We start from the raw sequence: 261338 nt of genomic DNA, 5'->3' as shown, positions 1-261338 counted from the left end.
ATGAAACTTCCTGAACGTACAGAAAAGTCTATACCTTTCGACTTTTCTGATACGTCGCATCTGACATTTCAATAAGTTTCAAGAAAATGTAGAAGGTTGGCTACTTTTTGATCAGGATCGTATGTTGATCTTACGTAATGTCTGAACCGGAGTAGGAGGTAAATTAAAGTTTCATGGCAGCTCAGTCTAGATTAATATTTTTCTAACAGCTGTTTCCATATTAGTAAACAGCTATTTGCTAGAATGTTTTACATATATTTTCTTCTCTTTTTTTGTTTCCTCATATCTTCAGTTATCAAAGTAAATAGATATTTTTCGAAAGTATTGTCACAGTGCATCGTAAGAAAAACATTATTTTCGTAATTTTTGATTTCATGTATATTTAAAAAAATATATATTCTTGTAGTTTTATCAAAGGAACTCAGAAAAATGTGTATTGTAAAAAAAAAAAAAAAAAAAAAATTAATAAATTTTATATAGAACAAAAAGTTTTGTCTCTTTTTATTCTAAATGGTTTTGAAACACATAAAGGTTTTAAAATTAGGATTGGCTACCTAATTTACAAACATGAATTGCGTTTACAGTGTAGCACCTGCGAGTAACTATCTCCCTAGACCAATGTTCATAAGAAAGAAAAAGATATTCCTTTATAGAAACATGTTACGTGCATGTTTTAATTATAATGTTCCTTGAGTGATATTAAGATTAATTCAAGGGTATAGAAGCAAAACCTGCTAAATCAGTCTTTCAATTTTGTCAGGAAACGGGGAAAAAAAAATGTGACGCCCTTATGTTTCAGAATTGAACAATTTGTGTGTATAGTGGTCACGACTTAATGCCGACGAGAGAAATCTACCACTAAACAAAAAAATTGTTCAGCAATTCTGAAACATAAGGTCGTCACCTTTTATTTCCTGGCAAAATTGAAAAATGAATTTAGCAGGTTTTGCTTCTATACCCCTGAATTACTGTTTATTTTTTTACAATATTACACAAAGAAGTATATATGTTAAACTTATGATAGTTCTAAAATAGTTCTGATAAAAAGGGACAAATCACGATCTACAGCAAGTAAGTACAAAAAAGGCAGAAAATTTTTGATCTTGCGCTTGCTTGACCAATAATATCAAAATGAGAGATGAAAGTTCTTTAGATCCTGAATATAGAGGTTTTCAAGACCTTTGCAAGAACGTGTGGAACTGTGCGAAGAACAGTATTAAAATAGCGGGATCAACACATGGGACAAGGATTATAAAGTTGTAATCAAAGTTTGGAAAATTAATTTTGTAAACTGACGTATAACCCCTCGTTCGAAGTAATCCCGTTTATTAGCGACACATTTTTATCAGCATTGATAAGGTTGCTGGAAATTATCTTCTGTAGTCTCCCGTAATGCTCCGTGCGTTGCTGCTTTCATCTTACTTTCTGATGCAAAATATCCCTTCAAATGTTTCATTTCCGCAAAGAGGTAGATGTTGAAGCTCAAACGTTCCTGTTTGGCAAGAAGCTGTCCAATGATAGGGGCTGGTGGGCGGACACATTGCCATGTAGAAGGTACCATTATCCATCTCGCCATATCAGGTTGTGTGCTCTTTGTTCTGTTCTTAAGAATTAGTTCCGGATGGACAATTTGTTGAGAATTAAAAATATAAAATCTTCAAATATGACTGCTGCGATCCTGTTCGATTTTCTTCGATCTCAATAAAAACTGATCACCACGTTGAAGAAGCACGCTTGGATTTAATATCAGGTTCATTAACTGTGATAATATTTTTGAAAATCATGGATAACTATTAAGGTTTGAAGACGATTTATTCTGAGCACAGTACGCCACACAATGTTTCCCTTCGTCCTTGTATTGACAAGTCGACCAGAATGCTCACTATCGGCAATGGATTCTCGACCTTGAAAGTGTTATTGTCACTTGGGCAGTTTTAATATCTCCATCGTTAAGTCCGTAAAATACTGTTCTTACTATTTTGAAAGTGTCCGAAAGGCATTTTCCTCAAACACAGACAGAACTTAATGTTATGCTGCTGCGGAAAATACATGTATTTTTTTTTTTTTTTTTCGCTCCAGTACCACGATTAATATTAAAGGAACACTCTAGATCCACATCCACTTCGCTGATCAGAGGGGAAACCATTATGATTATAGAGACAAAAAATAGTAGAGTGCATGTCAGTTACCAACACTTTTAACAACTTGCTTTTTTCTCACTAGGTACACGAATTTATGTATTTTACCTCATATTTTCTTTGTCTCTGCCTTTTCCAAGTTAATATGGGGGTCAGTGTTCCTCTTTTTATTATTTTCCTTCATCTTGGATGCCCTCCATTCTTCATCCCCTTCCCCTCAAATCATGTTGCATCTTGTTCTGCCTCATCTTTGGTCTTCCCCTCTTCCTTTTACCTGTTATCTCCAGCTTTCCAACAGTCGTAGTTTCTGCGTTCTACATGTCCCAACCATCCAGTTCATTCTTGAAAATTTTTATTCAAGGGTCCCACCTAAATAGTACCTCTTCTATAATCGTACCTTATTCTATCCTTTGTCGTCACACTACATATCCATCTATTTTCCTGAGCCCTTGTGATTGCTCTGGTTTCACTACTGTATATTATTGCCGGTCTTATTACATTTTTATATGGCCGTTTAACCTGCAACTTATCTTCTTGTCACACAGCACTCGCTGATCTTTATCCGGTCTAGCCAGTCAGATTGTATTGAGTTGAATAACATCATCCACGAACAGCATATTCCATGTTACTCTAGTTTTTACCTCCTTCGCCAACACATCCATTATTAATTGAATAAATATGGGATGACAGCTGATCCCTGATACAAACCAATGTTCAAAGGGAAGCCTTGAGTCATAACCGTACTACTTTTCACTTGGGTCTCTACTCCCTCGTACGTCCCCTACCAGCCGTACGTATTTTTCAGAAACAACCACCTCTCATGCATCACTTAGCTCTTGTCTGGGTACTCTGTTGTACGCCTTTTCCATGTCTATGACAACGAAGTCCAACGTAATGCAACTCTGCTTACATTTCCCTATCTCGTTCCATCAACTGCCTCCACACAAAGATTGCGTCATTTCCTCTTCCTGGTATTAAATCAAACTGTTAGTCTCTCAACAATTGTCTTCACTCATATGCTTCAATTATCATTTCCCAGGCCTTCATGATATGATACATTAATTTCTCTATGATTTCGAGTCTTGGACATCACCTTTATAACTTGGTATTAGTTTGCTTTTCTTCCATTCCTCGGGTATCATCTGCTTCCATAACTTTTTCATGAGATCCTATAGATATCTATTCCTTTGTAACACGACCGAATTTCTATCGTCCGTTTTACATTTTTAATTTTTTTTTTCTTTTCTTTTCTGTGCTATCGTAATTTTTTTCTTCTTTCCGTTTGGATAGCGACGTTTTTTTGTTAGGTTTTCCGCAAATTATGCGTGCGAATCGGATCAGAGGCGAAAACGCGAAACATTTTCGAAGGCAGCTTTGGGGACTGCGCGCGAAAGTAGCGTTAGAACGACACTAAGATTATCTAATAGGACAGACGATTATACCATCAACGCTATTCGATCGGCATAAGGAAAATCAGTGAATTAGTAACTCTCATTACTTTGATAATACCATTTTAAGAGACTAATTATATCGTGCACCTATTGAGGTAAGATTTTGGGAGTTAATTCTAGCCAAGCACTGGAGATTCTTTCAGTGAAGAAAACTGGTATGTTGGACATGCCATGTTGGACTATGCTTTGTGGAATTTAGAAAGTACAACGATTCGCCTTAAGAAATAGTGAAAATTGATATTGAGGATTGCTTCCCTTTGGTAAAAGGTTCGGGCTCCAAATTGACATAATAGAAATTGTAAGGGCTTGGCTTGTAAATATATATTTATTTGTGAGAGTGTTATATTTCATGTTTAGAATATAAAATGCCTGGTAAAAAAATACCCAATTTTAACATGGATTTCTAATTCGGTGTGCTCCCTCCCGTGAGTACTTCAAAGGGCTCCCTGCGATGCAGTCGTTAATATTGTCCATTATCACCAGTCTTCATATTATTCGATCAAAATGAAGGGTGTAACTTTTTTTTTGTTTGTTTGTTTGTTCCTTCTCTGGAGCACATTATTCGAAGCGAGTAACATGATGTTTTCATCAGAGGTTGGCAGTGGTTATTGTTTTGAATAGGTATATTATACAGGGTGGCGCGTATTGTATCTACCAACTTCAAATGAAAATACAAAGGTGTGTTATGCAAGTTTTAATGCAAAACTGTTATGGAATATAAGTATATGGACTGGCAATTTGTACACTGTACAACACTTGTCGAAGGAGCTCACTAAACTTTAAAAATAACGTCCTGTAAATGTCCGCCTTTTTCCTGGATGCACTGCTGCAGGCGACGTGGGAAGGCATTCATCACACGCATTAACGTATACTGTGGAATGGAACTTATCACATGACGAATGGCAGTCTTCAGTTCGTCAATTGTCTTCACGCGATTGGCAAAGACCCTTTCCTTAACATATCCCCAGAGGAAGTAATCAGGAGCTGTTAAATCTGGGGAACGGGATGGCCATGAGACATCGCCAAATCGGGATATCACGCGGTTTGGAAATGTTTCTCTGAGTATAGACATACTTTGGCGTGCCGTGTGTGCCGTAGCACCGTCTTGCTGGAAATAAACGTTATTGATCACACCCCTTTCCTGCAATTCCGGAATGAGAAACGTCTGTAACATATGGCAGTAGCGGTCGGAATTTACAGTTGTTGCATGTCCGGCGTCATCCTCAAAAAAATAGGGACCAATAATGCCACACATTCCAACTGCACACCATACCACAACTTTTGGGCTACCTTGAGGCTTTTCATGTAATGAACGAGGATTCTCCTGAGACCAATACCGGAAGTTTTGCTTATTAACATACCCAGTCAGGTGGAAGATTGCTTCATCGGACATCAAAAGTTGTTGGAGGAACAGTGGATCTCGGTTAATCAACTCAAGAATGTTCTGGCAGTTATTGAGTCTGTTTTCCTTATCAATGGCTCTCAACTCTTGTACCACCTGCAGTTTATACGGATGGAACTTCAAATCACCCAGCAAACGACCCAATGAACGTCGTGTCAAATGTAATGTTCGTGCATGTCGCCGTGCTGAACGTTTGGGACTGCGTTCCATCGCTACGCGCACTCGTTCCAAGTTTACATTTGTTCGAACACTTCGTCCACGACCTGGTGATTTCCGGTTCACAACACTACCTGTGGCCCGCCACTGTCTCACCCATCTCAGAATACTGTGTCTCTCGGGTATAGCAACATGGCGATCATCACTGTTTCGTCGCAGTGCCCGCTGAGCCTCACTGACAGAACCGGTTCGGATAAAGGCTTCCACCGCCGCAATTCGCGTCTGCACAGACCACCGCTCCATGGTAAACTAATTGCCAGAGGCCCTGCTATTCAGTGCCGTAAGCATGCGCAGCATTCGTACGCGCATTTGATCAGGGTTGCCAACTGCAACTGGTAGATACAATACGCGCCACCCTGTAGTATTTGTTTTCTTATAGATATATATCAGGGCATACTTGTATGTATTCTCAATTAGTGAGTTTGCATTCTCTCACGTGCCGAAGCAAATGTATTATTTTCTTTATGGGTATTCCGATTATAAATTTTCGTCGTAGATTTGGTCAGTAACATAAAGTTAATAAAATCGAAATAGCAAAGAATACATATACATAATATTTCGGATTGTTTGGAGGAACAAATTACAGTAGTCCCTGTCTTAAACGTCTTACGGTTAGTGCACTTTCGTTCACCGTTCTAGTAAATATAGTGTGTCGAGGAAATTAAAGATGGTAATTGTTTTATTTTATTTTTTTCAATAAAGTAGTTATCTAAATTTGGAGAATTTCTGTTTAGGCATAGGCCTGACGACCTACTTAAGACAGAAACTTGATTCCGACATAACTGTACTGCACTGTATAAATCCTGACTGGAATTTTTCAAATTTATTTTACTTTTTTTTTTATTGGCTAGTATTATATCTTTGTGTATACATTATGCAAAGTTTATAGGCCTGTGGAATTAAGTATCCCCCACAAACATTATTTCATTGCATAGAAGGTGAGGGAAATAGATAATATTTCGGGGTTTTAATTTTTTTTTTTAATATAAAACTTATGGTAATTCTATAGTAGTTACGATCTTGTCTTCGGTTTATTTATTTTACGAATTCAACGTCCCCCCCCCCTTTATTTTCTCTCTCTACCTAGGATGCAACTTCGCTAGATTTAAAAGGTTTATATTTCTTTTTAAAGATGATTTTGATTTACATAAATACCGATATATAATACATTCACTCGTTCACTTATTTATAGTCTCATATTTACTTATAACAATACTAGCTATTTTCTTACTTTGTGTAGAAGTTAAGTTTATTCTAGTTACGTTGTACATATGAATGCGTGAGTTCCTTCCTTAGTCGTCGTCGTCGTATAGTGTCAACATACTATTCTCTAGTTCTTTTCATAAACACGCTTATAACTTCGTGTCAGTCCTAACACCCATTATTGTCTGTGGTTTGTCTTTAATATATCCAGAGTTCAAGTAGAGTGGATCGCCTATTTTAATCTCCTTCGAGGCTTTGATAACTGGTTTATGCGTACGGAATGAGCTCCGGAAATGAATATAGTTTTAAGATATTGTTCGAGTCTAGTACATAAACATTATCACACACTCATCAAAACATTACATTCTACAAAAACACACACATACCGCATCATATAATACCTAACATCTAAAGTTTCTCCTCACTCGATACGTAAATACATACTCTTTAACACAATCATATATATATATACATTAAACAAGAATTACATAGGATTACACACATTACATAGATATTTCACGTTTTTTTTTTTTTTTTTTTTTCTTTTTGTCTTTCCACGAATATTCACTTTTGGCGAAGAAAACATATTTATATATGCAGACGTATGAAGTGGTGAAAATTAAATCCTTTCGGATTTCGAACATTGATGAAAGTTTACGTTATCTGTTATTTTGTGTTTACTACCATTGAACGGGTTGATACCTGCATAGTGCGTTGTCACATTTTCGGAAATAAATGGTATTTAGTAATGTTTTTCCTTTTTTTTTTTTTTTATTTATTCTAAGCTACTTAACTATTTCTAGTATATTAGTATTAGTCTGACCAATGGTTTTCTCTATTCGAGGAGTTATTCACATTTTCTTGTATTTTTTTAATTTCTTATTTTAGCTAGACGTTTTATAAACATGTTAGCTTTGCTATTTTCGATCAGCGACTTCAGTGCATTGATCTTTTAAGATAAGCCGATACTAAGAAAGCCTTGTCGTCGTATCCCCTCTCCCCTCTTTCTTTTCTGTGAACTCAAATGTATTGTTGCCGCTAGAGGAGTCACACTGGAAACAGCTCGTGGAACTGAACCACGATTTGAAATTTTCCCTGCTTTAGAATTGTTCTTAGAGTTATATGATTTATAAGATGTTAATAAAAGCAAGAGTATCCATATGGAAGATGTCCTGATGACGGCTGAAACGTGAGTTAAAATTTAGAGAAGATTTTAAAATTATTATTATTATTATGGACCTGCCTAGCACGGTATAATTCTTTAGAATTTATTCTCTTCTAATCCCTATTTTGTTTTGTCCCTACCCTATTTTTTTTCCGTTTTAATAAATTAATAGCTTTCTTTCCATAAATTTGGAACTAAATTACATTAGTACGCGAACATCAAAACTTAAAAGGAAGGATTTAAAATTAAATAACTTAAATTCTGCATATTCAACAACTCATTACAGAATTAAGGTATACTACATTCAGGTAATAGTCTGGCCAGAGAAAACGAAAACTTTTTTTTTTTTTTTTTTTAATTTTATTTTATGATTGGAAAAGATGTTTTATTATGCTTACAAATATGGTTATATATCAGGTTGACTTTGTGGTTTGTGAAACTATATGTTCAGTAGAAAGCTATACGTTATCGGTGTCAGATAGGCTCGGCCTGAGACCTTGAGTTTATGGTAATTTATTAAATTTCGCATTTGCATGAAGATGGAAATTAGATTTCGAGAGCGCTTCATAAATTGTACGTTCTTTAGAAACTCCATATGTTTTAGTCATGAATGATAAAGCATAAATGCTACGACTTCATATATTTATAAATACGAAGAAATAATTGTAAAATTATTGTGCCTCTGCGGAGATGGGGTTTTTATAAGTGATTTTTTTTATTATTATTTTTTATTTTATCTTCGTTGTACTTGAAGTATTGTAAAGATAGGTCGTGATCCTGGTGAGTTTCTCGAATTTGCTACCACGATGTCTGTTCTCTCGACTATAGCCATCGCTCTGTATTTAATATATATGTAAATTAAATGAAATTTTACAATTTTGTAAAGCCAGATCCCTTTTCTGATACTGCAATTATTAAACTTTTACAGCTTTGGATTTGTAACTAGTAACGAAACGCAATGCTTTCACCATAAGCCCGAGTCATTCTGTTTGCAAGTAAAGGAAAGTTGTCAAATTAAATCGAAAAGGGAAGGTTCACATGTATTTCATACGAAGGATACAATTATTCGTAAAATAACGCTATTAAACCAGGGACTAGAAATGACTATTTTGGATTTAAAGTTAATCACGGCAAGGCAATATTGTAATATTTCAGTTCTTCTTGTTCATGGAAGTTAAGTAAGGTGAACTGCGGAACTAAATTACTTAGCCATCTTTGGATATTTTCAACTTTTATTTTCTTTTGTCTTACCTCAGTGTATATGTACTTAAAGCACGAGAAGTGGAAACTTTGACTAAGTTCTTTATAACATAATCAGTTTCAAGCTATTTCAAATTCTAAAGTATTTAATTTTCAATATATAGTGATATCTTCTTCAGTGATGTGACGATATGTTATAACTCAGCTTCAGACGTACAAAGTCATTCATTTTAAAGTGTTTCCATCTCGGTGAAGATATAGTTAACCACTTTAATTGCTTTTGTGCCTCTAAAGTGAAAATAAATTGATGGTGGAAGGTGTCCCTAGTAGTGACAAAATATTTTCAAATCTTACGTTTCAACGGTGAATAGGACTAGAAAAAATAATTGCGACATATCACCGTTATCGTCAGGAGATACTATTAACTAATATGATTCTACAATATCCTAAATATCATACTGGACGAACAAAATAAAATTACACTTGATGTGGAGAAATTAAAACTGCCTATTTTAATTATAAAACAAACTTTTTTATTCTAATCTACGTTTCCGTATGTTTTTTTTCTTTGCTTTTCCTTTTGTTTTAAATGTTTACGTTGTATTAAAGTTTGTAAAACACAATTTAATTTAATTCTTTCTTTTTTTTTTTTTTTTTTTTTAAGTTCCAAGCAGTGAAATCATTATATAAAATAGAAAATTGAGAATTGGGACAAAGTGATTTTAAATATATATATATATATATTGAGAAGATGTAAAGAATATGTGAAGAATATCAAAAGGTATTCCGAGAATGTATATGAATATTTAAATTTTCGTACTTAAAGCTATATAAACTTCAGTATTTTAGTTAATATTGTTCAAATTACGAACAATAATATATATATATATATATATATATATATATATATATATATATATCATTATAATTATCAATATGTAGAAACTTATTTGTGTTTCTTTTTTTATTCCATTTTATGTAATAAAATCTTATATACCTCGTATTTTAAACCATTTTATTTGTCAAACACCGTGCTCGTGGGTTTTCTCGGGGTTCTCCCGTTTCCTCCCACTTTCTTCATTCCACCATTTCATTCATTTCTCATAATCACCGTCTCATTTAGCCTAACAGGCATAACTGTGGGACGTAAAACTGAAAGATTTCATTTCATTTTTCCATTTTATTTGACACTAAAAATTAGACACTGCCTTCACCTCTGATGTAGTGTAATGAAACCATGAACTAAGAATTTAAATATCATTTTTTCATAAAAATTATAATTGCAATTTGGTAGGTGAAAATGGAACGAAGTTTTTTGTAATATTTTAACTTTTGGATACGTGCATAACATTATTTTTAAAAATCACAAGGACAGTACTTGTAATCAAGAAATCGTTGGAAGCAGAAGCAAAATAGTCAAGAATCGCCTGTAGTCAAATAACATTGCTTGTCAGTAGTAATTAACAATTCGGATAAAATCACGAAAAAGATGAAAGCAAACCTCAGGGTAAATTAAAGTTCAAAAATACTTATTTGTACATCATTAAATAATAATATTTTTCAGAAAATGTAATTAGGACTTTCCTAAAATTTTGTAAATTTTTATGTTGGCTTTTGGCAAATTAAAAAGGAAAAATAATTAAAATAAACAAGGACAATAGTCCATATTGTAATGAAACCATGAATTAAGAATTTAGTGTTTAAATATTCAGGTAGTTAGGGATTTCTCGCCGTGGGAAAAAAAAAAAAAGGAGTGACACACACTACGGTGATGTTCAGGAACAGTTCCTCATCAGTGGGGACTGTAACGAAACTATGACAGAAGTTAGCTCAACAGTTTTCAAAAAGAAATATATCAAAAAAGATATTTTCAACATTGTTTTCTAGTTATTAAAAAATGTATGTGTTCTTAAGTTAAATTACAAAAAAATTTTGATTTAACAGTCACACTTATCGTGGACTAATGATGTTCTCCGGCAATCACGTAGCGCAAGAAATAATTAAAAGAACAAACAAGGCTGTTATGGAGAACCTCAGGGTCTGGCTGACGAAATTTATACAATATAAAAAGGTAAGGGAGAGGTCCAAGGGTCATCTCTCAACAACCAACCACAAGCTGCATAACATGGGTGGAATATCAGCATTCATAATGTAAGTTGTATTTTTCATTTGTACCAACTCGCTGTCATTTATATAAGGCTCCAAGCTGGACGAATGGTCTTCTGCGAGAGAGCATAATCTGAATTTGTAATTTTTAGTCTTTAATTCATGTAAAATAAAGTCTTGCTTGTTGTAGGAGGAAATTATTAATCTATTAATTGATATCTGACAGGCGAGAAATCCCTAACTACCTCAATATTTAAACAATAAATTCTTAATTCATGGTTTCATTACAATATAAAATGACCAAGTTTACAAGTAAAAAATCATTCTGCATTCTGGGTCCTGTATCCAGCATCGCAATGAAATGGTCTATACGAAATTACAAATACCACAAGAAAGACCATTGTCCGGTCAAGACCAAGCAAAATATGGAATAAGGTAAAGTATGACTACAGAGAACTTTAACTGTCTATTTTGGATGTGACATAATATGAGGAGGTCTGTGAAAGTGACAGGCAAAGTTTAAATACTTAAATATTTAGCTTATTTCCGTTTGGTTAAGCATTGAGTAAAATTATAATAATCTGTTATACAATTAATCTGACATACTATGTCTGGTTATAAATTCAGTACTCTTGGATGTTCACTAATATCCAGTTCAAAGGTTCTAGATTTAAGTGATGTTTCTAATAATCTTGTTCTATCGTTAGTTAATGACATTGTGCTCCAAACAACTTCGTTTATTTTGTGGGTATCTACATGTGTTGGTAACTGTGTTTTATTTAGGTACCTACTGGAATTCAAAATCAATTAATTAACCACGAACACGATGAAGGAGAGTCTCAAAAGAAACTTCTCGACTCCGTCTATATTTACAACACGTTCGAAACTTATATTTATCTTTTTTTCCCCAAAATTCAAAATTACCTTTTTTTTAAATTTCATTTTGTTATACTAACCCCCCTCTTCAATTCTTCTTGAGGCAGCACGGTCAATTTCCTCTAATATTTAGGTTATCAAAATTCAGTTTTATTTATTTATTTTATTTTTTTTTCTAAATTTGAAATTATCCTTAGGTAGCTAGATTATAGTTACCTTAGTGATGAAGCAATTTTTGAAACAATAGATTTAGCCACCTTCTTTCTCCAGGTTTCTCCAAACTTTTATGGAATTTGATCAGCACTCACTGCCTTTCCGCATTTTATTTTCCTAATTGTATTTTCTATTTCCATCGTGCTTATCACTTTCACCTCTTTTTCTATTGGAGCTCAATCCTCATACATTTTCTCTGCTTTTTCCTCATTTAGTAGCTTCTTAAAATAGCCTCTTCATATGTCCTGGATTAACTTCAGTTCTTGCAGCACTTTACCCTTTTCGTCTTTTATCTGCTTGATTGGTGTGATGTCCTTGGATGCTTTATCTCTTTTGACTTGGTTATTTTTATTAGTAATCTGTATCCTCTTTCTTCTCCAGCTCTGCAAAAGCCTCGTCTATGACCTTTGCTCTTGCTATTACCACAGCTCTTATGGCCTTCTTATATATATATATATATATATATATATATATATATATATATATATATATATATATATATATATATATATATATATATATATATATATATATTTCCAAATATATTTTACCTCGTATAATGGGTTGAGAAACCTTTTTGCTCATGCAATGCAAATCTGTAAAAACATTTGATTGCAAGTGTCGTAATTTCAGAAGTAATAAAACCAATTTTTGGCGAATAAGAAGACTAAATAGCAAAGAATACTAAAATATTATTGGCCGATACAAAATTCTCAGTGATTCCCAGCTGGCATTCTTGAGAAAGAAATCTAGCTACACTTGTGTTAGTGTCGAACCAATATGTAGATTTAGTCATTAAATGATTATTACAGGAAAAAAAAAAAAAAAGATAAAGGTTCAATAATCAGCATTCGAAGAAAACGTAAATTTTTTCCGTTCTGTTTTTCTGCACACAGTTGATTTAAGCATTACCAATATCTCTGAACTACTACGATATTCTATGTCAATTGTAGATTTCAAAATGTTGACACCATTTCAAACATGGACCTTCATCTTTTTACCACGTGTACTTTTTAAATAATAACAAATAATAAATACTTATAGATACAATGTCCACTGTGAATTCCCTCATGGCTGTAAAGTTCCGTACGCGCCTTCGACGTGGGAGACCCAAGTTCAATTATCGGTGATAGCTTATTTGCTTCGGATTCCACGTTAATCTCTATTCCATGTCTCAATGGCCTCGGCATTAAGGGATGTCAAACTCCAAATGAACTAAAGATGTGTATTGTGTTTATTAATATTGTAACTGTGAAACACCAATTCACTTTGTAAACACCAGTACACAAGCACCTGTGAAGTAATCCCCTTCGTCGACGACAGTTTCTATCTTGTAACTAAGTCAGAATTATATACTCACAGTAAAGGAGACATTTACGAAAATGTAAACAAGTGTAAGACTTTTTTTCTTTTTTAGTTTCTGCTGCATTCTTGTTAGAAATGATCAGAAAAGTTGTTCTTAAATCTTAGTTTAACAAACAAAATCTTCGTTAAATCTACTGTCTATTATAAAGCTCTCTATTTATTCTGAGTAGTTTTTGAAAAAAATAAATAAAAGTATCTCTACATTTTTGTATGATATGGGAATATAGAATTATGATGCTTCTTTCATTGAGACGTATTGCTATTTATTTTAGCACGGTTTTTCACACATTGGAAATAAACTAAGAAATAAGTGTATATCTAAAAAATATTCGGATTTAAAATGCGTCATTGACTAAGTTACGGGAAATACCTTACGTAACATTATTGTGAAATTTTAATTGTAATTAAACTGTTGTTATAGAAATGTAGAAAGGAATTGTTTTCTCCATAAATATTTGCAAGAAATGTATATGAATATAAATGCTTGTATTTGATGATACAGTTCAGTTCTGACTACGAAATTAATCTGAACGAAACTTGTGTGATGTGTGATAAGCGTTTATTTCCGTTTTAGGTAAGTGAACATAAGTTTTCAAATAATTTATTTATATCGTTTGATTTTTATGTGATACAAAGAAGGTTGCCAGATTTGAACATCCTAAAAGAAACTGTTTCTAAGGAAGATGTGATTCAAGTGGCCCTTTAATTGCATAGCCATTTCTAAATTTAAAATTTACAGAACAAGCAGAAAATATTGCCTCTACTTAAGAATTCCGTTTCATAGGATTGTCAGGGACATTTCCTTTTCTATAAATGCGTGCACATTGGATTAAACGTAAATATGAGTGTCGACAAGAAAGTTGAACGGGTCAGTTGATCTCTCCCTTAGAAATGTAATACTTCCATCTTCCACATAGGAGACTCTATATAAGTTGAGAAAATAGTGTATAGAGTTAAAGCGAAGTCTAAAGAAGTGTTTCGTGTAGTCGAATGGTTATAATGTGTGGTTCAGAATTCGATTCACTATTTATCAGCGTATAAAATAATTAGGGAGTTAATTAAATTAAGAAATAATGTCTGTGTTTCATGAAGTTGAACATATGCAATTTGGCATGCCACAGCGACAGGTATATCACATAAATAATTCGTCCACATTCTGCTAAAATACTACTACAAAACAAAAGCTGTCATAAAAATCTATCTTTCCAAAATAATGCGTAAAAATATTCAAGGTGAAATTTATTTCTACATCATCTTTTGTTTGTAATACCGAATAAGTTATTTTGTAATGATGAACATAATAAGTTTTGTTTTACATATAGATTTGAAACACTTATGTAATGATCCCATGTAGTGCCATTTAAAAAATACATTTTTGTGTTGAGTTGATAATACTGTCAATTTAGTGATATTGCAATGACAAACTATTTCCCTCAGTCGGTATTTGCATCTTACAAAATTTCAGAGTTTTTAATTTGCTTAATAGGCAGAAAGGAGTTTCACTTAAATAATAAAGTACCATACAATCGACTTTCTTAGAAGCAATATATTACTATAATCTTTCAAATGCGCTCCGACTGGGGTTGTCAAATGTTTCAGAGGGAAAAGAAGGAATATTTTTACAAATTTACTATATTCATATATAGTACAGTATAAAGGTAACCAAGACAGTTCTGTCGCTTTTTATGGAGGTCTGTTTTCAATTGGCCCTCACACCGTGAGCTGAATGCGAATGGAGATAAGACGAAGGTCAGTTGTTGGTGTGGGTGTATCCAACATACTTCCTGGTTGTGGCAGTTCAGTTACACTTTGAACTTGCGTAAGGATAGAGTGAACATGGGACCTCCACAGAGCGTCATAAGGCGTGTATGCTGTACGAGTTCAAACGGGTCAAATGCCGCTGCAGAGGGGCGGAAGATATGCCAGGCCTTTGGTGAGGGTGTTGTGACTATGCGAACAGTGTAGCAGTGGTTTGACAAGTTTAAGGACGGCGACGAAACACTCGAAGACGCACCACGTGCCGGAAGACCAACACATGTACAAAATGAAGCTCTTCAGGCTGCAATTAAGGCGAACAGTGGCCAGACATGTGAGGAATTGAGACCACAATTCAGTTTGAGTGGAGAAACCATTCCGCAGCACCTCCATCAACTTGGAAAACACTACAAATTGGGTCGATGGGTCCCACATGATTTGACTGCGGGCTAAAAGGCAACGCGAGCAGGCACCTGTGTTTCTTTGCTGTCTCATCTGAGGAAGGAGCCATTTCTGGACAGGGTGTTGACGTGTGATGAGAAGTAGGTCCTGTGCGAAGCTCCACGGCACCGTCATCATTGGTTAGTATCGCATGAACCGGTTCCAAAACAGCCGAAATCAGCACTGCACCAGAAGAAGGTCTTCCTGTGTGTTTGGTGGACTGCTCGCAGCATCATATATCGGGAACTGCTACCAGCTGGTCAGAGCATCGATGCAAATGTATACTGTCAGCAGTTGAGCCATGTTCAAAAAAAAAAAAAAAAAAACTCAAAACGTTGGAGCCAGCACTTCTGAATCGCAAAGGGGGTCCTTCTGTTACAGAAAAACGCTAAGCCCCACGTTGCTAGGATGACCCGGGATACCATTCTACGCCTTTGATGGGAAACACTATTGCATCCGCCATACTCCCCGTCCAATTATCACCTGTTCCATTCCTTGGACAATGATCTTGAGGACGCCAGTTCAAATCCCTAGTAGAGATGCAAAATGCACTTGATACTTTCTTCACTTCACGGCCCACCAACTTCTACCACGATGGAATCCATAGCCTTGGCAGAAGGTCGTCGGGACTATTTTTGATCTTCCAGATACGGCTTAGATGATTTAGCGATGTTCGAAGATGGTGGGTGAAAAACTGACATAACTTTCTTGGTTACCTTTATAGTTTTATTTAGTAAAACGTCTCAAAGGAATTATAACTAATGGAAGAAAAGTAAGATCTGGTAATCGTAGCTCCGACACTTTTCTTTATTTGACACAACAAACATGTCATCTTCATCATCGTAAATATTCTGCCTTATTTGCAGGTCACTTTTGGCAACTGAGAAGCTTCCATGCTCCATGATATTCAGCCAACCTCTTCGCCTTCCCGTACGATTTTTCTCTTTCGATATCGTCAAACAATTGTAGCTTCCTTCACCCTCTGTCTCTCTTTCCTTCCAGCATGCCCTCTAGGAAATTCTTCACGATACAGTTCCTTCTTAACCAATGTCCCAACTAGTTTCTCTTCCTCTTCTCAATAATATCTCAAACTTATTTTCTCTCCTATCATTTCTAACACCCCTCATTCGTTTTCCGCTCGACCCAACTAATTCTCTCCATTCTTCCCAACATCCACGTTTCGAAAGCTTCCAATCTTTTTTTTTTTTTTTTTAATCATTTTTGCGTAATGTCCATGTTTCTGCTCCATACAGTACGATACTCCGCACGAAGGATTATATGAGGCTTTTTCTCAACTCTCTATTCAAGATCCCACAAAATAGACTTTTCTTCTCACTAAAGGTTTCTTTCGTCATTCCTATCCTTTCTTTTACTTCACGTTCATAATTCATATCATTACTAATAATACTAGCCAGGTATCGAAAACTAGTCAACTGTTTTATTTTTCTCCCCTCCTATTTCTATATTTAAGACTGACCGCTTCGTTCTAATCACCATTTTTCTTTCTAACATATATTTTCATCTCATATTCTTCACAACCTTTCTCAAGTTTTCTACCATCTTATCGATTTTCTTTTCAGATTCTGTCACAACTGCCATATTTTCAGCAAACCGTATACAATCATTCTATTCTACCGAATTGCTGTCTTGATTATGTATGCTATTTCTTGCTATCTCTGCTAGACATTAAATAATGTTGGCGAGAGACAACATCCTTGTCGAACACCCCTTCCAATTGTACTCTCCTCTATAATTTCCTCCCCTATTCTAACACCTACTTTGCTGGTTCTTCATATATAAGTTTCTTATGAGTGTTCCTTAAAATTCCAACCCAACCGTCCTTAGAACTCACAACAATTCCCAATTTACGCGGTCAAAGGACTTTTCTATATCAATAAATACAACACATACCTCTTTCCCTTTTTCTATAAATCTTTCACCGACCAGCCTTAATAATTCAATTGCATCTCGTGTGTCCTTACCTCTCCTGAACCCAAACTGTCCTCCTCAACGTTTTCATTTTTTTCTTCCATACAACTGTTCAGTATTTTTTGCTGCATGATGTATGAGATTAATGGTTATGAGATATGAGATAGACTAATGAGATATGAGACTAATAGAGACTAATGAGGTATCAGACTATAACTCTTACATCTCTCTGCGTTCGATTTCTTAGCCATCGGTATCATGATCGTCTTCAGGAAGTCTTTTGGCCACTCTCCTGTTTCATATATTTAATTGTAGAATCGGAACAATTCTTTCTTGCCCTCGTCTCCCATATCCTTAATGAATTCGATTGGTATATTATCTATCCCGATTGCCTTTCCATTCTTAATCTTGGATATAGCTTTTTCAAACTCACCCCGAAGAATACTAAAATCTACATTTCCTCATATTTTCCAACTCTTTCTAATTCTTCTATGTCCTCGCATTTTTTTCGTAAATCTCTTCCCTTGCGCTGTCTGTTTTCCTTCGTAACTCGTTTAACTTTCTGTACATCTCTCTGCCCTTTTCGGTATCATCCTGTTTCCATGCCTTCCTTTCCCTCATTTTCTGTAACAACTGTTCTGTAACTCATGGTTTCTTAGCCGTTTTGTGTTCGCGGTAAACTACTGCTTATTCTGCAACCTGTTATATAAGTTTAATACACGTAAAATTTAATACACTTAAACTTGAATACACTAAAAATCGATAAGTCACGTACTGACCGAGATATTCGGTATCTTGTTAAAGCTGAGAAGTAAGGTTTGTAAAAGATAGCAACGCTGCACAGTGGGTTGGAATCCTAACAACCTGCTCAAAATATGAAAACAATGCAATTTGCATGGGTTTATGTACTCGTGGGTTTTCGAGGTCGCTGATAGCGATGATGACGTGAATAGTAACTTATAGATCTCACATAACCAAGGTGCTGCTCCTCATACTTTACCGCCTTGCATTATAAATTTTAAACCTTACTGCACTAGTTACCTTTTCCGAGTTATTACACTTTTTGCAAACTCAACTTGTTTTTATTTTGTTAATGGCAACATTATTCAATGGACTTGGAATTAGCGAAAACAGTTCTTGTAAACATTTAATTTAAGGTCTACAAAACGTTAGTACCTCACTCCCTGTCTGCGCCACGGCATTTGCATTTCACACATGTTTCATGTTATTTCTCGAAAAGTTTGCACAACACTGATCTGAGTTTACCATTTCTTTTGTCTTTATTTTCATTGTTGCTTCCAATGATGATATCCAATTTAGGTAATTCGATTTACAAAAACAACTTTCTCTTGGGTTGGCAACACTGTTCATTCGGTGATGTTCGGCAATACACGGACAAATGTCGTCCTTTCTCTAGTTGATTCGTGCAAAATTTCGTTTCTCTGTATCTTTTAGTTTCTCCGTTATTAGGGTTGGACATTATAAATTATATTATAATGTGGAAACGTCATTTCATGACTGTCGTCAAGTCGGCACGGATTAACGTTCTCGTAAGGGGAGCTGCTATTTCACTAATGCGTTTTTACGCTCATATAGAATATTGTAAGGATCCCCACATCATAACAAAAGCACATGTCAACACAACACGTGTAATTGCTTGTAAACAAGCCTAGAAGACGAGAATCCGACACGGAAGACACCGAGGGACCTGGTATCAGCCGACCAACTGATTGCTTAACCATTACCTTCCTATGACGCTGTAGACTAGGAGCACCTCTTCCTTTACCCTATGTCGCACTGGACTAGGGATCCCATCTTAAACTTATAATCCTAATCTAACCTACAACCTGCTAAGTGTTCTGGAAACTGCCATGGGTGAAAGAGGCACTCGGCAAAACATCTAATATTCCTTCAATTGGTCATTGAGGAGGAGATATTGAATTAGAAACATTTGTATTCATTATATTTTGTAATAAAATTTGGTGAAGGGGAAAAGTCGCCCGGACCATCATTTAGACTCTACTTATAAAATCATTTCGATATATTTAGCGGGTGTGCGTATCTCAACACGAAATTACCCCATACATCGATGTATACATATGTATTGCGTGTGAGGCACGTAGCTCAAACATTGTGTTACAGGTTGCATGCCTTTCAGATCTATGAATTCTTTTTCATTAACCTTATTCTTCGTGTGATAAAAACAAGACTTCTCAGTTGGCCTAAGAATCGTAAGGATAATGCCGGAGCGATGTTGAAAGGAGTACTCATCGATATTTATTTGAAATGTTTTCTTTAGTTTCAAAGGTATAGCGTGGAATTATTCTTCTGTGCGCGAAGAAAGGGTACAGTATTTTAGCAAGTTTAAAATAAACATCTTAATAGAAATTATAATGTTTCAGAGGCGGTCATGATCGCTTTGCCAACGTCCCTTTGTCACTAACAAGTGGAGCATTGCCCAGTCTACTTTCTTGCTGGAGATGCCAGTGTTTGAAGGGTCTTATTCTTTATAAAATTGTGTAAATCTCTTATCTTTCAAGATACTAAATCAAGGTTGTAAGACTTCTCGTATTACCGAGATGTAATTTATTTCTCATCAAAAGAAAATTCTACATTTCGACCAGTTCACCATGGTTTCCATGTTTCCTGGGTAATGTATTCCCCATGCCGTAAACGTCGCCCAAAGCTAGCGGCCCACTTCCGCTAAATGTCGATCGTCAATATAGCGACGCGCAGAGATGGCGTGGGTCACTGAAAAGTTGACCAACGACCGACTGACCCACCATCCATCGTGATCCACTGACTCACCACCCACCATGAACCACTGACCCACCAAATCACATCCTCATCAACTCTAACCCATGATCCACGGCCTCTTCCCTACCGACTAAAGAGTAATAAGAGCTCGTGCGTGGCTAAGCGGTCAGCATACGCGCCTTTGGCATTGGAGACCCGGGTTTGATTCCCGGCGGGAGATCATGTTCGGATTCCACGATAATCAGTAGGTCCACGTCTCATATAGCCTCGCTGCTGAACGGGACTTTAAACTCAAAGCAACTCAATTCAACTAAAGATTAATAAAACCAGGTTGTGAAATTCTAACTAATCGGAGTGTGAATTTCTACGGTCAATCGCACAAGCACCACTCAGTTACAATAACGGTGGATCTGATCTTTACGATATAAAATGGTAAAGTACTTGTCATGGGCCAAATTACGATATCAATTAAATTATCATGGTATAATTATTTCCCTGTTGAATTATCGGTACTTTTCAGTGGAAAAACGGATGAAATTTGAAAGTCACAAATCAAGATCAACGTACTGTCCAAACTTAAAATTTCCTTGTAATTAAGCTTACATTACAAATTTTGTTTATTTTCCTCACAACTTTATTGCTTGATTACCCTGTGCCCTAAGCGCTCCATATAATAAACATATGCTTCATCAACTATTATAGTAGAAAACGCATGGTGTGCATATATGGATATATGATGCAAAGCACTCTATTTTTGTTTCTCAATTTGTTTCTCAACTAATATCGATCGTTTTCGATTATTTTTACAAACTAACACACTACTAATTTTCCGTATATAGAAAGTGCCGCCCCCATAAAGGAGAATTTTAAAAAAATGCTAGGAGACGTTCTGTTTATTTTCAATAAAGAGTTGATATACTGAATTTCAAATCCGTGAGTTTAAGGGCTTGTGAGATACTCAATTTTTTTCGCAAAAATTCGGATTCCCACTACCTCTTTAGGATATTATTATAATAAAAGCAATATGATAACATCCCAGTTTTGGATTAAAGCCTAAATATATACCAAAAGTCATTTCATTTGTTTTTTGCAATTTGGCCGTGATGATCAGGTACGATTCAAAAATGTATTTTTTCCAGTAGTTAGCTCCTCTAAAAACACAGGCTGTGTGTCTCGAAAGCCAAGTAGTACTATAAGTCCTATTGGTATTATTAAAATTACAAATATCAATATCCAAAAATGCCTGAAGTTCTTTTTCCACTTAGAGATACTCATCTCAGGTAAGTAAACAGAAACAAATGAAACAGGAACTGAAATGGAGGTCTTGAAAGTAAAACGTAGAAAATTCACCAAGGTTCAGAAGAATACGTTTTAATCACGCTTGATCCTAGCCATAGGAGCAAAATACGCAATTCCGATTAGTTGAAGTTATCAGTTTCTCGACACGTAGCATAAACAGAGCGTGATAGTGCAACAGGCTAGTAATTATAATCGCTTTTGACGTGGGTTCAAGCCCGGCCCAAGGAAAGTTTTTCTATATTTTATTTTTTTTTAATTTTCATAATACTACTTTCATTAAAATAAGATGAAAATAATACTCAAAAAAGTTATTTATTTACGTTACGTGTGCAGTTTTGCTATACGAATCCGTACTATAAGTCGTAGGAAAAGGAAGAGTAGTAGTAGTAGTAGGAACGGGTTAGAAGTCCCGCAGGGATCGTTTTGTTCCACCTTGACTGCCATGATATATATTTAATCTCAGCTGCTTCTTCAATTTTCTTCTTCAATTCCAAAAAAGTGACAATTTTCTTCTATTACTATAATACATAATACATACCCAGAAGGTTTGAACAATCGCAAACTGTAACCAATCAGAAACGTGTATTTAGTTCCTATGGCTAGGATCGAGGGTGAAAAAATATGCTGTTCAGATGCTGTATACAATGCAGTGAGAAGAGTGGGTCGCAGTAGTCATAGTGGGTGGTGGGTCAGAGTGGTTCATAGTGGGTAGTGGGTCGCAGTGGGTCATGGTGGGTGGTGGGTCGCAGTGGGTCACATGCTGTTGACCCACGACCCACTGACCCACTCCAACTCTGGCGACGCGTCGAAGGACGGCAAGGTTTCGTCGAGTCGAAACAGATATCTAGAGTCGGGGTGTTGAAGTTACCACCGCGACGACTTCATTTTTGTCTAGCTCCTTCGATTAACCGCGGAGAATCGCGAAGGGATCAACGAACTATCGCCAGTCATGTGCATACGATTATTATTATTATTATGTACTATTTTTTCCTGACGAATTTTTCCTGAAGTGAGCTCCGGGAGAGTGTAACTCCTGCCTTTGAATCATGAAGTGAAAAATCTTTAAATGAGTGCGTATAATTGTATGAATTTAGATGATAACTGTCGCCGATCATTAGAAAGTGAATATGAGAGAACTATGAAATGAAGTAAATACCTAGATGGACGCGTGTCATTTTGTTATAAAATTACATGGCGAATGCATTTTATCTTATCCCAAACTGTCGAATATACACAGTTAAAGGAGCACTCTGATTAGCTCAATTAAAACGACATCAACGATTTATCCTTTTACAAGCAATGTTTTCTTTATCGCCTCCATGGCGATGTCAGAAGAACACGTGGCTAGTATTCCTGAGCTTGATGGTTCGCGTCCAGCCCGAGGTACGTTTTTAATTTTTTTTAAGATGTTTTAGTCACCTTAATGTAAACAAATTACACATATAGACGATTTAACCTATTTTGGGGGAATAATTTTGTGCTTCACTGGCGTTCCGTCGCGTCTCTGCCGGTGGTGGCCCGTTGGTGGTACAACTTTCAAAACGGAAGTGAGGCCACAGTAGATCGTCTTTGCGAGGCCGCCAATTTTTGGCAAGATGTCGCTAGTTGCACATCGGTGGTCCACCGACGCAGGGGGTTTAGCACGTTGGAGTCACACAAGTTTTAAAATATGCTAATAAAAAGAAGTTGAGTATGAGGTCTCATTATACGTTGAATTTATAGACATTTTAAGAGTCTTCAATTCGATTACATTAAAGCCTGTGACAAACATCTTCGCATTTCAGCTAAACGAATAAAACGCAAGCTCTGGTGTGACGTTGCCAACTGGTAAAGGGGTGTGGCTATAGCTAAGCAGACAAACTACAGCGCGATCAGGTGACAGGGGATAGACGTGGATTACAAAATAAACGTGGTAATACCGCTGGCCTCTCATTTGCTAGCAGCATTTAAAGAGAACTTGGAGCGCCGCCTTCAAATGCCAAGATGTTTGTCACGCCGTTTAGTAACAGCATTTAAACGTCAAAATGCCGTTAAGTTCATATCGTGAATTAGTATAAAACTACGCACTTAAATGCCACATTCGTTATTAGAGTGCACCAAGAAGGCGAAAAAATCATGATTGAAAAGGAGTAAAGTAGGGAGATTCAATGGATGAATCAAGCAACTTCATCACTTCCAGTGACAAAGATTCTTGTTGTTGTTAAAACCATGCATTTTTGGTTCCAAACAATATGGCTGCTAGATAAAGCAAGCATATCATCATCACCCCACTAACACCTTCTAATTTCACCCAGCTAATTCTCTACATTCATCTTCACACCCACCCATATTTTGAGGGCTTCCAGTCTTTTTTCATCGCTTTTGCGTAATATCCATGTTTCTGTCCCATATAGTACAACACTTCTCACAAAGCATATTATGAGACCTTTCTTTAAATTCTTTATTCAAGAATCAATCAAATATACTTTTCTTCCTTTTAAATGCTTCTTCGCCATTCCAATTCTTGCTTTTATTTCACCATCGTACTTCATGCCATCCTTTATATTACTACCATTGACATATAGATTAATAATTTTGCTATTTTCCAGAAAATTACATTTTTACCAGGGAAATTATAATAAAAATTCGCGATTTTGGGCAATGCGTACCAGTTGTCGACTGTGACGACATGTGTATCATTCCATTCGTATTGACAAGTAAATCAATAATATCGATACGACATTTTCCCTATAATTCAATTTATAACCGGAAATTAACAGGAATTAGTAATTTGGAGTAATGAAAACAGCTGTCAACTGTGACAACATGGGTATCATTCGATTCTTTTTGAGAAATAGATCAATAATTGATATATTTTCTCGAAAATTTTGTTTTTACTATGCAAATTAATAAAAATTCGGGAATTTGGGCAATACAGACGAATTGTTGACTAGGCCGATATGTGTATCACTCGATTTGTATTGAAAAGTAGATCAATAATTGATATAACATTTCACCAAAAATGGAATTTTTACTCGGTAAATTAATTAAAAAATCGGAATTTTGGGCAATGTAAACTAGTTTTTAACTCGGACGACATGGATCTCATTCCGTTCTCATTGGCACTTAAAGCAATAATTGATATGACATTTTCCCGAAAATTAAATTTTAAAGGGAAATTAATAAATATTCAAGATTTTGGGCAACGTGGACCAGTTATAGACTGGGATTACGCAGGTCTCATTCGATTTGTGTTGACAAGTAAACAAATAAATGATACGACATTTACCCGAAAACACCCCAGAAATTAATAAAAATCTGGGAATTTGGCCACGTTGGATAATGCGGATCAGTTTTCAACTGGGACGACATGGTTCTCATTCGATTCGTGTTGACAAGTAAACCAGTAATTGATATGATATCTTACATAAAATTCAACTTTTACGAAAGAAATAAGTAAAAATTCGTGACTTCCGGCAATGTGGACAATAGGGTGGAGCGTTTTGCACTTTTGTTGGAAATTCGATGACGGCTAGTGCGGAAAAGGTGCCATTAGTGGCACCGACCTTACTGATTTTTTTTTTTTTAATTTGGACAACCCCTTACTCTGCCCCAACGGACTTAAAGTTTTTAAGTATTTGGTTAGGCAACACGCACAATACCAATTTCAGAAAAGCTACTTGTGGTCGTTTTTATAGTTACCTATTTTATTAAAAGAAACTTGTAGCAATGCCAGTAAATAATTTTAAAATGTTTGTGTGTCAAAGTACAGCCATATTAGCTCATTGTTGGAATTAATGTCCATATTCTGTTTGGAATGCCACATTAACGATGATTATAGGCATAACACTTGATATAACACGATTTTCTATCTGCAACTCTTCGCTTATTTTGCTCTGTACGCAAAATAACCCAGAACTCACCACGGTGAGGTGGTTGCACATCGAGTTCCACCCACCCAGTAGGCATACGTTGACATTTGACTTTATGTCATGTAGTTCTTCTTGGTCTCGAAGCGGGGCATTCTTGTTCTATACTTCAGTTTGGCTCTAACGTAGATATCTCTTGCGTTCTGGCCGCACTTTTCCGACGCTGCCTCGGACACCAGCTTCACTGTGCGTTCCACAGCTTGACTATGGGAAGCGAATATTGTTGTTAGAGTACCGTAGCTGAAATTCGGATATTTTCTTCAAGCTGTTGATTCGTTATGTTTCGTGTGATTGGCGGCTCTGTTAGACATTTAGGCCAATTAATCATGTCGTAATAATTTTCAGCTGTAAAGTTTAATTTCGGAACAATGAAGTCACGTGGGCGGCTTGATCTCGGAGTCTTCTGGCTACGTCACTTTTTTATCCTTCTCCAGCCTAACATTCGAATACGCGGATTTTCATCTGCTGTCATCGCTATCAGCAGGTTTTCATGATGAGCGCAGTATCCGTTTGTTTGTAGAACAGAATGAACTGTGTTGTAGATTTTCTGGCAGAAAACGTGATAGCTTAACTATTCTAAACAGATGCGTGGCGCCCACTTTGCACGAAGGATTTCGCCGTACTGAAAACTATACAGGATCGTATACTTTAACAAAGTACTGGCAAAGTATACACAAACTTGAACTAGGTTTATCAGTACTGATATAGTGACGAAACATCCTACAGGCCAATGTAAGCCATCGTGAATGACCTAATGGTCCTGGTTTTCTGTTTGCTAGATCGGTAATACACATTCCTGTAGCAACAGTCTTATAAATTTCATTATTCTGGTCGCTGCTTAAACCATATGTTTTTTTTTTTTCATTTCAGACACCCATTCAACGGGAATGGGTGTAAAGGAGACGATCGGTGAACGTTCACAATCCTTTAATTTCTTTCCGATGGGGACGGAAAAAGCGTTGGGTCCGGTCGTCCCACCATCCAATTCGGTAACCAGGTGCCGAAATGGCAACTCGTTGGTATGAAGAAGGCAAATGAGATGCTGCAGTTCCTTTCCTAGGGATCTTTGTATCTGACTTATCACGCCGTTATCCCATCCTGTGTTCATGGCTTCACCATCGCTGCCGACTGCCTCAAGACTTGACATGTCGTACTGGTTCTTCTTAAAAGATCCAATATAGAGTCGGCAATATCCTTGCCAGTGCCTGACTTGGGTGTGGCATGACCCAAGTATTCTGAACCGGGTCCGATAGAACTGTGATATGCTTTTCTTAAACCTCTCCTCTTCGTAGTTTGCCGTTATTTTTTCTTGCACAAGAGTTGCATCATTTTTCCGTCGAAGTAGATACTTGTAATCGCCCGGCCTAGGTGAGCCTTTTCTTTCTGGATCTTCTCAACCAGTTTATCGTTTCCTCTTCGTACCTTTGATCTTTCAACAACAAGACTTTTATCCTCTGGCGTTATGAGTCTCGAGTCCTGAAGTACGGCAGAAGCGATCAAAGCAACCTGTCTGTCTGAAGCTCCAGTTCTAAACGCTGCCTGCGCTGTATTTTGAAGACAGATGCGCTTTAGGCTATGTTTCCTGCTTGGTCGCGCCTCGAAATCAGATCCCGACGTGCTTCCCGATTCAACAGCTTTGCTGGATTCCCCTGACGACGCCAATATCTTTGACCTGTGCCTATGGCTAACTCCACTAGTTGATGGACTTGCTTCAACACTTCCAGCGTCTTTCTTGGTTGTCTGCCCCTTAAATCTGCTCACTTTACGGGAAAACATGTTTGACAGAGATTTGCTTGTTCGGACGTCAATGTTACCTATGCTCATTTTCCGTGATGTTCTCTGGTCCAAAAGAAACTTGAATTCTCGTTTTGGAATATTGCGTGTCCTCTCACAGTTGCAATCTTCGGCGGTTTCACATTTGCAAGACGCAATATCAAAAAGAGACTTTTCCGCGTGTGCAACAAAACGTGCACGAAGTGTTGCTTCTTGTCCTTGTCGACTGAAATATTTTTCCTTGGTGCGACACTTATTATAAAATGTTCTCAGCATGTCAAAAACTCTTTTTTCTGAAACCACAGGAATGCTTGCTTTATGCCAAATATGTACAACTCTTTGTCCAACTAGTTTACAAATGTCAGTCATTGGTAATTTAATTACACTTAAACCACTTAATTTCGTCACCACTTAAACCACTTCGAAACCAATGATAATATCGCATAACGTCAACGTACGTAGGTAACTGCACTTCACTCATTTCACTTGGAGTGTCAAATAAGCCTCGTTTCACAGCTTCCCGCGTTGGTCTGCTACGAGGCTTTTTCTTAATCTTGCTTTCCATTGCTTCCGAACTTGGAAACCAAAGTATACAAAATGTCTCTGAATCGTACCGCACTAAGAAGACTGTAACTATAGATACAATGCACAAACTCTCTGTCTTAACAGAAACAGTAGCGAACTAAAACAGTTAAAGCTTAAGCTGCAATAAACTGGTCTGTTGGATTGGTTGGCCGAAGTACGTAATATTTATACCACCGCCGAACTTCGAGCGAGAATATTAAAGAGACGTCGGCGTAGGTTCTGGGGCCAATGAGGCGAGCGGGAGGTGCGCGAATCTTCTGGACGGAGCCGGACGTTGCGACGACGCTCGAAGAGCGTGGTCAAAGTAAGCAACCACGAAGTTGTGTAGCCTGCCGCTAGATGGCATTTGTTGTCGGTGTACATAACAAGCGAAGAGTTGTCAAAAACGAATCGTGTTATATCAAGAGCTATGCCTATAATCATCGTTAACGTGGCATTCCAAACAAAATCTGGACATTAATTCCAAGAGCTGAGTTAATATGGCTGTACGTTGACACATAAACATTTTAAAATTATTTACTGGCATTGCTACAAGTTTCTTTTAATAAAATAATTGTATTATAGCCATCAGGTAATTCTAAAAACGACCACAAGTAGCTTTTCTGTCATTGGTGTTGTGTGTGTTGCCTAACAAAACACTTTAAAAACTTTAAGTCCGTTGGGGCAGGGTAAGGGGTTGTCCAATTTTTTTTTTTTAATCAGTAAGGTCGGTGCCACTAATGGCACCTTTTCCACACTAGCCGTCATCGAATTTCCAACAAAAGTGCAAAATGCTCCACCCTAGTGGACAAGCTATCAACTGGAACTACATGGTTCATTAGATTAGTATTGAACAGTAGATCCATAATGGAAAAATGAAATGAAATCTTCGAGTTTAACATCCCACGATTATGTCTATTAGGATAAGAGAGACGATGATTAAAGCAAGTGAACGAGGATGGACGATTTGGTGGAATGAGAAAGTGGGAGGAAGCAGAAGTATCCCGAGAAAACCCACGAGCACGATGCTGTCTACCACAAACTTATTTAGCCGGCTATCATGAATAATAGATATGACAATTTCCCGAAAATTCGATATTTACGCGTGCAATTACTAAAAATTTGAGATTTTGGCAATGTGGAGTACGTGTTGACCAGAAAACTTGGGTGTCATTCTATTAGTATTCAAAAGTATTTTCTCGAAAAACTCAATTTTTACTGTGGAAATTTAAAAAAAATTCGGGAATTTGGGTAATGCGGACCAGTTGTCGATATGACTACATAGGTACCATTCGATTCGTACTTGAAAGTAGTTCAGTTAATGATATGACATTTTCCACAAAATTCCATTTTTACCCGGAAAATTAATAAAATTTCGAGATTTTGAGCAATGCATACCAGGAGTCGACTGGGACATCTTGGTTTTCATATGATTCGTACTTACAAGCAGATCAATTAATGATATGAGATTTTCGTGAAAATTTAACTTTTAACTTTTAAAATTTAATTTTAAAATCTCGTAATTTTAGTCAACGCGGACCAGTTGTTGACTGTGGCTACATGGGCTTCATTCGATTCGTATTGAGAAGTAGATCAATAATTGATATGACACTTTGGCGAAAATTCAACTTTTACTGGGTAAATTAATAAAAATTTCGAATTTTATGCGGACCAGTTATCAACTGGGACGACAATGATACTCAATTCATATAAGCGAGTAGATCAATAATTGAAATGACATTTCCCGAAAATTCCACTTTGACAGAAAATTAATAACAGTTAGGGATTTTGGGCAATGCAGATCAATTGTCAACTGGTACTGCATGGGATTCATTGATTCGTATTGACAAGTAGATAAATAAATGATATGACATTTCCCGAAAAATCCATTTTTACCCAGGAAATAATAAAAACCTGGAATTTTGGCCAACTTTGGCAATGTGGCCCATTTGTCGACTGTGACTACATTGGTGTCATTCAATTTATATTGACAAGTAGATCAGTAATTGATATGATATTTTCACGAAAATTCAGTATATACCGGGAAATAAATAAAAATTCTGGATTTTGGGCAATGCAAGCCAGTTGTCGGCTGGAGCGAAATGTGTGTCATTCGAGTCGTATAAGTAGATCAATAATTGATATGGCATTTTTTTTCGAAAATTCTATTTTATACGTGGGGAACTAATAAAAAATTTAGATTTTGGGAAATGCGGACTAGTTGTTGACTAGGACGAAAAGGATGTCATTCGATTCATCTTGATAATTAGATCTTGATTGATAAGGCATTTTCATGAAAATTCCATTTTTACCCGGGAAATTAATAAAAAATCTTGATTTTGGGCAATGAAGACCACTTGTACAGTAAATACAGTATATGTATGTAATTCGATTTAAGTTGACAAGTAGATCAATAATTGATACATTTTCATTAAAATCCGTTTTGAACCGGAAAATAATAAAAATTTGGTACTTTGGTTAATGTGGACCAGTTTTTGGGTGGGACAAGAAGGGTGGCATTCGGTATGTATTGATATGACATTTTCTCGAAAATTATATTTTTACTCTGGAAATCAATAAAAATTCGGTATTTTGGGCAATGTAGTCTAGTTGTCGACTAGGACGACATGGATGTTATTTGATTCATATCGACAAGAGATCAATAGTTGATATATCATGTTCCCTAAAACTCAATTTCTACCAGAGAAATAATAAAAGTCTGGGAATTTTGCCACTTTGGGCAATGTGTATCAATTAATGACGAGATTGTATGTGTGGCATTCGACTTCTAGTTACAAGTAGATTAATTAGTGCTATGATATTATAGCACAATTAAATTTTTAATGGGAAATGAATAAAAATTCGGGGCTTGAGGCAATGTGGATCAGTTGTTGACTGAGACAACATAGATATGAATTGATTCGTATCGACAAGTGGATCAAGAATTGATACCGTATGGAATTAGCTCGGTAATTAAATTTTTACTAGGGAAATTAATAAAAATTCAGGATTTTGAGTGATTCAGATCAGTTATTGACTGGAACTTCATGGGTGTCATTCAATTCGCACTTACAAGTAGATCAATTACTGATATGACATTTTCCCGAAAATTCTACTTTACCAGGGTAATTAACATTTTTTATTTTTATTTTGGCCAATGCAGAGTTGGGACGGCCTTTTCCGAAAAATTAGTTTTTCGATTTTCGGAAATTGCCATTTTCGTTTTTCGATATACTTTTTATTTATTGTTTTTAGTTTTTTTGGATGGGTTTTCTTTTTTAGAAAAAAAAAATCGGTTTTCGATGTTTTCATTTTTGGATAATTGTTCCTTTGTTTGCTTTCCGAAAAAGAAAAGTTTGTCGAAAGATTCCGAATTTTTTTCCGCTTCTTTGTTTTATTTTCCTACTTCATTTGGTTTTTCGTTTAAAATATCAAACATCGCCCTTTGTTTGATTTTTCTTTTAAAAATGAAACAAGGATATCATAAGCGATTGGTGAACCTCGTGCGCTTTTGACCAAGATAGATATGGCGGTAGACTTGGACAAAGTTCGTAATTATATGTAATTGTTATGCTATGCAGGCCTTAGATTTCCGAGTTATCGGCCATCAAAGTTGGGTTTTGATTTAATGAAAGAGCATTGTATAATGCATAATATCGGTGAAACTCATCCAATCTCGACCAAAATTAGCATGTTTGTGGATCTCGATGTATTTAGTAAGTACGTTAAATAACTTATTATGGGCTTTCGGTTCCAGAGTTATTTACATCAAATTTGGGTTTTAACTTACAAGTACACCTCACCGCTTCGCCGTTGTGTTAGCAAAATGAAACAACTACTGTCCTAATGTAGGGTTGAATATAAGACACTGACAAAAATTTTAGCTGCTAATGAGCAATAGAAATATGGGAAAAACGAAATAGAAACATGAATGTGGGAAAGCCAAGTACAATATAATTTGATAGTTGCAAGACTGATATTTTTTCGAAATAGATGGAGGAACAATAGTTATGACTTCAACTATGTAAATCGAATTAGGAGGGACATTTTTATAGCATTCCGGATCATGACCGCCATCTTGAAATCCGCCATATTGGATCGACGTCAACTTTTTCAAATGTAAAGAGGGCGACGTGAGGTATCAAACAACAATGATGGTTTCCTCCCAATCTCATACACTAATTAGTTTATCCATATCATGAACGGTTTAAAACGTACAGTTCTTTGAATGTTGAAAAATTCGTTGTTTGTAGGAGATAACAGATAACTACAGTGGCAATGAACATATGTTCATTGCTCCAGAGACAGCATACGGCAATACAAGAAATGAAAAGTCCTCAGCATTCAGATATGGACAACCGTTCTAGATATGGACAAACTAATTAGTGTCTGAGATTGGGTGAAAAAAAAAAAACATTGTTGTTTGATACCTCACATAGCCCTCTTTCCATTTGAAAAAGTTGAGTCGATACAATATGGCGGATTTTAAGATGGCGGTCATGATCCGGAATGCCATAAAAAACATCCCTCCTAACTCGATTCACATAGTTGAAATCATAACTATTGTTCCTCCATCTATTTCGAAAAAATATCGGTCTTACAACTATCAAATTATATTGTACTTGGCTTTCCCACATTCATGTTTCTATTTCGTTTTCCCATATTTCTAGTGCTCATTAGCAGCTAAAATTTTTGTCAATATCTTATATTCAACCCTACTCTAGGACAGTAGTTGTTTCCTTTTGCTAACGCAACGGCGAAGTGGTGAGGTCTACTTGTTAGTGATATCAAGAAATTTCACTAAGATCCATTTGATTAAACTCAAACGATCTTGTTCAAAGTTGATATGATCGTAGATCTTGACGAGAGTGGTATGCGTGGAAACTGAATATGAAATATTATGGTGGTTCAAAAGTTACGTTTGAACTCACAAGTAGACCTCACCACTTCGCCGTTGTGTTAGCAGAAGGAAACAGCTACTGTCCTAATGTAGGGTTGAATATAAGACACTGACAAAAATTTTAGCTGCTAATGAGCACTAGAAACTTGGGAAAACGAAGTAGAAACATGAATGTGGGAAAGCCATATTCAATATAATTTGATAGTTGCAAGACCGGTTTTTTTTTTTCGAAATAGATGGAGGAACAATAGTTATGACTTCAACTATGTAAATCGAGTTAGGAGGGATGTTTTTATGGCATTCCGGATCATGACCGCCATCTTGAAATCCCCCATATTGGATCGACGTCAACTTTTTCAAATGAAGAGAGGGCGATGTGAGTATCAAACAACAATGATTTTTTTCCACCCAATCGCATACACTAATTAGTTTGTCCATATTCAGAACGGTTTACAACTTACAGTTCTCTGAATGTTGAAAAGTTTGTTGTTTGTAGGAGATAACAGATAACTACAGTGACAATGAACATAGCTCCAGATCCATAGCTCTATATTTCCCACTTGGATTCCAGATCAAAAAAGTACCATCAATACATCGGTCCGTCACTACTATTAGAATTAAAAATCATAATTTAAAGATCAACACTGTTTTTGAATTGGCGGTATTATATATGTCGAGTTTAATGCTATTGCCCTAAATTATCTTGAAGTTTTGACTATTCTTGCTTTATTCCTGACTTTACCCGTAACTGTGGCTTGAGAAAGGTCATTCTCAAATCTTAAAGAGAATCAAGAGCTATTTAAGGTATTCCATGACCCAGGAGAGAATGGCGACTTGGGAATGTTGGCAATCAACCATGAGAGGGCTTCGACCATTGAAGAGAGAGATCTTATACGGGAATTTGCGGAGATGGAGTCGAGGAGGAAGGATTTCTTCTAAAACGTAAGTATTTGAATCTCTACTGCATAGCAAATAGAACACAAAGAATATTTCATTAAAACGTACTATTAAAAAGTATTAAATATAGAGGGGACTCTTTCAAATTTTCTTGCGGGGGGGGGTGCAAAATTTCTAGTGAAATCAAGAAACGTCATTAATACGCGTCGATTAAACTCATCCGATATTGAGCAAATTTGATATGGTCTTACAGTTTGACGAACTGTATGCGTGAGACCTCAGCATGAAATATTGTTGTGTACAGACCTTTGGTTCCTGAGTTATTGACCATCAAAGTTAGGTTAGGACTTCACGAAAGAGTATTGTTTAACGCATACTATCGACGGAAATCATCCGGTTTTCACCAAAATTTGTATGTTGGTAGATCTTGACGTACATAGTATGCGTATTAAATATTATGGTGTTGGGCTTTTGGTTTCCGAATTATTAATAATCAAATTTGGGTTTAAATTTAGCGAAATCATGAAATTTGACTAAAACGCGTTTGATTAAACTCAACGGATCTTGACGAAAATTGCCATGGTGCCAGACCTCATGCTGATGTGTGTGTAAAATATTATGATGTTGAGGCTTTTAGGTTCCAGAGTAATTGGCTATCTTAGTTTGGTTTTGACTAAAATACGATTAATGTTAACTCAACTAATCTTCACAAAACTTGGTATGATTAGTATACCCTTACGAGTTTAGTATGCATGTGAGCTTAGTATGAAATATTATGGTGTAAGCTCTTTGGTTTCCAAGCTATTGGCCATCAAAATTAGGTTTGGATTCAGATAAATCAAGAAATTTCATTAAAACACGAAATATGAAATTCATACAATGGTAGCTGGAAATCATACGAGATGTTATGGTGTGATTTGGTTTCTGTATTATTGAGCATCAAATTGGGAATTATGACTTTAGTTTGAGATTAGTAAATATCACTAAAACGTGATCGAAGAATTCGATCTTGACTAAACTCAACATAGTAGTTGTAGACTTTGAACTGCTTAGCTCACAGTGTAATCTTTATTAGTGATAATCACTCAATGAATCAGAGTACATAACGTACAGTACGTAATGGGCAGAGACGATTCAAATGTTGAGAAGCCGTATTGTACTGAATTCAACTTCCATTTCCTTATGAAGATGGTTCGTACAAATGCATATCCAAGTGGGAAATAGTAGAATTTTACAGTAATGAAAATTCCTATGTTGATTAGTATTCATTGCATTGCATGCTCAAAATATTTTTCTATAATCAATTAAGGACGAATTTTTCCTCGCTTGCGTTAAAGCTACTTGTTGAAAGAATTATTCTATTTTTGTTTTTGTAAGGAATATTTTTTTTCGTTTACCGGCAAAAGTCTGTTTTTCGAAAAAATTATAGCTTTTTGTTCTTCGATTTTTTTTTCTTTCAAATTTCTTTTTCATTTACGAAAATATTTTTTTGATTTTCGGATTTGCTTTTCCTTCTTTTACTGCTTCCTTCTGGTCGAAACCTTAAAAATAATTTATTTTTTGGTTTATGATACTCATTTCAGAAAAGATCTAGTGTAGAAAAATAATCACCAAGTTTAGAACTTTTAAAAGCATTTTCCATAGGAAAAATAGAGAGAAAAGTTGTTAAATTAGATTTTTAAAAAATGGTAAAGAGGTGCTATTTCGCTTAACTATTTTGGCAATTTCCCTTTCATATAATTGGAATGAACCTAAATCTAATTGAATATATAAACTATGAATATCTCTATAATATTAGATAGAATACATTCCTCTATTAGGAAGGAAAAAAGTGTAAAACTGTTACTTAAGATTAAGCATTTTTAAGTTGTAATATGTGTCTTTATATTCGAAGATAAAACGTCTTTGTGTTAACAGATGCTAAAGTTTCTTTCCAAATTTCAGAGATCAGTGGAGCAAATTTAACATTCAGTCGGAGCACTCTTTAGATGGTCCAAATTCAACAACATTCGGATTATTTTGAAGAGTTAACCTCAAGCTTTCCTTTAGCAAAGCAAGTAGATAGTCCATCTCTCTTTTCTAACAAGTAAGGGACCATATGATTGTCGCGCAAATCAGATGCAGACATACGCCATCTGATTCAGCATGAAAAGATATGGAGAACACAGAAATTTAAGGTGCTAAGGGCCATAGGGAGCGGAGCGAGGAAAGAGGAAACATTGAATGTCGGCAAATTTGGAGAAAGTCAGGAATGACTGGAAAAGTTAATTTCGTGCAAACAGGGAAAGTCAACCAAAAGAACGAAACTAAACATAACAAGGGCATCAAGGACAAAGAAAGATCATAATCAGGGTTGTCAACCGGACCACAGTGTTGCCAGCGCTGCATAAGATTGATATGGAAGGTATAGCACAGTATAGCAATTCATGCACAAGGAAAAAATATTAGTAACACAAAAGACAATTGAAAAAACTCTGTACACGTGCGTAAAAAGGTTTAACGATAGTCGTGAGTGAATAATGTACATGAGGGGGGCCAAATATAGACATGAAAGGTCCTTAATACAGATCAGTCGAGATTTCCTAAAGAGTTGCATTCAGGCAGAACCCTTGCCATTAAAGGAAGCAACCCAATCTTTGGTGCCGTAGGTTCAGTTACCGCAACGAAGAATTCCTATATGATTATGCCGGTGATTGGGATGGACGGTACATTGCTTCCACACATGTATGTTCTTGTTTCGGAAGAACACAGTGGTAACTTTCCAGTGCGCATGGTCGCTGAATTCCCCAATGTGAAAGCATATGCAAGCAGATCAGCGAATATGTCCAAACGGGATTTGCAAATCTTCCTGGAAGAAGTTTTGTGGCCCGATCTTCAGAGTAAGGATCGTGTTTTGCTTTTGGTTGATTCCTGGACTCCAAACAAGGATGATACTCTTTACAACATGACAGTTCCTGACGGTGTTCAGTTCTACAAAAAGCTGATTCCTCCGAAATGTACAGGCCTTATACAACCTGCTGATGTGTTCTTCTTTCGTCCATTCAAAAACATGGTGAAGTTAATCACAGATACGTTAGTGTTCTCCAGTATTAATGTGTGGCAACGTAAGAACTTTCTCCGCCTTCAGTCATTTGTTCATTACCAGTTTTCCTCTAGGCGATTCCAAAAGATGATACGCTTTGCGTTTTTCAAATGTGGCTACTCCAATGAACATCCTGGACAGTTTGAAACACCTTCTGCATATTGCTTTGAAAAAGGACTCACAGAGGAACACTGCAGAGACGCGTGTGACCAGCTTGCTTTCATCCGCTGTGCTCACTGCGAGCAATGTTTGTGTGTTGACCACGCATTCATTCGTGATCTTCACGTCAATTGCAATTAAACTACAAATAATGCGTACTGTTCTCTATTTTCCTCCATTTGTATTCACGCGGGTGTAATATTCACTCATGACTACCTTAAACCTTTTTACGCACGTGTACGTGTTTTTTCAATTGTCTTTTGTGTTACTAACATTTTTCCTTGTGCATAAATTGCTATACTGTGCTATATCTTTCATATCAATGTTATGCAGCGCTGGCAACACTGCGGTCCGGATGGCAACCCTGATTATGATCTTTCTTGGTCCCTGATGCCCTTGTTATGTTTAGTTTCTTTCTTTTGGTTGACTTTATTTCCCTGTTTGCGCGAAATTAACTTTTCCCGTCATTCCTGACTTTCTCCAAATTTGCCAACATTCAATGTTTCCTCTTTCCTCGCTCTGCTCCCTATGGCCCTTAGCACCTTAAATTTCTGTGTTCTCCATATCTTTTCATGCTCAATCAGATGGCGTATGTCTTCATCTGATTTGCGCGACAACCATATGGTCCCTTACTTGTAAGCGTTGTTGTTCCGAAGTTTTAATGAAACTTACTACAAATTTGTAACCATAGATACAATATAATTCTGTCTATAAACCGTAAACTTTCTCGGGATGAGATAGCCGATGTGCCCTGGAAATTACACCTGTGTCGTTTGGATCCAGAGAAAGCACAATCTTATTGATCTTGTCAAAATATTCATACAACACAACACAGCCAAATCACGATGCTTGGGAAATTTTAAATAAAAGTTTTAGAAAGTACAGAAAAAGGGAAACGGGGATTAGGGTCAGGTTAAGGGAATAAAGAGCCCAAAAAGGAGATAAAAGGTGCTGATAAATTATTTATATTCTTAGTTGGAAGCACCATTTTATAACTTTTTTTTTCAGACAGCTCATTTTTGCTTTCAGAGAAAAAAAAAATACCACCTAAAAATCCTAACCTTATCCATAGGGTGAAAGTTCCGGTAGTTGATACGAGCAAATACCAAGAGCAAATGACACCTTTCCAATGTGAATATTTTTCTACCTTTCGAATAAGTCTCTGCCATTCTACTGCTGTTTAGGTAAAAAGGCATCATCAGATTAAAATATTGTCAGATCAGCTACCATCAGATTACAATAATAATAATAATAATAATAATAATAATAATAATAATAATAATAATAATAATAATAATAATAATAATAATAATAATAAGTATAAACCTTTAATAATTATTTGCTTTACATAAAAATACATGGAAAGTTATGTTATGTATTAGAAATTGACAATGAGAGTTTTAAAGATATCAGTAATTGGCGTCTACTGATTCAGTAAGTGACTTTTTCTTGCGAATACTTAGGTAAACATTTACCGGTATTTTGCAATAACTGTTTAATCTATCATCTTAAAAAGTATGGTAATAGTCCTAATAACAATCCCTGCATTCAGTGACATAACAGGGAGACAAACTAAAACTATTGTATTTTTAAACCTAAATAAGAAAATAAAATTGACATGAGTGCCACTTACTGTATATATATATATATATATATATATATATATATATATATATATATATATATATATATATATATATATATATATATATATATATATATATATATGGAGGGGTGTTTAAGTGTCCCTCCGCTCCGAGGCTAACGAAGACAGTGATCATGATGAAAACAAAATCGCGCAATGAAGCAAATGGCAGGAAACTGAAGAACCGCGAGAAAACACATAGAAATGATGTTTTTCCACCACTAAGCTCATTTGGCGCAAGCTATGACCGAATCAAGGACTACACGCACCAGAAGTAAGCTCTCTAAACTGTGCCACCACAACCTCTCGATACCGTAACATATACGTGGTTTTCTTCAGCCCAAAATTTTAATTATATCTCGATGAATAATTGTGCTACTATTTCACGGCAACTTCAGTTGATATGGGTTTATTCTGATACACTTAATATTTACCGGATACAAGCAGATATTATCTTAGATGTGAGTGACTATTACTTAATATCAAGAAGACCAGGTGATTTTTACTGTTCCTCAAATTCTTGCTTCCTTTGGAATAATTCAACGCTATTGGTAAATGTGTGCAGTGGAGGATGAACCAGGGTTGCCACACTCGAGACTCGCGATTATGCCAAACACGGGTCTGAATTATGCTAGATTTTTGTAAATTATGCCAGATTTTCAAATTATCTTTCCTAATTTTAAAGACACGCCCGTACTTATCTTCATTATTTTAATGAAGTGTGTTAACTGTATTCATGTGCAAATTTAATATGACGCTGTTAGGAATGATGATAAATGACACATTATAGGGGAGGATGGTCGAATTTATATTTTATGAATGGATAACATTTTAACAAATATATATACAACATGCCGCTTCCGACACAGCCCTGAAGCATTTCTTTTAGTGTATTACTAGTTGTCCCCTGACGCTCAAATCCTTCCCCTCTCACGTTGCAAATTGAAAGGAACAGAAACATCCCAGATAATCACACATTCAGGTGTCAGTTGGCAGTAATAAAACTATTGGTAAGTAAATATGTTTTGCAGTCACGTTTGTTATTTTTGAACATTTGCGTTTGCTCTGAATTCAAAAAAAAAAAAAAAAAAATTACAACCGCAGAAATACTGACTGGTTTCATTGATCCAACCATCGCTTCAACTAAAAAGAATAATTCCCAACGGTCTTTAACCATCTAAATTTTCGTTCTTTTTCTGTTTAACAAAGGGTAAAATGAAATTATGCTAGATTTGGCCAGGATGCTAAAGTCAAGATGCTAGATGCTAAATGCTTGTGGATTATGCTAGATCTAGCACCAAGATGCTAGATATGGCTTCACTGGGATGAACTTAAGATTACAACGGAGCTAACAACTGGTACGAGCACTCGGTCGTGTCAGATCTTGAAATTTCATAACGACAAAAAGAAATCGAAAGTATCGTTTACAGGTACACTGTCAATTGTTGAGCTAATTACTCTAGAATCTGGGTTCTCCTGAGTAATGTGAACCGTAGAGTGGTGAGATCTTTGATAAAATAGACGACAGGGGCGGATCCAGGACGGACTTCTGGGGGGGGGGCGGTCGGCGGTAATACTGCTACTTTTAAGAGCTCCAAACTTGTTATGGATGGGTTTATTTATATATAAAATAAGAAAGTTTCCTCTTGTGGGGGGGCAATCGCCCCGATCGCCCCCCTCTGGATCCGCCCCTGATAGACGATAATATTACTTTTGCTTTAAGATGCTGGATTCTTATAATTTATAAACACATTCATTTTAGTAATAATTTAGTAAACATCTACTGTCCATAATCGTCTATAAACACAATAATGAAATTTACCTTAGGTGTAATTATATGATAAGTAGGTCTATATGTAATTTCAATTTTACACGATTTTTCTTCAAACAAGTTGCATAATGGTTTAAGAACTCATATGGTAGGTATAGTATCAACATACAACGTGACATTGTATGTTAGTTGCAGTCAGCTACGAAAATAAGGAACAGATAAAAGTTATGTTGAGCCAAAATAAAGTCAGGAGGCCAAAAGTTTCTTCAAATTTCCACAACTTCATCAGTTCCTCAGTTCACTCCTAGTTGTGGGATTGGATCATATTCTATTTTACAGAAATGTTTTACAAGTTCGGGTACAGAAAGGTAAATAATGTAAAATTATATTTTATAGAATATTAAAATACAGTTATTTGCTATATAGTGATTATTAATGCAATATCAACAAGTGTATTCTGTAATTTAAAAATAAGATTAACAAATTATCAAAGAGAAGGTTCTTGTGTAAACTATGAAAGTATGAATACAACTTTGTAATAATAAATTGATTTTAACAAAATGTGAAACTTAATGATTATATGTACTGATACTGATTTCAAAGACACCTCATTAAAATACTCCATTCATTTCTCTTATTTTCTGTACCTAACTCAGTATCAAACACAATTTGCTGCTTTCAAAAATAGGCAATTTAACAGTAACAAAATACTATTGAAGGTTTATTTATTTTAAAGATTTTTATATACAATAGAACAAGGAACTAAGAGTCGGACTATATTGATCTCATCAAACGAGAATTAAAATTTTAAACAGGTGAGTCTTCGTTTTCATATTATTTTTTTTTTTTACTACTACTCGTACTAGTTTCAGTAGAAGAATACTACTGAGATGATTTTTTTTATTTTGTTGTTTGCTTAAGTTAAGCGTCCCTTTTCAGCATCGAGACTATACAAGACGTGATTTTAAAGTGGAATCCGAACCACCGTAATACGCGCTAGCCACTAGGCCACTGGGCACGGTTTGAATTTTTTTCTTGGGATTATGAAATTATATATAAAGGTAACCAAGAAAATTCTGTCGCTTTTTGTGGAGGTTTGTGTTCAATTGGCCCTTACACCGTGAGTTGAAAGCGAATGGAGATAAGGCGAGTTCAGTTGTCCGTGTGGGTATATCTAACATACTACCTGGTTGTGGTAGTTCGGTTACACCATGAACTTGCATAAGAACAGAGTGAACATGGAACCTCCACAGAGCGTCATAAGGGCGTGTATACTCTACGAGTTCAAACTGGGGTCAAACGCCGCTGCAACGGGGCGGAAGATATGCCAGGCCTTTGGTGAGGGCGCTATATGAACAGTATAGCGGTTGTTTACGAAACACTCGAAGACGCACCACGTGCCGGAAGACCAAACACATGTACAAAATGAAGATCTTCAGGCAGCAATTGAGGCGAAGGGTGGCCAGATAGGTGAGGAACTGAGACTACAATTCAGTGTGAGTGGAGAAACCATTCCGCAGCACCTCCATCAACTTGGGAAGCACTACAAGTTCGGTCGATGGGTCCTACATGATTTGTCTCCGGGCCAAAATGTAACGCGAGCAGACACCTGTGTTTCTTTACTGTCTCGTCTGAGGAAGGAGCCATTTCTGGACAGGGTGTTGACATGTGATGAGAAGTGAGTCCTGTGCGAAGCCCCACGGCACCGTCATAATTGATTAGCATCCCATAGACCGGTTCCAAAACAGCCGAAACCAGCACTGCACAAGAAGAAGGTCCTACTGTGTGTTTGGTGGACTATTCGCGGCATGTGCATCGGAAACTGCTACCAGCTGGTCAGAGCATCAATGAAACTATGTACTGTCGGCAGTTGAGAGTTTGTTAAGAAAAACTCAAAACTCTGAGCCAGCACATGTAAATCGAAAAGGGTCCTCCTGTTACAGGACAACGATAGGCCCCACGTGGAAAGGATGACTCGGGACACCATTCTACGCCTTGGATGGGAAACACTATTGCTTCCACCGTACTTCCCGGTCATTGCACCATCCGATTATCACCTGTTCCATTTCTTGGACAATCACCTTAGAGGACGCCAGTTCAAATCCCTAGTAGAGGTGCAAAATGCACTTGATACCTTCTTCGCTTCACGGCCCACCAAGTTCTACCGCGATGGAATCCATGGCCTTTCTGAACGTTGGCAGAAGGTCGTCGATGCTGATGGGGACTATTTTTTATCTTCCAGGAATGTCTTAGGTGACATATCGATGTTCGAAGATGGTGGATGAAAAAGCGACAGAACTCTCTTGGCTACCTTTATATTAAAAAACGTTTGTCGTCTCCTCATATCTTTCTCGTTCTATGAGAATCAATATTGTAATCGGGGGTGGTAGTAGGTTTCTACCATTTCCAGTCGCAATAAAGTAATGAAGTCAAAGATGGAAACTACTGATGTGGCACAGAATTCATATCAAAAACTGCTTCTCGCTATCGTTTTTGCACTATGACGATCAGTGATGAAAATGGTTTCTCACAATTTCCGGTTTACACAGGGGGATAAAGATCGAGATGATAATCTTTGGATCTGGATTCATATCAAAAAATCATATATCGTTATCTCTTACTGTTTTTGCTCTATGGTGAATACTTTTGATATTAGAGGTGGTAGTATATTTCTGCCAGAGGATAAAACTTGGAGATAGTCTATTCTTAAGATATTGAATTTATGCTTTTTGTTAACTATTACTGTGCTTCCCCTATGGTGATCAATGTTGAAACCAAAAGTGGTTAATTTGAATAATTTTCGGTTTGAATATAGAATTAACGGAGAAGATGGAACCTATTCTTGGGGCACTAAATCGACTGCAAGAAACCTCTTTCTGACATGTGTTACCGATTTAGCTCTGGTGCGTATAGATAGACAGACGGACTGACGGATAAAGCCGTTGTATAAGATTTCTGACACATACACAGTATAGGCTGGAAGTCTAATAAGGGTGAAAATTGAATATATTTTTGGGACGCTGCATACCTTCTGGAAAACCGCGTCTCCCTATACATTACTGTTTGTGGTCTGTGGCAATCAACGATGTAACCGAAAGCGATAAATCTGTACCACTTCCGGATTAAATAAGGAACAAATGAATTAGAGAATCTATTCATGTTCTAAAACTGCGCTTCTCGCTATTTCTAGCCGCCTTTGCTTTGACGCCTGTCGATAGACAAGCGAACAGATAGACAGACAGATGAACATAGCCGTCTTAGAGGGCTTTTATATTTATGTATAATATAGTTCGGAAGTTTTAACAACTGGAATGAATTTCTTTTCTTTTTTCTTTTTTTTTTTTTTTACGAAAATTATCCGTTTTTCTTTTTCGTTCTTTGAAAGATCTTTTCATTTTCGGTTTTTCGAAAAACATTCCTTTTTCGAAATTTTTTCGTTCTTCAATTCCTTTTGTTTCTAGTTTTCCGTTTTCATAAAAAATAATTTATTTTTCATTTCTTGAAAAAATTTTCGTTTTCAAAAAGGTACTTTTCGAAAAATGTGGCTTCAACAATCAGACTAGTTGTCGACTAGGCCGAATTTGTGTCATTAGATTCGTATTGACAATTGCTATTCGCGTAAATTGATAAAAATTCCAGATTTTAAGCAATGCGGACCAATTGTCGACTGGGACAACATGGGTGTCATTCGATTCTTATTGGTAAGTAGACCAGTAATTGATATGATATCTTTCGGAAAATTCAACTTTTACTTGAGAAATTAATAAAAATTTAGAAATGTAGGTAATGATGACCAGTTATCGACTAGAAGGACATGGATGTTATCAGAACTATAGTTAGAGATTTCGGCACCCGGGGTGAAGTAGAATAGGAGTAGATACATAACACTATTGCATATCCCACGATGTATTTAGTTCAATGAGTAACGCTAGGTGACACTAGCTTACATTTCAGCCACAAAACTCATGTTTCACGGAGGAGTGGGATTTGCCCTTCTTCCACCAAGCCCTTTATATAACTGAACAACTGTCACTTTCTTGGTAGTCGGACTTACGAACTGATGTTGAAATGAAATGAGTGCTTATTGCATTTATACAATAATTTCATAATAATATGCAGTCCAAAAGCGCATACACTAGTGCGCAAAATTTTAAGGTGTCCTCCCATCTTGCCTAATCCTATATCGCCTAACGATTTATCGGCCACTGATGTCTCCAAGATAAGAATCTCCGTCATTTTAGGCGAGATGGGAATTCCCATCTCTCCTAAAATGGGGTAAGATGCAAGGAGGGAATTTCTGCATTAAAGAGGAAACTCCTGTACTAGCATTTTAACCACCAAGACTAAAAAAATGTGAAATCATACGCACATTTCAGAATAGAAATAACTCTATGTCTTAATCTTTCGTACATAAGAAAATCAATAACCTAAACATTATTCGGCGTAAGCTCTAAACTGCGATAAACAAAGCCACGTGAAACTAAATCACGCTGATTTGCTGTTGTCCTACCAACGCTTGTACTCCTCCGCAAAATAGTTCATGTGACTGCATTATTACTTTTACTATGAAGCTTCATATAAAACTGCTATATTATTATAAATGACAAAAATATAATACGGATTATCGAACAATACTGCGATCGAGTGTGGCTAATGAAACAATAGAAATAAACACTAAGCATGCGCAGTAATTATGGCGCCAACTCAACTGTGGACGGGTGTTCTGCTTTTAAAGTGTGAAAGATGACTGGCATGAATCCCGGTTCCGCGAGTGTTGTGGTGAAACACCAACAAGGCTAACATTTACTCACTAAGCAACAATTATTTACGAGCGAAATTCAAATACTTTTTTTTTCTATCTTTCGAGTTTCTTTTCTTTCTTTTCTGCTGCTGCTGAAAGTATCTGGACAACACGAGATAGTATTGTCAAAATGCACGTGTATAATTTGCACCTCCCCGTGGGGAGTGGGAGTGATACATCACTAGCCAATCGTATTTGTGACAAGCGGAAGGATACAAATATTTTGTTTATCGGAGTTTAGAGCTTACGCTGAATAATGTATAGTTTCAGTATATTTTAATCAATATTGGAAGGGGGCGCGGTGGCTCAGTGGTAGAGAGTTCACCTCCGGTGCTTGGGGTCCCTGTTTCGATCCCAGCTCACGCCGTGTGGACTTTGCGGTGGACAAACACCGTGCTCGTGGGTTTTCTCGGGGTTCTCCCGTTTCCTCTCACTTTCTTCATTCCACCATTTCTCTCATCATCACCGTCTCCTTTAGCCTAACCGGCATAACCGTGGGACGTGAAACTTAGAGATTTCATTTTTTTAAAAATATTGGACATTTCTGTTTTATATTCTGTCAACTTCCACCGCGTATACTCTGCAAGTAAGTCACAGTCATGTTTAGAAGAATCTCATAGAAACCATCTGCTATCTTCATATATCAGCAGCACAATTCATTAAAAGTATACAGGGTGTTTCACTGGCAATGTTTGGGAACTGATTTCTGACAAAAAGTGTAGACCAACCTGGGTGCACAAATGCTTTCTTTTGGCACTATGACCAGTCGAAAATCTGTTGAGAAAATGCAGAAACAGCCATAACTCGAGAACAAAATTTCGGATCGAAGTCTAGTAAAAGGAAAAGTTTATTATTTTTAGTCGTAGATTCCATTAATGCACAATTCGATGTGGGGCAATAAGGAACAAAAATCGTGATACATTGTCCGAGTTAGAAGAACGCTGTTAGAATTCATAAAAAGAAGAGGTACACATGTTTAATTAATCTAGTTTCCTCAGAGCAGAATAAATTTTCCGAGGGGGAACTGCTCTTCTGATAGACATATTATCTGAGTGTATGACCGTGGTATGAGGTGGGGTGCTGACTGCCACAGCCAATTATTGGTGCTGATTGCCACGACTGGCGCTGATTGCCAATATCAGGGTGCTGACTGCCACGATGGCGTGCTGACTGCCACGAGTCTGAGAGAAAGTTGCTAGACGTAACATTACCGGACGCCAAGAAGCATGAAATAAACTAGATGATCCTTAGGATCGTGTTGTTCAGACCAACACCTAACAAAGGTAAACAGGTCTCTGTATGTACACTCATGTCCAAAATTATTGTCACATGATTATAAATATGTTGTTCTAGTAATATAATTTGATAACGAATTCGCCCGGTATTTCTTATAATGTTAGTATGTGTATAATCGGCAAAGACAAGTATGTGGTAAATTTCATGTCAAAAGAGCAGTGAGCAGTAAATAAGAACAATAAAACGAAAATAAAATTTTCTTGTCCATTTTGTTACATTTTATTTTACTCATTATGATTTTCGTATTTATAATTCTTTTCCTATGAAATTTATCACAAATATAAATTTACTGATTGAACACATAATATAAGTATTAGAAGTACTCTGAAAATTTATCAAATTATATTCTTACAAGAAGACAGTTATAGATATGCGACAATAATTTTGGACATGAGTGTACTTTCAGTTTTGTCAGGGAGCGGTGCATACAAAATTGGTACAATTTATGTATTCTCACTTGAACTCCCTATGTCAGCATGAACTGTGTACAGATGTGCAACTTGTTTCGAGCAGCTCTTGAAAGTTCCATCAAAAAAGCACTGCTGACTGTCCCTCACAAGGGAAGTTCTGGAGAAAGCACTCGCCTGCAGAGAAACTAAGCATGCCATTTGAAGTCCCAATTCATGCTGATTATAACAAGCTAATAAAATTCCTGTACGGTTGAGAACTGTTCGAGCTATCCAACTTGGAAGTTTATATGAGAAAATGAGGATATACGCATTTATACGCGTTAAGTATAACATAATTAGTAACGAATATTGACATACGAATTGAAAGCTATCGGAAGTAACAGAAAAAAGTGTTTCGCAATAACTAACGGGTTTGTTAGATACAATTAGTCATTACATTGTTTACAATAATCATAAGTTAGAGATTAAAATTGATCACTGTTGTTCTTCTGTTTTATGAAGAAATGACGCAGGCAAAATACTCCCTTGCACCATGAACATTTTATATGTGCAATTATGTTGCATCCGTCAAGAGAACAGTTCACAGAACCAAAGCAAAAAACAAATTCGACAAGTGATTCAAAAGTTATAGGCCTATAATTTGTTCGTAACCTGCCTTGCAGAACGCAAATTGAAACAATCCAATGTATCGCGGTGATCGGAAGTGATTCGTATGGACACGAACTTCATTTGATTGTTTCGTTGGTACATTATAACGTCCAGATGAAGAATTCATACTATGTACAAATCTCCTGCCATAATCTTTGATTAATCGGAATCAAAACACATCAAATGGTTGCACAAATCGTGTGCAATTCTTTGGTATCTTCTCAACCATTAGGTCTTTGCCATCCGTCATGCAACTTGTAAGGGACAATATTTGTCTGTGAATGGACCCCAGTGATCAAGCAATAGCAAGTTCAAACCATCAGGCTTCGCCATGGGTGAGAATACTTAACGCATTGAAACGTGCATCCTCTCATTTTCTCATATAAATTTCCAAGTTGAATATCTCGAACAGTTCTCAACGTACAGGAGTTTTATGACCTGTTGTAATCAGCATGAATTAGTCCTTCAAATGACATGCTTATTTCTCTGCAGGCGAGTGCTTCTCTCAAACTTCCCTTGTCAGCTGGCTTCAGACCATCATATCCATTAAATAATACAATAAAACAATTAATATAAACAATGAAATGTGCAAATTGTACATATAACAGAAAAGACAATCCCTTTATAAACATCCAAGTATATGTCGTTCCACTTAGTGAGCAACTTTGTAACTTATAGGATGCCACATAGATTTGCTGTGATGATTACTAAATTAATTAATAATCATAAATTTAGTATGAGGGATTAATTCCTCTCTTTCCAAATACGTACAGTTTCTCCCAGGCTCGTGGCAGTCAGCACCTTCATATTTGCAATCAGCGACAGTCGTGGCAGTCAGCACCAATAATTGGCTGTGGCAGTCAGCACCCGTGGCAATCAGCACCTATCCGTGGTATGACATCGTTTGTGGAAAATATTGAAATATGTATGTTGGACGGGAGAGCACAGCTTTTTTAAGTTTAATTATTAAGAATGCGTTGTATTTTATAACCAATCCATTACTTTAACCTCTCTCTTATCTTTCTTTCATTTTCTTTCATTTTTTTTAATAGAACATATTCTTAGTGTGTTTGCATTCCTATTGAACTTACTATCATGAGAACTTCCAACTTTATTATATATTGGCTCAGTGGTAGAGCGTTCACCTCTGGTGCTTGGGGTCCCGGGTTCGATCCCAGCCCCCGCCAAGTGAACTTTGTGGTGGACAAACACCGTGTGCGTGGGTTTTCTCGGGGTTCCCCGTTTCCTCCCACTTACTTCATTCCACCGTTTCATTCATTACTCATCATCACCGTCTCCTTTAGCCTAACCGGCATAACCGTGGGACGTAAAACTCACAGATTTCATTTCATTTCATTTTTTATTATATATGTTACCTGGCTGTCTTTTCCGTTTTACTCTTATAAGTTCTCCTAGTAGAAATTTCATACACACGTTCCGTTCGTGGTGCCCTTCCACTTTTCATGCCCTAATACGTTTGCGATATTCCGAATTATGTAATATTTAAGAATCAGTGACAACACTATAGGGGAATATGAGACGGGCGCTCGTCCCGGTGACGACGCCTGCCCCTGCAGACAAATTGTTGTACTACGATATAGGCAAAGTAATATAAAATTACCCTTTTCGTATACAAAAATTTGCTGTCTCTCAATTTTTCTGTTCCTCCACTTACCCCACCCAATTAATTAAAATTGACGTCGTCACTGTTAAGAATCTTTCAGTGAGTTCCTGTATTAATTTTACCAGAATTTAAAATAGTTTTCACTGAATATTTTATAGGTTAAGAAATAGTTACTGATTCAATGAAGCAATCGATGCAATTTAGTTCACTATTGTTGACTACGTGGGTCTTTCAGAAATGATCTTGAAATGCCTATTTAATCGAAATGTGAAATATCCTAATATGAAGAGTTCAGTACATATCCTCACATACGTACTAATGTCTAGACCTTATCAAATATGAATTGAAGTAACCTATGCTAGTTTTCGACGCGCTATCCTGCCACTAAGTTTTCTTTCACCTCTCTATGGATCTCTTGACTCAGTCATAATAGAGTCCGTTCCTCCATGAATAGAAAATTGTCTGAGCTATTTCTTGTCCATAATACAACTAATAATGCTAAAAGACTCACAAATCGAATTTAGTTCGTACCTTCAGCATTTCTTACAATCAACGTACAACTATAGTTCTCAGCCCTCCGAAAATTATGAGTCCAACAGACTCCTTCTTCGTTACAAATAATAGCAACAATAACCAGTGGTGCTATTCAGCCGGTTCGCTAGAACTGGTTGTTAAAATATTTCGAGTTTGTTATCCCCAGACATAACAGTAAATCGTTTGTTATACCCAGACATAACAGTAAATTTTACCCTAACAATAAATTTTACCCAGTTATCAGGAACAGTAAATTTTAGTTTAACTATCTTTGGGTTTAGGAATTCTTACAGTACGGGCTTAAAAATATGATCTCTCAGAACAAGGTATGTGTTTATTTCTTAATCTTAAATGCTCACAAGTAAGGGACCATATGGTTGTCGCGCAAATCAGATGCAGACATACGCCATCTGATTGAGCATGAAAAGATATGGAGAACACAGAAATTTAAGGTGCTAAGGGCCATAGGGAGCGGAGCGAGGAAAGAGGAAACATTGAATGTCGGCAAAATTGAAGAAAGTCAGGAATGACGGGAAAAGTTAATTTCTTGCAAACAGGGAAAGAAAGTCAACCAAAAGAAAGAAACTAAACATAACAAGGGCATCAAGGACGAAGAAAGATCATAATCAGGGTTGCCATCCGGACCACAGTGTTGCCAGCGTTGCATAACATTTATATGGAAAATATAGCACAGTATAGCAATTCATGCACTAGGAAAAATATTAGTAACACAAAAGGCAATTGAAAAAACTCTGTACACGTGCGTAAAAAGGTTTAACGATAGTCATGAGTGAATAATGTACATGAGGGAGAACAAATATAGACATGAAAGTGAAGGGGGTACACATGATAACACAGAAACGAAAGTGTTTGGGAGCATCGTTCCATGATGATGATGATGATCGGTGCTCTGCCCGAAGACAGGTTTTGACGTTTGCGTTTTTCAAATGTGGCTAATCCAATGAACATCCTGGACAGTTTGAAACACCTTCCGCATATTGCTTTGAAAAATGACTCACAGAGGAACACTGCAGAGACGCGTGTGACCAGCTTGCTTTCATCCGCTGTGCTCACTGCGAGAAATGTTTGTGTGTTGACCACGCATTCATTCGTGATCTTCACGTCAACTGCAATTAAACTACAAATGGTGCGTACTGTTCTCTATTTTCCTCCATTTGTATTCACGCGGGTGTAATATTCACTCACGACTGCGTTAAACCTTTTTACGCACGTGTACAGAGTCTTTTCAATTGTCTTTTGTGTTACTAATATTTTTCCTAGTGCATGAATTGCTATACTGTGCTATATTTTCCATATAAATGTTATGCAACGCTGGCAACACTGTGGTCCGGATGGCAACCCTGATTATGATCTTTCTTCGTCCTTGATGCCCTTGTTATGTTTAGTTTCTTTCTTTTGGTTGACTTTCTTTCCCTGTTTGCAAGAAATTAACTTTTCCCGTCATTCCTGACTTTCTTCAATTTTGCCGACATTCAATGTTTCCTCTTCCCTCACTCCGCTCCCTATGGCCCTTAGCACCTTAAATTTCTGTGTTCTCCATATCTTTTCATGCTCAATCAGATGGCGTATGTCTGCATCTGATTTGCGCGACAACCATATGGTACCTTACTTGTCAGATATCAAGAACGAAGACTGTGATCACATGAGTGTAATGGTGAGGATTATTTTTATTTGAAACGCATATATACCATTATCAGCAATTGTTGATCCATTGCTGGATTCGTCTTTCCAATACTTTTTGACAACCATCTATCTTGGATAATTCGTTTCCAAGCTATTCAAAGTGGTATCTAATTTCGTCACATCATCTTGTATTAGGGTGCTGTGTAGATTTCTACTTGTCGCTTGTGGTATCCAGTAAGAAATTTACTTTTGTCTACCTTGTATGGTTTATTTCCTGAGAGAGTTATATCTATGTACTATCTCTCTCTTTATATTTCTTTCTTTCTCTCTCTCTCGTAGGGCCGGATCCAGGATTCTTTGAGGGGGGTTCACCAATAACTACCAATACACTTGAATTAAATTTGAGTTTTTTAAAATGTCTTTAGGCATCTGTGATGTGAAAGAAGAATTCCTTTGGAAATGCTAAGTGTCTGCTCTCGATGAATTCTTTTCCTTCAACCTTCAGAAAATTGACTTAAACTATTGATTTTGCAAAACTCACTGCCAACTTCTCACTTTAGGTAGTGTATATTTACAACGAAGGGGGTTACACGTGCACCTTTGCACCCCCTTAAACCCGGCCCTATATATATATATATATATATATATATATATATATATATATATATATATATATATATATATATATATATATATATATATATATATATATATATGTGTGTGTGTGTGTGTTTGTGTGGCAAAGTGGGGTAGTGGGGTAATCGTGCGCAAAGCAAATTTCTCATAATTGGAATATCATTAGCGACTCCAGTGAGATGTTGGTTCCTAGGTGCTTCCAGGTGAAACAATACAGACACGACCCAGTGCGTTCAGTGTTGATGAGGAGTGAGCTAGACGAGACGGAAGAAAATTCCAACGTTTGTTGTTATTTACGAGCTGTGAAAAATAAGGAGGTAAGCCTACATTTTGCAACTTATGACATTAAAGTGGGTATATGCGAAAGGAAGTTCCCTCCTGTAGAACATACTATAATGAGGTTGCCCTGGCGCACAATGTCTCATTGTTGAGAATAAAGTTTATTTCGACGTCACGTATGGGGTAATAGTGCGCGCAAATGTGCATGATTCCTTTACCCATTCAAATATTGTGGAACAAGTTCTAAGTTCATTCTTCATCATTTTTCATTAAAGATGCCGCGCAGGTACATTAGGAAAACAATAAAAGAACTCATATTCGCAAGAAACTTTGCAAAATGCTGTCGATGCAATACGGTACGATGACGTAAAAAAAAATAGAGAAATGGGAAGCTGTTACAACATATCAGAATTAACATTGAGAAAATACTTAATACTAAACCGGCCATCAGTGCCAAGATTAGGCAGGCATTCAGTCCTTTCCAAATAAGTAGAGTTAGAACTAAGAGACTATGTGTTTACTCTGAGTAAAGTATTTTTTGGCTTGACACCGAAAGAGCTTAGGTGTGTGGCATTTCGATATGCTGAAGAGATGAAAATAAAGAATAATTTTAACAAAGACGTAGGGTTAGCAGGAAAGGACTGGCTATATGGGTTCCTACGGTGACACCTTGATGTTCGAGTAAGGCAGCCTGAAGGAACGAGTTTGAGCAGGATTACCGGAAATTAGTGGAAGCGTTTGTTAAAAAAGATCTATTATCAACATATTTCTTAGTTTACTCGACTACTATTTCAGACTAATGTTAATAAAGTGTGAATTACAACTGCATTCGTGTTTTCATTAACCTTCGGATCTCCACATTTGCTGCGCACCATTACCCAGCCTTCTGGGACCAATTACCCTATAGCGCGGAACCTTGCAAACACACACATATCTTGTTTTTTGTAGTATAATTTCCCTATGTATAATTATAGACCTAAACTAATATTACTGTATGACAGTACAATGGGGAAAGAACCTATTCAGGTAATTACTATTTCGTTGTCCTCATTGCCAACACCACAGAAACGCATTTGACTTAGGTGCGCACAATTCCTCCACTTTCCCTTATATATATATATATATATATATATATATATATATATATATATATATATATATATATATATATATATATATATATATATATATATATATATGTGTGTGTGTGTGTGTGTGTGTGTGTGTACAGAACCGGTTGTTAAAAATTCTAAGCAATCCCTGAAAAATGAAATGAAATATTTCAGTTTAACGATCCATGATTATGCTAGGCTAAGGGAGACAATGATTAATGCAAGTGAATGATGATGGAAGATATGGTGGAATAAGAATGTGGAAGGAAATTTGAGTACCCCGAGAAACCCACAGACACGATACGATGGTGTCCACCACAAAGTTACTTGGCTGGGGATCGAACCATTAACCCCACGTACCAGGAGCAAGCTGTTTACCACTGAGTCACCGTGCAATCCCTAACAGACGTGGGCAACCAGTTAAGAATAACTGACGTAGGAAAACGTACTTACCGCTTCCAAACTAAGGAAACTCTATGAATTCCACATTATGACCGTTTACACTTCTTGTACAGAGGTTGTTCAGCCTATGTTTGGCCGATTTCGTTCCTTCCCCCTCCCAGGCAGAATGGACTCATCCGACCTTGCTCGTGTCATCCTGCAGTGATGTGCAGTGGCTTCCTGAGAACGGAGTTGTTTTTTCCGCACGGACGACAATAACACACAAAACAGGCCCATTGTTGTGAGTGTTGTGTTAAATTTGTTTCCAAGTGTGTGGGTTTCCGCTCTGTGACCAAACTGCCGCCCAAACTAAGCCGGTTTTGGGAAAGCTATATTGCAGCTCTTTATGACGCCCACTTTAGTGTTTCTATCATTAGAAAACAGTGCGAATGGTTGCAACATCAGTTTAAGTGGAATAAAAATGTTATTAAAAAGTACAAGGGCAACGAAGCTCCACCATTTGATCACCAACGAAGTTGTCTAGGAAGCGGGAATGCACCAAGGCCACCTCCACCATGCAGAGGAAACTTCGCAAAATGGCAATGCAAGAAAATCCTCCAACACAAAGGTGTATGGCTAATCGTCTTGACGTGTCTTTGGGGACTGCGAGCCGGACATTACACCATAAACTCAAGCTGGAAAAAGTCATGAAAGCTCGCGGCCGTCTTCTCAGGGATGCCCACAAAAAGGAACGAAAGTGGAACACCCGGAAGCTGTACGAACGGGCATCTGGCAAAACAAAGGTGGATGTACGTCGTAACGCTCGATGAAGCATGGATTTACCTTTCCGACTGCGGCAAGCCGAGAGCCATCATGTACCGAGAGAAAGACGCCAAGAACTTCAGAAGGTGCGTCCGTTTCTGTAAAGAATCCTTCCCAAAAGGGTTCATGGTCATTACTGGCTACTGTTACCGAGGTAAACTGAAGATTCGTAGGGTGGAGAAGAACTGAAAAAAAAAAAATCGCAGCATTTTCAGGAGCAGATCATGCGGCCGATCTACGAGCATGAAATTCCAACAATGTACGTAACTGACGCCAATCTGGTGCGCATTCACATGGACAAGGCCTCATCACAAACCTCACGATCGTCTCTCGCATTCTACAGGGAGATGGAGGAGGCAAGTGGTATACAGGTGATACCTTTCAATGAGGTATCCGTTAAATCTCCAGATGCAAGTCCTATGGACTATTGTGGATTTGGATTGCTGAAGCGGGCTTTGGGAAAACGGCGTGTGACAACTGTGGAAGGACTTTGGAAGGCTGTGCAAAGGGAATGGGACAAGATTCCCCTCCCAGTTCTTCAGAGAAGCCTATTACAGTGGAAATCACATTGTCGGGCTATTGTTAGGAACTAAGGGAAACACATCGAGTACTTATGGACCTGGCGCCATGGATTCTTCTAAATTTTAGGTAAATCGAAATTGGCCAAATGTAGACTGAACAACCTCTGTAATTATATTGGTTTATCATACACAATATTCACTACACCGAGTGCTTCCTCCAAAGTAGTGGCACAGTGGCTTAGCGATAGGGCGCTTACTTCATGTGCGCGATGGACCTCGTTCGATTCCAGACAATAAAAGTTTGTGGTGGTTACCATCGTGAGTTTTCTCGGGATTATTCTGTTTTCTCCTATATTCTCATTTCGCGAATTATTTGCCAATAATTAGCTTCCATCTATTGCCTGTCTCTATTATTGAATCGGATTTGAGTTTAGCATCCGTTCAGCAGCAAAGTTATATGAGACATGGGAGTATGGATTAACGTGAGATTCGAACCGCTTGCGCTCCCACCGGGAATCGGAACCAAGTCTCCAATACCAAAGTCGCGTACGCTACCCACATAGCCACGAGTGATCTCTCTGTCTTCATTAGAATAGAATTCATTTAAACGTTATGGACTTCATATACGAGTCTTTCAGTTCTTCCTTGGTAGCTAATTCTGTACTGAGACAAAGTAGGTCAATCAAATGTGTATCTACCCCCCCTTTTTTTTTTAATTCTAACGATGTTCTTGTAAGTTGGACGCCTTCTAAGACTCTTGTTAGTTGAAATATCGTATTTAATTGTATTTAATAATTAATTTGTCTCAGTCGACGTCTGATAAAATATCCCAAGAATTCTTCAATTTCTTTCGGGTTATCCTTGTGCCGCCCCTTTGCAAGCTAAGGCTAAAACTAATAGACATTTCCTTTTATCCGGCTTCGATCCGGCATTTTGTTCTCGAGTTATGGCTATTTTTGTACTTCTCCGACAGATTTTCGGCTGGTCATAGCGCCGAAAGGAAGCATTTGCGCACCTAAGTCAGTCAGACACCTATGTTGGTCTATACTTTTTGTTTTATCTTAGGAATCACTTCCCAAACTTGTCGATGTTGTTTTGAAACACCCTGTATATTTATATTCTGTTTCTGATTAGTTCCTGTCTGCCAATCATCTTCCAGTACTTCCAAAACAAATCAAAAATGAGCTAAATTCACAAAATCTCCTTCCCCCGTTTGCTTTCTTGTTGTATAATACTTATATATTTATATTGTAGTTAACAGAGATTACCAATATTGATTGAAATATCTGGTTAAAATTCTAGTATAGGAATTCCCTCTTTAGTGCAGAAATGCCCTCCTTGCACTATACCGCCATTTTAGGCGAGATGAGATTAGGCAAGATGGGAATTCCCATCTCGCCTAAAATGTCGGACATTCTTATCTTGGAGATATCAATGGCTGATAAATCGTGAGGTGAGGTGGGATTAGACGAGATGGGATGAAATCAATTTTAAAGACGTCATAGATAAAGCAACATAAAATATTACGTAGTTAGTGGAAATGAATAAAAGCGCAGCTACATAGGTAGCAAGACGTTGCACGCTGTGACTTTAGAGTGACTGTGGCGCCGAATGAATCTGTTTCTCCAATAAAAAACGAACTACCAGTGGCTTACGTTAAGTTGTAGGTCACGTCTCATATAGCCTTAGTGCTGAAAGGAACGCTAAACTGAAAATTAAATCCAATCAAAATCCAATACGAAACTGTTGAATGAAAGTGATGAGGTAGTGTGTGTTTCGGTCAGAATGCTATTAAGGTGCATTGGTCTGGTATTACTCACAATAACACACAGGGAAGAATCATCGTAGCCCTTCTACATGTGAAAGGGACATGCTTATTTGCTTCCAAAGTAGCAACACACATAAGTAATGTTCAAAATAAATTAAGATTTTAAGGCGAAAATCTCCAAGACACAGACGTCACAAGTCCATTTGTATTATATACCCGCTGAGCAAATTATTTACACATATTCACAAGTAAATACTGTAATTAGCGCACAAAGTACAAGAGAATATTAACAGAAACGTTTCGATTATAATTCACCCTTGTACTATATATAGATGCTTTTTCACTCGCTTTCCGATCATAATGCACGTTTACATTTTTTGCGCAGAACTAGTACTTGATTTCTATCTACCCCTATCAATAATTACCATATCATTCTAACTTGTACAACATCCAATTCTGCCTCGAAACAATATGTGTCAAAAGTATATTTTAATTATTTCATTATTCTCGAAGCTAAATTTTATTGGTTTGTGTAAGAATTCCCACCCCTCACTTTTATTTACGGTCTAGAGTAAATGAGACTTTTTGATGCATAAATTTCTCATATTAGCTTGATGATATATCTATTCCAACTCCTGATTGGCTAAACTCAGTTCCCATAAGAAAAGTCTACTGCGTTTTCAAAACTCCCGGGCGGCCATCTTGGAAAATGGTCACCACCACCACGTGCGTCCAGGAAAAACCTAGACCCTATATCCTGGCCTTTTTCGATGTCTTATTACCTATACTTAGTGCCCTGAAAAGGACAGACTGATACCCAAAGTAAAATGTTTTTCCACTGAGCTATCGAACTGACAGTTTAAAATCAATTTTTGAAAGCAACTCTCAATTCATCTTTTTATTTTTTCATTACACTCTGATTGAAATGTTTGTCAAGAGGATTCTTTTTCACGAGAATATCGACGGCACCGCTTGAAATGAATTTTTGAACACATCATTTGGGTAGAGCTGGGTCTTGATCATTTCATTTCGATTCAAATACATATCCTAAGCGATCAAATGAGGTTAAAATATTTTCTACAACTCAATGTTTGCTCGGGGGCGCGGTGGCTCAGTGGTAGAGCGTTCACATCCGGTGCTAGGGGTCCCTGGTTCGATCCCAGCTCGTGCCGTGTGGACTTTGTGGTGGACAAACATCGTGCTCGTGGGTTTTCTCGGGGTTCTCCCGTTTCCTCTCACTTTCTTCATTCCACCACTTCACTTATTTCTCATAATCACCGTCTCCTTTAGCCTAACGGGCATAAGTAGGGGACGTAAAACTCAAAGATTTCATTTTTACCAATTCTTGCTCTATGCAACGCTGGATACTTCAACTATAGTGAGTTTACTAGATAGTAGACTCACCCGGCAAAGACAAACGAGAGAGAGATATATATATATTTAAACAAATGAATGTGGACTTGAATACGTAATTACTTTCATGTCGTAGTAAAGTTTATTTTAAGTTTTAATAGCTGGTATGATACTCAAATATGGTATTTTAATTTACTCGATTAGACCATTGGGTGACTCCAGACGAATTTGATTTAGCTTAAACTGGACAGAATGTATATTAATCTCTCGATTCTGAAATTCTATATAAGCAGAGACGTATGCAGGGGATGTATCCTGTGAGTCTAGAACCTCCGGGAATCCCGACTTTTGAAAATAAAATTAAATATTTCAGTTTAATGTCCCACGATTATACCCTTTAGGCTAAGGGAGACAGAGGATTAAGGCAAGTAAATGATGATGAAAGGATTGGTGGAATAAGAATGTGGGAGGAAACGGGAGTACCTGAAAAAACCGTCGGACATGATGCTGTCCACCAAACTTAATTTGCCGGGGATCGAACCAGAGTCTCCATGCACCAGAGGTAAGCGCTCTACCATTGAGACACCGTATCCCCCGACTTATCAGTAAATTTAGTCTAATTTCAGGGGTCATTTTATAAATTTTAATATAATTTATCCTCATATTGAATTTGGAGCCCCGAAATAAATTCATTTGTAAGTCTCTGATAATAAGAGTGTATGTCGAAGTAACAGAAAATCAACATTGCTTTATTTTAATTATGCTTATTTTACAATGGAAATATAATGCTATTTCTCTTGCCTATCTCGGATTTGCCAAACATCAAGCACAAATTACTTAATCGTATTGAAGATGGACAAATAGGGATTGACCAACAGTAGTTACCAGTAAATGGATTTAGGAATAACTGGATGTCTTGAGGAAAAGCCCATTTAAAAGAGTTACTTCCTTTGAGTCATTGGTTTGATAATATATTTCCTAACGACAATGAAGCAAGCAGGAAGAATATTGGCTGTTCAGACAACGATAATTTCTCATCGTCACAGAAGCAAAGATAAAAGAAACTGGCCATTGACCTGTATACAATGTTCACTAAAATAACGCAAGTTGTTGAGTTGTTTAGGACACCAGACACAGATTTTCGGATTTTCTTAACGATTCCAGTGACTATCGCGTTTGAAGAAAGGAATTTTAACAAGCAGAAACTGATTAAAATTTACTTCAAATCATCAAACTATTAGGAACGTTTGAATAGTTTGGCAGTTATGCCCATTGGATCTGAAATTAGCAGTAGTTTAAATTTAGGCAAAATTCAAAAATATTTTACACAGAAAAAAATCAAGAAAAGTAACTTTCTTCTAAAAAAGCAATAATATAACTCATTTATAGTTTATTAATGTGAAATGACTTCTAGACACTCGTAAAAGATAATTTGTTTCCAACAGTTGATTTAAATTGTTATTTATATCTGTTAACAAAAGTAAACTAATCAAATAATATACAAATTTTGTTACTTGTGCTCATACATGTATGTAATTTAATATTTAAATATCTATGTAAACAAATTGAACAACGAAAGAAAAAAATATCGGCCATTTTCTACTACTTTTATATATCCCAGTAAACGCCCCCTGAGACATCTGGTTTGAAATTTAAAAAAAAAACGCTTCTGGCCTCCAGCCAAATGGGGCTGTATTTGGAAGTCAACACCTGTGGGAGTATCACCATTTATCTCAGCGACCGCGACAACTATGGATTTGACATTAATATCGGTCATTTTGGATTATTTTTACATGTCTCGGTATCATCACTCCCCAAGGGCGCCGATTCTGGGGGCCGAGGCCCCCCATAGCTCATGTGGGCTCCTCTATTGTGTTTATGAGTGTACAATATTTGGCATAATTTGAGTGTAATTTGTCTTAAAATATTAATATACATATCTTCTGCATCTGAATGCCGCCCCAAATTTACATAGAAATCGGCGCCCTTGTCTCCCCCCCAGTAACAACCGGCTCCGGCACGCAGCCGAATGGGGTGAACTTGGAAGTTAATGTGATCGGAATTTTATCATTGATCTCAGCGACCGCGAAAACTATGAATTTGACACTAATATCGGTTATTTTCTACTACTTTTACACGTTCCGATAAACGTCTTCCCTCCTTGAGACCCCCTTTGGTTCGAATTAAAAAAAAAAAAGTTTCGTCTTGCTCTGGGGCCTAGACTAAGGTACCCGTGACTAAAATTTGGTAACTCTCGGTCCACTCATCTGGTCCCCAGACCGCACACAGGCAGGCACACAAAGTCTTTATTTTATTTAGATTAGATTAGATGTAACTTACATATGCTTGACATATTAATACGCACCTATTTTTTTTAAAAGGCATACATTTTGATTGCTTTCCATTCTATCCCACAAATATAATGGACTCTACAGACCTTAGTGTAACCCCAATCTAATGGTTACACTAGATCTACGCGCCTTTGGTGCACGTAGTCACGGATTCTATTCTTACCTGGGAAGGGTCCGAATGGGGCACTCAAGTTCCCGAACGACATGTATCAGACATAAAAGAGGGTGTGAAACTATGTACTTATGAAAATTTATAGCGACTGAGGGCAACATGGGAAAGCAGGAGAGCCGGAAGAAATATGGCCGACCATAAGGTCCAGCAACAGAGAAAGCTAAGGAATCACTCGTTCTGTGGATGGCTACCTCTGGTGCTTGGGGTCCCAGGTTCGGCCCCAGCCCCCGCCAAGTGAACTTTGTGGTGGACAAGCACCGTGTGTGTTTTTTTTCGGGGTTCTCCCGTTTCCGCCCACTTTCTTCATTCCACCATTTAATTCATTACTCATCGTCACCGTTTCCTTTAGCCTAAACGGCATAACAGTGGGACGTAAAATTCAAAGATTTCATTTCATTTTTTCGAGAGATTTCTCGTCCCGTGGGCAAAATTATACACTATGATGTGTCAAAATTATCTTTCTAAATGAAATTTATGATACAGCATATTTTTAAACAGAAGGGGGAACGATAGAGGTTTACATTCAAATTGTTGATTGATTTTAAATCAAGAGTTGGGAATAATTGTGAAACCTCTAAAAAATTGTGATCAAACGCTAATTGATGGCGATTAAACGCGGGGGTGAGGGTGATAACAGGTCATCGATGTATATTACAATGTGTTCTTGTGTATATTTGAAAACCACAGTAGATTACACTCTAGTGCGGGGCCCAATTGGAAACAATCGTTCCAATCGGCTCAAGTCTGGCCCTGGGTGAGACCCCACAGAATTTAGATACCTTTACTTGTTTTTTCTACCCTTCTCTCTTCTCCAAATTCAGAAATCAACACCGCTTGTGTAGACTATACATAATTACTTTTTTTTTTTTTTTTTTTTTTTGTAAACTGGAAGTATAATGAGAGTTAATTGTAAAGTACGGATGGCATGAACGATTCCATAATGTGTAATAAAATACTTAACGGTAGAAAGTGTGACACATTTATTCACTTGCATTTAGCGCACTGTGTAATTTTATAACTGAAGAAGACTCAATCTTTAAAAGTGTATTTTTCTTCCTCTTGTTTCCTTTCCTTTTTTCTTTCTTCCTTTTTTATGCGCAAGAACTTGAAACTCAAATTCTTGTTTTTAGTTAAATGTTGGGGAACGGGGAAGTTGTAATACTGCATTGCATTTCGTTGTTTTGCAATTATGTTCGATGATTCAACTTCTGCTGTATCGTTCGGTTGTACTATCAGGTTCTGACGCTGTCATGTGGTGACATCTTCCGTTCAGTTGAAAAAGGTGTGGTAAATCCAAGATGGCTGGAAGTGTTGTAGTGCTGAGTGGGTAATGTGATGTTAATAGTTGTGTTTATTAGTGATATTGAATGGCCTGAGCATGGCGGAATTTAATATAGACATATCAAAACTTCCACCAGATGTGAGAGACAAGTTAGCTGAATTGGACTTAGAACTTTCAGAAGGTAAGTGTGTGAAAGACATACCGATTTTGTTCCCTGTATCAGTCAATAAGCAATGTGATGACTGTTATAAAAAGCTAACCGACCTTGGCATTTGACTGGGACGTTCTCAAGCCGCATTTACGAATATGTGAAAAACTTTGGATATAGTATACGAGAGTGCCTCATCATTTAGCGAGGACTCACGAAGTGCAGTCTTTTAAGGATTATTCATTGAGGATATAGGAACTTGAAAATGAGGTAAAAATGCGACTTTCATTTAATTACTGAGTAATATAAAATAAAATGTACGTCGGTTTGCGTTGCGTTTCGTTGTGTTTTATGGTATGCGAAGAATAATAATGTGCCCTTGTACGTAGTGTATGAGTATATGTGGGGGATTTGAAACACATATCGCATGTCACGTGCACGTGGATGCTTCTTATTACTTTTAAATGTAATAAAATCATTTTTATACGTAGTGCAACAGTAGGAAGTATCCACGCGCACAGATCATGAGGCACTGTTGTATACTATTACCAAAACTTTCCTTGTTTTATTACACTTACGTTAAAATTCATTATCTGCCCAATCGACTAGAATTATAGTTATCATTGTAAACAAATCAGCTGGTCCAACAGGAAGCGTAAACACACGTCAAAAAATCCCTTCAGTAAATGGTAAACAGAGGATCGAGGTATTTTTTTTCTCAAGAAATACTTATTTTATTAATTAGAGTACTGTTTAACGACGTGGAAAAATAAAAGCACAATACTTAACGTGAAGATGGAAATCTAAAGGAGGTTTTCCGGGAAGAGTCGTATACGATACAGATTGATTAGTGTTGACATTGGCAAATAATGTCAATAAAACTGCTTTGGTTGCTAATATTAATGCTTATACTCGGAAGTATGTGCCTTTTATACTGCTGATATGCACTTCGTGCGTTCTCTTTTATCTCCTGATCGGAATTATTTTATGAAACCAGTGCATTCCTATTTTTATACAAGTTTGTTTATGAATTGCAGGATTGATGGAAAAAATTTCGGCGAATTTTAAAGTAATATCGCACTTGAACTACTTAATAACAAACAATGTGTGCAAGTAATCTGTATAAACTATTAATTTTTCATAATCTATATTGCCTTCCGTAATGCGTAAATTAATTATAATGTGATTTGCATGAAGTATTTCTACACTTCTATTTCCGCAGCTTTTCATTGAATTCTTAGTTTTCGTTTTTCTGAAGGTAACTTTGTAACACCGTGATTATAAACAATGGGACCTACCATTCAAGTGAGCTCTGCGACGGCTTGAATATGGTACAGTTATTGGGTACGATTACTATCTTGTAAGATGAATCCCAGTGTGGATCGGTCTCTACCACATTATCTCGCCTCAAACAGAAGAAAAATGAAATCTTTTAGTTCTACGTCCCACGTTTATGTCGGGTTGGCTAAAGGAGACTGTGATGAGAAATGAATGAAATGGTGGAATGAAGAGAGTGGGGGAAACAGGAGAACCCCGAGAAGACCCACGCACATGGTGTTTATCCACCACAAAGTCCACTTGACGCGAGTTAGGATCGAACCAGGGACCCCACGCAGAAGAAGTGAACGGTCGCCTCAAAAAGAGGTAGATTACAAGATTATACTGTAGGCTTTTGTAGTGTACTTTTTCTGCGTAGCTGGTTACTTACATAAATGCAACCGGTTAAGTGCTATTTCCAGAACGAATGGGTTAAAACTTCTAATTATGTTTATGGAGATTCCGACAGTTTGAAGTTCGGAGTTAAGTGATTATGCTCCAAACAGCGAAATAGATGGAGAAAACTGTAATGCTTTGACCCTTTAATAATGTAGAGTAGCATTGATCTCTGGTACCAGAATAGTCCTATACAATAGCTGTTTTCACTTCGTAGGTTCATTCAGAGAGTAGGCTATATCATAAGCAGAATTTTCGGCCTTACTCAATCAGACGGTTCTGCCAAATTTTGACACATTTCTTACATTTTCAGGTTAGGTTAAGGGTTTGTATTTCTTTTAGCAGAGCATGCACTAAATGAGGAGCCCCATTATCACTTGCAGATTGACCTCAGAAGGCCTTAGTAAATACAGTGTGGACGTATAGCATAAAAACTCCAGTGCATAAAACACGTACCAATATGTGTTAGGTGACCACTAAAAGACACGAATGCTATCTAACCGAGTCAGGGCAGGAGCGCAGTAGGGAGGTCCGGGTGGTAGCGAGAGGATGCGTCCTTACGGAGCAGGTACGCCAGCGAGGTGGGGTATACACATACAAATAGCAAACTTACGTATATCATACTTTTACTATCACTCAAAATTCATTTCAATGTGCACTGTTGTGCACTGATAGTAATTACCTATATTTACACTCTCATTTCTTCATCTTTTTATTTTTTTTTTTTATTTGCTAGAACCGTCTGCTCTAGTGAACCCGAATTTTTCTAAGAAAGGGCTCAAGTACCCATGGTCATATCGTTTCAGGAAAATTACAGTTTTTGTATACACATCTCAATATGATTAATGTTTAGTTTTCCACAATATATTTTTGAACGGAACTTCACTCCAATGGGCACGCCACTGCATTTCTAAGAGCTATGAGTCCTTGGGTATGGTATTACTGAAGTGAACCTCGGTATTTTCCGTGGTCTTTTATGGCAATACTGTATAACAGGAGATGCAGTAAGATATTTTCGAGTTGTCCTAGGGAGAAAAATTTTGACATAAAACAGTAGGATTTTTTTTAGAAGTTAAAGGAAGATCAGAAGAACAATCTGATAATGAAAGTCACTAAACTGATATCTTCAAACGTAGGCAGTAGTACATTTGTGTATTAATTTGGATTAGGAATGATTATTGTTATTAATGTAGCTGAAGACCAAAACATTCTATTCGCGAATTCAATTTTGGCCTAGCTTATAAAATGTTCACAAATATGTAAAATTCAAGTGATTTGTTTAAGCCATGAATTACTGTAGAGGATGTGACTGATTATAGATCTTACAAATAAATTTTCAGTTCTTCGTTAGATGATGATTATCTAGGCCAGTAACTTCAAATATACTGTTTACGTTTCTCTTCCATTTGAGGAATATCTAAATTAACATTCTATTTCCCTTCGCTCTAAGCATTAGCCTAGAACAAGTATCCTAAAAGTCTATTTCAAAAGTTCTATTCATTTGTAGTAGTATCGAAATATTTGAACACAATTTAGTAGTTTGCGACATCACTTGTTACACAAATTCTCTTTTCTAGTAGTTTAAATTCAGTAAATGCAAATTACAATGAAGAAACAAATATTTCAGCTGTTTCAGGTTTTATTCTACTTCTTAAATTATCGTATATAAGTCCACTAATACTAAAGAGACATTCACTTTCAATGGATGATGGAGAAGTACTGAAATATTTCTCCAGAAGTTGTACAAGTAAAGGAAAACTATTTGCATGATGATTTCACCACGATAGAGGGTAATCATTTCTTGGTTCTGCTATCCTCACTGAGGACCTTTGGCTTTTCTTCCCCATTATTTTGGCAGGGACTAAAAATACCAGTTGAGTACGAGTAGTGCAAATCAAAGGCGTACACATGCGTCAAGAAATCGATTGAGCACTTGATAATAATTTAGAACAACTTTAGGTCTAAAAGAAAAGATGAAATATAGGTGTCACTGTTAATGTCAAAGAAATTGAAAATAGTTTGGAAAATGTATCGGTAAATATCGGTGTCCATTTGCCGATACCGATATATCGGTACATCCCTAGATTTAGAACTAAGGTAGTTGAGGGTATCGACAAGGCATGGAGGAGATAAGAGACTTTGTAGCATGTTTTTTCTACTATTCGCGCTGGTAAATTCTGTTATGAATTCAGGAAACACCTTATGTATTATGTATATAGTCCTTTAAATAAATTTTAAAGAAAATCGAAAAAAAGTTAACCAAAACTGAAGTTTACATCATACCGTACAATAATATGCGCATTAGACAGAAAAAGTACAATGTTTCTCACTTTCTTCAAATACCCCATCGATGCAAAAGGCAAACTTCTCATGTCAAAGCTATTTTCTCATCGTTTAGAAAAAAAAAATATGATGTAAACTTCCGTACTGGGTATGCATATTTTGAAATTCGAAATAGGTGCGCGAAATAGGTCTCTGGTTATTTTCTGTTCTGCTCTTGTAATATTCAAGTCAGTTAGATCCCAGGTAAACCCAAAGGATGTAGTGTCAATAAACCTTAAACAGTCCTAGTGGCGATTATTTTCCCCCCCAAGTGTGCATACTTGTTTTAGAATTGTTTTTCTGTTCAGTAAGAAGTTTGATTTGTCAATTACATTGATAATTTGTCTAGTCTTGTTGACTTGTTTAAACGATACACTAACCTTCCTGTAATAGTTCTGTATCTATATTCAAATGTGGAGTGTTAAATATATACAGGATTGTAATAAAAACTTGAAAACGAAAGAGTGATAAGTTCATCTTTTGTTTTGTACAATGCTATCTTTAGATAAGAGTACGGACGTTTGCACACGGCAACGATAATATCGGTGGAAGCCCCGATAATATCGGTGTCGGTGTCGGCGTACTTTGCACACGTCGCCGACAATATCGGTGGAAGCCCCGACAATATCGGTGTCGGCGATAGTTTGCACACGTGGCCGATAATGTCGGCGCTGAGACTAGTATTGGACAAGACGTGAAACATAACTCAAGTAATTTTCACATATTAGAATATTTGAATAATTATCTTAATATAATTATTCGAATAATTTTAGCTTTTTATTCAAACAACTATTTAAATGAAATGTATTTTCACATACAACTTTTGAACGCATATTAAATTTTACAACATACAGATATAAACTAGGAGCACAACCGGAATATATTATTATTATAATATCTGGAAATTATTAATTTTGTACTGCTTACAATCCACACATAATCCATTTCACATCCCAAGCAAGTAGTGCCTCACAGCTATTTTGATTTCTTCACCTGCATTGAGTTAGCTTTTTACAATAAATAATGTATTATTTATGCAATCTTCCGCCCTTTCCCCTTTCTATTATCTACCATTGCTTGTCGAGTGGGACCGAGCGAAGTAATCGACACACAATATATTCTGCACTGTGTTTCTAAAAATTTTCTCCATATATGAAACCAAAAGTTCTAATAATCGGGAAAATTATTTTTTAAAACAAGGACTACAAAAACTGTTCTGAAGAGGTGTGAAGGACGGTACAAAAACTTATAAAAAAATATGCCTAAACATGTTTAGATTTCACAGTGCCGTTTAAATACGTAGATTTCGTAAACATAATATTTTCGTTTCGATGAGAATTATTGCTGTGAGACATTGCAAACTATATTAGGTTAATTTCTGTTGAAACACTGTTACATATCGTATGTACCTGTATGTACATTATTTTGTTTTCCATGCAATTAACACTAATGTTATAGTAGATTAAACGATAAGATTTGAATTAGTTATTTTGTTTTACTTGGTCCATACATACCTGTCATTTCTCGTTTCTTTTTGTCTATGAATTCAAAATGCTCGGCAAGGCTTGCATACACTTCTCGCCATGCTTTTTGCTTTTCAATTTTGTCCTTAAAAGAGTCTGTTGTCTTATCCCATATGCAAGGTCTGCATTCCACAAGTTCGATAAGGGTTAAAATATCATACGGAAAATTTTTTGCCATCTCTAAAATTGTAAGCAAAACTAGAAAGGTAAGAACACACAACCTTTTCACCCACTCACTATAGCTAAACTGGAGAACTCTATCAGGTGGTCGATCCCGGTACAAAGGGGAGAAAGGAAACTTGCATACATAGCTCTGGTCTTTGTTTCCATTTGCCATTCCACAAATTCTTTTAAAAAATGGGGGTAGCGTTGGAAGTTAGAGAAAAGATGTGCGACAAGTGAAGCGTGGAGTCACATCCCTGTTTTTGAGATCACAATCAAGAGAATGCCAAATGAGTCACTTGTCTTCGGGAGCTTTGAAAAGAACGTTTGATTATCCTAGGTTCGTTTCAAAATAATAATAATAATAATAATTCTACTTGTCAATAAATATTCTATTCAATCAATGCTTATCGAGTGAGACCGGGAAAATTGTGTGCACACAATTCTGATGTAAATAAAAGAAAGTAATAATAATCAGGATTTTTCCATATGCTTATGTTCACTGAGTATCAAACTTTGAAAATTACGCTTGAATTAATTTCCAGAATATAATAAAACTTAAATGCATTAGTAGATTTAAAAAGATACAATCAAAGAGAGAGAGAGAGAAAGAAAAAAAAGGGAGTAGAAAATAATCAACGGAAATTGGTTATGTAAATTTCCTATATTCTATTTGATAACTATTTAGAGGGAAATCAGTACTCTTCAGACTTCCCACATTTTATATTTATTTAATAAAGGGAATTAGCTACTCCAAAACAGAGACTGTAAAAAAATAATAAGCTGTTCCAAAGTTGTTTATAGGACAAGATAATAATAATATTATACAATTTTTATTGTAATAGAAAAAATGGAAAAACAACAAAATTCCAAAAAAAAAGAGAAAAACAAAAATACACAGCGCTTTGTCACTCTCTTCATCTAACCCGCTGGCCGGCCGACATTATCGGTGGCGTGTGCATCCAATCATAAGAAAACATTGCCCCCGACAAAATCGGTGTCGGCGGTACCGCCGACAGTATCGGGGGCTTGGCCGACAGCATCTGCGTGTCGGAGGAACGGCCGATAATATCGGTGGCGTGTGCAAGCTACGATTTGAATACATTGAAGTCGATTTCACCGCCGACATTATCGGTGGGACCACCGATATTATCGTTGTCGTGTGCAAACGCACTACGGGACTCTTAAAGATAAAGTGGCCAGTTTTTCTTGAACAAATCTCAACATGTCCTTGCTATCACTAGAACTTATTCCTAAGTATTTTGCAGGAGAGCTCGTCTGATTTTTGTTTATTCTTCTTTTATTCTGATTTCTATGACTTACTTGAAACCTGCTTAATTTATCTAATGGCACGCGTTTTAGAAGTAGACATTTTTGTTACTAGCGCCTAACTTCGAAATCGTTCCGCATATACCGTGTGTTCTGCTAGTATATTCGCGTTACAGTGTTGTAATAATATTTGAATGCAAATAAATATATGTAGGGGAAGGGTTCCAAAGCTAATCTTGCGATGTGTAATGCCTGCTTGTGCGTATTAACAGGTGCCTTGGTGTGTTATTTTCTGACTACAGAAAATTTTCTTTCTATCTGTGTTCCTCAAAATTATTGACAGTCGGTTGTTGTTTCGACTTAATAATACATTTTTGTTTAATTCTTACGAGTAGTATGTGCATAAAGGAGACTGTTATGGAAATACCACCAACAATCGACATTGCTAGTTAGCAGTTTATTTTGCAACATACACAGTAGTTAAAAAAATAACACCTTCTTGTAGCCAACTAAAGCTCCAATTACGTAGTGGTTTACTTTTATCGCAGCGCTAGAAAGAATTGTTGAAAAATTATAAATCTTTTACTACTAATTTCCTTCTTATTTTACCCTAAAAGGTTCCTCTGGGCGACATGAAAATATCTCACAGATAAAATTCAAGGGAGCCATTAGAAGTAATTGTTGGCAATTTACAATCCTTTTACGATTTACTTCCGGATGTGTGGCATAAAAAAAGGTGCAAAAAACACAAACCAACCTGCGCTCGGTGACCACTGAAAGGCACGAATGTTATCTGACGAGTCAGGGCAGGGCGAATTTGCTGGGCTCGTGCGGGGATGCGTCCGAAGGGAGAAGGCGCGTCAGCGGTGTTGAGTATTCTCGTAAGTGAGAGTAATACAAACAAGTATTTTTTTGGGAATGATACGAGTTTCAATAGCACTTTTCATAGTTTCATACTTGTCACGTTCCAATTGTGAACATAAAATACAGATTCTGTACGCTGTGCAGAAGTATACCGCCGGTATATTAAAAAATAACAATAATAATGATGATAATAATCGAGTCTTCTTTCATTTGCACTCAGTTGCAATGATTCTACACTAGTAACCCAACGTATGTAACTCCAAAATAGAGGTGTATTACTTTGTATTAATTCTGCCGTCTGCAGAAATTTGTTCCTTATAAACATGTCTTTTCATGCAAAGTATTGAATTTTACCTGTAAATCTTCCAAAATGTGGTGCGCCAAAACTAGAACTATCTTAAAAGAGGATTGAATTATGGGATTTATTTTCATGAGAAACCAATCGTTGATATATGGGACGTCTATTTGTAATTTTCGTTGAAAGCTTAAAAAGTGGGAACTTAATTACTCTGGTGGAGTCTCGTAGGCTTCAGTTGTCATTTGTTCCTCCCTAAATTTAATGGTAATCAATAAATGGCGTTTGTTTGTTGTTTACTCTCATAGTTTGACGTGAACTATCACTGTATTGATAGGCACACACACACAAAAGTGTTGTGTTCTGACTTTTTACAATATGAGTTACTTGGGGTCTGATATACACCACCAGAGTGCAAACCTGACTATTTTTATTGAATGTTGTGAATGGTAAACTCGATTTATGTACATATATATATATATATATATATATATATATCTCCAGTGGGGTCTAGCAGACCCATTTGTTTGTTTCTCGAATATTGAATTTTGTCGTTCTTTTATTAATTCCAATGTTGAGCACTCTCCGTCTTCAGTTTTTGTTTTCGCATTTTTAAGGAAGTCATAATCTTATATACACACTCCGACTATATTTCCTATGTATGTACTATAAAAAATGTAATTTCATTTTTATTTGAAGATGGCTAGCCGGAGAAAGTAACGCGTTCTCTAGAGTCAATACATCTTCTGTACTTATAAATTTGATGTTTTATACATGATGTTTCTATTATTATTATTATTATTATTATTATTATTATTATTATTATTATTATTATTATTATTTATTATTATTATTATTATTATTATTATTATTATTATTATTATTATTATTATTATTACAAGAGAAGTGTGACCAATATACAAATAAGAATTTTTAAGAAGGATAGTGAATCAGTTGTAGGGTAGGGTAATAAAAGCTTCTAAGATGTTATTATGACATTTGCGCGTTGTAAGAAGTGGTTGTTTTGTCCTGTCATGTATCTTACAGTAAAAAAAAAAAAAAAAAAAAAAATCCTTTGGGGGACGATATTTCGCTTCGTGGAACCTTTTTATAATTGTGGTAATCGAGATCTTTATTTATTATTATGCTTGTTTTAGAAGTAGCATGAGATTTTACAGCTCCCATAGCTAGGGTTGCCACCTTTTGGTAAGCCTAAGCGGGACACACTTTTTTTTAATGTGTGCATATCGTTAGTTCCTTATATCCAAATTTGTTCATGGAACAATTTATTAAAAATCGCGCAAATAAATACATAGGCCTAAAGAATGAACACAGGAACAAATGTTTAAACCAAAAACACACGAAACAGAAAACTTATAGTATCAATTTGTTGGCAGTTACTTGAACAAAAAGTATGAACCATTGAATCTGCCAAAGAATAACCATCAATAACGGTGATTTCTTTGTTGCGAATAAGGAACGTTTTAGCGTTAGAAACAAATCAATATCTCGATAGTCATAGGTACTTACCGTGGGCCGAGATTTGCATATGTCACTCGCATATTTTCTAAATGCTTTTATGTAATTTGGTTCAGAGGTTGGTTGATAGATTAGAATTTAGCGGTCCAGTTAGCACAGAGGCTATATGAGACGTGGCAGCTAATATGGGATCCAAACGACGTGAGCTCGCATCGAGAATTGGAACTCTTCTCTCCCGCGCCAAAAATTCATACATTAACCGTATAGCCACGAGGGAGTTCTTGTATAATTTGGCCTCGCACCTCATAATACGTCCCTCGTAGGAACGCTGAAACTTTTCTTAAAATTCGGAACAGGTGCCAGCTCTACTGATTGTGACTCACCAGTAAAGGATGACTTTCGGTGACATCCAAACATCCGATCTCGAAAACTAAATGTATTCCTTTTTCGCCATCGGTCACCTGTCACAGTCTTTAGTTGAAACATTCCCTACATAAATTCCAGGACCCTGGCGACGCCATTGATGGATAGGTCATGACCTTGAAAATCGAGGGTGCTAATTTCGATTATAAGTTCAATTTTTTTCTTTTTTTTTTTTCTCTCGAAGTAAGAGTCGAAGCTCTCGAATATGACCAGTAACAGATAGGGAAACAAAACTTGGAAGATTCTTATTCTTAATCTTGATTCAATTGTTCGAAATCTCATCTCGTTCTCGAGAGACAGTAGGTTTTCAAAATGAATTCTTTGTGGCTCCAGTGAGAGGCCGAATAAAATCAAGAGTGCGGATATTGATGGATAGGTCATGACCTTGAAAATCGAGGGTGCTAATTTCGATTATAAGTTCAATTTTTTTCTTTTTTTTTTTTTCTCGAAGTAAGAGTCGAAGCTCTCGAATATGACCAGTAACAGATAGGGAAACAAAACTTGGAAGATTCTTATTCTTAATCTTGATTCAATTGTTCGAAATCTCATCTCGTTCTCGAGAGACAGTAGAAGTTTTCAAAATGAATTCTTTGTGGCTCCAGTGAGAGGCCGAATAAAATCAAGAGTGCTGTTTCCGGATCAAAATATGCTTTGTCGATTTCTCTTTTCATATTTGTTCAGGCCATTTAGAGATGCTGTAGACAATGACGGACAAGCAAAACGAATGTAGCTGAAGTTCTTGGTTATTGAGCTGCTAAGAATGAAATTAAATACGAATATTGGAATGCACTTTACATAATAGATGTTTAATTCTAACTCTGACAGAAAAAAAAAAAGTGCTGTTTTTAAGTTTCTAAACTCTCGGTGATCAGGCAGGTTGTTTATAGATATGTTGCACCTTACGTACTTACCCCGTTACTTTATCGCTTACAGAACGGTAAATAGTGATATTAATAATAATGAAGGTCAGTTGCTATTTTTGAAACGGAGAACACTGGATAAATATAATTTTGATCAGGTAGGACATGCATTTCTACTCTATGAAGGTATACCGTCGAAACAGTTCCCGGTAAATGTATCAAAAATTATACTCTGTGTTTTTCGTAACTCTGGTATAGGTATACAAAAATTACTGTAATAATTCTTTACGATTTATATATTTTATGCTTCATTTACTTGTATATGAATGTTTCAATTATGTGTATGGCATCATCATAAAGTAATTCTTTAGTTCAAGATATAAGATTCGTAGTTCGATTCCAGAAGACTACATGCTTTCCATTGAGGAACTAGCACTATTGTTTCATCGCGTTATTTATGTACTTCTGTCGCATTTTATCATTCTTTATTTGCTAACTTACGGAACAAGATGAAATGTGAAGCCAACATATCTATTCAACTTTATGAATCGTACCAGTTTCTCACTTGCTGTCTGATAAACTACCCTCGGTCACAATAATATTGCAAGGCGGTTTTTCACTCAGTATGACGTGCAGAACAAATAGATTTTCCCACGATTCAAAAATCTACTGTATTACACAAAGAATGGTATATGCAGGACATATATGTGTGGTTTAGAAATATCTAATATGTTCCTTTATTCTTATGCTTCACAATATGCACTGTTCCTTACATACAGAATAAAGTGTGCTCAGACTCTTGGTATATGTTACGCATAATCTCGTCGGTCATTATGTGTATTATTTCTGAAATCACTCCCTTCATACATTCAATATCTCAAATGTGTTGAACAGAGCTCCCTTGTGGCTAAGCGGTTAGTGTACACGCCTTTGACATGGAAGACCAGGGTTTGATTCCCAGTAGGAGCTCATGTGATTCCATTCCCACGTTAAAATATAGTTCCACGTCCGATATAACCTCGCTGCTGAAAGGAACGCGAAACTGAAAATCAGATCAAATCAAATCAAACTACTGAACTACACATTTTCTTAGCACATCTCCAAATAATAAAATAATAATAAAGCGTACAGAAAGCCAATATCAGGAAAACGTGGAGACCGTGGTTGTTATTTATATTATTGATATGGAGTTTTAGTCCTGTTCAGCACCGAGGCTATATCAGGCGTGGGCTTACAGATGTAGTGGTGGGCACAAAAACCAGTTTTTAGGAAAACCGGGACCGGTTTTTGAAAATTAAAAAACGGTTTCGGTTTTCTTCAAAACCCGGTTCGTTTTTCACCGAAACCGGTTATCGGTTTTTCACCGGATCCAGTTTCGGTTTTCTTCAAAACCGGTTCCGTTTTTTTTTTTTTTTTTCAAAATTTGTTCTATTTCTGACCAGAATAGTGTTTCGTTGTTCTCCGGAAAGGAATTCCGTTTCCACAGAAATAGTTTTATGGGGTTTCCAGAAGTTTTCACCGAAACCAGTTTCTGTGAAAACCGAACCGGTTTTGAAGAAATCCGAAACTGGTTTCGGTGAGAAACCGGGCCGTTTTGGAGAAAATGTAGAAATCGGTTTCCGGTTTTTATAAAAAAAAATGGTCTTGCCCATCCCTATACAAATGGACGTGGGATCCAAACCACATTAGCTACCTTCGGGATCGAACTCCCACACCGAAGACGCATCTGCTAACCATATAGCACAAAGGAAGTCTGTGAAGGTCATGGCGTTGATCGTCTTTCGTAATTTAACGAGCTCGACAAATTATTACGGAAGATTGAAGGAAAAGCTCATTGGTTAAGCTAACATGTAATGCCTGCTACACTCTATGAGATGAAATCTGGGAAATATCTTATGATTTTTCATAGAGTCGAAATCTCAACGTGTATGGCATTAGATCTCATGTCATTTCGTGTTCTGAACGACCCTATGAGATTTCTCATATTTAGGTTACGCTCTGTTTTGAAAAAAAAAAAATCTTAAGATTTCGATTTAAGCGACATCGGGTGAGAGAAAGTGAAAACAAATTTGTTTTTCCCCGTCAGCAAAGATGCTATTTGCGCACTTATTAATGCATGCGAGGGGCGTATTTTTATATAATTGAATGTCAGCGCTCCATCACAGGCATACAAGGCAGAAAGGCCTGGAAAACATTGCTGGCCGAGTATGCGTTGTCAGACCTGGTACCTCTTCGAAGGATGTGAAGCAGGAAAAATCTCTGTGTATGGCAAAAAAGGGTAGGATTTCCTACGAGATATGTTGTAACATTTTTCGTAAGATATTTCCTAGGATTTATCTCATAGTATATAGCAGACCTTAGTCTAAACAGCATCATAGCTTTCCATCTTCTATTTGTCATAGTTTTAAAATCGATTTTCGTAACCCGTTATTTTCTGTAGATCCTCTTGTTTCATCCTCCTATTTGTTTATTTCAAAGTGACTAACATCTGTATTTTCTTCAGCCTTTAAAGAGAAACCATGCAGTTTGGTGTAGACAACACCATGCGGTTTGCGATCGAAGCTCTTCTAGGTGTTATTTGCAACTGCGTCCATTTGCAGCAAAAATGGGCGAAAGGATATGCTAACATCTCAAATTTTAGCTCATGATGTGATAGCTACTAAAATAAATTCGTAAAAAGGAAATACGTGTCAGTGATGTTTGTAATATATTTTCCGTTAAGTGTCATAACACTAACGATTGCCACCATTTTTCATAATCCTGTTACAGGTGTTGATAGTAACTCTTATTTTTGAAAAAAAAAAAAAAAATCATTTTGCATTTTTTTTTTTTTCCTTTTAATAATTTAGATAAGCTAAGATCAAATTCAGTGGTAACAGTGCGGTGGACTTGAAACTTTGGCCCTATATTTTTCGCATAGTTACTTTCCACTAATATCACACCTTCACATACTAAAATCACACGTAATATCACACCTAGATTTGGAATGATCTGATGTCACATCTGATTGATATCTGATTTCTTGATGCTACATCTCAATGGTAAAGAATGCGGACACTAATTATAGTGTTTAGAGTTTCGATTGCAAATCACACAGTTGCAAGTTGGATGATATCCAACCAAGTGATAACAGTCTTTGTCTTGCGAAATTACTAGAGGTGTCAAAATATTTAAATTGTCACATTATTCGTCAACCTTGAGAGATATTTTTGAATAAGAATAATAGCATCTCGAATTTGTATATTACAGAAAATAAAGTGCTTTTATTTCCTTATGTGTTAAAGTATATGAGATGGATTGTCAAGTTCATACAGATAGTTAGCTATGTTAATTTATTGCTTTAATATTAAATTCAGTTGCGCAACTGAACATTGCGAACGAGAAGATTCAAGTGATCTGCCATGCGTATAAATACTTAGTTCCAGCCCATTACTTTTTATATTCATGATATCATTCGTTGTCATAAAACGGAATTTCTTCCTTTCTGTATCCACCAGACGTTGAGAGGAATCTACTTGTCGTGGACATTATGGCATTTTCCTGCTGATTTTTCCTTCCAAATATTTGTCTTAAACTACTGTAAGTCGTCATTAGATCCTACACTTTACTCATTCAGTTCAATCATTATTGCTGTTACCTTTTCGTACGGATGTTGCTCTATATTGTAATTATATCATCTTATTTATTCAGAGTTCTCCCTATGATATTCGGTGATTTGTACACATTATTTTTAAGGGTGCTCAATGGTAGAGCATTTCTGGCGCGTGGGGTCCATGGTTCGATCCTCGACCAAGTGAGTTTGTGGTGGATAACGTCGTGTCCGTAAGTTTTCTCGGGGTAGTTCCGTTTCTTCCCACAATTTCATTCTTCCATCATTATTCACTTGCTTTAGTCATTCGTGCCCCATAGCCCAACGGGCATAATTGTGGGACGTTGAACTGAAAAATTTAATTTCATATCGTTTTAACTTGCGTTTTAAGATTGCATTTTATATTGTATTTGTTCATCTGTTTCCGAAGTAAGTATTTTTTTCTAAAAATCTGATTTTCAAACATCTTCCTGGCAAGATACAGACCAACTTTAATATCCATACAATACGACTAGCAGAATTACGGTCTTTTGCTCTTAGATCTTTACGTTACTTGATGGAACTCTACGATAAGAGTTCGGATGGAGTGATAATATATAGGGATAGGAGTTTTTTTCGGAATTTGAAATTTAAAATTCTGTATTTTGTCGCATTTTGAGATATAAAATTTCTCATTTTGTAGCTAGGTAAATTATTTTAGAAACTCTAACATAAATTATACAAATTCCAATGTAAACCCAATATAAGTAATAAGCAATAAATCAATAATGCTACTTAGGACAATGAAGTTATTCTTCATGCAGTTACTAACAACAATTTACTACTTCTTCTTTTACAAGTCCAAAAAAATACACTAGCACAGTATCATCATGATTGCCATCACAAAACACCACACATTGTGTTAGTTATACACCGAAAACATATATACATGTAAAAATACATACATACTATTTATTAGTGCAGTATCTTCTAGTATATCTCGTCTGCAAATTATTATTCTGATGAAAAGTGCAGCATGTTGCATGTTTCAATATTTTCTTCTTTCATTTGTAGCTTTCTATCATTGATTACCAAGCTGTATTTTTAAAAAAAATCCTTTCACAGTCAGTATTCGTTATTGGAAGCCATATTGCCGACAGACACGTTATTTAAGTTAAATTTTTCTCCCCTTTGAAAAATTGTACTGTTTATTTCTGTATTTTAACTAAAATTGACGTTTTTAAAAATTCGCAATTTGTCGCGTTTTGCGGCACATTTCGCTCAAAATGTCAGTTATCGCATTTTGTCGCGACTTCAAAATACCTATTTCCTTACTCAATCTGACGTAGTTCGTTGGGAAACCAACTTTCGCGATTTCCCAACTTGCGAAAAACTCCTGCCCCTAATAATAAATATTTAGTTTCCACCGTTAATCTTCCTTTAAAAAGAAAAACCTCATTTGTTCCTTTTTATTTCTTACGTACCAGTGTTTAAAATGTTATGATTCTTATTTGTTATCGATTACTAAGATTTCGAAAATAAAAAATGAAATCTTTAAGTTTTTACGTCCCACGGTTATGCCGGTGAGGCTAAAGGAGACGGTGATTGTGAGAAATGAATGAAATGGTGGAATGAAGAAAGTGGGAGGAAACGGGAGAACCCCGAGAAAACCCACGCACACGGTGTTTGTCCACCACAAAGTTCACGTGGCGGGAGCAGGGTTTGAACCCTGGACCCCAAGCACCAGAGGTGAACGCTCTACAACTGGGCCCCCACTAAGATTTCGAGTGGCTCCAAGTAGCGTAGTCGCTAGTACTCTCGGCTTTGGTACTAGCGAGAGTCAGTCGGTGGGTGCCTTTTCAGGCAAACCATCCTTGGGATTTTCTCATTCACACCAGGTAAATGCCAAAATGGTACGTAACAAGGTCTCAGGCCGCTTCCTTCCTTCCTCCCTTTCTTTTTTCCCACTTCCACGGATAGTGTGATTGTGTGATCACTCATACTATGGTGTGATCACTCATACGTGACGGGCTTAAATGGCCATAGATACCAAGTTCTTCATTTCTTATTTGTTATAACAGCAAACAAGAATTTAAATTGTTTGTTTACTCTACCTTGAACTCGATCGGTTACAGTATTTATGTTATCTCGATCTGACATATATTCCCGGCTAAGTAAGTTTACGGTGGACAATATCGTGCCCGTCCGTTTTCTTGGGGTACTTGTTTCCTCTTACATCTTCATTCCACCAATTCTTCCATCATCATTCATTTGTCTAATCATCCATCTCCCTTAATCTACAGGGCATAATCGTGGGACATTACACTGAAAGATTTCATTTCATTTTTCGATCTAACATATCATCATGTACGTTGTTCTACATTTACTGCTTTCTTTATCCTTTTGCATGTTTTACAAGCCCACATTATCTTCTGTAAAGTCTGTCCCTCGCGTTAACAACCAACTAAGTTTTATAATAATAATAATAATATAATTTATTATATATATATTATCTTTCTCTTAGTGGTTCATATAGACGAATAAGTAGCATGTGGGACTTTGGTGCGTGTAACTTGCCTGTGATTGTTGGTTGGGTACAGAATACACCTTTGACCCAGGATCGCGAAGTATTTAAAGACTTGCTGTAGAAAACAGTTTAAGTGCTAAAAACAATAGTTACTGTAACAGTAGAGACAAAAGATAGTAAATTGTGCCCAAGCGTTACAAAATACAAAATACTATTGCTTAGAAATACAACCTAGCATATAACGAAGTATGAAAATCTAAGGTATAAACGTATTAAGAAAATAAGTGAAACAATTTCAAGGTGGTACTTACATTGTTTTCTACAGAGAGTCTTCAATTAACCCTTTAACTGGCACCGTTTTCTGGAAATGTGTACTCTCAGGTGGTAGACGTAGCACTACGTTGTAGCCACAAAAACCGTAGAACTATGAAACAATGGTGTGTGTTTCACACAAGCAACAACAGCACACAACAATAAAAAAAAAAGTTACAAAGACGTCTCCGCCTCACCAGGACATTTGCTTGCGGTTTGAAATGCTGTTTCTGCTTCTTTCATTATAGCCATCTGTTATTCCAAAAGCCAGTGTCATTTGCGCATTATGGGTATTCAGGGCCATCTATTGATTTATTTCTGATTTTAATGTAAGAAGAAAAGTTCTCAAGAGAGACCTTTGTCATTGCCACTGAACATCAATGACTTTTTAGTCAAGACGTAGTACTACGTCGTAGCCGTTTCCACTGCACATGTGCCATAACAAGTACTACGCCATAACCAGTTAAAGGGTTAAGGAACTACTTCAATTGGGACAGCGAACTCCAGACTAATAATAATAATAATAATAATAATAATAATAATAATAATAATAATAATAATAATAATAATAATAATAATAATAATCACTACTATATGAGACCCGATATACTGACTGAATATCGCCCACGTAAAAAATTCCTGCGTTTCAGAATTTGGCGTATGCTTTCATCACGGAGACCTGATGATACATGGAACTACAGCTTAACATGGAACACGAACTATATAAATTTCCACTGGACATTAAACTTGGGTTTCCAGCACCGAAAGGTGGTAACGGTATCCATTTAACCACAAGGTAGCTCAGAAACCTTTGGTGGTATTCGTCCACCGCCTCTGTAAACCACAGTGGTATCACATTCTTCTGAAAATCGTTGTACACTTTGTAGATATGATTATATCAAACAAGATGTAACAATTTTTTTTCTCGAGAGCCCAGTACGAAATGTGTATAAGTTCGTACTGATATTGTAACAAATCTTCAAACCAGAAAAGTTTTGATTTCTTAGATTTGCTGAGGGGCGCAAGTAAGTTCATAACACAAACAGTGAAAAGTGTGTCACATGATGGAGCCAGGAAAACCGAGAAAGACTTCAAAATACATAAGTTTAATAACCGAAATGAGAAAGGCGTGTTATACTGTCTTATTGTTTCTTTATTAAGAACATTTTCTATTCTATTAATATCCAAAATACATAATTATTTTAATGCATGATTAACACTGAACAAAATTGTTATTGTAATATTGTACATTGAAACATAACTTCGCATGTAGAATTTTGAGGAAAACATATATATATCGGGTTACAAATATGTTTCCTTGTGTACGTTGCGCTGAGAGGCTACTAAAATAGATCAAGAAAACGAGGACGGAAGTAGAGAAATATACTGGATTCACTGACAGAAACTGACTGAAAATAGACAAGAATGTTGACGTGGAAAATTAGAATGGCAAGATAGCAATTTTCAGGTCTCAAAGCAACCCTTTAGGTGGTATTTAGCGTCTTTTACAGCGAATGCAGTAATAAAATATTTATCAGAAGGGGATTATCATAACTTCTTGTACAGTTACAACAGAAGTTCTCTCTGCATTTTGAAATGTTTTTCAGAATGACTTTCAATGACTTGATTGAAACTTTATTCTATACTATACTATATGCATTTTACATAAAACAATACAAATATAGAAGTTGTATATTGAAATAAAAAATGTAATGGGCACTTCTCCAATAATATTGTGGTTAATGTTATTTATTGTGAGGTCATGACGCAAAGGGTCTCATTGAAATTTTAGAAGGGGAGCTCTAATCCAGATATCAACTAATACTTATTTTTTTCCTCCGAAGGTTTTCTTTTCAGGAATCGTTAATATTAAGATCATTACAGGATCCACTTAATTATGTTTCTTGACGAATTCCAGTTTGCTTTCTGAGTGCATTGTCCATGGTTCTACTCTTGGTAGTGAAATGTAGTTTGGATCTTATACATACTCAAGTAGACTGTCTTATATCGCATCATCTTTAAGGATGACGTAAACACTAAGGAACTTTTAAGATTTATGTTACATTTGGTGGCCCAATTTTTGATTTGGTTTCTCTCAACATACGCGTTAAATAACCTTAACGACGGTATTATGTATAAATTTGATTATCTATAAACTAATTGCCAAGTGTGACACATACATGGTGTTTCAAAACAACAACGACAACGTTTGGGAGTTTATTCCTTGACACCAAGATAAGGCAAAAAATGTAGACCAACCTGGGTGCACAAATGCTTCCTTTCGGAGTTATAGGCTGCTGAAAACATGAAAGAATCAGCTTTAAAGGTCCATAGCTCCAAAACTATGGAACCTACCGTAGTCGGGTCAAAACTTCACTTAGAAATTAATACGTACGCTATCCAAAAATGCATGTTTCAGAATCCTGTCTGCGTTACTCACGCTACAATATTTATAGGAGTTTGGCTATGGACATATAATTCAAAGGACTCATAACCTCTATAAAAAATATTGTGGAAGTATCGCAGGATTCTGAAACAAGGATATTTGGATAGGACACACGCTAGTTCCTAAATAAAGAATTTTCCGATTTTACTTTCCGGATTCCGGAAAGTAAAAATTCCGGAATTGGCCATCCCTACCTCGTTCCTAAAAAGAAACACTAGAGTTCAATGAACCTACCGGCTAATAGTAGGAGGGCGAGCAGGAGAAAGGATATCGGTGTAATTGTCCGGATATCGGTGTGGTGGACCGAAGACCGGTAAGTAAGTATATAAAACTTCACATTAAATTCAATAACTATTTGTTTAGAGAATCATACGTCGTTTGAGGATTTCTAATGATAAAGTTCTGTTCTAGAAAAAAAAAAATCTTTACTAAATTATGATTTAGACCACAGTGACGTCATGACGTTAATTTTCCTGTTCTCAGTAAATCATACGGAAGAAATAAAAAACAGGTTGGAAATCTTGTTGGTAAAGGCATAAAGGACTATTATTAATAGTGACAGTAAAAGAACAACACGATGCGTAGTCGATGATTTTGCAGATATACTACTTCCGAAACCAGAGTACTCTTACTCTAATAACGCTTGTTTATTCCATTCTTCTTCGTTGCCCTTTCCTCTCCCTTTCTCGAGCTATTTTTTTCTGTTGTTTCTCTTTTTGTCGAAAGCGTCCTCCTACGTCATACATCTGCCAGTTGGAAATGACTGCTATAGATTCTAGAGTTTCCACCAAAAGTCGAATCAGCGACTGAAAAGTAAACGGTACCCATGGAATAGTAGTAACAAGCATATATTAATTATTCACATTATTGTGGCATCATGATTCAAGAATTCACGTGGCTATTTCTCGAATTTTACTATTCAAGATTCTGTTTTATTAGCTGCCGAAAACAATGTAAAATAGTCGTGTATGAATTTCCGGAATTATTTTTGAAACGGGAGTGAGAGATCCCCTCTCCCATACGATGGCTATTACCATTGAAATATGGTGACAACATATATTAATCTGATATAATTTAGTTTCGGTTTCGGGTGTCTGACAATTAGAGATTATGCTATATTTTGTTAACGTATGATACGTTACATGTCCTGAAGAAGTATCTATTCTTAGCGCCAATTCAGAACACGTGCATAAATTGCATGTCAGTTATTTATTTATTTCTCATTTTGTAAGAAAATGATGAGTGTAAGAGGCCTGTCGGAAAAGGATCCGACCATGGTCCCAGAAAACCCATACACTCAACTGGCATTTTTGTCTGCATAATCTTCAAACTAGTTCCCTCCTGCTTTCTTGCACCAAGTTTGGTGGCCTCTCTGCTATTCGGCAGAATTCTGAAACCCTCATCAAGAAGTGCTACGGCGGCAGCCATCACATTGCGCTAGACTCCCTTCGGGTGCGAAAGCGAGTTTCTATCTGGTACTTCTTGATTTTCACAAACTGACAAAAGTCTCACGAGGCTATACCCGGAGAGTAGTAAGTTTGACGAAACATCGAAATATTGTGCTGTCGTGAAAAAGACAACCACATGATCAGCATGAATGGAATCATTATCCTGACGCAGTTTTCGGGCCTTTAAAGTCCACAGGTCTGGTCAGACAAAGAGGCCATGTAAACGACAGAAAATGTCGAAAGAAAAGTCCTTTATACGTGTACGTCCGTCCTCTATGTACTCGTAACATACATAACCACGGCAATCGAATAAACATTAATATGGTTTGATTTCGCTACGCACTTGGTGATCTCGGAGTCTTCGCGAAATTTGTCCGGCCTTGGCCGTCGGATATATCCAGGGAGGGAGTTTGTGACTCCGTTCTATCCGTACACCCATGTCTACCATTTTAGATGGGCCGAGACCGACAGAAGAGCATCCAACATAACCACTCCTCCACTACAGCAGATGCAAATGAAAGTAATGCCCAACTGCTAGCCCCCTTCCGTTAGGACTGGGTCAAAATAGTTTGGAAGTAAAAATCAGAACCGAAGTTTATGCAGTTTTCTTTTCTCTCTCTCTCTCTCTCTCTCTTTTTTTTCGAATGAGCTTTGTGTGTGTATGTGTCTAACTTTACCCAAGTCATGAAAATATCCCGTGAAAACATGCCCTTATGGGTCAGAATAGATCAAAAGAAAACGAGAAATCCACCATTTTAAATGCCTGGGAAGTATTTTGAAGCTAAAGATCAGGAACCGTAGGAGAAACATTTTCAGATGCAAACCCAAAATTGGGGGGGGGGGGAGAAAAAAGAAACACGTCAGTAGTCCCAGGACCTGCCAAAAGGCAGAATACTTTCATGTAGAATAGAAATAATCTTTTATATAGAATAGAAAAGAAAGTGGTTATGCGTGTGTGAGATTTATTTTCTCAGCAACTAGGATGTGAATAGACCAATTTGAGAATAGTTTGCTGTAAATTAGAGAAAACCGTGCCTCGTTAAAGGTATTGCCGTAGAATTTATGTAGGTGTGTATTTACTTTTGCTGTCAGCTGAAAATAGTCATATCTACCAACTAAATGTCGAAGTTAACCTAAATCAGCGAGCATACTTTGCGAAGTTTGCACGAAAATAAACGTGAAACAAGTCAAATATATATTTCGGTGTTTCATCCGAGTCTTGTTTAGTTTCAGATTTAAAAAAAAAAAAAAAAAAAAAGTTTCTCGTGAATATTAAAATTAAATGATTGAAGCTAGATCAATTATATACTAGTACGCTGGAATGTATTCGAGCTCCAACTGAATACCCTAGGACTTTTTTTTTTTTTAAATCAAAAGATTCGAATTACGCCTTATATCTGGAGAACTACATATAGTGTAGTCAAATTCAAACTACACGTATTATTTAACTCACAAGGAACCATTCAGATTTGGTGAATTTAGTTGCTGAAAGTGATTGCTAGCACTGGATTCAGCACCAGAAGTAACAGAGAAAAAGAGTGTGTTTAGTCGCAGACCGTGTACAGGGTGGGAGATAAATGAGGGCAAATTGCGAAGATAAAACGTAAAAAATGTATAGAAATGTCGTGCTAATTTTGAAACGAGAAGAGGGATTGAGGTCGAATGTTGTATATGACGAATGCATGTAGAGCTCCACTGAACAGGCGTAATGTGAATCATGGGAGACATCTGAAAAGCCGACATGTTGAACTTAGCGCAAGAAGAATATGCGGGAAAGGGTATGGCTCTTGACGCAGACAGTCTATTGAAATCAATTGTGGCCAATATAGTTTGAGACTTCTGTAACAGGAGGCGTTCCACTCTATGGCAATCAATTAATGCTGTCGTAAAGGTGACGTGAATGAGGAACTAGAAATACTGTAGTACGGTGCATGAGCACGTTGTATGCATGGGGAATAGAAAGACATAGAATCGAATCCTGGAACATCAAGAACATCATTAACATGGCGTTTCTTTCTAGACATTTTGTACGTCCTAACGTCACACTTCGCCCTCATTTATCTCCCACCTGTGTACGGTCTCCAACTAAAACACCCTCTTTTTCTCTGTTTCTTTTGGTGCTGAATCCAGTGTTAGCAATCATTTTCAGCAATTGAATTCACTAAATTTGAATGGGTCCTTGCCAGTATGATGTGCTTATTCCTTAGAAAATACGAAAATTCAATTCAGGGGCCGTTCAAAAAATTTGTGGCCCTTGTTCAAAAAACTAATTACTGGCCAAGATCTTTTGGTTCATTCCGAAAATTCTTGTTTTCGTGCATGAACTACACGGAAAGAAGAAGGAACAATGACGAAAAATGAAATTTAAATTCTATTGGTTGTGCGGTGTGGATTTAATGAGCCAGGTGATTAATGAAAGGGCATGAAAGAAGTGTTGATATGAAAATGTGGGTAAAAACGGGAGAATCTTCGAGATAACTCACGGACGTGGTGTTGTCCATCACAAAGTCAAGATTGATCGCGTCAGGGACCCTTCACATTAGAGGTGAACGCTCTATCACCGAGTCACTGTGCTCAGTATCGATCGGCAAGTGTCTTATTCTCTAGAGTCACGCATGGCGCTTTTAATGCAACAATTGATAATAGGAATAAACTCTAGTATCTATATATATGTATTTATAATTTTATCATATTGTATGAGATTTTTTAAGTTCTTGTTTACTAGTGTTTTTAGTCTTTAGTTGATTATTTAAATCAGTAGCAAGAGTAGATAATTATTGCTTCCCCCCCTCTAATGCCAATGGTGTTTTTTTTCGTTTTGGAGGAGAAAGTTGCATTGTGTTTATCAAGAGACGATACCATTGCTTTTTACTTATTTTATTTTTTATTTGAAGAGACAAGGAAAAACAAAGCTGTTACGTAAACTGTGCGAAGAGCTTCTGTAAACGCCAGATGAACTGTTACGTAGCCACGTGTAGTTACCACAAGCGAAATATTTTCTTTAGGAAAAAATAAATTTATATATATGTATATATATATATAACAAAGGATAGAGAGATTTCCCGAGAGGGAAGTATGTTTATCCATGTAATTGTTCATCGATTACTTCTGTTGACTTTTCACTTCAGTGGCAGATGTGATTGGATTGGATAACGTAGCCAAGGAGTGATTAACTGTGTTGGTTAATGTACAGAGTGTTAATGAACTAAACCGACAAACTGTAAGAGGTGATTCCTCACATCAAAATAAGAGAAAAAGTTCATATGGACCTGTGGGGAAAAGTGCATAGTTTCAGAGCTAGGGCTGTCCAGAATCGCGAAAAAAAAAGCAAATTTCAAGAGGCCCTATTTCGAATTCAAGAAACTGTGGATGGTGGTCCTTATCAACGTACAAAAAGTCATGTATACGCAGTACAAATTTCAGTAATTCCCATCGGTTTGCCATCACTGCAGTACACGACCTTTCACTGCACTCACAAAAGTTCAGCTGACAACCCTGAAAATGCTTCGCACCGTTCTACGGGTTTTCCGCGATGTTACTTTGCCGCCAACATGTTCCCTACCACTACACCATGGCTCTTGGCACTTCATTGTATAGTAGCGGAAGTTAGCCAATGTACAGCCACTCACATTTACTGATATTTCAGATTATTCATCTCTTAAGGGTGCCCAGGAAACCTTCTTAAGCTAAACGTAAGAATTAAACATGCTACAAAAACTTAATGACCCTCCAAACACCTTCAATACTAACATTGGTTGAGAGTCGGTTCATTGAAGAGTAAACGAGGTACACTTATGTCCAAAATTATTGTCGTGTGTCTATAAATATGTTGTTCTAGGAATATAATTCGATAACGAATTCGTCCGGTATTTCTCATAATGTTAGCATGTGTGTACTCGGCAAAGACATGTACGTATATGCCAAATTTCATCTCAAAAGAGCAGTAAATAAGAACAATAAAACGAAAATAAAATTTTCTTGTCCATTTAGCAACATTTTATTTTACTCATTCTAATTTTCGTATTTATAATTCTTTTCCTATGAAATTTACCACAAATATATATTTCCCCATTATACACATAATATCAGTATTAAAAGAACCTTGCAAAATCATTATCAATTTATATTCTTAGAAGAAGACAGTTATAGATATGCGACATGAACACTAGTTAACAAATTTAAACTTTTTGTTTATTACATGAGAAAAATCACCTGATCTTAAAGGAACTTTTTGCGCTGAATTCGAATATGCACTCGGTTTCTCTCCATCACGTAGTTTTCCCGTAACAGAGGGATTTTCGGGAAATTCCCTCAAAAATTTCCCTTTTTCAGATATTTTATTCCCCTAGCTCCTGTCCCCTTACATATAGTAACATAGAAATTATACCTAAGTATACCTTTATTTATATTTAATAAACCCTAAAAGTTTCGTAAAAATCGCTTTGTTCTTTCTAGAGAAATAAATATATTTGTATGTATACTGTGTGCACTGTTTATTGCACCTGATGGTAATGCTTTCAGATCTCCTGAGTTGGGGTAAAAACGATTTGCTTTATTACTACAAACACAGACATAAAAATGAATATTTACAATAGTCAACAACACACTTGTATTGCTCTCTGTAAATTAGAAACGTGTATAAAAATAGAATGTACTTCCAACGTATATTTTTTTTAAACGTACAGTATATGTATATCTTAATACATATATATACAATTCTCCAAGTTTTTTCGTTTTGTTCATGAAATTTGTTATCAATATTTGTTATCAAATGTAACAGAATGCAAAATAAAGAAAGAATGGAATACAGACTCATTGTTGACAACAATGAACTAATGCAGTCTGAATTTTCCACTATGGTATCGTTTCCCCCCTCCCCCCGCGCATTTCTTTCTTTCTTGTGTTCTTGACACCTGGTGAGAGAGTTTTGTACATTTTTATATTGACGTGTGGTTTAACACTACTTCACTTTCAAAGTTGTCTTTGCTGCTAAGAGTGCTTTCATGTTTGATCTTAACGGCATTATACCCAACTAAGACCAGAAGTTTAGTTTGTGATCAGTACAATGGCGTCAAGAGGACGGCGTTCGTGTGTTAACTCACCAAATAGTTTTTGTTATGTGTGTGGCCAGTTTGTAGTTAAAGGACAGTGTAGATCCATTACGCCATCGGTGAAACTAGCATATTATATATATTTCGGATGTCGTGTGGGAGATCAGGACAAAACTTGGGCACCCAACATAATTTTTGCGTCGTGCTACGTCACTTTACTTGCATGGGCCAAAGGGAAACGGAGGTTCATGAAATTTGCTGTACCAATGGTGTGGAGAGAACCCACCAACCATCTGGATGATTGTTATTTTTGTCTCACAGTAGTTAAGGGGCATTCTAAAAAATGCAAATACACAATAAGTTATCCCAACGTTAAATCCGCAATTAGACCTATTCCGCACGGGGATGAACTTCCACTCCCCGAGCCCCCTACCAACTGGGAAGAGATATGGCCAAAAGACTCTGATGATGATCATGACGTTGATGAACCATCGACATCAACATGTACATCCAAGGATCCAACGTTCATCCCTGATTGTGTTCGCGAGCCACATTTCATCCGGCAATGTGAACTTAATGACCTAGTCCGTGATTAGCACCTGACAAAACAAGAGGCGAAACTTCTGGGATCAAGGCTCCAGCAGTGGAACTTATTGGATGCAGAAACGAACATATCAGTGTACAGGAAAAGGCATGTTCAATTTTCAAGCTATTTCTCAATGCAAGATAATGTGCGCGTATGTACGGATATAAATGGGTTGATGGCGGAGCTAGGAATTCCTTACGTTCCAGAAGAATGGAGGTTATTTATCGACGCGTCAAAGGTCAGCCTTAAAGCTGTCCTTTTACATAATGGAAATAAAAAACCTTCTATACCACTTGCGCACTCAGTGAAGATTAAGGAATCCTATGACACCATGTCAACTTTGCTAAATCTTATAAATTACAAGGACCATAGTTGGCAAATATGTTGTGATCTCAAGGTAGTTGGTATTTTATTAGGACTGCAGTGCGGTTACACGAAGTACCAATGTTTTTTATGTTTATGGGATAGCCGAGCTGATGACAAACATTATGAAGTGAAGGAATGGGAACCTAGAGTGAATTACGTACCTGGAGAATGCAACGTCAAATACGCTCCTTTGGTAGATCCTAATAAGATATTACTACCGCCACTTCATATCAAGTTAGGACTTATGAAAAACTTTGTCAAAGCAATGGACACATCTGGTGAAGGTTTCAAGTATTTGCGAGATAAGTTCCCTAACCTGAGTGATGTTAAGATTTCAGCGGGAGTGTTTATTGGTCCCCAAATTAGGAAATTAATGCTTGATGATAGCTTTGACAGCAAGTTAAACAGTGCTGAGCTAGCTGCCTGGACAGCATTTAAGTGTGTTGTGCGCAACTTTCTGGGCAATAACAAAGCTGAGAGTTACACAGAAATCGTACAGGACATGATACAGAAATACAAAGAGTTGGGTTGTAGGATGTCTTTAAAAATCCACTTTTTGCACTCCCACCTCAGCTTCTTTCCTGCTAACCTAGGTGCTCTCAGCGACGAACAGGGGGAAAGATTCCACCAAGATATAATGGCAATGGAGAAAAGGTACCAGGGACGATGGGATCCTTCAATGATGGGGGACTATTGTTGGGGTCTTGTTAGAGAATGCAACATTTCTTACAAAAGAAGGAAGTTGTGTACGTTTTTGTAACCCAATGGAAGTTTCATATATTGCGATAGTTTTGATTGTCTTTTCATGACCTTTTGGTACATTTGTATTATTGTTTATTGTAAATTGTCACACTTGTAAATTATATTGTATTATATTTTATATATGTGTTTGTGGTAATAAAGCAAAACGTTTTACCTCAACTTAAGAGATCTGAAAGCATTACTATAAGGTGCAATAAACAGTACACACAGTATACATACAAACATATTTATTTCTCTAGAAAGAATAAAGCGATTATTACGAAACTTGGAGGGTTTGTTAAATATGAATCAAAGTATACTTAGGTATAATTTCTATGTTAGTATATGCAAGGGGACAAGATCTTGGGGTGTAAAATAAACGAAAAGGGAAATTTTTGAGGGATTTTCCCGAAAATCCCTCTGTTAGGGAAAATCGTACGTGATGGAGAAAAACCGAGTGCATATTCGAATTCAGCGCAAAAAGTTCCTTTAAGAACAGGTATTTCCTTTTATGTAACAAAACCTTTGTTAACTAGTGTAATTTGGGACATGAGTGTACCAACATTCTAGCCGCAATGAAATTCGCTTCTCGTGGAATCAACGAAGTCAATCGATTCTGGATCTGGTCAGAAGGAAGATAACATTTACATTGTGGCGTCCACCTAGCGTCTTGAGAACAATTGGGGAGCTACGAGAGAATAATAATTTTTCTCTCGTAGGTCCCCAATAATTTTTCTCTCGAGAAATAGCGAATTCTGGTCTTGAAAGCTATAATAATGAGAGAAGACTACGTGCTGACTACACATCACCTGCAAAGGTACGAGTGCCACAGGCCGACTGGTAGCCTGGTACCCTTAGAACTGTTGCCAAGAATTTGATTTATTGTAGAGTGGTTAAGGAGGGAAAGAGTATTACTACAATTACCTTACTATCTATTGCACTTTCGTTCCAGCATCTATTCCTTTTATAGCGGTATTTTTGTCTTGTGTTTTTCTCAGATTTTTCTTGTTCTTTGTAACATATTGCTACTTCCAGTTGTAACCCACTATAAGGTTAATATAATCTCTCAGTTTCATACATCTGTTATCTGTAAAATTATTATCTTCTTTAAATAAATACTTTTCACCATATCTTCTGGAATAAAGTTCTGAAATATAGCGTCCTCTTCATTACACTTTCCTCGTATTTCTTGCAGTGTTGTTATGCTTTTTTATCCCACAATTCTGCCTTTTGGGTTAAGGGAAATGATGAGGAATGATGGTCAGAAAAACAACATACTGAACTGCATTCGAACCCGCGATCATCCTTTTATTGCAAACTAGACGTCGTGGCATCTTGTTTTTTTTTTTTTTTTTCTTAAATAAGGAATACAGTAAAACTTGCTAACTTGGCCACCTCTTTATGGTCTTTTCTATGAAACCTTCATATTTATTACTTGATGTGTTGGCCACGTGTTTGTCTTGCAACTAGGTCGCATTGGGGCTTCGTTATTCCTGTGCTGTTCATGTCTGTATGTTGGACACCTACTTAATCTTGATTTCTTAAAGATTCTTTCAAAACTTATTTTAGTGTTGTATGTTTCAGGAAGTCATTAATCTGAAGAGAGAAATTGGAAAAATTAACTTCCATCAAAAATAACTTCAAAATTGTAGCAGGTGGTGGTATTCCTTATTGCTTCTATGAATAACTGTCCTGAGTGTATCAATAGATTGATGCCATTAAGGCTTTTCATTCAATTTCTATATTGCAAAACCAGACCATTTCAGGGGCATAGAAGCAAAACCTGTTAAATCCATTTTTCAGTTTTGCCAGGAAACGAAAAGAAAGTGACACCGTTATGTTTCAGAATTGTTCAACAATTCTGAAACATAAGGGCGTCACTTTATTTTCGTTTCCTGACAAAATTGAAAATGGATTTAACAGGTTTTGCTTCTGTGCCTCTAATTCATAACAATGTTTCAGTCCCTTTTAAGGAGCTTGTAAGAAATTTAGGACAAATGACAATCAATCGAGTAAATGCTGCAAACTGTTAAACTAAAACAATACTCGTAGTACAAGTCTTTATTATTTATCATCTTTTATAGTTTTTGGCATAAGTTGGTCACTTTTCAGTGTTACCAATGGTGGCCAACATAAACAGGTTTCACTGTACGTTATCTAAACCTGGATAAGATTTGGACGTTCATTTTGTGTGAACAAACATTTTATAGTATTGCAAATATACAGATACTTTAAATACTAATTTAATAAATTTTCTGCACTTAATTCTGATTTCTCTATTAACCTGTAACTGCCACAATGAATTAGCAAAAACTATATCTCAGGGCAAAAACGTAATTTTGAATTTTCTTATTTTATTTGGGGGATTCTGCGTACTGCATATGTATAATCTTCGAAAACAAAAAAGTATGAGGCATAACGTTGATGCCTCATGGCGGTTAAAGGGTTAAACATTGTAGACGATGTTCATGAAAAGAGTTTTATTGTGTTTACTTTAGCTTTTAAGGTCTTACAGCGTAATAGGGAGAGAGTGGAAAATTAATAAGGAAGAGCAAGCAGTCCGAAGTATGAATTCAGAGGCAATACGTACGGGTTGTGTTATTGAGGTTTCAATGTATAAGTATCAATGATATACTGATTTGATGCTTTGGGAAGTTTAGGCCTATGTATCGTGTGGCAGAGATTCCCAGATAGTTATATAAAAGTGTAATATTTGTGATAAAATTCTAATCCATCGTTTCATATGGTGAAGTAGTAAGTCTCCTATAACTGTAACTAGGAAGACATCAGAGTCTGACTCGAGCTTTCAGAGTTGAAACAGTAATACAGGATTATGGTGATCCCATGGGAGTCAGAATTTCTTTAGTTTCCTTATTTGTTTTTCAGTATTAGTTCCAACCAAAGGAATATGTTTTATCCATCCGACAAGCAGAAAACAACATGTCATCTTAGCCGTTGTAGAACTAAGGTTTTAAACCCAAATGGACATCATGTTAGCACTGAAGCTTTTTCTTTCTTTTTCTTTCTTTTTTTTTTAAAGTTAAACTAAAGGAAGCATGATAAATTCAAATGAATCTCTAGAACAAATGAAACAAATCAATGAAATCGTATTAGGAAATGAGAAAATATCACTAGGAAAGCTACACTAAAATTTGAACACACAGAAGCCGCATAATTACCGTACTGGGATATGAAAGGGAATTCTTCCTTGCAACACAAGTAAACAAAGAAATACGTATTTATTAAATATTAAATCATCATTATCATAAGGAATTTGCTACTACTGGCTGGTGATGTACCGTAAAATTTAGAAACAACTTCCTCACCAGATCTTCATCTAAGAACTTCGTCTGACAGCAAGTTTTTGTTTTAATGCCGTTTCTTAATTGTAACATCCTCCTCCCTCTTTTTCCTTTTACCATAGCTGTTATATCATTATGGTATATTCTCTTCTCAAACATTGTCCCAAGAGTTTCTTTTCCTCTTTTAAATTACATCTAATATTGTTATTTCCTCCCCCTTCCCGTTATTCAATGTTGTGTGTGTCTGTATCCACCATCATTCTGCACACACAGATTTCGAAAGCCTTCAGTTTTCTTCTCCACTTTCGCGTAATGTTCATGAATCTGCTCCATAGAATATATATACAATATTTCATACGAAATATTTTAAGTTTTTTTTTCGTAATATTTTATTCAAGGACCCACAATATATGTATATTCCTAAATATTTCTTCCGCCATTATTGTTTTTTGCATTCGTACCTCATCTCACTAATAATACTACCTGCGTGTAAGTACCAAAACTATATACTTTTACTTTCTCCTTACCTGTTTCTGTATTTGATCCAGACCATTTCGTTCTGATCGTCATTGCTTTTTTTTTTTTTTTAAATTAAGTTGACGTAGTAGGCCTTAAAAGATGGTGATGTTAGTTCGGCCGGCCGGCCGTTATTCCACACGGTAACTCTTGAAGGAAAGCGAAGTTTGAAATTGTTATTTTACAATCTTGGTCTCGAATTCGTTAATGCAGTCAATCTGTTAACATCTTCACGGGAATTGTCGCTATCCATATTCTATTAACTGATAAATGCAAATTTTGCATAATGCTAATCCCTAATATGCAACCTGCACAACTTGTAAGTGCTAAGAGTTGCACAAACGCTTAGATATGCCTTTTTCTTCTTACAAACACAATCTGGTGGTCAACATGGTGTCCGTGGGATTTCTCGGAGTACTCCCTGTTGAACCTTTTCCTGTTTTTCAGATTGCATAACTTTCATATCTTCGTATTTTTAGCACTAACCGTATTCTTCCGACGCGAAGAGCGGGAGTCTGAAAATCGCTTGTCGTTATATATTCCATTTCTTTGCTTGTGTTGCGTAAATATTACGTTCCCCGTGCAAAGAATGAGCATTTCACCCAGTAATTACCCCAGAATTCTTTAACGTGTATATCTTTTAGTTGATGCAAAAAGGCTTCCGAGATGGTTATACGTGTGATTGGACTCCTTTGGAGGTGTAGAATTGTGATGTTTCGATTGCGTGAACTGTTGTTTCGTTTATATACTGCTGATTCTATGTTGCGTTGGTGGTCACCAATGAACACACATGGGTTGATTTGATTTGATTTTGAGTTTAACGTCCTTTTAAGCAGCGATGCTATATGAGACATGGACCTACAGCTTAACGTGATATCCGAATCACATGAGCTCCAGCTGGGAATCGCATCCTGGCCTCCCACGCCAAAAGCGCTTACACTAACCGCTTAGCCACGAGCTAGCTCGGGTACCAGTTGAGTTTTCTGCGAGCGGGCTAAACTTTACTCGTAAGTTTACATTCTAATTTGTTTTGATGAATCAGACTACCGTTGCCATTTTGTAGACAATTTCTTCGTTCATTACGTCCATTCATTTATGAAATGTGGAATATCTGTTCATTTGAAATAACAGATCAACAAGTTTCCTGATCTATGCGTCAATACTTAGTAAATTTCAGGTTTAGTATTTACTCTTAAAGGAGGTCTCTAATTGTGTAGATCTTGTTTGTATCCTGTTTTTATATAGCTGTAGTGTAATCTTACTTTTGTATTTTTCAAGAAATTGATATATTCGGAGACATTTAGTATACGTAAAATTACACTAGAATCTTTAATAATTTTTGTCCCCCCCCTTAATTTACCTCCTTTAATGTGTCTAATATAACTTCATCATTACCTGGTGCTTTCCCTGGTTTCATTCTTCTCCATAACATATAAATACAAACTCTTTCTTGCTCAACAGGGGAGATCTATACTTTTTCAGTTCCTGAATATTTTAATTTTCTTTCTAGCAGTATATTGCTAGAATGAAACTTGCGATACAATTCTTTAATCTGTTTGTATGTGTTTGCGATTTTTTTTCTAAGTGGTATGATTTGTTTCCGGGCACTCCATAGACTGTACGTCGCCTTCTTGAAATCCGTATTTTTCTGCAACTTTTCTTCTCATGATGTTGCTGGAAAATTTACCTTGGAGTAGTTCTGTTACGCGTTTTTGTTCTACCTTTCAAAGTTCAGGTACATATTCTATTTTAGAAGTCGGGTTATATATATCATGTTTGTCATTATACAAAGTTTCGACATAAATTCTCTTCTCATTCTTATAAGTTGTAGTATTTCCTATTTTTGTAGGTATATCTATCCATTTTTTGTGATCTTGTTAGTTATGAACATCCTCACGTGCTCTGGAAGAATTTCTTGTGTAATAGAGCAGGTTTAAATTCAATCTTTTCTGCTTCATACCTGTTAGAATCACCGTCGACTAACTTAACTATTTTTTTTTTTTTTCAGTTTCGTCTACGTCCCATGTTCAAGTGGAGTTCCTTGGTTTCTTTCTTTCTTCTTCCACCTTCACTTTCTCGAGAATAGCTACTTTAGGGAACATACGTTTGCATCACTTGTAATTTGTTTTTCTGAAGGAGTTCCACAATTTTTTTTATATTTCCACTATACGTACTATCTGTTTTTATCCTATTTCTCATCAGGTGTTTGTGATGAGACATCCAAGACCCAGTTTTACCACATCCTAACCTCCACCCCCGAGATTTGGCCTCTGTAGTCACATGTCACGTATGTCAATTTGGCATCTTTATTGTTTAGAAAATTCGTAGTTAAGATATAGGAGACTGTTGGAAGAAATTCTTAGCTTTAGTGCTAATGCTGGAATTGTGATATAGCAATTTCTGCTGGAGCAATATACTTAATAAAGTAAATTTTTACCGTACGTTCCTAGCTGCAATGTCCTTAACGCTTTACCCGCACTATTCGGTGAAATCCTGCATTTTAACAGAAAATTGGTACTATTTATTTGATAAGTGGGTTTTACTGCTAAAATATACGAAGACAGGGTCAGGGATGTGCCGTGGAGGGGGCGACGGCTCCGGGCGCCGAAGTAAGGGGGGGCGAAAAAATCGGGAGAAAAAGGGACAAAAGAAAGGGAAAATTACTTGGAATATATGTATGGGGGCGCCGTAGTATACTTTCGCCCCAGGCGCTGATTTTCCACGGCACGGCACTGGACGGGTTTGAAGTCATTGTTGCTGCGGAACGGATTTAAAATCGACCATTATGAGTGAGAGATACAATTGTAAAAATGATCAGTTGGTCACTTGTGCAGAAGTATCCATTAACGATAGTACAGTAACCTTAAGTCTTCAAGTTTTCTAGGTAAGATAAGAAGCTTCAGTTGTAAATCTCAGAAAATTCGAAACAAAAACCATTTATTACTGATAACGCTTGAGAACATAATTTTCTTTCAAGGAACAGAGTACATTGGTTTTAAAAAAAAAATAGTTGTAATGATGAGAAGAACTTTCTTCTGTTTGAGAAAAAATCGGAGAGTGAGGATATTGGGTGTGCTGTTTATATTTGTTGTCTTACTCCGGAAATATTCGTTTGGTGTACTAGGTGGTATCCCAATAAGAGCGAAAGATTTAATTATTTTAAGAAGAGGTTCAACTTACTCAAAACGTGATGTTGTAATTCAATGTAAAATGCACATTCTGGTGTTATTGGAATTTTCAATTACGTTTCTGGATAATTCCGCCTTAGTTCTTACAGCGGCACTTGAATGGATTCAAGAGTGCAGCTATTATTGAAACTATCGCGAAACTTCACAGTATCCCTTAAAAAAAGAAAAAAATGATTTTGGTGTTCAGTTCTGGTCATCGCGTACTTTGTGCAGCTTATGCAAATCGTCAGCACATTTTGTAATACATTAACACCGTTATATGTCCATTTAACTATCTACTGTATAATTATTGATAACAGCATGACATTAACTTAGTTTTCAGTGCCTCATAAATAACAAATTAAATGAAACGAAACCTTTGGGTTTTACATCCCAAGCTTATGCCGCCGATTAGGCTAATGGAGACGATGATTATGAGAAATAAATGAAATGATGGAATGAAGAAAGCGGGAGGAAACGTGAGAACTCCGAGAAAACCCACGAGCACGGTGTTTGTCCACTACAAAGTCCACATGGCGCGAGCTGAGATCGAATCAGGGACCCCAAGCACCGGAGGTGAGACACTGAGACACTGCTCCCCCCGCATAAATAATAGGATTAAAATGCAATTATAGTCGTGCGTTATTGGGACACCCTGTATATTTGTAACTACAATCTTACTGTTGAAGTCTTTGCTACGCTTCTTCCATTTTGTTCCTAGTAAATAAATTAAAGACAGTGAAGGACTAAATATAGAAAGTGAGCCAGACGATATCTACTCGAGTGTTGTTCACGTGACGAGTACTAAGGGTATCTCTTCTCGTAAATTTTTGTAAGAGTTTCGTCTCGTTTTGTAAATTTAGAAACTGATTTTTTTTTCTTAATTTCTTCTAGAAATTACCAGAATCCTTACGTGTCACGAGACGTTGGTATAACAACATATAAATCATATTTAGATTATTAAGTATATTGTGTAATGACTTGCGTATCTTTAAATGTTGATACATGCTCTTTATTATGTTCGTATAATCACTATCAATTTACAGTTTTTAACTATGAATCATACAACACTAAAATAGTGTTTAAGATCCAAGACTTGGGTGAACTAGTGGAAATTTTTTCTCGTCTCCAATTTAAAAATGTACTTTTTGTCTGATGTTCAAGATAAGACGAGAAATGTCTCGTAGTGTAGGTAACACTAATCTGCATAGAGCAAGAACGATAAGAGATAGCGAGAAACTGTTTTTTGGAATTCATTTAGTGTTCTAAGAATAGGCCACTTTTAACCCTAATCATTTCAAACGGGAAGTATCAGAAGTCAACCACTTCCGGTTTTAGCGTTGATCGCTATAGACTGAAAACTGTAACTAGAACAGGTTTTCTGCAATTAGTTAAGTGTCCCAAGAATATATTCCATATGCACTTTAATCTCTTCACCATAATCAGAAGTGGTAGAAATCTACTACCACTTCCGGTGTCAATATTAATTGAGGAAATAGAACGGCTTACAAATCAAATTCATTCACGTGACATACACTTGACACAGCTACTTGCTAAACTTGGAATGTTCTTCATTGTCTTTAAATTTAAAAATCAGGCGAAGCACAGTGAAGATTCTTAGCTGCATTGTAAGTCAATTTCAATGGCAGTAGAAATATTCCTTGAGACATAATGTGTTCTAGTATGCAGTTGGGAATATTGTTTTCTAGAAATCACGTATAACTTGTTATGCATTTTTGTTTTTATTCCTCTCCTTTAGCCTAGCCGGCATAATCGTGGGACGTAAAACGCAAAAACTCACTTGTTTTTATTCCTGGTGTACTATTTTGGTTGATTAAAGTTTGTTTTATTTTTAAGTATATCATTCGTAACGTAACGAGCTTTCCGCCTCTTGAATGTGGCGCGTGTTCGCTCATCTTTTGATAGAAATAAAGAAAACTTAGAGATTACTTTATGACCAATCAATTGCGGTGAGCGGAAGATAAACGAGAACAAACAATTGTTTGTTATTGCTAGGTGTGTTTCATTGACCTCGCTATAAAGTACTAGTGAACTTTATGAGCCGAACCAACTCATGTACTGTTGTGCAATACTACCGAATCATGTTTATTTTTTCTCTTTTTAAGTTTCTTCGAATAGTATGTGCAACTACTTTACCAATGTTGGAAATACATTTTTCTTTTTAATATGTGCATCTGTTAGTATATCTTTGTGTCAATAACTGGAGAATCGATGAATAAATATAAATGGCGTGCAAAGAAACACGTGAGTGATGATAAAAGACTATAACGTAGCTATTGTCAATCGTATTTAACTGAAATTTATGATATTAAAAAGAGAAACTTATAAATTTTGTTGTTAACCCGCACAGACACACACCAACTGTAATGAACTTGATATAGTCACGATAAAAAGTCACAGTTCTCACAAGTTTTCAGGTAGGGGAGATATATAAACAGTAAATTTTATGCAAACTCATAAAAGGAAGTCTCAGACGTTTAAGTCGGACCTCGGTGATCACTTGCAAGACCAGTGCGCCTAATCCCATCGTCCAGCCAGATCTCATATGCATCTATTTCGCATAAAATGTCTGTACTTCACGTTCATCTTATCATTGAATAACTAATGTAGAAACTACCGCCTGAAGTATCGCTGAACAGTCAGTACCTTGTTTGTCGTACGATATTCAAGAAACACCAACTACTTGCTGTGCAATCTTAGTTTACCCATTAAATAGCTGTAGAAGAGATAAACCTTGACTGAATTGGAAAGGGTTCAGATGGATTTAACCCTGGGAGGACCAAGAAGGGGGCTATAAAATGTCCATACTTTTAAATTTCGGTTTTTCATTTCGAATTTTTGTGACTTCCTTCTCAGTATTTTTTTTTTTTTTTTTTTTTTAATTTTGTGTCAGTAGCTGCCTAAAATAATAATTTCCATGAGAAAAATCTTTTTCTTCTGCTTTCTTTTTGAATAATAAATGAAAATACCGGTGGTGGAACTCTCCCTTGGTCCAATTGCGGACCTTGAGTTTTAAGATTTTTTAAAATTTAGTTACAGTCTTTAGCTGGCAATTGTGTAGATACATAGTTTACAAATGTCTATCTACTAGTTGTGGAAGGGGGATATTCGTTTATAGAACAGTTTCACCTACTGTGAACAGTTTTTATAAAGTTCTGAATGTTTTATATAACAAAAAAATGAATAAATATGTGTCAGAAAGAAAAATAGCAGACGCTATGATACTCGAATTAGGTATTATAAGGCGTCAAGACAGGCTGAAAACAGTTGAAACCGAGAAACTTCATAAGTTTGACATGCTTTTAAGTTAAATCCTTCAGGGTGAAAGTAAAGGGCCAGAATCATTTCATTTGTAATGAGAATGACCTGGCATAGGATTGTTACGAACTATCATAGAAACCATGTGAACCAGCTCGGGCTTCCATTCAACATCAAATTGCACATTCAGATTTGACACTTAAGAGAATCGTTGAGGCAGTGTCTTTTAAATAGCGCTGAAGCATCTACGATGAATATTTTGAAGAGGTTGCTCAAGAGTAGTATTTTTATAGAGTTGAAGGGGCAAACCAGAAATTATAGCTTAAAAATGGAATTTGATTCCTCTTATTAATACCTCCTTGTGTATAAAACTAATGTTGACTCCAAAAACACCTTGCTAGAATACGATATTACAGTGGATATTTTTTATCTCCCCCCCGCCTCCTGGTCTACTGTGAAATAGTGATGGGTAAATTCTCGGGAAGATTCCCAAAAATGGGAATTTTCCGAGAATTAATGTACAATCACAAAGAAAATTGCATTCTATTACTATATTCCGATTTTAAAGTTAAATTAGTTTCTATATCACAGTATATTATTACTGCTGTCCCCAGAGGAGTCTTTAAAATGTATATTTTGAACTGTATTATGTTATTTTATTATATCCAGAGAATACGCATAAATGTATATTTATTTACAATGTTGTATGCAAGTAAATATGTGGAAAAAATGGTATAGTAAGTCCACACACTTTTAAGCCGCTAAACAGTTTAAATTTATGTGTAAGTGGATTTGCTAAACTTGACTCTACTATTGACATTATAAACATACTAAATTTTTAAATGCTATAAACAAATTAGGTTGGGTAACTGCCAGAAGACGCATGTCCCACTATTTTATCAAAATTTGCGCATAAATATTTATGTTCCCAATATTTGCAAGATACTGACTTATCTTTAAAATTTTGCAAGTAACATTGCCACACAGGACCTTTCTTCCTACCCATTTCTCGAAATTTCCATGCGTTAATTTACATGTAAGAGAAGTGCGAGTACCTCTTCAGAAATTCGAAAAAAAAAATGAAATCTCTGAGTTTTACGTCCCACTTTTATGCCGGTTAGGCTAAAGGAGACGGTGATGATGAGAGATGAGTGAAATGGTGGAATGAAGAAAGTGGGAGGAAACGGGAGAACCCCGAGAAAACCCACGAGCACGGTGTTTGTCCACCACAAAGTTCACTTGGCGGGGGCTGGGATCGAACCCGGGACCCCAAGCACCACTGAGCCACCGCGCCCCCTCAGAAATTCGAGTCAGAGAGAGGAGACAGACTGACGTCTATTACTAACGGTGGTTGAGGGTGTATTAATAGTATTTTATATCTATTTCTACATAATTTCTACATTACTTTATAAAATGGTTCCTTTTCTTCATTTGTAAATTAGTACTTTGCTTTTTTTTTTAAGTGCAAATGGAAATTGAACTTAAAAAATCATACTATTAGTTATACGTATACTATTAGTTATAAGTACAGTCAACGAATTGTAAATTTTTAAGCCTCCAAATTATTTAAAACCTAGAAGTAAATCATAATAAATGAAAATAAAGTAATTAGTCGTATGGTTCTTATAATTTAGAAGTTAAAAGTAAAGAAATGGAAATAAATTCCTTCCCGGGAATTAATATGCCGGGGAAAAACCCGGAAATATTCCCATTTTTTATTTTTCTTCCCACTGCCCATCACTACTGTGAAACGCGCTGATGCTTGGTCCTCCGAGGGTTTAGTAATTCATACTATTATTATTGCAGTTGAAAGTAAGGAAGGATTTTTCCATACTAAGAATGATATTCTGATACTCAGTGGCGTAGCAATATGGTAGGCAGGTTAGGCATTGCCTGCGGGCGCAGGGAGTTTCTGTATATTAGGGGGCGTTTCAGGTTTTTAGTAAAAAAGAAGCAAATTATATAAATAGCCCAAAGTTATCGCGATCTTCCTTTCTCAACATGGCAAGAATAAAAATTCCTGCCCATTTCATTCGTAGTTTATTACATTTGCATATCAAATTATTGGCATTACTGTAAACTCGTCGAGGTTATAGCACTGTATGATTAAGAAATTAATTTTCCTGTATTAATACGATATCAGTCCTATATTACATGTACTGAGCTTTTTCAAAATCCCCCTGTGCAACACGCTCTCAACAACAATGGCAAATTCTATGACCTGTAAGATCTGGATTAAAACGAGCTAAAAAGTGTTGCCATGATAATGAGCCACAGTACAATTGCCACATACCGCGACCACACAGAACCAAGCACAAGCACCAAGGATCGGGTAAACCGGCTAACTGTCCGGGGCCCAAACGAGCACCCTAAAATAAATTTTCGAACTATTTTCTGATATCACTGTAATAAAATGTTACATATATGCTAGGACTAGGTGGAAGGGCGGCAAAAAGACACTTTGACAGGGTGAAAATTTTGCTCAGAAATTGGACATCTCTGACATCATAAATGAAGTTTCAGAAGCAAAATTGAGAAAGAAACACTTCTGATTTTGTATACAATTTGTCGATTTAAAAAAAATGAAAATAGAAAAAATGCTTTTAAGCGGTTTCGCATTTGGTAATATGCTTGATATATTACTGTTTATTTACACTACTACTGAAGAAAAAAAAAACGAATTTTACATAGTATATTTTCAATGAACAGGACACTCTGTCCAGTTTACTTTTAAAAGACATACCACAACAATATAAAAAGAAAACGGTCAATAACGTCCCACTGAATGATAATTTTCGGTTTACAGCCCTTTCTGTGCGCGTACGCATAAGTTATAGATGGTCATGCTTGGGGCCTATTCGATGGGTGAGGGGGCATCACTAGGGATTTTGCCTACGGGCGCCAAAGACTATTGTTACACCACTGATTATGCCAAATGATAGAAGGGAAATTCTACATATACTGGAATCTTGACTCGCCCCTAACCGGAAATCAAAACCTGAAATTACTCTGTTTGAAAGATTTATGAACTTTCAGTTCTGCCATCAAGAATTACTTTGGGAGATGTCGATTGAGAAATTTCAAAGATGAAAGCAGCTTTTCTTGGTTTGGTTTTATAATGTAATTATTATTATTATTATTATTATTATTATTATTATTATTATTATTATTATTATTATTATTATTATTATTATTATTATTATTATTATATTAAGCATTCCATGTCCTATCCAGAAAATAAATATGCTTTCTCTTGTCACATGATATTGTGCAGTGTTTCTTCCGGACTCGTCGGAGACCGGGGTTGATAAACTGAGATTACATGTCACTCTTGTGTAAGGCACATCTTTTACCAAATAGTGTCCAAATACATCTCCCTCATTATTTGGTTTTGCCCTCCTGTACAAAATTAGTCTTAATGCTGCACTGACCAACCTGTTCCTTCGATAGTACATTTATAGTTAATTTCTTTTGTTTTTTGAGCAATACAAGCATACTCACTTTAAATAAGCACCCCTAATAGTGAAAGGCACAGAGTCACATTTTAATCAAGCATCCCGTTAAAATACGTAGAGAAAGGGGTTTCAGATCGGTCAGTAACCTTCTCGCAGTAACCCCTGCCAACTATGATTGTTTTTGCCTAACTATAGAATATTTTAAACCAGAAGACTTATTGTAATTGTGATCACCATATTGGACCAGTCATTTTGAATTTTGTAAATTTGTTGTCAGATTCTGCATCAGCTGTACTAAAACCCCCCTGGCAGTATGTTTTCTTCAACATTAAATGATTGTTTTCTGTCTCTGCTTAGAGACCACCCCTACCGTTCAAAGAGTGGTTTCTACCATTAAACCCGCACCATTGCCGAAATAATAATAATAATAATAGAAACGTGTCGAATTTTTTTCGATGTTCTACCCTAGTGATGCCTATACAAAGTTTCATTCAAATCTGTGAGTGACACTCCCGTAAGTCTCCTTGTCAGAGGAGAAATTGCCTCCCCCTGCAGCCTCAAATGATCCCCATGATTCTTTCAACTGTACTAAACGGGAAAGGGTAACTTGCCAGTGTGCTGTTACGAAGAAAATGGTTGAAGCAATCTGTTAAGTTGAGAAGATAACCAAGTTTTGTTATATAACGTATTTAAACAATCGGTAGTCACTCCTTCTCGTCATCAGTAACAATATCATCTGACATAACCAAAATATCAACTTCTCGTGTCTTTTCTGTTACGGAGGAATTTAACTATTAAAGTTAATAGAGTTGATTTGTGGCCGAATTCATCTCGTCTATACCTCTGAGTCAGCGGGTTCATTAACTGCATTCTTCTACTTAAATAAAAGAGACAGGAGAAAAAAAAAAAAAACAGAATTATTACTCATCACGCTGTGGGAGTGGAGACGGCGAGTGCTTGTTTATAATACTCAGAGTATTTTGTCGGAATTCCTGTCGGTGAAGAGTGACATTGTAGTTGTTTAACTGCAACTTGTTTATGATTCACTCTCTGCTGTGCCTTTGCCCTGCCCTGCTGAATTTTCCTTTTCGCCTGGTTGCCCACGTAGAAAGCAAGTCCTCTCGCAACGCCCTCTGGGGATACCAGCTGAACTACATGGTAGAAACAATGCACAAACTGAATAATAATGCTAAATACTCTGCTATACGAGATTTGTAAAAAAGATTTTAAAAGCTGCGTTACAAAAATGAAAACTTTTCTAATTTCATACACCAAGGATCAAAAAAAGGAATTTCTTGTTGCGGCATCACAAATGAAACACTGGTGTTTTCATTTTGTTATTACTACTATTAAAGTGGATTTTCGATACTACGGACAGAGAATTCAACAGAGCGAAATGCGTATTTGGGTGTATTTCTTCTAGCACGCAGTATGACATTATAGACAACACCAATGTGAATGCCCTTAAGTACTCTAAATTCTTAAAGTTTCCTAGAATACACCCACTGTGTATGTGTATTTGTCTACAGCTAACAAGGAAGTATGGACAACGAGTAGTGAACGTATATGCTCAGGAAATGATTAGAAATAACAATCCAGTGCACTTTATCAAGATTACGCATCAAATCACGTATGGTACTACAATACATTAGTTCGGAACTTTACAACTTTACAAAAGGGAATGAAAAACAAACGTTGTGGGGAACATATAGTACTTTTTAGACCAGTGGTGGTCAGGTTGTGATGTGATACAAAAGGAAGTAAAAAAAAAAAAAAAAAAAAAAAAAAAAGTAGCGAGGAATTTACTATTTAGATCAGTAATATAGTCAGCTTGTGGTGTGAATGACTTTTTCTTTAACACTTACTGCCTCTTCCACGGATCTCTGACTATGAGTGTAATGAGCTAATTCTTGTATACGTGAAATCGTACTTCTCAAATCTATTCCTCCACTGCACCACATGAATTTGTAGTTTTCTATGTACACCTTTTTCTTTTTTTATAACACAAGGAAAAGAAAGTATTCAATAGCTCCGCTTCGTCTAATAAAGCTAAATAAATGGGCTGCCCACAGGGGGGCTATGACGCAAACTGCGTCATTGAAATATTTGGGGGGTAAAAATCTATATAAATATGTTTGATGGGGGGGGGTAAAATTAATCGAAAAGATTTTTTTCATGGAAGAACACTTACGGATAGACAGTTGGGGGGGTGCGTCATGGACATAAGGGGGGGTGGGCACCACTGATATATACTGATATATATACAGGGTTTTCATAAAGTATGGACGGATTTAATTCGCTTATAATTTACATAAAAATGCTCATATTGAAATCATATAAAGTGCAAACGGTAGCGGAAGGATTAAACTTTTACCTGTAATGTGCACCAGCTCAGTTCATTTACCGCCACACCTCCAACTGGGCACCACTAGGAATCGACTTCTGTGGGCTGTTGATGATGCTTTCCCTTACCCTGCTCACTGTTGCAGGCGATGTTGGCGGCCTCCCACTTCGAGGACGGTCCAGGACGCTTCCTGTCTCCAAGAACTTAGCATGCCACTTTCGGATTGCACTCTCAGTCGGTGCCGGCTTTTTGAACTCTTTGGTGAACTTTCAACACACCAGAATTGGTGATTTTAGCTCTGCGTACCACAGAACACATTGCGCTTTCTCTTTCACCGACGCCATCTTTGATACGGTAACAGTGTTGCCAACTAAAAATTTAATCCTTCTGCTACCGTTTGCACTTTATTTGATTTCATTATGAGCATTTTTATGAAAATTATAAGCAAATTAAATCCGTCCATACTTTATGAAAACCCTGTATATATATATATATATATATATATATATATATATATATATATATATATATATAGTGGGGCATCCAGGATATAATCAAGGGAGGAGCTAAACCATAGTTTGCCGCTTTACCCAGTATAAAGCAGGATTGAAGCCCATTTTATCCAGTGTATATCTGAGCGTCAAGGGGGGGGGGGCTATAGCCCTCCTTAGATCCGCCCCTATGTATGTATATATATATATATAACTTTTCTCGCTCATGAATCGTTCGCAATTGGCTAAAACTTATGGGACGATCGACGTGCTGGCTGGCCTTGATTTAGAATATATATATAACCATTCGGATTAGTATCATTTCGTAAGTGATATTGTGAACAATAAATCTAATCATTTTGCGTTTTTCTCTTTTCGGAAGAATTAATAGGAATTAAATGTTGAGAACATAGCGCCAAATAACTCAGGAAGTACTACGAGACATAATAGTAATAGTCTGTGAGAGGCGTTTTTGGAACTGAGCAACTTTACTTTCACGCACCATAATTTGCTCAGCGGCAAACAACCCTTAAAAAAAAAAAAAAAAAAACTTTTACAATAATTTCCAAAATTTTATTATAGCACTTACCAGGAACGTATGGACAGGTGGGTTTTGGGGATTTAGACCCCCAAAATCCTGTCTTTTCTGTAAATGTAGTTTAATTTAAAGGAAAATTGTAGAAATTTTTACATAATTTATCCTCATATTGAATTTGAACTCCCTGAAATAAATTCCTGAGTACGTACCTTACACTTACTGATTGCACTAGGAATCTATTTGGCCTGATTTATTCAATTCTTGTATTCTAATTGTGAGTGTATCCGTCTACTTCAGCTTCGCGATCTCCAATTATACATATTTTTGTTTGAACCACAAGAAGAATAAAATGGATTAGTTACCCTGGTTTATCTCAAGACGTTTAGTAAATAGACTAAACCTGGAAAAGCTATTTTAAATATAAATGTAAAATGCTAATTTTATTTGGACAAGCTCTGCATGCGGAATGTGTGGTACTATAAACTAATTAAACATACTGACAAGCGTTTGAATTTATGTACCAGCTAAATCCTCCTTCCTGACGTGTTAAATTAAATACTTCCGATCATGGTTGTAATGCTTTTGAGTGTATAGTGTATTCCAATGGTTATATTTGTCCCAACGAATGACAGGAACTGAAAACAGATGTCGGTTAATCTAGCGGGGAAATGGAGGGTAACAGTATTAGCGAGCAGATGGTGAAAGTCATGCATGAAGCTAGTGTGGTATACAAAGTACTGTTACCCAACAATAACTATTAGTTCTACTGAAAAAATACAGTATGTTGATAATAATATAAAGACAAGATTGTCCATTTTACCTGCATTAAGTTAAAGAAAGAATTGCGTTTATAAATGTGTTGTAGGTTTCCTTTCCTCAACTGAACCAGAGATCAAATTGTGAATACCTGTATAATTATATTGGTTAAAAAAAAAAAATAAAAAAAAAACTGGGATTGAACGTTATCAATAGTGGAGTAAGAGACTTCACTCACCACACTCTTCTTAACTAGTGTTGTTTGAACCATTATTCGAAATTCGAAAAATCAAATATTTATAATTAATATTTTTAAAATGATGCTAATTGAAAATAGAACCACTATGAGTTTCTAAGATGAAAGCGCGTAGCCTAAACACTCCAAGCTAGGTACTTTATCGGAAACCACTATCCACCTATTAAAAGCGCGTGCGCAAACTGTCCAATTCTTTAGGTAAACTGTTTGGGGAAACCATAAATACAATATCTTTCAAATCCTTTTATAGATTTTGTAGGGGGCTGCGGTGGCTCAGTGGTAGAGCGTTCACCTCTGATACGTGGGGTCCAGGGTTCGATTCGCGCCAAGTGAACTTGGTGGACGAACACCGTGTGCGTGGGTTTCTCCCGTTTCCTCCCACTTTCTTCATTCCACCATTTCATACATTTCCCATCATCATCGTCTCCTTTAGTCTACACGGCATAACGTTGGACATAAAACTCAAAGATTTCATTTTATTATTTTTATTCGATGTGTAGAAATTTAAATGTCCGACAGTTATAATGTCATAAACAATGCCCTAGTATTGTATGTAATGAGAATTATTTTACAATCTGAATAAAATAATTTATCCAGTATTTTACAATTTCATCTTACAATGCATTGGAACTACCTCATATCTTTAATGGGATTATAACTATTCACAGAAGATTGCTTGATTTTGGGGGGGGGAGGGGGAGTGTAAATTCATTACTTTGAATTGGGTTCCGAAGCAGGTCAAGCCCTGATATATTTTATTGAAATAATAAACCATTCATTGTGAATAATTTATTGTGAAACTTCCGTAAATCAGATGGAGGAACAGTCTGCGTGGGAGGATATCAATGTTCACAGAAAATTTAATGAACGTGGTATGATTAATCGGGGAGAGGATTTCGTGAAGTATTTCATATTCCCTTTGGAATGGTAGAAAATCTATACAAGTAGTATGCGAATTACCGAGGGTTAAGGGAAACCCTGTGGTACTGGAAGACCCGCATAAATTTTCCATTTTTCATGCACAGCGTCATGTGTGTGTGGGAGTGTGGTTTATCTAAAACTAGTTTGCCATCTAAGAGTAATTCACTGAAAATAGTTCATACTCTCTCCTGCTCCGAAGGATTTGTAGGGGGCATGGTTAACAATTTTCATTTCTTAAAATGTTTTTCTTTCCGAAGTACCAATAAAGTTGGTGAATTCTGCTAAAAACTTCAAAGCATTCTCTTGTACTTCGTTCGGGGAAGGGTAGAAATATTTAGTAGATAATTATCTAAATATGAGAATACTTTTTATTCATTATCTGTTTGCAGGGAAAAGGTAAGATATTTACACTAAAGACGAGAAGAACATTGGTTGAACTAAAATGTAGCCACTCCGTGATTTGTGGAGATAAAAGGAGAGCACATCATAAGTCATGGGGAATGGTCACCATTGACCTCAAGTTAGGGGAATATCCACAATACCATGCAGGAAATATACACTAAGTTTTGTCATAATCGAAATTTTCTTACATGATTTTTATTGGAAAATTATCTTGCATGTACATATTGAACTTGACAAATGTGGTTTGCAACCTCGAATAAGGTTATTTTTTACAAGGGGAAGGAAGGCAGATTCAAAATTTCATCAAAATCGGGTAAGTTATACGAGAGTTATCTGAAACAGACATACGGACAAGCACACAAATGCAGTCGAGTCGAATAGTAGAAGCTCCGTTAACACTCACTTCATTAATGATCATTATTTCACGTCTGGGTGTTCAAAATTCGCATACTTCCGGATTTATGAATCCTAGATGTACAAATAGAGAATGGTTATCATTTCTAAGATCAAAGAGCATTGCTACGCACTCGAAATAATGTACTTAACCGGAAACGAATGAATATCGCATCAAAAGCGCGGCGCGCAAACTGCCCAATCTTTAGATGAACTTTTTTTGGGAAGCAATAGAAAGTGGAATTTTAACTACAAATGTACAATGAACTAGTAATCTACTTCCCGATTGCAGAAAATAATTGTCCTGCGTTAATTTTAAATTTTTTAAATTATAAGTACACTGCAATTACTTTAACAAGTTTCTTCTATTTCTTTTAATTTTTATTCTACAAAGCAGTTACTTTTTTTTTCCGCAAAAATTTGACTTGACTAAGTCCGAGCCCCAGCTTTAATGACCAGTAAGTATCTCGGGCACCAAAGGCCTGCAGGAAAAAAAAAAAAAAAAAAAAAAACTGCGCTCTAAGGAAGCTAAGCCTATTTCCGTGCCAAGTTTGATCAAGATCAGATGAAAAATGAAATCAAATCTTTCAGTGGTATGCCCCATGGCCATGCCGTGTAGGCTAAAGCAGATTGTGATAATCAGAATGAATGAAATAGTGGAATAAAGAAAGTGAGAGGAAACGGGAGAGTTCCTAATGCACACGATGTTTGTCCACTACAAAGCTCACTTGGCACTTACTAGCGTACCAGAGGCGAACGCTTTACCATTGGGTTACCACAGTCCCTCAAGATCCGTAAGTTCTGTAGACCGCGTACGACACAGCGTGTGGACATTGTGACTTTTTTTTTAATAACATTTAAATGAATAATGAAATTTTGGAAGTGTAAATATGATTTCTTTTATAAATGGAAATATAGTTTCAAACTCGGAACATAAAATGCACAATAAGTCATAATAATTAACATAATATAGGAATAATAAATTAAAACCGTATTTTGGAACTTCAGAGACTCAGATACAAGCCCAAATATACAGTGTTTCGTGACTTTACTGTCTCGTAAAGTCTTAAAGTAAATGCTCATAGCAAGACATTCGTTTTCTGTTGAACGTTATCCTCTTTTCATTGAAGCATCAAGTAAATAATTGGACCAGTGTTATGTGCTAATAATACTATGTTCTTGTGATTTCACTTATGTTTAGGATTCTGTTGTCACAGGCCTAAATGATATATTACGTCTGACGTAGATAGCAGGACTGAACAGCTTTTTTTTCACTAATAACAAAGTTATTTTTTGTTGTTCCTAGAAGTGAAAGTTAGTTAGAAGTGTGACTGATTATAACTAAATTTTGGCGTCAATTAAGACATGTGAAGTCAAGAACGATAATTTTATTATTAAACTTATTCGATATTTCCGATAATTTCAACATTATTTCCCATCTTCCAAATTGTACGCAGCGAAATAGGATAAGAGCTCTGAGTACTTCATGGCGAAAAGGGAAAGAAGACTGTTCATGTGCTATATAAGCGAGCAAATACATTAGTGCAGCACGTCTTCAGATCTCATTGTTCCATGTCCAATACGTCAGTGTATCATGAAACTAAATTATTGTAACTGTCGTTTTATTAATTTGTCCCATGGCACATAACACTATTACTATCCACTTTGTTAGAATTAAAAACTGAATAAACAGTAGCATTCCTAGAAGTCTTATCACGCATGATAGATCAATGTAAGGATCTAAAATTAAAAGATTGTGCATCTTCGAATACTGTTAAGAAATACGAATAAATTAATTGTGAAGTTGATATTAAAGTCCTACTACATACTTTAGTTATCACTGATGTTTCTATGATGGACATATACATTAAATCCTAACAATAGTGTTCATAAGCATTTCCGAGTGACCAGTGGTTAGAACGCACGCTGTTTGTGTACACGGTCGGCAGTACTAGTATAATATTTTATAGATCTTCGATCTTGTATAAGTACTGTTAGTGAGCGGTAGCAGTTTTGTATGGTGACGTTTCGTCAGATGAGTATGCGCTGCAGTATTGTAAATACAATTGTTTGCTTACAAAGCTCAAAGTATGGTGACTCAGCAGTTTTTACTTCTGTACTTTTCTTCCGGAAATTTAACTCTTCGTCTTATAACACTAGAAGTTGTGTTGTTTTTTCTGATTTAAGGGCCAGTTCATTGTACTAAATCTGAAAGGATTAAACGTAAGGAAAATGAAGGAGCATTTCTGGTTTGATTTTTTTTTTCCAAAGCGGTGTTTGTCGCTTCTTCTTATCTTTAGACACGATGATGAAAAGTAACATCGAATAATATTTGCGTAATTTTCATATTGTGTGTGCTGAACTTGTTTGAATATTAAACTTGCGTGATCTCACGAATAACGAACACTTTCTGACCAGAGCTTAATAGACTTGTTTATTAAAAATAAAATAAAATGTTACAGTTTCTACATCCTGTTTGTCTTCATCAGACACTCACAGATAAGTTTAGTAAATTTAGTTTATAAATATTAAAACCAAGCCTTCGGTACGTCTCCAAACTGCCTGCACACCCTTGGCGCCAAGTAGAAGGCAGCACCGCTAACAACAGTAACTAGCCTGATAGAACTATTAGAAATTAGTGTGACTAACAATAGACTGATGCATCTTGTATTTATAGTAAAAATTAAGAATATACTAGATCTAAGAATCCGTAGTTGCCAGGTCTTAATTCAGAACCGGGATAAAAAAGAGAGAGGGAGAAAAATGTCCTTGATTTCTACCCAACCATTTCATTGTCCGGGCATTTATCCTCTGCTGTTATGTAAGCTCCTTAACACAGAAGTCATGTGGGTTGCATCAGACACGGCGTTCTTAGAAATAACCAGAGAAGCAGTGTGCATAACTCTTGACCTTCTCCGTGCCGGAAATCGAAAAACAGCTTCGTTTATCTGTGTAGCAAATTTAGTGGCTCCTTTCTATACGAAAATATGATGACAGACACATTATTTTATTATTAAAGATAAATATTTTCGCCTAGATGTCTATGCAATTCTAACTGAAATGTTATGAAGTTTGCATATTAGCGTTACTCAGAGATTCATGTGTTTTGCGTCATAAATAGTACGTATGCATTACAAACTTTAATTTTCACAAGAGAAGGGACAATTATATACATTTGAATAAGAAATCAGTAAAACCATTAAAATTCCAATTGATTTCAAAAGAGAGAGAGAGAGACACTTCCTGATATATCGTAAATAAATGGTCTGAAGAACGATGATGGCGCAAATACTTAAAACCTTAGCAAATACCGAACTCCAAGTAAATAAGAGTATGTACTGAATATGTATATAGTTCATTTTCTCTTTCTTTCATCTTCTGAAGAGCTGTACTTTATTTTCCTCTGAAGTCTACAAGTTCAAGGATTTTTTAATGTTTAACATTGTCCTGCTTTTTTTTCCCTCCGTGTCTCGACCATCTAAAACTTTTTAAAGCATATATATTTTTTATTCAACATTTTTATACTCTTTTTACTTTTTACTGTGTGAAACATTTACGGTTGAGAGAACATCGTGTGGGTGGGCGGGTGCGATGGCAGAATATTGCAGAACATTCTTATTATTATTATTTGTTTTTTGTTGTAGGTCGTGTACTTTTAAACGACATCATTCACAAATAAAAATATTTGACGACGAGAAGTTGTAAGTGGTTTCTGATATCGCTGATCTGAAGATGATTGTAGAATACTGGGACATTAAACATTTATGTGGGTAACTTCGTAGGCTCATTCTAAGTAAAGGTAATTATTACAGATGAAGTGTTTAGCACTGATTGTCCGTAATCGAAAGGAATTTGTTATTTGTGGTTACTATAGAGCCTTTGTTCTCCAATTATGATGTATAGGCCAGACAGTTGCGATAATAATATAAAAATAGTAGCAATTGTTACAACACAATATCAATTTTTATGGGTATACCACAAAGGGAAGAATGGCCCCCAAAACCTGATGGAAAAATTGATTTAAAAAAAAAAAAACTTCACCTTCTTCCCTCGGCCGTGGTACCCCCATACATACATAAAATGCATAGAAAATACTAGCGAAAAGCTGCATTCTTGAGGAATGCATTATCCCAATCCATCAGGAATACATCATCTTCCTACTTTAATTAGGAGCTGAGCTATTGAGGTTTAAAGCCCCGACGCAGGAGTTGCGTCAATGGACGTTTAAAGAGTAATGTTTCGTGGCGAAATAGTTTGTTGGTGATCATTTGTTGGCGAATGGCGCGTGTGCTGTTTGTGTGTATACGGTTGCGGTGCTTGACTTGGATACAAACTTGAATAGTGATTCGGATTAGTCTTCTTAAAATTCGATTAATTGATTATTCGAATATCGAAACAATTGCTGCTCGTAAGAAAAGGGCGTATCTCAATAATGAAACGACAAAAAGGGATATGTCCAGATAAGCTCCTTTGTTGCGAGACAGGTTCTTCACTTGTCAGGTACGCCCATCGCTCAAGAAGCTGTATCACAACTAATAAACTTCACAGAGACACGTAACATGTACCTTCTTATAGAGCTCAACAAGTACGTTATACTGATAGCGATAGCCATCTCAGTTTTGACCATTTTTAGATACGCTCCTTTGTCACAAGAGGGACGAAATATTCGGAAAATAAATAATTCGAACAATTATTTTCATAACGAATAATTATTTGAACAGTTGTTCGAATATCTAATAATTACATATTGAGAACTAATATTCGAATATTCGAGTAATTTTAACAACTCTAATTCGAATCGCACTTCAGAAAGTTAGGTTCAGTCGCATATTGTTGAAATTCCAATCAACGTTTACTTCCAATCAACTAACCCATCAAAGTTCGGTGACAAGGTGATATAGAGCAATTTAGCTCGAGTTACTGTAGGATTGTCTTTGAAGACGCACAGAAATGTTGATATTGAAGTGTAAAAGATAAGAAATTTCTATGTAGAGAGCCGGCAGTTTTTAAATATCACCCAATTAAGAGCCATCTCGTGAGCTATAGTCTTTAGTGAACTGTAATCCCTGCGGATTTGTTGTTCTATTTGAGCAATATAACAAGAGTCGGGAAATATGACATTTGATGTGAGTGAAGATTTGGATTGGATTAAGATTTAGCGTCCCTTTTAGAAGCGAGGCTATAGCATATATATAGGGTTGCCATATGACCGTATTTTGTACGGACTGTTTTTATTTTTGGGTTCGTGTCCGTGTCCGTATCGTACAAAGCATGAAATAGGAAAATGTCCGTATTTGACAGTTTTTGAGGCAGCCCGAAAATTTCCGAGTTGGGAATTGCTAAAGTCTCGGCGAAAAGAATTGTGTTTTCATCATATCACTTATATTGTAGTTACTATTAATGAAGTAGGTTATGTTTTTTTAAAAAAAAAAGTTCCTAATTTTTCCCTTCCAGGATTCTTTTGATTAGATTTAATATAGGTAATTTAATTGCATGATTTATTATGTTTTTGTTTATGAAACAAATAGGCTATAAAACATGTTAGTTTCCAATAGTGTTTTAAGTATTACAGTAAACAATTATGTGATAACCTAAAAAGGTTATTTTTAGGTCAGAAATTTTAAAATATTTATTCTGTGTTTGGGCACCGTATCTTGGATGGATTGTCATTTTAAGGCTTGTCCGTATTTTGGACAAAAAATTATGGCAACCCTACCTATATAAGATGTTGACCTACAGCTTAATGTGGAACCGAACCACATGAGCTTCCGCCGGGAATCGAACTCTGGTCGCCTATGTCGCAGAAGCTCTATGATGTAACTGAAGAGTGTTGACAAACATTTATAACGTGTTTGTTGTATAAATACATAGACGAGTTACAAACAACAACGAAAAAATTGTAAGAAGCATAAATACTATTAAAATTATCTGAATTTTATGACCGGTATCAAGTAAGGAAATACATCGTAAGCGCCGACTATATGGATTCTCCGAAGCTTAAGTATTACCTGTTGGGTGTTTACGTTAGATTGCTTTTAAAATTACACATTTATGTGTGAAAAATATTTAATATAAGCTTTACCAGTGAATATAATCTTATTTGATTATACGATACAGTTATCACAAGATAAGTTGAAACTATGCCAATATTATCAAATACGTTTGAAATGAAAAAAATAAATCAGTGGTTAGCATGAGTTGTATCCAATATCAAGTTCAGATAGGGGTAAAAGTGAGGGGGAACGCGGGAAGACGTCGTTACCCCACTTCCAAAATATCTGGCGTCACCTACTTTCTAAAAAATTACAATGGGCAAAGATAGGCACGGGGGCGGTGTGACATCAAACGTCCCCCTAGCTTTTCAGATCTAGTTTTACCCCTAAGTTCAGATAATCTTAATATATATATATATATATATATTACAGTTCAAAAATAATTTCATGGTTCATTTTATTTCAATAGTTCGTGTTCCCTTGGATGTTGTCATACCTCTGAGGAAGAGCCTTCAATTTGAGAACACTGATCTGTTGAATCTGTTAAAAACTGTAGAATACGAAACATTGTGATTTAACCCCCTAAGTACCGAAGCACGAGAACTCCATTGAAAGAATTAAAAGTAGGCGCTTTTGAAATAATATTAGCTTTTTATTTTATTATTAAAACAAAGTAAATTGATAATTGGAGACTATCAAGAATATTTTGCAGAATAGATAGTATAATGAGTTTTATGAAATATCAGTTCTGGAAGAGGAAATGAAAAACACTTTCTATGTAATTTCGTAACTTTGAGGTTGTCAGCAATTGTGTGAGATAGGAAATTCACTTGAATTTTATTTTTTCTTCCTTTTTTTAAATGCTAACGTTCATTTTATGATCATAAGGGTTGAGATCCACAGTTTGAGAAACGCAGTATTAGATAGTTTTAATATGAAATTTAAATTACTATATGCAAACAGAAAAAACAACCTGTTTTATGGTATAATAGCATGTAGTTAAATATTAGTTTAGTTATATAATACTGGTTCATTGAAAACCATGTACTAAAGCTTATTTCTATTGTTCTGGCCCCAATTCCATGTCATTTTACCGTGTTGAGATTTCATGCCCAAAGTTAAGGAAAGGAAAACAACATTGAGAAGCCGTTATGTTGGCATCCAGATGTGTGCAGATCGATTTTATGATAACGCTTCTCTGAAATCGTGGAAGCCAAGACCTTTTTAGATAGTTTTTCTTATCTGTGTCTGCACACAGCGAGTGAATTACACCCAACAGCTGTGGAAGAGAATATCAAAGAAATTTAAGTGAAGAATCCCGACTATATCGGGCGATCTAAACTGCTGCTTGATTACTAAGTTTCTTCCTTTCTGGTGTGCTTACTCTCTTTCTGTGGGTACTTCGGAAAAAGAATTATATTGGGGTAGTTGCTTGTGTGTGTTTTAAGATCAAAAGCCTTCTCAAGTTTTTCTTGGTCCTGAGGTGCGGAAAGAGCGTGTATAAATGAAGAAGACGACAAAGGAACGTTATTACCGCCGTGGATTTAATTTTGGTTGGTGGACGGTTTTACTGAAACCTTTCGTCTATCTCCAGATATTATCGCAGTATATCTTTGTTTCTTGTGATAAAAACGCTGCGTAAGCTTTTCTGCAGTCCATCATCGTATTGCTGGTAGAAATATAAACAACAAATATTAATTCTGTTCTAAACCAATTTAGTGGCTAGACGGTGCACAAGGCCCCGGGTTCGATTCTCTATGGGAAAGCCCTGGAATTTGAGCACATTACGTTGGTTCGGATTCCACCTTAAGCTGTAGATGCCACTTCATCTTATACAGCCTCAGTGATAAAACTGGATGCTAAACTCGAAAACCCATTAATTTTTACTCTTAATTCTTTTAAAATCACGAGATTTTTTTTTTTTTTTTTAAATTTAGATTCATTTAGGAAGCTTCTGCTCGTAGCCTGTACTTACCTTTGATTTATGGTTTCTTTATCATGGTTTTTGGAATGAATTAGGTTTTCGAAGCATATGTCGCGAAGCACCAATAAATGCGGTATATATATATATATATATATATATATATATATATATATATATATATATATATATATATATATATATACCGCATTTAAGTGGGCCCTAAATCAATAGCCCAGGTTCAGGTGCCTACAGCAAAGCCTCGAAAAATATTACATCGAGGGCTCTATATTTCCCAAGTTTTATTGAAGTACAGTTATAGTGGAGTCAGCGTGATAATGGCACGTGCGAAGAGAAAAGGTAGTCCCTACTTTGGTGCGAGTGTTACCAACCACATTTACTCTGTTTTACACTATTTAGAGCCTTTCTATCCCAACTGTGCCCCTGCTGGTGTTACTGTCGATATGATATTTCCCGTACCTCCCTCGAAAGAGGAGGGATAAGTTGCTGCAACCGACATCTTTCAATTGTTAGATGCGGAAGCGTTGCCACAATTAATAATTTCACGGGCTTCGCTGGGGTCTGTCTTATTAGCCACACTAAGTAGCCTCTGATCTTCACTCGTCAAGATCAAGCGACTGAATGACAAATTGGCAACACAGCTGAGGTCATTCATTTTTTTTCACCAAGCAAAGGGAGGGTTCCCTCCGCCAGAGGGCGGCGGGGGTTGGGCCGAATATAGTTCGCATAGTTTCCGAGGGCACAAGTGGAATAGACAGGCTCTAAAAATACTGCCATTATACTGTAGATGCATCGAAAAAGCCTTGACGCGTGAGTAGTGGCAAAGCCGCTGAGAGTTATCCGAGATCTTCTCTTGCTGGCTCCTCTATACTATGTATGATGATTAAAATTAAAAAAAAAAAAAAAAAAAAAAAAAAACCTACATGTATCAAATTCGACATTTTGGAAAGTTTTACATTAAAATAAAATCACTTAGGAAGCTCGACTTGCAAAGTGAGAGAGGGAGAGATTATTTCCATATCTAAATGGTAGCAGGTACATAGTAAGTAATCATGAATCAGCTTTCGATAACCATGTAATTCAGGTATTCAAATTATCGTCTTGAGTCATTTTCTTCGAATATTACCTGTTCTTACTCACAAATATTCGTCTCAGCTCATCCTTAGCGCAATAAAAAATTGGACTATTGATATTTCTTTGTTTTATTTATTAATTTTTTCAAAGATAACTTACTGCCTTATCGCCAAAGTTACAATTATAGTTATAAGAAAATAATAAGAAATGAAAATGTGTAAAGAAACTAATAGTTTGGACATCATGGCATCGAAGTATTCACTAGTGTTGTTTTGGCGCCGTTATTATTGGTTCGAGTCGCGTCACGTACCACAAAAAGAAGAAAAAGAACTCCGCACGTTTTCGATTAGAATTCCCGCAGTAGCGCCCACTATAAGCTCTCGTACTAGCCATAGAGTCGCATTTGAGGAAGACAACATGAAAAGAAGCACTTAATTGGCATTGGAGATGGTTTTCATAACATGTTAGTGCTTCAATATTGTGTAAAATTACACTTGTACTATTTACTCACAAACTTAACACAGTGAAAAAAAGTTACTTTTTTAAAACAAGTCGCTATCAAAGAAAACAATTACTATCACCTGCTTTGTGAAATAGGATGAAGGTAACTTCTTTGGTTTTAGTAGTTCGATTCCTGGTTGCAATTAAATATTTTGATATGGTGCCACGGTGGCTCTCTGGTAGAACGCTCACCTCTTGGCGAGAAATGTTTGTAGTGGATAAACTCGTGTTCGTGGTTTTTTCAGGGATTTTGTTTCCTCTTACATCCTTATTCCACCAAGTATTTCATAACCGTTTAGATTTATTATTCACCCGTATCCTTTAGCACAAAGGGCATAATCGTGCGATGTTAATATTTCGTTACTTTTCATTTTTTAAAAATTTAAATGCGAGGCATGTCGGAAAAATATCAGACCATAATCCGGGAAAATCAATACACTCACCTGACGTTTTCTTTGTCTTAATTTCTTTCTAACTAATTCCCTTCTGCTTCCACGCATTGGTAGCCGTTCTACTGCTGGAAATAGGCCTGGACCCCCTCATCATGAAGTGTTACAAGAGCAGCCGTGTCACGTTGTCAAGATCTCTCGGGTGTGAAAACACAAGTTTTTTTTTTTTTTTTTTTTTCTGGCACCTTTTGGTTTTTGGGAAGAGGCAAAAGTCTCACGAGGCTACACGCAGAGAGTAGTGAGCTTGACGAAACATCGAAATCTTGTAGTGTGCTGAAAAGGACAACTACATGATCTGCATAAATAAAATCATTATCCTGATGCAGTCTTCGTGGCTTTGACATCCACAGATATGGTCATTTCGGACAAAGAGCGTCACAGAGACGGTGAAATGCTTATAAAGTCCTTTGTATCTGTACATGCTCGTGTTGCACACTGCCTCGAACATCGAAGAACACAGTCAACATTGATTTGGTTTTACTACGCACATGGCGATCTTCTCTGGGTCTTCACGAGCTTTAACAGGTCTTAGCGAGGTCGGATGTATCCACGAAGTCGATTGTGACTTCATTCTCGTGTCCTATCCGTACACCCGTGTCTTTACCATTTTAGAGGGGCCGAGACCACAAGAGAGCACCCAACATAACCGCTCCTCTACAACAGAAGATACAAATAAAAGTTACGCCATCTGCAGGCTAAAGACATCAGGGACCTCTCCTGAAATAAGCGTGACATGTCTTTTCTGAATTAAATGAGAAAGGAGTGACTTCGAAAATTGAAATTCAGGTGGCTCATCCGGGTTGGATATTTTTGTTTCATTACTTCGTTTTATGCACGTTGGCATGGTGAAAATTTAAAACTTACAGTTGTTTTTAAATATGTTTTGTAAAGACAATGAATTCTGATAATGAGTGAAGACAGTGAGTCCCGAAGAGTTAAGTCGATCAGCCTCTGATTTTAAGCCGGGAAATTATGGACAGTATATCTATCAAATGCTAGTGCAGTTTGTACTTTTTTTTTCTTCCTTTTTGACCGGAGCTTACTACATCTTTCATTCAAGTTGCTCCTTAAACATCTTGGCGCTGGGTAAATTCACACTGCTAATACCTGGTTTTCCCCAACAGTCATCTACTCATTTACTAACCAAACCCAGTTCTGCTTGATTCGTGATGTCATTGGGTTTGATTGACCAGCGCGGGTAGGAGAATCACTTCTTCGTACCACCAACAGAGATAATAGATGCTCTCTGTAGTAGTATGGTGTAACTGGTTAACTTATATTTTATCAATTTTATATTACGTAATCGTATATATTACATATTTTTTTTACATCAAAATATATTAGCTTTAGTACATTTTGTGAAACAGTCACATATATCATGTTTAAACATCTGATAAACGTAAAAAAAAATTATTATTCACAGTTTTGAAAAATATTTTATTCGAGTTCGCAAATAGTTTAGGTGGTTACATCTCTGCTAAATTTCTAAATATCATGAATTTGTTATAGTGTTCCAGATCAAAGCGGAAAAACATTTTACAAACTAGTCAGGATGACCATTGGAGGATTCGAATGTGAGACATCCAGTTGCTAGGGAGGGATACTAACCGTCCTGTACGCTGGCTCGGCTAAATCTCTGAGTAGAGACTATAGTTAATTTATGTGTACCTCTGTATTGTCCCTTGTATTCTTCTATTATGGACTAGAGTTATTACTTGATGAAGCTTGAAGAAGGCATTTTTTTTTTTTTTTTCAATCTTCACCCGTACAATTATTAAGTTTGTAAGAGAAAGTTTTCCCCTTTGGTTTTTGTACTTCCTCTTACTCATATGGCAAGCTATTCAGAGAGTTGTAACTTTGTAAATGTGAAATTGAAGTGAACATACTACATCATAAATTTAACTGCATTTTACAACACTGATCGAATTTTGGTGTGTTATTGATCATGTAGTAGATATATTGGTTGGTATTAAAAATAGTCATTTCATAATAAAACGCGAATGATTTAAGAAGTAGGCATACAAATATTTTACAGCGGAGCTTTTCATCCTACAAGCTGCAACTTTCTCACTTATACAATAAAGATAAATTTTTGAATTTTAGTGAATTACTAAAGACCACGGGGAACGTTAAAAAATGTAGAAAGTAAGCCAGTATTACATACAGAAATAATTATTTTCAGGGCCTTTCATATAGTGTAGAAATTTGGGTGCCCAACAGTTACTACGTCATAAAGAGCACATGCAAATTTCTGATCTATAAGGAAAGGTATAGGGACATTTATTAGTTTAAAACACCTTGTTTTAAACAAATTCTGTACTATATTTGACCCTGTAAGTTCTACACTAGAAAGATGTCGCGTACACTAATGCTTTCTTCTGTTTGTTTTATTTTTGAGGACAACTTGAGATGGAGAGATTCCCATTATTGTATTTAAAAGAGTCAGTTACAGGCATTTTATGTAGAACACTACTAGGGTAAAAACATCGGAAGAATACTGTTGGTTAATATGGACATTATACAGAGGTTGTTCAGTCTACATTTGGCCAATTTCGACTCACCTAAAAATTTAGAAGAATCCATGGCGCCAGGTCCGTAAGTGCTCGATGTGTTTCCCTTGGTTCCTAACAATAGCGCGGCAGCTTAATTTCCACTGTAATAGGTTTCTCTGAAGAACTGGGAGGAGAATCTTGTCCCATTCCCTTTGCACAGCTTTCCAAAGTCCTTCCCAAGTTGTCACACGCCGTTTTCTCAAAGCCCGCTTCAGCAATCCAAATCCACAATAGTCCATAGGACTTGCATCTGGAGATTTAACAGATATCACCTGTATACCACTTGCCTCCTCCATCTCCCTGTAGAATGCGAGGGACGATCTTGAGGTATGTGATGAGGCTTTATCCATGTGAATGCGCACTAGATTTGTCGTCATTTTCGTACATTGTTGGAATCTCATGCTCGTAGATTGGCCGCATGATCTGCTCCTGAAAATACTGCGAATTTATTTTGCAGTTCTTCGCCACTCTACGAATCTTCAGTTTACCTCGGTAACAGTAGCCAGTAACGATCATGAACCCTTTTGGGAAGGATTCTTTACAGACTCGGACCAGGCCCGTACCCAGCCCAAAAATTTAGGGGGGGGGGTACGACCCAATCATATTATACTTCATCACCATATTATAGTTCATTTGCAAGCCTACCGTGAAATTTTATGGGGGCCAGCCAAAATTTAGGGGGGACGCCCCCCCCCTTGTGGATACGGGCCTGACACGGACCCACCTTCTGAAGTTCTTGGCGCCTTTCTCTCGGTACATGATGGCTCTCGGTTTGCCGCAGTCGGAAAGGTAAATCCATGCTTCATCGAGCGTTACGACGCACCTTTGTTTTGCCAGATGCCGTTCGTACAGCTTCCGGGCGTTACACTTTCGTTCCTTTTGGTGGGCATCCGTGAGAAGACGGCCGCGAGCTTTCATGACTTTTTCCAGCTTGAGTTTATGGTGTAACGTCCGGATCACAGTCCCCAAAGACACGTCAAGACGATTAGCCATACACCTTTGTGTTGGCGGATTTTCTTGCTTCGCCATTTTGCGAACTTTCCTCTGCATGGTGGAGGTGGCCTTGGTGCATTCCCGCTTCCTAGGCAACTTTGTTGGTGATCCAAATTGTGGAGCTTGTTTCCCTTGTACGTTTTAGTAACATTTTTTTTTATTCCACTTAAACTGATGTTGCAACCATTCTTCTTGCACTGTTTTCTAATGATAGAAACACTAAAGTGGGCGGCATTTTGGTCACAGAGCGGAAACGCACACACTTGGAAACAAATTTAACACAACACTCACAACAATGGTCCTGTTTTGTGCGTTATTGTCGTCCGCGCGGAAAAAAACAACTCCGTTCCCAGGAAGCAACTGCACAACACTGCAGGACACCACGAGGCAGGTCAGTTGAGTCCATTCTGCCTGGGAGGGGGAAGGAACGAAATTGGCCAAACGTAGGCTGAACAACCTCTGTAGTCCAACCCTAGTTGGATGCTGCCATGATTTTTTCTTACAGTTTAATTTAAATTAATTGAGATCTAAAAGTATGTATTTCATTTAATCCATACTTTCAATCGGGCTTACGGTAGCTCAGAGATAGTACTCATCTTTAGAATGCAAGGATTCCTTGATTCCAACCCAGACTATATGAGTTTGTGCCGGACAGCACCAATCATGGGCTTCTCTCGTTATCATACTAACTTTCATTCCATCATTTATTTTTACATTGATCCAGCATCATGAGTAACTCGAATTTACAAGTAGGTTAAAAACACCAGAAATAGTGGCCTTGGAAATCAGTGAGCTGCTGCCCACGTATCACTCAGTTAAATAGTGCCATTTTGCCCATAAAAGTTTTTCATGGGTTTAAAACAACACATATTATTTCGTAACAAAAGGAGCGCAACCAGAGGGAAAATAGTATAATTGAGAGTAATGCTTTAACCGCTGAAAGTAGTTAAATATGAATTTTTTGCAATTCGTCTTTATTTTTTATGTATTATAAATATTATAATTCTTTTTTCCTTAAAATATACTAAAATATACTTTTGTTTTTCTAATAATCTTTGCATGAGGGAAAATAACATTTCTAATCGTATTGAATACTACCAATTTGTTTCTCAAATGAACACTACAAGAATTAAAAAAAAAAAAATAACACCTGTAGAAATACCGTATGTATTTCGGTGGTGAAAACAGTAGGCCACTGTTGTATCTAGCAAATAAAAATTGAACATGAAGTTAAAACTACTCATGTTGTAACGATGAGACAAGAGCAAATGAATTTTGATAAGTTGTACCCAGTGGACAATATACCGAATTGATAGCCATTTGGAAACAACAGAGAACATGATAGTAGTTGTATGGAAACAAAAAGTACAAGCTAAACAGCTCCCGCATTTTTAGTATTTACTGCTGTTATTGAGATCATAATGAATATATTTTGTCGTGCTGGGTGGCTTGACTCTACATGTTTTGATGAAGACAGTACTTGGCAAAGTGGATAATCTCAAGAGAGACGACTTCAATCACATTTGCTCTCAATTGAGGTTTCTTGATGTTTATTTATTGGATTTATTTATTTATTTAAAAAGTTAAAATATATAGCTATGAAGGCATTTTACTCTGAAAACATGGAAAATATTAATTCATAACTAGCGGTTTCAAAATATTGCTTTGCTGAAGAACGTATCTGTTACTATATGAAGCTTTTTTTTTTTTTTTTTTTTTTTTTAAGTTTAAGGTTACACGATTATGCTCCAAGGCTAAGGGATACTGATAATGAGTTGGATAATAATGGTAGAATGAAGAAAGTGGAAAGAAACAGGAGAACCCCGAGAAAACCCATGCACACGGTATTCGTCTATTACAATTCCAATTTGGCAGGCGCTGGGAGCAAACCAGGGACCCTGGAGACCGTAGATAAGATTAACTCGGTTACATAAAATCAGTACAATTATATTTTTTGATGGTGTGGTATTATTATTCTCTATTTTTTATATGTGCCCTGCATCCTTTTGGGATATCTGCTACATAATTAGATCAATGATATGTTCGTTAAAAAAGTGCAAAAAAGTAAGCTGAGAAATGAAAATAATACTTGGCGTCCCTAGAAGACCCCGGCTTGGTAAACAACGTTGACGATTTAGGCTTGGTGCGTTAAGGGTTAAAGGAATACGTTTGGTAAACCGTATGTTGTGAGGTTGTGGTTGAACACAGTTTCGAGTAGATCTAAATATCTGTCTGTGATGGATGTTGTTCAGATTGACGCTGTAGCTCTGGTGAGTAACACATTTATAATATAAAAACTCACCACAACATGAGAATAAACATTTTGTCGTTCCAGTAGCGTTAGGAAAATCATTTATGGGCCTTTCGTTTAAGCATCACATTAAGTTCAAACACCAGGAAAGTATGTTAGGTGATGTTAAGAATGTTTTATATTGTACAATGGCATGTTGGGTTAGCAAGAAAGGATATGCTTTCTCATCGTGTTCCGAGGATTGAAGTAGTGACGTCATCGCTGACGAAGATTGCCTTTGGGCGTCCTTAATGTTACCTCCAAGTAGGTAAATGGGCTTCGTTTTTCTGGTTGAATCATATTCAGTGTGTAGGCGATCATTACGTTTTATTGACATCACTATTAATGTTAGCTTTTTGTTCACTTGTAAATTTTAATTATTTTTTTAAAAGAACATTTAAAGCATTCATAAATGTACACAAGTTACTTGGATGAAGATCAGGTCATGAATTTCTATAATTTAGATAATAGTTCTCAATTTGAGTGACCACTGAAGCTAGGAACCTTATGAATATTGAAAGGTGATTTTCAAACAGGAAATTTCAGCAAATTACAGAAATCGTGTGTTGGAGATTAATTTTATTCACATTCATTCTGATGAAGAAAGAAAAAAAAAAAAAGTATTGTGCACCAGCGAAGGATAGGGCGATTTTGAGGCGTTTACTTATGTTACAATTTTTCATTTACTCGTTTTAAATATCGTCAGAAAAATGTGGTATTGTTGGTGGATTCGTCTACAATGAACTGTAAGTGAAATGATTGAATATCGATTGTAGAATATTAGTGTTACTGTGGCTAGTTTACTTTCCCTGCAGTACATTTATTTTCAACGTTTTTAACAGTAACACGTAAAGGGATTGGTCTAACCACAAATCTCGAAACAGTCCTTTGGGAAGGGTGATGCGTTTGAGTGAATTTTGTTTGAGAAGTTACCTAACTTTCTGCAAACACTATAAGAAAAAACACATGCCCTTGAACAGAAGTATCTTTTCTGTATATTTTTTTTTTTTTTTTTAAGATAAGGGTAGCTTTAGGATTTTAATTTTGGGTAGGCCCACTCTTTCGCTTATGGATACAAATACACATTAAATTGATTAATGACAGTAGAAAATTACTTTTACAGTAGTGGTTGATGCTATTTGGTAAATAATTATCTAGCATTAACATAAATTGTGGAAAATATATTTACTCTTTATTGTATCTTTTAGCGTTTATAGGTCCTATATTTTTAAAATTTTTTAGGTAGGCTCGTGCCTACCCGGTCTACTTGCTAAAACCGCCACTGTTTAAGATTATGTTTTGTGAAAAGCAAATTATAAAGTTTTAAAAGAAAATTACTTTAATTGTAAAATATAATTAAGGGAAGACAATAGATAGGTATACAAATATGAGGAACTAGCTGTATCCAAATATGTTTTTCAAACTATAAAGTCTGCTTTCTTTTTTCACTTCATTAAATTAACACTGTTTTCTGTAAATTAGCACACAAATTCAAAGGCTTCAATGCTCGGTGGTAGAGTACAAACCTCTGGTATGTAAAACTCGTGTTTCGATCCAACCCATGTTAATTAAAGTGGAAATTAGTGCTATTAAGATTCAAATAATTCATTATTCGAATAAACTATTCTTTCAGTATTCATTATCTAGCCTATATATTAAAATCCTAGGTTTATATGTTTGTAGTCAGTCCTTTCGACAGTGAGTTCTCGGAAACCATAGGCCCTAGAAGAATGCCGTTTTCACTGATCATTTGAAAATTTTGTGTAGATTATTCAGTTCTAATTGAATATTTAAAACATGAATGCTATTTCTTTATTACATCTTCATGAAGTATACTGGCATTACAAATTGTACGTTGCAACACCACACATTTGTGTACGGGGTTAGTATATCTCTCTAGCGTTTGTTTCATGGCCAAATGATAATGAAAAACCATTTCTCAGTCTAAGATGAATCTTTATTGTTTGGAGTGTTTTGCCCAATGAACACCATATATATCACTGACATTATAATTAATTGTGTGTGTAATGTATTTGCTTATTACATACTGCATGCAAGAAGAAAGAAAACACTAATTATACATGAATTAGAAACTCCAACCGGAAGTAGACTCAGATCTTACAAACGGTGCGAGATATTGAGAAAAAAAATCTCCCCTTTATGGTACCCGTTGCCGATTTATATCAAGACGTCCTTAACTTGTGTCCGTAAAGGGACATATACAGATGTTATGAGGAATGACAAGGAGATTGATGCTCATATGTGAATGATGCGCTGATATAGAGCGCAGGTTCAGCGAGTTCGAATAAAATTTTCATACGAATAAATTATTCAAATAATTATTCCGATAATTGACCTTCAAATATTCTAATAAAATTTACTTGAATATTGAAAACTATGGAATAACAGCAATAGTGAACATAATCATCCCGGTGTACTACCTTAATATTTTCCCCCCTTAATTCAATCAATTCTGTTTTCTATTTGATTTTAAAAATGATAAGAAGTGATAATGTTAAATTGAGTTTGACAGGCAGGCATTCTCGGGTTTAATTGAGCGAAGTTTCGGGCGTTAGCCATTGCCTTCCATGTGTGTTTTGTGTAGATTGTGTTTTGTTTTCCACGTTTTGTTATTGTAGGGCTGCGACTGTCGCATGCCCTATGTTATTTCCTGGTAGGTCTATTGGTTCAGGGAGGTCTTGGCATCCGGTAGATTCTTCTTCGTGGATCTCCGGTGGCGATGACAGTGACGTACTGACTTTTGTGTCGTTGCACTGGGTTCCAGAATCTTCGTGACTGTATTTCTTGTTCTTCTGATAGGAGCGGGAGCTCCAAATCTTCATGAATCTGGGCTATTCTCGTGTCACGGCTGTGACCCGTTATAACCCGAGCGGCTCGGTTTTGTATGATTTGCAGGGGCGTTGATATGTGTGAGCTGCATTCTCCAAACATGGTGAGCTGGTAAATTTTCCTTCCTGTGTTCCTGGTGAAGTCCACCAGCGCCGTCTTGGTATTGTTGATCTTCGTCTTCCAGTTCTGCGTCCAATCTTTTATTAAGGTGATGTGACGTCGCATGGCAACTTCTGCGTAGCGATGGTTGTGGTTGCTCGCAAAAGTTGCCGTGTCATCCGCATATGTAGCTACCATCGTGGTGACCGTTATTGGGAGATCCGCTGTGAAGAGTGCGTACAGTAATGGCGACAAGCACGCCCCCTGTGGCACTACTGCGTAGGTCTTGGGTCTATGGCGTGTTCCAGATGTGAGACCCGGAAACTTTTCCCGTCGAGGTAACTCTGGATGGTTCGTACTTGGTATGTTGGGAAGCCCGCCCGATGCAGCTTGCGAATGACTCCGTTGTGCCACACCCTGTCAAATGCCTTCTCGATGTCGAGGAACAGCCCCAGGGTGTGGCCTCCATCATTGAACTGTTGAGTGATTCTGTCTACTACTCGTACGAGTTGTAGCGTGGTGTTATAACCAGGCCTGAAGCCGAATTGGTGAGGTGACAACAGATCATGATCCTGGACATGGTTCAGTAATCTCCTCCAGATGACTCTCTCTACCATTCTACTGAGGTGGGAGAGGAGACTGGTCGGGCGTATTTCTTGAGCTCTGTTTTGTTGCCCTTAGACTTCGGGATCATCGTGAGGCGGGCTTCCTTCCATTCCGCTGGATAGTGTCCCTTCTGCACGATAGCATTTGTAATTCTGGTTAGTAGTACTGTTGCTCTTCTGGGCGCCTTCAGGGCTAGAGGGGGTATCTGTCTGGTCCTGCAGCTTTCCTGTCGTGTAGTTTTTGAATGATGCGTTGTAGCCCCCTTGGAGTCGCCAGGTCCTCTGGTGGGAGTGGAGTTTCTTCTTGTATGTTACGTAGGGTCCGTTGGATGGCTTCTTCTACTGTTGCATTTGGAGGAGTGTTGTTTTCTCGGAAGATCTCTTGCAAGTGGTCTGCAAAGAAATTGGCTTGATCCTCCGGGTTGTGTACAAGTTCCTGTGTGCTCCTGAGTGGCTGTATCCTTGGTGCAGCCGTTGGTCTGGCCATACTGCGGAGTAGCTTTCAGAACTCTTGGGATGGTGTCTCCATGGCGAGGAGTCTTTTGTTCCAGTCCTCGTATGCAGCTCGGTTGAGTCGGTTTTTGACTCTCTTGTTCAACGAGTTCCATAAGGTCTTGTACTGCCTGTTGCGGGTAGTGTGCCATCTGCGTCGGGCCCATCTCTTCAATTGGATCAGTGCAGTGGTATGAAAATCCTCTGGTTTTTGCTGGTCGATGAGTTGTTACTCGTGTAGAGCGGCGGTAGGCTGACTTGATGGCTGCTGCCAGGTGGAGTACTGTGGCGTCAATGTCTTCCGGTGTTTGCAGTGGAAGTCTTGGATCCACCATCTCGGCCAGCTGTCGGGTATACTCATTCCAATCCGTGTCGAATCGTCGAGGAAGGCGCTGGGCTGAAACTTGGTGTCTGGTCGCTACGGTGAAGAGAACCTGTATGTGGTTCGACTGTAGATCCGGTAGAACACTAGGTCCTTCGATGATCGCCGTGTTGGCCGAGAGGGTCATATCCAGAACATCTGGGAGCCATCCGTTTGTAGGGTAAAACGTCGGTTCTGTGGGTGCTGCGGCGAGGAAGTCGATGTTTCTGAGCGCTCTGTGTAGGGTTCTGCCATTCGCATTTGAAACTCTTGAGTTCCAGGCCGGGTGTTTACAGTTTGGATCTCCCGCTACAAGCACCCGGTGGTCTAGTCGGCGGAGAATTTGGATGTCTGGTCAATGTAGTCGGGCGTTGGGCGGCTTGTACGCTGACACTGTGTGGAGTGGCCCGTCTGGAGAATACAAAGTGATGGCGGTCGCCTCTAGCGATTGCATCGGCGGTAGTTGCAGTGCGTCGTGAGCGATCTGATTTTTGATCAGGATCGCCGTTCCTCCTGGCCTCCTGTCCACGCGGTCCGTCCTGTAGACTGTGTAATTCTTGATCCGAAAGGTGTAGTTCGGCTTCAAGAAGGTTTCACTGAGCAGGGCCACGTCGATGTTTTCCCGTTGTAGGAAGTATGTGAACTCTGCTCTTTGTCGGTTGACGCCCTCTGCGTTCCAGCACGTCATTTGTAGGTCTCTGTTGATTCTTGCATTATTGCGCGCCATCATCCAGGAGCTCTGCTGCAACCTCGAGGAGTGTCATAAACCTTGTCGTCTGGTCCTTTGCCTCTGATTTTCCGGAGACCTGTCCGTAGTTTGTCAAGGAACTTTTTGATGTTCATGCCTGCCAGGAGGTCAAGCACTACTTTGATTGAGGCTGTTTTTCTGGTGTTGACTCTGTCGTGGCTGCCGTGGCGGTGCTTTGTTGCGTGTCTTCTGTGGTGTTGGATGTTTGTGATGCACTTAAGTCTGGAGTTCGGTGTTTTGTCCGGGTTGCGTTCAGATGGGCCTGGCGGTGCTGTTGGGCTGGGTGCTGCTGGGCGTGGCACAGGCGGAACTGCAGTGAGCTGCATTTTTTCTCCATTGGTAGCGTTGCTGTCTTTGTTTGGCTTCCGAGGCTGCGGAGTGTCCGGTTGATTGTTGTTTTCAGGGACGTCCGGTACGGGAAACTTCTGTTTGCGTGTCTTCTGTGGTGTTGGATGTTTGTGATGCACTTAAGTCTGGAGTTCGGTGTTTTGTCCGGGTTGCGTTCAGATGGGCCTGGCGGTGCTGTTGGGCTGGGTGCTGCTGGGCGTGGCACAGGCGGAACTGCAGTGAGCTGCATTTTTTCTCCATTGGTAGCGTTGCTGTCTTTGTTTGGCTTCCGAGGCTGCGGAGTGTCCGGTTGATTGTTGTTTTCAGGGACGTCCGGTACGGGAAACTTCTGTTTGCGGGATGACCTTTTCTTCTTCTCGGCTTGGATGTACGGGCACCCCTGGTAGTTTGCCGGATGGGCGCCCGCACAATTCACGCACTTTTCTGGGGTTTCCCTGGATTTCTTCGGGCACACTTGCGTATAATGTGACTCCCCGCATTTGACACACCGTGCACTCGCACGACAGATGAGTTGGGAATGCCCCACCCGCTGGCATCGATGACACTGTAAAATATCATTTCCTTTGTATGCTTCGATGGCTACTCTGTAGCACAGTAGTTTCTTCAGCTGGTAAATGTCCGGGGTTTCCGCTTGTTTTGTCAGTGTGGCCATGAACAACGGAAAATTCGGTCTGTTCCGGGTGTCGTCAGCTCTGCCTCTGAACTGACTGACCGATTTTACTGGGAAGCCCATGGTTACCAGTTCTTTTATGGCATCAGGGGGGGGGTGTCAATGGGAAGCTTTCTCATCACTACTTTTAACAGGCGGGCTGTTTTTAGCAGTTCAGTTGAAAACTGGCGCTTCTCTTGTAGAAGGAAAGCTTCCACTTTCAAGTAGTCCTTCATGGACGCACAATGGACCTTTACAAAGTCACTTGATTTGTACACGTCCAGGGTAGCTGCGATGGAATTCACAAATGCAAATTTGTGCGTGACGTCATAAATGAATAGGGGGGTACTTTTCTGACTGGTAGGTCTGCTGGTTCTCTCGTCGTGGCGTTACTGCTGGTGGGGGGCTGTGGTGCTGTCACCCTGGGTTTCTTTCTCCTGGTCGTGGGTGTAGTCCATCTTTTCCGTGTTCTCCGCAGGAGATAGTGCTGAGTAGCGGTTACGGCATGCGGTCCTGAATTCCACAAGGGAATTGACTGGGCCGGACGCTGATCGTTTTATCGCTTACCGTGGGGGATGCACAAAGCCCTCATCTGACAAGCTGGCATCTTCTTCCGTGGTCCTGGGGGGCGACACTGTTGCTGCGCTCTCAGTTTGGGTCCGTGTTATTGCTTCTTCTTCTTTCTGTGGGAGGGGGGAAATGCTGTGGTGACTGGGGGTCAGATGCTGGATCCTGCTTCATTGTTACCGGGGGGCTCCTGCGGGTCCCTGGATGGCTTCTTTGGCTTGTTTGCAACCACTTGGTGTTTTCAAACTGGACCTAAAGCTCTAAACTTTAGACCCTGGAGTTGCTTTGTGACAGTGTTCAGGTTACTGGAGGGGGCTTTCCTGGGGCGGGCCACGATGTCTTGCCCTTGCGCGGAGCGATAGCTTGTGTGTTCGCTTGGTTCATTCTCTGCCTCTAAAAAGGGCCAGACCTCACTTTAATAACTCTGTCCTAATGGCTCTTGAAAGGGCCGCAATGTCTCGGAGACCTCAATATTCAACTGTCCTACTGGCTCTTGAAAGGGACGCAATATGTTGGTAACACTATATATTCACTATTCGGGGGCATTGTAAATTGTGTAATAAAACTTTGGAGTTCTACATGTAGAGAGAGAGAGAAAGAGATCAACATTAATAACCAATATTGTGATAGAGAAAAAGTTTTGCAAGAACTTCAGAATATTGAGAAATATTGTTTTTCTTTTTTTTAAGTAGTTCGAAGCATCGCTTTTGAGTGTCCAGGAAAGTTCAGAAACACGCTTGTAAACTTTTCTTTTTATCGCGACATCTGTTATGCTGTCAAATTTAGATTTTCTCCACACACTTTACTTTTCTTCCTATTGAATGAGAAACAAGAGTTTTGTTACAAAGACTGCCAGTAGACAAAAAGTATCCAAACCAGATGGCAGATGTCTTCAATGTATCATCGAACTGGTTTTACTGAACCAAGTAGGTCAGATCTCAGATGTAAACAGGAGAAAGAACATGTCTTGTTTCAAGTTACCGTGCATTTACCTGATGTTTCATTAGAACTGATATTTCAAGAATAATGTGATGAGGCATTTTTATAGTTAAAAATATAAGATAATTAGTGCATCATAGACCCATGCAATGACTTGTTGAAAGATAGCTCCTGCAGTTCGAAGTGTTTTGTGTATATTAAATTACTAAGAAAGTTAGGCTTTAATAATAATAATGATGATGATAGTTTTTACAGTTGTGTAGAAGTATGTATGACGATATAGTAACTCTCTTGTTAAACCTTTTCACTTTCGAGTGATTGTAAGAGTAAGTCATGCTATAGCTGAATAAACATAGTTAAATAAAATTAAGATATATTAACAGATTTATTTATTCCAGGATACTTGCATACCGTAAAGATGGAGTTTTCGAATTTTGTCAATTGGTTTCATACACGTATGTGCAGAAGCGTTATCTAGCACCCATTCAATCATATTCAAACTTTAAACTTGAAGTTATTAGGTAGTTTCTCAGAAAGAGTTTCGTTTTTATTCTATGTATATCCTTAAACAAGAAAGTTTACTGATAACCGAAATTCGATAACGGCTCTCCACTTGTTATTGTGCCAACAATAACAGTTTGACGGTATTCACTTTTATCAGAGAATAATGAAATCCTAAAATTGGGATGAGCTCCATTCGCAAAAAGTTTGTGGAAAGCTTCTTGAATTCCACGTATTTTAGAAGTTCCATTTCGTGGTCATGGAAAGGCAAGCGGGATAGATAATATACTAGTCGAATATGAGAGACAAGGGCAAGAAACAATTACTCCGACTCTAATGAAATATATGAAACAGAGAGTAGCCAAAAATTTCCCGGAGGCAATCATGATACCGATGGCTAAGAAATCGAACCCAGAGAGATGTGAGGACTATAGAACTATTAGTCTCGTATCGTATGCATCAAAAATTTTTCTTCGAATACTGAACAGAAGGGTATGTGGAAGAACAAATGAAGTTGAGGAGGAACATTTCGGGTGAAGGAGAGGTGAGGGCGTAAAAGATGAAATTGCATTATTAAGGGAATCGGAAAGATTTATAGAAAAAGGGGAAGAGGTGCATGTTGTATTTATTGATCTAAAAGGGCTTTTGACCCGGTGAATTGGGAATTGTTGTTGGGAGTTGTGAAAAAAAGTTTTAGTTGGAATGAAAAGATCGAAAACTCATAAGAAACTTGCATATGAACCAATAAGTAAGTGTTAGAATAAGTGAGGAAATGACAGAGGAGAATGCAATTGGAAGGGGAGTTCGACAGAAATATCGTCTCTCGCTAACATTATTTAATATCCCTCTGGAAGAGGTAGTGAAAAAGAGCCTGCATAATGAAGACGGTATTTCAGTAAGAGGTACGAGTAGAATAATTAGGTTATATGGTTTGGAGATTATATGATGCTGATTGATGTTAGAAAAGATGATAAATGTGAGGAATGACTGTGAAGAGTATGGGATGAAAGTAAATATTAAAAAGACTCGGTATTAAATGTGGAAGTAGGAGGGAACAAAACAAAACAGATTACTGTACTAGTTTTCGACACCTGGGTAGTATATTAGTGACAATATGAAATGCGAACGTGAAATAAAAGCAAGGATGGGATACTTGAGAGGAACAGAAGTCTATTTTGTAGGTTCTTGAATAAAGAGTTGAGAAAAAGATTCATAAAATGCTTCGTGTAGTGTACAGTTCTGTATGGGATAAAAACATGGATATTACGGAAAAACGATTAAAAAAAGACTGAAAGCTTTTACAATGTTGGTGTGGAGAAGATGGAAAGAATTAGCTGGGTTGAACTGGAAACGAATGAGAGGGTGGGGAGGAAAAGAACAATTTTAGATGTAATTGAAAAGAGGAAGAGGAATTGGTTGGGACATGCTGGGCTAAGAAGGAACTGTATCATGAGGGACATGCTGGAGGTATAACAACTGGAAACAGAGGGTGGGGGTGAAGGAAAGTACAGTTGATGGATGGTATCAAGACAGAATACCGTACGTGAAGATGAAGAGGTTAGCTGAAGACCATCGAGCGTGTGCTGAAGCTTCTCAGTTGCGGCAAGTGACCTCTCAGTAATGGCAGAATACCGATAATGATGATGATGATGATTTCTTGGCCAATGCGATTGTTTTAAGTATATATATATGGTCCCGGGGGTGGATCTGGCTGTGGTGGTGGTACTTGCCTTGGATTCAAACTTAAGTAATCTAGTAGTTCGGGTTCCATTTAAGTATTGTGTTCAGTGTCCGTGCCTTGCGGCCCTGGTCCTGAAAAGAGACTTGAAGCTTTTAATTAGTTACTTAACCAATGAATTAATCACATGTTTAAAATCATATCTTTCAGTTTATGACACTAGGAATATATGAATACTTATTTAAATAATCTTAAGACTTTCGCGAAGCTCATAGTCAGTACATTTTTTTAAAGTTAGTTTCTTTATTTTTTAATTACTCTGTATTGTTGTGAATTCCCTGAGACGATGAAGAATGTAGGAAACCTTTCGTTGCAAACCGGAAATTACAACCTTTCGTTGTAAATTGTGTGCACAGTTTATGGCGTAATAATTGTTGGGTATGCAAATTTATATATTGTAGGAACACAGGTCTTGAAAACAGTTATTAGTTTATATAATAACGTTTTGTAGATTCTATCTGGCTTTCCACATTTTTCATATTCTTTGTTGTCTTCAAATTATTCGCTAAAATTAACGTGAAAATGGATATGTATACCGAAGAGCCTTAAGTTCAGCGAAACTCCTGTGCATGTCTTCAATGTAATCATTATAAAATATTAAATAAGTTAACCTGCACAGCGAAAGTAAGGCATAGTACAACCCGATTCCGGTAAAGACTGGTTGTAGTCGTTGTGTTTATTTTAATTATAGTGTACACGTACAATAATTAGACATTTATAGAAACTTTAGACAGGCGCTCGAACTAAGCGAAGCTTACGTAGGAAACAAATGCTATGTATTATGTTTCCAAATATTCCTAATGTTCTGTGGTTAAGATTAGAAATTTTACAGATTGATATGTTATTAATGTCTCTTGAATGTGACATAATTCGATTCTCTTAATGCATTTAGACAAACATTTTAGGGCAATTTTCAGGATTCCTTTTTCTTATTTTGACTCCGTTATAGCTTCCCAATAAAGGTAGTTTACTGATATAATTCAGCTTTCATTATTCTTTCGTTAAATTTAGCTCTCATGAGTTTATTGGTATTTCGTGTCAATAGCATGTCAGTATTATTATTATTATCCCAATTTGTTCAGGAAAAAAAGGTTTTCTCCGAAAATCGTATAAACATAGTGCGAGTTTCATTTAGAGGTGTTAAGTATTGGAAGTCCTGTAGAACGACTCTGTCCGACAGACCATCCGTCGACAAGAATCAGAATAAAATCGGTGAGAGTCAATGAAGAAAGTTTTTTGGGGGAGGGGGGATAATGGATGTCCAAGAATCTTCCACTTTCGGTCTCAATATTGATTTTCATTGAGCATGAACGGGGATCAATATTGAGACCGAACCTGAGTAGGAGATTTTTTCAATATAATATTGAAACAAACAAGTTACGTTTTCACTCTTATCTCTCTGTATTAAAATAAAAAATGTGGATTTAACCACTTTTGGTTTCATCTCATTAAGAACAGTAAGGGGTATCGAGAAATGATTTTTGATATGACTTGACTATCCTAGAAACAGACGTTATCTCCGACATTAGCCCTCTGTTTAAATCAGAAATTGCTGATTTAACTGGTTCCAGTTTCAATATTAGCTCCCCTTAGAACAAAAGCTAGGAACAGTTAGCGAGAAATGTTTTCTGATATAGATTCAGCGTTCCATGAGTACGTAGGTTATATCTCCAGTCTTATTCCTCTTTTGAGACTGGAGATGGTAGATCTTTCGCTTTAATTTCAATTTTAGATCCTTATAAGTCAGTGGTGTCATTCAGTTCGTTCGTCCGAACTAGTTGTTAAAACTTCTCAAATTCTCGAAAACGGTCGTTAAAATTCTTTCCACCTAAAATAAGTACCATTTCTGAGAATCTATTATTTATTTTTTTCTTTTTCATTCTGAGAATCTGTTATTTATTTATTTATTTATTTATTCACATTTTAGAGAGAATTACGACATTCTGCAGTTGGGACATGACATTTTAATTTTTTGCACATATCATAAATGGAAATGTAATTCTGTCGATATGCAAACCAGTTTAGCAGTGTAACAATATGTTTAGTTTTCTGTCAGAAGAGCAAATTTTGTGTTGCTCTGACTTAACTCTAGTGTCTGTTATTAGTATAACTGAAATGAATCCATAGCAGCTCTTGAAGGAAATCACATCGGTCAAAATTTAAATTTTATCGCTAAAAGCTAAGTGAAGAAAAAATACTTAACATTCTGATTCTTGCATCACCATTGTAAATAATAAAATTAAATTTCTTGTTTAACTCCCCTTTAGGCTAAATGAGACGGATGACTAATGAAAATGAGTGATAATAGAAGAATTTGTGAAATGAGAATGTGGAAGGAAACTCAAAAATCCACGGATGTGATATTGTCCAATACAAACTTACATGACTTGGCATCGAACCAGGGATCCCTAGTAATAGAGCTGAGCGTTCTATCACTAAACCACTGTGTCCTTCAATAATAATAATAATAATAATAATAATAATAATAATAATAATAATAATAATAATAATAATATAAAAGTACATAATCATCATCATCATAGGTATTCTGCCTTTATTGGCAGGTCACTTGCCGCAACTGAGAAGCTTCCATGCTCCACGGTCCTCCGCTAACTTCTTCGTCTTCGCGTATGATCTTTCTGTTTTAATATCATCCATTAATTGTAGTCTCCTTCGCCCCCTCCCTCTCTTTCCCGCCACCATACCCTCTAGGACGTCCCTCATGATACAATCTCTTCTTAGGCAATGCCCTAACCAGTTTCTCTTCCTCTTCCTAATAATATCTAAAAGTGTTATTTTCTCACCCACCATTTCTAATACACTCTCATTCGTTTTCCGCTCGACCCAACTAATTATTTCCATCCTTCTCCACACCCACATTTCGAAGGCTTCCAGTCGATTTTCATCACCTTTACGTAATGTCCACGTTTCCGCCCCATACAGTACAACACTCCACACGAGAAAGTACATAATAATATAATCATATTGTAATAATACTATGCCAACTTACTATACTAGTAATACAGAACCGGTTGTTAAATGATTTGAATGGCATTACTGCGTATAGTTTGCAAGTCTTTTATAGTTTCACAAGGTAAAGCCAAGATACTTAGTTCATCCATAGTCTCGCTTTGTAGACCGAAATCTGGTAATAGTTAATTCAAATACTGGTTTATGAGTATTCAAACAAGTATTCGTCAAGGATTTTGATTAAGTTCTCAGAATTCTTAATTTATTGGTTCTGTACCTAAGTACTGTAATTTAAATGTAAATGATTATATAAATGATTTTGATTGTGTGTGAAACTTATGCTGTAGTTTCGATGACAGGTTTTCCACCGATCTGGAAATCCTGGAAAAGTCAGATAATTCGGCTTATTCGTAAAAAGTTCATGAAAAATCACGTAGTTTCATGAAAAGTTGAAAAGAAGTACAAAGAAAAACGAGAAATGTCAGGGAATTTTAAGTACGGATTTTTACTTCTCAGAACACATTTCTCTTTTTGCCTTATCTAACTGTTTGTTAGGAGTTCTTTATTTAGTTTATTTAGTTTATTTTGCAAAACTCCCCCCCTCCCAGTGTTCTATTTATAAAAATAAAGATGCCGGTACGGTGGACCTCAAGTTCATAATGGTTAAAAGTTGCATAACTTTCAGCATATTATTATTAACAATAATAATAGTGTGCAGTAGCATATCACTGCAGTCTTTTAACTAAAAACTCTTACGTACATATACAAAGATGCTTTTAAAATGTCTGATTCTTACATCTTAATTTTATAATGATTTGTTTCTTGCTTCTTTTCTCTTTTTGTAAACAGGCGAAAGTAAGCTGCTAGTGTTTGTTTTCAAAAGGTATCAAGAGTTCTACAGTACTGAATTTCAATAACAACACACATACATACAGTACATTGTTCATATAATGTTCCTCAGAATACTAATCATGTTACCAAAATGTTCTGCAAACTCTTATTAATGGATAAACTTTGCGAAAATATCTAGATGTTTTCACTTCATCTTCTTCCTAATAATGAATAAAAACAATTAATTGGATACATTAAAACAGGAACTGAGTAAAAGCTATAATGCGGAGAAAGTACAGATGTGGAGTCTCAACAGAAATTTTGTACTGGCTTTCAGTTTAGTCGAACTTCAGCGACAGACAAATTTGTTGGAATTATTTCGTTGTGGGAGGTTAGTCTTTTCAGAAAGAAAAGAAATCTAGTTGGTTCAGAGCCATATTTTATATTATCGAGCGAAAAAGGAATAAAGAAAAGCGCGGCGCGAGGACGTGCCAGGGAGCGAGAGACAGAAGGACCCATGTATTTATATACCCTGAATACAATTAACTGACTTCAAGAAGGAACAAAGATATGCAACTCTTTCTCTAGAGAGAAAAAAAAGGGGAAATGAAAACAATAAAAATTCTGATTTTCAATAAAACTATATATTTATTATTTGGTATTTTTGAAGTTTCTCGTCAACCCTTTTTTAAGATAGAAGAGGAAATATTGCGTTCTCATTAAAAGGTGCCGGTACGTCCTACCGTTCCTAACTAGTGATGAGCAAATGCAAGAGCAAGATCAAGACCCGGGTGGTCTTGGTTTTGCACATCCAGTCTTGGTCTTGGTCTTGCTTTTAAGAAATCTTATGCTTTTCATAGGTAAATTTCACTCTGGATATAAGGGATAATAAATTCTACAATGCGCCAACAGTAACGGAAATGCAATATATGTTTCTAAATGTAATATTGTTTACCTTCGTGTACGTATGATGATAGTGTACAACATAGGTGATGACCTTTATTTTTTAATAGATGCCCACGCTTCACTGTTTATAAGATAAATCACAAGGTTTCGTAATCTTTTTATATTTTTTTTAACAGATCCAACACTCCATTGGTTCCCAAACTGGGGAGGCTACCTCAAATACCATGAATTGCAAAATTATTTTTACACTCTAAAGGCGCCATTTTTTTTTCATACACGATTAGCTAATCTTTGTATTGAACAAACTTCCAATTAAATATTGAGATTTTGTTTTACTGAGTCGAATGTGGAGTAGACACATGGACATTACGTAAAAGCGATGAAGAAATTGCAGGCTTTCAAAATGTGGGCATGGAGAGGAAAAAAAGGAGAGAATTAGTTGTGTTGAACGGAAAACCAATGAGAAGGTGTTAAAAATATTAACAGTAGGGGGAAAAAGAAGAATTTTAGATATTGTCAAGAGGGAGAAGAGAAACTGATTGGGATATTGGCTGAGGAGGAACTGTATTATGAGGGACGTACTAGAGGATATGGGAGAAGGAAAGAGATGGAGGGAGCGAAAGAGACTGTAGTTGAAGGAAGGTATTAAAACAGAAAATTGCTGGGTCAAGACAAAGAGACTAGCTGATGACCACCGTACATCGAAGCTTCTCAGTTGCAACAAGTAACCTGCCAATAATGGCAGAATAGCTATGATGATGATGATGATATGTTTTGCAATATGACCAAATAAATAGAGAAAAAAAAAAATTATTATAACCAAACCTCTTAATCTATATATATAAAAGAGAACGTACAAATCCTTTGTCCGCTCATCACGCTAATACGGCTGAACCAATTTCTTTTATTTTTGGGGGGTTATTAGGATTTGGATCCTAGATGGTTTTTATCATATCACTTTAATTTTCAATTACCAGTGTCTTGAGATAATTGACCATTCAGGTGTCCATTACGTACAAATCCTTTGTTAGTTCATCATAGGTATAAAAATAAACGTATTTATATGCAACCCGCATGACCGTGTCACTCGGCGGGTTAACATACATGACAGGCGTTATAATGGTTTTTATCATATCACTTGAAAGCGAAAAAGTAAAAATTATCTAAGTAACAAAGTTTATTGCGTTCGGGGGTGACCGCAGCGAAGCGGGGCGGGTTAACATAAATGACAGGCGATATAATGTTAACATTTACTGCAATCTTCTATGGTTTTTATCATATCACTTGAAAGCGAAAAAGTAAAAATTATCTAAGTAACAAAGTTTATTGCGTTCCGGGGTGACCGCAGCGAAGCGGGGTGAACGCTGCTAGTATTTTAGAATAATTCGAGGGAAAACTCAAAGCTACTCTATTGTCTATGTCTTTTGTAAACTCAATTCATATAAATACTTTTGACCTATATTAGAAATACAAAATAACGGGATCAAACTCCAAGTTATTTGATTTAACTGTACAATATCAGTCTCACTTCTGAATATGGATACAAGCATCAATTACCCATTTCGTTAGGTTATTTTATATATATATATATATATATATATATATATATATATATATATATATATTTCGTTACTCAGTCACTTTTTATTATTACTAAAGCGCTCTCTGATATCAGTCATTTTCGATGATTTATATATTTCTCTCCCCTTCTCCTCCCCAAGTTGCACGGCTGAATTTGGATTTAAAAGACATCAGAAGTGTCACTATTAATCTCAGAGACCCCAAAACTATGGATTGGACACTGGTAAATATCGGTCATTTTAAATAAATTTATTTATCTCCTCCTCCCCCATGTTGCGAGACACGGCATCGGAAGTGTTACTGTTCATCTCAACGACCTCAGAAACCATGGATTCGACATTAATAATGATCATTTTCGATAATTTTTATATATCTCCTTCATCCACCTCCCCCAAGTTGGGATGCTGAATTTGCATTTAAACGGGATCGCAAGTATCACTGTTCACCTTAGCGACCCCAAAAACTATGGATTCGACACTAATATTTGGTCATTTTGATCATTTTTATGTATCTCCCCCTTCCCCAAGTCACGGGGCTGAATTTGGTCGTTTCTATAAGAAGTGTCGGTATTCAACTCAGCGACCTCGAAAACTATGGATTCGACGCTAGAATTCATGCTCGCTAAATAAGTGGGAGCCCTGGATGAGCTAGAAATATTGTAATATTTTGTAGAATCTGGGAAAGAAGTATTTTCAGTACAACATATACAGATATTTGTACCAGTATGCAAATTGTAGGGAAATAACATATTCCCCTCTGTAATGAATGAAAAGTATTATTAGGAGAAAGAAGTTATATGGATTATAGAATGCTAAGTATAATATTTCCTCCGTAGTGTATATATTAGAAAACATACTCGATTGTACCCAGCTATTTCAACATTCGAATCTACCACAAAATCGGTGTGGAATATAATGTTGCTTCAATATACTATTTTAACTGCAGGAAAAAAAAAAAAAAAAAAAAAAACTTCTACTCTGATTCTTTAGAAACAGTGACAAGTGACATTGAGGAAGTTTCTACCATTAACTTTATGAGTCGTACAAGATAAAAGAAGAATGAACCCATAAAACTAGCAAGAGGTTCGTAAGCTCTGTTGAAAACGTGCAACGAAACCGTAACAATTTCCTTTCTTCTCCCCCTGTTCACTTTTGACTACGTCTGTTGGGGACAGCGTAAATTGTTTCCTGTGCAGGATCGATTTCGATCTAATCGTGCGAGATTAGTTGAGTTCAAGCTGTACCATGAGACTGCAAGAACAATGCAGGGGTTGGGCTTCTAAGTTCTAGCTTCAAAATCCGACGCTTTAATTATGAGAGAGATCGGTAACCATGAATTGACGTATTTTGTGTCATGTAAAGAAAAATTCGTTTGAATTTTAGATTAATTCTAGAATTCGTTTTGCGTTGTAATTGTAGTTTTTGGAGCTGAATTCTAGCTAGCGCTTATAAATAATTAATAAAACATTTAAATTATGCAAAATAGTAATAAAATATTATATCCGTATATTACATTATTAATTAAAATAGTTCAGCTGGTGAAATCTGTGGTAATTTTCCGAAAGTTTATCATATGAATTTAAAGTTTAACAAATCATAAATGAAATGTCAACAAAATTCCAATTATTACACGTTTTCCTCTGTGAAATGTCACGTGGAATATATTCTTGTTCGGTAAGAAATCTTTCGATTAGATTCGACACAGCTTTCCGTTCTACCCTATCCAGAGCCAGACTTTTCATTTCCTTTGTAGGTTTTCTTCTCTACATCTTTATTATTATTATTATTATTATTATTATTATTATTATTATTATTATTATTATTTGGTTCGTGTATTTCAATCGTGGCCTTCCTCTGGATATTTTTCCTTGTGCCATTCTCTCTGAACATAATATATATACAATAATATACGTAGATTACACCTATAGATTTTCCATTGCACACTATCGGTCCACTTCGTTTTTCTCTTCTTTCTTTTTCTGTCAGAGCAGCCATAAAGATCTCAAGAGACTGTCAGTTTTTCTTTCTTAAAAGTAGTCAGTTATAATAGATATTGAATAACTCGTTAAAATATACATGATGTTTCAAAACAACACCGACAACGTTTGGGAGGTGATTCCTAACACCAAGATTAGACAAAAAGTATAGACCAACGTGGGTGCACAAATGCTTCCTTTCGGAGTTGTAGGCGACCGAAAACATGAACAAATTAAATTTAAAGGTCCATAGCTCCAAAATTATGGGACGTACCGTAGTCGGGTCAAGACTTCACTTAGGAACTAATATGTGCACTATCCGAAAATACATGTTTCAGAATCCTGTGGTACTCACGCAACAATTTTTACAGAGGGAGTTAGGCTACAGGCATATAATTTGAAGTACTCACCAACTACCTCTATAAAAATTGTTGCGGAAGTATCGCAGGATACTGAAACTTGAATAATTGGATAGGGCACATACTAGTTCCTAAGTGAAATTTTGGCTCGACTGCGGTAGGTTCCATAGTTTTGGAGCTGTTTACCTTGAAATTTCATTTGTTCATGGTTGCAGCAGCCTGTAACTCCGGAAGGAAGCATTTGTACATCCAGGTTGGTCCATACTTTTTGTCTTATCTTGGTGTCAGTAATCACGAAATACCCTGTATATGTACAGTATATAAGGCCAAAATAAATTGTACAACAGTGTGGAAAATGTCAGTTACATTGATAGAAAATGAACACCTAGAAACCATTATTCCACTAGAGGCACCTTTTGTAAAGGGCAGACGGGACAATTGTCCGCTCTCCCTGAGCTTAAGAAATACATTTATTAGTAAATTGTATACTAATATACTACGTAGTAAAAAAAAAAAAAAAAAAGTGTATATTAGTGGAAAATCTTACCCTTGTAAAACAGAATCAGAAATTACACTGTTGTGTTTCACGCGATGAAATTTAATACACAAACTATAGGTTTAATGTTGTATGATCATACGCACAAGATCGATTCCTGGTTCTAGGTTATATGGTGCGGGTTCCATCGTGTTAAGCTGTAGCTTTAGCTTTAACTTTATTATAGTTAGCTTACCTATAGGAAAAATGTACAAGGCGTATCACAAACATTTCAGTATGTTGTATATCCTCCTTCCAGGCCGGTATTGTCGCATGGAGAAGTGTGGGATGCCATTCTACAGAATGCGTTGAATGTTATCTTCACTTGGTCGAGGTTTCTGGCGGGGGTTTGAGAGCAGACAGGATAAAACCAATCAATCGAGTCATTGAGACAAATCTGGTGACGGGCATGTATACCAGGAAAATGATGTGCACCTTCGAGAGCGTATTAGATATCACGAGCGGTGTGTAGCTTGGCATTGCCTTACTGGAAGAGTACATCTTCGTAATGGTCCAGAAACGGGTACGTGACGTTTGGGCGCCGCCGTTTGGGCGCGGATGTTTGGGCCCCGCCGTTTGGACACTGGACGTTTGGGCGCGAAGCCATTTGGGCGCCAGACGTTTGGGCGCGAGTTAAATTAAAAAGTCATTATGTTAGGCGCTGAGTACTAAGTTCGAATCAAGATATCACAAGGTGTCTACTGTAGTGGAAGTCCTTGAATTATACTGGATTTTGTTTTAACAATTAAATTTTGTAAATTTAAGTTTCAACCAAAGTTAAGTGTGCTTTTTATTTGATAACTTTTCAAGCCAAAGGTAAGTAGACCAGACTAGATATGATTGACTGCATTACGTACATAGTGAGCCTATTCCATTAAAAAACTTAAAGCAGGACTTCTACTGTAGTTATGTTAAGTTTGTTAAGTTTTGATTTTTATATCGGAATGTTAATTAAAAAAATGATACCAGAAATACGGCATACTACAGTTCCTAAACTCAATGTCTTAGACACCCTGTATTAACATCTTTCCCTCAACTCGATTAGGATTTATGATTATTAGATTTCTGGGCTCTCGGCATTTAAGGCCATTTAGCCCGTCACGTTTGAGGGGGCACACTATCCGGGGAAAGTGAAGGAAGAAAGGATTGGGGAAGGAAGGAAGAGGTCTGAACCTATAAGTTAGGTATCACCCCGGCATTTGCCTGGTGTGAATGAGGAAAACCTCATTCAGGGTGGCTGGCCTGAAAATGCTTTTACACTTTTTCGACCGAGTGCCCCTACCGGGAGTCGAACCTGGGACCGCTCGCACTGAAGGCGAGAGCGTTAGCGACTACGCTACGCGGGGCCACTTCTCTCAACTCGAGTGCGCGGAAATCTTTTATTGGTAGTTCTTTATTGGACTTAAGGAAGAGAAGAGTTTGGCAAACGTAATACGAAAGAAAACAAATTTTAATATTCATAAGTATGTAATTATTAACTTTTTAAAAAAATACAAAAATTAGATCAACATTAGATCAGAAGTACAAGAATCGTGAACAAGCGAAAAATCAATCCATGACGAGATTAGGCAACAAATGCTACAAACGCATTAAACTACTTAATTTAGATGAATAAATAAGATAGAGATAGAAAATAGATAAATGAGGTGAGATAAAGATAGAAGTGTAGGAAATGTATATATCTTGATTCGCGCTTAGTTTTCAGTGCCTAGCCTGCTTTATATTTCGTAAATTGTGATTTTTACTATGTACCTCGCGCCCAAACGTCTGGCGCCTAAACGGCTTCGCGCCCAAACGTCCGGCGCCCAAACGGCAGCGCCGAAACGTCCGCGCCCAAATGGTGGCGCCCAAACGTCCTGTCCCGCCAGAAACAGCAGCGAAACGGCTGGGATGCTACTTGGGATAAATACTGCACTGTCCAGAAGTATTTATACATTTTTCGAAAGTAGTAGTTTGGATTTATATTAAGACGGAGTGTTTACTGATTTTTTTCTTTTTCCCGCAGTTCAGCTGTTATTCAGGCACAGTGTTCCTAAAAATACATAAAGTATATATCAATCCGGACAGGAAAAAGTTCTTGTTCGTTTGTTAAAAATGACCTTCTCATACCACTAGAAGTAATACTCATGCGTCAGCAGATGGAAGTAAATGCAAAAAATGTTCCGCATATCACCATGGAAATTTTTCTTTCTTTCTTTACCTCGCCTCTCTTTTTCTCTTTACGGTAGATTATCAACAAGGTGTCATAACCTGTTTTTTTTTCTTCTAATTTTTAATAAAGCATCACATACAGAGCAAAGAAATGCGAATCATTGGGGTAAATATATAAAACAAACATGAAACTTGAATACAATAAATTATAACAGTAATGTGGCAGATTGAAAAAATAAAATGAAATTTCTGTTTAACGTCCGACAATAATGCTTGTTGGCTAAAGGAGACTTCTGGCCGAATGGACAACACGTTTCGTAGTACCATTTATGACTAGTGAACGGACAAGAGCATGTAATATCTATCGTTGCTTCTCTAAAAAATGTATATAATAATTGGTTATGGTAATAATTCTGTACCAGAAATCATGTGCTGTTCTCTACTTGCAATCACTTAACCCATATTTCCTGTAAAAGCATTAAATTTCTTTAAAAATAGAATTGGTCTATGTGAAGTGTGTGGTTGTTTTAAAGTTTTTTTTTCTTTTTTTATGTAATGACTCATTGCAGCTGTAGAGACATGGACCTACAGCTTAACATGGGACCCATACCACTTGGATTCAGTATCGAACCCATGTCTGCGTTCGATGGTAATAACAACAGAACGCATGAGAATATAAGAAGGAAGTTGGCCAGAGTCTAGATTTAAAGGTACCGCTCTAGCATTCCAGGGCCTAGATTCCAACCCAGAATCAAGTGACTACAAACTAAGAACATTGACGTTTAGCCAATTCCTGCTCGGTAATGTGCAAACCATTTCGAAGGAAGTTTAATGTAGCGTAAGAAAAGAATGTGACTCTCCCTACATTACTGAATACTACATTCAAATCTATACATTTCACAATTATTGATATTTTGTTGGCAGCTGTAGTAATAAGATTTGACAATTTGTTCATGTTTGTTAACGGCAATTGGTGAAATTACCATGACTATAACTGCGGTCACATCGAAAACCGCAGAAATCCCCAAATGCGCACAAATTTGTTGTAGTTGTTGTTGTTTCAATATGATCTGATGAATACTAGACATTGAGTGAAATTAGTAGTCATTACCGTATAAACTACTTAGAACGTTCACAAGAGGTTGGTTGCTTACGGAAAATTTTCGCAAACTGTTTATGGTTAGTAGACACGAAGCATAAAGTAATATGTAATCATAGACATTGAAATGAATGCGTACTGCCTAGAGCTGAACGTAAGAAATTAGAACTAATCAACAGGAAAGGGGAAAAAGTAGTGTCGTTGACTATAATGAAGTCATTTAAATTAACGAAAGAAATTACAGTTCGTTGGAGCTTAATCAAGTCATTTGAGATATGAATAAATTGCGATTTTGAACGGAAGTTTATACCTCGAAGAACGAGAATTAAATAATAATACCTTATCTTTAATTGTCATGAGAATTGATTGAAGATATGTATAAAATTATATTTGTCTTTGTATATATATGCTACGCAGCACATAATTGAATTTCAGATCATTTTGCGTTCTTCTTCGTGTAAGAGGTGCGTTGTTTTCCTTCTGGTCATCTGTACGTTTCTTTGCATGTAGTTACAGAAGCCTGCGAGTGTGAGTGTAATAATTAAGGTCTACCAAATTACTTCTTCCAGCTACTTATTGATTTTTGGACACACACTTCGGGAGAAATAAGAGGAGTGCAAAGGAAGAGCAGTCGTACATTGATAGATGTACACATGATTATAGAGAAAAGAAGATTTAAAGGAATTTCTTTTTAAACTTTCATGTATAACACTGAATTGTTGAAAATAAAATAAGTTGATAACTGGAAGCCCGTTGTGAAACTAATTTACAAGACGTATTATTAACACCATGTTCACTGATACGAGAAGTCGTTTCAGGGTGTATTAAGACTTACTTTCAAGCAGATAGCATCAGGGATATGAGTACAACAGCGAAGTGGTTCTTGCCATTGGTTTGAATTCATGCGCAACAATTGTAGTAGCTCACGTGCTTCGTAGCATAACACACTCGGAAGTTCAACATCGCAGAAACAAAAAATTCTCATTGATACATCCTCCTCTAAAAATCCAATTTTATATAATATTATTCTTGTCTTTTTATGGTTGGGTCATTTAACTTTTTAAAGAAAAGGAATAGCGATTATGTTTGCTATGTCAGATATTTTACAACTAAGACTCAGCCGTTCTGCAAGTACTTAATATGTAAGCGATGTGTCATGCCATCTTAGACATCTCTTTAAATGTTATATGAGTGATTTGACATTGTACTTTAGCTCTATCGGAGCTTTTTGTAGGAGAACTTAGATATTAGCAATTTGATCCCTAGTTAAGACTGTACAATTTCCAGTTGTAGCTGAAATTGTTGACGTTTGTAATTAGTTGCCAGGTATATAATAATTATATACTATGGGTACGCAGTATCGACACCTTTCTTGAAGTTTCTTTGAACTAATTATATCCCTAGATTTTTTTTTTTTTTTGTACCAGCAGAATACCGCTCTTCGCACGGGAAGAATAAGGTTGCCGTCGATGCAAGTTTGATTTCACTGCAGTTACATAAACTGTCACACAGTCGCTTTTGTTTAGTGTCTTTTTCCATTTTCAAAGCCTACACAAACTTATTTCTCTCATAAAGTGTTTATAGTATAGTAGCTGTAAGCACCCGTCCTTCTTGGATATTAATTAAGAATCTAGATTTAAAAAAAGAGTAATCATCTGTCATTACCCAATATTAATTCAGAACCTGGAATAAAAGAAAGACGAATTACTGTTATGTATCCCCGCAGAACAAAGTAGCGATGTGGGTTGCGTATAGGGAAGGAGTTCTTAGAAATAACCGGAGAAGAAATGTGCATAAATTTTGACCTCGCCGACCCCTTCTCCCGAGCCAAAAAAAAAAAAAAAAAAAAAAAAGCTTCAGACACGAGTAGATCTGGTAAATATATATTTGTGTATGAAATTTGGTAACTCTACGAGTCTCTCTTCTATGTGAAATTCTGTCCATAGATACATACATATTATTTTATGTGTAGGTATAGATATATATGACATAGTTTTTCAATTTAGGTTGATTCGAAGAATGGAACATGTAGTATATTAATTTACAATGTAATACGATTATTATTACCATGTATATTAGGTAATACGATTAAAGTTCTTCGGTTTAAAAAAAAATCTGACGCTCGCTTCCCAGCCAGTCAAAATTGAAATAATAAAATATTCATGGTCAGTTCCGGCACCTCTTTTTTTTTTTCAGAAAAAAATACTAAATGTAATCAATAAAAAACGTATAGGGTAGACAGTCATAATCTTATACACAATAGATTTTTAACATTTCAGCTTTTAGTAATACTGTTATTTTTATTCTCAAGCAGAAACTAATAAAAAAAAATATTCTTTTCTGTTTGCAGGTAGGTGCTATTTGTCCTTGGCAGCAGATTTGACGGAAGTTTCAGGTCAGATGTTTTTATTGGTAAATTTATTATAACATTGTTTTAGTAAGATAAATAAATACATGTTTATAACAGTGAATTAAGGATTTATGGTAATTTTTTAACCTTTGTAAGATATATTTTGAATATACTGTAGTAATTTAAAAATAGTAGAATTGGGTAATACTTAAATATACTCTTTTAGTATCCCTTCGAAATGTACTTACTGGAATGTTTTGTTAAGCTATTAGATTGTAATATGTCACATTATTTCATAGGATGGTTAAACTGTGTACTGATTAATAAAAATGAAAGAATATTATAGTATCGGTAGTGTTGAGTATCCACCGCTGTCAATTCAAAAATACTGGTTCTTATTTCTTCTCTGTGAAAGTAAGTAAAAGAACCGGGAGGAATACTTAAGTAAGCAAACTTTATTAACACTGAGAGAGATTATTTGAAAATGCAAAAACACAATAAAATTACATTGAAATAAAGTAAATTTTGTAATCACAAAATATTATATACAAGAGACCTTACTTAGCTCAGGTTCTTTTCCAACTAAGATTTTACAAAGAGAAAAAGGTTTTACATGAATATAAGGTGTCCTCTCACCCACATGACTGAATTTTCCTCTCGTCTTTGGCTGCTTCCGCCCTCCTTTTTGCCAGCCTGTATCCTCCTTATATCCTCCGTCTTTATCACACTTTAATTATATTTCTAATAATTACGAAGTCTCTCTTGTCCCTTAGGCAAGGTTGTTTCTCAAAAAAAAAAAAAAAAAAAAAAAAAATTAATAGTTCTTCTTTTTGGCACATATTAAATTATTTTATCCATTTTTTTCTTGCAAAATCTGTTTCCCAACACAGTACACTTAAAAAAAAAAAAAAAAAAATGGAAGTGATTAATTGAAAATTTTAAAGTCCGTCAGCAGTGTGAATTGAAATTTAAAGTTCGTCAGCAGTGTTGGAAGTAACACTCGAAAATGTTACAGTGAACATCAAACTGAAGTATTAAGGTAACATGTATATTGTTATTTATGAAGTAGCTGGAGTCTGATCTTCACACGGGGAGAATAGGATTTCATGAGTACTGCATTTGTGAACTCCTCACATGTGTGAATGCAGTGGCATTCTGTGTTCGATTTTGTCAAACTTCTGCCGGACCGATTGACTGAAGATACTGGAGCGGCGCGAGCTTTACTCATCCTTCACTCACTTTTTCTTTCTATACCAAGTATCAGGTACGCAGAAACACCAAGTTTTATTTATTTAAAGCTAAGGAGATCTATATAGTTATCGTACGCGCCTATTTACGCGAGAGTCCTGACTTTCTCGATTCTCGGTGAGATCTCATGTTCGGATTCTATGTTAAGCTATTTGACCACGTTTCATATAGCCTTGGTGCCGAAGGAAACGCAAAAACTTATAAATCCACAAATCTAAACCTAAGCAATTCCAAAATTTGGGATCTTAGTGGTTCATCCCTTTTTCTTTCGTCAGAATTAATATATTACAAAAGGGGAGGGAAATTCAAATACAAGTTTAAGTATTTTAAATGAAAAGCCTTCATGCCAAATTATATGTCTGTAGCATTAAGGGATTCCTAGATACGGACGGACATTTTATTATAATTCCCACCATTTTTTCCTACCTCTCTCAATCTAGATCAAGTAAATTTTAAAACAGAACTCTAAAACACAATCACATGTGTAAACATCTTAAATGAAAAGTCAAAATACCAAACTTCATGTCTCTGATGTTAAGGAATGCCGATATATAGACATCTTATACTTATTATAATCCCAATTCTCTCACCCTTCCATGCCTAATTTACAGACATCTTTCCTCAGTGGTACCTTACGTCAAAAATCTTTACTCTTTTTCCACTAATTACTTATTCGAAATGTAACGCGAAAAAAGTAACGCAAACGACTGCTCGAATATTAAAGTGACGTTGCAAATACAGTGTCATCAGTATGTGTATGTTCTTTATGTGCTTCTTTCGTTCAAGATACCGTATTTGTACTTCTTTTCTTTCTGTAAGTATATGAATGTCTAAATACCTATTTTTTTAATTTTTTTTTTTAATTCACACGGATCTCATTTATTTCATAATTCTTCCTACTTTCAATACAATACAAGTATCCGAATATTAATGAGAGTCACTGTACACATTATCTGGTTGTAAAGCAATTTATTGAAAATTAAGGCATTATTAGTTGAAACCTACGCATAGTCGTAAAGAATCAGCTTAATTTAAGTTTCTTTTTTGGTTTAACTTAAGAACCGTATGTTTCCACACTATTTTACAAGCTTACATAACAGGTCAAGGACTACCTCTGTGCCAAATTTGGTCCAGATCGGATGAGTTCGATTGAACTCGTATGGTAAATAATGTTTTTGACCTTAACAGTGGGTCATTGATTTCTTTTTTCAGGGAAAAATCAACAAAGGGCGAAAAGGATGTTGGGAGTTGTTTTCTTTTTTCAGTCTTTTAGGTGCATATGATTTTATGCCACTCGTCATTAGATGCGTCAAAATGTCTTTTTGTTTTGCCCATAGTTCTCGCTCGAAATAAAACTTAAGATATTTGATAGTAATCGAAGAAAATTGATTTGATTGTATCTTAGAAGCATTTAGGTATGATCAGATATAATTGAGTTTTATTTAAAAATGTTTAAATTTAGTAGTAATCGAAGAAAATTGATTTGATTGTATCTTAGAAGCATTTAGGTATGATCAGATGTAATTGAGTTTTATTTAAAAATGTTTAAATTTAGTTACATCCTATACTCTCTTATATTAGTTTTGGAATGCACTGAGCACACGCACACACACACACACACACACACAATAGGACTTTCTGTAGCACCATTAAACTTCAGCAATTTAGTGTCGTCCCAGAGTTCGTGTTTCTTTAAAAATTCATTAGGCGTGTTCCCTGTCCATGAATCACTGTGGAGTTTCTCTTGGTAGTTTGTTCTATTCAAGCATCTGTCTTTTGCGTAACTGCTATGCGTGTGTGTTTATTTACTTGTATTGTACTTTCTGTTATTAATTCGTTACAGATATACTGTACATAGTTGAAATCAGAATAATTTTAAAAAATAGCTAAGTGGAATTGTGAAAATAAGCATGGTAGTTTAAATGAAATAGTGGTGATATTTTTAAGCATTTGTTTTGAAGAAGCAACTATTTGTTTTGCGTTAAGAAAACAAAAGACGCGATTACGTTTATGATTTTGTAACTACATAATACCCACGAACTATTGTGAATCATCTTGTATCTTCATTAATTCTGAATTCAGTTCGGTAGCAGCATGTGGTTTTTAAAGTATAGCGTATTATAAGAAAATCGTTATTTCTGCATTTATGCAATTTTTGGTTGCTAAAGAAAAAAAAAAAAAACAATTGTTAAAAGGGTTCACTTTGTTTCATAGTAATAGAATAGTAAAACTTTAAAGTTTGAGAATTATCTTTGTATTGCACACTTTTCTTAACTGTAAGTTTAACGGAATTTTTAAAAAATACTTCCAAACTATGCTGTGTATAAGTATCGGAAGTCCTATAGAATGGCTGTGTTCACCGTTCGTCCGTCTGTCTCTGTCGCCTGGTATCAAACGAAAACGGTCAGAATTAGCTTAAAACGGTTTTTGGAAATCGGTTCAGTGTCACAGTGTTCTTGTTTAACTCTCTGATCAAGCCACAAGTGGTATGAATTAGCTATTTGAAGTTTCAAAGATCAATACAGACCAAAAATGGCATTACATATGGTAGATAGGGAGAAGTAACTTTGCAAGTCGGTTCAGCGTCCCAAGAACAGATTGCGTCGAGACGCCTATCTCTATACTAAAACCGGAAGTGATAGGAATCCATTATTCCTCCCGGTTTCAAAATTCTCTGTAGAGCATAGAGCCATATATATATATATCTACTATGTGATCAAAAGTATCCGGACACCTGGCTAAAAATGACTTACAAGTTCATGGCGTCCTTCATCGGTACTGCTGAAATTCAATATGGTGTTGACCCACCCTTAGCATTTATGACAGCTTCCACTCTCGCAGGCATACTTTCAATCAAGTGCTGGAAGGTTTCTTGGGGAATGGCAGCCCATTCTTCACGGAGTGCTGAACTTAGGACAAGTATCGATATAGGTCGGTGAGGCCTGGCACAAAGTCGGCGTTCCAAAACATCCCAAAGGTGTTCTATAGGATTCAAGTCCGGACTCTGTGCAGGCCAGTCCATTACAGGAATGTTATGGTCATGTAACCACTCCGCCACAGGCCGTGCAGTATGAGCAGGTGCTCGATCGTGTTGAAAGATGCAATCGCCATCCCCGAATTGCTCTTCAACAGTGGGAAGCAAGAAGATGCTTAAAATATTAATGTAGGCCTGTGCTATGAGAGTGCCACGCAAAACAACAAGAAGTGCAAGCTCCCTCCAAGAAAAACACAACCACACCATAACACCACCACCTCCGAATTTTACTGTTGGCACTACACACGCTGACATCATTTCACCGGGCATTCGCCATACCTACACCTATCGCCACATTGTGTACCGTGATTCGTCACCCCACACAACGTTTTTCCACTGTTCAATCCTCCAATGTTTACGCTCCTTACACCAAGCGAGGCGTCGTTTGGCATTTACCTGCGTGAGGTGTGGCTTATGAGCAGCCGCTCGACCATGAAATCCAAGTTTTCTCACCTCACGCCTGTCATAGTACTTTGAGTGGATCCTGATGCAGTTTGGAATTCCTGTGTGATGGGCTGCATAGATGTCTATCTATTACACTTTACGACCCTCTTCAATTGTCGGCGGTCTCTGTCAGTCAACAGACGAGGTCGGCTTGTACGCTTTTGTGCTGTACGTGTGCCTTCATGTTTTCACTTTACTATCACATCAGACACAGTGGACCTAGGGATGTTTAGGAGTGTGAAAATCTCGCATACAGACTTGTGACACAAGTGACACCCAATCACCTGACCAGATTCGAAGTCCGTGAGTTCCACGGAGCGCCCCATTCTACTTTCTCACGATGTCTAATGACTACTGAGGTTGCTGATAATGAGTACCTGGCAGTAGGTGGCAGCACAATGCCCCTAATATGAAAAACGTATGTTTTGGGGGTGTCCGGATACTTTTGATCACATAGTGTATATAATATGGATTCATCGCTTCAAGAATAGATTTAACTTAATCTCCTATTCTTCTACTCAAACCGGAAGTATTAAAAACTATTACAACTTCTGGCTTTGAATTGATTCCTATACATTAATAATTGCAATAGATAGTGAAAATATGTGTTTGATGTGAACTCGTCTTCCGAAGAATAGGTTCCATCTCTGATTCCCTTCTTCTATTGAAACTGTGGTAGATGACTACTTCCGGGTTCATACTGAATTTGTGTAGACTAGAAATCTACTGAAGTTTCACATTGTGAAACGAAAATAACTTTAAAAGAAGTTGAAGGTTGAAAAAAAATCAGTGAATTGATGGAATACTAAATTATACGTTGTTACTAAAGCTGGGAGTTGAAACAGTTCAGCATTATGCCTCTTTAAGAGTCTTCATCCCGGCGAAATTAAAATACTGCTAATTTTACAGTAATTATGTGATATCTTTTTTACAAAAAAAAAAGTCATATAAAATAAATAAATAAAATAAAAATGTAAATAAATAAAATAAAATAATGATGATGATACTGATATTGTGTTTCTGTATGATGTTCCCTTTCCTCGAGACTATGGCTGCGTGAATGTGTCACCGATTGCTGAACGCGAACCCATCGGGCCCAGACGGGCAAGCTGTCAACACTCACTGACCCATCCACTACACCAATCATCTCCGGAAAGTAGAACTCAAATCGTCCCAAAATGTGAAGATTTCTAAGCCTCCCTCATTCTCACTCGCAGTCCAGCATCCCGATCCGCAGGTCATAGCCTGCATCCCATCAAGAGATAAGGTTACAAACCACAACCCGACAGAACAAGACACTGACCCAAGAGTGAAACTGACGGTGAATGCTTCGAAAATCTAAATGTTTGTGTTTACTAACCCAGATAAAAAAAAAAAAATTCTCGAATCAAATCTAAATCGCGCAACGGGATGGAATTTCGAAAAAAAAAACTGAATGCCAAAGTGAATTTAGTTGATCTTATTAACGAAGTGAAATTTCCTGGCAGGTCTGTGATTCCAACCCCGGTCACACTAAGTGAAATCGATTCTGTGAGTTTTCAAGACGCTATATTTACTTTCGTTACGTACTGCTTTAAACACTTTACTTTCTGAGTACCAACAATACTATTGAAGTTACTTTACTACATAGTTTTAAAATAATTAGCTTTGCACTGGACAATGAAAGATTTTGTTTCGACTCGCACACTTTATTACACTAACTTTCTGTATGATAAGAAATAACAGGAGAATACATTTAAAAAAAAAATCGCAAAGGTTGGAAATTGAGGAAAATTCTTGACATAGCTGAATGGGTAAGTTATCATTGCATTACATATTCTCTTCACATATCATGAACAATTCTACATACGTTTGGTTTAGTCAAAAAAAAAAAAAAAAAAAAACATTTTGAAAATAATGACATTTACTACCATCACCACATGAGCCTTGTACTACACAGGTATCACTTATTACGGCTGTGTGCTACATGCTTTACTTTCTTTTCTTAGTATTCTCTCTTCAGATACCGTTGTGGAGGTGGGGTCAGCGCGGAGGATTTATACCGACAAGGTGACCTCCCTTGTATGAGCTCAGACCTCATCCACTTTGATTCCCACAACAAAAAACATTTTCCTTTGAGACAATACATACACTAGATACATCTACATGAAAAGAAAGTACACTTAACCTAGTCCCTAGCCTAACTATCTAACTAACTTAAACTAAAACATATAAAATCACTTTATTCAACAGATTAATAATATAGCACACACCCTGCTTCTTACCGAGGACGTATGGGACGTCGACCATTCAGCTCTACTTTTGTATATTGTTAAAACAAAAAAAAAAGTCTTAAACTATGTGCTTAAAAATTCGAATTTCTGGTTTCTGGTGAAAGGAATTCAAAATACATAATGAACGTGTTGTTGTTGACGAGCATCTCCCATTACCAATAGCTACGCAAGCACCCTTATTATCAATGTGAGCCGAAACTTTGTATACATTTTGTCTCATCGTATTCAAACTACAGTGAAGGTGAGCACAAACCAGAGAATGGATTAATTATGTAATATAGCAGTACGGAAAAATAATAAATTAAAAAAAAAAGAATATACGAGATTACATATTCAAAATATAATTTTGGGGGTGAAATGTATGTTCTCGAGAGTACACACATTTCTTGGGCTGTTGGTAACAAACATCCACACTGAAACTCCAAAAGAACAATTTTTACCCCCCCTCCATTGAACGAGTGTTTTATGTCACATCGCAAATTTTGTACATTGTATAACTTAGGGAAAACTACGCAGCGTTTAGCACATATTGGTGGACATCACCACGCCAATAACATAACACTTTTCTCCAATCCGAAAGAGGTTAGAAATTTAGCATGTTCAACTCGTCCGAAAAGGGAATTTTTGTTGAATAAAATAGTCACTTACTTGTTCACCTCAGAGACACATATCTACCTTAGGCATCATGGATTAAATTTCTTCATCCCCTCACCTCCTGGTGAGTTTGGGACGTCAAAACAATTTTAAAGCTGGACTGCAGCCATGCTGTCTTCACGGTTCCGGCGACAACGTGCAAACCTGACCCCCGCAACTTGCTTCCTCGTACCCTTTCACAATGAGCAAGTCAAACTAATTTGTCTAGCGCCGCAGTCCTCAAGAGTTCATACTCCAAAAATTTGTCCACTATCAGCTAATCACACTGAATTAAATTGTTGATTTTCTGTAGATCAGACGCACTACACACCTGATCATGGCGGCTTCATCAACCAAAAAAAAAAAAAAAACAAAGACAACAGGAAGAAGATTCCCAATTGGAAGATCATTGTGACGTAATCATACGATGATAGGTGTATCTCTCAAGATCAAAGGAGCCGAAAAATCTCAACCACAACTGTGATTGCGGAAGATCCAATCACAGATAATTTAGATTAAACAAAGGGATGCTTCAAGAAGCTACTATGGCTGACTTTACAAATATAAAATTTTAAAGAAGAGTTTTGAAATAAAAATTTTGAATTCTTTCGAAGATCCCCAAAGCCAAAAATATGAATGAAAATTGATTGGAAAGGACTAAATACGACCAGATATTACCTTATTTCCCAAAATAATATTATATTGTAGCTAAATATACGAATAATTATTCAATGTAAATATATTACCATATATTTCCCTCTAAATATACTAAAATCATTAGTTCAAGGAAGTTAACGCAAATTTTGTGACCTACTTCAAATCGAGTCATTGATTTAATTATATATTAAAAATAAAATTTTAATAAATATTAAATTCATATATACACTGGTTGCCCAAAACTTCCGGGCCATGTTACCTTATACGATGTATAAGGTAACATCCTCCGGGAGCTTCGGAAAAAAAATTCTAACTTAGAAGTCCTAAGTTAAGCTCCTTTTTTTTCTAACCTAACATTTTATTCATAAAATACACTAATGCAATGCAATCAATATAGGAAATGTTTTGAAAATTTTTCAAAGACCTTAATCCTAACAAAGAATTTTATAACTACACTATGTGAAAGAAAAGAAAATTGGACAAAAATAGACACAAAACAAACAAGAATTACCTTAATCTAAATTTAACCTACGATTCTCTTTCTTTTTTTTCTTTTTCGACTATGTTTATTTCTGTTCAACCTCCCAACAGCTCTCTCCTCTTTTCTTCAGAGCATCGAAATAATTTTAGGTTGTCGAAACTCTGAGTGCCAATATTCTCTCCTTTTAGACTTTGTAGTCTAGCTGAGTTTCTAGTTAAAGCGGAAACAATGTATGGTCCCACATAGGTATCCATAAACTTGGCAAATATTTTCTTTGGTATGGATGACACGTGATGTGTTTTAACCATTACCAATGAGCCTTCAGTAATGGTATCCTGATGTTTCTGCTGTTTACGTTCTTTCTTGGGCACCGTCGCTGGACTAGATATGACGAGTTTCTTGTCTTCACTGACAGGAAGTGACTCTTTTGGCCAGATAAAATTCTCCTTGAAGCTCTTGGACGCAGAATAGCATAGGAAACGCTCTGCCGGTGTGCATCCAAGTGCATCACACCAGGAATGGTTACACAAATCTTGGGCGGCTTTTAGAAAGGTACTCCATTTGGATTGATTCTCGCTACAATAGAGGCGGAGAATGCGGTGGAGGTCACGATGTCTGCGTTCGATAATGCCATGGGAGGAAGGATGGTATGGCGTGGTAAGTATGTGTTTGATTCGGTGTTTTTGACAAAACTCTCGCCAGACGCGCGACAAGAATTGCGGACCTTGGTCACTCACCAAATACTTAGGATAAGGTAGTTGATAGTAATATCTTTTCTCGAGGACAGCCACAATCTCCCTCGTGTGAGCCGTCCTAAGGGGGAAGAAACACACGAAGCGACTGTAGACGTCCAAGATAGACAAGATATACTTATAACCCTGACTCCTAGGAAGGGGCCCGACCAGGTCGAGGCATTGTTTCTCGAAGGAAGCAGAGGCCTCAACATGGCAGGGTTCCTTTCTGATCACCCTGTACGAGTACTTAGTTCGTGCACAAGGAAGGCATTCTTGAATATACTTAGTAAAAGTCGCACGCATACTTTTCCAGTGAAACATGGCCTTAGCGAACGACAAACATCGCTTCACACCAAAATGGCCTTTGTTGTGAATCGCCGAAACAATATTTTCCACCAAGCTGGCAGGAATGACCAGCAGCCAAACAGAATTTTGAAAATTTCTAATATAAACTAAATGATTCTCCACACGTATCCTGTCATTGTCTCGAGAATCCTTCCAAATGGCGTGTAGCTTTCTACAATACGGATCTTTCCGCTGTTCTCGCCTCAGTTCCGTGACATCCAAGAGGTCAGCGTCCTCCGCGGTCAAAAAATTTATAAAATGATCCTCTTCTGCCTCAGGAATTTCTGGAGGATAACGGCTCAATAGGTCAGCGATTTCGTTGTCAGAGCCTTTGATGTGAACAAATTGCAGATCGAATCGTTGCAGTTTGAGCAGAAGACGAGTAGTTCGAGCATCGAGATTTCTCAAACTAAAAGCATATGTGACTGCAGCATTGTCACAGTGGACCGTAGTCCGTCGCCCCAAAATGAAGTAGGAAAACTTCTCGCAGAGAAAAAGAACAGCTGCCAACTCTAACTGGAAGACTGATAAGGAGGCCTCATGCGGCTTTATTCGCCGACTCGCGTACGCAATAACTTCCGGGTCATCCTGTCCCGGGGGAAATTGAGCCACGTAGCCAGCCAATGACTCCGCAGAGGCATCACTGAACAGATGAAAATCCAAATTGAAATCAGGTTGAGCAAGAGCAGGAGGACTACTTAGAAGTTCTTTTAGATGATCGAACTTTTCTAATAACTCCGAAGAGTATTCTATCTTCCGGTCCTTCTTAAGAAGATCGTAAAACGGAGCAGTTAAACCTGCGAAGTTTGGAAAATGTCGCTTTCGCCATCCCACGAGACCAAGAAATCTCCGTAGAGCCTTCTTAGTTCGTGGAAGGGGAAAGTGACGGATGGCCTCATTACTTTTAGGATTTATTTTTACAGAAGATCCTGAAACAAGATGACCAAGAAAAGGAATTTCGAATTTGAAGAAGTTGCATTTCCGAAAATTGAGAGAAAGATTAGCCGAACGAAGAGTGTTGAAGACCTTTTCTAAATGCTGAAAATGTTCGTCTATGGAAGATGAAAAACAAAGTACGTCGTCGAGGTAAACTATAAGAAAATTTTTGAAGGTTTCTAATCCAAAGAAGGTGTGCATGACAGACTGGAAAACCGCTGGTGATGATTTCAAACCCATTGTTAACCGAGTCATTTGATACTGACGTCCTTTGTAAACAAAACTAACATATTTGTAAGAGTCTGGATGGATCGGGACACTATGATATGATTGCGTACAGTCCAACGAGGTGAAAATGGTTGCACCACTGACTCGCGCGATTAGATCGGAGATCGGCTCGACCTGAATCTTTGGTGTAATCACACGCTCGTTGATACCACGCAGATCAATCACGGGTCTTAGCTCTCCAGACGCCTTACGCACAATATGTACAGGGCATCTGTAAGGTGAAGGACCTTCAACGATAATCCCAAGTTTTACCCACTTATCTAAGACTTCCTCAAACTCTTTTTGAAGATGAATGGGTACAGGATACAACTTTCCTACCACCGGGACGTCGTCGGAAAGCTGTATTCTATACGGCTCGACCTTTATGATACGGGGATTCTCTGTGAAGAGACACCTGAATCGAACTAATAAAGAAAATAACCTCTCCTGAGAATCCGAATCGAGATCGGTTCTCTGAGAAACAAAGTTCCGAAGTTCCTCCTTCGTGACCGATGGCTGAAACAAAGAGTCGTCCTCTTTATCTGAAGTTAATTCGGCGACAGTAACCTGGCAACAATGCTGCTGTTCCATGTCAATAGAGATGGTCTGTCCCGAGTCTGACTGAAGCAAAATTTCTTTAGACTTACAATTTAAAGAAAGGTTATACCGAACGAAAAACGGAAATCCTAAAATACAGTGTGCTTTTAATTTCTGGACAACATAGACTGGGACTTCAAACACACAACCTTGGATAGTGAAGTTTAAGATGTGGAAACCTTTAACTTGGAATGATTCGTCTCCTGCAAAACCTTTTAAAGAGATATTAGTTTTCGGTCGAAGTTTGGCAGAAGGATAGATCTCTTTTATTCGCCCCCAAGCATCTCCCGAGAGCAAATTCGTATCCGCTCCAGAATCTAGGATACAAACCAAAGATAACTCTCCTACCGAACAAGTTAGAGTGGGTGAGGGATAGGATAAAAGAACACCTTTTTCCGCACTGGAGTCACACTCCCTCTCGTCTATCACGAAACGAACCGAGAACAGAGGCGTGCTCGATTTGTTTCCCCGAATTCCGGAAGTTACCAAAACATCTAATTTTGAATTTTGAGGTTCGAAATTAACTCCTGGACAGGTTGATGCCAAACAAAAATTTTGATGTTCCGTTATCGAACTTTCTTCCTTTTGGGGAGTTGAGGAATTCATATCGCAGTCCACAGTCTCCCCTAATGAGGGCTGCGACATGCATTTCCCGAACTATTCCCATTCGCTTCAGATGACTGCGCCATCGGCGGCATGAACGTCGTATACGGTGAAGGCCAACCAGTGGACATAGCCATGTTCACCGCTGGGGAAGGAGTGGATGTGGGAGTTGCCACTCCTCCTCCAGGAGGCAAATTCGGCATGTATCCCGGATAGGCTTGCGCTCCCGGTATGTGGTTCGAACTCGGCGCGCACTGTTGGGATGCACCTCGATGACATCCAAAGTTCATTGCTCCCGATTGGTAGTTAGGGTTGGAAACATATGGAGCATTCTGGTTTCCGTTCCCCCAGTTTTGCCTTCGGTTGTTGAACCAGGGTCTTCTGGCCTGAAAATTTCTTCTTCGACCTCGGTTCCCCAAGAATTGATTGCCATTTCCATTTTTCTTGGCATCACCATTCTTCTTTACTTCGTCCTCCTCCGTCTGCGACGAAGTGTCTTTAGTCTGTTGCGCCTTTCCGTTCTTTTCGGTCTTTTTTCCTATCTTCGCCTGCCGAATGTGCAGACGCTTGAATTTCTTATCTGTCACAGGTTCCACAGGTTCCGGATGACCTTCTATTTCGGCTATCTTAACAATCAGATGCTGAATATTCTTGGGCTCCACAGCTCGCAACAATTTTGCATCTCCAGCTGGCAGACAATCTAGGACTATTTCAATGAGTTCTGTCTCATCTGGATGTTGTGCCACAGCATAGTATTCGGCTATGACCTTCCAGGCAAAGTCAGTTAGCCGGTTATACTTGGACCGGTCAAATTTCATTCCTTGGATAAATTTCTTCTGCAGGCGTTCCATCCTGGCCGAGAAATAGTGCTCCTTAAATAGACGCACAAAGTCCGCATAACTGCTGATGTCTTTGCAGACCGTTTGGTACCAAGTCTTGGCCCCAGCCGACAAACAACACGGTACCAAAACCATGCGTTCGTATTCCGACGCAGAGATTATCTTAAACGCCTGTTCTAAACTTTCAAGAAAAGACCTGGCCAAACCATATTCTCCAGTGAAGTTTGGTAAGTGATTTAGTTCCGACAGCCTTAAATTTAACGCTCTATTTCCAGAACATCCCTCATATCTGCCGGGATTCAGGGGAGAGTTGCAGCCAATCACAGGGCTCTTTGCATTATTATAATTTTGTCCAAAATTCGAATAAGAGGTATAATTTGGGCCAAAAGGTAAGTTGCCTGGCATCGATACCACTGTGTGACTACATACTCCCTCCGGAATTCCAACAAACGAAGGAGTCCTGTCTGCGGCACTACTGGACACTACATGACTTAAGCTACATACATTGGAAGTCGAGACCGAAGCCTGAGACCACGTCAATAATGGGTTTAAAGTCCTAGAGGCAACCTGACCACTCATGATATCCCCACAGGTGGGACTGGAATTGTTCGTGACCAACGAATGTGAATTTAAGTCAAACGGCCAGACATTCTTAGTGTGAACGTTGGTCGGCTGACAGACAGAGACTGTCACCGTTGGGACAGTACGAGTCTCCCCAACCGAAGAGACTGGTACATCCACTCGGGTGTCAGAGTCTGTTCCGTCAGAGTCAACCCCCTCACAACCAACAAAGTCACGTGACCGCTTGCGACCGACACGACCTGGTTTACTTTGCTCCTGATCCTTCACCAAAGTTTGGATCTTAGCCTCGAGTACGTCATAAGATTTCCGGGTGCTCGACTCGAGATGCGATAGTTCTTTGGCGAGCTGATCACATCTGCGATTTTGCTTTTCTATTGACAACCGGAGATTCTCCTCAACGGTGTCCACCCGCGTTGTTATCGTATCCTGAAATTCCCCCACCGAAGTGTATAAATCGCGAACTTCGTTCCGGAGGTCCGATACGTCCTTGTTTACATTTTCGACTCTTTCATTTACAATTTGCTCCATTTCCGACTTTAACAAATCAAATTTTTTATTCATCGCGTACAAATTATTATCTACTTTCTCAAACCTTTGGTTCATAATACTGTCAACCTTTTCAAATTTTTGGTCCAAAGTTAAAGTTTGACTAAAACGTTCTAACATTTTCGCAAGGTCTGTCACGGATGCAGGTGAACCTGCAGTTCCGACACTCTCTCCACCGTTGTGTAAGAGTTTCTCTCCCGTGTCGTGCGTCGCGGTGTTCCGTTCACTTCCACTTTCCTGTGACTTGGAAAGCGATTGCACAGTCAGCTGTTTGGCCACACACGTTTTACAAAACCAGGGCTCACTACACTTATTCAATTCTTCTACCTGCTCGTCGGTTATACCATAGCACTGTGCATGCACCCATCCAGAACAACCGTCACAATAAACACTAAAGCCCTGTATTTCTTCACTACAACATACATATTCATCCGGACTACGGGATTCAGTACTTGACCTGCTACCAGCAGACATCTCCATTTCATATAAATTGTTTTCCCCAAGTTACACATATACAAACTCAAGAGTGACTACACATCGTTCAAGGAGTCGTTTGTCACAACAGTCCCCATTACATTACACTGCTCTTTCAATATGATTCACTTAGCACTCGCGAAAGGTTGGAATAACAGATCCTGGCTGTGGAACGCCAATTTTACAAAAAAAAAAGTCATATAAAATAAATAAATAAAATAAAAATGTAAATAAATAAAATAAAATAATGATGATGATACTGATATTGTGTTTCTGTATGATGTTCCCTTTCCTCGAGACTATGGCTGCGTGAATGTGTCACCGATTGCTGAACGCGAACCCATCGGGCCCAGACGGGCAAGCTGTCAACACTCACTGACCCATCCACTACACCAATCATCTCCGGAAAGTAGAACTCAAATCGTCCCAAAATGTGAAGATTTCTAAGCCTCCCTCATTCTCACTCGCAGTCCAGCATCCCGATCCGCAGGTCATAGCCTGCATCCCATCAAGAGATAAGGTTACAAACCACAACCCGACAGAACAAGACACTGACCCAAGAGTGAAACTGACGGTGAATGCTTCGAAAATCTAAATGTTTGTGTTTACTAACCCAGATAAAAAAAAAAATTCTCGAATCAAATCTAAATCGCGCAACGGGATGGAATTTCGAAAAAAAAAACTGAATGCCAAAGTGAATTTAGTTGATCTTATTAACGAAGTGAAATTTCCTGGCAGGTCTGTGATTCCAACCCCGGTCACACTAAGTGAAATCGATTCTGTGAGTTTTCAAGACGCTATATTTACTTTCGTTACGTACTGCTTTAAACACTTTACTTTCTGAGTACCAACAATACTATTGAAGTTACTTTACTACATAGTTTTAAAATAATTAGCTTTGCACTGGACAATGAAAGATTTTGTTTCGACTCGCACACTTTATTACACTAACTTTCTGTATGATAAGAAATAACAGGAGAATACATTTAAAAAAAAAAAATCGCAAAGGTTGGAAATTGAGGAAAATTCTTGACATAGCTGAATGGGTAAGTTATCATTGCATTACATATTCTCTTCACATATCATGAACAATTCTACATACGTTTGGTTTAGTCAAAAAAAAAAAAAAACATTTTGAAAATAATGACATTTACTACCATCACCACATGAGCCTTGTACTACACAGGTATCACTTATTACGGCTGTGTGCTACATGCTTTACTTTCTTTTCTTAGTATTCTCTCTTCAGATACCGTTGTGGAGGTGGGGTCAGCGCGGAGGATTTATACCGACAAGGTGACCTCCCTTGTATGAGCTCAGACCTCATCCACTTTGATTCCCACAACAAAAAACATTTTCCTTTGAGACAATACATACACTAGATACATCTACATGAAAAGAAAGTACACTTAACCTAGTCCCTAGCCTAACTATCTAACTAACTTAAACTAAAACATATAAAATCACTTTATTCAACAGATTAATAATATAGCACACACCCTGCTTCTTACCGAGGACGTATGGGACGTCGACCATTCAGCTCTACTTTTGTATATTGTTAAAACAAAAAAAAAAGTCTTAAACTATGTGCTTAAAAATTCGAATTTCTGGTTTCTGGTGAAAGGAATTCAAAATACATAATGAACGTGTTGTTGTTGACGAGCATCTCCCATTACCAATAGCTACGCAAGCACCCTTATTATCAATGTGAGCCGAAACTTTGTATACATTTTGTCTCATCGTATTCAAACTACAGTGAAGGTGAGCACAAACCAGAGAATGGATTAATTATGTAATATAGCAGTACGGAAAAATAATAAATTAAAAAAAAAAAGAATATACGAGATTACATATTCAAAATATAATTTTGGGGGTGAAATGTATGTTCTCGAGAGTACACACATTTCTTGGGCTGTTGGTAACAAACATCCACACTGAAACTCCAAAAGAACAATTTTTACCCCCCCCCTCCATTGAACGAGTGTTTTATGTCACATCGCAAATTTTGTACATTGTATAACTTAGGGAAAACTACGCAGCGTTTAGCACATATTGGTGGACATCACCACGCCAATAACATAACACTTTTCTCCAATCCGAAAGAGGTTAGAAATTTAGCATGTTCAACTCGTCCGAAAAGGGAATTTTTGTTGAATAAAATAGTCACTTACTTGTTCACCTCAGAGACACATATCTACCTTAGGCATCATGGATTAAATTTCTTCATCCCCTCACCTCCTGGTGAGTTTGGGACGTCAAAACAATTTTAAAGCTGGACTGCAGCCATGCTGTCTTCACGGTTCCGGCGACAACGTGCAAACCTGACCCCCGCAACTTGCTTCCTCGTACCCTTTCACAATGAGCAAGTCAAACTAATTTGTCTAGCGCCGCAGTCCTCAAGAGTTCATACTCCAAAAATTTGTCCACTATCAGCTAATCACACTGAATTAAATTGTTGATTTTCTGTAGATCAGACGCACTACACACCTGATCATGGCGGCTTCATCAACCAAAAAAAAAAAAAAAAACAAAGACAACAGGAAGAAGATTCCCAATTGGAAGATCATTGTGACGTAATCATACGATGATAGGTGTATCTCTCAAGATCAAAGGAGCCGAAAAATCTCAACCACAACTGTGATTGCGGAAGATCCAATCACAGATAATTTAGATTAAACAAAGGGATGCTTCAAGAAGCTACTATGGCTGACTTTACAAATATAAAATTTTAAAGAAGAGTTTTGAAATAAAAATTTTGAATTCTTTCGAAGATCCCCAAAGCCAAAAATATGAATGAAAATTGATTGGAAAGGACTAAATACGACCAGATATTACCTTATTTCCCAAAATAATATTATATTGTAGCTAAATATACGAATAATTATTCAATGTAAATATATTACCATATATTTCCCTCTAAATATACTAAAATCATTAGTTCAAGGAAGTTAACGCAAATTTTGTGACCTACTTCAAATCGAGTCATTGATTTAATTATATATTAAAAATAAAATTTTAATAAATATTAAATTCATATATACACTGGTTGCCCAAAACTTCCGGGCCATGTTACCTTATACGATGTATAAGGTAACATCTTCAAATAGATAAAAGATAATCGAAATGTGGAACAAGAGCGCCCTAGACAATATTATTTTACATGAGAAACCGTTATCACGACTCACTTATCTGCTTTCGATTTCCAGCCATTTTGAAAATCGGCATTTATTTTCGCGTTTCTAAACAGCTGAAAACGGAAAGCCACTAGGTGACTTGTGATAACGGTACTCACGCAAAATAATATTGTCTAGGGCGCTCTTGTTCCATATTTCAATTATCTTTTGTCTATTTGAAGATATCACATAATTACTCTAAAATTAACGGTATTTTAATTTCGCCGGGATGAAGACTCTTAATAGCAAAACTAATATTAACTCCATTCTACAGCGATTGTAACTCTTGCAGACCAGACAGCTTGTTGTTGTTGGTCGATATGTGGTTAGCACGCCAACTTCCATAACAGTCATTTCTGAATAAATGTAGATGAAGTTAGCTACTTCACAATTCAGACATGCTGGAAGTAAATACCCTCTCCTTAAAAGAAAGAAAAAAAAAAGCTTTCCACCAGAATCTTGATCTGCTTGATCTGGTGCTAAAGGAAGTACTACCAACCTTAATTACGAAAATACCAAATCAGTCACATTATCCTATTTCATTTCAAGACGTAGAAAAAAAAAGTATTGTTCGAATACACAAGGCTGTTGTCCAGTATGCAAAAATAAGCACTCGTCATTAACATTCACCATGGAAGTATATTTCATTCTTACACAAAATGCCGAATTTCATTTATAGAGTAAATTACATAGTAGTACGTGCATCACTGTTAGAGAGCAGTCAACAGAAGACACGATCTGCTACTTAAATGTATTTTGTTTTACATATGCAGTACATATATAAACAATCGGGTCTTATTATTATCCTATATAAATACCTATGAAATATTATTGGCAACGAGTGGCATACTTCTTAGCGCCTGAAAAAAAATCTCGAAAACTACGCATGCGAATTTACTCTGAAGCATCTTATTCAGTTTATCGCAATGTCGTATATCACTTGATATATGCGTAATCTTTTTAACAATATTACGGTATAGTTAACGAAAAATTAAAGGTTGTAGGGCTCAGTCATAATTTTGGATTATATTTCTTACTAAAAATAGCTACTGTGTACTGTCGTCGAACTAATTTCGTATTGATATACTGAACCAGATAATACTTCAGCATCAGTTTCATCATAATAGGTAGCGTGGTTAACTTAAAGCATCTAATTTTTGTGTTTACAAAAAGAAAAAATCCGTAAATTACAAATCAGGATTTGCAGTCGTTCGTATGATTTTGTTCAGCATAGTGACATCTATCGAGTGATTAAATAGCATTGTTTTTTTTTAATGGATATATATATTGCATAGTTTTACTATGCATAAAAATTGCATAGTTTTTTTTTTTTGTTAGCAATAATAGGCATATAAGATAATTATTCCACCTCAGTACATCGAAAATTTAACTTTAAATGTATACTCGTGTCCAAAATTATTGTCGCATGTCTATAAATATGTTGTTGTAGGAATATAATTTGATAACGAATTCGCCCGGTATTTCTTACAATGTAGTATTGTATAATCGGCAAAGGCATGTATGTGGCAAATTGCATGTCAAAAGAGCAGTTAATAAGAACAAGAAAAAATAAAACTTTCTTGCTCATTTAGGAACATTTTGTTTTACTCATTCTGATTTTCGTTTTTATAATTCTTTTCCTATGAAATTTACCACAAATATATATTTCCAGATTATACACATAGTATCAGTATTAAAAATACCCTGCAAAATCATTATCAAAGTATATTCTTACAAGAAGACAGTTATAGATATCGACATGAGTGTACATCTTAAAGAATACAGACTGATACAGAATTACTATACTGCTGTAAGCCTTCAGTAAATTGGTTAGCAAAAAAAGAAAGAACTCCGGATTACTAGATGCCGGACTAACAGAAGAAAATATAATATTTGGTAGAGAAAGTGAATTGATCTCCAAAATGACATACAGCTATTTGTTATAGTTATCTTCCAAAAATTTCCGTGTTGTGGTGGGGTACTAAAAAGTTGTAAAGTTGTAGTTTTACCTGTGATCTCAGTAAAGTGATTGCAAAATTAGTCTTAATTTCTCAAATATCTATATTATTATTATTATTATTATTATTATTATTATTATTATTATTATTATTATCAGGGCCCGGATCTTGTTGACCTAAAAAATTTTAAAAAGTGACCTATAAAATGACACTACAATTCCTGTAAAATGACCCTAAAAATCACAAAAATTGACCTTAAAACTTACGTTTTCTCAAACTTTTATTTCATTAAACATTGACATTTTTAAATATCCATTGGATTTTTAATTAACATTTCTCACTCATATTCAAAAAGTTTTGTTTCAGTTAGTTGCAGTCCATTGATCACTTATGTCCATTGACCAGTCCATTGTACGGCATTGTAAGTATTGAAAGCGTCAGTTCACTCCCGAGTTGAAACTAGGAAGCACTCTTAAACAATAAAACTTAGCAAGTTTAGACTACATGAAAATAATAGATAAAAACACGTTTAAAGCCCTTGTACTCCTTCTAATGCATTTTTAGTTATTCACGTGATCACATTCTTTGTGGTCAATAACCCAAAACTATCTGTTTGGCCACCTACCAACCCCGGCCTTTCGTTAACCAGCTACAGTTTAGTTTTCATTAGCTTGTTAAGAATGCAGTTTTTCCACTCCAATAGTCAGGAAGTAAGAAAAGAGATTATTCAATTTCGTCTTTTCCACATCCGTAAACCGTGTTCATTTAAAGATTTCCTTATGTAGAAAAAAGGAATAAAAAGACCATAAGTGACCTAAAAGTTATCTTAAAATATTAAAAAATGACCTGAAATTTCAAAACAGCAAAAAGAGACCAAAAGTTGATCCTAAAAAACTATATTTTTAGAACCTAGAGTTGATGGATAACGTTTTTACTTGAACTTGCCTTCTCCTATGCGTAACAGAAGAAAGTTGACTTGTCAACAAGATCCGGGCCCTGATTATTATTATTATTATTATTATTATTATTATTATTATTATTATTATTATTATTATTATTATTATTATTATTATTATTATTAAGAAAAAGGTGGTAGATATTTTCGTTTGACTTCGTCAAAAACTTACCTTACAGTTATGCTTATGTATTTATGTATGCATGTACGTATATATTCTTCCAGTACATTAATTTTAAACTTTAGATCGTGTTTTGTTGGAAAAGTTGTTGAAACTAAAGCGATGTTTCTCATCCGTTGAGTGAAAGGAAGATCTGGTATGTAGAGGGGATGTCACATATAAACAAGAGCAAAAGATAGTTGCCATAGGAACGTTTCAGTGGAAAAGGGGGTCAACTTCATTGATTTTACTCGAATGGAGATGACACCGAATTGTCAGTTGTAACAAAAGACCCATGAGGTTGTCTGGATTACCACACTGGTGCCGACGCGACGGATTATTATGAGGCATATCACGGGAATATACATCACAGAGTTTAGAAAAAGAAAGAAAATGATAATCGTGAATATTAACGGGTCTTTTTATTTGTAACTTCATTTCACGCGAACTATTTTTGGAGATAAGTTAATTAGATAAGAATTTTGGAGTGATGTAGAATATGCATTTAGATTTCCAAATTATTATATGGAGAGATTAAAGTCTCTCGTCTCTTCAGAGATTAAAGCATTTTTCGCAATTTTCTTTAATAATTTGATTGATAGTAGGGCCTGTCACTTCATGACTTTATGATTAGGAAGTTCCAATAGTATATCTTTATCTATATGCATATGAAGATATTTTACATTATTGGTTCCTAAACTTCGGAGCGCGTCCTCTAGAAACTTCGGTATATCGCAGAGCAATGAAAAAGCGTGATGTATAGGCTAAACAAGATGATAAAAAGAGTTATTCACAGTGTCATCAACTGAAATCCAACCCACGATTGTATGAAGCAAGACAATTATGTTATTAGACCAAGAAGGGTCAACCAAAATCTGGCGGACAGTTCGTATGTTCTGCCACACATACACATACAAGTCGCTACAATTATTTTATTTTTTGAAAAGTAGTTAACATATGTAGGGTATCACTATTCCGAGACTGAGATAGTAAGTGTTACAATCGGTGTTGGTTGCTTGTTAGTGATTTGTAGTTTTATCCTCCCGTTCAGCACCGAGCCTATATGACTTACAGCTTAATATGGGATCTGAATCACATGAGCTCCTACGGGATCGAATCCAGGTCTCCGCGGTGAAAGAGTGTACGCGAATCATATATCTAATAGGGAGTTCAATTGTTTGTTTAGCGTGCCTTTTTATCACCGAAAGTATACGAGACGTGCTGTTTAAGATGGAGTCCGTTCAACCATAATACGTTCGATGCTTTTCCACCGAGAATCGAACCCGGAACTGCTTGCACCAAAGGGTGCACGATAGCCACTATATTATCTGGGAGAGTAATCAAAGTTACATTTCGAGTTTTGAGAGCACAAGTGTCATATGTCCAATTTGTTTCAATGTAGACTTTGTCAGCTGTTTCGATAGCTTGATACGTGCTTATGATGGTTTCATATGTTATATTTAGCATGCATCAAAACGCCAAGAACATGTTTATCTTAATCCCCAATGTTCAAATATTTCAGTCAAGATTCTGATTTTTGCCAATATTTTGAAACTTCGAAACAGTTTCCTGGAAAATTTAGACAACTGGGCATATGATATTTGTGCTCTCAAGACTAGATTTGTTCTCGCACGTTATCGAAATAAAATCTTTTGAAAAAAGTAAAATTTTCAGTCCATTTTTCCAGTTGCTAGAAATATGTCATGCCATGGTCAGTCATAGTGTTCGACACTAACTGTAAGACATATCTAATGTGCATTGACACGTCCGTCTCACTTGCATTGCTACTGTTGTAGAGGCCTCCCAAATTTGAATTTTTACTGATGTTTGTGTTATTGTAGTGTTCTTAGTTTGTAACACCAAATGAAAAATGTAATATTATAAATTTTCGTTTAATGTTAGATTTGAAATATGTACATAATAAGCTGACGTAGTGGCATTAAAAAAAATAACTTTATGATGAATTGGCAACACTGTTAGTCTGGTGGTATGCGGCGTATGTCAGATAAATGCCCCTCTGTCGATATTTGGATGTTAGAAACTTTCATTGAATTTTATATAGGGCCTATTAGTTTAAATTTACAAGTGCTTCGCAAAAGGTACAAGATCTACCCTATATAAATGAAACAAATTAGTTCTTAAAAGGCAGTATGTACTATGAAACAATATAATGTGAAATATTGTTTATTGTCATTTAATTTGACTGACTGCAATTATTACTTTATAGTAAGAACATTTAATCTTCTACTCTATAAATCTACTCAATCAATAGTAATTTATTATGGCCTCAATGAAGTAAAGCAGTTATATGTTTAATTAGATAAATTATACTTTTAGTGTTCAATCACTAGCGTGCGCAGGACATTGGGAATGTGGGTGTCAGATCTAAAGTACCACCATATGGAATGTCGTCCTCCCCCCTTTCCCCTAAGAAAAGATAGCGTCATTGCACCCGACGCTGCGTCAGCGACGCACGGCACACATGCAGAGGGGAAATAATTTACACGTAATCTCTTCTCAGTTTGTAATAATTCTACATAAAAAAAAAGTTTGTCTAATGGGAGTGCCAAGGCACCCACGTTGCGCATGCCTATGTGTTCAATCCGTGTTTTACAAGTAGCGTATGCGTAAAGTAGAGTATATGTATGTCATCGGCGGGAAAATACAAACAACAGTCTGCCAACTAACAGGATATTTTGTTAACCATACACTACATAAGAAGTAACATTTTATTCCAACAAAATAATAACTGTTAATTATTATTGACCACGAACGAGATATAGCGTAAAAAAGGTTTGTTTTTCCGAGTTTCTCGAAAACTACACAGGAGAATTTTCCATCAAGTATGTTATCTTGTGTGGAGAATATTTTAGTTAAACAGAAATTAAATTCAAGATTTAACGGGAATTTTAGACTAAATCTTGTTATATAACTATGTACTGTTTCCTTGCTAGTATCATAATGAAAGAGCTTAATAAGAGTATACTGCAATATCAATTTCACTTCAATACTTGATCTGATTTTTGTACACTATCAATTTTTAGGTTTCCAAATTAATAGGTTTTTCTCTTATTTTCGAAAATTACGCATGAGCTTTCACACGCATATAATTTTCTTTAGCTTACGAAGGAAGAGCGCGATGTCACTCAGAGATAATTGCACCAAATTTGGTGTAGGGGTCGGTAATACGAATCGAAACGAACGTGTGGAATCATTCGTTTCGCAGGCGTTCGGAATCAGAAATAATGGACTTTATAGTTCTGGAGAAGTATGGCCTCTCAATGAAATATTGATGGGACGGAGCCTTTCCTCGCTGTTGCGGCCAATGCAAAAGAAGTTAAATAAAATAGAATGAAAACAGAAAAGATAGGATGAACAGAAAATGCTCCCATGTCCGCCCTAAGTCCCACCAGGCGAATGCTGGGATACTAAATCTAACAAACTGACCTTGCCATTACCCACCTTGTCTCTTGTCCATTGGATATGCATCACTAGTTAGCCTTACGAAATGATATTAAGCAAATAAAGAAAATACATACACAGTAATAAATCGATGTCACGAAACGCTCATGTTCACTTTCTGTTTACACTATTAAAGTTCAGTATTTGTGAAACATGCGTGAGTTATATTTGGAGTCTTGAACGAAGTTGTTGCGAGGCTGTTTCTGTCCAATACATCTTGCTGCTTTCTAGTGGCGAGTAGACCAAATTCAAATATTTCCTTTATCCTTTGCATTAACATAGTTGTGTTAATGAAGTCTTGTATGTATTAAAACCGTTATTTTTGTCATGGACGTCCACAGTCGTTTCCATTTTAAACATCACTAATCCCGAAATATTTATTTAAATTTTCGTCACAAACACACAGTACTTTAATTTTGGTGGGCGCAACGTCGTATATATCAAAAGACCGTACTCAGTATTCAGTTAATATTGGTGGGTTCAAACATTTAACAATTGCGTCTTGATAACATCTTATAGTGTGAAAAAAATACAGCAACTTCATTTCGACCCCTTACCTGGAAAACTTCTGGCGACGCCCATGATTAATTTCTGTATATATTTTCTTTATTTCTTAATATAATTTCATCTTCTAGTTTTCTTAATAACTAGTGATGCATACTCAATAGGTAATGGCAAGGGCAGTTGAAAGATTTAGTATCCCGGTATTCGCTTCTTGGAACTGAGGGCGGATATTGGTGCATTTTCTGTCCAGCTAATTTTTTTCTGTTTTCATTCTACTTTATTTAACTTTTTCTGCATTGGCCGCAACAACGTGCAAAGGCTCCGTCCCATCAATATCTGATTTAAATGACAGGCCATACTTCTCCAGAACTATGGGGCCCATTATTTCTGATTGCGAACGCTTGCGAAACGATTGCTTCCACACGTTCATTTCTATTTGTATTACCAATTCCTACACTCAAATTTGGTGCAATTATCTCTGAGTGACATAACGCCCTTCCCTCGTTAGTATGATCTTTCGGTTGGTACATGTTTTATCTTTGGGCATTGTTTTCGTTAAACTAATAATATTGTAGAATTTATTTTAACTGACGATTCAAAGACAACCGACTGCCTTTATTATCAGAACAGCATTAATTACAAGTACATATTGTGTATTTCCGTATAAATTATGTGGAATTTCTTTCTTTTTTATAATTTCGTTTGTATCCTATGTAAAAGTAAAAACTTTTCAAAGAAAAATGGAAGGATTTTTTTACGGTGCTGTAAGGGACGAAAGTAACGTCAGGACGTACAGTTTAACGTGGGATCCGAACCACATGAACCCGCACTGGGAATCGAACTTGGGTCTCCCACGCCAAAGGCACGTACGCTAACCGCTTAGCCACGAAGAAGCTCTCAAATAAATTTGTGTTTAGCTTGGTGCGTTAGTTGCAAAAGCGAAGAATAGGAAATTATTTGGCTCCAAAAGCTTTTTTTAAAAAAATATTTTTCTTAATTGTATTTTTATGGATGGCTGTCGTCTTTCGCGTAGAAATTTGAAAAACGAGCGGTCGAGATAATGATATTTAACTTCATTCGATTAAAATATTTTGACGGAAATTTATTTTTTAAAATAAATAAATTTAAAAAATAATATACAAATATGTGTGACCGTAATATACAGTGTATGAAGTCACTATCTGCTAGTTCTATTTGTGTTAATTTAGAGGTTTTAAAAAAATCTAACTTTGGGGAGGGGGAAAGATTCCAAATATATTATGATTCTGTAGTATTTATAGTTAGTTACGTGCACAGTTGAAAGCGGAAGTTTTTTTTTTTCTTTTGTATTAGGTAATGAGAGAATTGCGTTACGGGATGTGTTGGAAGCATTGTTACCCGTGTGCATTCTGATGTTTCGTAACAGCGAAAATGAAAATGGTTAGGATTCTGTTGAGAAGGGCATGTCCTTCAACAGTAATCTGCAATACTTTGTAATCTTCCGTCTTATGTTGTTTGTTAGATTTTTTTCTGTGCGTCAGTTGCATTTTTAAAGAAATAAATTATTAAATCGTACAAAGGAGTGTGTATAATATGATGGTTAAGAAGGAAATACGTGTATTTGGAATATGGAACCTGCGATTGAACTGGATGTATTTTTCTTATCATTGTTATGTGTTTTTCTCCACTCTTTATCTGAGTAGGCTGTAATATACAGACCATCTAATTCGAGTGTTTCCCAGTGTTCTTTCCTTTATTCAGGGATTTACATGTAGTTTCTAACAAAAGTGGATGTGTCCAATATTACACTCTTGTGTATCTTCTTCAGGCGCGTACCCAGAATTTTTGTTTTAGGGGATATCCGTGGTTTGTTCAAACCCCCTCCCCAAACATTAATAATCATTATGTCTAGACCACTGTAGTATTGTACTGGTGATATTTATACACCCGATAAAACGATAACTAATTTTTAGTTACTGTCACCTATTTGTTTTAAAGGAAAGTTGTTTCATAAGCAACAAAGGGTACATACAGAGATAGAGTAAGATCAAATCTATACATCAATTAAATCTTTCCTACATCAGTCATAGTTTTCTTAAGGTAAACATATGTTTATCTATTACAAAGGTTGGGGTGGGTGGATGCTCCCGTGATCATCTATATGATTATTTTCTTTATTTTCAATTGTTTCAAGTTCTTTTCTCGACGTCTTGTGAACCGACATTGCTCTTGATTTTTTTCTATATATATATATTTTTTTTTTTTGGACATCTTTGGTTTTCTATTATTCTGTTACGTTTTAAACTAGTTCTTTCGATATTTCTCTGCAGGATTATTGTGTTTGGTGTTGCAATGTTTATTAGGTGTATTTCTTCTTTCTTATTACTATGGTGTGCGACCTGTCATGATGTACTTCATCGGTTAGTATTGTTTTGTTCCAATATACTTTGTTTCTAATATGGTTTCTGATCAGTATTTGTAAAACCACACTTCTTTTGTTATCATTTTCTTTATTATTATTATTATTATTATTATTATGTATTCTGCCCTTTCACAGGTCCTGGGACTAATGATTTATTTATTTAATTAATTTTAGGTTTGTGTTTGAAAATGTTTCACTTTTCTCGATCTTCAGTTTCCTCTTCTAACTCACAATATTTTCTTCTATTTTTTAAATCATCGATCAGCTGTATTCTTCTTTACCAGAAAACTATTTCTTCGTAAGATATGTTTAATCCAGTTATCCCTACGAGGGATGTTTGTTAAAAGCGTCCTCTTCTCTCCTGTCCATTTTAAAACATGTTATTTTGTTACTCTCTCTGTCTGTTTTACCTTCTCCATCTTCCTCCAAAACCACATTTCAGAGCTCTCTAAATATCTCTAACTGCTGTAATGTCCAAGTCGCTGAACCATACTGTCCAACACTCTACATATAGCAATTTACCAACTTCTTACTTAGCCCAGTATTAAGCCTTTTACTTAAGAATGATCTTTTCTTATTGAATGCTTCTTTGGCTATGGCAGTTCTTGATCAGATCACATCAGGTCAAGAATATATCCTTTATTTACCTTGAAATCAACAGGAAACTTTAAAACACAATTCCATCTTTTTAATATATATTTTTAAACAGTAGGATCACTTTTTTCCTTGCAACAAACAGTGTGTAGTTAAGATTGCGATTAAAGCCATTTCCGCTAAAACCCACCAATCAAAACCAAGGTTTGAAAAAACTTGGGCTTTTTTGAAAAAAAAAAAAAAAACCACCTGCGCCCATATGGTTTTTTCGGGTATTTTCGAATTTAATTGGAGTTTTTCGAAACATTTCAATGTCTTTGGGGTAAAAATGTTAAAATTTGATTTATATTTCAAGATTATCATTGTCACAGCTTGCAACAATTTTCTGTTCACTGCTATTTTGAAAAACTGGTCGCCATTTTGGAATTTTACATTGGATCACCGAGAAAATCTACACAGTAAATTTAGAATATATTGTACTTCTATCCTCAAAATTTCAACTTAAAAGACCGAAAAATTGCAACCTGTAGCGTGGATACCCGCTAGTTTTTTTTTTCTTAAAGGCCGCCATTTTGAAATTTTATGTTGGTATGCCTCCAAAATCTATACATGAAATTTAGTGTGCCTCGTGCTTGTACCTTGAAACTTTAAACTTAAAGAGACCGAAAGCTGTACCCCTAACAGCACAATTACATAGTACGCACATGCCTATCATGTTCCCTCAGGTACATGAACATGGGAATGTGTCCAGTATGTGCCTTATGTACTTCAGAGAGAGAAATCACATGGATGGCAAGTGATAGTCACAGTCTATGTCCCCCCTAGGCGCATGCCTGACATGTACACTCATGTCCAAAATTATTGTCGCATGTCTATAAATATGTTGTTCTGGGAATATAATTTGATAACGAATTCGCCCGGTATTTCTTATAATGTTAATGTGTGTATAATCGGCAAAGACATGTATGTGGCAAATTTCATGTCAGAAGAGAAGTAAATAAGAACAATAAAACGAAAATAAAACTTTCTTGTCCATTTAGCAAGATTTTGTTTTACCCATTCTAATTTTCGTATTTATAATTCTTTTCCAATGAAATTTACCACAAATATACATTTCCCGATTATACAGACAGTATCAGTATTAAAAGTGCCCTGCAACATCATTATCAAATTATATTCTTACAACAAGACAGTTATAGATATGCGACAATCATTTTGGACATGAGTGTACCTGGAGAACGTGCCTAGTATGTTCTAAGTGTTCCCCATGCCGTAAGCGTCAATGAAACACAAAATTACTCCCCCAAAATATGTTAAATCGCCTATATGTGTTTACATTAAGGTGAGCACAAGTAAAAAAAAAAAAAAAAAAAAATGTGTACCCCAGTGTGGGCGCGAACCACCAACCTTTGGATTACTAGCCATGTGCTCTTGCGACTTGGCCACGGAGGCGATGAAGAGAACGTCGCTTGTAGCGATGTAAATTGTTGAGATCTTTTGAATTAGGCTAATCAGAGTGCTCCTTTAACCGCGTATATTCGACGATAACTGTTCGTTATCATGTAAAATCTGCTCGCCATGTAATTTTATAACAAATGACGAGTGTCTATTTACTTTATTTCATGGTTCTTCCGTATTCATTTTCAAATGATCAGCGACAGTTGCCATCTAATAAAGTTGATGCATTTGTTGCTTCTGGTATACAATCGCTTAGAAAAAGAAGCAACAAATGCATCAAATGTGGGGGATGGATTTAGAACACCCAAATGGCGCATGCCTAGCACATCTGTAAGGGTATCTGAAACAGTATGTACCTAAAGGACGTACCTAGAACATGACAGATATATGCCCAAAGTGACGACATTAAAACAAATGACTGTTAGAGTGCTAAACTGAGTCAGGTATATAAATGCTATATTTGTGGTACATAATTGCAAATATCAATTAGGTGTAACAAGTATCTAAAACTGTAGGTAGCTGAAGTACATACTTAGCATATGAATATCATATGTGCCAAGTGTCGTGGACCTAAAAAGTATCTGAGACACCTAAATGGCACATGCCTAGCATATCTTGTGCTGTTAGAAACTATGTTGTGTGTCGGGTACAGACAGACAAACGAACAAATGTAAATCGAGTCATCCCAGGAGCCTCAGTGACGTTCGCTAAATATGAATACCAAATACATTAATTTAAAATGAACATAAAATTCACGTTTTATAAAAATAAATGTTTCAAAATATCTTATATGAAATAAATATTTTCGAGCGTAAAATAAATGGTTTTATATTTGAAGTTCACTTTCGAAATTTTTTGCATTCAATTACGGGAAATTCCCGAACACTTGTTACAAGACTTTTCTCTCCCGAAAATTAATTTAAAACACTTTACAAAGATATAATTCATACTTTATAAAGTAAATGTTTCAAAATGTCTTAAATAAAATTAAATATCTTCCTGCGTAAACTAAATAGTTTTATTCTTGAAGTATTCACTTCCGATGCTTTGTGTGTTCAATTGCGGGAATTTCCCGAGCACTTCTTTTGCGACGGGGCTTTCCCGAAAATGCAGCTTTCTTTACTGTACATCGAAACTTCCACTAGTACCGAAGTTTGAATTCAGCACTTGAAATAGTAAATGTTACGTAGTCTTTGGAACTCCGAGCATTAAGCTTCTTAAATTTGACAAGAATTTTTACGCTATTCCTGGTGTTGATTCTAAAGAATTCTTATTTGAAGAGTAGCAACTAATGACTGAAGTAAACTGTTCAGGGGCGGCTTTAGGATTTTAATTTTGGGTAAGCCCGTTCCTTCACTTGTGGATACGTATACACATTTGATTGATTAGACAGTAGGAAATTACTTTTACAGTAGTGGTTGATGCTATTTGTTAAATAATTATCTACTATTAATATAAAAAGTGGAAAATATATTTAGTCTTCATTGTATCTTTTAACGTTCATATATTTTTCAAACTTTTTGGGTAGGCCCATGCCTACCCGCTAAAGCCGCCACTGAAACTTGTTGGAAAGCCATTTTTTTTTTTTTAAGAATACTTGTGTTACTATCAAAGGTAAGGAACAATACTAATAGTTTTAATAATGTATTTACATATTTACTGGTAGTACCGACATCTATGACCTTAAACCCGTCAGACGTATGAAGTATAACGCGTCGCCGAGTCGGCGAGCAAACTATTCACGGAAAGTATTCTCTAAAACAGGGGTGTGCAACTTGGAATAGTGGGCGGGCCAATCACAGAGCACTAAATGGCGTTGCGGGCCTCACTGTAGATATATCATGTTTACGACAATTGAATAGTATAGTATTAAATGATGGAACATGTTCGTCATAATTTACATCACAATAACACAAAACAACTCTAATGCTGGTAACCAAAATATTTACTCACTAAAGAGGAGCCGAATAATGTATTTAGAACTTTGTCGGTACATCTAACGATCCTTATACCGAGGGAAGTTTTCTCCAAGTACCTGCGCTTGCCAAGTGCTTATCTTCGGGGCGTTACCACGTTTCGCACTGTGTGATCCATGGAAAATTTCCAGTTCACTCTTAACAGGTTTTGTAAAAATGAAAAAAAATATAATAATTATTGTTTTCAATAATTGACCAGCGGGCCGGAAGACACAATTTGGCGGGCCGCATATGGCCCGCGGGCCGGCTGTTGCAGACGGCTGCTCTAAGATATAAAATTGCATATTTTATTTCAAATAGGCTATAAGCATAATCCATACACTAATTTGTTCTGTAATTATCTCAGGCTAAGGTAAGATTTTTTTTATTCATTCAGTACATTCAGAACTTTAAAGGTCTTACGTTGACTGCTGTTGTATACCTTAACGTGAAAGTATTTGATTCACCCAAAGAAAGTCCAAAATTTGATAAAATTCACTTTCAATGTGATCACCTTAGTTGTACCAATAATATACTAACAAAAGCTCAAAAACTCAGGTGGGTTTTAAGGCGTTTTTTTTTTTTCAGATGGATCCAACCCGATAAAACCCACCGGGTATTTTCGGGCTGTACCCACTTTGGCAAACCCTGATCAAAACCTTCATTATTCCCAATCACAGAAACAACAATATATGCAATATAATAGCGAACAATCTGAACAAAGTAACTGAGAGCAGCTATTATGTAATTGTTATTGCATACAACATTGCATAAGAAGAAGAAAGATTGATTGCGATAACGAAGTCGCCGTGGTGTCTAGTCCTTGCGTCAAGTAAATTCGTCTTGGGCAGTCCATACTTGAAATATTTGGCAGTGGTAACTGTTGGTTGGCAACACTCCCACAGATTGAGATGCTTCGCATGTGTCAGTTTCGTCCTTGATGGTTTTGACTGCATAAGAATGAGATGGAAGAAGTATGTATATGTGTGTGTTAGTGCGTAACAGAAAAAGAGACTGTTACATCGTTTGTGTAACAAGGCAGGAAACTGCATTGATGCCGCACTATGTATGGAGCCGTCGTCCTATGGGCCAACGAATTAGTGTGACCTTAGATTTTTGTATTTCTTCCGTCCCAGAGTCGTTGTCCGCCTCCGTTCTCTCGTTACAGTAGCTGCTGTTCCGAGCTGATATAATTTGAAGAGCCTTTCTCCGTTCACTCTACTTTTGAATGGAAAGGCCAGCGAAAATTGCAATTGGCAGCCGTTGGAAGTAACAGAAAGAACAAATTACTTTCAACATAGAAGGTCATTTATACTTCCTGACAATGAATGTATGTGCGATATGAAATAAGTTAGGAGCTGGGTTAATGTGATAATACATGTGACGTACCGAACTTCGCCACATAACTAAAACTAACTAACTCTATGGCCTATGGAACCCGGAGGTTCAGTACCGCGTTCACAAAAGCTCTCCACTGACTTCTATCCTTAGCTAATTGGATCCAGTTTCTACTTTGTATTCCTATCTCTGCGAGATCCATCTTAATATTATCCTCCCATCTGCGCCTAGGTCTTCCTAATGGTCGTTTTCCTATGGGTCTACCAGTCAAGACTTTGAAAGCGTTTCTACTTTCTTCCATTCTAGCTACATGACCTGCCCACCTAAGCCTCCTAGACTTGACGACCCTAACAATGTTGGGTAAACCGTATAAACTATGTAGTTCCTCGTTATGAAGCTTCCGCCATTCCCCATTCTCGTTCCTCTTGGGTCCGAATATTCTTCTCAGGATCCTGTTCTCAAATACTTTCAGTCTATGTTCTTCCCTCAGAGTAAGCGACCATGTTTCGCAACCATACAGAACAACAGGCATGATTATCGTTTTATATATTTTAAGCTTCAAATTCCTCGACAGAATTCGCGACGACAAGAGATTTTGAACCGAATAGTAACACGAATTCCCTGCTTTTAGTCGACATTTAATTTCTTCGTGAATATGATTTTCGTCTGTTAATATTGATCCTAAATATTTGAAAGTATCCACTTTATCAAAAGTATTATTTAATATTTTAACGCCTCCACAATTTGCCGTATTACGGTCCCGACGCACTTCCATGTATTTAGTTTTCTCTGCATTTACTTCTAAACCCATGTCCCTGCAAGCGTTTAATAAGATCTCTGCATTTATTTCTACTGTTCTCCTATCATCCCCTATTAAATTTACATCATCAGCATATGCCATAACCTGGTGAATGCCGTTCAACTCTAGGCCCTGGTTGCTATCTTTGATTTTCCTTATGGCGTATTCCAGCACAAAGTTAAATAATAATGGCGACAACGCATCTCCTTGTTTCAGGCCGTTTTCTACGTGGAAGCTCGTGGACAAAAATTTTCCTACCCGGACTTTACTTTGGGATTCACTTAAACATATCTTAATTAATCTAATTAGCTTTCTCGGTATTCCAAGCTCTGTAAGAACGTTGTATAATGTTTCTCTCCTAACTGAGTCGTAAGCCTTTCTAAAATCAATAAATAGTTGATGTACCGGGGTATTGTATTCCCACTTCTTTTCGAGTATTTGGCGAATGGTAAATATTTGGTCGATAGTTGATCGATTTCGTCTAAATCCGCACTGATAATCTCCAATAATTTCATCTGCGTATGGGGTCAATCTTGCTAACAGAATATTTGAAAGGATTTTATAGGATGTTGACAGAAGAGAAATGCCTCGATAATTATTACAGTCAGTTTTGTCGCCTTTCTTGTGAATTGGAACAATGATTGACTCTTTCCACTCTTGTGGCAATTCTTCCTTGTTCCAGATAAGGAGAGTGAGTTTGTGTACCTTGTTCCACAATTTTTCGCCTCCAGCTAAAATTAACTCAGCCGGAATTTCGTCTACACCCGGAGATTTGTGTTTCTTTAATTTCTTTATAGCGGCTTCCACTTCTATTCGATTGGGTTCTGGAATATACGGTTCTGCGGTGTGTATCTCCTTTTCTCCACGCACATTAGTTTTTGGCTGCGTGTTCAGCAAATCGTCAAAGAAATCTTTCCATCTATTTAAGAGGCTATCCGTATCAGTGAGAACTGTTCCGTCAGATTTCTTTAATATATAAGCACGAGGTTGATAGCCTTTTTTAAATTCGCTGATCCCCTTATACATGTCCCGAATATTTTTATTTTTACTATTATCTTCAAGTTCCTTAATTTTAGCTTTCAAAAAATCCCGTATCTTTGTTCTAAAAGTTTTGGAAGTTTCCCGCCTGATATCTGCGAAGTTTTGTGTAGTTATTTCATTCGGATTTTGTAGCCACCGTAATTTTGCCTGTTTTCTCTTCTCTGCTAGTTTAATGCATTCTTGGTCGAACCATGGTTTGTTCCTACGTATTTCCGCGTGTCCCAATTTTTCTATTGCTGAACTTTTAATGCTATCTCTAATTTCAATCCAAGTATCCTCAACACTAGTGCACTCCGAGTCTTCTAAAACCGAGAATCTATTCGAAACTTCAATCTGGTATTCCTCTCTTACCTGGCTCTCTTCTAATTTCTTTGAATTAAATCTCTCCGTTTTCGGACATTGAGTATTACCTTTATTCAACGATAATCTCTCCCGTATTATCGCTGCTACCAAGTAGTGATCAGTGTCACAATCAGCCCCTCTAAACGACCGGACGTCAATTATGCTAGATTGTCTTCTACTATCTACTAAAACGTGATCAATTTGATTATGTGTTTTTCCGTCTGGTGATGTCCAAGTGTATTTATGAACGTCGCGATGTGGGAATTTTGTACTCTTCACGATTAGGTTTTTGGATGTTGCAAAGTTCACGAGTCTAACACCGTTGTCATTACTTTCCTTATGCAAACTTTCGTTCCCTATAATCGGTTTGAAAATATCCTCTCGTCCTACCTTCGCATTGAAATCCCCTAATAGAATCTTCATATGGTATCGCGGGAGTTGTTCAAATATCCGTTCCACTTCTTCGTAAAAACTGTCTTTTATATCGTCACCCTTATCTTCAGTTGGAGCATGTACATTTAAAACAATAATATCACACCACCGTCCCTTAAGAGTAATAAAAGAAAGTCTGTCAGTAACAAATTCAACCCGTTTAATTGCTGGTAATATTCGTTTGTGAACGAAAAACCCTGTTCCTAACTGGTGATTTTTATTTCCTTCCCCGTAAAAGAACGTGAAATTTCCGGAATTCTCAGATCCATTTCCTTCCCACCTAACTTCCTGAACTCCTACTAAGTCCATCCTGTATTTCTCTAACTCACTCGTTACAGATTTTAACGCGCCTGCCCTATAAAGACTTCTAATATTCCATGTTCCAAATCTCATGTCCATTTTCTTTTGCTGATGTCGTGCCAAGTTATCAGTCCTTGTCCGAGGCTTTTGTGAATGTTTCTGAACAAGTACCTTTTTTTTACAGGATGAGGGTGTTAGCCTTACCCAAACCCCCAAGCTGGAGGACCACTCCTAGTCGTCTGTCCGCGACTGCTTATTCAGTATATTCGCAGCTAACCTCTATATCTAGAGGTCTTCTCCTCGATCCGCAACCTGAGGACGCGCCATGCCGTGGTGACAGGAACCCACGTTACACGGAACTTCGCCACATAACCTTGTTTTAATATTTTACGTTGACGTGTACCCAAGAGAAATCCCTTCATAATGTCAGAAGAAACAAGATACGTATCGTTACTGTCCCATTGGAACTAAGTATATAAGAAAACAGGGTGTTCATAAGTTTGTACACCATTGTGCATAGTTTGGCAGATTGTCGTAAGATGATGTGACTGTTGGCAGTTGATATAGAAGAGCGTTCTCCGAAACGCCACCATTCAGAAAATTTTGTCCAGGCGAGCAAAATCAAAATGTGAATTGGCTGCACTGGGACACTATTTGCAAAAGGATGTGTCCTGTCTCTTAAAGTGTGATAGTCTTTAGCACTATTTATTAAAGAGACATATAATCGCCAGTTAATTTATTTTAATTTGGGAGGGAATGGAAGGCAAGCCCCTCCGAAAGTATACCTGGAAGAAATACTGATTATAAGGAATTAAAAGAATTATATTGCTACGTGTTTGCAGCATAGTTGGTTTCTATATTTTCACTGCAATGTGTCAAAAAAAAGTAACAATAATAATAGTCCTATAATATAAACTACATAATTGTCTAATTTTGATTTTTTTTTTAAAGTGTGCTAATTCATAATGGTTTTACAATAAATAGTATGCATTTTTTCTTTTAAAGGTAGATTCTTGATAAAAACGCTTTTAATTGTATTTTTGTTTACAATATGCCTTTCAAAACTGTGTTCGTTGTTTGTTAGTTGAGTGGAAATTTCTGTGCCATAACGTAATGTTTTTTTACATGACGTATTTGATAGTTTAGACATTGGATTTGTATGTACTTAGATATCGGAATTAAAATAAGCAATTTTGCCATTAGAATATCATGTTTACTACATTAGAAAAGTAAATCATCCTTACGTAAATGGCAACAGTTGTCGTAGTATGAGTTGGGCAAAAGATAATGCTTCATATACATAATTGTCAAACTATTCTAATACCGGTATTGTATCTATGTAGTACTCGCTGTTATTCATATAACGAATCTGAGTTTTAATTCTAACTGTAACAGGAATTAAAAATTTCTTCTTCTTGATATTATTGTTATAAACAGCAGTGGTAGTATAGGAATATAGTTCCGTGTATGGAGGACGAGATTAAGATGTGAAGAAAGTACAAGGAAAAATCGAAAAGTCTTTCCACTTATTTTTTTTTTTCTCGAGCGTGTAATACATGCATTTTAATTCAAAATCGAGATAAACGAATGGAGCAGTAGGCTTTTCTTGGAACAACCCCAGTGTAACTTACGATTTCTTCCTCACAGCGTTCTTATCGGTTGCTCAGGACGTCCACGCTATATGAAGAGCTTGAGGACACAGCCACGGATATCCACAGGGAAATGGAGCCGGTGTATGGCAAGAAGTTTTTAGCATTGCGAAGTATGCAAAGATTTTCAAAATGTACGAGAAAACGTTCAGGACAACGAGTAATCGGGCCGACCTCGTTCTTTGCTGAGACCGGATAACATTACACGTGTTGACGAAGTGATGAAAGCGGATCTACGAGTTCATCTGAAGGACATTGCCATGGCTCTTGACATTTCCTATGGTAGTGTTTACGACATTGTCCACGATTCATTGGAATATTGCAAGGTGTCATGTCGGTTAGTTTCAAAGGTTCTTAATGAGACAGCAAAAGAAGGGAATGATCATGTCACTGAACTATTTGCAGCATTACGTCGAGGAGAGCAATAGTTTCCTGGACGGCATTGTGACTAGCGACGAAACATGAATACTGCATTACACTCCCGAGTCAAAACATCAGATCATGGTGTAGATACTTCCTGGCTTACCAGTAACGAAGAAATTCCGAGCAATACTATCGATTGGTAAACTGATGCCCACAATGTGTTGGGGCAGTCGGGGGCCACTGCTACTAGATTTCCTGCGAAGAGGTGAAACCATCAACGTAAACGCTATCGCTCACTCTCCCATCTGCGAGCAGTCATTAGGAAAGTGCGACAGGGTATTCGGATTATTGACGATATAGTTTTTCTCCATAACAACGCAAAACCGCACGTGTAAACAAAACAATCACACTCTTGAGGGTGGGAGATTATGGAGCATCTCCATTGCACTTCAGACATTGCCTTAGTGATTGCTAGATTTTTCGTTTATTGAAAGTTCCTAGCAGGACAGAGGTTCACGAAGAACGACACAGAAGCGCAGAATATTGGTTCCGTGATCAGCCGGCCACCTTCTACGCAGCGAGCAACGAGAAACTTGTGGTATCGTAGGACAAGTGCCTCAGTACTTCTGGTGATTATTCTGAAAAATAGACAAAAGTGCATAGAATATTGTGTATATATCTTGTTTTTTGTTTATGGTTTGTAATCAGGCAATAAATCAGTAGGCGCAACGACTCTTCGATTTTCCTCATATTAATAAAATGCAGAGAAAGACAGATCTCATTAAATGAAACAAATAATGTTTTACAGTACGCAGGTAGATTTAATATATTTTCTGTTTACTTATTATGTGATGAAACAAATATTTTGTAGGGAGATTTATTAAAAAATAAATCCACGTATTAGACCAGTAAATAAATAAATAAAATTCTTTCCTCACTTCAGATGTCGTGCAGACCTTGCCAAATTAATACAGAACTTGTTTTGAAATAAAATTAAATGTAATATTTTACTTTCTTTCAAATGTGAATTGCCGGTAACTGTGCAAACATTTGTAAATGTTTTGAATCCTGTTACAGAACTCACGAGGAACAGTTTCCACTGGCAAATAAGTGTTACCTATAATCCAACACAGATTGTACAGTTTTGATATGTTTTGATATAATCCGTTTATTTGTCTATCTTGTCTGGGTTTAATTTTGGTGTGGCTTTTAGTGTAACGCAGGCAGGGAGGCAAATGGTTCATTGTTTTATTTGTGATTCCACAGCAGGTTCTCGGATGTCTGTAGCTCTAAGTCGGTTTCTCGTAACGCTCGGGAATAGCAAATTTCTCCATTGGAATTTAAAGATTCATCCCTGCATTTATATCAGCTAAAATCTCAGAATATTTTGATCCACCATCATATTGAAGTTCCGAATCAATATGAGTTTCCGTTCAGGAGAGAGAGCGAGAACATCATAAACCTTATTCAGAGTCGTTTTGACGTACGATTAGCGTCATACTAAAGGCCTGACTGCTGCAGGAAACATATGTTAGTCGAATTCTTTAGTATGACACTAATCACGCGTCAAAACGACTCTGCATAAGGCTCCATGTCTCTATGACTTACCGTTCCAGAGGTATTGGCCAAAAAACTTCCGATTTCGGGAGACTTAAGGAGCCATATCTCGGGAACCATAAGTCATAGAGAGATGATATTTTGCGAGTTTTTCAATTTTGAGCATATCTCTTCGTAATACAATAAATTATAGAACTTTGTGACAGACCTCTTAAACAAAACATGTAGAAAAAAATCTAATGCTCAAGAATATTATAAATGGATAGATATATTACAATAATTGTTTGATGAGTATAATAATAAAATACAGAGAACAATTGGTATAAAGCCTGTAGAAGTTAAGAAAACTTTTTTTTTTTTTAAAAAAAAAAGTTCGTTCTGGCAATGCTCTTGGAGCATTCTTATCTCTACGGAGCAAAAATAGTAAAATTTAGTGAGAAGCGATTTTTTTAAAAAATCTACTCAGCTTCTCAACAATGTTCTGAGTTAACCCTCTATTTAAACAAAAAGTCATAGAAATGCACCATTTTTGGTTTCAACCTAGATCGTTTTAGAGCAGAAACTGTAAAACATAGTGAAAAACGATCTTTTAAAATCCATTTAGCGTCTCAAGAATAGATTCTGTCACTTTCGTTAACTGTATATTCAAGCAGAAAGTAGTAGAAATTAACCATTTCTGATTTCAACATTGATCGCCATTGAATAAAAATGGTAATAGGTCTATACGTATAGTGATAAGCTGCATTCTAAAATCAATTCAGTGCCATCTTCACCGACATCTCTCTCTTAAAACGGAAGTGACAAAAATTTACTATTTCCGCTTTCAGTATTGAATTACATAGTTCACAAGTCTCCTGTGGGTTCACAATGTGAAGTGTAACTCACTTATTATAATTGTGTGCTCTTCTTTAATTCACAATGGTTTATACGTGGATTGAGGATTTGAACTTCTTGCAACCTCAATTTAACTCATTTCCTGTCTTCATAGAATAATAAAATTTTGCTCAGCGACTTAGGTTCGGTGGCAATGCAATTGTTCATGGGTACTTTTATGTATTTTTATATTAAGCTATTAACGTTGCTCGGTGACAATGCAATTGTTTATGGGTACTTTTATATATTTTTATATCAAGCTATTAACGTTGCTCTCTACTACGTTTTATATCCTATTCTACTATGCAACAAGAATTGCTCTGGAGTTGGCATGTACAGTATAATATGCAAGCGATTTTCGTAAGTACGATAGATTTCAAGACGTGATTGAATGTGAAAACAACAAAACGTAAAAATAAATAAATAAAAACAAAACATTTTTTAAAAGACGCTTTCTTTAAAAGTACGACAAATCTTACTAAAAAGAAAAACTGTTTTTTTAAAGCCACTTTTTAAAATCTATTTATGCATTACAGAAAAGCATGTGAAGCGCTCTCATATTATTCCATTGTAGATTGGTTGTGTATGAGGGTGCTTCCCATCTTTTCTTTGAAGTCATGCATAATAGGCCAGTCATTGAAGGGTCGAATTAGGAAAAAAATGATGGAAAGCTGGAACAAATTTTATTTTCTTTATAAAAGTGTCCGTAACAACATACTAATTTTGCACCAATCTACCACACCGGATTTGGCCGCCATCTTGGAAAAATGGCGCCAAAAATTATTTTTTTGTAAATATCTTGAATATAAAGCATTTTAGACCAAAACATGTCATTACAAAAAATAATCTACATTAAATTCTCTACCAGAAATGTTCTCTTCATTTTTTCTCTAGGATGCACCGTTTAGATGTTATAGGCGTGGCAAATTACGCATTTTTCTTTCAGCATCGCTTTGTAGCAGAACCTTAACGAAAATTTTCTGATACTATTTTGTTATAGTGATTTTTATATATAAAATATAAATTAATATATTTTTCATTCATTTCAGGTGTGACTAAGGATAAGTAATCAGGTGTATTAGTTCATCTATGTTCAAGATGTCAGCTGAAATATATTTTATCTGTGAGAAACTTCTCGGTGATGGTGTTACATGTATAGTAAAAGAAAAGGGACTGAAAACACTCTTCAGTATTAAAGTGAAAGATGGAAAACGAATATCAACTTAAGTAACTGCGAAGTGTTACACTTCATCAAAAATGTAGAAAAGTTTTCACAAAAACAAAAAGTAGCAAAGCGTTGTTATCACAACGTACTTCATCACCTACGCCGATAACCCTTAGGTCAGAAGTACTAAGGTTTAATTTTCAAGAAACCTGCCTATTTTGTAGACAGTGTACATCAGATTAATTTTTAAAGAGACAGAGTAAAAAACTTGTGAGTGAGCGTGAGAGTGTACAACGCATCGAAACCATTCAAGTTAAAAGATTCTATTATGGAAGCAGCCGACAGAAGAAATGACGACTGGGCAAAGAAGTTAGTATTAGGATTGGCAGTGTTCATGATTTAGTTGCTGCTGAAGCCAGATACCATTCCTCATGCATGAAAAAGTTCTACAAGATTTCTTCTGGAATGAAACGTGGTCCGGAAGATAATGTTGCTTCAGATGCCATGGCTTAGGCTTTCAACTAACAAGGAAGAGTGCTAATTTTCATTTAGTGAAATTTTTCAAGAGCAAAATAAAATGATGCACTGCCAACTTGAAAAAGCAATAAGAACTAAACTGAAAGAAAATTACTCAGAAGATATTATTATATCAACAAACAAAGAATGCAGGGTGCAGAAGAACCGAAACTTGAAAGAAAACTGCCTCAGCATATGATATGCACACAGTCCTAATGAAGAGAGAACATTCAGAAGATGCTTACTACCATACTTTTGATTAAGATGCACCGCAAGTCCTACTTGCGATGAGTACGAAAGATATTTTGGTGTAGCTGCTGTGAGAAATTGTTATATTTTTTTCTTTCCCGTTTTGTGCTGTTCCCTGTCTTCTTTTTCAAGATAGTAGTACCGAGAAGGCATTTTAAGGTCCCAGGAATGAATTAATTAACGTCATTCAAAGATTATCTGCTGATGGCTATTCATCAGTTTCGTAAACCTGGAATCTGATATCTTCAGCAATTATTTGCCCGGCTGTCATTATGATTCTCAACTTCTCTTCATCCATATATTTACGCTTTTGACGATCATACCATGCATCCGTGAGAATTTTAAGCCCTGTATCACGGAAGCAAACTATGGACTTTATGTTTTTGTTTGTTGGTATAATAATATCTTCTGAGTAATTTTCTTTCAGTTTAGTTCTTATTGTTGTTTTTTTTTTTTTTTTCAGTTGGCAGTGCATTATAATCCTGAAAAATTTCACTGAATGAAAATTGGCACTCTTCCTTGTTAGCTTTCGTAATAGAATCTTTAACTTGAATGATTTCGATGTGATGTACACTCTCACGCTCACTCACAAGCTTTTTACACTGTCTCTTTAAAAATTCATTTGATGTACATTGTCTACAAAACAGGCAGGCTTCTTGAAAATTAAATCTTAGTACTTCTGACCTAAGGGTTATCGGCGTAGGTGATGAAGTACGTTGTGATAGCAAAGTGTAACACTTCTCAGTCCCTTAAGTTGACATTCGTTTCCATCCTTCACTTTAATATTGCAGTCTACTAACGTTTTCAGTCCCTTTTCTTTTACTATACATGTAACACCATCACCGAGAAGTTTCTCACAGATAAAACCTTTTTCAGCTGGCATCTTGAACATAGATGATCTAATAGACCTGATTACTTATCCTTAGTCACACCTGAAATGAATGAAAAATATATTAATTTATATTTTATATAAAAAAAATCACTATAACAAAATAGTATCAGAAAATTTTCGTTAAGGTTCTGCTACAAAGCGATGCTGAAAGAAAAATGCGCAATTTGTCACACCTATAACATCTAAACAGTGCATCCTAGAGAAAATATGAAGAGAACATTTCTTGTAGAGAATTTAATGTAGATTATTTTTTTTGTAATAACATGTTTTGGTCTAAAATGCTTTATATTCAAGATATTTACAAAAAAACTAATTTTTGGCGCCATTTTTCCAAGATGGCAACCAAATCCGGGGTGGTAGAGTGGTTCAAAATTAGTATGTTGTTACGGACACTTATATAAAGAAAATAAAATTTGTTCCAGCTTTCCATTTTTTCCTCCTTATTCGACCCTAAATCATTCCTTATTGACTGGCCCATAAATAGATTTTTTTAAAAAAGAAGTCTTTTTTGTAAAAACAGAATTATTTACTTTTTAGTACGATTTGTTTTATTTCTGAGGAAGCGTTTTTTTAAATATTGTTTTATTTGTAAAGGTATGTTTTTTTTAAAAAAAAATATTTAGATACTGGAATTTCAGTGTTCCTTTTTTCCGAGGCTAAATGTGAAGTGAACCTACAATTCAAATTGGGTCCGAGCTACATATAGTTACACCGAGAACCAAATCTGTATTTCAGAGGTCCTCCGTGACTAAGCGGTTATCACATGCGCCGTCGCCATGGGTGACACGGGTTCGATTCCCGGCGAAAACTCATGTGGTTCGGATTCCACATTAATCAGTAGGCCCATGTCTCACATAGCCTCGCTGCTGAATGGGACATACTCAACGCAACTCAACTCAACTTTGTACTTGCATAGTTTAAATTTTCCTGTCTCTTTTTAAAAGTATACTTAAAATTGTTAGTTGGTGCTGAATTTGAACTTTGTTGTCTAATCCTGTAAGCAGTTAACTAACCAAAAAGTTAGAATTAAACCATTAATTTGATGAAGGATTTCTAAATTTATTCTGAGGATTGTTTTTACGACAATATCAAACTCCAATTAAATGTACAACTGTGTCGTTCGATTTAAAGATTGAAAAATGTTAGAAACTATGAAAGACCATATATATTTTCATTTTGATTTTCAGAATATATGGAATGGATTATTTATTTATTTTTGTTGTCATACTATTCTGTCTGTTGTTATCACAAGGAAAGGGAATTCTATGTTACATCGTTCTATTAATTTGAGAGAGATTTACGGTTGGAGAGTAATTGACGGGATTAAATTTTCAGACAGACGAAAGATTAGGGATTTTTGTGTGGTGTAGTTTCCTTCCCTATTCAAGCTCGTTGCAGGGGAAATGCGCCTGTGATTTTCTAGTATGGTCGCTTGGATAGTTTCCAGAAGAGGGGAGAACAAGGCGTTTTATCCCTGCTTTTCCTGAACTTTTTAGATTTTTCCCTGTTACATTCAAGGACAGAAGCTGCAGTCCATCACAATGCGTATTCTATTTTCTGCCATGTTGCCAACTTCTTCCGTTTTGTGTTTTCACAATGGTGGGTGAAATTAACTTGCGGCTAGATCAACATATTTCTTCCTCCTCATGTGAAGATACTGGGAGAATAAGATAGAAAATAGGCTCTTCCTAAGAAGAATAGATGAATATTTCATGTTGTCTTTTTTTTTTATCCTGCATTATGAACTTCATTATGACTATTATAATGACCAAATCCATCAACAGTCGTTGAAATTTACATATGTTAAAGGTCTTATTAATGAATCGTTGAAAACGTGATTTATACCAACATGTATTGTGATTCTAATAGAGTCATCCTTTTAATTAACGAGTTGTTAAAATTTTATAGAAGTATTAGCTGAACAATTGTTAAGATGATTAGCGAATGTTGGTGAAACCAGTTGTAAATGAGATGTCAGTGATTTAAACCTGATACGTAATTGATACTTTCAACACTTATCTGACATATAATTTCTGTTTTCAGTTGACGTCGCGAGGGAAGCAAAAAATACATGTAGAATGAGAATTCTCATCAGTGTTTAATGTGTTTTCCGCTTTGTCCGAGTTCTTTGTTTGTTGAATATTCGCCTCCTTTATCTGAATATTTTGTGTCAAAATATTCGAATAATTTAGTCAGTGTAGGTGTCTACTTATTTAAGGTGCAACTTATCAGCCGTCGAAACTTTCTTTTTGTTTTCTTTATGTTCACTAAGACTGTGTTGCGACTCCACTCTAACATTGTGTGAAATTTTAAATTCTTATTTGAGATTTTGATTTAAAAGAAAAATATTGTTGCGATTCAGTGAGTTCATCCATGTAATGATAGATCTGTCCAAGCATTTGGAGATCTTAGATAAAACGAGAATTTTGTCTTGAAGCCATTGCTGCCTGAGTACGTCGTAGGATGTAATGTAAATACCAGAATTTTAAACGTTCTCACTAATACGGCACTCTTGCTTATTCAGCACCCCTCTGTGCAAGAAATATCCGGGTCAGCGAGAGTGTAATATACATATGTAGAGAGAGTGTTTTCATTAGGCGCTGTAGTCGACTGTGCTGGTCGATCATATCCAATCGACCTCTCAAAATAGAACATCTTTCAATTCCGTTGACAGTCGATTCATTGTGTTCTATTAGTAAATGATTCACCGACTGGCCCGAAAGTGACGTCAATACTCGACCACAAATCAACTAATTGAAAACAACAGTATGAAATAATAAACAGGTAAACTGTCATTATTGAACATTTGTCGTAATAAGATACTCCCAGTTCTAATAAACATGCGTGAAAAAAAAAATCATCATTCACAGCTGTAAGCTGCTGGAATTTTTTAAAAATAAGTTCAGACCATGGCCGTCCGCATAAGAAGGTAAAGAGGAGGAGGCACAATTGACCTCCTGAATTTTCCACGGGGTTTCAGATATTCGAAATATATGACAAATTATATTATTTACTTACACTACAGTATTTAATATATGAGTAAGTACAGTGGTTTACAGCCGGTGTGTCTCAAAATTTTATGTACTATTCAGAAAGTCTTTATATAGTGAAGCGTGAAGTAGCTTTAATGTATAACATTTTGGGAAAAGATATATAAAATAGAGTAGAAGAGAATAAAATACAATTTTGAATTGAGCTCGTGGGCCGCAGTTCAAAACCATGACTTTTGAATTGCCAGATTCGCTATGTTTCTTTCGTAATATTCGATATTTCATACTAATTTTAGTGGTGTTTTTCTTTTTTTTTTAATGTATATATTTTAAAATCGGACTTCCAATATAGATAGGACGGTATTCAGGCACATATTTTGTGTTTTTTCTGACGCCACTTGACATGCTGCTTGTATATAAAAGAATGCACAGCTTGTGTATTAGCATACTGTTAGAACACTGGGTGTTCGATATTTAGGTATTCTGATTATTATTATTATTATTATTATTATTATTATTATTATTATTATTATTATTATTATTATTATTATTATTATTATTATTACCGGTATGAATTAGTATTATCATTATTCTTATTAATCAGAAACATATAAGTGTGTCGCGATATTGTGGGTGTTCAGTGTAGTATGTCGTCGGTCAAAAGAAGTTGGGAACCAACGCTATAGTACATTTACTGTAGTTAATTAAGTATGTAATGTGAGTTTGTTTTATATGAAGAATTATATGCAAGCATACATTAAAATATGTGTTGGCGACTGCGCTTGTATGTCGGTCTTTGCCCTCCCCCCTCGCCCTTCCTTCCCCAAAAATCCTACTAACATGCCTTGTTTCAAACAGTTCAAAAAATATATATAAAACTAGTATAACTTCAGCTACTATTGTGTTTGTGAACTATTAGGTACTTAACCAGTAAATTTTAGATCAGAAGGATTTTCAGAGGTTACTTGCTCTTCCAAAATCCATTGTGTAAATACGACATGATTCGCAAACAGAAATATTAAAATAAAACTTGCAATCAGTTTTGTAAGATTTCTCGAACCACGGTAGCAAGATCATATCGTCCTCTCGAGACAAAAGGGCGTATCTCATTTTCTTAATTTTTCCAGAAACCAAGTTAAAACCCTTTCGTATTATTTATTCTGTCGTTTTATTTTAAAATTTAATTTGATCTCCTTAGTTTCAGATATATAACTTACTAGATCAAATTAAATTTTTAACAGAACAGAATTAGGATAAAATCTTTCAACTTGTATCCTGGAAAAAGTTGAAAAAAAAAATAATACGCCCCTTTGTCTCGAGAGGGACGATTATAAGACACTTCAAAAACAGATGTTTTAGGACTTCTGCTAATGTATAGCTCTGAAATGCGACTTTTTTCAACCCGTATCTACCGTGTTACTGTAGTGCTTATTAGAAGTTCTGTCTTTTCCCTAACAGATTAATTTTGTTGTTCTTGATAGAATGTTAAATCGAAATTTTCTGTTGTAAAGCATCTAATGTTGCCGGTATTTTATTCCTACGGCACATTTAGGGTGACCAGACGTACTCTTTTTAAGAGTATTATACTCTTTTCGAGGTTCATATACTCTATACTCTTTTTTCTTCCCAAAAATATCGAATTATACTCTTTTGTGGTATTTTCAATTTCATTTAACGTTTAATGCATTTTCCCATTGAAAATCGCATTTGTTTTCCTGTAAAAACTTGGACGTTGACAACACTTGAATGTAAAAGCATGTCTTCTAAAAATTCATAGCATATCAAATGAAATCTCGGAAACTGTGTCGAACGTATTAATGGATACATTACGTCAGTTTTGTTTGGAAAATAAGGTCATCGGTCTTCTAGCTGATAATGCACCAGTAAATTTTGGAAGCATAAAAAATAAAACAGGAAATGTGCATAGCGAACTAGAGTGCAGGTTGAAGAAAAATGTTTTGCCTATCGGATGTGGGGCTCACATTCTTCACAATGGAATTTCTGTGGCGTGTTCGAGACTAATACCGATCGATATTGAGAATTTGGTTAAAATATAGTACCATTTCAGTATTTTTACTGTAAGGACAAAAATTTGAAAAACTTTTGTGAGTCATTGGCTGTCATTATGAGGGTCTTTTGTATCGCTCAAAGACGAGATTCTTGTCTCTGCTGCCGTGTGCAGAAAAAAATATACGTCAGTATGAACCACTTACAGGGTACTTTTTGAGTGATTAAAATGTTCCAATAGTCAATTTCTTTCGAGACGAAACAAGTGAGTTGTGGTTGTATTTCCTGCATACTCAGCTGATCTTGTTCACTGAAACAATTACAAAAATTGAGAGGGAGGATATAACAGCGACTGAAGTTCCTGATGAATATTTTGAACTTCTGAGGAAATACAAAGATAGAATTGAACAAAACTTTTATCCGTTTTCTGCTAGAAATTTACTTACGAAACTTGTAAAAGAAGGGAATATAAAAGATGAATATGCCTACTCAGTGTCAAGAAGGTTTAAGTTTGAAGTGATAACATACTTAGAGACGTGGTCACAACGTTTCTTCGGAGAAGTAAACAAGATGAAACATTTACTACTTGACACATCAGTTACCTATGAAGAATTTCAGGAGTCGTTTGCATATTTCTATGATCAGGTAAAACATGTAACAGTTCGTTGGATTTCAGTGATAATGATATTTTTGACACTTACTGTGCAATATCCAGATGTGTTAAAGAACACCTTGAACAATGGGGAGAGAAAAGAGAGACAATGATGGGCAAATGGAAAATAGTGTACAAAGATTTAGTGCGGGCTGGGTCAAATTTAAAAGTGATTGTGCCACTCGTGCAATTCTTGTTTACTTTACCGGGCACTAATGTTGATTGTGAGAAGCTCTTCAGTGTTATTAACACTTACTGGAGCGAGGAGAAAAGTCAACTCACAGTGTCGACACTGGAACAAGTGATGAAAGTGAAGTTCAATGTAAGCATGACCTGTGAAGAGTTCAGACTGGCAATAAAGTATGACATTAACTTACTCAAGAAAGCAAGATCGTCGCAGAAGTATGAATGATGGCGAGTAAAACTGTTTTAAGTATTTGACTCATTTGCATGCGCATTGGATAAAACATTGTAATTCACCTTGTCTTCATACTTAGTCAATTTTTTTTTATATACTCTTTTGGATTTAAAAAAATCTGGTCACCCTAGGCACATTCCTGTAGAACTCAATTATATAAATTAAATGAGAATATTACATTGTTATTCAGATGGGTGGTATTGCAGACACACCCATTTTTGCGTATATGTAGTCTGTAGAAAGCTAACACAAATAAGATGAAACGTTCCGTTATACCTTCAATGAAATATTCGACTGTTAAACATTTCTTTCAAGTTTTCCAGTTCTGTTTAACAATTATGCTTTTTCTGTTTTTCTTTATTTTCTCTTCGGAAGACATTTGAACGAAGGTAGTGTGCATGTGCAGGAGCAGAGCAACACAATGTTCTGAGAGCAAGTGTTGGCTGTGGAAGAAAAGTTCGGGTAAATAACCTTGGAAAGAAGCTCCACACCTTTTATTTTAACAGCCGGAAGTTCCAACGACAAGACTTATTGGAGAACTGATTATAACGTCTAGTTCAGCCTACAGAAGTAACACCAACTGAATATGTAATGCATTCTTGTTCTGTGCTGTGTCACAAGGTCACCAGATAAGAAAAGCTTTCTCTTGTGCAAAGAAGATGGACTTTTCTGGTAGAGCTTGTCAATTCTTATTATTTTTGTGTTACTGGGTGCTATGTGTATAGCTGAAAAATACATAAAAGGGTAACCTTTGAGACAGAAATAAAATAGATGTCTGCCTCAGCAAAGAATGGCATTTATTGAGAAATGACGATGACTCCGTTGACATCGTCGAAACTTGGAACATAAATAGTAGATCCACTTTGCTCGCAAATACGGACAAACCCGAAGTCGTAAATTCTGTAAAATCAACTGCAAATCACTGGCATACTTTTCACGTTCTGCATTTACAGAAGTTAACTACGGTAAGCTGATCGCTGTCGGAATTTGAAACTTGTTATTATTATTATTATTATTATTATTATTATTATTATTATTATTATTATTATTATTATTATTATTATTATTATTATTATTAAAGCTTTTACATGGATAAGAACAAATTAGTTAGAGATTATTTATTCTAGATAATTAATATCAACGAAATCAGTGTCTTAGTTTTTTTGAACACGACTATAAACTAAGTAAAATCAGGTAAGGTTTTAGTGAATGTTGTGGTTTTTAAATAAATAACTTTGGAGTTCTGAAACTAGTAAAATTTCTTTTAAAACTAATAGTTTACATTCAGATTGTAACACTAGCCCTGTTGTGTCTATACTTTTCTATCGTTTAATGTAGAGAATTTTGTTGCAGGATAATCTTACACGTGGATTATACCGTGAAAAAATACATTGCAGTATGCGTCATTCCAAACATGAGAAACCGTGGAGCTGATGGTCACTAACTTCTGACATCCCACGACACTTTCCGTGTTCACTATTATGAAAGCTTACCTTTAGTCTACTTTGACCCACCTTTAAGTCAGAACATATCTGAGAACTTTTGTGGGAGCTCGTTTGGAAATTATGACATGTTCAAAATGACGTATGTCGCATGATTTTGGGAGGTCCTAGCTCTGAAACTTCGTACTTTGCCCCATAGGTTCATATGAACTTTTTAAAAATTATATTGATATGATGAATCACTTACAGTTTGTCGTTGTAGTTCATCAGTACTCTGTATACGTAATAGTGGTCCTTGTTTTTCGATTATTTTTTTCAGTCTCATCCCCTAAAATGATCCCATATCAGACCAAAGTAACCCATAAGAAAAACTAGCTCAATTGAATAATATTAAATTGTATTCCAAGCAACCTGAAGTTCTTAACGCATTTATAGCTTACAATATGAGGCAAAGGTACCTTGTATGTTTGTAATGACTGGAGGCAGTGATACTATATCTTGGATAGGGGTAGTGGAGGTAGAATCGCATTTTTTACTGTATCGTATCATCATGGTGGCAATCATCATGTTGGATTCAGGTACAAAATTTTATAAGAAGGGAGTCGTATCATTTTCATGTCAGCTTTTCTCCCCCCCATATATCTATATCTGTATCTATATATCTATATATCTATATCTATCTATCTATCTATCTATCTATCTATCTATATATATATATATATATATATATATATATATATATATATATATAGATATATAGATATATATATATATATATATATATATATATATATATATATATATATATATATATATATATATATATATACGTTATTTTCAACTTAACAGCTAACACTTTCATACATAATATTTGTTTAACTTTCACATGTCTTTTCAAAATTACAGTGTATCTTTCCCTCGTATTGTATATTGTAAATTCATTAAAAACTTAAGTTTGCCTGTAGCTAGGATTGACAGACGTCCCGATTTTCAATGAAAGAATTAACGGTTCCGAAAAAGTCTTTCGGGGTGCCTGTTTGTCCCGGTTTTCATTCTTCAGCTTGAAAAAACAAAAAATTCAAACTGCAAGAAATAGCATGTCTCCCTTAACAACAGAAGATTTTCGGAAGATTTATGTAGCCAATTAGTTTTACTAAACAAACAAGGAGTTTGTAAACCACTCATTCGTCGTTTTGGTTGTTGAGCTTCCAGAGGGGAAGAAAAGGATTTTTAAAAATTTTCAAGAGGGGCATATGTTATCAAAGGCATTTCTTTAATATCACTTTCAATAGAAAAGAATGTTTTTTTTTTTTTTTCGGTGACGGGCTTTATAGAGATTTAGTTTTTGTGTATCGATCTGAATTTAGTATAAATGTACTTTTTCTTGCTAAATACTAAATTTGTATTTCTTTTAGGGTGCGTTTCTGATTCAGGTGATGACGGAACAAAGGGGAAAAAAGTATTTCTTCTATCATAAATGGAAGGATATGCCGTAATTGGCGCAATATTTACTACCTCTTAAACACAACAAATTGGAATTCGGAATAAGGGATGCCAAGCAGCACTTCTTATATTACCTTTTCGCATTCTTTATACATCTCTTGTGGGGGTTCATCTGTGTTAACTGTGTATGGAATGAACTGGAAAACTAAGTAGTAACCTTTCAAAAACAAGCAATTAATTGATTCTGACCAGATGAGTAGGAACCCTGACCTTATATATAGGCTGAGATTGGTGTCCCGGTTTTTCGTTTACATAATTTGGCAACCCTACTTTAATACATCAGTTGAACTAGTATATGAGAGAGAAAAATAACGAGGAAGAATCTATTGCATTAACTGAGGACGTATTTCGGTAAAAGCTAGACAGACTAAAAGTGCATTTGCGACTGATGCAACTCTTTTACTATGGCTTGAGTCGATTTAACATCAAGTTAGAAAATGTAGGGAGTAGCATTGCAGAATATGGGATGAAAATTCTAAGAAGAGAATTAGTAGTGGTGACTCGTTTAAAATCAAGGGAAGCACGGCGGCTCAGTGTTAGAGCGGTTACTCCTGATACGTGGGATACCTGTTTCGATCCCGGTCAAGCAAGTTTGTGGTAGACAAGATCGTGTCCGTGAGTTTCCCCCACATTCACATTCCACGGAAGAATGGGAAGGGATTGAATTAGATACAAAAGCGACTCATCGAAGATTTTTGTGTGGATTGTTGTATTAGTACGGACCAGAGCACGAAAAGTGCGTGAAAGGTTTGATTGATTTGAGACTTCATAATGTGGGCGTGGAAGAATGTGGTAAATTTAGATGGGGTGAACTAAATACTCGTAGCAATAATGAAGTGCTGGTAGTAGTACGGGAGAAGATAGCACTGTAACATCTAACTAGTGTTGCCCACGAGACGAGATGAGAATGAATTTTCGTGACGAGACGGAGCTTTTCCAATATATACTTTTCGAGACAAGACAGCAGTTCCACGATATCTTGTCGAGACGAGAGAGCTCCAAATGTAGTCTTGTGACTAGCAGAAATGCCTGTTCTTTACATGGAAAAATGTAAGATTATTGAAGTTTAGCGTCCTGTTCGGCACCAAGCACCAGTACGAAACGTGGATATATAGCTAAAAGTAGATCTGAACGACATAATCCACGAATGGAACCCGGGTCTCTCACATTGAAGACGAGTACGTTAACCGTATAACCACGAGAGAGAGCTTTTTTTAAATTTTTTTTATTTGTTGTTGCGCTTCTAATTCATCATTAAAGCCCATAGAATATTGTCCCCAAATAACTTTTCCCTCGTCCCAAGACTACCAAGTCGATTCCCTCACATCTCAAAACAGATCTTGTATCCTTCTGGTTCAGTACGATATTGAGGTCTTGTGATATCTACTGCCTATTATTCTTGTGTACAGATAGGAAAGAATTACAGTATATTATTTTTTATTTGATGTCAGTTTTAAATTCTACCTAGGTGTTTCACATCACTTGTAAAATTACGTACTGGCTCTCAGTAGGTAGTTAATAATAATCAAAACCAGTTATTAGGTTTGAGATGGTGAATTATTTGCATCCTGTTTGTTCAACAAACACTTCGTGTACTATTTATTTCTTATGGTTTCTTCATCCGTCGTGTAAACACAAAACAACGAATGGACAAGTTGGTTAAATATCTTGTACGCATACAAGAATTATTGTAACACAAACAGGAAATGGAAAAATTAGAACTTTTCGATACAAAAGACACAGTTAAAATGCCTACATGTTCTTGTACAAACAAGTTCAAGAGTTTTGATGCCATTGGAAGTGAGAAAACGCTTATGCACGGAAGAAAGTAATTTTAGTTTGTTCCTTTTGTGATTTCCGAGAATCGACAGACATCGAAGTAGATTAAAAATAAAAATAAAAAAATAAAGAAATGATTCGTAGTATCATCCAGTGAGAAGCGTAAAAATGCTGATTTTCAGTTGGAAACGTTGAGTTATGTTGGTTGTAAGTTGTTAATTAGTGATCGTGGTCCCAGTCTCAAAGGGAGTGGAAGGTCGTGGTACTAGAGAGGGGGAAACACTCTTGAAGATCTTAAGAGACGATTTATTAAAGCAGTTAGTGGTTGTCTTAAATGCTTCAACTTGTTCCTTTAAACATGGAAGATAGTGTGAAACTAGGCATCTTTTCTTGACACTTGTTTCCCAGCATTTCTTTCCATTTTCCCATAACGGAGAAGTTTAAAGTGCAAGAGTTGTTTTGTACAAGTATATTGCGTATGTCAACAAGGAGTCATGTTGTAAGAAGTCATATGCTAGCGGAATGTTCCACTTGTTAATGACTTTTGAATGAAGTCATTAATTATTCTCATTTTCTCCTTAAAGAAAAACATCAAGTTGTTCTCAAAACAGATAGAGCTTGTTGCAGTAAAATTACTGCACTAATTCTAATCCAATTTTTATTACAAATTGTGTAAATAAGTGTGTATCTTTAGAGTTGATTATGCATCTGAAAAACAAGTCTTTTTCAAAATATTTTCTAAATCATTGCAGAACTTTATAAATACATTGTAATTACATCGTGAAAAAGTAAGCTAAAATTAGAAGTGATGAATAAGAAATTTGAAGTTCGTTGGAGGAACTCTCGTAAACGCTTTATTGAAAATCAATATGAAGTATTAAGGTAGGAGGTATATTACTATATTATTATTTATGAATCTGGAAAAGGAAGAAGGTATACAAGCACATTCCAACATAAGAAAATCTGTATATAATTTGTGATAGTAACTGTATTCAACGAATAAATATGTTACCTTTGACTGTTAAAAGTATAGCTCCAGATTATAGAGAACTACTGCTTGAGCAGTGTTTCCAGGCTTCAGTGGGATTGCAGAGTAGCCGGTAGAACTTGCCTCTAATGAGAGGAGTCCAATGTTCGATCCCAAAACATCTGAGCTTGTGGTGGGCAACATCATGTCCGTGGGTTTTTCTAGGTTTTCCCATTTCGTCTCACATTCTTCACTTTCGTTATTCACCAATCTCCTTTAACTTTACACAGCATAACTATAGAAGGTAAAAACGAATAATTCGTGTTTTGCTCCCTAGAATCTCTTGTTCACATGATTCCGGGTTCTCACCTCCTTTGGGTGAGCATTACATTACATTACGATGATTAGGATCCCCCCTCCTTTCTCTTAGCTCCACGTCTCGTACGGTAACGTCTTTCTGAAAAGTGATGTCAAACCTCAACACACAACAAAGTAGGTCTGTCTAGGCATGTGAGCTTATCGTGTCTGTGGATTTTATTGAAATATACAAGTTTTCTTCCTCGTACACCGCTGTTCTTCCACCGTGATTTACTTGCGTTGTTTTTTCTTCTTTAGTTCGCATGAAGTCTTCAGTTACAGATTTAATATCATTTCAATTCTTATATGTAATGACCCTGAGCAGGATGATTATGCAACTGAATGGAAGTTAAGTGGATATGTTGAGTGGCATGTAACGCATCTTTCACCGCTGATATATTTAATACTGTTGGGTTAAGAGAGATTCGCCTTCTGAGATTCTCGTTTCAAATATTTGTGTCAGTCTTGACTGGTGAGTAAACAAGCCTTTTTGTGCCTGATGCCATCTCAATCCAAGCTTGAAAAGAATATCCCTTAAATTTGCATTATTTATGAAGAACATATAAAGAGAAGCTTGCTGTACACTTTAGCTATTGTTCTTTCTTGGAATATGACGTCAGTTGAACGGCGGAAATTGAAGGTTAACATGACGAACACCAACGTATTTTGCGTATTGTGAATTCATTATGAATGTGACACACTAGGGGAAAAATGAGCATATGATTTTTCAGGAGTTTCTTTCGTTTGTGTGCGTGCTGTGAGTGAGAGAAGACGAAGTCCTCTTTTTGTTGTCTTAGGGCCAAATATTAATTAAGACAAACACAGAATTGTTATTTTTACTGCCATACTCATTTGATTTCTTAGCGAAAAAGACAAATATAATTAGGCTAATTCAGTCGTACAAATATTTTGATGATTGTATCCAAACAGTCGTACTGGAACGTTGTACGTTTGAAAGGAGGCAGGGCTAGGGGTCAAAGAATATTTTCTAGATAATGTAGCAGCAAATAAAATAGATACATACCGACGTAGTGTACGAAATCTAACTCCTGTTGCACGTCACGCTGAGTTTTAGCAATAATCCGTTGTGTTGTATAAGCAAATAGACACCTCGAACAGTAATCAACATCACAAAGTATACTCAAACATCAAGACATCAGCATAAGAGCTTATGACTAAAATTATTTTATTTTCAAAATATTTTTTTTTTCTTTATGTACAGTAACGCCACTTTAGGTTTTGCTTTGAGATGAGAGGCAAGCTCCGATTAACTTTTAATTAGTTTATTATTATATTATTGATTCAAATATATGTAGGTCTCAAACTCGGGGAGGGAGCAATTACTTCATTTGCGAAGGCTCAAATGACGCCACTGTTTATATATATATATATATATATATACGCCCATTCTGTGTTCTGCTGCTTCAAGACTGTCCACACATTCAAGATGTTTTAAAAGCTGAGAAGATACTATAAATGCTCTACACAGAGTCATTAAGCTACATTCTGTTGTGAGGAGTTGAAATATACGTATATTTAATTGATGGAAAAATTTTAATTGTTTTACTGGTTGGTTGGAGTTAAGTATACCGTCTGCCACTAGGAATCGAACCCGGGATCCTTTGCACCAAAGACGGGCATGCTAGCCTCTAGACCAGCGGAAAGGGCGAGGAGTGAACTTTAAAAATGCTAATCAGTCCTACTCCAATTTTTTCTCAAATATCCCGGGAATAATACTCTGGAGAATATTCGAGAGACTAAGAATTTAAGTGTGTTGTTTAGTACTTCGTGAAATATTCCTGGCGGTCGATAAGTTTCCTCATTGTCAAAGAATACGTAAGCTAAATTATGACGTCATAGTCTTAAATGAGTAACTGGCCCAGAAAAGAAACTATTTCAAAAAGTTGACTAATTTACTCTGTAGTATTTGGTACCTACTACAAAATCAAGCAGATAATTTTAATTTTATTCTTTGGTCTGAAGTATATTGAATAAAAATAATAATAATAATAATAATAATAATAATAATAATAATAATAATAATAATAATAAGTGTGTATGTCGTCAGTTTTTCGCTGAGTGACCTAGAACTTCAAAATTTTGTACACAGATAGGTCTTCACAGATTTAATCGTGTAGTCCCTCTTTTTTTGTTTTCGATTTTGCTCAAGGGTCATATTTGGGTTGTGACAGTGTATGCGAAAAAGTTTCTCACTGTTTCTAATAACACCTTGCGTGTATGCAACCCAACTACCTTGTAGTTGTGCGGGCTTATATAAAACAGGAGGATAAATCCCGGAAATTGGAATAAGAACTTTTTCTTCTTTGTTAATCTATGTTCTGAATTACGAGTTGGCAGCAACGGGTGTTTACTTGATTATATTGTTGAGAAGAGAAAGAGAAAGTGGTTGGGGCATTGGCTAACAAAGGACTGTATCGTGAGGAACGTTCTAGAGGGTATGGTGGCAGAGGAGAGAGGGAGGGGCAGAGGACTGCAATTGATGGACGATATCAAAACAGAAAAATCGTACGTGAAAACGAAGAGGGTAGCTGAAGACAGTGGAGCATGGGAACTTCTCAGTTGCGGCAAGTGACCTGCCAATAATAATGGCAGAATACCTATGATGATGAAATTAGTTCAAGAGTATTTCATATGTAGCCTATATACTAAATAAAACTAGTACTAAACTCGGTGGTGCAACAACCCTTAAGAGCTAATGTGTACCATCCAGCTTGTGGCACTGCCTTTGGCGTGATGTGGGTCAGCACATCAACCCCCTCCCATTAATGCTGGTTTTCTAGACGTGAGTTCGTTACTTCTTTCAAGTAGCTCCCAAATCGTTCTCATGACGCTGAGTGGACCCCGCAATACTAAATGATGACTTGTCTTTCCTTGCAGCTTTCTCGACACTGCTTTAATTCGCTGATGTCACGATAAGTAGTATTCCAGTGCAGCTAGGGATTGCCCTATAAACTACGTGGATTTGGAAAACAAATTTCGGAGCTAAGCGACTAAACTTCTAGGAATATAGCCGCATTTGTGGAAGGAATTGTCCGTATACATTTGACTTCTGCAAGGCTTTATACGGAATATACCGATGTACTAAAGTTATTGTCATATTCCGTCCGAGACAACAGTAAATCTTACAAATCTCCTTATAGTTATACAGAACTTACAAACGCACGTGACTAATTGGTTGCATACTTTAGGCGTAGCAGAGTTTCATCCATGTATATCTCATATCTAAATTATACCTTACATACACCAGGTTAAAAGTGGAACTGACCTTGTGTGGAATTGAACCACGAGAAACTGGTTGAACTGTTTGAAATGAAATTTGGAAAATAGTTTCAACCTAGAACTTTTTTTTTATCATGTAACTGTGAATAAAACCCGTATTGTAAGTAGAATATAAGAAGGGACAGGGTAAAATTTACACGAAAAATTTAGTATCGTGAGTCCATCAAGTTAGGAAGAATAAACTCGGTACATAAATTTACTAAAAATACGTAGATGCGTGTCGGAGCATTTTTGAAAATTTCTTTTTAAAGGGAACAGGCATTTTCTATTTTTTCTCCCAATCAAAGCGACTGTGTTTGTGATCGCATTATTCTAAAACAGTTGAGTAGTGTGAAATGAATTTTAAATTATTTTTATTGCTGTCCATGTATCATCACACAGCATTGTTTTCATTTAACAATTTAATATAGATAAGGACAAAAAAAAAGTTTCGATGGAAATTGTACAATATTTTTTTTTTTGTTTAGAAATTCATAATGTTGCACTTCACAGGAAGGATAATAATAAAGTATGGAGCGCATTTTTCGAGAAAGCAAATGACCAAATTCGTACAAAATAATATAATCTTGCTTTACCAATTAGTATTGCAATGTCAGACGGAAATCTAGTGTAATGAAAGGATAGTGTCAACAAAACTAGTGATGGCCGAAAGTTGTGCTCCAATGGATTTGAAAATGATCTGTCAGCTTTCCACAAAACGGTTCTGGAAAATAGAGCTCATCTTCCTTCAACGAGAAGCTCCAAAATGTACAAATAATAAGGTGGACGTCTCTAACCAATAATGTTTTTATTTTCATTCAGTTTGGTACACTCAGCATTTAAAAAATGCGACAGCTAACACCGTGCAGTTAGGCCACCCAATATAGACGTTCTTATCCTATAATCGTGTCAGGTAAAGAGACCCCCTCTCTCTCCTTTCTTCACTCCCATACTAAAATTAGCTAACAACATGAGCGCAATTCTACGCAATTTCAAAGTACGCATCTATTAGTTTCGATAAAATGAAATAACAAAACCGAGACGAAAAAAGATTAATAAGTTGATGTAGGGAGAAACTGAAACACACACAGTGGAGAATTGATGGATGTCTCTTACACAGAGATTCAAAAATGAGGCAGAGACAGAGAGAGAGAGAGATGAAAAAAAATAAAAGGGAGAACAGACAAAACTGGAATTCAAACGTAGTAAGAAAAGAACCTAACATTATAAAGTTCCGTTTCCAGAAATCCAACAGTAAAATAGAAATAACGTTTATTTTTACATATTTTTTCAGAACTGTTCGAATATATAGAGGATGCTTTAAACATTCATTATGTCACTTTCATAATGGATAGCATACTCAATTTCCAATAGGACTGTATATCTCCGAGACACATCTAAGATAATGTCAAAAGTTTAACACATATGCTTTGTTTCCGCGTGGTTCGATTGCAAATTCGGCAGTGTTCATTCAACGTACTGATCCAAAATACATTTAAATATATCCAATAGATAGCGTTGGTCATATCCTCCATTTCAGAGTCTCAGACGAATTACCGGGCCACTACGGATTTGAATCCTCGACCCAGTGGTGGTCTATAACCTAACCAACATCATCCGACTGACACGATGATCCATTTGAGCTCTTAGCGTGTTCATTCTTTCTGTGCAAATTACGTTTTATCCGGAAGAGATGAAATCAATGCTGGATGTTCGGAGCAGATACATTTTCGGAAAAGACTAGAAAATGGTAACCTCTTTGGTTATTTGAAAACAAAATTTTATTTATACTAGTTTGACACAAAATTTGTTCCCATCCTATAATTCAATGTGTTTTATTCACGTTGAAATTTGAAACATGCTACATCTATGAGGAACATAAACTTTTCCTTTCGAACATTTGTAATTCTTCATTACGATACAGTTTGGACTTTTAATATAGGGTATTTCTGATAGAAATTTAGCAATAAAATAGGACTCTTCAATTTTCTCTTTCTTTCTTTTTCTTTTCTTTTCTTTTTTTTTTCAGTTTGCATTAGTAGTCTGAGATGGAGGATATGACCAACGCTATATATTGGGATATTAAAATGTATTTTGGATCAGTACAATCGAAGCACGTGGAATTAAAGAATATGTGTTAAACTTTTGACATTATCTTAGATGTGTCTCAGAGATACACAGTTCTACTGGAAATTGAGTATGCTATCCATTATGAAAGTGACATAATAAATGTCTAAAGTATCTTCTATATATTCGAATAGTTCTGAAAAAATATGTAAAAACACAAGTTATTTCTATATTACTGTTGGATTTCTGGAAACGGAACTTTATTATATTAGGTTCTTTTCTTACTACGTTTCAATTCCACAGTTTTATCTGTTCTCCCTTTTCTTTTTCTTCTTCTTCTTCTCTCCCTCCCCCCCTCTCTCTGTCTGCCTCATTTTTGAATCTCTGTGTAAGAGACATCCATTGGTTTCAATATTTCATTGTGTGTGTTTCAGTTTCTCCCTACATCAACTTAGGAAACTTTTTTCTTGTTTTTTTTTTTTTTTTTTTTTTCATTTTATCGAAACTAATACATGTGTAGTTTGAAATTAGAATTGCGCTCATGTTGTTAGCTAATTTTAGTATGGGAGATAAGAAAGGAGGAGAGAGGGGGTCTCTTTACTTGACACGACTATGGAATAAGAAGGCGTATATTGGGTAGCCTAACTGTACGGCGTAAGTTGTCGCAATTTTTTGATGCGTAGTGTACAATATATTTTTGGTCAGAGATGGCGTGCCAGAGACCGTTTGGCTAGTAGTAATGGTAGGTATTGATGGTTACTAATAGTGGTTATAAGTTTTAAAAGTAATTGTGGTTTAACATGTAATAAATAATAATAGTAGTAATAAAACCAGTTTTAAGTTAGTGTCACACAAATTTTGCTGGTTTTTTGGGGGTGCCTTCAGTTCAAATTGGCAACAACGGCCACACACAGTTACAACAACGGTTACAATGGAGTATTGTATGTAGATCCTTCTTCTTGTTCACCTCAATCATAGGTTGGTGGGCAATATGGAAATTTTAAAACTTTTCTCTCGCTTGGGAGAGCTGTTTTATACTTTGATAAGGTCTCTTCTTCGTAAGTGCATCTAGATATTTCATCTTTGGTCTTCCTCTTCCTTCTCCTCCTTCCTGGTTTTCTTATGTAGATCCATATTTGGAAAATTTTCTTCAATTGTATTCTATTATTGTATTATTTGTGTTGGTCATAATAGCAATAAGAAGTCTGCTTCAAGAAATCACGCGTGTTACACAGGAGGCGAGAAATTTTCCATCTATCAAACACAAGATGAGAAGTGCATTTTAAAACTCGAGTCGAAACGAGAAACATGATAATTCTCGTGTCGTTTTCGAAACAATACGAGAAATTTCACGATGCCCATGGGAAATATAGTTTACCCAAGTTCTAGATCCCAAACACTGTTTAAGTGCAACATGTTTCATATAACACTGAAAAACTGTAAATTGATAAAGTGATTGTATTAACATAATGAAGAGCATTTATAATAGGTTAAAAATATGCAGATCATTACACCTTATATTCGACACCTCCTTCGTTGACCTCTTGTGACGCAAATGGTATCCTGTAGATGCAATTAAGAAAAATATCAGTGTATAATTTACAAAATGAGACGGGAAAATCTTCTTGAGAATCGAGAGAGACTTCTACAACGTTTACAACAACGTCTACAACATTATTTCTTATATCGTCTCGTCTCGTGAGCAATACAATATCACATATGAAAACATCCCAACTTTCTTATAATTTAGTATCAAAATTAGATTTATTTGTATAGCATTTGCAATGTAAACGAATTTTCTAAATGAAATACCCTTTAGAAAGTATACCGTGGTATAAATTGCAGAACTAAAGGAAAGAAAAGCAGAATTATTTGATATGTTGTTAAAATTTCTGTCCTTGAGCGATAACCTTGGCCTCTTAAAGCATAACGACCAGTGTATTGCCCCTTAACTCAGAGCAATATTTTAGTTGCATTTCATTACATGCTTCGCTTCGTAGTCAAACACGGAATCAAAATACCTGAAGCAGAGAATTTCTTTGTAAATATATGTTTAAGATAAAAAGGATACGAATGATCAGAAATTTTGTTTACTCACAGCGCAAATAGTTTTGCTGACTTTTGCGTAACCTTTACATGAGTACTCCAGATGGAATTGACAGCGTTGAGGAAACACCTATATAGTAAGCATGTGGTGGATGAAATTGGTTTTATAGAATCGGATGCAATTGTAAAAGACTTACCCATGACCAGTAATGAGAGGGAAAAGCAGGTAGCATGACATAAATAGTATGTAGAGCTTCAAACTAAGAGCTTGTTAAGTTGTGACGTAAACGCTAAGCTGGACGCATAAATCTTAGTTCTAGAATGACTCACTTAACTGTTGCGGATAATCTATTAAAATGTAGTAGCTGCTAAGAGGGCGCCTTAAAATCCGTATTCAAATAACAAAAATATGCATCAAATAAATTATATAGAATGATGTGTTAAACTTAATGAATGACAAAATAAAAAATAAAATAAATAATAATATTTGATATCGAAACTAATTGTTGAGTGAGAAAACTGCTCACATAAAGGGAAGGAGAATTCGACTGCACAATATTTGTTCTCTTTTCTTGCCAAACCGAATAACTGCATCTTGGAGAAGCTGTAAATTGATAGGCAATTGGATTGTCGAACGGTTTGCCATGTGTTTAAAATAAGTAATTTAAACAAGTTTATTTCATTCATGCTGACTTTGAAAGCATTAAGGATAAAATGAACGTATTTCCAGGATGAAGGCTAGTATTTCATCCACGGTAAACATCCTGCTAATGGGATGTTAGAATAATTCTGAGATTATTTTGCACAAGTGGCTGGAAAACAAACGACATTTATGTCAAAGTGTGGACTTACTTCCAGCGGAGAAACAGAACTAATAATGTGGTGGAATAAATAAATAAATAAATTGCTTGGTAGGTTCTATCTGAAGTTCCAAGATTTGATTTCCTGGAATTTCAAGTCGGATGTGGAAAGCACGAACGATTTATTTAGATGAAACTTAACCTAAAAAGCATCAAACGAGATAAACGATGTATGCAGGTGAATGAGAGTATTGAGAGAATCGTTCAGAAGTGCGAAGTTGTTAGTGATTTCTGGAAATGCGTGATAACTTTGGCCGATGTTCAGAAGCTGGAGTAATGCCCAATTTCCGGTAAAACTGGTGACTCATGATGATGCTGATATCTCATTGTTCATGTTAATTCGGAGCAAATAGTTATGCTCATTGTTTATATTTGTATATAATAATAGTAGAAGATTAGCAAGTGAAGATCAGCAGCTCTGATTTTAAACACACCAAAATACAGTTGCACATTAGTTCGGGGTTCCGGTTATTTTGCCAGTCTCAAGCTTGGAAAAAATGTGAGAAATCGGTATTTGATCATTAGTACCTGGTAGGTCTACATATAAATATTTTCAAACTAGGTAATCTGAGAAACATCTTGACATTTTCTGTTATTGTCCCAACATCAAGTGATTTGCAAAACGCCCTTTATTTGCGCAGGAAGAATAAAGTTTATGGAAAATATTTGCAAGATATGTAGTTTGTATGCGGATGTGGTTTCAAAATACGTGTTGATGCAAATTTGATTTCACTGGAGTTCGTTAAACGCTCATCACCTCTCCCCCTTCAGGTCGTCAGTCTGGGATAAAAGGGAAGGATTTCTAGAAAATTTTAAAGTTCTACGGCTGATAGTTAGAAGGTGGGGAGAACGGAAAACAGTTTCAAGACCCGTTTATTCCTTAAAAATCATACTAATAAAACTCCCGCTCCCCTTGGAGTTCATATTTAGCAAAATTCCGTCTTGTATACACCCTACGATACTAGGGAATATTAATCCAAAATTCCAAGGTTGTACGCCTTTAGTTTCTATAGTTTCTCTTGTGATAAGTGAGTCAATGAGTTTACTTCTTTATATATACTTTGGGTGATACTTTTTGTACGCCTTCTAACACCTTACGTATTTACTAATAAACGTAATCCCAAGACTTTCCATATTTCATTGTTAATTATTCTAGTGCAAAGCAGCTTATAGTTGTATTTTGTACTGTGTTAATATATATATATATATATATATATATATATATATATATATATATATATATATATATATATATATATATATATATATATATATATATATATATATATATATATCGGGTGTTGCAAAATAAGTGTTACAACTCTTGGGAGGTGACTCCTGTCACTGAGACAAGAAAAAAAGTTCTCTTCAATTTTCTGCTATCGGACATAGTTTCAGATCTACAAGGTGCCGAAAGCGTGGGAAAATGACTTTCGGACGCCAATAGTTCGGAAACTATCCAACATAAAGAGGGCGGGTAAAAAATTCACTGAAGAAGTCATACCTGCTCTATTAAATTTTGCATGTTTCACAATCCTACCGTGCACGCGCAAGGGATTCCCCAAAGGAACGTAGGGAGTCCCTTATAATCTGCCAAATGAAACTTGGTTAAATGGATATGAATTGATAGGCTTTCTACCAGGTAACAATAATTCGTTTGTCTTAAGTCGTTATCTGGAACGAATACAAAATGGCGGACACCTTTATGCCCGTTGTGTGTGGTTGCATAATCGCCAGGAACGGATGCTGGCCAACAGTGACGTTCTGAGTATTAATTGTAGCGAATTTGTACTCAAATGCTCTAGAAAGACATCTGGAGTGTCGGTAGAGCATAAGAGATGAAGCAGGGTGATTCACATGTGTGGAAACACTTAACGAAAAATGCCCAGAAATGCACTCATACTCAATAAACGTGAGTTCAAAGCGTCGGAAATGTAAGGATTAGCGTCAAGAACATGAAAGCCATTGCCAATTCACCAATAATATTCCCTCAAACCGATGCAATATGATGTACATGGTTGCATACCAATAAGGATGAGGCCAAGTTCAAATTGTGCAATGGACTCACAAAGAAACTGGGTAAACTAAAGGAATGTCACTAGTGGGATCGCATGATCGATATTGAAATGTGGCCAATGTGTGTATTGATATCAACATGTAGCTAATGGACAAATGTCAACATGTCGCACTACTGCTGGAACACCATCTCACGTGCGAAAACTAGGAAAATAACGTTGTACATTCTGCTATTACATCTGGTGCACCTTTTGGTAGGACGTAACTAGAACACGATTGTATCAATGTCCCTCTTTGTTTGGGACATTGTCCCACAGTCGACACATATGGAAAGAATTCTCATAATGCATGGTTCAAATTCTGATAGAGCGTGAAAATAACAAACTTGTATCATGTCCCACGTCTTCTGAGACATATGACGTACTCGAAATATAGGAAAATACCTCCAGAAATTCGTATCTTACACACAGTGCACATGCCAAGACAAAGACGAAAATGAACCGATTTGGCACATTTAACACTACAGCTGAAACACCATACATATGGAAAATAAAACGACATGAGAAATAGGAAGACACGTCTTAAAGCTCTGATTGTTTACAACTGTGCAGTAGAAGTAACAAAATGGAACACACAAGTATGTCGGGAGGCTGTACAAGAGAGCTTGCCAAACAAAGTGGGTACTCTTCAAAGAAATGATTACAGAGAAAGTGAGGCTCCCTCGAAGCCTCAGGGCTAGAGCGCTCGCTTTTGCTCGCGTGGTCGCAGTTTCCAATCCTACTGGGAGCCCACGGCCTCAGATTCAAGACCCGAGTAGTTATTTTCCTATTTTTCACGTGGGACGATGTCCCGGCAGTAGTGCGACATGTTGGCATTTGTCCATTAGCTACATGTTGATATCAACACACACATTGGTCACATTTCAATATCGATCATGCGATCCCACTAGTGACATTCCTTTAGTTTACCCAGTTTCTTTGTGAGTCCATTGCACAATTTGAACTTGGCCTCATCCTTATTGGTATGCAACCATGCACATCATATTGCATCGGTTTGAGGGAATATTATTGGTGAATTGGCAATGGCTTTCATGTTCTTGACGCTAATCCTTACATTTCCGACGCTTTGAACTCACGTTTATTGAGTATGAGTGCATTTCTGGGCATTTTTCGTTAAGTGTTTCCACACATGTGAATCACCCTGCTTCATCTCTTATGCTCTACCGACACTCCAGATGTCTTTCTAGAGCATTTGAGTACAAATTCGCTACAATTAATACTCAGAACGTCACTGTTGGCCAGCATCCGTTCCTGGCGATTATGCAACCACACACAACGGGCATAAAGGTGTCCGCCATTTTGTATTCGTTCCAGATAACGACTTAAGACAAACGAATTATTGTTACCTGGTAGAAAGCCTATCAATTCATATCCATTTAACCAAGTTTCATTTGGCAGATTATCCGGGACTCCCTACGTTCCTGTGGGGAATCCCTTGCGCGTGCACGGTAGGATTGTGAAACATGCAAAATTTAATAGAGCAGGTATGACTTCTTCAGTGATTTTTTTACCCGCCCTCTTTATGTTGGATAGTTTCCGAACTATTGGCGTCCGAAAGTCATTTTCCCACGCTTTCGGCACCTTGTAGATCTGAAACTATGTCCGATAGCAGAAAATTGAAGAGAACTTTTTTTCTTGTCTCAGTGACAGGAGTCACCTCCCAAGAGTTGTAACACTTATTTTGCATCACCCGATATATATATATATATATATATATATATATATATATATATATATATATATATATATATATATATATATATATATATATAAAGTGTAAGAAGATAAGAATGCAGCAAAAACTATGGTAGGAACCATATTAAGTTCTTGCAATTCGAAAAATGGAAGTGTGTAAGATATTGGAAAAGACCTTGAACTTCAGTTGTGAAAAAGCATGCGGGTAGCATACCTGTTTTAGTTCGTTGTGTGATAATGTAGAGGGGAATGACATAGAGTATTAACTAAGTTGATAAAATTAACTGGTTTAGAACGTAAGAGGGCATTGAGTGCAAAGCTAACTCATGAAAACAATTCTATTGTTTGTCAACGTGTCGTCAAAGTATTGTGAGATGAGTGATGAACGTAATTTGTTTATTCACGTTTAGAAACTTTTTCTCGTAATGAGAATTTGCTTGTCATTGCCATCTAAAGAAATTAGCCAATTTGAATGAAATATTCAGCGCCTTAGAAATCAGATAACATCTCTAGAAATTGGACCGTCTATTCTGAAGATAATCATCATATGTTCTGACATTGCTCCCGAGACAAAATAATAATAATAATAATAATAATAATAATAAAATAAAAATAAAAATAAAAAAATAAACTGCTGCAACAGCCCTTATGCAGTTATGGCCTACCACCCGCTTGTGGCATTCATGCCTTTAGGGAGATGTGTGGTCAGCACATTGACTCACCAGGCCGTTAATGTTGGGCATCTCTCATTTATGTCTACCAAAATTCACAAAAAAGAATCTTCTCCACCCAATCAAGAAATTCTCTCCAGAAAGCAGCAACTTCTGACTGAGTTTTCATTCGTTATTCGTACATATTGTACTGATGTAGATTTCAGTGCTTTCTCATTTTCAGTTAATATTAGCGTTGATTTATTGCGTCTGTACATTATCTACAATACAATAATTTTCTTTACGTATAATGTATCCAAACTTAAGCTCAGGAAGACATGAAGTGGATAAATGAAATATTTCTCGAACTTCTCTTAGACAGCGGAGAATGTAAATACTAACGCGACAATTTAAAAGCATGCTCGAACTGTGAAATTTTGGTACTTCTGACTAAAGCGAGCAAAATCGGAAATTACCTTCGGTAAAATAAAATAGCTTGACTGAATGTCAGAAGAATATCTCACGCTCCTTTTCGCAATTTAAAGTACTCGTGGCAGACCGAGAACGTCTGATATTTTCCAACATTGAGGTGATGAATGTTGTCAAATTTAATATATATATATATATACTTCTATTTCACTCTTCCACGCCCTGAAATTTCAACAAATCGAAGATCAAATTGTGATATTGATTTACATTGTTACTAGTTCAATTAAATACATACTTTTCAAGTGACCAAATATCTAGATTATGGAATTTAGGAAAAAATGTGTTTGAGATGATATATAATTAATAATTAAGATATTTTCGTTCCACCAAAAAAAGGTTTCCCACTTCTCTACCACCAGTTTCAGTACTTCTCCTTCACCAAAAGTCCAAACCCTAGTCATTACGTATATTTCAATAATAAATATGGTATAGATGTTACATTACAGCTTTCGTGGATCTCTCGTGACGCGGAAGGATGTTATAATCTCTAGACGAAACTTAAGAAAAAGTCAAAGCATACATTGCAAAACGAGATGAGTAAAAATTCTTTGGATTGAGACGAGACTTTTACAAAATTTACATGACGAGCCAAGAAAACCTTATATCTAGTCTCGTGGGCAACATTAATTTCTTCTTTCTAGCCTACAAAAGAAAGCTCCTTTTTACTGCCTTTTATAAAAGACATTATTTATTTATTTATTTATTTATTTTTTAGCTAACATTTTCTCTGGTTTTCTATTCGACCGAACTAATTTACTAATTTACTCCCATCTTTCTCCATCCACGTTTCCCCGTAGGATTATAATAGTTGTCATGAAATAGTTCTATATATATATATATATATATATATATATATATATATATATATATATATATAATATTCTGGATGTACTTATTATCCAGCGATCCGTTTACGCGCTCTTTGAAACTGTTCCTTGCACTCTTTCTATGCTTACTTTTCACATTTGCACATCATATTCTCATTAATGCTACTACCTAGTGTTACCAATTGTACTTTTTTCTCTGTCTATCGTTGATACAAATGATTCACAATGAAATGGTTAACATACCTGATTTGAATGTGACCGCACATTGTACTCTGTAGTATCACGTTATACAACTTACCATGTTGATACTGTGTGTGTGTTTCACATTAATTGAGTAGAACATGAGCAGTGTTATTATAACTGTGTGCAGTCCTAATTAAACGTAAAGAAGAAAGGAAAATGACGTAAGGGTCTGAAAGACAATACTGAATATATGGAAATTTAAAAAAAAAAAAAAAAAAAACAGAAAATACATTTACTTTTAGAAGAGACGAATGCTTACCAAGTGAAACCCTTAAGAAAAAATCAGTTACATCATCACTACAGTATCAGAAATTTTAATTGTACCTAGGTTAGTACTCGAACTCGGATCACCCACTATTTAATATTGTTCCATGCTCAGTTATATTGTATGAATAATTTGGAATTTACGCACAATGCACGTTTTAGTAGAAAAATGATTATAAATGGAAATTGTAAATAATCGAAGTGCTAAAAATCCGAAAGGAATATTTTCGTGTTAAAATGGTATAAGCTGCATGCTGAATGGCCCGGTAATTGCTGCAAGCTCTGAAAAATATTCCACATAATTCAAGACACCGATGAGAGATGTAGATTTTGATAGATGGCCAAAACATGAATTCTTGAAAGTTGTGGTAATGCCACTTTCATCAGTTTACAATTCTCGCGTGTTGTTGTAAATATTAATGAAATATACGCTTAGCGCTATTATACCATATTCTGGGAATTTAATCAAATATCTATCATGTCACTGGTTAAGAAAAAATATACCGGTTGACAAGTCTTTTAGGTGCGTGTAATGTTAGTTCGATTCCTAATAAAAATGTTGTTCTCATTAGCTGAAAATGCATTATCGTTGGTCATTATGTTAATATTACGTAATAAAATAATAAGAACTGGAACTGAGAGAATGAAAAGAGTAATATGTAAATTTATACGGCAGAAGGAGTGGAACATACTGTACGTTTGCTTGTATTGTAGAGATGTGTCATTGATTCCTAGATTAGATATTTTTCTATATATAATCCATGATTTATATAATTATAAGTAACGTATGGTTATTGGTAGCAACTGATAACATGTTCAAGAATATGTTGTAACACGACATGATTTATGGCGGTGTATATTATTTTTCTTTTAATAATGTTCCACGGGTGAAATTTGAAGCAGGATATTATACGCAAGAAAACATCAAATACTTCACTGATCTCTCTATAATATTTGATCCTCAAACAATCCTAAGACTGCATCTGTGGTTATGGTCACCCTGTCAAAATCTCCCCCTGACAAAAATGTCGGGATGTACGTAATTGAGTGTGATATGAAAGCAGGATAAGGCCGTGGGATAATACCGGTTGCCTTTTGCTCTATGCCGCCCTGTGTAATTGCGTCAGCCATCCTTGGAAAACTGGAGACGTGCATAACAAATCGCGTGTTTGCACACGCACATACATGTACTCATTGTATCTGCTCAGCATACAGTGAAAACTTGTGTTAGGTGTTTTTATCTTAGGTTTGTTCTATAACAAACGAGTTATAGTCAGGTATCACGAAAGTGTGTTTGCAGCAATTATTTTTACTTCTCTTTGAAAACTAAATAGGGCAACCTCCACAACTAGATGCTACTGATTTATTATGTATTGCGTTGCGGAGTTAAGATAAAAAAAAAAAAAAAAAGGAAATAGAATACAGAGGAGTGATGTATTAAATGGCGTGCTTTCTTTGCACTCGAGAGGTACCAGGTTGAGATCTCTACTGGGTTGTAGTTAGTTCCCTTCACTGACACTCTATCACAGCAGCTCCGCTGTTTCTTTTTTAATTTATTAAAAATGTTATTCCTACATTCATTCTTTTACAATGTAACGTTACTTTTGATCACCGAGGCTAAATGAGAACGTCATCTTTTCCCTTCTAGACATTGGACTTCGAAACAAAGCCCAGTGTAACAATTTTGAGTAAACAACGTTGCATTACTAAGAGATTATTAAACAAAATTATCAGCGATTTGATCCTGTGGGAAGTAGGTCTTGGATTCGAATCTCACAGGCGGGCGCTTAATCGGATTTTCCGTAGTCACAGTACATTCATACTTGGATGGTAATTTTAAATATATGTAAAGACACCGGGCGACTTCCTGTGAAAAGTTTGTTCCCATCTTTGTTTCCAGTGTACTTGGAGCTCCCTCGTGGTTAAGCGGTTAGCGTACGCGCCTTTGGCGTGGGAGACACGGGTTCGAATCCCGCAGGAAATTCATGTGGTTCGGATTCCATGTTAATCAGTAGGTCCAGGTTGCAAATAGCCTCGCTGCTGAAAGGGACGCTAAACTGAAATCAAATCAAATCCAGTGCACCGGTAAATAAACTAGTTGCTGAAACTAGAATACGTGAATAAACGAACGTCTATTATTATCTAATACTTTGCGAGCACTACATAACGTGGAACCTTTTCTGGGAGGGCAGGCATTAATATATGGGCTCCCTATAAAAATATGAAATTTTTCCTCGCTGTCTATAATTTAAAACCTTAATGTACATTTTAATTATTTTCAGGGATTCCTATTAGCGTTTTGCTGAAGTAGGGCCCAGATTACATTTATGCTTCATTTTCGAGGAGTACATTTTGTTCAGATGGAGCACTTTAAATTACTTTCAGTTCTTTTGGAAATAGTGTGTGGGCTCAGTCCGTGCTTCACAAGTCAAATTGAGGGGAACAATATTTCACATAACGCTGTATATATATATCTATATATCTATATCTATATCTATCTATCTATCTATCTATCTATCTATCTATATATATATATATATATATATATATATATATATATATATATATATATATAAAATTTCTGGGGCCCGATTTTACTGATAAGGAGCCAAGCTGACATTTTTTTTTATGTAGAATTGTGCTTCATTTATACATTCGTGTTTGAATCATATAATATGCAGTAAAAAGCTTTGTGCTGAAGTGAGCCCCCTTTCAACGGTTGGAAGCTTAAATGAAAGGGAAGTTGTCCCCCACAAGTTACAGCAATGACTACATCGGTAATCCCTTTGCCCAAATTTAACAACGTTTTATGTTAAATATAATATTCAGACAGGGTAACTTGTATGACTCACTTTGACATCCCTCTCTCTTCCTTCCTCTTTCTTACGAGCAGTGTTGCCCACGAGGTGAGAAATAAGGTTTTTTCGTTTCGTCTCAGAAAAAATATGTCTCGTCTCGTTTGGTGAATTTATATATGTAGGAATATTTGTGCTCTGATTTTTAAAATTCTATCTACAAGTTATCACGATTCTTGTACGTTACGAGATGTCTACGGAGGGTGATGTACAAAATTTAAACCATATTTAGTATTGGAATATATTGTGCAATGACTTGTATATTATAAACGTTGATAAATGCTCTTCATTATGTTCGTATAACCACTTTCAAATTATAGTGTTATACTATAATTCATATAACACTAGATCAGTGCTTGAGATCTAAGTCATGGGTGAACTAGTGTTGCCCACGAGACTGGAGAAATTTCTCATCTCGCCTCGATTTTCGTTGTTCTGAAAACGAGATGAGAATTGTCATGTTTCCCTTCTCGTCTGGAATTTTAAAAAGTGCTTCTGGTCTCATGGACAACACTACTTACGAGTGAAAAGATAAAGTGTATGCCTATTTGGGACAAGCCAAGGTGGTCCCAGGGGCCAATTTCATAAAGCCTGAGTAAACCCTTGAGCCGCTGTGGAATTCAAGTAGAGTTGGAAGAAAATTCCGCCTTAATTTGGGATTCATTATTAATTGTTGATAAGTAGAGTCCTTACAGAATACGCCATCCCGACTCTTAAGTTTACAAGTAATTAATAAACTCTAGTAAAGATAGTAAAGAGAATCGTCCGAAACGTATTCCGTGCATGGGGTATGGATAACCACCGATAAAATCACCGTTACTCGTGAAGATGTCAGTATATTAACTCCACTAACGAACTCGATTGAGATAATTGCTCTCGTTATGAAGTCATCGTTATCCGTGTAGAAGTTAAGAGATTGGCTCCATTAGCGAACTCATCGTGTAGAATAACGATCTGAGGTGTATACTAATATTACAGTATACAGCGAGATCCTAATATTCAAATACATGTGAAACTGTCAGTATTGTTGTTTTGTTTTCAGGCTTTTCTGGGGGAAGGGGGTCAATGAGAATGCTACATCGTTTTCAGCTGATGGCCTGTTCCGAGAATATAGTTAACGGAGTAGCAATAGCATTGATGGATTAGTTGAACCCTCAACATGAGACGAATCTGGTGTTTAAACTGCGATCTAAATAACTAAATTTTGTATCGGAGGCTGATCGAATTCGGAGAAACCAAGTGCGTTATTTTTTTCTTCGCCATGAAGAGGTGATACCATAAAAAACTATCGATTCTATATTGAGGTATTTTTTGAGATATTTATCGGTTACGACTTTTGCCTTGATCAGTCAACCAAATTTGACCAAATCATCTGTAAATTGCCATCAGTTACTTTCGTGTTCTCGGGAAAATGTCGTGGGTGTGGTATTTCGTATCAAGATGTGTTTCTATTGAAAGAGGTCTGTCTCGTCTCGTATGTCGTCACCAAAATTCTGTCTCCTCTCACTTCATGGTCAGTCCTACCTGGGCAATAGAAGTTCACACAAAATTTTGTGATTAAAATATTATTATTATTATTATTATTATTATTATTATTATTATTATTATTATTAGCTATTATTATTATTATTATTAATATTAATAATAATAATAATAATAATGGTAGTTGCCGAAGGAAAAATAATAGGCAATCAATTACAGTACCATTGTAAACTTTCCATCATATCTGTTTAGTGCGTAAATAACAGGACAAAAAAAATCTGGTAACGAACAAAACTTTACAAACTGTCGCACTTTTCAGAATTAAATATACGTATTATTATCATTAGTTTGGTACTCTTTTTCTAAAAAGAAAGGTTCTGGTACTCATCATGAATACGTTTGTATGATGTTCTATGCGTTCTGATTGGCTGGAAAAACAAGCGTCAAAATTAAATCAAGTGGAAGGAATCAGCATGCGCTGCCAACTTTTGATCTATTACCATTTTAAGTCATATACTTTTATTCCAATCTTCAGATCGGTTTAAGTTGAATTATTCGTTTCGTAAATACAAACATCTTTTGAAAGTAAATAACTAGGGAAATAGCTTGTGAAGAAAAATACAGGTACTGTATTTTGTTGTTTACCAACAACAACAAGGAAACCGATTATTATTATTATTATTATTATTATTATTATTATTATTATTATTATTATTATTATTATTATTATTATTATTATTATTATTATTATTATTATTATTATTATTATTATTGAGATTCTTGTAAATATTGCAGATATGAAGAATACAGGAAACCTTTTGAAAATGTTGGTTAGTTAATTTTATAACAGCATACTCCAGTAAGGCACACATACTCTTCAGAATTCTAATAAAAGAACGTATATAGAAGTATTATTACCTGTTAGTATATTGTAATCGTATAAGCGAAAGTAAGAATGGCAGATTGGAGAGAGATGTGCTGTATTTACGAGATATTCATTTCCAAGAAATCCGTTTTTTCACGAACGAAAAAAGGCGGTAGACCAACGAAAACAGTAGGAACTTTTATCAGATGTTTATATTGATTTAGTATGACAGCATTTTCTTTTCTTAGTAAGAATAAATATGCTTTTATGAATGTATGTGAGTGCCATCCAATGAAGTCACTTTTTTCAAGAACGTTTCAACAATTCACAACTTAAATCATATTTAACATAATGTTAGCTTTCCTAAGCGTCCAAGCGTGAAATTGAGGAAGAGAATGTATTATAAAGTGTCATTAATAATAATTCGTGCATCGTTAATATACTGTATATGGAGTAGGTACTTCATTATGATGTAATAAATTATAAAGTCGTAAAATTAAAAGCTTTGATAAATTGAAGGTTCATAAATATTATCATGCAATAGTCATCTTGCCTTTTGTGTACTAATTGCATTAATTGATTGACAAATTACCAATCTCCAGTGGAGTTGGAACTTAGCATCTAGTGACTTATATTTAATATATACAGGGTGAGCATAAAAGCAGTCCCTGATTTAAAAAGGGATTTTAATACCAACAGTACTGTTCTGCCTAAACTTTCATAGCAGTTACATAAACTCAAAAAAGTTTTTAGTGATATTGATTGGAATTACAAACACACGATGTACGTGCCATGTGTTACACGGAAACCATCGAGACGATAATCCGCCTTCAGCTAAGTCTTGTGAAATGAAACCGATGTAATGGAGTCTATAACTGCACTAATGCGTTCCTGAAGATCTGGTGTTCCTGATCTATGTTCCTTCACTACCCAGAACCCTGAATGATCTTGAAGAACCCATCCTTCAGATCCGCGGCCAATAGTTCTATCTTTCTCTTATAGGGCAGCCATACTACTGGAAATAAACATAAGATACTGAAGTATAATCTTATGTAACATATCGTAGTTGTTTTATTGGGACTTCCGATATTTATTAATACTGTGTATATTGAACTTGGTTAATTTGGTATTAGTATAATTGTTTGGGCTTTGGAAGATGGAATGTGTTCAATTCTTTCTCAGGACGGTCATTGTGAATGATTCCTGCCAAGGCGAATATATAGTTGGTTGATACTAGCGAATATAAGAATGGCACTTGGTTATCTACTTTTGACATTGTGTACAGAGTGGTACTTACTGAAGAGCTGTCTTTCTTCACACACACACACACACAGTCGTAGAAGCAGAAAGTCCTTGAGAGAAATGTTTAATTTCTCTTATACACAAGAGTGCGGAAATAACATTTGGTGATTCGTTATTGAGAGTGGCGTAACATTAAGTGAGAGACATAAAATTGAAGAAATTGAAACTATTCAACCATTTGAATACCAATCCACGTCACTTTTATATACGTATATCGACTGGTTATTGTTTCTGATTTAAACATAATGCGTGTCTTTTTAAGAAATGCGACGCGCGTAGATGTAAAATGTTAAGATTACGGGTCATAACTTTCAGGTCTTGAGGTAACCTTTTAACAAGAGCTGAAAGTAGTTGAACCTAATATGGTTTCGATACTGGTTCTACAGCAACTGCTTTTAATAAATATGTGGCATAAAAGAGAACATGCCGCAGTAAGGAAACGAAGCTCATAACTACATGTAATGAGTGTGGTACGAGAGTTGAATGGTCTTTAATTTGGTTCGCAATACACTGTGGAATTTTCGTAGTGAGATAACTGTGTACTGCTGTTGGCTGAATTTGTTGCAAGTTAATTGCTGTTGATCAGAAAGAAACGTCTTTGTTTGTCCATCCTTGACACTCTTTCTATACATTTTGATGTTTTAAACATCGGATGTAGTTGTAGTACTATTATTATAGTAGCAGGGTCTGACATTAGTGTGAAAATACATTAGTATCATGAATTCTAGAGAGCTATAAGATGTTGTCTACTTATACATTTACGAGGGCTATCCAGAAAGTAGATTACGTTTTGGAATAAAAAATCAACAAAGTATAGGAAACAAATTTTATTATATACAGATGAAAGCCACACACAAATACTACTTTTCGACATAGTCACCATTCAAATTAAGGCATTTATCGTAGCGATGTACGAGCTTGGAAATTCCTTCGTCGAAAAATTCGGCCGCCTGCGACTTCAACCACTTCGTTACCTCTTCTTGCAGCTGTTCGTCGTCATCAAAACGCTGCATAGCCAGCCACTTCTTCATTGCTGGGAATAGGTGGAAGTCGCTCGGTGCCAGGTCGGGACTGTACGGCGGATGAGGAAACAACTCCCACTGAAAAGATTCAAGAACTTCACGCGTGACATTTGCCGTGTGGGGCCGGGCGTTGTCGTGAATCAACAAGATCTTAGAGCTCAACATTCCTCTGCGCTTGTTTTGAATTGCTCTTCTGAGGTTTTGCAGAGTTTGGCAATACCTTTGAGCGTTTATTGTAGTGCCTCTTTCCAGGAAGTCCACCAAAATCACACCTTTTCTGTCCCAAAAAACAGTCGCCATCATCTTCCTTGCCGACATTGTTTGCATGCATTTCTTGGGTTTTTGGGGAGAACCTGTGTGCCCCCACTGCATTGATTGCAATTTCGTTTCACAGTTCACGTGTTTCACCCATGTTTCGTCACCAGTAACGATGCGATCGAGTAAAGAGTCACCATCCTTATTGTAGGCGTCCAAAAAGTGCAACGCTGCAGCCATTCGCTGATTTTTGGGGTCCTCTGTCAAGATTTTTGGAATCCATCTTGCACAAAACTTGTGGTAACCAAGCTTTTCGCTGATGATTTCGTGCAACAAACTTCGCGAAATTTGTGGAAAACTCAAAGAAAGTTCCGTTATTGTGAACTTTCGATTTTCACGGACTTTAACATCGACTTTTTCGACAAGTTCGGCAGTCACTTTGCTGGGTCTCCCACTTCGATCTTCGTCGTGAACATTGGTTCGGCCATTTTTAAATCTTATGACCCACTGTCGCACTCCACCTTCAGTGATAATGTTGTCCCCATACACTTCACACAGCTGCCGATAGATTTCTATCGGTTTACAGTTTTTTGCTGTCAGAAACCTTATTACTGCACGCACCTCGCAGCTCGCGGGATTTTCAATTAACGCAGACATTTCAAACCGTCACAGTATCTTAACGGAGCACAGCACGAACCTCTCACTAGCACGGCTAGATGCCGACTGAGCTGCGCAACGCTCTGACCCCAAGATGGCCGCGCTAGCCCCGCCCCTAGCGGACACAGACGAAAACGTAATCTACTTTCTGGATAGCCCTCGTAATTCTGAAGACTACTCTTGATCGAAGATATTATCGTCAGAAAAAGTAAATACCATTTACTCATACGATGTGCGCGCAGTTTTTGACTTCCAAACTATGCTACAATATGCAGAAGTCTTATAGAGTGGCGTTGTCCTTCCGTCCGTAGCAAAAACGTTAAGAGATTCAAGAAGCGTTTCTCTGCAATCGATTCAGCGCCCCCAGAATCCTCCGTTACTCTCTATTCAAACCGAAAGTAGTTTAAATTAACGATAAAGACTTTTGATATGGATTCAGCGTCCGAGGAAGGTTCTATCTTCGATCTTATTACTCTGTTGTAACCAGTAGTTATAGATTTACTAATTCGAATATTAAATTCGCATAGTTGGAGGTCTGCCGTAGTTTCACACTGTGAAATTTGTTTTTGGTCTGTCAAAAATTGGGGTGCATAAAATATGGACATTTTAAAATAGAGGTCTTGATTTGTATTTTATCTTAGTATACTGTAATGGAGTACAGTTGTCACTATTTTATTATAATTTTCTATCATAGGACTTACCTTGAATTACCAAGAATTAAATTTATGACAATCATAATTAATGGTCTTTAACCCTTTCAGATCCAGGTGGCCAAAGTGGCACACACGGGTGTGTCACTTTTTAAATCCACTCCTGTGTAAACACTAATCAAGACATAGGGATAATTTTATTTTTGTTGGCAAATATTGTTGGACCATAGTTTATCATATTAGCTTCTTTTTCTTCTGGGTGTCGAATTTCCTTCTCAAATTTCAGCCCAAAATAAAAAAATTCGAGAATTTACTTTTTTCCCTGTAGCTTCCTTTGTTGTGGAGGGATCTCCTTAAGACTTGTCTGGTGGATACCTCGAATGGATACCTAATTGTTGATATCAATTGGACCAGTCCGCGCACAGTGTTGCCAACTAGGGAAATTGAAATTTCCCTATTTTTAGGCAGAAAAATTGGAATCTTTGAAGTTTAGGTTTATAAATCCGTACATAATGTACACCTTGTCTCAAAAAGGTTGAGCGCATTCTTTACTGGTGTTTTGAGGCAATAATTTTCTAAGTCCAGCTTCGGGTATCTTCGGGAAAAAGTAAGCCAGGTTCGAACCTCCAAGCCAGCCTTTGCAATCGGGAAAAAGTTTGCAGATGTGTTTTTCTTCTTTTAAATATAATAAGACTTGTTACCAAGTGTTTAAAAACGCAACATTGATTGAAATACTTAATGATACAATATTTCGAAACCTTTTTTTTTTTTTTTTTTTTAATGTTAGCAAATGCTTGTTTGTCATTTAGATCTCCATACGTAATGGAACATTAAAATACGTTAAAGAATCTTTCCATATGTAAAAGAATGCTCAAAGTTAAGAAATAGAACATAATTATCGCCTGAGTACTAAAATAAAAGTCAAAGTAGAACAGAAACGGCGTTTGTAATGGATATGAATGTCATAATTATCTTGAGATCCGTTATACATCGCTAGAAGGTAGCTCATTGGTAAGCTGTCGGATTTCAAATCATAAGGTTGAGGGTTCGAAGCCCGTCTAGGCTAATCCTTTTTTTAAAATTATATTTTCCGCAATGCATGAAAAATTATATAAAATAATTACATTAGAATACATAAGTTGTGTATATATAACATAATCATTGCAGAACATAGTAATTATTATGTTTAAAATATAACATCTGAGATAATTTTCACAGTAGGTCGGTATTATATATGAGGATGTAAATACAAGTTAAGAAACTCGTTCAATAGCAATAAATAAATCATGTAGTGTATTTATTTGCAGCTATTTGTCATATAGAGGGTAATTCTCAACATTCATAATACAGAATGTCATTTATGTTCTTGAAAAGTTATTCGATGCATAAACAGAAGGTATAAACAGAGAATCCAAAGTCGGAACGCTCGCAAAAAAAATTCATGAACCCCAAAGGTCACGTGAGCAGACTGGAATTGTCCTTATGAAGCATGCCACAGCAGAAAGTCTTTACATAGATTTTCAATTCAATTCCTGATATATGCTTTTGCAATGTGGAGGTGGTGATGCCTTGAGTCGCCCTCTCTCGCTCGCTCGCTCGCTCGCTCACTCTTTTTATACAGAATATAAAAGTGGATTTATTTGTGTATTTCAACATAATTCTGATATATCTAGAGCAATTTTAACTATATTTCTTACAGTCTGGAAAAAGAGTACTGTCGGGATACATATCAAAAATGCTAGAAACGGGTCGATATTAGTATCGAATCTATAGTTTCGTGGTCGCTTAGGTGAATAGTTCTACTTTCAATTCAAGTCCAATTAAGCTTCCATTAGCACCCAGGGTGGTTACGTAGCGACATAAAGATATCGAAATCATTCGATATTAGAATCGAATCGTAAGTTTTCAGCGCCGCTAACAGTGCAGCATTTCCCATTAGTTCACATTAGTCCACATTTCACATTAGTCCCATTGCCTAGAGGGCAACATATTTGCAGAGTGCAAAGTTTAAAACTTGAATAATATTTTAAATTTTTCCGTATGAAAAAGTTATAAATCAAGAGCAAATATACTATTTCACGAACAATCCTCTTTTACTATTCTAATATGTTTAATAATAGCGTAAGAAATCTAATAGTAATTCAGAACATTTTTCACAGTTGTTATATTTTGTTACATAGTTGTAGCTGTAGCATGTAGTGAGTGGAATTTAACTGTAATAAATTCACTAATTAACCATATTCGAATTAAGTTTTATTTTTAAGTTCGGGATGAAGGGGTGGAGAAATATGTAGTTATTGGGGGCACCGAGCTTTTCTACATTTTACTTTCAAGATCTCCATTTTTCTTTTGTTATTTGTTCCTAATAAAAAAAGTTCAGTCACTTTTGGATTGTCATAGGATAGTAGGAGTTGGATTTTGGGATGCAGCCTGTGAGATTCTAGAGGAGCTAACTGCTTGAAAAAATATTTTTGAATCATCTGTAACATATGAAATAAGGATATGTATCATAAAAAATTGAAAGTAACTATGTCTGCGTAATCATCACGGTTAAACTGCAAAGTCAAATGAATTGACGTTTGGTATATAATCAGGCTCCATTCCCAACTGGGAAGTTACCATACGCGTGTCACTTTCATTATAATACATATCCTTAGGGAGAGTAGAAGTCCGAATTTTTGCGAAAAATTTAGTACCTTACAAGCCGTTCAATTGAGAGCTAAAATTCAACATATAACTTTATTAAAAATAAAGAAAATATGTCCTGGCATTTTTTAAAATTATATTTTATGAGCGGGGGGACGGGGGTGCATTTTCTATATATTGGAAATTGGTAGTGGGTTGATTTGTAAAATTAATCGAAAACGATTGATATTAGTTGAGAAACAAATTGAGTAATGCAAACTAAAGTTCTTTTTGAATTTTATACCCACTGCTTTCTATTTATAATTGCTGAAGCTGGTGTTTAATGTATGGAGCGTTCCGAGCATAAGGCAATCAAGCCATAAAGTTAGAGAAAAATGGCCATAAAATTTGTATTCTAAACTTAATTACATGGGCATTTTCAATTAGTACGGCATGCTTAATTATATAGAAAATTAGTTTCTCTCTCTCTCTCTCTCTCTCTCTCTCTACTTTTCCTTGATTTGAAACTTTCAAATTTCACCCTATTTTCTACTGAAATGTGTCTGTAAGGCAACAAATAAATAAATATATATGATAAATTTAAATTCATTTTAATTTGGAAGATGAGAAACACTTTGCCATTATATATCGTAAAGGTCAGACCCACCAGTATTGTAACAGAGAGGTGCTTGAGCCATTGACGGTAGAAATTCAAACTCCGATAAGTGAAATTTCACAGTCTTGTTTTATTACAAGTGTAACCTCTTTAGTCAATGGAGAGGAGAACGTGGGCCATCGGTCAGAGTTGATGTCGATGGGTTTTGGTGGGTCGGAGTTGGTCGCAATGGTTCAGAGTGGTTCATAGTTGGTGGTGGGTCAGAGTGGATCACGATAGTTGATGGGTCAGAGTGGGCCAATGGGGCATTTGAGTGGTGGGTGATAGTGGGTCATGGTGGGTCGTGGATCAAATTTTCATTGACCCACACCATCTCTGGTTAAAATTGTACTAAAGATAAGAGGCACCGAAGATGCATGTCGGCTATTATGCTCAAATTTTGCTCATGGATAGTACTCCACCAGGAAGCAATAAATCTGAAACGGTTCACGGTATCACCTTCTAGAACTCGAGATGTAGGGGTTTGTCTGATTGCCTAAATTAAGACGTCAATGATTTATCCTTCAACAACCAAGCTTTTTATGATCGTTTCCGTGGGGAAGTCAGGAGAACACGTGCCTAGTAATCGTAATATTGATAAATTGCGTCCACCCCGGGTATTTTTTTTTGTGTTTTTTTGATTCACCTAAATATAAACAAATCACACATATAGGCATTTTGACATATTTTGGGAGAGTAATTTTGTGGTTCGTTGGCGTTTCATCGCGTCTCTGCTGCTGGTGGTAAAGTTTTCAAAATGGAACTTGGGCCACCACGGATCGTCGCTGCGGGGCCACCAATTTCTGGCGAGAGGTCAATAGTTGACCATCTGTAGTTCACCGACGCTTACAGCTTAGAGTAATAAACGATGTCTTTGCCTTGTAGAGTTCATGACTACCGACGTCGGCAGTCAACTAGCTTTTAGTATTCCTTTACTAACCATCTATTGTTCATGTTTGTACACGGTGTTGTAATAATAATAATAATAATAATAATAATAATAATAATAATAATAATAATAATAATAATTATTATTATTATTATTATTATTATTATTATTTGTAGTAATAGTAGTATAATTGATGATAGAATAATTATTGTCTATGTATTGTCTAGGTAGGACTACACACAGGATTTGGCTCGTTTTGGTTCGACTTGACTCTAATCCGAGTCGAGTTGGAAGATATTTTTCGCGCCGAGTCCAAGAGTAGACCTCAAAGATGTCTGTTTCGAGTCGAGTCGAGTTTCAAAGAAAAGTCGTTCGTGCCCATCCCTACTAATGAGAGCTTAATCGGAGTTAAGCGAAATTGAAAGTCTCACTATTTATCTAAGCGACCCCGAAAACTATGAATCTAATATCGATCATTTTCTAGCAATCTTTTATATGTATCCCCCTCCCATTCACCATAGGTAACCCGACAGCAATCTTTTTGAAACTATAAGAAATGTGGTTAAAATTACTCTAGACCAGTGGTTCTCAATCTAATTCCTATCACGATCCCCTTTTATCACACGCTCTTGCCAGCGACCCTTTTATAATTTGTTTTATAATAAGCTTGTGTGAGATTTTTAACATACCTATTTCTATAATAGTAGAATCCATTTTTTTGTTTATAGTGAACAGTGCCATGGAAAATCAGTGCCCGGGGCGAGAGTATAGTACGATGTCACCGTATATATGAGTGACGTCGACAGACTAGCTACGAAGCGCCACCATGGTTGCCACGAAGCTCAATAACATTTTCAAAATAAACCCTACCTTTCCTTAATTTTGAGCACATTTTATTACGTTTTTCCTTCTATTTTACACATGTGCACATGTACTTTCCTAACATGAGTAACACACTTCCTCCGAAATGTGTGGCCCCTATTTTCGGCGCCCGGCACTGACAGTGGATAAAGTAACTGTAATATCTATATTCCCAACGACGAAGGTGCTGGTTCAAGATGGATGTTAAACTCCTTCATTGAAGAGGCCATTAACGTATTCGATCTAAGCCCACAACTTCTTGACCAAATAATAGAATGATCATGCGACAAGTCTTTGCAACTGGTTTTTTGTAACGAAGACTTGGACAAGTTCTGCCTGATGAGGAGAGAAGAATATCCTGGTCTGGGGATTGCTGCTTTAAAAGTAATAATTCCATTTGCTATATCGTACTTGTGCGAAAGTGTGTTTTTTTTATGGTAAACATTAAAACAAAGATAAGAAATCGCTTATCAGTTGAAAATGGTTTGATAATGTTCGTCATGAAGTGTGAATACATAGTCTCGAAATATTGTATCATTAAGTATTTCAATGTTACTTTTTTCTACACTTAATACCATTTCAACATGTCTTATTATATTTAACAGAAGGAAAAACATATCTGTACATCGTTTCCCGATTACTAAGGTTGGCTTTGGAGGTTCGAACCAGCAGCTTTAGTTTACTGTTTTCCGAAGATACCCGAAGTTGGAGTTCGAAAGTGTTTGTCTCAAAACAGCTATCATCATATCGCTCAATCTGTTTGGTATATGGTATATGTTTTTATACGTGTAAAGTCAGTATAACAATTCATTCTTTAAACAGCTTTTCGTATGTATTAATATTCCTTTATAAAAACTGTTTTTAATATTATTATTACGGCGCACCATTTTCAGATTTCTTTCGCGAGTCGTTGACCAAGTCGTTCCCCACCAGCGTTGCTAGACTCACAGTTTGGAATTATTCCAAAACCTGATCGAACTTATGCTAGATTCGGTCAAATTATGCTAGATCCTCATAATTACTAATTCAGGAGTTTAAAAAAACGAAGTTGAGATACGATAACGTAACTTAAAATACACAGAGAGCAAGAATGCATGGATAGAACTCAATACTTCACGCACCAAAATTTTAACTCAACTAAATTAATGCAGTCGTTGCCAGATTCAATGGCGTATATGTCGTATAAATGAATGCAAAGCTTTTGTTTAAATATTTTGAAAGAAAATTACTTCGCAGCATAAGCGGAGTTGGGAATCGTCTGCTGGGGGGGGGGGCAGATTTTTGGTCGGTCTCGGAGCTGTCATTTCAGGAATAAATATGATCATGAAGTCAGAAATAAAGATGGTGAAGTTGTCAAAAAGTTGGGGGGAGAATGGCCCCCATAGCTCCGCCCATGCGTCGGAGTTAAATGATTAGAAAACCCTGGGTGGAGCCACAAAAAAGCCCAAAGACGTTTCGAACTTACTTCGAAAAATAAGACTGCCTGTATGGTTTACCGACTGTATGAATCAATGGAAGAGGATACATTTCTGCCGTTCTTTTTCTTCCCACGACCAACTTCTTTCTCATCTCCAGGTTTTACGGCTTTTTGATAAACTTGCTGAAATTGTGCTAGATTTGGGCAGGATGCTAAAAGCAAGATGCTAGATGCTAGAGACATGCAAATTATGCTAGATCTAGCATCATTATGCTAGATCTGGCAACGCTGTTCCCCACAATAGGCGTGTCGTGCAAGTAACCAATCACACGTCAGGTACTAGCTTTTACCTATTGCTTCCTTCTCACAGCTCAGAACATTGGTAACTATGGATAGACGTTGAGTTGAGTTGATTTTAGTTTAGCGTCCCTTTCAGCAGCGAGGCTATATGAGACGTGGACCTACTGATTAACGTGGAATCCCAACCACATGAGCTCCCGCCGGGAATCAAACCCGGACCTCCCACGTCAAAGGCGCGGACGCTAACCACTTAGCCACGAAGGAGCTCATGGATAGACGTACAGCAGTAATTACTTTATGGGAGTTGGAAGGTTATTCTGCAACTGCAGCTAGCAGGCGAGTAGGTGTCCCGGCCTCTACAGGAAGGCGATGGATTCGGAAATATGGTGCTACAGGTCAGACTGATAATTTACGATCTCCTGGTCGTCCGCATGTGTCAACCGAAGCCCAAGATGCGAGATTAGTAAACGAAGCCCGGTTAGACCCACTAAGGACGTCTAGACAGCTAAGGGAAGTTTCTCTCTTTCCTGGTAGTAAGCATACAGCTCTGCGAAGGCTTCGTCATGCTGGGTTACGAGGCCGTGTTGCTGCCGTGAAGGAAAAACTCTCAGGCGACCACAAAATTTACCGTCTCGCTTTTGCACAGGCGAATGTGGGTCTCAATTGGGAAAACGTAGTTTTCTCAGATGAATCCATATTCACAACATCAAAGGAGGGACGCCGTTTCGTGTATCGTCCGAGAGGCACCCGATATGACCATGGATGTGTGGCTGCTTGCAATCGCAGTGGCCATGTATCTATTTTATGTTGGGGTTGGATTTCCAGTCGCGGAGCAGGACAGCTTCATAGAATTGAAGGACATCTGGACAATGCTCAGTACTTAGACATTATCAGTAATATCATGGTGCTATCTGTACGAGTATTTCAGCCTGATGGTGTAATTCAGTTCCAGCAATACCAGTAGCCAATACATACTTCCCGTGTGATTCAGGAATGGTTCGCAGGGCACCCTGAGATTGATTTAATCGACTGGTCGCTCGTGGAGCAGACCTCAATCTCATGGAAAATATGTGGGCAGAAGTGAAGCGTACTCTAAGGGAAAGTTGGCCTGAGGCAGATCCACCAAGAACTCAGGATGACCTGTGGCATCTTGTTTCCGAAGCATGGCTGGAGGTAGGGGAAGGAGATAGATTTGTAACCCATGTAATAGATTCCATGCCCAGAAGAATGGAGCGTGTAATAAATTCAGAAGGGTCTTGGACACAATTTTAATGTCCCCGCCTTAACTCCCGAAAACAGCCCTTTTCAGGGCTACCTAAACGCTTCTGAAAATATTTCTAGAAGTAAACCACTCCTTGTATCCGATTTCTGTGCAATCCTACCAACAAAAGAATGATAATTAGCTGTAGGCTTTGAACTCAAGACCTCTTTATTGGCAAGTCCGTACTCTACCAGTGAGCTAACATGAACACGCAAACCCAATCTGAAGAAACACGATTCTCAATTTCTGGTATTCGATGACAATGATGCTCATATACTTGGCAAATGTTGTATTCAACTTGGGATATTCCGCAACACACACACACACACACACACACACACATAAACAAAGCGAAAGAGAGAGAGAGAGAGAGAGAGAGAGATGAATATACAAAAGCATATTCAACGTATTCGAATGAGACTCTAAGCAACGACATTCCGTTCTAAAGAGAATTTGTGTTTCTTCCCGTGACGTTAAGGGGATCGGGAAAAGTTATGTGTCTTGAAGCAGGATACGACTTTGGATACTCTGTTTATACACTTTCTATATCCGTAGGAATATATTGTATTTCACGAATGTAAATGACATGCTGTAATGAGAATATTGAGAAGTTACATCTGTATGACAAATAGGTGCAAATAAATACACTACATGATTTATTTATTGCTATTAAATGATTTTCCTAACTTGTATTTACATCCTCATATATAATACCGACCTACTGTGAAAATTCTCAGATGTTATATTTTAAACATAATAATTACTATGTTCTGCAATGATTATGTTATATATACACAACTTATGTATTCTAATGTAATTATTTTATATAATTTTTCATGCATTGCGGAAAATATAATTTTAAAAAAAGGATTAGCCTAGACGGGATTCGAACCCTCAACCAAATGACTTGAAATCCGACAGCTTACCAATGAGCTAACACAACCTTCTACCGATGTATAACCGATCTCAAGATAATTATGACATTCATATCCATTACAAACGCTGTTTCTGTTCTACTTTGACTTTTATTTTAGTACTCAGGCGATAATTATGTTCTATTTCTTAACTTTGAGCATTCTTTTACATATGGAAAGATTCCTTAACGTATTTAAATGTTCCATTACGTATGGAAAGCTAAATGACTAACAAGCATTTGCTAACATTAAAAAAAAAAAAAAGGTTTCGAAATATTGTATCATTAAGTATTTCAATCAATGTTGCTTTTTTAAACACTTGGTAACAAGTCTTATTATATTTAAAAGAAGAAAAACACATCTGCAAACTTTTTCCCGATTGCAAAGGCTGGCTTGGAGGTTCGAACCTGGCTTACTTTTTCCCGAAGATGCCCGAAGCTGGACTTAGAAAATTTTTGCCTCAAAACACCAATAAAGAACGCGCTCAACCTTTTTGAGACAAGGTGTACAAACGCAAATCAACTTACGCCAGTCGAACATCAGTCCTTACTGAAAAAAAATGAAGTATAGATTGTTACAATTGGGTAATTAGGGAGTGCACTAAAAATTCAAATTTAGGATCTAAACCTTGTTTTTTTTTATTTTTTTTAAACTTTTCTGTTTACCATAATCTATTTTTCTTTTTACTACAAGCTTCATTTCTTAGATCTTAGATATCGATATGATACTTGTAGGATATATTAGTGGTGTATGAAAATTTATTTTAAGATAGTCTTTGCCTGTGTGCTTTCAATGTTTCTAGCTACGGAAATTTTAATTCCCTATTTTAGGGAAAATTCGGAAAATATCCCTTTTTCCCTCTTGTTAGCTTCATTTCCCTCGTGTTGGCTACATTGGAACAAATGTACCAGTGTCTGAAAGCCTCCTCTCTGACCTGCACAATGCAGCATTTAAAGTTTCACTTGGATAATTAGAGGAAGTACACTTGAGGCTTACGGTAGACCTTATTCTCTAAGAGGAAAGATAGTTGTATTTTTTAAAAAATGGAATGAGATATTTTTAACTGACATGCTTACTTTATTAGTTATCGTCACGATACTTGTAATATATATTAGAGGAATATCAAAGTTTATTTTCAGATAGTTTACATCTGTCTGGTAGCGGTGTTTCCACCAGGCACAAAAATTTTTAATTCTCGATTTTAGGTGAAAATTACAGAAAATATCCCACTTTTCCCTCAGCGCACCATAAAGAGTTTCAGTAGGATAATTAGGGAAGCTGACAACCCTGCATATCTTGCTTTTTGCTTCTGAAGTGTAAAGTGTCAAAATTTCATTTGTATGATGACAGAGATTTTTTTCTTTCTCTCTTTGTATAGCAGCCAGCGACTTCAGGTTTTCACTGTACCTTGTCAACACACCAAAGAATTGTTTTAGGTGTCTTGGACCCATGTGGCAACAGTGGTGCCAGCTACAAAAAACCTTGAAATTCGGTTAGGAAATAAATTTTCACATCTATATTTCCCTCAATAATTTCGTACTCGTTGGTAACACTGCAATGTAACTTAAACCAAAAATAGCCATATCTGTCTGCTAAAAAAACAAGGTCTTAACCATATCAATCAGGTAAATAATTTTTGAGCAATAAGTCAACAACTGAAAATGTAGGAAAACACTAAAAATGTCCTGGGTCCGTAAGGGTTAATCAATGAGAACAGTGTGATTTGATAGTTCATCTAATTCAGTTGTTGAATTTATGCTTTAAAAAAAAATCATTAGCAAATATGGTAAAATGCAGTCTTCTAGCATTGATTGAGGTTTTTTACCCTGTCACTCATCATTTTATATTTCCTACGTATAAGGCTCATGGTTAAGGTCATTTATACGAAACAAAACAATTTAGATAATGTTTCCTGTAGTTCTTTTGTTTCTATATGAGTTACTATTATTATGACAAACAAGTTGCTAGCGTGAGAAATTGTAAGTTTTTTTTTAAGTTATCTTCGTTCTTTGTTGTTATATCTGTTTACGTTAGGTATCAGGAAAATGATACACGAGTTATTTATCAGACAGACATTCCTTAGGTGACTATAGTCTACCAAACTACCATTAGGAAGACATGATGGAACCTTGGCTTGATATATATATATGTAAATAGCCTACGTAGTATCGTTGTACAGGCGACCTTTCACCCATGCATGATAAGAAAGCAAACGCAAGCTGTCAGTTTTAGGTGAAAATTTGGAGAAGAATAAAGAAAAACTAGGCGTCGGTTGTAGTTACCTATCGTGGATTGATTAGAATAGTGATATATATATAGGGTGAGTTCGCCACTAGTCGACTGCCATTTAATAGTCGACCATTTTTCCTTACTATTGTCTATATAAAATATATCTGATGGTCTTTTGGAGTTAAAAGTGATTCATGATAAAGTTTGCATCGTATACTACCAATGACACTCATTGTTTCAGTCTCTCTTGGGTAGCTGGTCGTCTTCGACCAATAAATTTCGACGTATCTGTAGAATTATTACTCAAGTGCGCACTTTACGACAGCGTGTAATGAGAATCTTGTGTTACTGATGAATATTTCTTTCCACCTGTAGGCCACACTGTTTCATACTCTATTTCGCTTTTTGCTGACTGAAATTTGTTCAGTAACATTAAGTTAAAAGTTTTTTTTTTTTTTTTTTTTTTTTTTTTTTTTTTTTTTTTAAATCTTCTATTTCAATGCGAAACCAAGTTTTTTACACAAGAACAAGAAGCCCTCCTAGCTGATCTAATGGCTAGCACGCGTGCCATGATCTTAAGACTTACCTCACCAATACGAACAATCTTTTCAATTGTGCCCCTCATCCGGAAAAATTTTGGGACCGAAAGGCTGGAAGAATATTTGAGGTTCAAGATAAGGAAAAGGAAACGCCTACTTTTAAGGAACATTTAGTGCTTTGGGAGAAATAGATGCTTCAATGATTGTTTATCCATACAAGTTGCGAGTACTCAGAGATACTGTGTTCAATATTCCCTCGTCGATTGTGGTAGGACGATCCGAATCTTGCTGGATGATTAGCGAGACATTTTTGAGTGGGTCGCCAATGGTTTGAATAAATGGTTATTCGATCACGATGTACCTAAGCCTGTAGTGCTTTTCATCGATGGTCACAAAACTTATGAAGTAAGCAAATTTTGTGACAACAGCGAGATCATATTGTATGCCCTGTACCCTCATGCAACGCCTATCTTGCAACCATGCGATATATCCGTCTTTAAGGCGTTAAGAACAAATTGGAAATTCGCTATCTAACGGAACGTAATAAATATATCTGCCGTTACAAGAATTCAGTTTGCACCACTTATTGCAGAAGTCCTAGCAACAGCAGCAACACCATCAACAATAAATAATGTATTTCGCAAATATAGACTGTATCCTTTCAATCCGGATGCCGTTAACTACACAAAATGCATCAAGAGTATGTGCAAAAACAAAGAGTACTTCAATTCAGCTAAACGTTAGTGAAAAAGATCTTACTGCAAGAATAGTTATTACTGTGTAGAAAGATGAACTTCAAAGGGCTGCGGTTGACTTCAACACAATCCTTGAAGTTTTGAAACTTTCAGCAGAAGAGCCGATGTACGAAACACTAAAAACATGATAAAAGTGCCAATTTACCAGTAGATGACGAAGTTGTAGTTTGTGAAATCCCTGTGATTGATTATAACAATGAATACTTGTCTCAAGCTACCTTTACTTGTCCAGTCATTGGCTGCTGAAGCCAATCCAAGTGCAACAACTGAAAACAGAGTGAATATAGCACCTATTTTACCAACGAAACCTGAGGAGTCAGTATTGTGCCAAACAAAGAATCAGTTATGTCTGCTCCAACAACAGAATCAGAGATACCTTTAATTATTCTGAGAAAGGACACTTCTATTCCAGAATTTGTGCCATCAAATGAGAAGAAAGGTAACACATCAACAGTGAACGAAACTGAACCTATAAAGGATTTTCAGCAACGTACTTATTCTTCAAAAGAACATCCTACTGAAGCTCTGGTTTTATACCAGAAGCACAGCAAGAAACAAAGGACATTGAAAGTGATGCTATTGCTGGACCAAGTGAATCAAGTCAGAAGAATATCGCAACAACACCTAAATTTATCAGACCAATAAATATAACACCAACTTTTAAAAAGCAACTGTTCTGGCCCAAGAGTCCAGTCAAAGGAAAGTAGATAAGATACCGTTTGCAATTAGCTCAGAAGAATATCGCCGAGTACCGACTGCAAAACAAGAAAAACAGAAGAAACTAGAGGAGAAAAAGAAACAAAAAAGATAAAAGAACGGCAAAAAAAGAGCAACAAGTTGGAAAATCCAAAGAAAAGATCGAAGAAGACGGTCACTGCTTTTGTAGAAGAACATGATATTGAAGATGATATAATTGACTATGGCGATGGAGCCCTATGCACAGGATGTGGAGTGATAATTAACGATTTTGCTTTGGAATGTGGGGTTAAACCAGTGAGTTGCGATGAATGTTAAAAATACTGTAGTTCCATTTTCGATACACCGATTTATCTGGCTATATATGGGAACATCTAGCAGATAAGCTGTTCCTGTGTGCGGATTGTACCATATAAATTATTTGAACAATCAGGAATTTACTGTTATTACATGAAAAGATAACTCAATGTGCAAAAGTAACTCATAAGGTAAGCCTATAACGAAATACTTTGGATAGTTTAATAATTACCTGTACCTTGGGCAGAAAGTGCTCATACATGTGCACTATACTTAATAGAATGTTAATTTAATAATAAAAAAAGAAGAATGTTTTTAATATCTGTAAGAGATATAGAGAGTGTTATGTAGTTAGTTGCTACGAAGTTGTTTATGGATACCTAATCATCTTGTATGTGTGCATGACAATTTGAATGAAAATACATAAAAGTGTATCAACTAATAAACCATTTGATACCGTTTGTCGACTTTATAATTTTGATAGAAAAGGTGAGAATAATAATATGTATAATTATTAAAGATATTTTTAAATGCAAACTATTACTACCACTCGAGATTCCTATATCATCGATCGAACCAGGTTAACGACTACCCTTGGTGAGTCGTTGTAAGCTAACACGGGAGAGAAACCTTATCATATATGAGAAGATGTGCTCAAGTAACACAGAAGAAAACCTAACACTGGAGAGAAATCTATTTCACACGGGGAAAACGTAAACACAGGATTTTTAAAATTATTAGTGACTCGTACTTTGTTTAGAATTTGTAAAGCCGCAATAAGTGATAACATAATGTGTGCATATAACGCAGGAGATAAATCTTGTTTTACGTGGAAGAACCATTTAATATTCAAATCCATTATTCCAAATAAAGTAGCTATGTATCAAACCCTAATAGCCTGATAGTTTAATTTATAATCATTAAGGGGAAAACCTTTAAGAAAAATAAATAAAATCTATATCATCGTTTTGTCAAGTTCAAAACTCAGGAATAATACAATTTCCAGACATCATCTAGGGCAATCAATTACTTCTACGCGATAGAAACGATAGAATTGAGCGCAGTCGACTAATAGCATGAATGACTAGTCGACTACTGAACGACGGTGGTCGACAAATGGGAATTTTGTTAAGTTTTCGTAAAACATATTGTTATATCACTGCAAAATTTTAAAAGTGAACAGTTAACACACAGTACGGTACAAAATAACCTAAATGAAGCAAATAATTAACTTCTGTCAAATATTATGAAATCATCACGTTTTATGTGTTCAGAAGTAAGACTTTTTTTCAGCGGTCGAGTATTGGCGAACTCACTCTGTATACAGGGTGGCTTATTTTAATCTTTCCACAGAAATATCTCGTAAACGATTGAACATAAATGAACTGAACAAAAACTCAGATAGGAAATACCATGGGGCATACCGAATGGTGGTGTCGTGGTACCCCCCAGGGCCGCTCTTCAAGAGGGCCCGGAGCCCAACTTTAAAATTTTAAATGGAAATATGGGACGAGTGACACCTCGTTTGATAGATCTTTAAAAACTAAAAGGCGATATGGCAAAAGATTTTTCATATCGGCCACAGTATTCAAAATGGCCGCCAAGATATGTTCCTGTATCAGATAAACGTCCAGTACCACTAATATGAAAACGGTTGAAGATAATAACGGATGAACAGAATAAAATTACTATAGGAAATCACAGAGGGTATTTATCATTCCATGGCTCGAAACTGTTGCAACAGAGGAGATGATTAGAGTAAAAGTGCCATAATGCAAAGGAGGAAGTATAATTCCTAGAAAATCATCGTTTCAATGTCCTTCGTAAGTGGGTGAAGCAGGACGGGAAGGAACGGTGAAATTGCAAATGAGAACCTTAGTTTTTGCGAATTGTATCTACACAACAGAATTATCTGAAATGTGTTTTTATAAGAGATAGATGTCGGTAATGGAAAAAAGTAGATAAAATTCTTGTTAAATGGTACCTTCCATTTTGATTGCAGGCAATGATTTGTGCAAAAATGAATCAACTGAAATGCGAAACCAATTTGTCGAACAATGCAGTTTTAGAACAATGTGTACAAACGTTGGTTTTGCTCAAAAGTCGTCTTCACAATATTGCTTCATTACAGTACCAGTCACTTGTACGCCCAAGTGTTTCAGACAAACCATACCTATTGCAAGTAAAAGTGCGGTTCTCATTTGAGATTTTACCATTCATTCCCGCTTCACGCGGTGTATTCGTGAAATAACTTGAATCATACACTGGATTCGGTCCAATATATATTTCCAGTATGCCCATGTTAAAATATGCAAGGCATTGTGCAATCGTGAAACATCCGTGTTCAATGGTCGAGAGTTTGCGTTATTATTATTATTATTATTATTATTATTATTATTATTATTATTATTATTATTATTATTATAACAGTTCTGCAAAATAAGCAATTCCAGATAGAATCTGGTTTAGTAATAAGTGAAGAGGAGATTGACTTCTGGTTCAAAATAAATTTTTAGTGTTTGGAGTAATATTGTTATCGTAAAGACGTCTAAACTCGTATGCTGTTCATAAGTATGAGAACAATTGTGTTCGTCCTGTTTTCTAGGGTAATTCCGTTTCATTCCACAGTCTCCTTCCATCAGTTCCCTACATAATCATTTACTTTAATGGATCATTCGTCTTCTCTAACCTACAGGGCTTAATCGTGGGACATAAACGTCAAAATTGCAACAAAACATACGTATGTACGTACATTTGTACAGGCAAGCAAATTTCAACTTTATGAATTAAATTTAATTCAATTTATTATATATTCTAATAAACAGGAAATTTTAAATTAAGCCATTATTTACTTTTTCCAACGAAGTAGGTCTGTTTGTCCAACTACCGGAGCGAAAAGTCAGAAAATAGCCAGAAAGTGACATGCTATGTTCTGCCTTCCTCATATATATTTTATTTTATTTTTTATTTATTTAACAATCACCAGATACAGCTGGTGGATATACTGGATACCTAACAACAATAGTAACAATGAAAAGGACTTGGGAAGGTATCGGCGAGGGCCTGTTTAGTAGGTACCATCCCGTCATTTGCCTGGTAGGACTGAAGAAAACCCCAGTCAGGATGGTCGACAGCGGAAGTCGAACCCACGACCTCTCGAATGCCAAGCCAACACTCTACCACTTGAGCTACTTCGCTCGGTATATATGACCTCTTGTATGTTTAAAAGGGTTTTCTGTATTGCCCCACTGAAATAGACCTTGAACAGCACGAATTTATGCAACGCGGACGTTTCTTGGAATGGCATTCTTGTAGTAGCTCTGTAAATGTCCGTATTCAGCAAAGAGTATTCCGGTATCTTAACTTGTTTAGGGTATTTCAATCTCTCTCCATGAACTGTCGTGTGTTCCCATGCCTGGAAACATTCTTATCCCTACCCTTGGCTGTCTCTTTGCTTCAATTACCAAATTTTTAGACTGTTATGTGAAAATGTTCATGGAAAACACTTGGAACACTAGAATGCTTTTTTTTTTTTTTTTTTTTTTTTTTTTTTTTTTAATGTAACAGCATGACTGTACTGTTATGTTTGTACGAAGTGTATAGCTTCAGAGTACGATTTTGATTAGGTGAAGTTTAAGGTTGTCCACAAAAATTCATGGAATATCATAGATACCGTTCTGTCTGTATTAGAAGGCGCAAATGGAACTAATGTAGGTTGAGCAAGTCGTGATTAGTGTGGTGTATTCCTTATTCTTTTGTATTTGCTTTTTTATCCTTTTTGCATCGTTTGATGAGATAATAAGTAGGTTGTTGAAGACAGAGAGGAAGGGGAAGAAGAAGTAATTTATGACTTCAAGGTCCAACAGAGCTTTGTAAAATTGCCGTCCTTTTTCGTCTTTTTTAAAATTTTTTTTAACGCATAGTGATACATGCTTACTTGTTTTGTTAGGTATTTCTGTCCAGGTGACTCATCACCATCTTTTTATGATAAGAAGGAAGAAAAAAGGTTTTGCTAGTTTATTGTGCTTTCTTCTTTGCTCCTTACACCTGCAAAAGGACAAATACCATGACTCAGGCACCTGCATTACTCTTTGTTGGGGTAACTTCCAGTTAGATAATTGTAGATTCACCATTTTTTTTGGGTTCGTTTTTTAGGGTCAGACTTTTCCTCGTGTATATTTTTGTTGTTAACAAATACACTTATTGTTCTGCACCATGTTGTGTTAAAAGTTTAAGATTATTATTGAACTTAACGCGATATTTATTTATTAAGAAAACTCGGGGAGCGGCTTCAGAGAGCAATAGAACATGGAAAAAAATAATGGAAAGGAGTTAGGTAAGGGTTGTATATTCAAAGTACCATCCTAGCATTTGTCGGATTGCTCTTGAGGGAAGACACAACGTAAAAATTAAAATTTTATCGCTACAACTATGGAAAGAAACTTGTCTATTGTACTAATATAGGAATTAGGCTAATTTTCTTCCTTTAGTTTGAAGCGATACAAAAAATACTGGTCTGACTTTTTTCGAGAATCAGCACTGTTAGTGAGAGATGAGAAAATTTGAGTTAGCATTTTCTGCAACAAGATTCGAACCCGTGATCTCCCGATTGTACAAGAACGCTAACATGTGATCAATACCAGCTCTGTATTAAACTCTCATAATAGGATGCGGGACTTTTGGAGCTTAGTAAAGGCAATCTTATGATTTCCATTCATTTTACTTTTTCTTGATTTTTGTCTTCAGCCTCTGTGCTGAAAAGGAAACTCCATTAAAGTAACCAATGAATGGTTTTTTATTTAACAAAATAAATAAATGTTTCACCGTACCAGATTTACCAAAAATTTTGTGTTCTCAGTTTGATTTTTTTTTTTTTTTTTTTTTTTGCTTTACATATTCCACGTTTGTCCACAGGCGATTTTGTTTTGTTTTGTTTTTCTACTTGAAATCATTCGCTTCTGATGCACTTATTACAATACTCTTATTAGTTTACTTTTTGTGTTTGTCAGAACTAAGTTTTTGCAACTTGAATTTCATGAACTTCCATCCTAACTGCAAGTCTAAAATTTTGTGCAGACATGTAAACCCGATGGTAATACAATGTTTTATCATAATTTTCACTGTAACATTGGTGAAATTAATTATTTAGAAGTAATGTGTCGAGCGCCAAATGTGTTTTCAACCCAAACCTTGTATGATTGGTTTTGAGTCTAGACGTGATGTTGATACCATATTAACAAGTTTGACTCTTTTTTTTTTTTTCATAATAAGAGGAAATTAAACTAGCACCATGTAATTTGAATAAAAAACTAACTATAAAAGTCTTTTAGAACATATTACTCCTACAAAATGCATTCAAAAGAAAAATCTAGCGGTAATTAATTCATTGTTATTTCCTTTACAAAAAATTTTTAAAAAAAACTTTTTTGGGAGAGGAGGCAGAAAGAAATTGCACTAAACATAAATGTTTCCCAAGTGTAAAATGGATTTTCCATAATGTGGAAACATATTTAGATAGCTCCTTCGAAGGTGTAACATATTTCAAAGCTGTAGCTGTTAGTGGGCATAAATAGTAAACTTATAACACAATAGAGATTCGAGGAAAGTGGATCTACAGAATGGTAAAATTTTGAGATAAATTCAGATGTGCTTTAGCGATCTCTAAGAAATTTTGACATTATACAGTCCATAGAGGCTCTCTGAAGACATTAGGTGAACTTTGTGGTGGACAAACACCGTGTGCGTGGGTTTTCTCGGGGTTCTCCCGTTTCCTCCCACTTTCTTCATTCCACCATTTCATTCATTACTCATCATCACCGTCTCCTTTAGCCTCATCGGCATAACCGTGGGACGTAAAACTTAAAGATTTCATTTCATTTTTTTTTCTCTGAAGACGACATCACAATGCTGACAACTCGGTTTGCATTTCCTTATTTTCAAGTGGCAGTATGTCAAATGATTCCGTGATGACGAACAAAAATATATTGTTTATTTATTTCGAAAAAAGAACAGGCAAATGTCTAATTAGAGTTTTCCTTCATTGTGTGGTAACACACTTTAATATACATATATAATAATATAATAATACGATAGTAATTGTATGGTAATACACTTTAATATATATATACACAGATGGTGATCAGAAAAATGGAAACACCTGAACGAAATTGCAACTTACCAGATTAATATGGTGTCGGGCCACCTTTCGCCTTCAGAACAGCCTTGATGCGACGTGAGATGGAGGCATAGAGGTCGTGAATGGTAGCAAGTGGAATTTTACACCATTCCTCGTGCAGGGCATCGGCCAGTTCTGTGAGAGAGGATGGAGGTGGAAATCGTCGCCGGAGTCGTGTTTTCAAGACGGACCACAGATGTTCAATTATGTTGAGATGTGGGGATTAGGCGGGCCAGGAGAGGTGTTGAACTTCATCCCAATGTTCCTCAAACCACGCTGCAACAACGCCAGCTGTGTGATGGGTGCATTATCATCCTGGAAAATGGCGTCATTGTCCGGGAACAACATCCGGACCATAGGATGCAAGTGGTCTCCTAAAATTGCGACATAATCGTTGGCAGTGATTCGTCCGCTAAGTGTGACCACAGAACCCAATGAAAACCATGATATGGTGGCCCACAGCATCACCGAGCCGCCGTCATGTTTCACAGTTGGGCGGAGACACTGCAGATCATAAGCTTCTTTGGGCGTTCTCCACACAAACACGGCCCGTGATTGGGAATAGGGTGAAGAATGACTCATCCGACCATATCACACGTTTCCAGTCCTCAACGGTCCAAGTTGCATGATCGCAGCACCATTTGCGGCGTGCGAAAGCGTTATGGTCCCTGATGAGCGGTTTGGCCCGTTCAACACGACCCCGTAAGTTCATGTCATGTAATTCGCGGTGGACTGTGATTGTCGAAACAGGGTGGGGGAGGTGCTGATTGAGTTCCGCCGTCACTTGCTCCGCAGTGGCATGACGGTTCTGCGTGACAATGCGCTTTAATACCCGGCGTGACCTGTCACTCATGATTTTCTTCCACTCACTGTTCCGCTTCCCCGATGTGGTTTTCCCGTGTGTTGTGTAGGCCGTCATCACCTTCGACACTGTCCCACGCGACACCTAACACAATAGTCACACACTCATTCCATATAACCGCGCACTAACAATTTGTCCTCTTTGAAAGTCTGAGAGGTCTCCCATTTTACACTACCTCCGTCTGCTGCAGCCACTGGACACTGCTGTTCCACTGCGCCTGACGTAGGATGGAGACCGACTTAACACACCACCACCAGCGGTCCGGCGCTGCGGGCGCCACGACACCACTGCCAACCCATACATCTGACGTGTTGCCAACTACAGGTGTTTCCATTTTTCTGATCACCATCTGTATATATAATAAATTAATGTGATAGCAAAATACATGTTTCATACGTTCAAATACCTAACGATATACAGGATACAGCAAATTTACATAGAATGAAAAGGAGGTGGGCTGATAAGGGCCATTTTTCGCCCATCAGGCCCGAGATGTGAAATGCATGGTTTTCAATAGTATACCTCATAAAAATAAGAAAACAAATATATTTTGACGGAAAGCGCTATAAGTGAGAGGTAAAAAAAATAAACAAAGACGTAAGTCGTGTGCTAATGAAAGAACGTAAACACTACTGTCATGAGTTGGAATCCGAGAAAATAATAGTAAATAGAACACTAACAGCAAGAATAAGAAGAATGAAGTCTACTACGACTATGAGATCAATATATTACATGGGAAATAATCAAGCATAGATAATAATCAGACAGCTGGAGACACTTGTAGCTAATTTGCAGATTAGGTATCATGCTTGCTGTCGTCATCCGAATCGCCACTGGACCATCCTGCAGCGGCGGCATCTTGTAGTGTATGAGTAGATGATTCTAGACTTGGTTTCTTAACTGCGGTGGAATTGTGGCGCCAGTAAGCCAGAAACCATAGTACGGAAGCAACATCCGACGACCCGTGCGCCTACTTTACATTGACAGTACCACTGTATGTGTGCGATGTTGCTTTGCTCTGTTTTGATCCAAATATTACAGGTTTTGGATCTTATGTGACGTGATCGTAACTGAACTCGGAGAACAGAAGCACCGTCATGATGTATGTACAGAGAGTACATACCTTCGTCACTTAAGTGCTCGTGAGTGTAAGATTGGCTTTGTTTAAGTTGATATATGGCAAGAGTTGATTGCCGTACCTCATCCCAAGTTAGCCGTGGAAAATCTTGAAGATCTGTCTCGGTTAACTTAGCCCAAATTGCCTTTTTTCGCGCCCAGCCTTGTTGGTCGACCATCTGTTTTAAGTAATTAGGTTTTTTAACTAAAGCCAGCATCCACTGAGTGATTATTTCATCATCTTTGGTGTTGTGAATCCTTGTAGGATAGAAAGCATTGAGAAGAGCACATATAATTCGCACATAGTCACCAATATAAGGTATCTGCGTATTGGGTACCACTTTATCAAATGTGCGCCAGCTTTTCAACTGTCCATTAACGGCTTCGACAACCCATCGAACTTTCGTCACAAGAAGCGGCTCGTTAGCATCCGCTGTTGTAAACTGTGGCTGCTTATTGAGTAATCTACGCATTTCAGGTACGAAACCCATTTCTTTCAGAAGTGCCAAACAATCACGGAAGCCTCTATCAACAATCAGAACATCCTTTGGCTGCAGCCACTCTCTGATATTGTGTGCATCTTTTTTTAAAAGATATGAGTGAGTATGTTAGCGTCATTGTTCTTTGAAGCCGCGAAGTAAGGTCCAGAGACATCCAAAATGTAACCTGTCATCGTGACCAACATCATAGGCTTCACCAAAGGTCTTCCTTTGTATAACGAGAATGATCGTCGCTGAAAGAAATAGTGGGAACTCTTCTGGATATAAATGTACGTGCCATCAGCAACAGGTATTACAGTATCATTGTCGTCGTCGGGAATGAATAATCGTCGCGCTAAAGGCCTCGTATGGTTTTCAATAACCTGTGTTCTGGTGATGTGTTCCGTTCCAAGATATAGTGGAACAAAGTTCTGCATCAAAGTTCTGCAGAGTGCACAGATGATGATATTCTTCGTTTTCTGACATTGAATAATGTGGACAGAACACCATTCGAGAGACCCGTTCGAAGCTTTACAAGTAACACTGCCAAACAAGTACGAGAGGATCTCTGTGTTGAGGAACGCATTTTGGACTTTACTAGGTCATAAATACAATTAAAATCAGACCTTGATATATCCATGAGAGTATAATAACCGGAGTCGGAAAGTCGTCCCGGTGAGTCGAAATCGATATCTTTCTTCTGTGCTACCTTTCTGATATCGTTTATCAGGCTTTCAATATCTTTTGCAGACATTGTTGTCTTCTCACTTACAGGGCGTACAGCTTGCAGAGCCTCCTCACGGAATACGGACTCCGTAAGATGCGTTTAACAGCAGCGTTTTCCCGACGAAATATAGATTCCCGTTTCTGTAAAGGCCTGCGCTGGATCTGCTTTTGGTACAGCCACTAAGTATTTCTTATGCTTACATATTATACAACAGCTATTAGAGTTGCGACAACGAGGTATTGCTAACTCTTTTTTAGGACTCTTACAGGTAGTGTCGACGGCAGTAGCTTGGATCGGATGCATCTGGTAGCTATTGTTGGTCGTTGTTTTTCATCTTTCCCTCAGTATTGCAATATAGTGTATCAATGAATTCTCATCGCGTGGTCTGTATGATTCTTGTATATATATATATATATATATATATATATATATATATATTGCAGAATTTCATGCCATTCTGCGACTGGTTTTCCTGCTCGCACTTTTACTCATACCACTTTTAGAAATGACACGCTTTCTCAATACTCCATAACATGCTGTCTCTATTTTTCTGCCCTACACACACATCCGCGCAAACAATACATTTTTTTATATATTTTATTGACATACTGAGCATGTATTTTCAATCACAATCGGTAAATAACATCAGAGATTGAGTCTCCATTTGAACTCGTACATTACAGCGTATAAACGGTAGTCATCGCTCTATACTCTCGCGCAATACATTTTGTTCTCTGATAGGTAGAAGGACACACTGAACCAAAATCAATTAGTACTCATATCAAAGGTTACACAGAGTTATATTATGAAGAGTCAGATTTATTTTGGTTCATCGACTCCTTCTTCCTATAAGCCTCCATCAAAGACAGCAAACAGTACCAAAAGGTCGCAAAACGCTGATACGAACTCTTTTTGGGCACTCATTTCTATGACTTACTATTTTCTTTATCACGTATCTATTATCTTTACATATGTAACATATCTTCTAGTATAAAAATACATTGCAAACTTGTCGGAATCGGACACTTCATTTTTCCGTTGTCTGATGGGCGAAAAATGGCCCTTATCCGCCCACCTCCTTTTGTTTATAACTAATAATATCTATATCTGGGTGCCCTTGCAACATCTTATTATACAATAAACACATTTTTTGATTGGCGATACATCCAATACATTAATTCTTTGCGCTAAGAGATGGAATATGCCATTATGGTTTCTCGTTGCTCTGTGGGAGACATGAATTTTGATTACTGATGATAAATATTCTGAGTCTATTGCAAAAGATAAAATGAAATGAGTTCTCCTGCTTTCAAGTGATTGTGATGAATATTCGTTTCGAAGAGCTTCGTTAGTCCACTCTTTCAATTGGCGTTTGATTAATAGTATACACATTGCGTACGTACTTCATTTTCCTGGTGTAGGATACTACTTTGCATTTTGTAATATTTTGCAGCAACTTGTTTGATTCACACCCTTGTAAAATAGTATTAATGTCACTTTGCAAAGAAATAGCGTCTAGTTTCGTGGAGATATTGCGATCAGCAAACAATAGATTTGGGAGGATCTTATTACAGGTGGTAAATCGTCAACAAATAGTATAAATAATAGAGGTCCTAAGTTCGATCCCTGAGACATACCAGAGTCTACGACATATTCCTTAGTTAAAATATTCTTGCATCGAACGCGATGTTTGCGTTGGCAAAGATAGGACTCTATAAGTTGTTTGAAAATTTTGTGAAAAATTGAATGTTACAAATTTGCTGAGAAGTATATCATGATTAATTACGTCGAATGTCTTGGAGAGATCTGTATAAATTACATTTACTTGTTCCGTTTTATCAATTTGATTAGCTATAATATGTGTGAGTTCTGCGTTCTGCATTCTGAATTATTGCAAAATTTAAGTTATTTGACGGGATTAATTCCTACTATTTTGATGCATACATTGCACAATGCATGAGAAAAAGAAAAGCTTACGAAGGTAATTTCATAGAGAACTGTTTTAATCTGATACAAAAAGATGCATTCTAACAAAACAATATTGTGAGACGTATAAAGTTATATTTACCGTCTGATTCATTTCAGTCAAGGCTGAAGCAAGGTACTTCTTCAAATTACTTCTAAAGTTCGCAGAATTGCTACATACCATACACATATTCTTGTTCACTGTTATCTAGTCGCGTTCGTTTGTATCTAGAGAAAAAACTGGAATATTTGGATCCTTCTTAATAAAGGAAATGAAGTAACTATAGGGACAGTTTAAAAAGACAAAGCTTCTTGTTCTTTCTCATCCGGAAAAATAACAACGTTACTTACATATACCTCTTCTTATATAAGAATGTTTCAAAGCCATTACTTTGACACTATTTGTTTGATATTAGCATTTGACGATATCTCACATGCGTTTAATTTGAAGTTTTCTACTGTTTTCCAATATTTTTTCCCAAATTACAAAATCAAACAAATAAAAAAAAGAGTTCGTTCAGTTGAATAGGGTTCGAACCCGCCTCTGCTCGTGGGAATTCAGTACACTAACCACCAGACCATACAAGAACTGTTAAACGAAAATCGTTCTAGTGATTTTCACCTCACTCTTTCTTCCTGGCCTCATTCTTTGATTGGTTGTTCAATTAATTCAATATGATATTCTTTGATTTCTAGGCTTGAAATATTTTGATACGAAAGATGCGTTGTGGAAAGTATTCCATTCGGAATATTCTTTACAAAATTATTGAAAGATAATATTATATTGTGACAGCAATGTTGTCAGCGTATATATTTTTGTACTTAAGATTAGTATGATCCTCTTTGGAACCACTTTTGTCATAAACCATTGTAATCACTATATTGCATTCATACACCAATACAAGGAATTAACAATAAGAGAACCAATGAAATGTCTTCAACTCACTTGTCGCTTTGATACTATAAAGGATTTCACATATCAAAATTCGCTACTCTATCAAAACCTAGGAATATACATACTGTATATATTCATTGGGACATATAGCAGGAAGGAGAAAAGAATGGCTAACATACTGGTAGTCAATTCCCTATGAAGCAGGTGATTAATGGTTAGACATATTGTAGTTCTGAAAGAGAACGGGGATTGCAAACTCTGTATATGATGCTGAAGCGCAAAACCATTTATGCCTTATTGTCACAAGCAATGCTCACACGGTGTAATCTAATGAATGACGTTTTGTTTTTTCTCAATTGTGATGATGGATAAGGCAATTAACTCTCAATGATTCAGTCCAATAGATTTTTTTTTTCAGTATTTAAAAGCGTTAAATATTATAAAGTATTCATGAACAAACATGTTCAAGCCGTTTGGTAATTACTGAAGCATTGAGTGAATGTTTTCCAGTCGAGTCATGTAATATGTGAAAAATTCATGATGGTAGAAATAGTAGTATTGGAAAATTGTTTACACACAGAAAAAAAAAATAAAACGTTATAATTTAATTAACTGTGTAATTTAGAATTGTATTCGTTAGGTATTGACTGGTTATTTGTTCACGGACTCAATTTCTAACCCACATCACTGAGTTGTTTGAAAATAAGTACTTAGCACTACCAAAGTTATTTTTTTAAAAAACAAATTATTTCTTTCGTTTCAGGTAAGCAAATAGAGGTGAAATTCATCATAGGCAATGCAAGAAATGGTGAGTTCCAGGCATGCAATTTTTCTCCATGTGTGTTGGATACACATACATACATCACAAAGGAAAATTCCTTAATTAGTAGTGTTTATGTAAAGGGGTGTGAGAAGTGCAACATGCAGATTAGTACCAACGTTAAGAAGAAGGTTTGAAACATAAAAAATTTGAAAGCATTTATATTCTCCGTATATACAAGTACATATCAGTCAAAAAGAACGAGTGGTATTTGATGTAACTGACTGTGATCAAAGTCTTCCGGACTTCCATAACTGAAATTCCATTCTCCAAGCTTTATATATTCGTTACTAAGACATGTAGCATATTTTATACGCGTACGAATCCACTGCTATTTCAGCAAGACACACATAAGTCACTTCAAGAAAAAAATAATCAAAATTCATAGCTGATTGTTGTGATAAGTGAAAGAATTTATACTGTGCTATTATATTCCTTCAATAGAGGACACCATTACATGGTATTTTGAATGCTATACTCCACTAGAGTTGCCATGTCACTGCTGTGCCGTCCAAGACCACTACAACTGTCCCTATCTGGATAATAGAAATTGTAATTGATTATAACAATAAATAAATAATAAATAAAGGTTATAATAAAATGATAGGATTATGAAATTCTATCTATTGCTTCTTTTAAAATAAAGCAAAAACAACTATTGGTCTAACTTAATATTATGTAAAATTTATATCAATCAGAATATCGCAGAAGACCTATGATGTACTCTACCTGTAGGAAGTGTACCTTCAATCATCGGATAGGGTCATTGGGATTGCTCTAGGGACCCATGCATGGGCCATGCCTTGAACTATACCTGCCTTTTGACAGGGGTCCAGTTTCTGTTGAAAACCCGGGAAAATGTCTCGTTTCCCATTCTTTCCTGTGCTCAAACTAGTTCTGTGTGTGGTGTGTCTGTGAAGTATGTGTGTGTATGAGAGAGAGACAAACCGATAACGAAGGCTGAACTAGACCTATGGGTCATATGCCTGCTATACTGCGGTCGTACCGTCAGCCTCATCATACTACGACAAACGGCCGTCATTGGTCTGTATGCACGTTCATTTGTTAATTTATTGTGAGTGTACGCTGGACTATAAAAATATTATAGTTCGCACATAAACAAAACTAACTCTTCTCTGTGAAGGGCAAGACCCAAGGGTGACGATATTCAAGAAAAAAAGTCAATCCTTTTCTGTCTTCTGGCGACAATGCCAGATGGCTAACCGTTTGTAAGATAAGCAAAATTTGGCTTATTGATAATTTAGACATGATCTTAACACTCTTTTGATAATTTTACAGCTGATAAGGAGATTGGTATAGTTTGTAATTCTACTATATGTGGGTATACTCCTGTATACGCCATATTACATATCTGGCCTCCTCTAGCCTACAGGACATAAACGTGGGACGTAAAACTAGTAACTGCGTTTCCCCCCTAATTTTAACAAAATTAGTTCACTATCGCATGGAATTATTTTAATTTTATTGCATGTGTACAACCAACGCAAGATGATTAATAGTTTGCTATCATATTAATTATAATTACTGAATAAATCAGAAATAAAGTACTGTAAGTCTATAGGAATGTGTATGTAAAGCTCTACTAGCCTATTCATCTGATAAATAAATTACTGTTTTTTTTTTAAACTCAAAAGTGAATTATAAATGCAATTATGATTTAATTATTGTATGAGGGGAGCCTCGTACAATCATGCCTCTTTTACTTTCATTCAAATAGGGAAATTGACAAAGGAAAAATTTGAAGGAGAAATGAGAACTGAACTAAGGGAAGATCCATTCTAAAATTACCAAAAAGCCATTAGCATGTATTTCCTATAATACTTTGTATCAGCGTTCGTTCAATTCAATGTAATCTCCTAATGCGCTAGTTCGAAATTTACCTTCAAATTAAATGAATGCGTAATTAATGTATGTCGTGAATTTAGACTGTGCAGTCTTAGCGCTAACATTTTGTCAATTGATGTGCAAAACAGGGTTGGCAAAAACCATGGTTTTTATTGAAAAAACAAAAAATCCGTTTTTTTTTGTTTAAACCCGTTTTTTTTTTGTTTGTGTGTTTGTTTAAACCAGTTTTCTTTGGGGGCGGGGAGTTAAATAATTTGCTGTATATGTTTATATCACATATGAACAGAAATAAGTTTGTTTCGCCTTGGTGTTATTATGCAACAACCAGGTTATGCTGGAAGGGATTACATATGCTTAAAGCGGAATCCAAGGCGCTTCTCGGCTTACATCCGAGAGAAATTGTTCTCATTTGAACTCAAAACTGGGACTAATTGGCCACAAATGCGATACGTCTGCCGACCCACTCACGAAGGACTCCTGATAAAAATACGTTGTATTGATCTTTACATACTTGTTAATATAATTGTCAAGAGTCATTTCAGAAGGACGAAAAGATAAACAGTTGCACAAGTGAAACCATTATACAGAATTACATATGGACAATTTGAAAATACTGCAGAGTACGTAGTCCAAGTTTGTTCACTATGACTTTTATTAGTCCAAGTTAAAGAAATACGACGACTTAATTTGCATATCAGTAAGAAAAGTGAATAAAGATACGAATTATTTGAGTCCACTTTTGCCTCTGACCCATTTATACATAAATAGATACCAAAGATATTTCTGATTTCAATAAATACCTCTCTCGTAGGGATTGTATGACATCCCCCCCCTTCCAAAAAAAGTACGGCATTTCGCTGTATTTTGTCAATAGTAAACATTATTAAAACGAAACAACATTTAGAATTTTTCTTTGATTGCAATTGCATAACAATAACAACGAACTGTAAAAAAAGAAAAAAAAAGAAAAAAAAGAAAAATCACAAATGAAACATTTAGAAACAAAAAAAAGTTACTTTTTAGTATAGTCTCTTTGAGTAATTAATGGGGAATTTAAGTTGGAATATAATACGAATAATATACGGGAGTGAAACGTGATAACCCACAAATGTGTGTTCATCAAAATTTTGCGAACGCTTACACTTTTACGAACATTTATCGTTTTTTGGTTTAAACCAGTTGTTTAAAAAAAACAAAAAAAGAAAAAAACAGATTAGAATATTTATTCGTCCTCTGATGTTCATGTGCGTTTAGTTAATCTCTTTTTCTCTCCATTCTCTTATGCGCTTAATAGAGAATGCTGATCATATATGTTTGTATCTTCCGTTGTTTCAACATGAAAGAAGGTGAATTCATTGGTGCACATAAGAACATGATTGGAAGTTTCATGATATGAACTGAGCTTTGTCTTTTAAGAAAAAGAAGACTTCTGTAGACATTTTGCTATAGTATTCAAGAGTATTGAATTCAGTAATCGATTATTGGAAAATGGATTAATGGTAAACTCAAAGATATCGATGATGTCTTCGTACACTTTTGAAAGTAGATATCGGATGCGTTTCTTCCATGCTTTTAGGAACGACTTTCAGTGTTGTTATTGAAGTACATCTAATATCAGTAAAGCTGTGATGCTCATTGACCTTTTAAAAAATACATATTTAAAAAAAATAATTAAAGTATAATAATTTGTTAAAAGACTGCTTGTCATCATTTTTTTTTTCAATTGTATTAAATTCCAGGTTCATCTGAAATTTCATACTCCTTCCCAATGTAATTGCTATAACGCGTACTTTCTATAAGCGTGCTTCTGAAATTGGTAATGGATGGGATTATTTTTCTCGGGTACTAAACCGAGTTGTGATTATCTCGGATCGCACTTTAAGCAACAGTATCCGTCTCGTGTAGCCTTAGTGTTGAAAAGGTATTAAACTCCAACCAAACAGCTTAAGTTTAAACAAAATAAATAAATATTTAATAATAATAAAATGATGTGTCTGTCTGTCTATGTCATCAGCTTTCGCATAGAAAGAAGCGACCTTAGGGCTATCAAATGTTGGCCACATATAGATATTCACCAGATTTATTCGCCTACGAAGCTTTTTTTTTCCACTGGAGAGTGAAAAGTATGCTAAAATGTATGCAGGTTTCTCGCAGTTTTTATGCAACCAGCATTACGTCCTAGTTGTGCGAGCTTACATAACAGCAGAGAATAAATATTCGGGCAGTGAAATGTTTGTAGAGAAATTTTTTTAAGGACATTCTCTTCTTCCTCTCTTTTTTTAAATCCAGGTTCTGAATTAAGACGGGGAACGACGGATGCTTTTTCTCTTTTTATCCTACATAAAAACCCAGGAACGACAGGTGGTTACTGCTAGTAAATAAATAAAAAGGTCAATAATAGTGGTATTTGTATACCTAGGTATATGCACAATCTTTCAAGAGATGTAAGGACTCTAGGACTGAAACCTCAAGAGGGTTACATTACACCGCAGAATAAGAAGTTGAGTTTTGTTGTTATTTATTTTAAACGCTGTTTTCCTTAATAACATAGGGAAGAACTGAATTTATTAAGGGTTACGTTACAGACCATACGAACAAAACTTAAAACATATGAAGAAGTGCGGACTAACTAAACCAGTTCAGTTTTGTAATTGGAAGCAAGTATTCTGGCTTATATTAGGAAAAAACTGCACATTTTAAATTAGTTGAAACAAAATAATAATAATAATAATAATAATAATAATATAATGTGTAATCTAATTAAAGAATTCTTTAGGTTAATTAAGTTACTATTATACATAAACAGCTTTGTGTGTTAACGTGCGATGGTTCAGCGTTATTTGCGGTTACGGAAGAAATTCTTGTTTGACTGCGTCAGATGCGGCCCTTGATGCAGTTATCTTCCTATTTGCAAAACTACCTAAGATAGATGCGTCTTTTGCGGCTGTGTGGAACTGTTATTTCAGTTTAGTTTCATTTGACTTATTTTGAATCCGCATGAGCTGTGTAGAAGTACTTTTCGACTTCGATATTACTTCTTTTTAAAAAATCATTTTTCAAACAATCTTACAACGGAAAGAGAAAACTTACTACAAGAAGAGTTTTGCCAACTCAATATAAAGCACATTGTTGTTGAAATTTTGTAGTTTCGGTCATATATCTAGTGTGACCGAAATTGGATACCAGTGAATTCTTGCTTATAATTGGTCAAATATTTCTTCGTATTATTTCATCGAAACTATTCCAAAAATTCCTTTTGATTTTGTTAAAAATGGATTTCCACAATATTATTCGCGTTTAACAGAAAAAAAACTTGTCCAAAGGTGAATCGATAGATCTCACTGCATAGAACAAAATTGATATGCGTCAGTATAAAAAAATCTCATGCGTAGTTTTCGAGACAATGAAGAAGGAAAACAGTTAATTCGTAAACTTAAAAATGACTCTATAAAATAACTAGACCAGCTGTTAAGATGAAACCGATAATGCAACTTTTCATTATCACTAATCAAGCTTTTCATTGTGACACTAAGCAAGATGACAGTATACAGTATGGTTAATGAAGTATAGCCCTCAGTATAATACTGACACAATATATTAGGGCAAATTTTTAATTATTGTTCTGGAGGTTTTGGAGTCTTGGCATGCTTCTGCTTTCTTTCTTGACCCCAGTAAAATTACAGTTCAACAGCATGGGGATTTTAATACTGTTAATGTATAACAAGAATTTTAAGAATGATCGGAAAAACAAAAAGGTGGATCAAAAGATTGCGATTTTGGCCAAGAATGTTAGAAATTATGTGAAAAAACGCATTAAAAATTTCGATCTTGGCCAATAATGAGTTTTTGGATCAGGGCCACAAAATTTTTGAACGACCCCTAAATCGAGTTTTCGTGTTCTTTCTTACGGAATAAGCACATCGTACTGAGTTAAGTGATAGTTTGGGTTTGGCAACATTGTATGTAGTTCTCCAGATATAAGACAAGAAAATCTTGGATTGAAATATATTGGATCATTTTTTTTTTTGAATCGGGGTCCACACAATTTTTAAACGGTCCCTAAATCGAGTTTTTTTCTTTTTCTTTTCTCTCTCTCTCTCTCTCTCTCTCTTTTTTTTTTTTTTTAACGGAATAAGGACATCATACTGAGTTTAATAATATGTAGTTCTGCAGATAGAAGGGCTACAAGAAATTTTTTGACAAATATAATGGATCTTTTGATGATCCAAAAAGGAAACAACCAAACTC

General features: G+C 36.4%; 1 protein-coding gene across 2 annotated transcripts; it reads left to right on the top strand.

Moving 5' to 3' along the window:
- Window positions 1-61500: 61500 nt before the first annotated feature.
- On the top strand, window positions 61501-255793 carry LOC145690502 (uncharacterized). Of its 2 annotated transcripts, XM_081765447.1 has the most exons (3): window positions 61501-62030; window positions 150221-150265; window positions 255168-255793. In XM_081765447.1, exons 1-3 carry the CDS (start codon window positions 61946-61948, stop codon window positions 255359-255361), a joined length of 324 nt encoding a protein of 107 aa, XP_081621573.1. In that variant the 5' UTR covers window positions 61501-61945; the 3' UTR covers window positions 255362-255793. The 2 variants fall into 2 exon arrangements, with proteins under 2 accessions (XP_081621573.1, XP_081621575.1); XM_081765449.1 differs by lacking the exon at window positions 150221-150265 and having other exon boundaries at window positions 61514-62030; window positions 255168-255789.
- Window positions 255794-261338: the final 5545 nt, after the last annotated feature.

The sequence above is a fragment of the Thermobia domestica genome, chromosome 7 (genome assembly GCF_964235325.1).
Source record: "Thermobia domestica chromosome 7, izTheDome1.hap1.1, whole genome shotgun sequence".
NCBI lineage: Eukaryota > Metazoa > Arthropoda > Insecta > Zygentoma > Lepismatidae > Thermobia > Thermobia domestica.
This window is presented reverse-complemented; position numbering and strand designations above follow the sequence as displayed.

What these genes read in the sequence shown, in the direction of transcription:
- LOC145690502 (XM_081765447.1), top strand. Translation starts at nt 61,946, where the DNA reads ATGGCGGAATTTAATATAGACATATCAAAACTTCCACCAGATGTGAGA. An exon ending in GGACTTAGAACTTTCAGAAG is followed by an intron (nt 62,031 to 150,220) that starts GTAAGTGTGTGA and finishes TTCTGTTTGCAG; the next exon opens with GTAGGTGCTATTTGTCCTTG. An exon ending in AGATTTGACGGAAGTTTCAG is followed by an intron (nt 150,266 to 255,167) that starts GTCAGATGTTTT and finishes CTTTCGTTTCAG; the next exon opens with GTAAGCAAATAGAGGTGAAA.